This window comes from Mustela erminea, chromosome 8 (assembly GCF_009829155.1).
Source record: "Mustela erminea isolate mMusErm1 chromosome 8, mMusErm1.Pri, whole genome shotgun sequence".
Lineage (NCBI taxonomy): Eukaryota > Metazoa > Chordata > Mammalia > Carnivora > Mustelidae > Mustela > Mustela erminea.
This window is the reverse complement of record NC_045621.1, coordinates 6,210,292-6,498,649: the sequence shown is the minus strand read 5'-3', so window position 1 is coordinate 6,498,649 and position 288,358 is coordinate 6,210,292. Positions and strand designations below refer to the sequence as shown.

The 288,358-nt window shown below is 35.3% G+C and overlaps 1 protein-coding gene and 3 long non-coding RNA genes across 11 annotated transcripts; 3 read left to right on the top strand and 1 right to left on the bottom strand.

The window, feature by feature from the left end:
* Positions 1-81,495: 81,495 nt before the first annotated feature.
* Positions 81,496-167,430, top strand: LOC116597260. 4 transcript variants are annotated; one of them, XR_004288535.1, is made up of 5 exons: positions 81,496-81,616; positions 135,630-135,775; positions 139,148-139,322; positions 162,657-162,736; positions 167,346-167,430. It is a non-coding gene; the product is annotated as an uncharacterized LOC116597260 (long non-coding RNA). The 4 variants fall into 4 exon arrangements; XR_004288534.1 differs by having other exon boundaries at positions 167,340-167,424; XR_004288532.1 differs by lacking the exon at positions 167,346-167,430 and having other exon boundaries at positions 162,657-162,943.
* LOC116597261 lies at positions 120,773-137,919 on the bottom strand. Of its 3 annotated transcripts, none has more exons than XR_004288536.1 (4): positions 137,835-137,919; positions 132,548-132,745; positions 129,838-129,920; positions 120,773-121,516 (listed from the first exon to the last, which is right to left on the bottom strand). It is a non-coding gene; the product is annotated as an uncharacterized LOC116597261 (long non-coding RNA). The 3 variants fall into 3 exon arrangements; XR_004288538.1 differs by lacking the exon at positions 132,548-132,745 and adding an exon at positions 131,267-131,304 and having other exon boundaries at positions 137,835-137,915; XR_004288537.1 differs by lacking the exon at positions 132,548-132,745 and having other exon boundaries at positions 137,835-137,910.
* Positions 167,431-170,108: 2,678 nt separating the features above from the next.
* LOC116597259 lies at positions 170,109-183,898 on the top strand. Of its 3 annotated transcripts, XM_032354731.1 has the most exons (5): positions 170,109-170,203; positions 170,846-171,039; positions 173,977-174,292; positions 177,530-177,675; positions 182,956-183,898. In XM_032354731.1, the coding sequence occupies exons 1-4, from the start codon at positions 170,179-170,181 to the stop codon at positions 177,631-177,633; spliced, it is 639 nt and encodes a 212-aa protein (XP_032210622.1). In that variant the 5' UTR covers positions 170,109-170,178; the 3' UTR covers positions 177,634-177,675; positions 182,956-183,898. The 3 variants fall into 3 exon arrangements, 2 of the variants coding, with proteins under 2 accessions (XP_032210622.1, XP_032210621.1); XM_032354730.1 differs by lacking the exon at positions 182,956-183,898 and having other exon boundaries at positions 177,530-177,799; XR_004288530.1 differs by lacking the exons at positions 177,530-177,675; positions 182,956-183,898 and having other exon boundaries at positions 170,877-171,039; positions 173,977-174,064.
* Positions 183,899-190,193: 6,295 nt separating this feature from the next.
* On the top strand, positions 190,194-204,972 carry LOC116597262. The gene is made up of 5 exons (XR_004288539.1): positions 190,194-190,264; positions 197,954-198,055; positions 198,168-198,374; positions 200,379-200,682; positions 203,953-204,972. It is a non-coding gene; the product is annotated as an uncharacterized LOC116597262 (long non-coding RNA).
* The last annotated feature ends 83,386 nt before the right edge of the window (positions 204,973-288,358 follow it).

Below are 288,358 nucleotides of genomic sequence, written 5' to 3'. Positions count from 1 at the left end.
AAGGAGTGGTGAAGTAAACACCAAGATCAATAATCTACCAATATAGAAATTAAGTGAAATAAATGCCATAGAATATTCACCATCAAGAAGTCTGCCTAGAAGTGTAAGATGCAGTTGTACCAAAAAAAAATACTAGACTAGTGTGCAGATTTAACTATTAATAGTATGAAATAGTAATAGTAGTAATAATAGCTACTTTCATTTTGCTTACACAGTGAATAAAATTTTGTTTTTATGGGCGCCTGGGTGGCTCAGTGGGTTGAGCCACTGCCTTCGGCACAGGTCATGATCTCAGGGTCCTGGGATCGAGTCCCGCATCGGGCTCTCTGCTCAGCAGGGAGCCTGCTTCCTCCTCTCTCTCTCTCTCTCTGCCAGCCTCTCTACCTACCTGTGATCTCTCTCTGTCAGATAAATAAAATAAAACCTTCAAAAAAAATTTTGTTTTTATTTAATTTTATTTATTTATTTATTTTTAAAGTTATCTCTACACCCAACATAGTGCTTGAACTCATGACCCCAAGAACAAGAGTCTCATACTCTACTGACTGAGGCAGCCAGGTGTCCTTAAAATGAATTAAAATTTTAGATAACAAAACATGAGGGGGGGAAATATTTTGGAAGATGAACATAGTGAATAGGATAGTGTTTTATAGGAAATATAAAAACTTTATATATAGGTTTGATATTTAAAATTAACTAAAATACAATATAAACAAAAGCTATTAATTCAAAACTAGTGGAGAAAGATAAATGGTGAAATTTATTATCACACCAGAGGGCAAGAATGAGACAGAAAAGAGACACAGAAGAATGCTAAAAAATGAAACATTAAAAAAATTTAGAAGGAATAATTTGAATAAGTAAGAAAGCATCAAATTAGCACCCTTTATTTATTTATTTTTTATTGTGTTATGTTAATCACCATAAATGCATAATTAGTTTTTGATGCAGTGTTCCAAGATTCATGGTTTACACACAACACCCAGTTGCACACATTTAAGCCAGAAAACAACTGTGATATCCATGCTTCCCTCACTTGTCTCTCATAACTTGCTGTCTTATTGTCTTCAGAATTGCTCATAGCAAACGGGTGTTTACCAGACTTCCTAACTTGCTGTCTAGGTTGCTCCAAGACATTAGGGCTGTGTATCTAATAAGACTGGCAGTATTTTGCTTTATGAAGGCAGATTTTCACTGTAAACTTTAGATTCAGTTACTGAATCATTGCTTTGGGTCCCTGAAAATAACCTTGTAAGAGAATGATTGCCTTGTTAAAGGGCTCTGTGTCAGTTTCTTTGCTTGTTTCACCTGAGAATATCATTTAATTCCTTGTAATACGTCTGTTTGGTTGTCAAGCTCAATGCAGTGTGGTCCTAACTCCATAGTGGGAGAGAAACCAACATATATTTAGACTTATTCCCTAATATAGCACTTACATTCCCAATTTGTTCTGATCATAATGCATTTTCTTTTGCATCTGTCATGGGTTTACCCACTTCTAAGCCACAATCTCCTAAGAGAATTCCCGCCTTTCATGTGTTTCCTCACTATAATCTAAACACATGCGCCTATTTTTCTAACTGACAAAACTCTACAAAGGATGACTTAAAATTGCAATAGTCTCTATAGAGATTGTGTAATACTACACAGACATTGTATAATACTACCAAATTGGTGTGTTTAAGTGAGCTGTGATTGCTAATTTTGTGTTTAAATTTGACAAGCATATGGTGCCCATTTGTTTGGTCATACACCAGTATAGATATTGCTGCATATTTATGTTTTAGATGTGATTATCATTTAAATCAGTAAGGGTGCATGTGTGTGTGCTTCTATACAGTAATGACAAACTATCTGAAAGATAAATTAATAAACCAATATTATACATAATAGCATCAAAAACAATAAATACCTGGGGCGGGGGGTGCCTGGGTGGCTTAGTTGGTTAATTGTCTGACTCTTGACTTTAGCTCAGGTCATGGTCTCGGGGTTGTGGGATGGAGCCCCAGCCAGGCTCTGGGCTCAGCAAGGAGTCTCCTTGTCTCTCTCCCTCTGTTCCTCCTCCTGTTCTGTCTTTCTCTCACTCTCTCTCTCTCTTGCTCTCTCTCTAATAAATAAATAAAATCCTAAAAAAAAAAAATTAAATACCTTGGAATAAATTTAACCAAAGAGGTGAAATATCTTTACAGTGAAAACTAGAAGACATTGATAAAAGAAATTGAAGAAGGGGCACTGGCTGGATCAGTTGTTTAAGCCTCCTAATCTTGGTTTAGGCTCAGGTTGTTATCTCATGGATCATGGGACTGGGGACCAGCACCAGGCTCTACAATCAGTGGAAAGTGTTTTTGAGGATTCTCTCCCACTGGCCCTCCTCCCACTCTTGTGTACTCTCTCTCTTTCTAAAGTGAATGGATAAATCATAAGAAAAGAAAGGAAGGAAAGAAAGAAAGAAAGAAAGAAAGAAAGAAAGAAAGAAAGAAAGAAAGGGCAAGAAAGGGAAAGAAAGAAAGAGAAATTGAAGAAAATGTAAGTAAATGGAAAGATATCTCATGTTCTCGGATTGAAAGAATTAGTATTTGAAAATGTCTATATCATTCAAACCTATACTTTCAACTTAATTTAATCTCTAGAAAAATTCTGGTGGCTTTAGTAAAGCAGATTATCCTCCATAACATAGGTGGGTCTCATCCAAACTGTGGAAGGCTGTAAGAGCAAAGACTGACATTTCCTGAAGAAGGAAGTCCACCTCTAGACTGAAACATACAAATTCTACTCCAGTTTCCAACTTCTGGAGTCAAGACTGCAACATCAACTCTTACCTGAATCTCCAACCAGTTTGTTGTATGACTTTTGGAGGTAGCCCCCATAATCCCATGAGCCAATTATTTTTGTCTCTTTTTCTTTTTCTTATATCTATTATCTTTCTATCTATATCTATCACCTATCTAGCTCTATCATCTATCATCATCTATCATCTGCCACTCTATTTCTGTTACCTCGATTTCCATTCTGTTTCTCTCCTATTGGTTCTGTTTCTCTAGAGAATGCTAACTAATACAAGATCCTTACAAAATACTGGAGGACAAATTCCAAATATTTCATGATCTGCTTCCCATGATTGATACAATGAAAACTCCAAGAAAAAAATACTTACTCAAATTTGGCCTTCTTGGGCACCTGGGTAGCTCAGTGGGTTAAGCCGCTGCCTTCGGCTCAGGTCATGATCTCAGGGTCCTGGGATTGAGTCCCACATCAGGCTCTCCGCTCAGCGAAGGGCCTGCTTCCCTTCCTCTCTCTCTGCCTGCCTCTCTGCCTACTTGTGATCTCTCTATGTCAAATAAATAAATAAAAATCTTTAAAAAACTTTGGCCTTCTTAAATATCTTGACTATAGCAATAAAAAGAGAATTTCTCTTAATCTGTTTGAAGCTTTGCCTCTCCATCCTTATCTCCACATACTCCCAATACATATTCCACCACAGATATTACTTGGAATAACTATCGCTCTACTCACCCTGAGAAAGTGTTAGAATTTCCAGATGCATGAATGTCCCATGCAAGAATTGGTACAGTTTAGGACTTCCCAACACTTAAGGAACACCAGCTGGAATTCACTGAATATTTAGAAATTTATTGAAATCAATCAAACCTCTACCAATTCATTTTCATACTGGTCAGTCCATCAGAAAATGATACATGGATAAAGGCTGCCAAAATGGAATGGCTCAGTGATTCTAGGGACTCTATAATATATAATACTAAAAAAGGGCTTTGAATAGCCAAGCATGTAGGTGAGAGTAATATGCTACTCTTGAGCCAGTTTAAGATCAATGTCTATGGGCTGCCTGGGGGCTCAAGTCAGTTAAGTATTTGATCTCTGGATCATGAGTTCAAGCCCCACTTTAGGCTCTGTGCTGGGAGTGTAGCCTATTAAAAAAAAAATCAGGGACGCCTGGGTGGCTCAATTGGTTAAGCAGCTGCCTTCGGCTCAGGTCATGATCCCGGCGTCCTGGGATCGAGTCCCATATCGGGCTCCTTGCTCGGCGGGGAGCCTGCTTCTCCCTCTGCCTCTGCCTGCCATTCTGTCTGCCTGTGCTCACTCTCTCCCCCTCTCTCTCTCTGATAAATAAATAAAATCTTAAAAAAAAAAAAAATCAATGTCTCTACTGAGAGGTCAGTCAGATAATGTTTGCTTCTTTCTTGTGCTGTTGTACATTTTCCATTAGCTCCCTAGAAAGAGTGCACAGAGTTAAATTTTTCTTTTTCAAAATTTGCATGTCTGAAAATATCATTTTTGAACTCACACTCAATTGAAACTTTGCTTCAGTAGAGTGTTCTATTTTTGAAATATTTTTCTATGTATTTTGAAATTTGCCCCATTATATCTATTTTTTTAAATATTGCAATTTAAAATCATTCTTTCTCTCAACTCTTTTCCTTTGGAGCTTTACAGAAACTAGTATCTTCTTTTTCTGTGTTCTGCAATTTCAAAATGTGAGGGAATCTTTTGCTGTAGGGCATTGTTGGTACTTGGTATGTTTATATCTGAAAATTTATGACCTTGAGTACTGGAGAATATTCCTGGATATCTTTTTCATAATTCCCTTTGCTATATTCTCTCCTTCCTTTTATCCCTTTTCTCTCTCTTTTGTCCTTAATCTCATGCTCATTTTCTTTTTTGGAACTCTTACATTATATTTCACCTCCTGAACGAATGTTCTGATGTTCATCTTATTTCTTTCTGATTTCTGTCTCTATTCTTTTTTTTTCCCATCAAAATCTTGGAAAAATGCCCCACCTTATAATTCCAGTAGTTAAATTGAGATTTTTATTTTAACTATCATTGTTTTAATTTTTAAAGGATCTTTTTGTTGTCTGAACATTCTTTTAACCATTTTTGTTTCATAGAGATGATGCATATTTTTATATCTTTCAGGATAGCAATAAACTATGTTTGGAAATTTGTTCTTTCCTGTTTTGTCTCTGTTTTCTCCCAATTTATTTTGTCTGTTCCCTCTCTTTATCTCTTTCTCCAACCACCACCCTCATTCCTTCTTTCCTTTCTTTCTCCCTTCATTCCTTTTTGATTCTCTTTAAATGTCTAAAAGACATTTATTATTATTATTATTTATTATTATTATTATTACTAATTATTATTTTATTTTTAGAGAGAGAGTGCTCATGGAGGGAAGAGGGGCAAAAGGAGATGGAGAGAGAATCCTAAGCAGGTTCCACGCCCAGCATGGAGCCCAGTGCAGGGCTTGATCTCATGACCATGAGATCATGACCCTAAGACTATGACCTGAGCTAAAACCAAGAGTCAGATATTTAACTGACTGAGCCACCCAAGTGCCCCTGACTCTTTTTAATTTGTTTAAAGCTTTCCTCAAATGTTTGTTTGAAATATACCTTGGACCTATCCACTGTCTCTCTATTCATACATAAAGCGGTAGCACTAAAATGCCAATTGGAAGCACCATATTTAAATGTGATTATTGGCTGCTGACTTCCAGTAAGAATTACATGACATTGTCCTTTAATTGGAAAGACTCAAATTATATTCTCCTCTTAGCTTCCTGTCTTAGGCAGATCAGAATCTTCAGAGAAGTTTAATGGTCTTTTATTTCCCCAATATGATATAACTTATATTTTTCAAAAATAAACAATTTTATGATTATTTATGGATCTATATGTACATATTTGTGTTCATAGTATATATGCAAATATATATTCATAAATATATTTGTCTATCAATACATAAGACACATATATATCTCTCCATAAACTATATGCTTGTGTGTATAACTATAGATATATTCATGTATGAGACCATAAAAGCTGAAATCAGAAATTTACAACAAATATGCAGGAACCTCCTATGCAAAGGAAATTGTACTGAGGAAGGAAACCAAAGAGACCTCACATTTATCTGCAGAAATGTTTTGCTTTTAAAAACTGTTCTTATGAAAAAATCAGTTAACATTGATTACTGTAAAGTGGTAGCTGCACAGGGTTCTTTTTAATATTATTTGCTCTACTCTTCTTTAAAATAATGATCAACTCTTTACAAGAACAGCTAATGTAGTAGGATAAGGGGACCACTGGATGTGGTTATTCAGCACACAGAGTCCTCTAGATAGGTGGGCAGTTCTGGGCTGAAATCCAATCTACAGCACAGGATTGAATCAGCCCTGAAAAACTTATTCCCCTCCTCAAAAAAACAAAACAGAACAAAACAAAAAGTTTTTTTTTTTTTTCACTCAGAGAAGGTAAACAGTTACGAATTTTATTTTAAAAAGTTGTCCTACAGGTAGGCGGCAGCCCTGTCAAACAACATAGGCAAATTCAGTTCTAAATCCATATTCAACTATTCAGCATCAGAAGTGGGGAAAATGACTTAACATGTATATACTTACAGATTTTCCTCCCTTTATCTAGGCATAATAGCATATTCTTCTTAGACTGTCACAAGGTTAACCTTACTATTGCCAGGTTTTCTTTAAAACTTTGAAAATGGACACCCAGGTGGCTCAGTGGATTGTCTGACTTCAGCTCAGGTCATGCTATCAGGGTCCTGGAATCAAGCCTGACCTGGGGATCCCCCTCAGCAGGGAGTGTGCTTCTCCCTCTCCCTCTGCCCCTCCTCCTGCTCATGTTTGCACTCTCTCAAATAAATAAATAAAGTCCTTAAAAAATAAAACAAATCTTTGAAAATGATTTTCTTGTTGCAAGCTAATCATCTTTCAGCACATTATGAAATATGAAAAATTGTGTTTACTTGATTGATTTTTCTGATTATACTCCACTAATGGAATTTTCATGAGAAATATGGCATAAATTAAATTTTTAACCTAGTCAAAGGAAATTAAAACTTTTAATTTCATTGGTGTCAAATTAAATATAAGTCCAAAGATTTTAGAATATGTAGTAAGGAAAAATGCCACTGAAATTAATAGTGATTTCATTACTTCATTATTTTTATTTACTGTTCCTTCATATTTACCTTATTTTAAAATTGTACCTCTTTATAAGGAAACAGGTGAACTTCCTCAATTTAGCTCTCTTCAAGATCCATGTTTCCTAGCTGCTAGATGTTTCCCTAGGATAAAAAGCAGAAGGAATATTGGACCCATTTGGTCAACCAATTAACTCAGGAGTCTTATAAAACCAACAATATGCTCTGATTCTTCAGTAGAACTTTGAAATACCTAAGTCATAAATCTTAAATGCATTCAGTAAATTAATGCATTGGTTTGGATGATTTTTTTAGAAATTCTGTGAAAATAGAAAAAAAAATAATTTCTCTGTTTTTCTAAGGAATGTGATAATTGTGATAATGCTAAATTTCCCTGCATTTAAACTTTGAGATTTTTTTCTAACATATTTTATGTTACTAGTTAGGAAGCTATCTGATGTTTTCTTCAAATTTATTTTCAAGTCAGTACCATGAACTACCAAAACCAGGCACTTGGAGTAGTGCCTTCCTATTTATGTGCTGTATCACAAAATCTCTTTGAGTCCATTTTGATGTAGTTAAATGAATACATATAATTTAACACAATGACTATCTCCCAAATGACTTGCTTCAGCAGTTTTATATTTTCATAAAATATATCAGATAATTCCTATCCTTTATATTTTGAATTCATGTAGCTTATTATATGTGCTTTTTGACATACATCAGGGTAAAAACAAGGCAATCTTAATTCTAAATACTATATTTATTTATTTACTTATTTATATGAAAGAGAGAGGGAGAGGGAAAGAGAACACAGGCATGTTGCACGTTGCACATATTCAAGTGGGAGAGGGGCCCAGTGGGAGGGAGAGGGTCAGGCAGACTCTGTACTGAGTGCAGAGCCTGACACGAGGCTTGATCTCAGAACCCCGAGGTCATGAACTGAGCCCAAATCAAGAGTCAGAGGCTTATCTGACTGAGCCAGCCAGGTGCCCCCCAGGAGCCCAGGACAAACTTAATTAAAAGTGACAGTTTTATATGTTACATTTTTTTGCAAGTCCCACTAAGGTTTAACTTTGATGATTTTTTTTTAAAAGATTTTATTTATTTGACAGACAGAGATTACAAGTAGGCGGAGAGGAAGGCAGAGAGGGGGAGGAAGCAGGATCTCCGCTGAGCAGGGAGCCTGATGCGGGGCTCGATCCCAGGATCTTGGGATCATGACCTGAGCCAAAGGCAGAGGCTTTAACCCACTGAGCCACCCAGGCACTCCTAACTTTGATGATTTTTTAATCAATTTTATTTCCTAAGGTTATAGACCTTCCCAAAAAAGTATCTTTCCTGTTATGTATGTATGTCTTCTCTGTCTTTTAAAAGAATTATAATCAGTTACTTGTCCATCAATATGTTTTAAGTTGTTAGGTGGCCATAATCAAATAATTAAATCATATGGCAAAATTATTACTGGATCAACAACAAACAAAAATATATAGACTTGGAAATAGTCAACGAAGAGACATAAAAAAGGTCCATTTTATAAATTTACATGGATACATTTCACCATATTATCAATGTTCCCTCTAACCCTAAGATGCTTCATTCCTATCAATAATAACATTTCTAATACAGTGAATTATTGTTTGGATTAGAAATAGCCATGTAGTGGGACACTTCTATTACATGCATGAGGAAATCCATTATTGCCTTAATGGTTAATCAAATGTTACTTCTTCTGTGGTAATCTGTATCTGTATAAACTTGTTTGAGTGAACAAGCTATTTTGGAAATAACTCGTATACCGGTTAGAATATTTGTCTAAATATTTCAAATTATTTGCATATCATTCAGATTATACTAAAAATGCAGTTTTGTATTTTTATTATTTTGTATTCTTGTGGTTTATGCTCACATGCTCAGACTATTCCTAATAGCCAGTTTTTTTTTAAGGTAGCTGGGGTTGGGGAGGCTCCAAGCTTGAGCCACCTGCCATGCAGTTTTAGTCATTGACAAAACCCTGGACCATGACTTAACTCCCATCTTCCCTCATGATGACTCACCTTTTGTTGGTCATGAGCTTTCCTGTTAGTGATTCTTTATTCCAGTACTGATCCATCAGTAAATTTCTATTAACAGTGAGTGTATCTGAAGCAAATTTCAGAAACTGGTCTATTTCCCTAAAAAGGAGCTCTTTAACTCTTATGCAGATTTACTCACCTCTACCAGAATTACTGACTCTCATCTTGAGTCAGTTAGGACTCTTTATCAAGCCACTGGTCTAATGACATTGGGCTCCTGGCTTAACAAAAAAAATGCATTAAAAGGATGTTGTCCCATAATAGTAAAAATTTGCTCCAAAGTGATTTATGTCCTCCAACCTTTATATAGAAGTGGCTGGAAACTTTATTTTTTATATGACTTCATGGGTACCATCTTACACACGTTGCTTAATTACAACATTCTAATTTTTCAGAAGAAACTGAATGTGATAAGCTAATAATCATGTTCAACTTCCAATCCTTGTGATTGTTGAGTGAATAAACAACTGGGTAAGTGATTTGATTTTCATGTGTTTTTTAACATTTCGTATCTGAAACCATAGCTTCAAAATGTAGTCCTAGACCTTGACTATGTATTTATTTAAAGAAAAAATGTTGGGTGCCTGGGTGGCTCAGTGGGTTAAGCCGCTGCCTTCGGCTCAGGTCATGATCTCAGGGTCCTGGGACTGAGTCCTGCATCGGGCTCTCTGCTCAGCAGGGAGCCTGCTTCCCTCTCTCTCTCTCTCTGCCTACTTGTGATCTCTGTCTGTCAAATAAATAAATAAATAAAATCTTTAAAGAAAAAATGTCCACGTTATTCAAATTTCTATGTAGTAAAAACAAATGGTCCTTACATTATTATTTGACAAAATAATATGCATGTAACCTTGGCACAATCCAGGGAGACACTTGTAAAATATTTCATTCTATATAATTACATAATTCTTATTTATAATAATGTCATTATCTTATTAAACTCATTCACCTCAGATCTGTAGACATTTAATACTATTTTTTAGGTAAATATCTTCAGAAATGAATTTAGAGGATAACCATGACACAGTATGTTTCTGAAAATTGGGTGAAAATGTATTGATTTTTATTTGTGAATGCATTGTTCAGCTGTTTGTCCCAGCTTTGAAGGTTTTATTTTATTTTGCTTTATTTTTTTTTTAAATTTATCCATTTGAGAGGAAGAGAGAGAGTATATAAGAGCCCAAGCAAGGGGGAGGGTCAGAGGAAGAAGCAGACTCCCCGCTGAGCAGGGTGCCAGACAAGGGGCTGGATCCCAGGACCACAGGATCATGACCTGGGCTGAAAGCAGAAGCTTAACTGACTGAGCCACCCAGGCACCCCGCTTTGTTTTAAACTATACTCTAACTATTGGAGTTTTAAGCACTGCTGAGTTGAGTGTATGGGAGTTCTTTAGATTTTTTTTTTTTTTTTTTTGAGTGACAGTGTTATATTCTACCAAACTAAATAAGTAGACAGTGATGAATCAGGGAGGGCATCAACCATGGACTAGAAGTTACTGTTCTTCTTATGGTCATTGGCTGGTTTATAGTTGAAGGCTCTGGTATAAATGGTGCAGATACCCATTATAAAAAGTGGAAAATTCACTGACCAAGTCCCAGATGCAGGCGATTTGGGATCACCCAGCTTGACAGAGCTCAGATTCTACACATTTTCTGGGCACTTGATCAGTGTTCTTTTTTGTTGTACTTCTCTTGTCATAGTTTTGTTTCAGAACCATCACAATACTTTCCCAGATCAGATCTTTCGGTGTCTATATTCCTCCGTCACCAACTATGTTGTTACCGTTCTCTTTATATGTACGCCTTTGTCATGATGACAGTGACAGAGTTGGTGTTTTGTGTGTCATTGCAGCTGCAGGACTCAACACACAGACTGAAACCTAAAATAGTATAGAAAACTATGGCTAATAATGAGTAAATGGAGGGAGGATTTAAAGCTTCATGGTTGAAAAGTGATTGAGGAGTTAAGAAAGTGGACTTGCAGAATGTTTAATGATGACGATGATGATAGTGGTGGTAGTGATGATGTACTATTGCCTATGAACAGAGTGCAAAGATTTGGGTTATTTAATGGTTGATCTTTGGAAAAAACTGAATCTGTTTGTGAATGATCAGATGCCAGTATTGTATTTGGAATCTGTCGCTTTTTTCCCATTATATGAAAGATTAGAATCTGGCAATACAAGGGATTTGGAGATTAGTAAAAAGTTATTATTACAACTGTGATAAAATATACTAAGAAATTCAAAGGGAGTAAAAGAAGGAGGAACTGGCTGGGGAATGAGAGAGTGATGTTTCACTAGCTGAATCAAGGAACCATGATGACTGATTGAATGTGATCAGGGAGTAATCAAGTATGATTCAAGGTTTATGAAGAAAAATAAACACCATACATAAAAGTCTTCTATGTTCCCCAAATATCCCTTGTAGAATGTGGAGGGAGATGTGAATTTTATCTCCTTTCTACATATTTTTTTTTTAAAGATTTTATTTATTTATTTGACAGAGAGAGATCACAGGTAGGCAGAGAAGCAGGCAGAGAGAGAGAGAGGGAAGCAGGCTCCCCGCTGAGCAGAGAGCCCGATATGGGACTCGATCCCAGGACCCTGAGATCATGACCTGAGCCGAAGGCAGCGGCTTAACCCACTGAGCCACCCAGGTGCCCTCCTTTCTACATTTTTAATAGTACTTCAGGCACAAGGTAACCACGTACCAAAGTTCTTTCCATTATGGAAAATATTTTTATAAGTAGATTTCTTTTTCTTGACTCTCTTATTTAGCCCCTTAGATATTTTAATGAAGAGAGTCACTTGTTTCATTTTATTAGTACTCACTTAGGTGACTGTTTCTTTCAAGAGGTGATTTTTGCTTGATGTCTTTTTTCTAATGTTTTGAAGAAAGGGTTTAAATATAATCACTCACTTAGACCTAGCATGGAAACCAGTATTCTTCTCAACATGAAATTTCAATATCTATAGAAATACATACATGAACAAGAAAAATTAAAAATAAAAAGTAAGAAGTTAAAACATTAAAGTTAAAAGGATTTTGATTTCAGTAGATGTGTTTGTGCTACCAGTCATATTTCAAATAAAGAAAAATATCACATATAGGCATAGTAGAAGAGAAACGTAGCCCAAACTCTCTTATTACAATTTTGTAAAAAAGAAACTTAGAAGGAGAAGTTGCATTTCAATATATTTTGAACCATCATGTACATTTATAAATACATATCAAATGTGGGCTAGTAAAAATACCAGTTAAAATAGAAAACAAGAATCAAGGGAGTAAATATGTAAAATACTGAAGCTGAATATATGAATATTTAATAATAGCTGGAAATATACTGTGGAACATTTGAGGGTGTAGTTGATACCTTCAATCCACATGAAACAAATCTTCCACACTTTGAATAATTTTTATTATCCAGCAATATGCGTCATGTTACCATGTTATAACTTTGTTAAGTCTCATAAAATATTCCTTCCAATTCTAAGGGAGTTTATTCAATCAGTCAGAATTTTCCTTCTTATTCAAAGGTACTTCTGTTCTGTTACCACATGGACTGCTGCCTATTTCCTCACCATCACCTACTTTCAGTTCCTGTGTCCACCATTTTCTCTTTTTGGCCCACTTCACATTGTACCACCTCCATTCTTTTTATTAGCTTACAATAGAACCCCAAGAATTATTGTTCTTATTAGACATTTATTGAAATGGCATTAATAAAACTAATATATTACCAAAAAAGTTTGTATTTCATTATTAGATAAAACTGGTTGTTGCACAGCGTAGTTAAAATTCCACTGACTCAGTCTTCCTTGTAATTTTGTTTTCTCCCTTTCTCTTCTTTCCTCTCTTTTGATCCCCCACATCATTCATGTGTGCGTGTGTGTGTTTATAATATATTGTGTCATTGTGTATATATAATGTGTATATATTTTTTTTCAAATCTGTTTTATTTTTTATTTTGTCTCAGAAACTAAACATTTATTTTATCTATTAAATAAAGTGATTCAGCTCATTTTTTGTTTCACATTTTCCTTGAAGAACATTATCTGAAGAAGGCAATAGTCTACTCACATTTATCACCCCAGATCAATTGACTCCTCATAAATTACCATCTTCAGTACTTGGAAGTTTATCACTCTTTCATAACATGCAAGAGATGGCAGCAAGTTATTCTTTAAATGGCCTTTTTCATAGATGGATTTTATGAAGCTGAGGAATATTCCCTCTATCCCTATACTTTGAAGAATTTTAATCAGTAAAGGATGCTGTATTTTGTCAAATGCTTTTACTGCATCAATTCAGAGGACCATGTGGTTCTTCTCTCTTCTCTTATTCATTTGCTCCATCACATTGATTTGCATATGCTGAACAACCTTGCATCCCAGGGATAAATCCCCTCAGATCATGGTAGAACATCTTTTTAATGTACTATTGGATCCTATTAGCTACGATCTTGTTGAGAATCTTGGCATTCATATTCATCAGGGATATTGGTCTGAAACTCCTTTTTGATGGGGTCCTTGCCTGGTTTGAGGATCAAGGTAATGCTGGCTTTGTAAAAAGAGTCTGGAAGTTTTCCTTCTGTTTCTATTTTTTGAAACAGCTTCAGGAGAATAGGTATTATTTCTTCTTTGAATGTTTGGTAGAATTCCCCAGGGAATCCGTCAGGTCCTGGGCTTTTTGATCACTGTTTCAATCTCATTACTAATTATTGGTCTGTTCAGGTTGTCAATTTCTTCCTGTTTCAGTCTTGGAACTTTATAGTTTCCAGGGATGCACCCATGTCTTCTAGGTTGCTTAACTTATTGGCATATAGCTATTGATAATATTTTCTGATGGTTGTTTTTATTTCCTTGGTGTTAGTAGTGACCTCTCCCCTTTCATTCATAATTTTATTAATTTGGGTTCTTTCTCTTTTCTTTTGGATTAGTCTGGCCAGTGGTTTATTGATCTTACTCATTCTTTCAAGAACCACCTTCTAGTTTTGTTGATGTATTCTACTGTTTCTCCGGTTTCTAATTCATTGATCTATGCTTTAATCTTAATTATTTCCCTTCTCATGTAGGGGTAGGCTCAATTCATTGTTGATTTTCTCCAGTTCTTTAAGGTGTAAAGACAGTTTATATATTTGGGATTTTTCCATTTTTTTGAGTGAGGCTTAGACAGTTATGTATTCACCCTTAGGACCACCATTGCTGTATCCCATAGGTTCATTCTCATTGGTTTCCATGAATTGTTTAAGTTCTTCTTTGATTTCCTCATTGATCCAAACATTCTTGAGAGGATGATCTTTAGCTTCCAAGTGTTTGAATTTCTTCCAGATTTTTTCTTGTGATTGAATTGTGGTTTCAAAGCATTGTGGTCTAAGAATATGCAGGGAATAATCTCATCAATTCTAAACTGATTTGTGACCCAATATGTGGTCTATTCTGGAGAAAGTTCCATGTGCACTTGAGAAGAATGAGTGTTCTGTTGTTTTAGGGTAGAGTGTTCTACATATATCTATGAGATACATCTGGTCCAAAGTGTCATTAAAAGCTCTTGTTTCTTTCTTGATTTTCTGCTTAGATGATCTGTCCGTTGCTGAAAGTGGCATGTTAAGATCCTGTACAATCATTGTGTTCTTATTAATATGTCTCTTTATTTTGATTAACAGTTGTCTTATGTAGTTGGCTTCTCCCATGCTGGTGACATGAATATGTACAATTGTTAGATCTTCTTTTTGGATAGACCCTTTAAGAATGATGTAGTGCCATTCAGTATCTATGACTACAGTCTTTAGCTTAAAATCTAATTCATCTGATATGAGAATCACTATCTCAGCTTTCTTTTGAGGTTCGTTGGCATGAAAGATGGTTATCCATCCCTTCACTTTCAGTCTGGATGTATCTTTAGGTTCAAAATGCATGTCTTGTAGGGACACCTGAGTGGCTCAGTGGGTTAAGGCCTCTGCCTTTGGTTCGGGTCATGATCCCAGGATCCTGGGATCGAGCCCTGCATCGGGCTTTCTGCTCAGCAGAGAGCCTGCTTCCTCCTCTCTCTGCCTGGCTCTCTGCCTACTTGTGGTCGCTGTCTGTCAAATAAATAAATAAATAATCTTAAAAACAAACAAACAAACAAACAAAATTCATTTCTTGTAGACAGCATATGACTGGGTCTTGTCTTATTATCCATTCTGCAACCCTGTGCCATTTTATGGGAACATTGAGGCCATTCATGTTGAGAATGATTATTGAAAGATATGTTTTTATTGTCATCATGTTGCCTGTGAGGACCTTGTTTCTATAGATTGTCTCTGTAAATTTATGTTCTATATCACTCTTGGGGCCTTTCTTCTTTTATAGAACCCCCCCTTAATATTTATTGTAGAGCCAACTTGATGGTCACATAATTTTTACTCTTTGCTAGTCTTGAAAGTTCTTTATCTCTCCATCCATTCTGAATGTCAGCCTTGCTGGATAAAGTATTCTTGGCTGCATGTTCTTCTCATTTAGTGCCCTGAATATGTCTTGCCAGCCCTTTCTGGCTTGCCAGATTTCTGTGGACAACTCTGACATTATTCTGATGTTCCCCCCTCGGTACGTAGGAATCTCTTTCCCATAGCTGCAGTGAATATCATCCTCAATGGGGAAAAGCTGAGAGCCTTCCCATTGAGATCAGAAATATGACAAAGATGCCCACTCTTGCCACTATTGTTCAACATAATAATAGAAGTCCTAGCAATAGCAATCAGACAACAAAAAGAAATAAAATGTATTCAAATTGGTAAAGAAGAAGTCAAGCTCTCTCTTGGCAGATGACATGATACTCAATCTGGAAACCAAAAATCTCCACCCTCAAATTACCCGAACTCATACAGCAATTCAGTAATGTGACAGGATACAAAATCAATGCACAGAAATCAATTGCTTTCTTACACACCCACAATGAAATTGTAGAAAGGGATATTAGAGAATTGATTCAATTTACAATAGTACCAAAAAACATAAGATACCTTGGAATAAACCTAACAAAAGCGGTAAAGGATTTATACTCAAGGGACTATAGAGCCCTCATGAAATAAATTGAAGAAGACACAAAAAGATGGGATAACAGTCCATGCTCATGGATTGGAAAAATAAACATTGTTAAAATGTCTATGCTGCCCAGAGCAATCTATACTTTCAACACCATTCTGATCAAAATACCATTGATATCTTTCAAAGGGCTGGAACAAACAATCCTAAAATTTATATGGAACTAGAAAAGACCCTAAGTCACCAAAGAAATGTTGAAAAACAAAGCTAGGGACATCATGTTGCCTGATTTCAAGCTTTATTACAAAGCTGTGATCACTGAGACAGCATGGTACTGGCACAAAAACAGAACATAAACCAATGGAACAGAGTAGAGAGCCCAGATATGGATTCTCAACTCTAAGGTTAAATAATCTTTGACAGAGTATGAAAAAAATAACCAGTGGAAAAAAGACAGTCTCTTTAATAAATGGTGCTGGGAAAATTGGACAGCTGCATACAGAAGAATGAAACTTGACCATTCTCTTACACCAAAGAAAAAGATAAACTCTAAATGGATGAAAGACCTCAATGTGAGACAGGAATACATCAAAATGCTACAGGAGAACAAATGCTTTGACATCAGTCATAGCAACTTCTTTCAAGACACGTCTCCAAAAGCAAAGGAAGCAAAAGCAAAAATGAACCTTTGGGACTTCATCAAAATCAAAAGCATCTGCACAGCAAAGGAAACAGTCAACAAAACAAAAAGGCAACCCACAGAATGGGAGAGGATATTCACAAATGGCACTACAAACAAAGGGCTAACAGCCAAGATCTATAAAGAACTTGTCAAACTCAACACCTAAAAAATAGGTCATCAAATCAAAAAATGGGCAGAAGATATGAATAGACACTTCCGCAAAGAAGATGTGCAAATGGCTTACAGACACATGAAAAAATGTTCATCTTCATTAGCCATCAGGGAAATATAAATCAAAAACCACATTGAGATACCACCTTACACCAGTTAGAATGGCAAAAATTTTACAAGGCAAGAAGCAACAAATGTTGGAGACGATGTGGAGAAAGGGGAACCCTCTTACACTGTTGGTGGGAATGCAAGTTGGTGCAGCCACTTCAGAATACAGTGTGAAGATTCCTGAAAAAATTAAAAATAGAGCAACCTATGACCTGGCAATTGCACTACTGTGTATTTACCCCAAAGATACAGATGTAGCAAAAAGAAGGTCCATATATACCCCAATGTTAATAGCAGCAGTGTCTACAAAAGCCAAACTGTGAAAAGAGCTGAGATGTTCTTCAGCAGATGAATGGATATGGTGGTCCATATCCATAGGGTCCATAATTCCACCAGAAAGGATGAATACCCCACTTTTGCATCAACATGGATGGGACTGGAGGAGATTATGCTGAGTGAAATACGTCAAGCACAGAAAGTCAATTTCAATTATCATATGGTTTCACTTACTTGTGGAACATAAGGAATAGCATGGAGGACATTAGGAGTAGGAAAGGAAAAGTGAAGGGGGGAAGGGAAATGGGAAGGGGAGATGAACCGTGAGAGACTGTGGATTTCAAGAAACAAACTGAGAGTTTTAGAAGGGAAGGGAGTGGGAGGATGGGTGAACCCGGTGGTGGGTATTACAGAGGGCATGTGTTGCATGGAGTAGTGGGTGTGGTGCATACCATGAATCTAGGAACACTACATCAAAAACTAATGTTGTATTATATGGTGACTGACATAACACAAGATAAATAAATAAAAATAAGTGACCTTTTTCTCATTCTAAAAATATAATTGTCATAAAGTGGTTAAGATAAAACTAGCCAAAAACTCTAGAGAAACAACTTTTCTATTAATAAGAATTGTTGGCTGATCTTTGTTGTGTGATTGCTTATGAGAAGAACTGAATGAAGGATCTGTACAGACACCTCACCAAGGAAGATATAAAGAGGGTAAATAAACATGAAAGTATGTTCAACATTACATACCATTAGGGAATTTCAAGTCAAAACAAGGTACCACTACACACCTTTAAAAATGGTAACAACTCAGAGCACCTGGGTGGCTCAGTCATTAAGCGTCTGCCTTCAGCTCAGGTCATGGTCCCAGGGTCCTAGGATCTAGCCCTGCATCATCTCCCTGCTCAGCAGGAAGCCTGTTTCTCCTTCTCCCCTCCTCCTGCTTGTGTTCCCTCTTTCACTGTGTCTCTCTATGTCAAATAAATAAATAAAATCTTTTTTTTAAAAATGGTAACAACTGAAAACATTGACAACTCCAAATGCTACTGAAGATGTGGATAAACAGCAACTCTCATTCATTGCTGATGGGAATGCAAAATGATACATTCACTTGGAAGATAGTTTGGCTTTCTTTTTCTTTTTCTTTTTTCTTTTTTATTTATTTTTTTAGCAAAACTAAAGAAAATTTTACCATATCACCCTGCAAGCATGCTCCTTGGTATCTACCAAAGTCAGTAGAAAACTTATATTCACACAAAACCCTCACACACAACATTGAAATCCCTCAAAATGTTACAATTAGAATTACCATATGACCCAGCAATTTTGCCTCATAATATTTATCCAAAAAAATTAAAGTCAAGATCTCAAAGAGACATGCATTCCTGTGTTCATTACAGCAGTATTCACAATAGTCAAAATGTGGATACAACCTAAAGGTTTGTCATTGGATACAATGAGACATTATTTATCCATAAAAAAGAAGGAAATCCTGCCATATGTGTCAATGTGGATGGACCTTGGAAATGCTATGCAACATGAAATAAGCCAATCTCAGGACAGATACTACAGGATTCCATTTAGATAAGGTATCTAAAATCACCTAACTCAGAAAGTATATTGGTGTTAACTAGGGCTGGTGGGAGGAGTAAATGGGACTTGCTGTGCATCTGGCATAAAGTTCCAATTGTACAATATAAATAAATTCTGCAGATCTGCTGTACACTGTTGTGTCTATTGTTAACTGTAGTGTATTATACACGTAAAACTTTGTTAAGAGGGCAGATCTCATGTAATCTCTTCTTATTATAATAATGAAAGCCAAAAGCAAAACAAAACAAAACAAAACAAACAACAAAAAAAGCACTGCACAAGGATGTTTCTAGCAACTTTGTTTATAAATTCTAAAACTTGGAACCAAGAAGTCCTTTGATAGGTGAGTGGATAAGTAAGCTGTGGTATATAAAGATGATGGGATATGATTCAGTGTTAAGAAGAAATAAACTATCAAGCCAAAAAGGGTATGAAGGAAACTTAAATGCAGACTACCTAGGGAAAGAAGCTAATATGAAAAGGCATACTGTATGAGTCCAACTCTGATATCCTGGTAAAAGCAAGACTACGGAGACAGTAAAAGGATCAGTGGTTGCCAGAGGTTTGCGGTGAGGAAAGCACGAGTAGGTATGGTATGTAAGATGGTATGTAGGTTAGTGTAACTGTTCTGTATCGTACTGTAATGGTGGGCACATGTCATTATACATTTGCCAGACTCATAGAATGTGCACCAATGTAAACAGCAGACTTTGGGTGGTAAAGATGCATTGGTATAAGTTCACTGATTGTAACAAACATACTACTCTGGTGAGGAATGTGGAGTAGACTGTGCATGGGGAGGCAGAGCAGGGGGTATATGAAAATTCTCTTTAACTTTCTGCTCAATTTTATTGTGAACTTAAAACGGCTCTAAATGTCTATTTTAGGAGTGCCTGGGTGGCTCAGTCCATTAAGCATCTGCCTTCACCTCCAGTCATGAGCCCCAGGGTCCTGGGATCGAGTCCCACGCCAGGTCCCCCACTCAGCAGGGAGTCTGCTTCTCCCTCTCCCTCTCCCTCTCCCTGTTGCTTGTGCTCACTCTCTCATGCTCTCTCTCTTAAATAAATAAATATTTTTAAAAGATCTAGTAAAAAATTAAAAAATAAATGTCTGCTTTAGATAAGTACATTGAATGGCCTAGAGATAATAGCATTAATGTAAATTTTATCAAAACTAAAGAAGCCTTTATGAAGTCATATTTTGTGAAACATGAAAAAGGGTAATGATTACTTAGATTAGACATTAAAGGAAAGATAGATACTATACAACCATCATTTCAGTATATAATCTTGGGAAATGTTCACTTGTTCTAGTGATTGTTGAAGATGGAATGAAAACACATCTCTTTTTCTTTTTTTTTTTTTTTTAAAGATTTTGTTTATTTATTTGACAGAGAGAGATCACAAGTAGGCAGAGAGGCAGGCAGAGAGAGAGGAGGAAGCAGGCTCCCTGCTGAGCAGAGAGCCCGATGAGGGACTCGATCCCAGGACCCTGAGATCATGACCTGAGCCGAAGACAGCGGCTCAACCCACTGAGCCACCCAGGCGCCCCACATCTCTTTTTCTTTTGCCACAATCTACTCTTAAAGTTTTTGTCACTGTAATAGGGCCATATTGGGGGACACCCAGAAGCCTTCTATTTTAATAGTGATTGAAACAAATTTGAGGAATGAGGAAACTGATACCCTAAAAAAAAACCTGAATATGCCCTAAATATACAAAAATAAAACAAGCAGAAACAGAAATATTTCAGAACTGGGTTCAATGATTTAAACTACTGCTTTCATAGTGAGGAAAATGAAATTAAAACATTAAAACTGGCCCCATCACCACACAAAAGCACATGCACACACAGGAACATAGACACGACTTGCACACTCACACACACTTTGATTACATGTCCAGTATGATTCCAACAACATTGTTTATTCTTGAGATAAACAGAACAGAACCAAAGGGCAGATCAGTCAATCATGTTGGACAGTTTGGTATTGGTTCTCCAGGCAATCTCTTATTTCTAAGAAATGAGGTCTGGAAGCATGATGCTTTGTGAGATGCTAATATTAAGCAGAGCAACTTTGATGCCTGGTGACAAAGTGTGTCCGTAGTTATGGGAGTGATTATTTTGGCTGCTTTTTATAGAGCAGAGTTCTTTATTGTCACCCTCATGGTTCCATGAACATCTGGATTGCAATTCTTACACGTACTTTGCATTTTTCATGATGATAGCCTTTGAAAGTTCAGTAACAATGTCTTCAAAGAGATTTATCAACAAGAATTATTAGCATATGACAGTCAGAGGAGGATAAAAAACATTATGGACTGATTGTTATAAATGACAGCCTGTTTTCTGGGGATTACACACACACATGAATAAAACCTATAGAGCAGTTGAGGGAAAAACATGTTCCTGCTTGGAGCTGGAGAGAGTGGAAGAGCTAAAGTTTATTGAAATGTGGTCATTTTGTCAGAATATTTTCATAACAAAATATTTCATTTATTTTTAAGTCAAGTTGGTGAAGTTTGCCTACATAAATTTTTATTGACTTTGAAATAAAAACACAGCAGGGGCGCCTGGGTGGCTCAGTGGGTTGAAGCCTCTGCCTTCAGCTTGGGTCATGACACTAGAGTCCTGGGATCCTCTGCTCAGCGGGGAGCCTGCTTCCTCCTCTTTCTCTCTCTCTCTCTGCCTGCCTCTCTGCCTACTTATGATCTCTCTCTGTCATATAAATAAATAAAATCTTCAAAAAAAAAAAAACAAACACAGCGGTACAAATCTCTGATATGATCTTTGACATAACATATGGTTTCAGCCATTTAACCTCCTTATATTTGTATTTATTCATATTTAATACAGATAATAGTACTGAATTCATATTTAATAAAGATAATAGTACTGACCCACTTCAGATACAAATTGTAAGGAATAACTCATAAAATAGGATACTTATGACAATTTATTAGACTTTGTAATAGATGTATAGATCATTTTAACAAGCTCATATAAGTTTTTCATTATGATATATATTTTATCATCTTACATTTTGAATGGATAAGATATATTAAAAACAGTAGTAAATGTGTGGTAAAATTGTAACTATAAATTTCAAAACAAAATGCTACTTCTTTTTCATATTTATGTAAGAGTATAATAAACCTACATTTTAGCAATGTTTTTCTAGGAAATAAAGAAATTTTAGGAATTTAGGAAATCTAGTGCCAATAACTATATTCACAAGATGTATCTCATTCGATCCATGGACATCAGAAATAGCATGACAATATTTTTACCGTTTTATAAATGAGGAAATTAGGGCTCCATGAACATAATAGAACATTAATGGTGGAAGGTTTATTCGACATTTTCTAGTTTTATCCAACACACAAATTCTAGATTTGGTCCAGGAGGCGGTTTGTGGTATTTAAAAAGCACTCATTGCTGCCCTGTGGGAGAATGTGCATCCTCTCGGCTTCGACACTCCCCGTTCCTCACACGCCTCCATCTGAGCTTCTTCAGGGAATTGCTTTGCCAAAGGGACTTCCTGCCAGTACCTCTGATCACTTCTGGTCAGAAATTTGCAGAAGTATTGAGTTGTTCTGCCATGTTTCCTTTTCTTTTTTTCTTTAATTTTAAAGATTTTATTTATCTATTTGACAATGACCCAGTCAGAGGTTAACACAAGCAGGGCAGTGGGAGAGGGAGAAGCAGGCTTCCCACTAAGCGGGGAGCCCAGTGCTGTCCAGATCCAGGACCCTGGGATCATGTCTCCAGCTGAAGGCAGACATTAATGACTGAGCCACCCAGGCACCCCTACCATGTTTTATCTAATTTGCCATAGAGGCTGTCCATTCACTGGACCTAAGAATGAGGATAAGGGAACAGAACTGTAGTTCATTCATGACTGACATGTTGCTGTAAGGGAATACTGAAGGGAATTGGGGGTAGGGATAAGTTTGGGAAGGAGCACATATTTTCTTTTGAAAACCGCAAAGATTTAGGATTGTTTGATGTAGGCTAAGATGATACGTAATTGGATGGAATGCTTTTAAATAGTTCTGGAAACTTCTTACCTCATGAGAAATACCATATTTTAGATAACTTTAAAACGTATCCTATTTTATCAACTAAAATCTTCCACCCTCTCATTTCCATTCCTTCATCCAACTTCCTTATTTGAGAACTTTAAACAATAATATCTTCTATATGGCTACCGTTTAAATACTTGATTATCATCGCATCCTATCTAAGGGTCACCGTCTATCACCGTCATGGTTTGCTAACCCTCATAGTGAGAGCCAATACCACCTGCATTATTGTTCATATTCATATGCTAGTCCCCTGTCTTCATCAAGAGGACTTTACTCTGCTAGGAGTCTCTTGACCAGAAAGATAAAAGTTGCAAATATAATTTTAATGTAGATTCTAGTTACTTCATGAGACTTAGCTACTCTTTAATATAAACCTCTCGAATGACCATTTACACAGGAGACTATTTCCCTCATCTCAAAATGCGAATTTCTTTCTGCTCCTAATCATAAATTATCATAATGATTTCTTTCTGATTCTGATCAAATTCTGTTTAAACCATCTGAGGTTAGACTTCAACATATTAATTAATTAATTAATTAATTATTTAGGGGAAGAGAGGCAGAGGGAGAGTGAAAAAGAGAATCTTAACCAGGCTCCATGCCCATGTGGAGCTGAACATGGGCTCGATCTCATGACCCTTAGATTGTGACGTGAGCCAAAATCAACAGTCAGACCCTTACCCAACTGAACAACCGAGGCACCCCTCAATGTATTTTTTGACATGGCCCTTCTCTCTGTGAGGATGCTCCTAAGACTATCATCATAGAACAACAGCCTATTTATCAACAGATTGTTTTGGTGATGTTTTGGGAACCAAACATTTGGCATTCAGATTAAAAAAAATATATTTACATTGTGGGATGCCTGGGTGGCTCGGTGAGTTACGCAACTACCTTCAGGTCAGGTCATGATCCCAACCAATATCCTTTGATCTAGTCCTTCATAGGCTCCTTGCTCAGCCAGGACCCCACTTCTCCCTCTGCCTGCTTCTCCTCCTGCCTGTGTCCTCTCTCTCCGTGACAAACAAATACATAAAATCTTGAAAAAAAAAAAAAAAAAGAATATGGAAAAATTACGTTGGGTCTCTCTAGTTGTTTGTGCTCTATTTCTTGCCTATCCTGTGTCTCTCTAGTTGTTTGAGCCTTTTCCCTGTCCCTCAACTACCAAGAGAGAAGAATAATTTAGATGAAAGTTATTCAAATTATAACCCACAAATCGTGTAAGTAAGAGAAAATGAAATCATATTAAAATTGTTCCTTTCAAGGACTTTGTCAATTAACAAATAAATGAACTTAGCCTCTCCTCCCTTAAGTAGTGTGTTGGGAGACTGTAGCTGGGGTAAATGATCAAAAGTCAGATTACAAAGAAAGGAATAAAATGAGGAATATAGACAAACAAAAGGGTAGAAACAGGGCGCCTGGGTGGCTCAGTGGGTTAAGCTGCTGCCTTGGCTTAGGTCATGATCCCAGCGTCCTGGGATCAAGCCCTGCATTGGGCTCTCTGCTCAGCAGGGAGCCTGCTCCCCCCCCCACCCCCCCACCCCCCGCCTACCTCTCTGCCTGCTTGTGATCTCTCTGTCAAATAAATAAATTCTTTTAAAAAAAAAAGGGTAGAAACAAAGCGGTTATGTATCATAAATGATTTGTAAGGAATGTGAGGTTAAAAATGGGGGTATAGTGAGTACAGACTTTACCTGTATTAAAACTCAGATGTGAAGAAAATTGTTATTAAAAACAAAAGTTTTCATGATTTATTTGGCCTTCCTCTTATATTCTCATTATGCATTGGTCTACAGGAAAAAGAATCATATTGGATTGCACGTTATGAAATATCTTTAATAATTAAGTTAGTCTTCTTTGCAAACCATCTCTAATTAGAATAAACAATTTGCAGTCATTTGGATAGGTTTTCCTTATGCTGACTTGGTGTCACCTTGGTTCTGTTAAAGAACAAATATTCAACTATCGTGTAAGTAAGAGAAAAACTAAGTAAATGTAAAGATCTAATTTGTTTCATTCAATGATTCATGAACCAGGCAGCATCCTATCCAACAAACTGGAGGGCTCCAAGGAGTTATAACAGATGGAAGGGTTTTATAGGTAGAAACAAGAGTGGGACAAGGAAGTTATTAGCAAAAAAAGAAAGGATTGTTTCAGGTAAGGTCACCTTTCCTTAGTGGAAAGAGCAGGGAGTCTTATCAACATACTACCCCACTGGTACTGAACAAGAATTTCCAGACAGATTGGTTTAAAATTACACGCCTAGGAGAGTCTGAAACTGCAGTTAGGTTAGGTATTATGTCTTGGTGGGGCTTAAAACAAGAGACTAATGTTGAACCTGTTGTTTGCAGAGAACCCCTCTGACTCTCAGAGACATACGCAATCTCTCTGTATCACTGAAGAAATGAGAAGCAGTTCAGACTGCTAAACCTTAGTCTCTCTCTCTGCCTGACCATACTGTGGGGCAAAACTGCTGTGACTATACCATAGGTAGCTGTTGGTTGTGAATGGGAGGGTCTCTTCCGGTCCTACATGGAGAGCAGTGGAACCGTTCTTTGCCCTCTTTTACTCATTGAAGGCATTGCTATTTTTTCAAACAAAAACAAAAAAGAGTGAAATTAGGACCTAGATAGTCACTTCTCTCTCTTCTTTTCCCTCAAAACTTTCAAGCTGAGAATGTAGTTGAATTAGCTTCCACTCTTCTGTCCTTTTTGCTTAGTTCATACAGGTGACTCCTACATCCCTGCTTCACTGGAAGAACTTCAGTATTTGAGCTGTCTGAAGTACAGCTGTTGATATGGTAAAGAGGAATAAAAGACTTTAGAAAATCTTTTCTCAAGTAAAAGCCTGACTTACAAAGACCCATTGTCTTGTGCATAATCCAATTTGAATGTAAAAAAAAAAAAAATTAATACTGTTTGAGCCTTTCTCCTTTCTTTCCATATGTAATAAATTTTAATTTTCTTTTAAGTAGATGGATGCCTAGGGAAGTCCAGGGCAAAGGCCAGAGACTTGAGAAAGCAAAAGGATGAAAAAATAAAATTTTAAAATCAATTATTCCTTTTAGAGTGGTTTTGTAAAAGCTCACCACATCTATTTACAAAATTCATCCCAATTTACTTTGATACTATACATTTTACATGTGTCTTAATCTTCTTATATAATTAAAAATATTAAATATTAAAAAATATAAGGAATACAAGATTTCTAATAAAAAGCATCACTTCTCTAACCCATCCCAAAAGCACTTTTCAGATTAATACTACTTTTTCTGTTTTTAATAATTAAGGTAAATATATGGACCTTAAGTTCATTTGAGTGAGTTTTGACGACTCCACACTCATTAAACTCACTCTTCAGTCACATATAGGACATTTCCATCAAACTCAGAGAATTCTCTTATTTTTATGTCTATTAACAGCTGAAGGGGTGCAGAATTTGCCACCCCAAACTATGGCTTTTTAGCATAAGGGTTATTTTAGACTGATTATTTTTAAGAAATTGCAGACCTGGGAAAAGCTAAAAAATCTGAGTAGAAATTACATTTTGGTAAAAGACTTAAATTTATAAGGGAAATCTTTTGTAGGGGTATCCTTTTACCAGGAAGAGAAAGATGATCAAATGTCTAGAAACTTTTATGGTGAAGGCTAGGAACTAAATCTGCATAGTAACAACCTACCATTCTTTATTGTGCTTTTCCTTCTAGCCTCCCATTACTGTTTAACTTGCCTTTCAACAACTGCTTTTGTCTTCAGCAGAAGGTGGGGTTAAAGGTGGTGGCTTAGGCCATTTTGAGGAGTAACTCAGTTTTTCAGTCTATTTCCTATGTATAAGAAGGTATACTTGTTATTAAAGTTATATTTCTTTTTCTCCTAGTAATCTGTCTTTCATTATAGAGGGATCCGAACCAAGAACCTAGAAAGGTAAAGGGAAAATCATTTTTCCTCCCCTACACAATCACCTACATTCCAGAAGGGAGACACTACTCATTTATATCACAACATATTACTTCTGCCTGTGTTCTTAAATTATTCAGAATACAATCATAAATTATGTTTATACCTGATTCCTTTCACCCAATGTAATTCTTTTGAAATTAATCCATGTTCTATATGTGTTAACGTTTCACTTCTTTTTAATGTTGTGTAATATTTTATTTATTGTAATTATGTAATTTGCCTAGTTTCTAATATGTGACTGCTATGAACATTTTTTACCTCATTTTGAGGAACATATATTTATAAGGCAAATACCTTGGTATGGAATTGTTGGTTATAGGGTAGGTATCGCATTACAGTTCAAAAGTTGTGGGTTTTTTGGCTATTGTTCTTAAATAATACTGAAAATATTATCATGTATACATGTTGGCCATTATACTTCTTCTTATACTATTCATTTTTTATTGGTTTGTTTGTAATTTCTATCATTGAGTTATAGGAGTATTTTTATGCTCTGAACAGTAATTTATTATTTTGCATGTTTGGAAGTCAGAAAGACTAATTTAGAGGCAGATATGTTTACATAATGGAGGCTCTAGGGGGAGATCCTAGCCTTTAACTTTGTCAGCTTCCTCTAGAGGTTACTGGCATTAGCTGAGGCACGGTTCCTTCCTTGAATCACTCTGACCTCTCCTTTGTCACATCTACTCTGGCTCAGACCATCCTTGTGATTACTTTGGGTCCAGCCAGATAATCCAGCATAGTTTTCTCATTTTGAGATTCTTAATCACATTTCCAAAATCCCTTTTTCCATAAAGGTAACATATTAACAGATTCCAGAGATTAGGGCATGTATATCTTTGAGGGGCCATTATTCCATCTACCAGAACACTTATTCTGTCATAAGAAATAATTGCTTTCCCCCATGGTCATGATGATAATATACTATATATATATATATATATATATATATATATATATATATATAATATCCAACCATCTTGTCAAATTCATTTATTAGAATTAGTTGGTTTTTTCATTTGTTTTAATTTTTTTGAATTTCACAAATGATGTCTTTCATAAGAAGAGTGAAGTTTCTGAATTTTTATCCATATCTTTATTTTTCTTATCATACTATACAAATGCTTCAGTAAAACATTGACTCTTAGATATGAAAGTGGGTATCTTTGCCTTTTTCTGATGTGAGGTGAAAAGGATACTTCATTTAGCATTAGTTATGTTAGCTATAGATTTTTCAAATAATCTTTTCAAATTGTTATTTTATTTTATGACTTTTATTACATTATACTCTATTACTAAATCATCTTTCACATTTTTATGATTTTATTTTTTATTTTTTGTTCTTTTAATTGATGAATTACATTTGTTCTTAACAATTTTTAGAAGTTTTGGGGTCTTTTTTTTTTTTCCCCATAAATGATATGAAGATGTACAGAGCTTCCCTGCACTCTTTTGGGAAGAAAACAAATTTATTATTTATTCAAAGTTTCTTCTGGTCGACCTAAGAATTAAATTGACAGGAGACAGATTAACAGGAGAAAATCAAATTTAATTTCCCCAGATACATGAGAGATTAAAAGACAGAAAGGTAAAATGAGGTATATATACATCCTGAGCTAAGGAAAGGGAGAGGGGTCTGGGGCTTCAGAAGGGTGGAGGGTAGTTCACAGGGCAGTAAGTTCAGATATTTGGTAATTAGATATTTGCCCCACTATATAGAACCCATATATGGGATACTCAGGTAAAATTTATATCTGGTAATAACTCTAAGTGTTGGAAAGTTCCCAATTTACATTTTTCTAGGTAGATAAGGGAGGGGCAAAAGTCTCTCTCGAGCCTGCAGGGTCTTCTGTACCTTCAGCTCAAAATGGTCCACATGCCAAGTGGTGTATTTTGGGAAGACTTGCTGTGAACTCCTTCAACCCCCTAATCAGTTTCCCATATTATTGATATCTTAAATTATTACTTTGCAATTTTTTTTATAATTAATAAACATGTTGATACAGTATTTTTAGTTAATAACATACTTCATTCAGATTTCCTTAATTTATACCTAACATTGCTTCCTTTTCCAGAATTCCTTCCAAGACATCACAGTACATTTAGTTGTCGTATCTTCTCTTCTTTCCTTGAGTGTTTTCTCAGGCTTCCTTTGTTTATGACCTTGACAATTTTGAGGCCTAATTGCAAGGTATTTTGTAAAATGATGCTAATTGGGATTTGTCCTTTGTTTTTCCCATCATTAGACAAGGTTTGGGTTTTGGGGAGCAGGAGTACACAGGTAAAATGCCATTTACATTGCCTATTGCCAGAAGAACATAGTATCTACATGGAATATTACTTTGGGTGTTGACTTTGATCACCTGGCTAAGGTAGTTTTCATATTTCTCCACTGAAAAGTTACCTATTTGTCCCCTTTCCATATTGCATTCCTGGAAAGAAACTACTATGTGCGACAACACTTAAGGAGTGAGGCATTTGCTCCGCCTGAGGACAGATCTACTTGGAACCTCTTCTGCAAAGGAGACTTTTCTTTTATCACTGTTCTTGAATATTAAAGAAACCTTGTATTGTCAGGATAAACCACATTTGTTTATGTATTACTGGTTTTGCTTTGTTATTATTTTTTAAATAATTTTGAGACACTGTTAATGAGAGATATTGCTTAATTCTTTTTTTTTTTTTCTTGTGTTGTTTTTATCTGGTTTAGTATCAGGGATATGCTATATTAAAAATGATAAGTTGAAAGAATATATGTACAATTTGTGTCATTTCATCTTTAGATGTTTGATACAACTCACCAATTAAGCCAACTAAGACTGGCATTTCTTTGGGGGAAATTTTGATTGTATTTTTAATCTATTGAATTCATAAAGGAGGTTTTTTTGTTTGTTTTTTGTTTTAATGTTGTCTGTTCTAATTTGTTAAATATATTGGCCTGAAAGTCCTAAATACATTCTCATTGAATGGAATCTCCATGATGTCCTGCAAAGATATCCTCTTCCTGGTGTTTATGCTTTTGTGTAAATGCCTCCCTTTGATTGCAGGATCAATTTGGTGACTCTTCTAACATGTGAAGCATAGCTGTTGGTTCTTTATGCTTAATAAAAATTCCACATTTCTCTAACTTCAAACTCTAAATTATACTATTGAATTTCTAACCAATTTTTGAATAATCCTACTTTCAACCAGAATGTTACATAGCAAAAAATTGAGAGCCTCGAATTTTAGGATATAAAATAAATTGAGAAAGAATATTATATAATTATAGTTATATAATTTTATATATAAATGATTTAATTCAGTTTTATGCATGTTATTTTAAAAAAACAATTCTTTTGTTTTTTTTAATCTTTTTTTTCCTTCGTTTTTGGTAGCAAATGCATTTGCGAAGAACAGATGTGTGACCTTCTGTAGCATTCTCAATTTAGCCTTAATGAAAAGCACTGTCAGATAACAAAACACTTTGATTATGTGATTAAATAAAACCTCATGTTTTTCTTGATGTTTTAACACACTTAGTTATCTTGTATCTCCAAAGTTATACTCCACTTTCTAAGATAGGAAGGCAAGTAGCAGCCTCACCTGTTGCCAGTATAGTTAAATAAATATCATTAAGCAAAACTTTTTATATCAAATATTATTTATTTTAAAATAAAATTCTGAAGTTATTTCAAGGAAATTTTTATTTGAGATATTTAATTCTTTTAAAATTATAGATTCTATAAATGCAAGCTATAAAAGGAAATAAAATAAATGTCTACAAAATAACTTAATAGGATAGGATACTAGTATAATTGAACTCCACCATCAGATAAGTACTTTACCACTACCATTTTTCCCCCCCAAAAACTCCATGGTTTTACCACATAAGAATTCTATTCTAGACATTTTACTTTTCGATATTGGAAATCTTTGGAATGTATTTAAACTCTACTATGTTCTGTGTATTTATTTATTTTTTTACACATCGCTTTTTGTTTTGTTTTATTTGGCACAGTATATATTTTGAAGGAACTCACCCATGTCAATGCATGCAGTTATAGTTTCTTAATTTCAGTTCTGCAGAGTATTTTATTATGTGATTATACCATAAGATTTTAAAACAGTCGGGATTTCTAGTTCTTACTCTTACAAATAATGCTGCTATGAACATAGGTGAACTTGTCCATGGAGCTAATGTATAAGAGTTTTCTGGGGTAAATACCTAGGAATAAGATTGCTGCATTATTGTAGTAGTTTAAACTCCATCTAGACTTTTGTAAAAACAAAAACAAAAGCAAAAACTTTTACTTTATGTCTTCATCAACACCTAACAATATGACTTTCAAAACTTTTGGAAAATTCATTAAGATTAAATAATATATTTTTATTTTCTATTTTGGTGATTATAAGGCTGGTTACCTTTATGGGGAGTTTATTGCTGGGTTTTCCTTCTTTCCCAGAAATTCTTGGATATGCTTTTTACTTTGTCACATGGATTTGTATATATTTTAATTATTTTTTAGGAGTTCTTTATAATTTCAAGATATTAACCATTAATTAACTATAAGCATTCTATGTTTTCCCAAGTTGCAGTTTTTCTATTTACTTCATTTTGGTGTTTTTGATTCACTAACATTCTGACATTTAGTTTGGGTAAAAATTTGTTTACTAAAAAAATGGGGTTATGGGTTTTGCATTGTGTTGAGAAACCCTTCATCACTCCAAGATTTTGATGTCAATATTCAAGCCTTTGTGTCAACTAGAAAAGATTTTCTATAAGGTACAAAATAATGACTGAATATTACCTTTGAGTTATTAATAGAACCAAAATTTTTCTAAATTTATTAAGTGTATCCTCATTTACCTAGTGTTCTAACTCCATTTTTCTCATATGTCTAATTTTCACTGCTCTGTATGTTTGTATTTTTTTTTTTCTCAAGGTGGTAGAATATGCAATCCCCAAATATGCCATTTTGACAGAAGGGTTATTTTGAGCTAAACACTATTGAAAAATAGCACTTGCAAGAGGGGGATTTCGTACATCTTTTTCTCTAACTTATCACACACACATTTCTTAATTGTTCCTTGATGTGATAAGTGGTTTCTACCTTAGGTATTTTACATATGCTGTTCTCTCTGTCTGGGAGACCTTTCACAGTTATCCTCATGTATCATTCCTTCATTTGTTTCAATTGTTTGCTCACATGCCATTTATCTAGTGAGTAATTCATTGATAAAATTGTATTAGATTTTATGTTTATCTCATTGATTACCTTGGAGAATATAGCATTAGTACAGTGAAAAGCATGGAAGTTATATTATTTATCTCTTCTTATGTAATTTTCTTTTCAAATTTAATTTGGCTCTTCCATTTAACATTTTATAGCAAAAGACTAGATGCCATCTAGAATTAACTTATGAACATTTAATTTTATCATACATTTTTTCATGTTTACCAAACATTGGGTCTGATATTACATAAATACAGATCTGGAGTATATAAAAATTTTAAGCAAATAAAATCATGCTTAAGTGGTGAAAAAAATTGGCATGCACATACAGGAGCAATATTAACAGGAAAATTACATTACATGTGGTACATTCAATTTGATTTGTAATTTTTCGTTTACATTCTATCCACGACTCCAATTGAAAGTAATTCAGAACCAAATTGGGAAATTAGTAACTTTAATAACTAAATGTAGCTGAGAGTCTGTGGTCGAATCATTACTACCACACTCTTGTAAAGCCCCTCAGCTCCCTGACTGGGTCCCTGTGCCTTCCTTTCCAAAATTTCTTTGTGTGGCTTATCAAGCCTGACATATTCTGACCCATGTCTTATCGCGGTCATTTCTTCCACTGTCTTCTCTCCCTCCTCATCTGTCTAGACTTCTTCAGATGCTGAGGAGGGTCTGTGGGTGTTGGCGTTACTGAGTCCATAGACAATGGACGTTCTTCCATATGAATCAGTCATTGTTGACACTATTTAATCATCTCGAGAAGAGTTAAACTATCTCTTACCTTAAGAGGGCTTTTCTCATTATCCAGTCAGTTTCTAACATTTTACAATATTTTCTTTCTCTGAGCACAAAACACTTTTCGACAGCACTGTTTGAGAAGGTGAATTTACACTGAAAATAATTAACTTAATTTTTATTTACCTTCTTTTACTTATTTTTGTGTTCCACACCAGTCCTTTCAATGACTTGGGACCTAAAAATGTTTCCACGTCTTCATGTATTTTTTTCTAAGTTTTTATTGAAATTCCAGTTAGTTAACATAGTGTAATATTAGTTTCAGGTGTACAGTATCGTGATTCAACGTTCCGTATCACACCCAGTACTCATTAAGTGCCCTCCTTAATCGCCATCACCTATTTAATCCAACCCCTCACCCCTCTTCCTTCTGGTAACTGTCAGATTTTTCTCTATAGTTAAGAGTCTGTTTCTTGATTTGGTTCTCGCTCTCTCTTTCTCCCCTTTGTTCATTCATTCCACATCTGCTGTGGGAGCTAAAGAGTATAATGCTAAGCAAAACAAGTCAGAGAAAGATGTGTTCATGTATTTTTGTAAAATTAACCAAGTGTTTTGGTTAGACTATTATCCTGCCACTTTCTGAGTTCTGTCACAGTTACTTTTTGTGTCAGTACGATTGAAGTGGCCGCCTTTACTTGGTATAGTTAAGTGGAATTGGGATTTTGCGTATGTACGGTTGGATTTAATGAGAGATATTAGTGTGGTTCCCAATACTTCGCATGTATATTTGGTTTACTTGTAGGCATCCTGATATATGAATAACTTCTACAAATACTTTACACACAATACAGACTCACCCAGACTCCTGGCAAAAATATGCAGGGCCGGTTAGGCTGTTTTCCTAATATTACTTGTCTTATGACACAAAATATGGAAAAGATGTGGGTGGTGGAGGAGAAAAAAAAATCTTACTTTGTGGAAAGTCCTTTTTGTCATCAGACATATAAAACTGTAAGCAGAATTTACAAGTTTAGTTAAAATGGAGTTTTTCTTCTCATAGGAATGTATTTATTAATATAATATATAGCATAATGTCAAAAAAATCTCTAAAATTTTGGTGGAATCATGCAGAAGAAAACACCAATATTCTGGTGCTTATGATGAATAATGCACAGCATTATACAACTAGGTATACAACTAATAGAATAATGCACAGCAGTATACAACTAGGAATTAAGTCTGTCATTGAAAGTTCATGGTTTATGTATCCTAGCATACTTAATTGGTCTTTAGTATCTGATGAATTATCTTAAAATTATCTAGGGTTCTACATGGAGCAACTAACAAAGTTGTTTTTTTTTTTTAAGATTTTATTTATTTATTTATTTATTTATTTGAGAGCACGAGTGGGGCAGGGGCAAAGGGAGAAGCAGACTCCCTGCTGAGTACGGTGCCAGACACGGGGCTACATCCCAGGACCCAAGGATCATAACCAGAGCCAAAGGCAGATGCTTAACTGACTGAGCCAACCAGGCACCCAGCACACAAAATTATAATAAACATAGTAAAAATCACTTGAAGGAGCAATTCTCACGGTTAAAAAAATCCTACACATATTAATTAGTAAGCTGTTGTACATAATTCTTAGTGTCAACTTTTTGTTCATTTTTAAAAAGTTTTTAAAGGGTTTTATTTTTTTATTTGACATAGAAAGAAAGAGAGTACAAGTAGGCAGAGGCGGAGGGAGAAGCAGGCTCCCCACGGAGCAGAGAGCCTGATGTGGAGCTGGATCCCTGGACCCTGGCATCATGACCTGAGCCCAAGGCAGACATTTAACCAACTGAGCCACCCAGACACCCTGACTTTTTATTCACTTAAAATCCTTATATGTGGGTGCCTGGGTGGCTCAGTGGGTTAAGCCGCTGCCTTCAGCTCAGGTCATGATCTCAGGGTCCTGGGATCGAGTCCCGCATGGGGCTCTCTGCTCGGCAGGGAGCCTGCTTCCCTCTCTCTCTCTCTCTCTGCCTGCCTCTCCATCTGCTTGTGGTATCTCTCTGTCAAATAAATAAATAAAATCTTTAAAAAAATTGCTTATATGTATCACTGAAAGTTAATCTAATTTTATTTATTTTATTTTTTTTGAGATAGAGAATATACAAGCAAAGGATTATGAGCAGAGGGAGAGAAAGAGGGGGAATCTTAGGCAGGCTCCTTGCCTAGTGCAGAGCCTAATGCAAGGCTTGATCTCAGGATCCTAAGACCATGATCTGAGCAAAACCAAGAGTTAGAAGCTTCGCTGACTGCGTCACCCAGGCTACTTTTTAATATGAAAGAAGAACAGATTCAATAGATGACATAGAATATAACTTTGAGGAAAGAAGACTGACAGGCCCTGAAAGTGGCAAAAATTCCTATTTAACACAAGTGACTATAAAGGCTAAATACATGAGAATGAGAAAAACACAAAGAAATAAACATACGGTACACAATAATAGAATATTTTTTTAAATTTTTTATGAGGATACTAAGACTAAACAAAAAAAAAGAAAAAATAAAAAGCACACTTTATAATTAATAGAGAATGTAAAAATGTTAGCAGTAGCTTCATTTTGAAAAATGTATTGACTTTGAAAAGTAGCATATTCTTTCATTCTGGCCTGTTATGAAGAATAATAATTTATATCAACAGTATATCTAATGAAAGATACCTTGTTTGTTAAAATCAGTGATTATAATTTGACCTCCAACAGGATATACAGTGAATGAGAGATGCATCTCAAAAATATAATAAAAGGGGCGCCTGGGTGGCTCAGTGGTTTAAGCCGCTGCCTTCGGCTCAGGTCATGATCTCAGGGTCCTGGGATCGGGTCCCGCATCGGGCTCTCTGCTCAGCAGGGAGCCTGCTTCCCTCTCTCTCTCTCTGCCTGTCTCTCCATCTGCTTGTGATTTCTCTCTGTCAAATAAATAAATAAAATCTTTAAAAAATAATAATAATAAAAAATAATAAAATAAAAATATACTTCCAAAATGAGTTTGTAAACAGCTTCTTTAAAAATTTTTTGAATAGTTTTTAAAATTTTTGGAATAATTTTTTCTTTTTTCTTTTTCTTTTTCAAATTTTTATTTCAATTCTAGTTAATTAATATATCCTGTAATATTAGTTTTAGGACTAGAATTTAGTGATTCATCAACACCAAAATTCCCTCCTTAATAGCCATCACCCATTTATTCCATCACCTGGCCACCTCCCCTCTAGTGACCCTGTTTGTTCTCTACAGTTAAGAGTCTCTTATGGTTTGCTTCTCCCTCTTTTTTTTTTCCTTTTCTTTTTCCCTTCTTCCCCTGTGTTCATGTTTTGTTTCTTAGATTCCACATATGAGTGAAATCCTATATTTGTCTTTCTTTGACTGACATATTTCACTTAGGTTTATATACTCTAGCTCCATCCATGTCATTGCAAATGGCAAGATTTCATTCTTTTGATGGCTGAGTAATATTTTATTTATATATATACACATGTATATACATCTATGTAATATTTTATTTATATATACACATGTATATACATCTATATATGTACATGTACATATATATACATGTATATATGTATACATATATATGTGTATACATAGATGTATATACATGTATGTATACATGTATGCATGTATGTATATACATGTATATACATACATATATATATTTTTATATATATAAAATGATATCCATATCCATTTCTCAGTGGATGAACACTTGGGCTCTTTCCATAATTTGGCTATTGTTGATAATGCTGCTATAAACATCGAGGTGCATGTGTCCCTTCAAATTCATATTTTTGTATTCTTTGGGTAAATATCTAATAGAGAAATCCCTGGATCATGGGGTAGTTCTATTTCTTAACTTTTTGAGGAATCTTCATACTGTTTTCTAGAGTGGCTGCCCTATATTTTGTTTTCCCACTAACAGTACACGAAGCTCCCCCTTTCTCCACATCCTCGCCAACATCTGTTGTCTTCTCTGTTGTTAATTTTAGCCGTTCTGACAAATGTGAGATTATATCTCACTGTAGTTTGGGTTTGTATGACCCTGAAGATGAGTGATGTTGAGAATCTTTTCTTGTTAACCATCTTTTCATACATCTCTTTGGAAAAATTTCTATTCATGTTTTCTGCCCATTTCTTAGTTGGATTATTTGTTTTTTGGGTATTGAGTTTGATATGGTCTCTATAGACTTCAGATATTAACCCTTTATTACATATGTCATTTGCAAATATCTTCTCCCATTCGGTAGTTTGCCTTTTAGTTTTGTTCCCTTCACTGTGTAGAAGCTTTTTACCTTGGTGAAATCTGATATTTCATTTTTGCTTTTGTTTCCCTTGCCTCTAGCAACATGTCTCGTAAGACGTTACTACAGCCAAGGTTAAAGAGGTTGCTGCCTCTTTTCCCCTCTAGGATTTTTATGGTTTTCTGTCACACATTTAGGACTTTCATCCGTTTTGAATTTATTTTTTGTGTATGGTGTAAGAGAGTAGTCCATTTTCATTCTTCTGCATGTTCTGTCCAGTTTTCCCAAAGTCATCCATTGAAGAGGTTGTCTTTTTACCATTGGGAATTGTAAACTGATTTTAACAAGACAGGCAGTATTTCAGGTGATTTTTCAGACCAAATGAGTATAGAAAGAACTGTCAAAAGATAGGAAGACTCCTTAGAGTATGGAAGATTGTGCTTATTTGGATTATACATTAATCAAGCATAATTCACTAGACCAAAATCTTTAAGAATGAATAAAAGAAAGCATTCAATATTATTTTGAAAGTCTAAAAAATAGTTACTGCTATAATTACTGTTATTTTGATAGCAAAATAACAGTATTTATTTTTTTTCCAAAAAAGTGATTTTTCCAAAAGTGATGGTTTTCAGATAACAAAAATTTAAATAAATGCTGAATCTGATAAATTGTTACATGAACATTTGGAAAACTATTAAATTAGAAAAAGGGATTTATTTGTCCCCAAGAATTAATAAAAAATATGTAAAAATACAAAATTAATTTATATAGCAAAAAAAATCAGCAATAAAATGACTTTGTGCACAAAATTCTGACCAGTTGGAGAGTCTTGTGACCTATTATCTAACAGAAGACTCTATGAGTGGTTTTTAAAATTTCATTAAAGAAAACTATCTGTGACCGATTCACCCAAGTTCTGGTGACTGTAATCTGCTTTTGAACAATATTCTCTGCCAATCAAGTGTCAAAAAAACTGTTTTGAAAGGTGATTAGAAAGGGCTGATGCTCTTTTTAAAACTTTAATATTCATGCATAATATGTGTTGTGCACAGATCATTGCTTAAATCTTGTTGAAGAAAATGCACAGCTCCTAAAGTTGTTGACTACTTTGGTATTTTGAAATAATTATGTATAATTTTCAGTTCAGCGATAGAAGAAGTATTTTAAACACACTTGAAGTTGAATTTTTAATGGGTAAATGTAATGATATAGTTTGCATGTTATAAAGTTCTTCAAATCTTGCAATATGCATAAGGCAGCATTTTAGAGACTTAAAGTTATATTTTTAAAGATTTGGAAGAGAAACACATATTCAAATGAGATGCAAAATGTTTATTCAAGTTGTGGATAAAGCTAAAATATTTTTAAGATCAACTTGGCAAGAATTTGGTATATTTTGATAAAATAAATGAGAAATTGAAGAATTATAATTTATATATACATAAATGGTAGCGTTTTGTTTCATTGTTTCATTTATTTGTCATAGAACTGACAGAAATTTTCATATAAAAATATAGTGGGAAAATATAAAGCAGAAGTGATAAAATCAACAATAAAAGAAATGGGAATTATTTTGAAGTTGAGAAGCAAACCACTTTTATATTATAAAAAAACTCAATAATTCATTGAAGACAAGAGATACATTTGAATAATGAATGTTGGATCATATGTAAACAATAGAAAAATATTTAAATTTGTTACTGATTTGACACAAAACACATCAATGAACATGATATACAGTCATAATAATCCACTCTGTAATGAATCATCAAAAACAAACTGGTGTAAGAGAATTGTCAATTCCAAGAAGATTTAAGTTTTTAGGCACAAAAATTTTGAGACAAGAGTGTAATTAATCTATGAAAAATAACTAGATCATCCCTACAGACTGCTGTAACAAAATATCACAGACTATGTGGCTTATGAACAACACAAATTTTTTTCACACAGTTCTGGGCACTGAGAAATCCAAGAGCAAGGTGCCAGCATGGTTGGGTTCCGTTGAGAGCCCTCTTTTTTTGCAGTGCCAACAGCTTCACTGTGTCCTTACATGGTGGAAGGGGTGAGAGAGATAGATATCTCTCAGGCTTTTATAAGGGCATGGAATTAATCCATGAGGCCTCTGCCCTCATGACCTATGCACCTCCCAAAGACTCTGCCCCTTAATGCATTACATGGGGCCTTAGAATTTTAACATACAAATTTTGGGAAACACAAATATTGAGATTATAGCACCTATTCTAAAGTTTTCCCACAATCATACCCTCACATTTAATAATTTCTAAAATTGAAATAAACTTTTCTAAAGTATAAGTACTACTGCTATTATTATTACTACTAATAATACTTTTTAATTGGGTATACAAGGAAAAGGCTGATTATTTTGTGCCCTCTATTTTGAAAATAATATTGGAAAAATTTTGGCATATACAGAGACATTCCAAGAATATATGAAGCCTCTCTCCACATCTTTGCTAACACCTGTTGTTTCTTGTGTTGCTGATTTTAACCATTCTGACAGGTGTAAGGTGTTACCTCACTTTAGTTTTGATTTGTATTTCCCTGATGATCAGTGATGTTGAGCATCTTTTCATGTGTCTCTTTGCTATCTGTATGTTTTCTTTTTTAAAATGTCTATTCATGTCTTCTCATTTTAAAATTGGATTATTCTTTTTTTTTTTGGTGTTGAGCTTTATAACTTCTTTCCTTATATATTTGGGATACTAAACCTTTATTAGATATGTCCATTTGCAAGTATCTTCTCCCATTCCAAAGGTTCCCTTTTAGTTTCATTTATTGTTTCCTCTGCTGTGTAGAAGTTTTAATTTTGAATAAAATTTCCTCTTGCACTGTTGGTTGGAACTGGTGCAGACACTAGAAAACAATATGGAGGTTCCTCAGAAAGTTAAAAGTAGAGGTACCTGGGTAGCTCAGTTGGTTAAATGTCAGGCTCTTGATTCCACCTCAGGTCTGACCTGATGACATCTATGACCCCCACGCTGGGCTCTGTACTGTGAATGGAGCCTGCGTGGGATTCCCTCTCTCCCTCTCCCTTTGCCCCTCCCTCATCTAAAAAAAAAAAAAAAGTTAAAGAGAACACTGCTATGATCAGCAATTGCACTACTAGATATTTACCCAAAGAATACAAAGATACTAATTTGAAGGGACACACTGACCCTGATGTTTATAATAGCATTATCAACAATGGACAATTTATGGAAAGAGCCCAGATGTCCATCAACTGATGAATAGATCACTTCATATGATGGAATTATAATCAGCCATCAAAAAATGAAATCCTGTCATTTGCAATTACATGAATGGAACTGGAGAGTATAATGCTAAGCAAAATAAGTCAGAGAAAGACAAATGCCATGTGATTTCAGTCGTGTGTGGAATGCAGGAAACAGAACAAATGAACAAAGGGGAAAACAAAGAGAGAGGCAGAGGCAAACCAAGATACAGACTCTTAACTACAGAGAACAAACTGTTAGTTACCATCAGGGAATGGATGAAGGGATGGGTGAAATAGGTGATGGGGATTAAGGACTGCACTTGCTGGGATGAGCACTGGGTGATGTATGGAATTGTGGAAGCAGTATATTGTACCCCTGAAACTAACATAACACTAATGTTAACTATCTAGAATTTAAATAAAAACTTAAAAAAAATAAATATGACTAATAGGAATAAGAAATATAAAAACATGGTTGTTACGGTTAATGATGATGCTAATGATGTTGATGTTATTTATCTTGCATTTTCTGTGGCCAAAAAATTGAAGCTGACTAACTCATCTATTTCAATTTTTGATTTCAGAACTGTGTATCCTTTTAATACTTTCAATAATACTTCTTTTAATCCTTTTAATACTTTCAAGTACTTTTTTTTTTTTTAAAGATTTTATTTATTTATTTGAGAGGAACAAAGTGAGAGAGAAAGCACGACCAGGGGGAGGGACAGGGGGAGAAGCAGGCTCCCCTCTGAGCAGGGAGAACGATGTGGAGCTGGATCACTGGACTCCAGGATCATGACCTGAGATGAAGGCAGACACTTAACCAACTGAGCCACCCAGGTGCCCCTCAAGTAATATTCTGAAATGAAGTATTATCTAACTAAAGAAGAAGAAGAAGAAGAAGGAGGAGGCGGCGGAGGAGGCGGAGGAGGAGGGGGAGGGGGGAGGGGGAGGGGGAGGGGGAGGAGGAGAAGGGGAAGGAGAAGATGTCCACCTGGATAAATATCTATATTCTTTATCTTAAATCACAAACATGTTAGAATAAAAAGCACTGTGATAGAAAAGGTCAGACAGATCGGTAGAAAAGTGGGTCACCTTGGTGGCCTAGTCAGATAAGCATCCAATTCTTGATCTCAGCTCAGGTTATGATCTCAGGGTTGTGAGATCGAGCCCTGAGTCTGGCTCCACACTGGATATGGAGCTTGCTTAAGATTCTCTCTCTCACTCTCCCTTTGCCCCTCCTCCTGCCCCTCTCTTAAAAAAAAAAATGATAGAGAAATAAAGAGGTTTAATGAATAAAGAACATTTTACTTTGAGTGGAGATGTGAAAAATTATTTGGTGATTGAACATTTGAACCTAGATGATAAGTAAAACCTTAACAAAACAAAATGAAATTGGAATCATTGTTTAATTCCTCAATGAAAGTAATATTACAATCTAATCTAGTTTAATTCATAAAATGGCAAAACTTTTATTTTCATTTTTGATAAATGTTATGGATTTAATTGTGTCTCCCTATAGTTCATATATTGATGTCCTGATCCCAGTGTGACGGTATCTAGAGGTCAGCTATCTGCAAGCCAAGGTAAGTTATCTCGGGAAAAACCAGACCTGTTGATACCTCCATTTCGGATTTATCTAGAATAGTGAGAAAATAAATTTCTGTTGTGTAAGCTACCCAGTTTGTGATATTTTGTTATGACAGCTTTAGAAAACTAATACAATAGTGATAAATTTTGTTAATTAAATTTTGTTCTGCTTTCTGTGATATCTTCTGTTGTAAATGAAATGTGCACACTGAAATGTGTTATTTGTGCCTTGAGAACTAAAAGTTGCTTCTGTTAGCCTCCATGAAGCTAGTTGAATAATTGCAGAATGCTAATAACTATCTGGAAAGTGTCCTGATTGCTCATAAAATGTATTATGGTGTGTTTTAGAAAGAAGATATGCCCTATGGATTTTATATGCAAGTGAAACAAACAAAAAAATCATACTCTATTTGTACCTTTGGATAAAAGCAGTTTATACCTTTACATTATGTGTGGAAGGACTGAAAATTATTTTCAGTTATTTTTAAAGCCTCCTTCTTTATTCTTTCTGCAAATCATATTTTAATTACAGATCGTAACTTTAACATAGTATTAAATAAAATTTTATTGTTAATTTCTTTTTAATTAACTTTCAGTAACAGCTCTGAATGCTAAGCTTGCCTGCAACACTGATTAATGTTTTAGTCTAATAATTATACAGGCTTGTGGGGTAAAGGTGATTAGATATAGAATGTGAAATACATACCAATTCCTTAAGAATTAACCATATTAGTAGTAACCAACCAATGGAAAAAAAAAAAAAAACCCTTGATAAATATTTCAGTCTGTTAAGTAAAAAGGCTTTATAATATCTAATACATGCATCATTTTAAAAAAGATTTATTTATTTAAATGAGAGAGAGAGTGAGAGAAGGAGAGAGTGAGCATGTGGGGAAGGAGCAGAGGAAGAGAATCTCCAAGCAGACTCCCCACTGAGCATGATTCCTACAGGGGGCTTCATCTCAAGACCCTGAGATCATGACCTGAGCCAAACCAAGAGTCAGATGCTTAACTGACTAAGCCACCCAGGTGCCCCTACATGTATCATTTTTAAAAATATTAATTTAATTTTATTGTTTTTTCAGTGTTCCAAAATTCATTGTTTATGCACCACACCCAATGCTCCATGCAATACGTGTCCTCCTTAATACCCACCACCAGGCTCACCCAACCCCTAAACCCCCCAGCTCCCTCCCCTTTAAAAACCTCAGTTTGTTTCTCAGAGGCCACAGTCTCTCATGGTTTGTTTCCCCCTCCGAATTTCCCCCAACTCAATTCTCCTCTCCATCTCCCCATGTCCTCCATGTTATTCCTTATGCCCCACAAGTAAGTGAAACCATATGATAATTGACTTTCTCTGCTTGACTTATTTCACTCAGCATAATCTCTTCCAGTCCCGTCCATGTTGCTACAAAAGTTGGGTATTCATCCTTTCTGATGGAGGCATAATACTCCATAGTGTATATGGACCACATCTTCCTTATCCATTCGTCTGTTGAAGGGCATCTTGGTTCTTTCCACAGTTTGGCGACCGTGGCCATTGCTGCTATAAACATCGGGGTACATATGGCCCTTCTTTTCACGACATCTGTATCTTTGGGGTAAATACCCAGGAGTGCAGTTGCAGGGTCATAGAGTAGCTCTATTTCTAATTTCTTAAGGAATCTCCACACTGTTTTCCAAAGTGGCTGCACCAACTTGCACTCCCACCGACAGTGTACGAGGGCTCCCCTTTCTCCACATTCTCTCCAACACTTGTTATTTGCTGCCTTGTGAATTTGGGCCATTCTAACTGGTGTAAAGTGATATCTCAATGTGGTTTTGATTTGGGGGTGTCTGAGTGTCGCAGAGCTCGGAGCCTGAATCTCCCTGATGGCTAATGACGATGAACATTTTTTCAGGTGTCTATTAGCCATTTGTGTGTCTTCTTTGGAGAAGTGTCTCAGGTATCATGTATCATTTTAAAATTCACTAGTTTATATTATGTTGATTATGTTGATTCAATATTACTTAAAAGTAACCAGTTAATCCCTTGCTGTTTTTATTATTAGAAAACTGAGCAGATAGTTCAGTAATTCCCATATATGCCTGCAATCATTGTGCCCTATTATTAACATTATGTATTTTAGTGTGGTATACTTACTACAACTAATGAAGCCATCTAATATATTATTACGGAAAGTCCATAGTTTATTCATATTGCCTTAGTTTTGTTCTATTCCAGCATCTCACTCAGGATGCCATGTTATATTTAGTTATCATGTCTTTTTTAGGCTCCATATGGCTGCAACAGTTTCTCGGACTTTTCTGATTTATGATGACTTTGACAGTTTGGAGGAGTGGTGGTCTGGTATATTGTAGGACTATTTTTTATTGGAATTATCTGCTGTTTTTCTCACAGATAGACTCAGGTATGGATTTTAAGGAGGAAATCACACATTTTAAAGTTCTGTTTCCTTACATTGTACCAGGAGTGCATATTATGAAGATGACTTTTGACTGTTAATTTTGGTTCTGAATATTGGCTGAAATAGTGTTTGTCAGATTTCTCTACCTGAAGGTACTCTTGTTTGTTCCCCTTTTCATACTGTACTCTTTAAAAGGAAGTCACTACATTTCTACACTTGAAATACAGGGAGTTATGCCCTCACTATTTAGCATGGAGTATCTGCATGATTTATTTGGAATTCTTTATTTGGAAAATTTGTCTCTTACCCCGTTTATTAATTTATTAAATTATTTAATTAGATAAATAATCATTCACAAATATTTATTTTATAATTTGGGTTATAATCTACTACTGTTTATTTTGTTTGCTCTAATCTTTCTACCTCTGGGTCTTGGAAACTCTTTTAATTGGCTCTAGTGTCCCTTGACATACCCAACAATGTTTGTTTGTTTGATTTTTAGTATTTCCTTTTTTTCTGTCAGTAAAAGATGCTCTATGCTCTATATATTTCTTGCCACATACCTACAATCATCCATTTCTCCAAGGATCCCTAATTCCTTTTACTGGATAATGGAATTAGGAACAAAGATCTGGGAACCAGTTGTACTTTTTTGGTAATGGAGTATCATTTTTTAACCCTCTACAGGAAAGAAATACATGTGAATACACTAATCTTTGTGTATTTTATACACACACACACGTAACTATTTGTGTATGTAGTCATCAATAAAGATGTTAAGATAAACACGAGTTCTTACTAATGTTTCCAGTTCAGGTCTGTTACCACGTGGATTGTTCTAGACTTCTCCCCTTGCTGAGCTGTAAATTTCCACTCCAACAGTGAGAAACAGTAAAAAATCTGATCTACTTTCCATTTGGTCCATGATTCAATTCCAGTATACATGTATAGCAGCATCAGAATGGCTGGCACAAAACCCTGTACACTATTTATACAGAGTTCCTTTTAACTTCAGTTTTAAAACTCCAGACTCCACTCATTTCCTAAGTTATTTAGGTCAGTACATTTTCTCCCAGCACCTTGAGTGAGATTATTTCATACAGTTTTGATACAGTTAGATTGTCTTGATACACTCTGCATTCTTTCCTGGACACCAGACATCTGAAGTGACTTCTTTGTTAATGATTTTATTTATTTATTTGACACACACAGAGAGAGAGAGAGAGAGAGAGATCACAAGTAGGCAGAGAGGCAGGCAGAGAGAGAGAGGAAAGCAGGCTCCCCACGGAGCAGAGAGCCCGATGCGGGGCTCCATCCCAGGACCCTGAGATCATGACCTAAGCCGAAGGCAGAGGCTTAACCCTCTGAGCCACCCAGAGGCCCCCAATTTTTTTTTTTAAGTTGCAAACTTAGTTGTAATTTCTGTCAGTTTTGACAAAGATATGATGTCGGAAAGAGAAAACACCAGGTCCACATGTTTTCCCTGGTGAAATCTACCAGATTGTATTGTTAAAGGAGGAACAATACAAATTTTGCACAGTCTTTTCCACAAAAGAGAAACACTTCCTAACTCATTTTATGACAGTACTACCCTAATACTAAAACCAGTGGCATCTGGGTGGCTTAGTCGGTTAAGCACTGACTTGATTTCGGCTCAGGTTATGATCTCAGGGTTTTGAGATGAAGCCCTGCATAGGGCTCTGCCCTCAGCATGGAGTCTGCTTGGGAGTATCTCCCCTTCGTTCTCTCTCGGCCTTTCTCTCTTTCTAATGCATAAATAAATCTTTAAAAGTTTAAAAAAATAATAAAACCAGATTAAGGTATTATAAGAAAACCAACAAAGTAATATTCTTTATGAACACAGATGGAAACCCTCAACACAATATTAGCAAATAGAGCACAAGCACATATAAACAGAATTATACATTAGACCAAGTAGGATTTATTTGAAACTCACATTAACATTAAGAAATGAATCACTGTAATCCAACATCTGAACCAGCCAAACTAATATGATCACATCACTTGATGCAGAAAAACAATTTGACCAAATCCAATGCTGATTCATGATTAAAAACTCCTAAAGTTTGTAAAGAACATCTATAAAATACTTACCACATATGTCATATGGTGAAAGACAGAATGCATTTCTCCTAAGATTATGAGAAGGCAAGCATGTTTTCTTCCTCATGTCTCTTCATCATTGTCCTGAAAGGTTTAGCAAGAAAAGGAAATGTGGAACATCAGAATGCTTATACTAGACACCAAAAGCACATCTATAACATTAAAATAAATTTAAAAAAGAGAAATTCAAGTTCACTAAATTAAAAATTAAAATCTCTGAAAAATAGACAATTATATGCAGAATATGTAAAGAGATCTTATATCTCAACATTAGGTTGGCAAAATAATTTAAAAGACAATTCACAAAAATGATGTATGAACTTATAACAATTCAATTAAGCTCGACATTATTAGTCATCAGTGATTGCAGGTTAAAGACACTGTAGGATACCACGACCCACTCACTCGAAAGGCGAAATTAAAAAGACTGCTGGTCACAGATATGGAGTGAGATGCGAAACAACTGGGATTCTCACATATTTCTAGTCAGTAGGTTAAATGATAAAATCACTTTGGAAAACAGTGTCAGCTTTTATAATGTTAAACGTATCTCTGAGTGGTATTGATCTACCAGTTCCAGTCCTAGCTATTGACCCCAAATAAATGAAAATATATATATATCTCTACACTAAGACTTGGAAAGAGATCATAACCGCTTCACTCTAGTTGGCTATTTTGTCATTGAACAGATGAATGGATGAACACGTTAGAGTATACGCACACAGCGGAGTACTTCTCCATGTAGAAAGGAAAGGGTGCCGATGCACGTATCTACATATATGGATTTCGAAAACACACTGAACAAAACACAAAGGTACCCAACAGTGCATATTATATGAGTCCATTTAAATGAAATTGTAAATAAGGAAAACAATATATAGTAACAAATAATTTCAGTGTTTTTCTGGTGTCAGAGGATTGGGAGTATATGCATACGTGACTTTTGGTGTGATAGAAATATATTAAATCTTCTGTATGGTGATGGTCACACACTCATTCACATATATTTGTCAAAACGCATAGAACTCTACTCTTAAAACTGGTCTTCATAGTCCATGAAAATTATGACTCAATAAAGGTAAGTTAAAAAAAAAAAACACTGTATTACATGGTTGTTCTAAAGAAAAGATTCACAACTGCTGTGTTTTTGGTTTTGAAGGGGGAAAAGCACTTTATTGGTATTATAAAGTAAAAACCTAGTGGAAACAAAGAATAGAAGGGAAATCTGCACATAGCTGAGGGCAACGGTAGCACTAAAAAGGAGAAAAAGACAGAGTTACATCAAATCAGGCACTTTCAACATCCAGCCTCATTAGCCGGGAAAGCCCCGTGGACAGAGCCAGGCTGGGGTCCTGACTGAGGGGCCTGGGCAGAGCATCGTCTCCTCTGATGAGACTTCCAGCTGACCATTTCCCATAAGGGACATTTTTTTTTTTTTTTTAAGGTTTTATTTATTTATTTGACAGACACAGCTTAGAGAAGGAACACAAACAAGGGTGGGGGAGGGAGAAGCAGCTTCTTACAGAGCAGGAAGCCCAGTGCTGGGCTCCATCCCAGAACCCTGGGATCATGACCTGAGCTACAGGTAAACGCTAAACGGCTGAGCCACCTAGTCAACACCCACCCCCACCCCCGAAGGGCTATATTTATTGGGCAAATGATGGGGTCTGAAATTAAACATTGATTTGCCTGGATGTGAGCTGTGTTCCTATGTTATCTTGTCTTTACATCTTCAAGGAGCCTGGGATAGGTGTGCTGGTCTCCCCTCCCAGATTCCACCCTGGGGGGCCGGCTCAGCCTCGAACCAGAGGGGATGTGAGGCAAAATTTAGAGCTCTTAGCATAGAAGGACAGTTCTGACCTGGAGACCAGCCAATGTCAACTAACCAGGCTCCTGAGGTCACTCATACAGCACAACATTCTTTAGGTCAGGGATGGTCAGTTACATAGGACAAATCACTGAGACCTCCATCCTTATAGCACAATGGTTTAAGATACCACGGCTTTAAAAACAATGGAGTTAAAAAGGTAAAAGCTTAGCTCAATTCTGGACACTATCATCTATGAATTTCTGATAGATGTGTCCTGCAGAGAGTTAGGACTTCTGATCTCTACCACATAGGAAATGATTAGGGTATGAATATAGATTTGGTAGAGTTCAAAATGGTATGTTATTTGAGCCCAAGGGAAAATATAATACTGTTTATAGAGAATGATTTTAATGTGATGCCTGGCCCTCCTACGGTCCTCTGACAACAGTGTGTTCATGATTGAGCAGCCTAATTCCCAGAGCTACCCCCTACTCAGCAGAGGCACCTGAGTGCCATAATTTCAAAATAGTCACAACATGTGCACAGCTGACCACCTCCAACCAGCGCAGCGCCTGTTTAACTGTCAAACTTGGGTTTCACCAGCTAATAAACCACGTTCAGGGTAATTCCAGGTCTTTAGGTTTAAAGGGACTATCCCATTTTTTCTCCTTAGACTTTTTTCACTCTGTATTGGAGCTCTAGCCTCTAGGAGTGTGTTTGTAAGTATATGTGTATATATGTATATACATGTATTTAGACAACGAAACGAGGGTGGAACTCGAGCACATTTAAGGCATAAAGCACAGAGTATATAGGAACAAGGAAATCAGACATATGGATAAGAAAATGAGAACCATGGCAAAAATCGTTTTCAGGGATGGAGTAGTTCCATATTAAATATGAAAATCCTGAAAATCTTTCAGTGTATTTGGTACTTAGATGCTAATTACTGAAGCTATTTAATATTGAATTGGATTAAATAATGAGCATGAAGCCATGAAATAATGACAATTGGTGTCAGTAATTATTTGAGAATAATAGAAAACGTAGATAACTAGAAGAGCTTGAGAAAGAAAGATTGCTTGAAAACAAGTGAAGTACAGCCCGAGAAGGACTGTAAGGGCATGTATCAGAAGCATGTCATGGTGACAATAGGAAGTGAAATCCCAGCACTAAGGGCTGAGCGACTCAGTGCTGGCTGACTGTGTGACCAGTGTCTGACTATGATAGGTATCTCTGATATCCTTGAAAAATAGGAATTTCTCATAGGACCTTCAGTTTTCAGTTGGAAAATATTACTTTACATGAGGTATTTAATTAAAGGGAAGATACTAGTTTAACATCATTGATTCTAATCCCTACGTTGTTCTAAAAGTGAGTTTACTCATCTTTTTTTTTTAATAAATTCAAATTCAGTTAATTAACAGATAGTGAATTATTAGTTTCAGAGGTAAAGGTCAGTGATTCATCAGCTCATATAATGCCCAGTGCTAATGTGATATCATGTGCCCACCTTAATGTCCGTCACTCAGTTACCCCATCCACCTACCCTTCCAGCAACCCTCATTTTGTTTCCTATGCTTAAGAGCCTCTTATGGTTTGCCTCTTTCTCTGACTTCATATTGTTTTATTTTTTCCTCTCCTCTTTACTTCTGGTTTTTTCTTAAACGTGGACAAAAACAAAAATGAGCAAGCAGGCAAAGAGATACACATGAACCTTACTTTTCTTCAGAGAGTAGTCCCATCTGATTTTATTGTTTTTCAGAAGGAAAATATTTTTTCTCTCTCAATCTTAGCTCTGCATTTTTAGAGTTCATGTGTTTGTTTTTATTCAAAGTTTGCTACGAATGTCCTCCAAATATCTATAATGCCCAAGGCCTTCAAAAACAGTTTTGCTTCTGACCAAGTCTGAAGTTTTGCAAAATCTTAGCTCCAGAAATGAAACTTTAGAGAGCAATCAACAAATATAAAAAATAAATACAAATCATTTATATGGTGCAGAGTAAATTTTTTTTTTTTTGGTATGTAAAGTGATTTTGTCCTAAAGTTAATGGCATAAACAAGAGGGGAATTATTCAGATAAATGTGTAAGAAAGCCCCCCTCTGACCAAAAATAATTCCAAGCAAGACCGGTCAGGTTCATCAAAGATGAGTTTCTTATAGGTTGCAATTCCTACCAGATAGAACCTGCACTTGGGGAAAATGATGAATGTTATTTTTCTTTTCTCTGCTGAACTACAGGGAACTACATGTTTGCTGTTGAACGGATAAGGAAGGATTTACGGTTGAACACTGTGACTGTCCTAAGATAAAGTGCTCTGTTAGACGACTCGTACACCATCTTGCCATTTTCCCTCTTAGTGAAGACAAGTCTGACAGTCCAGTCAGGACTTTCTGAGGTTTGGAGCACTGAAAAATGCCCCTTCACCTTGCCTTCCCTTGCAGAGGGCATAACATTCAGGCAGCACGTTAACATCGGTCCAAATACAGCCTCAGGAGTGCCAACTTCCTATAGCAAAAACTGGGAGCTACTTTCTTAATATGCAATTGAGGTTTTTCAGAGAGTTAAAGTGTGTGGGCTTTTCATGTGCACATATATTAAAATTTATATCAATGTGTGTTCAGAGAGATTCCTCAAATGATCTCTTTTAGTCATCATTTATGATCAAAACAAGCATGCAATGAGCATTTATATCAGTCACCGTGCTAAGCATTTGACATACATTATCTCACCTAATGCAGCAACCATATAAGGAATTAATTCAGAATTACAGATGAGAACATGCCAAATTATGTAATTTATCTGTTGGAATCATTATTTAGAATTGAGACCAAACATACTTCAAAACACCAAAGCAATACACATTTCAGGTGAGTGTAATCATGAGAAGTTTAAAAATCTTTAGTTTTGAACATCCTATTGAGTTCAGAAAGCAAATTTTAAAAATGGTCACTATAGGTTTTCAGTGTTTGGTTTGTTACTAGTAAACTAATATAAAGCAGTAGTGATCCAAAATAGTCCCTTGCTTAAAGTGAGTCAGGCTTATGTCTAAAAACACCGGTCAAGAGTGAGTCAGTGTTTCCTCCCTTTCCTGCCCGTGGTAATCTGAAAGAAAGCCATTTCTGAGGGTAGAAGGATAGACAGTCTAGGCAGAAAAGCAGGGACCACAATTACATTCTTCTTATCCAATGATGTCGTGAGACCTCATTCAGCTTGCTTTCCTCTTGAAATGAGCTGTTGAGACGGAGTCCAAGAAAAGCCCGAGCTTGAACCGAGAACTGCCACTCACATAGCTACTCCAGCCAGCCACCAACCCCCGCCGAGAGGATCTCCAGAATGTGAGTGCCTCTCTAAGACCAACATGGTCTTTGTTCCTAGAAGGATGTAGATAATTAGCACCACTACCTCCTGTCACATCCCTACTAATAGCTTCCTGCTTTCAAGGCTGACTGGGTGGTTGTTTAATTTGTGTTTTCTTGTTTGTTTTTTGTTTGTTTTAATTAATTTGTATTTTCTGGGCTGCATGGCTGAAGGTACCCATGGTAGTTAGGGGAGAACATGCTGCTAACAATTGGGCACAACACTTCCCACAAGCTTACTGGGTCAGGCAGGAAAGGTGTGGGCCAGTGACTTACCAGTTGAAACCAAGGTCAGAGTCTTGAAACCACTGTGGGGACTCTTGAGATCCTAGGCTTCACGTCAGTGCTTAAGACCAAGAACAGAGCAGGCTATGTCTTGGAGAAGAGGAGAAGACAGCCCTGGTTGCTTAGAGTCCCATGTGACTTGTCTCCAGATTTGGGATGTGTCATAGGTCAAAAACAATCTTTTTTTTTTTTTTTAAAAGATTTTATTCATTTATTTGACAGAGGTCACAAGTAGGCAGAGAGGCAGGCAGAGAGAGAGGGGAGGAAGCAGGCTCCCTGTTGAGCAGAGAGCCAGATGCGGGACTCGATCCCAGGACCCTGAGATCATGACCTGAGCTGAAGGCAGAGGCCTCAACCCACTGAGCCTCCCAGGTATCCCAGTCAAAAATAATCTTGATTGGCTCCTTATCTCAAACACTAAGCCTGCAAACACTCTTATTCCTCCAGTCAGTTTCAGACAACACAGAATGAAAGGAAGCACTTGCTAAAGGCTGCTGGGTAACTGCAAATTGCTGAATGAATAAGTCAACAAGGGTATTTTTATCACGTCTCTTCTGATTCAATTTTTAAATTATTCAAATAACAGGAAGTATGTCGTACTCATGAACCAACTGAAAATATGCAATATTTTATAAATTCTGCTTTATAAGTTTCTCTTTTCATCTTACATTGCTATTTCTTGTCTTCCTAAATTATTGCATTATGTCTGATAAAGTTTCAGAAAGAGAAAGAAAATGTTTCTGTGTATGGTTACGTTATATATAAAAATTTTATCTTCTAAAATGTCATCTACTTACTTGCTTTATTATATTAGTAACTTGAAATATGCAACTTAAACCTCAAACTAGGGGAAAAAAGACTATTCTCAAGCTGAGTACTTTATCAAAAACTATATAAAGGACACACTCCAAAGAAATAGACCCAATACTAATAATTTTCAGATACACAGGTAATTTATACAGTGCTGAGGTCTGGGCAAAATTTGCTGAATAAGGGCCTTATCTCTGAATATACTGTCAGCCTGTGTGATATATGAGTTGTAATAGTAGCACATGATGGTTTCTTCATGGAAGACACATATTTGAAAGCTTTTGCCAAAAAGAGAAGTAATTTTGTTATGTAGGAAGTGCATAGTCCTGGTAGAAGTAACATGATTTTTAAGCCAGCCACATCGATACCTGAGAGCCATTAATAAATTGTCTCCGGCCTCATTTTTCTTCTCTATTTCAAGTTTACCTCTTGACCTTATAGTCCTTCTATTCCCTGATTACTGCAACATGTAGAATATCGTCGGCATGCTAACCTTATATAAGACTACATCTATTAGAATTCTAAATGCAGTTAGAATTCTCTTTCAGGGCCATGAATGTGTGCAAACCTTGTAAACTTCAAAGTCTGTATTGAATATTATGTTTCCCTACGGATATTTAAAACATGTTAATTCTAATGATGTGCTATGGGTAATTAGATAGGAAGAGAATAAATTGTGAAATAGTTTCCATGAGAAATGACTAAAGATTTGAGAGTAATGTTTTTGTATAAAAACATTAAGTTAAAAAATGGAAAAATCAACATGTGAAATTCAGAAAATAAAATTTCTCTCACAGAAATAGAGTTAGATGCTTTCTGAAAGGGGCATTTAAAAATCAATGTTAGAATCAACCATTATTTCAGGGTATATTTTTGGATAAAACACAACTTTAAAATGGGATGGAGGTTGTTTCATAAATAACATTTTTGCAATCTTGCTCTCAAGAACTTCACATTCTTCTTCATTTGAAGGTAACTCTGCCTAAAACTAAGCATAAAATCCTTTCTAATTCCAATGATTACTTTTGTGCAATCATAGACAAAATAATATTTTCCCTGTCCATGACTTTAGTCAGTATATTTTCACCATCTCAAAAGTAATTTTTAACTAATATTTAGATTTCTGGTTTAGAGCATATTTCTTCCTTTAAAAAATGTTTCTGTTTATGTGTTTCTGTTTTTAATATAAAAATTCCCCAGAAAGTTACATCAATTTCTTTGTCAATTAAACTGAAAAACTATAAAAATTATCAAACTGCTTCTTCACATAATCAGTCAACAAACAATATTACACCCACTTATTTTTTCATGACTTTATATACTTTGTTGTCAAATTGACTGACAGTAACAATAATAAAACAACAAAGCATAGATAAATACGAGAGTAGAGAAATTGAAACAGGAAACCCGTATTTTCCTGGGGCTCTCACAGGCCATTGACTAACAATAAGAATGATGACTATGATAACATGCATATCAATGAATTTTCAACAACACTTTACGTTTTGTTCACACTCATATTTATCCAGTTGATTAAGGCAATTTGCATAATTTAGAGGTAATTTCTTTCTGAAAGCCATGATAAAACGCTCTGATTGCACTATGTCGCACTCTTCACACGTGCAGATTTTTTCAAGGAAGCCTAGAAATGAGCAGGAAAAAAAAGGGAAAAATATTTCTAGACCCCCAAAGCAGTTTTTTTCTTCAAAAATCCATATTTGTTGTTCACTTCCTTTAGTCTTTAAGACATAAAAGCCCATGTAACAAAGGTATGATTATGATTTTAATGATAAAGCGCCTGGATGGCTTAGCCTGTTAAGTCTCTAACTCTTGATTTCAGCTCAGGTCATGATTTCAGGGTCCTGAAATCAAGCCCTGTGTTGGCCTCAATGCTCAGTAGAGAGTCTGCTTGGGATTCTCTCTCTCCCTCTCCTTCTGCACGCCCCCCCCCCCCGCAAAATAAATAAATGAATCTTTTAAAAAAATTAATTTGCATATGTGTGTGTGTATGTTCTAAAATTCATTGCTTATGCACCACACCCTATGCTCCGTGCAATACGTGCCCTCCTTAATACCCACCACCAGGCTCACCCAACCCCCCACACTCTTCCCCTCCAAAACCCACAATTTGTTTCTCAGAGGCCACAGTCTCTCATGGTTCATCTTCCCCTCTGATTTCCCCCAATTCACTTCTCCTCTCCATCTCCCCATGTCCTCCATGTTATTTGTTATGCTCCACAAATAAGTGAAACCCTATGATAATTTACTCTCTCTGCTTGACTTATTTCACTCAGCATAATCTCTTCCAGTCCCATTCATGTTGGTACAAAAGTTGGGTATTCATCCTTTCTGATGGAGGCATAATACTCCATTGTATATATGGACTGTATCTTCCTCATCCATTTGTCCATTGAAGGGCATCTTGGTTCTTTCCACAGTTGGTGACCATGACCATTGCTGCTATGAACATTAGGGTACAGGTGGCCCTTCTTTTCACTACGTGTGTATCTTTGGGGTAAATACCCAGTGCAATTGCAGGGTCATAGGGTATCTCTTTTCCTAATTTCTTAAGGAATCTCCACACTGTTTTCCAAAGTGGCTGCACCAACTTGCATTCCCACCGACAGTGTAAGAGGGTTCCCCTTTCTCCACATCCCCTCCAACACTTGTTGTTTCCTGTCTTATTGATTTTGGCCATTCTAACTGGTGTAAGTTGGTATCTCAGCGTGGTTTTGATTTGAATTTCCCTGATGGTTAATGATGATGAACCTTTTTTCAAGTTTCTGTTAGCCAATTAAATGACCCTTTTAAAAAATAAAATAAATAGTAGTCCAATAGTTCATTTTATGCTATTATGTGTGAATATGGCAAGGAGTATCTCCATTTCCTGATATTTATGCCCTTGTATTAGCCCTTTCTTTTGACCATGGGCTGCATGTGGTTTTATTAACTCACTTCTAAAGAACAGAATATTGTAGATGTTATGGAATGTTAATTCTCAGATTAGGTAATACAAAAGACTCTTGTTTCTGCCTTGAGAGACTCATTTCTCAATCTTTCCTGAATTCCAAATTCTTGGGGAAGTAAACTGCCAGGTTATATGCAACACTACAGAGAGACCAGTATGACAAAGAATTGATGTCTACAGCCAGTAGCCAGAGAGGACCTAAGAACTACCAGTTGTCATGTGTGTGAGTTTATTGCTGGGTGGTAAGGAGACCTCAAGCCCTGAGGCCTTCACCCAGCCCATGTAAAAGATGTTTCGAAGGTTTTTGTCTTTTTATGAGAAATAATTCAAAGACAGATACAACACAGCAGATAGGCAGTATAAGCAAGAAAGTTTATTAAAGTGAAAGTACACTCTTGAGATGTGAGAGAGGGTCACTCAAGAGAGAGAGCTCCATGTTTGGGTCTGGGTTTTTATCTTTTATTGAGAGTTTTTAACTAAGAGGTAGTGTAACTTGAGACAGGGATCTCTTGGAAGCAGTGTTTCATGCCTTTTCTTTCTTTTATTTGGTCAGGGGTTTCCTATCATCGTATTCATCATTTTAGGCATGTCTGGTTTGATTTTGCTTCTTGCGGTTTTGAAAGTCAGGACAGGCCTCTGACTTTCCCAGGAGCTGGCTATGACTTCCCCTTTGCTGTCCTCCAGGCATTCTAACTAACTGCCTCTAACAAATTTAGAAGTGGACCCTCCCGGATTGAGCTTTCACATAAGACTGTAGCTTGTCTGTCAGTTTTATGGGTTCTTGAACTAGAAGTACTTGTTTAATTTGTGCCTTGTGAGAATTCTTGACTCATAGAAATTGTGATATAATAAATGCTTATTGTTTTCAACTGTTAGGTTTGGGGGTAGTTTGTTGCTCAGCAATAGGTAGTTAGATTATGTGTTATCTATACAGATATAGATAAACAGATGATAGATACAGTGATTTTATTGTTTTTTTAAAAAATTCCTTTATTCTTTTATTTTTTGCTTTATTTTTATTGCCATTTGTGAGGCTGTAAAGTGATAAGGCCAATAGATTACCTCAAAATCTTTTATGGCTAACTTTGGAGAAGGCACTTCAAATAGTCGTGCCTATAAGGTATACAAAATACCTTGAACTTCCACTCTGGGCCTACATAAATTCCTTACCTTAGAAATTACCAGAAATGATTATTCCAGACATATTTTGTTAGATAGAATATACGCAGAGACCTGCCTTGCAGTGGTACTCCTCAAATCCTCCATTTTCACAATCTGTCAAATTACTTTTCTCCTATGAATTTCCCTGAAATTTAGATACTGAGCTGGAATTGGGGGATTTTTTTTTTTAATAGAATGCAGTCTACAAACACTTGTGGATGATAAATATTAATTTAAATTAAAATTTTGAATTTATCTTGGTTTTTAAACCCCTTTCTTGACTTTTGAAAATATGAACCTTTTCATTGATGCTGCAGGCTTGAAGACTCCCTGTTCCCTTCAAGATTTTGGTGTTTCAGTCTCTTTAATCTACTCGCCTCCACCCAGACATTCGTGATCGTCTGATATACACTTTCTTCTCATAAGTACCTGATGAAAACTCTTGAATTGAGCTAATAATCGAGAGTATAGTAATGTTTTACCTCATGTAATATTTGCTTAATTCATTCACCTAATACTTGATGACAAGCCACTAGACATCTGTGCTAGTTATGAATCTAAATAAATCCTTATGAATTTCAGGGATAGAAAAACCTTCAGGAGAAATCATTTGTGGGATATGGAAATATTCCTTAAATTACTCAAATTGTATGTCAGTAACTGCTGGGACTAAGGCAAGGACACCATCATGGGCATTGTAAAAAGCTTCAGTAGATAGACTCAACTGACATACTTTCACATATTGAAATTTTTCCTTAAATAACCTGCCCTACGAAAAGTTACATTTCTGTAATTCTTGTTGCTATAATAAATGAAACAGCATAGAGAAAGTTATCTAAATTGAGATAAAAGATCATAACATATTTTAGAGTACATTATTATTCTAAGCCAAAACCGTAGCTTCGTAGGTGAACTTTCTTAATCTGGTTTTTAGAGAGGTATTTGTTTATGCATTTTTTATTTAGCTGCTCTTATCCAAGAGAATCTTGTTTAGAGAAAAAATTGATAAATGCAGCCCATGAATCTGAATGAATGTTGTTCCAGAGTCTTTAATTTAATGGCCTCAAATCCTCACTTCTAGCGCATAGTGGATTAAGGAAAACTTGAGCCTCTTGGAGTTTAACTGGTACTCTCGATTGAGCCATTTGTATCTATAATCACTGGAGCTGCAAATACCAAACGGGCACAAGGAAATAACTTGCATGTCAAAGAAAATTAAAGAAAACAACCCAGTCTGATGGACTGCAATTTTGTCTGAGTTCTCTTGATATGGCTCCTTATTTTTTTTCAAAAACCTCGCATTTCCTTAAAAGATTCAGTGGTCTAATAACACACCATTTTCTATCACACGTCTTCACCCTGTGCCTGGTCTTGGATAGCTCTGGTAGTGAAACTGAATTTGAAATTCTTTTGTATGTCTTCTTTTTTATTCCTGGTATAAGTTTGGAGTTTAAACTTAGCAAAGAAAAAACTTCAGCTGCATTATATAAGAAATTAAATGTCAGGAACAAATTTTGATAAAAAGGACAAGTATAATGTGAAAACTGATATTAATAAGAATAAAATAGCTGATAGTTTTTCTCATCTGAACTACACTTTGGATCATTTTAAAGAGTGATATAATAGTCAAACAGATATTACACTAGACACTCATAGACAATAGACAATAGAATATCTATAACTCCTGACCTAACTAGAGGCAGTGTGCACTGTTATCAAGAATTAAAACATACACCAAATTCATTGGCCCTTTTTAAGTAAAAGTTAAAAACTTTAAAGTCCTGTTATAGATTTATAGTCTGGTAGCAGTTAAACCAATAATTAAGAAGGTAGTGTGTCACTGAAGGAGATACTTAAGTCACTGTGGAAATACAAAATAATGACACCTAGTTAAATCTACTGTAAACTTTTTCAAGAACAGTAAAAATTTATTCTGGCCCTTGAATGTTAATTTTTTCCTCCTCATTATGTAGTTATACAATTCTTAAAGACAGTGTAGAATCTCATCTAATAATGTTATATATTAACTCTTTAGTATATATCATATATTAGTTCTCTAATGTTTCTATAGGTAGAAAAGGGAATTGCTTCATCATAAAAAGAATACTTGTTGCTAAATAAATCAAAATTGAATTTCCTTTAGATTCTGTTCTTTAAAAAAGGAGTTCAGATTTTACCTTGTGTCTTAATAGTTTTTCATCACTGCAGCACTTCTTCAAATTATCAATGATATTGTCTTAATATTCAGAAAAAGTTTATTTTGAGTTTCATGTTTTTTGTATCTAAAGGTTAATTGGAAATTGCTTTGACCCCTGCTCCTTAAGAAATCTCTCCCATGAAGAAGAGTAGTGTGTGCATACAAATCAGTTTTTTGCATACAAATGGGTACTTGAGATTGTATTATTTCATTTATAGTGTCCATTTAATACAAACAGAAAGAGAACATTGACTGATCTCCTTTATTTCAAAAGACCTTTTATTATTTCCTTTTAAAATTTATATTTTAAGTACTAACAAGTAATTATTGTGTGTGACATTATATGTAATTTGAATTTGCTATTTAGAAGTAGAAATAACTTAAGTGTGCTCATAATTCAACTCTGTTACCAAGAAATAACAACCATATCTGAGACATTTGACTGAGAAAGATTCAATAATATGTTTTACTCAGAATGGATAGATATAATTAGACTTTCTGCATATAGACATTAAAACAGAATTCACAGGGCATGTTTTCCTACTTCAAAATATTTCTAAGACTTATATGGAAAAATATCTTAGCTGAAAAAGAATCATTATAGAAATATGAAGGAAAAAAAAAAAAGAACCAAATCAGGAAAGAAAAAATAATCAGGTACAGAAAAAAAAAATCATGAGTTCCAACATAAAGACATTTGCTTTCTAAAGCATGGTGGTGTTTAAATTTTTTAATATATTATTATATAGATATGCAAGTAAATATCTGAGTTACCTATACTTCTATATTTACTCCTAACTTCCATAAAATATAGCCTTTTTTAAAAAAATGATCTACTTATTTATTTGAGAGAGAGAGTGCACATGCATGCAAGGTGGGGAGAAGGGGAGGGTGAGGAAGAGGGAGAGAATCTCAAGCAGACTCCCTGCTGAGCATGAGGCACCATGTGGGGCTCCATCCCATGACCAGATCATGACCTGAGTGGAAATCAAGATCGGCCATTTAACCAACTGAACCACCAAGACATCCCACATGCTTGTGTTTTGAGTGACTTTAACCTCATCTTTTCCCCTGGACTCCAAATACTGTATTATCTAACTGAAGTTTATGTTTCCTAAATTTAGAAACTTTATCAGAGGGGAACTAGGAAGAAAGGAGTGTGGGAAGACATAAGTAATAGTTTTGTGGGAGGCATAGCTTTTGAAATTTAATTGCCAGGTATTGAAACAAAGATAAGAGGTAGAGATACCAGCAATTTCCTCTGTGATTTGGCCAAGTTGCTCTACAGGAAGGCATGGTAATAATAGAAATTAGGTTGGAAAATATAAATAACCTCTAATCATTCAGATATGGGAGATTTTACCAGCACAAATTAGACTTAATGTGGGGATAGGTTAAATGCAGAAATTAAGTCTTAACAATGATGAAAAATGACTATGTCTTAGTTTGAATTAACATTCAAAATGTTAATGTTAGGTGAACTAATTTTATTAGATCTAGATGAAAAAAAATAGGCAGCACAAAATAAACATGAATATGATTCTCAAAGATAAATAGCATTTCTGAAATACATATTTGCTACAGAACCTAAAGACATGGACAAAACTAAATTTTACATTGAGACTCTGAGAAAGAATTAAAAGGATAAAAGGGAGGAGGCACAGATGAGATAGAATAACATGAAGAATATGCAAGGCAATAGCATGATGCAAAGAGAATAGGCTGAGAAAGGAAACAGTTAAGAAAAATGTTTAGGAATTGGGTGAGTCTGGTGGTGGGTATTATAGAGGGCACATATTACATGGAGGACTGAGTGTGGTGCATAAACAATGAATTCTGGAACACTGAAAAGAAATAAAATAAAATAAAATAAAACAAAGAAAAATGTTTATGAAAATTCAAATGGCAGCAGTATGTTGGTCAAGAAAAGCCAGATACAATACAGAACTAACTGCATGAATTGTTGTGTGAGGTTCCAGAGTAGGCAGAACTAATTCATAGTGACAGAAACACAGAAATGATCACTATGGCCTCGGGTAGCAGGCATCTATTGCAAATAAGTATGAGGGAACTTTTGGGTGGAGAAAAATATCCTGTGTTTTGACTGTGTAATGTTTACACAGGTATACCCATTTGGCATAACTCATTAAACTCTTTGAAGAAATATTTTAAATTGTATATAAATTATTTATTAGTAAATTTGTTGAAAAGTGACAAGATAAAACATATGTACAGATAAATCTAAAATGTGTAGGGAAATAAAACAGAAATAAAGACATGGTTAAAGTGGAGGGAAATATTTAGGTGCTAAAATAATGTGGATATATGTCAGTTAGATTTTACCACATTTTAAAATGAGATCAATCTTATGCAAAATTTCATCCTAGTTAAATGGTAAAAATAAAAACATAAAATATTAAAATTTAAGCATCAGGGAGGAGTGTTTAATATCTTATTACTTCAAAAGAAACCACTCTGACTTCCTGTAGTCAATGCTTAATGACAATAGAATAATATTTTTGTTTTGAATAGAAGCAACTAAGGTCTCATCTGATTACCACAAAAACAGATTTTTTTTGTCTAGTAAGGAATCAGAAAATAACCAGTTTTAATGTCTTCTGAAAACATTTTTTGAGTATATAAAAATGGATTGTAATTTATGAATCATGAAATTGCAGAAGAGAAAATCTGATGGTGAATATTAAAATCAGTTAAGTTTATATGTAATTACAAAAATCAATGCAAATATTGAAATTAATTCTTAAAATTAAAAGTTTGAAATACTATATAAATTACTATAATCTGGTTTAAATTCCAGATTGAAATAAACTATAATTTTTATCAGATGATCATATTCATGATTTAATACTTAAAACCACAGCTATAAGCCAAATATATGTTATTGTTAAGATACAACTAAGAAAAAGTTCTAATTACAAATATGGAAGATATAGCTGAAAAATCAGGAAAGTTGGTAGGTGAAAGGAACCTGTTTATGACTGCTTTCTATCAACCATAAAAAGGAGTAATCAGAAGTAATCAGTAACTAGTTGTTAAACAATGGCAAAATCTCAGTCTGTTTTGATGCATGGCCAGAAGTAACAATAGAGTCAATAGCCAGGCGTGGGCAACTTTTCTTTGTGGAACAGTATGTGAGGAATGATCAAATTCATAGCTGCTTTAGGGGGAAGTGATGGAATGAAATGGATTGAATCCCACAAAGCATGAGGAAGATTCTCCCATAACCTTGCAACACACTAATCCTAATGACATTGGAAAATAATTGTATTCCCCTTTGGGGAAGCTGACAGAGCATGGCCTTTCTCAATTATACATAGAGTCCATAGACATGGAACTCATTATTCTGTAATTTCCAGCACATATACATGTTAAATTCTAGTCAGAGGGGAAAGAAAGATTGCCTTTCTCACTTCCTGCTGAACTACAACTACCTAGAAAAATCCAGTAGCTTGAATTGATCACCATTTTATGTGATGATAGTTTTCAGTATGATTGAATACATAGACATGTAGTCAAAGAAAGGTTATTTATTATTTAGAACAGGAGCTCTCTATTGAGCAATGGATCATCTGGTGGAATTAAAGAAATATCAGTGCCAGGACCCACACCCAGAGATTCTAATTTAATTGCTCATAGCATAGCAAGTCTGTGAATTGTTAAAAACCCTTCGCTTGATTCCAATAAACAATTAATGCTGCAAACTGCACTGGTTTAAAGTGACAGAAAGATACTAAGCAAATTATGAAACTGTATCATATGAAGGTAAATTTCATGGAAAAATAAACAGCACCCATATATAATGATTTTCAATGCTTTTTGAGATGTTACTCATATGAAATGTATGGAATACAGGATCAAGTTCTTCGAAAAAAAAGATATTTTGAAATTAAAAATACAATTAAGAAAATAAGGAATAGAATGGACACTATTTAAAATGGGGATTGTGGTCTTGAAAAATCCCATAACGCCACAAAGCCAAAGTGGAAACTATGGAATACTAGACACTGATGTTAGATTAGCAGATCAAATTCTTAGATGGCACTGATCCCATTTGAGTAAAAAAGAGAAAAAAATATCAAAGAAATATCAAAGAAATATTAACATACTAAATTCTAAATTTTCTGTTGATTTCAAGATAACTATAGCAGCAATAACCTTTTATACCTCCAGATTTATGTCATGTGATTAGAATATACATTTCCAAATAGCTTTTTTAAAAGTATAAAATAGGGATTACTTTGCTTTTCATGACTAATCAGATATTCTCTGACAAATCATTGTGTCTAGAAAAATAATACAAGCTGAGTATCTTCCACTGGATTACATGATCATGCGTTGTGCTGTTTTACCAAAGTAGATAGTATCGGTATGAGAAATCGGTGGCGCCTAAAAGCAAAACCATGGTACAATAAATTTTCATCGTTGAGAACCCAAAGTTGTTAATGGAAATGTTTTGTAACAGACAGCATGGTATTAAACTATACATAGAAAAAGAACATAAGCAATTTTTGTAGATATGGATAGAACGGCCTATGGAAACCAGATTTGTCTCCTGAAATTGTGGTAGGTTGTGGGAAAGAGTCATATTAGTCTATACCCCACAGGAGGGTATTCAAATTAGTTAAGGGAAGGTTGAAAAATGTAGAGGGAACTGGTTGCTAGGATGACTGTGAAGAGGACAAGAATGAACTGTGCATCCTTGTGAACATGAAAGATATTTAGAGAGACATACTGTCACCTTGTTGCTGGAAATAAGTATCTTAGGATGGACATTGAAAGTTGGCTCATCTAACAAAACTGGATTGACCCGATATCCAGGCTCATTTCATCTACCATTTTCAGCTAATTACACCTGCAGAGAACCTATTTCCAAAGAAGAATCACATTTTCAGTTTCTGGGTGGATGTGGATTTTGGGAGGGTCGATATTTATTAACCCACAATAGTAATAGGTTGTTAAAAACTTTTAAACTGGTATCTTCTCTGACAACAAAAAAAAAACCCATTTTTAAAAATTTTTAAAATTTTAATATTTTAAAGTTTTAATACTTACATTCAGAACATGTCATAAGTAAAAATCTTTTTATGTTTTGGGTATTTTAGTAAACATTTATTTAGGTGATATTGCAAAAATAAGTAGATATTGCAAAAATGAGTAGAAGGATCTAAATGTTTTGCAAAAATGAGAAGAATCTAATTTTTTTTTTTACTATAAAGATAGGAGTCCATGACTATTTGAGTTATATTTTTGAAATATAACTTACTTCTAAAATATTGAATGATTTTCTTTTTCTTGTCAACGCTTGTAAATTCTAAGTTTAGCAACACTTGAAATAAAAATGATATAAAAGGTTATTTTCATCTCAATATGTATCTCTTGAAGATTAAAATTACTGATTAAATCATATATATTTATAATAAATTAATAAAAGTCAGTATAACCAGTTAAGTTCACATATTTTCAAAACACAGCATTACTAATTAGCAAATTAATATGAAATGGATTGTTGCTTAAACTTTAAACTATCCCATTGCATTGATTCTCAAATTTAGATGACTATTTGTATAATTTACATTTTGTCCTTAAAATATAGGAGCACACTATATATGATTAGACTGAATGGACTGTAAATCTCCAAATGTATAAAGTTTTGGGGAGTGCCTGAGTGGCTCAGTTGATTAAGCATCTGCCTTTAGCTCAGGTCATGATCCCAGGTTCCTGGGACTGAGCCCCATGTCGGGCTCCCTAGTCAATGATGAGCTTGTTTTTCCCTCTCTTCCCCACTGGTGTGCTCTGTTACTATCCTTGTCTCTTTCTCAAATAAATAAATAAAAATTGTTAAAAAATAAAAGCAAAAATGAACTTTTGGGATGCCATCAATATAAAAAGCTTTTGTGCAGTGAAGGTAACTGTCAACAAACCTAAGAGGCAACCCATGGAATGGGAGACGATATTTGCAAATGACAAGCCTGGTATCCAAGATCTATAAAGAACATCTCAAACTCAACACCCAAAAAACAAGTAATCCAGTCAATAAATGGGCAGAAGACATGAGCACACACTTCTCCAAAGAAGACATATAAGTGGCTCACAGACACATGAAAAAATGTTCAAAATCACTAGCCATCAGGGAAATACAAATCAAAACTGTAATGAGGTGTCACCTTATACCAATGAGAATGGCAAAAACTAACAAGACAGGAAACAACAATTGTTGGTGAGGATGTGGAGAAAGGGAAACCCTCTTACACTGTTGGTGGGAATGCAACTGGCTGTAGCCACTCTAGAAAACAGTATGGAGTTTCCTCAGGACATTAAAAATAGAACTACCGTACAACCCAGCAGTTGCACTACTAGGTATTTACCCCAAAGATAGAGATGTAGTGAAAAGAAGGGGCATCTGCACCCCAGTGTTCACAGCAACAATGTCCACAATAGCCAAACTGTGTAAGAGTCAAGATGTCCTTCAACAGATGAATTGATACAAAAGATGTGGTTCACATATACAGTGTAATAAGTATTCTGTTGTTTTAGGATGCAATGTTCTGTATAGATCCATGAGGTCCATCTAGTTCAATGTGTCATTCAAAGCTCTTGTTTCTTTACGATTTTCTGCTTAGATGATCTATTACTGAGAGTGGCATGTTAGGATTCCCTACAATTAATGTATTCTTGTCAATATGACTCTTTATTTTGATTAACATTTGGCTTATGTGGTTGGGTTCTCCCATATTGGGGGCATAAATATTTATAATTGTTAGATCTTCTTGGTGTAGTGTCCTTCTGTATCTCTGACTACAGTCTTTAGCTTACAATCTAATTTGTCTGATATGAGAATCAATACCCCAGCTTTCTTTTGAGGCCCGTTGACATGAAAGATAGTTCTCCATTCCTTCACTTTCAATCTGGATGTATCTTTAGGTTCCAAATGTTTCTCTTGAACACAGCATATGGATGGGTCCTGTCATTTTATCCAATCTGCAACCCTTTGCCATTTTATGGGAGCATTTAGGCTGTTCACGTTGAGAGTGATTATTGGAAGATATATTTTTATTGACATCATGTTGCTTGTGAAGTCATTGTTTCTATAGATTGTCTCTGTAAATTTCTGTTCTGTGTCACTCTTGGGTTCTTTCTTCTTTTATAGAACCTGCCTTAATATTTTGTGTAGTATCGGCTTGGTGATAACAAGCCGATAACCTTGCTGGTCTTGGAAGCTCTTTATCTCTCCATCCATTTTGAATGTCAACCTTTCTGGATTAAGTATTCTTGGCTACATGTTCATCTCATTAATGCCTTGAATATGTCTTTCCAGCTCTTTCGGGCTTGGCAGGTTTCTGTGGACAGGTCTGATGTTATATTGATGGGCCTTCCTCTGTACATTAGGAATCTCTTCCTCCTAGCTGCCTCTAAGACCTGTCTGAAATCATGATTTGTGATTTTCACAATTAAGTGTCTGGAATTCTTTCTAGACTTGTTGATCTTGGGGGGGTATTCTTTCTGCCTCTAGGACAGGAACACTTGTTCTATTCCCCAGATTAGGGGAGTTTTTGTCGAGAATTTGTTCAGCTATATCTTCTAGTCTTCTCACTTTCTCCACCCCCTCAGCGATCCCAATAATTCTGATGTTAGAATGTTTCATGGTGTCATTTATTTTCCTAATTCTGTTTTCATGGCTTCTAAACTGTTTGTTCCAAGTCTCCTCCTAATCCTTCTTTTCTAACACTTTGTGTTCTAGATCACTAATCCAGTCTTGGTTATTCTAGCTTTTAGAGAATTTAGATTGGATTGGATCTCCTTAATAGCATTTTTTAGTACTGCCAGGTCAGCCCTCACTTCTGCCCTCAAAGATTCTATGTTGCCACAAATGGTCTTCTCCAACCTAGCCATTGCCTGGATAATTGTTACCCTGAATTTCCTTTCTGACATACTTTTTATGTCCATATCCAATAATTCTGTGGCAAAGGGCACAGTCTCTGAAATTTTCCTCTGTTGGGCATTCCTCCTCCTCGTCATTTTGATGAAAGGTGGTTGAGGGGATGTATAGCTGAATATATCAACTACGATCCAGGCAAGGTGTGCCCGCAGTAGTGACTCTGGCAGAAACCACTGCTGAGGGAGAACTAGGGTAGGAAAATCTGAAGTGTAGTTGCTGAGTTCCTAGAAGCTCAGCACAAACAACTCTGAGAGTTAAAAACTCCTGGGGAAACAAGATGGGATTGGGAGGGAGACAAACCATAAGTGACTCTTAATCTCACAAAACAAACTGAGGGTTGCTGGGGGGAGGGGGTTTGGGAGAAGGGGGTGGGATTATGGACATTGGGGAGGGTATGTGCTTTAGTGAGTGCTGTGAAGTGTAAAAAAAAAAAAAAAAAAAAAAAACTCACTCCTGGGGAGGAAAACCAGCTTGAGCATCCAGGCTCTCTCCCTGGCTGACAAGATGAACTGTGCCACGGAGGAGTGGGATAGTGCCAAATGCTGTGCTCGAACCCGGGGATGTCAACAGCAATACTGGCAATTAATTTCAGTTTACTCTGTTATGTACACCCATGCATGGCCTCACAAATACTACCAAAGTTTGGTTTGCTTTTACTGACCAAACTAGTGATCTCCAAAAATTTTATTATTCATGTACAAGTAAAATAAAATGTTAGCACACATTTATAGTATAAATGCATTTATACATGAATTATATGTGATTACTAAGATAAAGGCATTATAAGACATTCAAATACTTATTTAATACATTCAAAAGAGAAAATGTAATGGGATACACACACAGAAACACACACACACACACACACACACAAACACAAGAAAAGTTTTATTATCTTATCCTGCCATTTAGAGCACGGCATTCAATATATGTACCTCATTGCTCACTGTAAGAGTAATGTTTATAATTACTGATGAAGTTGCTTTTCTGCATTGCATATAGCTGTTAAGTTTCAAAAGATATGAACAAATCATATAAAGATGTGAACAATAGGTTACTGGAAAACATAGGTCAAGAAAGAAAGTGAAGTAAAGACCTCTCATGTGTCAATCATATAATTGTGGGCTCACATCATTTAATCCTTACAAATTTCTATCAAGATACTGTATTTATTCATATTTTACAGATAAAAAGAAACTTAGAAATTTTCCCAAAGAAATAGAAGAGTTATAAAGCTAGGTTCTTGATGATAAAGCCTACTACCTTAACCTTCACTGTTTGAAACTCAGGTAAATGACGCCTTCATCCCATATGGAAAAAATGTTCATACATGGACTGCTGAGGATATTTTCCAAATGGCCATCTACATATGTGCCTCTTCCTAATGTTCCTCCACAGCTCTGCCGTTGGATACTTTGTACTTTGAATAAGAGAAGGGGATACATGATTAACTCAGGTTAAACTCTTAAGACAACGCTATGTTCATTTATGTGTACTTGGATGACTTTAACTGTCATCTCTTTCTGGGTGATGAAATGCTGGTCCCTTCATAGTGTTTTCCAATCTCCCGTAGGCAAGAGAGAGCTGTCTCAGAAAGAGGTGAATTAAAATTGATAGTTCGATGTTGGCATTCATCAGCCTTCCCTTTCAGGGGCACAAATTGACTGATTTACTAGGATCAGATCAGAGCTGTTTAACTGAAGTAATAATCACTTGTTGGGAATTAACAAATGTTCAAATTGTACGAACACTTAAATGAGTGCTATTCCTCATTTTTCTCCAAAATAATTTTCCAGGAAAAAAATACCCCCAAAACTCAATTGTTAATTTTTTTTTTTTAAATAAAAATGGATTATGTATAGGGGCACCTGGGTGGCTCAGTGGGTTAAAGCCTCTGCCTTTGGCTTGGGTCATTGTCCCGGGGTCCTGGGATCGAGCCCTGTATTGGACTCTCTGCTCAGTGGGGAGCCTGCTTCCTCCTCTCTCTCTCTGCCTGCCTCTCTGCCTACTGTGATCTCTGCCAAATAGATTAAAAAAAAATCTTTAAAAAAATGGATTATGTATATTTTTATAAAGTTTTAAATTAATGAAAGATAAAGATTAATCTAGGATACCAGTCTTTAACAACTTCCAATCATCAATTTAGGTATTTTTCTCCCTACTTGAATGTTTTTTTTTTTCTTAAAAACAATATGATGTCCTTTATACAGGAAATACATTCAGTTTATCATATGACTTCCTCAAAGCCATGTTCCAAATTGGACAGCAGAGGAAAAACATTTTTAGGAAGCCTAAAAGTGTAAACCAAATATTTATTTTCAGCCAATCTGACTTTCAAGGATCAGGCTTTTAGAAAAACTGTTTTAAACATGCAAGATCTACAGAAATAATTTCCTTATCAATCTTTTCTTAGAACATATTAGGGAACAAACTTTATCAAATAAAGATTGCCTAGGAAAAATATGGCAAATGCTGATGATTATTAGATAATGATTGATTATTAGCCTATAAGAGTAAAAAATGTAGATTCTATATGTACTGGTAAAGTATAATAACCTAATATTAAAAAAGTGAAGAGAAATTACTTTTTAATATTAATAGATGGAGGTCAAAGTAAAGCTAAAAGTAATACAAATATATTAAAAAAGACAAAGGAAAGAAAACAAGGCAACAAACTATGTACCCTAAATTCAAATAAAAAAAGAGCAAGTGAACAAAACTATAATAACCAGTTATCCTGCTAATGGCATACATTTGTAATAATGTAACCATATTGAATATCTATTCACCCTCTAATCCCAAAGAGCCTTTGTAAATTATAAACTACATGATATGGAAGATAAACAAAAAACGAATTAATATTAATAGATTTTGGATTTCATTCGCATTCTAAAGTGGATCAGTGAATAACCATCAAAGAGACAGATAGAAAGTTTACAGAACATGAAAATTATGGTAACTCTTTAGAAAGATAGGCTTGGATGTCAGTAATCCACTCGTGAAAATTTTAATCCTAACTGAAATCCTGATTCCCACTATTCTTGATATAAATGAATAATTTATTAATTTATCCTCAAAATTATCTTTTGATTCTTTTTCTAAACTTTTTTATTGCATATTTCATTAACTGACCTATTTATACAAAGATTGTACATTTTCATTATAGTAGTTTTAAGAAATGCCATAATGGGGGTTCCTGGATGACTCAGTCAGTTAAGCCTCTGACTTTTGGTTTCTGCTCAGGTCCTGATCCCAGGGTAATCAAATGCAGCCCCTTGTCTGGTCTGTGCTCAGCAGAGAGTCTGCTTGAGATTCTCTTCTCCCTTTCCCTCTGCTCCTCCCCTGGCTTCCATATATGTGCATACTGTCTCTCCCTCAAATAAGTAAATATTCATTAAGGAAAAAAAAATGAAAGAAAGAAAGAAAGGCCATAATTGTATTTCAATTCTCCCTTTGAAACAAAGTTTGCTTAATAGAATTGATTGTTTTTAAGTCCCCATTAGAAGGGTTTACTCTATTCCTGTTATTTTTTTTTTTTTAAATGGCCACAAGCATAGAGGGCTTCTTTTTTTTTTTTTTAAGATTTTATTTATTTATTTGACAGAGAGAGATCACAAGTAGGCAGAGAGGCAGGCAGAGAGAGGAAGGGAAGCAGGGTCCCCGCTGAGCAGAGAGCCCGACGTGGGACTCGATCCCAGGACCCTGAGATCATGACCTGAGCCGAAGGCAGTGGCTTAACACATTGAGCCACCCAGACGCCCCTATTCCTGTTATTTTTAAGGTGGGATGAACAAAATTAACAAAATTTCTGTGATTTTTTTCCCTCCTATGTCAGGGAAGCCAGCAGTGTTGACCTCAATCAGATCTTTTGAACAATTTTATGGGATTTACTAGCCAGGACTTAATGGAGAGACTATTTAGTTAGAAGAGTTTTAGTAGTTTATGCCTAATCTTCAAAGGGCTTTTTGTAAACTTAAACTGTATGGATTTGTAGATTTGGCTGGCTGGAAAATGAAGATTAGTCATGTAGCTCTTTACCTACATGAATAACAAAGTATAAACTCTAAGAAAGCTTACATGTTTTATAAGTTTGTGTTCCCCCCAAAATTTCTATGTTGAACTACTAATCCCAGTGTGATGGTTTTGGGAGGTGAAGCATTTGGAAAATAAGAAGTCATGAGGATGGCAACCTCATGAGTCAAACAAATGATGATCCCTATGAAAAGAGGTTAAGGTAGCTAGCTCTCTTTTCACAATATGAGGATAGAATGAGACGGCTTCCCTCTGGAACCTGAAGGAGAGCTCCCGTAGAATCCAGCCATGATCTCGGACTTTTGGCATCCTGAGCTATAAGAAATAAATCTCTTTTGTTTGTAAGCTACCTAATCTATTGCTTTGTAGCATACTAGACTGACAAAGACAAGGACCAAATTCAATCTTTTTCTCTGAGTTAACATATTTATTATACAATATAGAGGTTTTTAATATTTGAACTTCATAGACTATTTACTGTATCTATTTTCAATACTTATAAGTGAAAATTGTTAAGCTTTTTAATTAAAATTGTTAGAAAGAATAGAATAGTATGTTGATGTTTTAAAACTTGCAAATATTGTGGGACACCTGGGTGCCTCAGTGGGTTAAGCCTCTGCCTTCGGGTCTGGTCGTGATCTCAGGGTCCTGGGATCGAGTCCCACATCAGGCTCTCTGCTCAGCAGGGAGCCTGCTCCCCACATCCTGCCTCCCTCTCTGCCCACTTGTGCTCTCTCTCTGTCAAGTGAATAAATAAAAAATTCTTTAAAAAATTTTCAAATATTGATCACCAAGGGAATGCATATTTTGGATGTTGTTAAAGGAGACATCAGAGCATTATAGCATACCACTATGTTCTAACAAACATGAGAGTTTGGTGAAAGAGAGCTGTATTGTGTTATACTTCCTAAAATGAACATTTGTGAAACACACATTTATTTAAATATCTATGTTTATCTATCTATCATCTATCATCTATCTATCTATCATCTGTCTGTGTGTGTTTGTGTGACTACTTCATTTTGTTTATATTTTAGGTAAATAACTGGAAGATTTATATTGATGTAAAATAAATTTTAATTTTATTAAATTAATAATTTAATTATTCCTAAAACTACTATAATGAAAATGTACAATCTTAGTATAAATAGGTCAATTAAATCCAAAATCTAAGGGAACATGTAGTTTTAAATAACTAGAAAAATGAAAATGAAAGTGCAAAATAAGTACATACATGAAATATGCAATAAAAAAAGTTTAGAAAAAGAACCAAAAGATAATTTTGAGGTACATATAAGACAGGAAATGATAACCTTAATATATAACTTAGTAATTTAAAAAACAAAACAGATGTAGATCTAATGAATATGCAACATAGAAAAACCATTAGTTCTCCTAAGGGGGTGGGAAGGAGAAATTTACAAAACAAACAATGAAAGGGGGGAAAGCTATGAAAATAGAAGGTATTTTGAATAAAATAAAAGAGATTCTTTATACAAGTCTAGAAAAAAAACAAAACAGAATATAGGTTAAGTGGGGACATCTGAGTAGCTCAGGTGGCTAAGCATTAGACTCTTGATTTAGGCTCACTTCATGATTTCAGGGTCCTGAGATCAAGCCCCACATCGGGCTCTGCTCAGCTGGGAGTCTGCCTGAGATTCTCTCTCTCTCCTGCTTTCCTCCCCTTGGATCTCTCTCTCTCTCTCTCTCTCTCTTTCTCCCTCTCTAAAATGAATAAATCTTTAACAAAAAGGAATATAGGTTAAATGGATATTTTCTAGCAAAATTCAATTTATCAAACCAGACCCCAGTAGAAATAGAAAGTTTAAACCTACCAATTGTGTAGAAGACATAGAAAAAGTTTTAAGAAACTGGGCTTTGAAAATTTTGTAGGAATCATCTATCAAACCTTCAAATGCCATGTAATTCTATTGCCACTTAGCCTATACCAATGTATAAAAAAAAAAACAAGAAAACTAACCACTTTTTATGTAGAGTACACCATTAATACTAAGATTTAAGAAAGACTATTTAGGGCGCCTGGATGGCTCAGTGGGTTAAGCCGCTGCCTTCAGCTCAGGTCATGATCCCAGTGTCCTTGGATCGAGTCCCACATGGGGCTCCTTGCTCAGCATGGAGCCTGCTTCTCTCTCTGCCTCTCCTTGCCACGTCGCCTGCTTATGCACTCTCTCTCTCTCTCTGACAAATAATTAAATAAAATCTTAAAAAAAAAGAAATAAAAAAAGAAAGACTATTTGAATGAAAAATTAAAAAAGAGAAAGAATAAGAAATAAAAGTACAGTTAAATCTAACTTACAAATAATAATTCATAACTTAAAGTAAAAAAAAAAATCACAATTATCTTTGTAGATGATAAAAAGACTGTTAACTAAATTTAAAACACATTTTTGATAAAATTATGTAATGACTTTTATAACATGATAAACCACCTAAACTCCAAATCAATACCCAGAACTATAAAACAAAACAAAACATTAAAGAATCCCTGTTAATGTCAAGAATAACACAAAGACCAGGATTGAGAAAAAACAAAAAAAAACAAAAAAAACTTATATCTTCTCTATCACTCAACATGGGCTTATTTCTAGGTTTTCTTTTTCTTTTCTTTTTTTTGTTTCTTTTCTCTTTCTTTTTTCTTCTTTTTGCTTTTCTTCTCCTTTTTTTTTCCCTAGCACATTCTTATATTTACCTTTAGTTTATCAATCATACTATTACAGTAGTACAAAACATAGTTAATATATGATAATTCAGCATATTAATGTTAAGTTTGAAACATAGTTAATATATGATAATTCAGCATATTAATGTTAAGTTTATCAGCTCAGTTAACAAAACGGATCTTGCAGAGAGCAGAACATCTCATGTGCTGACCCCAATAATGATGACAGTACGAACAGCTCACATGATTATGGACATTTCCTTACCAGATGCCAAGTGCTTTATATATTGCAATTATTCCTCCCAACATTCCTCTTAATATTATGTGGCTTTTATCACAATATTACATTATTATCATATTGTTATAGAAGAGTACATTGAAGCTTTGAGAAGTAATTTGCCAAAAGTCACACAGCATCTTAATAATGGCTAATAATTTTTGAATATTTACTGTTGACCTAACACCATTCTAAGCACTAAGTGTATTTTTTATTTGTTATGAAAAAATTTATTTAAATTCAGTTAATTAACATATAATGTATTATTAGTTACAGAGGTAGAGGCCAGTGATTCATCAGTGGTTATATAATACCCAGTGGTCATTACATCGCATCCTCTCCTTAGCATCTAGTACCTGGTTACCCCATCCCCTACCCTCCTCCCCTCCAGCAACCCTCAGTTTGTTTCCAATGATTAAGTCTCTTATGGTTTTTCTCCATCTCTGATTTCATCTTGTTTTATTTTTTCTCTCTTCCCCTATGATTCTCTGTATTGTTTCTTAAATTCCACATATGAGTGAGATCATAAAATTATCTTTCTCTGATTGACTTATTTCACTTAGCATAATACCTTCTACTTCCATCCACATTGTTACAAATAGCAAGATTCCTTTCTTTCTTTCTTTCTTTCTTTCTTTCTTTCTTTCTTTCTTTCTTTCTTCCTTCCTTTCTTCTTTTCATCACTGAGCCATATCTATCTATCATCTCTCTCTATATATACAGATTATATATATACAGATAGATATTGATATAAATATCGATATCTATCTATCTATCTCTATATATATGTCTCACATCTTTTTTATCCATTCATCTATAAATGGACATCTGGGCTTTTTCCATAGTTTGGCTTCTGTGGACATTGTTGTTATAAACATTGGGGTGCAGGTGCCCCTTTGAATCACTACATTTGTATCTTGGGGGTAAATACCTAGTAGGGCAATTGCTGGGACATAGAGTAGCTCTATTTTCAACTTTTTGAGCAACCTCCATACTGTTTTCCAGATTGGCTACACCAGTTTGCATTCCCACCAATAGTGTAAGAGTGTTCCCCTTTGAATCCTCGCCAGCATCTTTCATTTCCTGACTTGTTAATTTTAACTATTCTGACTGGTGTGAGATGGTATGTCTTTGTTGTTTTAATTTGTATTTCCCTGATGCCAAGTGATGTTGAGCATTTTTCTTGTGTCTGTTAGCCATCCGTATGTCTTTGGAAAAGTATCTATTCATGTCTTTTGCCCATTACTTAACTGGTTTGTTTGCTTTTTTTAACTGATGATTGGATTTGGTTTGCTAATTTGTTGACAAAATTTTTGCACTTATGTTCTATAGAGATATTGACCTGTAGTTCTCCTTTTTAAGATTGTCTTTATCTGGTTTTGGCATCAGGTTAATGCTAGCCTCATAATATGAATGTGGGAGATTGCCTTCCTCTTCTATTTTTTTAAATAGTTTGAGAAAAATAGGTATTTACTCTTGTTTAAATTTTTGGTAAATTCACTATGAAACCAGCTGGCCCTGGACCTTTGTTTGTTATTTTTTTTTTATTGCTGATTTAATTTCATTGCTAGTGACTGGTCTGTTCAAATTTCTTTTCTTCCTGATTCAGTTTTGGAAGCTTATATGTTTCTAAGAATTTATTGACTTGCTCTAGATTGTAGGATTTCTTGGTACATAATTTTTCATAATATTCATTTGTAATCTTTTGTATTTCTGTGATGTCAGTTATTTCTCTCCTTTCATTTATTTTTTTAAAGATTTTATTTTTTAAGTAACCTATACACTGAACATAAGCTTGAACTTACAACCACAAGACCAAGAGTCACATGCTTTACCACCAAGATACCCTCAGTTTTATCCATCTTTTCTATTGTGTTTTGTTTAGTTTCTATTTTGTTTATTTTTGCTCTAATCTTTATTTTTTTTTTTCCCTTCTATTTGTTTTCAGTTTTGTTTTTTCTTCCTTTTCTAGTGCTTGTATTTGTAAGGTTCTGGAGATATGTCAACTTAAATTGTCAAAAAAAGTGTATAGTATTTGTTAAAGTAAAAATTATTCCTCTGTATAATATAGTTGTTTCTGGACTTCAACATCATAACTTATATAAAATTTCTTGGTGTATTTTAAGATAAATATTTAATAAAACCTTAAATGCTAGAAATATTTAAACGGGAAGTTAAACTACTCCTTCTGGCAGATATGGTGTATTGGTCGGCTTGAGCTGTTATAGCAAAACACCGCAGACTGGGTGGCTGAAACAACACGTATTTATTTCTCAGAGTACTGGAAACTGACAAGTTTAAGATCAATGTACCAGCAAAGTACATTTCTTAGGCATTTTTTGTGGCTTGCAGGTGGCTATATTTTTGCTATATTTTCCCATGACCTCTTTGTGCACATTGGAGAAAGAGCTTTCCGATGTATCTTCTTATAAGGACACTAATCCTATGGGATTGGGGACCCACCCATACAAACTCAGTTAAACTTAATTATTTCCTTTTTTTTTCCTTTAAAGATTTAATTAATTTATTTGAGGAAGAGAGAGAGAATGAGCAGTCGTAGGGGCAGAGAGAGAGAGAGAGAGAGAGAGAAGCAGACTTCCCACGGAGCAGGAAGCCTGATGCGGGGCTTGATCCTAGGACCCTAAGATTATGACCTGAGCTGGAGTCCAAGGTGGATGCTCAATCAGCCAAACCACCTACGTACCCCTAACCTTAATTACTTCTTTAGTTTAAATGCAACCACTCTGGGATTAGGAGTTCCATATATGAATTGGGGGAAGAGGACATAAAATTCTGGTTCATGACATACAGCAGTACTTTATACTATCCTTCCACAAGAAAATATGTTTATCTTATTATGACATCTGATTCTGATAAAAAATTTTAGTCTGGTAAGAGATAGAATTTTATAATGAATGTCAACAGCAAGTTTATAATATGTTCTTGGGAATCTGAATTGTAGCCAAATATAATTGGTTCATGAAACTAGTAGCTTATTTTTATCCCAGTATTTTAACATTATATTAGCATTATTATTATACATTATTAACATTATTATTCTCAATATATTAACATTATTATTTTTCCAAATACTAAATCTTGCCACAATGCAGTTTTAAGAACTTTATTCTACTTTTTAAAAATTTTTCTGAAATTTTACTTTTCTTCATTGACCCTGTAACTATAAACACTCATCTGAGTATACAACAGCAGAAATAGCCAAAGCCAAACACTTAAATATTAACAAATGAAATTGTAACAAATGAAATTGTAACTTCATGAGCATAGTGCAGACTGAAACTCCATAGAATGCAAATAATATCCCAGGATTAGCTTTGAGATGCTGAATAAAAGATAAATGTGTCCTTATATTTTTTACTAAGTTATTGTACATTTATTTCATCTGCTGAGAAGTTGAATTTTATGCAGGTTTGTTGAATAAACCCTGAAGTCTTTTAGGTAAGAGCTTTAAGGATTGATATATTTCTATTCCTTACTTGTATCAAAAGTACAATAAAGACACATCTCCATAGTATGGCAGATACACACTGGACAGATAATGGCTACTGGGAATCTGTTTATTTTTACAGTGAGTACATAAAAGATTTATACTTAAGCTGTGGATCATTCATAGTGTATTTTAAAATATATATATAAAATTGCTAGACATGTCATACTTGATATTGAAAATATATACTTGCCAGCCAGTTATTTATTGGGTATGTTTAGATATTTCTTCCCATAAGATAAAAGAGAATGGTAGTTAAATCATTACTAGTGAAATTTAACAATCTTGGGTATGATTATTTTAGAACTCAGCTAATCTTTCAAAATTATACCAGTATACTATAGTTATAAACATATGGAAGTAGATATAGATTGAACTTAAGATATAAATTTAGGCATAGATACATTTTATATAGACATAGTATTTTATGATTATGTATTCTATTAGTGCATTCTGATTATATTTCTAAATACATACATTATAATATTATAACATGTACACATATGAGAGAGGAGAGTTTGCACAGGTTTTATGAGCATAATAGGAATGTTAAAAGAGATAATGCTTGTAGAGTTCTTATCCCTGAACTTCTAGGTATTAATGATCAACATAGGACAAGTACTCTCAGAAATTTTTTTCACAAATGCCTCATTTTATATAAAAATATATGTATTAACAAATTTTAATCTAAACAATAGTTATTGCTTACTTTCTTGGAGATGTAGAAAAAAGGAGTAAATGAATATTACAAAATAACTGGGCATGTCTGCACTGAGGATCAGCATGCAGCACTAGGAGCTCTGCTGTGCCCTTAAGGGCCATCCTGCTTCTGCAGTTATGAATGTTCCTCTGTAGAGATTGTTATAGCCGGAATTGGTATTTGGAAAATCTTTATTTTGACCTTCCCATCACCATATTCAAAATGGAGAGTGAATTTAGGCATAACTTCATTTGTAAGCAGTCTACACCTGGTCTTATTTTCTTTAAGCAGCAGTGTCACTTTGTATCTACGTCATACCCGGAGATGTATACCCGTACCTCTCACTGCCATTCTCTCTTCTTTCCAATAGGAAAAAGAAAAAAAAAAAAAGCATTTTGAAGCATTATACTATGTATATTCTCAAGCCTAAGAATCACCGCTCAGTCTTTCTGAAATGTACAGGGGTTAACTTGTGAGACTATGGACAGCCACACAAAATCTTGGGTCTGTGTCACAGCTAAGTAAATATGCCAATAATTTAGTATTAAAATCCTAATCTCTCTCTCAAATTCCAGTATATAGCCTCAAAGAAATTGTTCTACATTTCTGCAGAAAATTTTGATTGATATTAATATATATTTAATAAAGCTATAAAATTATTTTTCATATGCCTGATTTTAAATACAGCATTAATCCACAATTTTTTATACAAAATTTGGGCCATGGGATTTTAATGAAACGTTAGTGTAATTCATGCACTTTAGGGTAAATTTCTCAAATAATTTTTGGTTTAGGAATTTTTTTTGTCTTTCTAATGTACTGTGATCTGATATTTTTGTAAAACAATAAAATTATTAGGCAAAGTGAAGTGAAAAGTACAATTCTGTTTTAATTATTAGACAACAGATATATGAGTATATACATATAGACATATACATATAATTTCACATTATAGAAATATCATTAGAGAAACATAATATAGGTAAATAAAAAACCTAAACCTTGTTCATAATGTGCACATAAGCACTTAGTAAAAAGTATTGTCATCACATTCATAAATGTCATTTTGCAATTAGAACTAAACAAAATGTTATGAGAGAAGTAGAAATTCCCCACGTAAGTACCTACATGTAAACGTTATACAAATATTGAGGATATCTGAATATAAAGTATTGATTGTGACAAATGAGCTCATTGCTTTCTTGTTAACTATCCAACTTACCTTGGATTGATAACATTAATTATAAGAAATAATATGTATCTATATTCTTTGTAAGTATTGTTCTAATAATATTCATGTAAGATATTTAAAGAATTTTAGCAATCACTGGTTTATTATACTTTTTCCAAATTAAAAAAAGTACTAATTTTTGTAATGCAACTTTAATCATTTACTGGTAATATATTCCAAAAAATCATTCTGTGAAATTATAGTTAGACAACTTTAAGGGAGAGAAATAAATAAATATTGGAACCATTACAGTTCTGTATGTTGATCTTCCCTTGAAGAAAATTAAAAATCAATGTGTTTAAGGAGTTCAGTAATAATTTTACTATAAGTGTGGAAGATCAAGAATATTCATGGGGGCAGTTTTGGGCTCAGTATGGAATCAAGTCCCGAGTTGAGCTCTGCATTCAACGTGGCATCTGCTCGTCCTTCTCCTACATCTCCCCCCTCCACTTGGGCTCACTTTTTCTCTCTCTTTATATATATATATATTTATCTATCTATAAAATAAATAAAGAAAATCTTAAAGAAAAGAGAATATACACTACTTCACTGATAAACTTGGTTTAATTATGGAACATGACAATATTCTGAAGAAACTCTGTTCTTTACATAGAAGTTTCCCAACAAAATCATCAATGATCAAACAGGATACTCCCATTCAAAGAGAGGGTCTGTGATTTTTCAATGGTAGATAAAAAGAAAAGTTAGAATATTAGAAGAACAGAGTTTCTATAGATGAAAATAATGAATCAGTTGTGTTCCAAGACGTAAGGTGCATCTGTAGACTCAATAAACTGCAAGGAAACACACTTTGTTAGCTATATTTCTTCCATGGATTGGACTCTCATATTGTTAGTTCTTGTATATTTTGGGCGTCGGTGTCCTTGGAAAAACAGTTGAGTTTCATATTTTGTCACAGTATTACCAAACATTTCAAGTAAACATTTTGGGTACAGCCTTCCACTAATATTTTCACAAGCCAGTAGAGTGCTTTGGATGTATGCTACTGTAGCATTTAAAAATTTTATGTATTTATTTGGGAGAAAAAGAGAGAGCATGAGGAGGGGGAGAGGCAGAAGGAGTAGAAGACTCCCCACAGAGCAGGGAGCCTATTGGGATCATGACCTGAGCCAAAGACAGATGTTTAACTGACTGTGCCACCTGGGCACCTCTTACTACAGCATTTAATTCAAAAAGGATTTCAAAGTTTTTTTTTTTAATTGTTTTGAGCTTAATTCTTTATGATTTGTCTCAAAATGCTGCTAAAGTTTGATGTTTTTGCTACTTCATTGGCTAGTCTGTAAGAAGACATATGGTATTGATTTTAGTACTTCATTTATGGTTACAAACCCAAACAATATATGGGGGAATCACATTCTAGATAAGAACAGTGCATTTTGATCTTTAAATTTTCAAAATTACTCCCATCATCATCCTCTGGTTTACTACAATATCACACTCAGAAATGCATGTCTTTTTTTTTTTTTTCTTTTGACAATACCAGTGGATTGCAGTTTGCTTTATTAAAGACAGAATTTAAATTAAATTGTAATTATTTTGCTTACCTGGTTATCTCTAAAAATCTTTGAAAAATTTTAAAATTTTAACTAAATTTACTTTATTTTTTTCTTTCTTTTTCTTATTTCTCCCAACTCCAGTGTAATTAACATATAGTACTATATAGTGTTGTATTAGTTTTCAGCGTACAATATAGTGCTTCAACCGTGCCAGATATTACTCTGTGCTCACTAAGAGAAATATACTCAATCCTCTTCCCCTTTAACCAGTCCCGCCCCCAGTCTCTTCTTTGGTAACCATCTGCTTGTTCTTAAAAGTCTGCTTTTTGGTTTGTCTTTCTTTCTTTTTTTCCCCCTTTGTTCATTTGTTTTGTTTCTTAAATGTCACATATGAATGAAATCATATGGTATTTTTCTTTTTCTGGCTTATTTTGCTTAGCCTTGTACTTTCCAGCTCCACCGTGTCATTGCAAATGGCCAGATTTCGTTCTGAATAATATTCCGTTATGTATATACACACCACTTCTACTTGTTCCATTCTGTTGATGGGCGCTTGGACTGTTTCCATAACTCAGCTATCGTAAGTAATGCTGCAATAAACATAAAGGTGCATGTATATCTTTTCAAATTAATGTTTTCATATTCTCTGGGTAAATATCCTATAGTGTGATTACTGAATCATAAGGTAGTTCTATTTTTAATTTTTGAGGAACCTCTGTACTGTTTTCCACAGTGGCTGCACCAGTTAGCATTCTCATCAGCAGAGCACAAGGATTCCTTTTTCTCTATATCCTCATCAACCCTTGTTGTTTCTTGTGGGTTTATTTATTTATTTATTTATTTATTTTTTATTTTAGCCATTCTGACAGGTATGAGGGGATATCTCATTGTGGTTTTGATTTGCATTTCCCCCAAGGATCAGTGATGTTGAGCATCTTTTCATATGTTTGTTGGCTGTCTGAATGTTTTCATTGGAGAAATGTATTTTAATATCTTCTGCCCATTTTTAACAGAATTATTTTTCTTTTTTTGGTGTTGAGTTTTTTAAGTTCTTTATGTCTTTTAGATTCTAGCCCCATATTGGATATATCATTTGCAAATATCTTCTCTTATTCAGTTGTCTGTTCTTTGATTTTGTTGATTGTTTCCTTTGCTGAAAAGATTTTTATTTTGATGTCCCAATAGATTATTTTTGGTTTTGTTTCCCTTGCCTCAAGAGATATATCTAGGAAGATGTTGTTAAGACCAATGTCAGAGAAACTGCTGCCTGTGCTCTACTCCAGGATTTATATGGTTTCAAGTCTCAGATTTAGATATTTAATCCATTTTGAATTGGCTTTTGTGTATGGTGTGAGAACGTGGTCTAGTTTCCTTTTGTGTATTACTGTCCTGTTTTTCAGCACCATTATTGAAGAAACTTTTTTCCATTACATATTCTTGCCTCCTTCATCAAAGATTAATTGTCCACATAATTATGGGCTTATTTCTGGGCTTTCTGTTCTGTTCTGTTAATCAGTATGTCTGTTTTTTGCTAACATCAGGGTTTTTTGTGGTTCCATACAAATTTTAGAGTGTTCTAGTTCTGTGAAAATTCTGTTGATATTTTGATAGGGATTGCATTAAAGCTGTGGATTGTTTTGGGTTGTATGGACTTTTTCACAATATTTATCTTTTTTATATATGAAGAATCCATATCTAACATCATACTCAATGGTGAAAAGCAGTTTTCCCCTAAGATCAGGAATAAGACAAGGGTGTTTAATCACTTTAAATCAACATAGTACTAGAAATCCTAGCCATAACAATTAGACTAGAAAAAGAAAGAATAGAAGGCATCCAAATTGTTAAGAAAGAAGTAAAGTTTCACTATTTGCAGATGACATTATACTATATAGAGACTCCTAAAGATTACATCAAAAAACTTCTAGAACTGATAAGTGAATTCAGGAAGGTCACAGGATACAAAATCAATGTACAGAAATCTGTTACATTTCTATGCACTAATAATGAAGTGGCAGAAAAAGAAATTAAGAAAACAATTGCATTTACAATCAAGCTGAAAAAAATACCAAAGAGCTGAAATACTTGTACCCTGAACTATAAAACATTGATAAAATAAATTAAAGACAACAAAATGGAAAGATATTCCACATCGTGGATTCTAAACAAATATTATACCTTAATTTTCATCGATAAATAAAGTTTATGAAGTTAGAATGATTATAAAATGACCATTTTATCACTTTTCACATACTTTTGGGATACAAGTAATGGACTATCCTCAAAGTAACCAATGTTGTAATGTAAAATTAAATTACTGCTTTGAATTAGTATGCTGGTTGTCCCCCATTTTACTCACCATCCATATTCAAAACCTGACCTTGTCTGTGCATCAGTCAATGTCCTGGCAATGCCAAATTGCTGTCAATTTATAACATTTACTTTCAATGTCTAGGGTTATATTGTCATGAAGAAGTTAAAAAAAAAAAGTTAATTAATCAGCACCAATCCCCAGGTTGATTGATTGATTGATTGGTTATTTATTTAATTTATTTATTTTAGTACTGTTTTAGAAGATTCTGGGATAATTTCCTGGCAACACCCAGGAAAGTCTTCAAGGAGAATCTTGGTTGATATCCTGACAATGTCATATTGCTATAGAAATTTCAGTACACTTATTCTTACTTTTTGTACTTATTTTGTCATAGATATTAAAGCAGTTTATAAAAGAGTGCCAGTACACAGTTATATTTTAGTAGTTCTAGAAAATCTTTGATTAATTTTAACTTTATAAGCCTTAATTACTTAATACTATATGCTCAATGAAATATTGTGTACCCTTTATCTTTCTTTTTTTTCCCTTTTCTTTATATTCTGTATGAATGTATCTTGCAAGTTTAGATCTATGATCCACTTTAAATTAAGTTTTTGAATATGGTATGAGATAAAATCAAGGTTATTTTTTCCTATGGTTATCTAGTTATTCCAGAAAACCTTTGGAAAAAGTTTCCTTCCTCTATTAGATACTTTTGACATCATTATCCAAATATCAAGGGCCTTATAAATTTGGGGTTTATTTCTAGTCCTTCTTTATACTTGTATAAAGTATATAAAGTATACTTTATACTCTGACATGACTATGTCAGAGTCATGCTATCTTGATTATTATAGTTTTATTATAGTCCTTAAAATAAGACAATATAAACAGCACAGTATTCTTCTTCATTTTTGAGATTGTTCTAGATATTAAAATATTTTCATTTTCATATAATCATTTAAGGAATACATTGAGCTCTAGTCATTTGGTGAAGAATTAACATTTTAACAATATTGAATATTTCAGAACACAAACATGAGGTATCTCTCTGGTAACACAGGTATTTTCACATTTTCATAGCAATACACCTCAGGTAAATGTTTAGTGTTGAGCTCTTGTCAGAATGTTTCTACTTATTTGTAAGCATAGCTTTATGGATGCTTTAAAATTTAAATCAAAAGTCAGGCACCCCTTTTTGGACACTTAACCAACTGAGTCACCCCTTTTGGGTGCCTGGGTGGCTCAGTAGGTTAAGTATCCGACTTTTGGTTTTGGCTCAGGCATGAACTCGTATGTTGAGACGGAGTCCACCTCTGGCTCCACACACAGCACAGAGTTAGCTTCAGATTCTCTCCCTCTGCCCCTCCCCCACTGCCACCCCACTCGTGCTCTCTTTCTCTCTCCCTTTCTCTAAAATAAATAAATAAATCTTAAAAACCTGTTTTGTTTATTCATTAAAGCATATGTGTCATCTTGAGACTCATTGTCTCTTTGAGAATTGAAACATGTAAAGAAATTTTTGTGGGACTACTTCTGGATTTTATCAGGGATATCTGAAGAGTTTTATTGGGGAGACTATGGATTTTTTATGCACTATTTTTTGGAGTGTTGATTATTTATTTTTAAATAGACAATTAATTTGACTCAAACTGCAAATTCTGTGCCTTAGTGGGTAGCTAAAATCTCAGTTAACTTTTTGCATCTTTAGCTGGATTCTGTCCCACACACGCATGGGTTGATGATGATCAAAGTTTTGGGCAGAATTTAAATACAAAATATAAGCCTCCTTTTCTTAGTATCACCTCTCTGTCCATCAGGTATGGTGCCCAACTCTGTGCACTACTTCTTCAGAGCAGGGAGAATTCGGATTTTCTATTGAAATTTTAATTTCCTTATGTATTACTAACTTGGTCTTCCTTCAAGAAGTGTTTTTTTCTGTTCTAATTAATAATTCTCAAAAAAATTTATGCTCCTCCATATCTTTTTTTTATTTTATTTTTATTTTATTTTTTAAAGATTTTATTTATTTATTTGACAGAGAGAGATCTCAAGCAGGCAGAGAGACAGGTAGAGAGAGAGGAGGAAGCAGGCTCCCTGCTGAGCAGAGAGCCCGATGCGGGACTCGATCCCAGGACCCTGGGATCATGACCTGAGCTGAAGGCAGAGGCTTTAACCCACTGAGCCACCCAGGCGCCCCAATGCTCCTCCATATCTTTCTCCTATTTTTGTTCATTCTCCAATGACTTCAAGTGTTTATTGTTGTTGTTTGTTTTTCTTTAAAAATAATACTGTGCAGAATTTGGAGTTGTTAGCTAAGTAAAGGTAATATCAATAAAAAACGTACTTAAACATGCTGAAAATTAACAGTTAGATTGAAATCAACCTAAAAGTTAATGTGACAAAAACAATTACTCATATACTTAATTTTGTGGTAATATATAGGAAGGTCTTGAAGACTTTTTGAATACTTTTAATATTTTCCCCTCTATTAAATTAGTAGAACAGATACTGAGAAAACAAAAATCAGTTGCAGAAAGAACAAATACAATTTTATATAAAATAAAATTTAATTTTTCAGGTTTTATCTTGTGAGATACTTGCATATAAAATCTACACCTATCCTCAGTTTATAATCTTTTGGAGAATACAAATTAATTTTTCCCCTCATCTATGGTGCTTTTAGTTGCCACAGAATTTAATGTTCATGACAATTTGTTTTCAAAGTATGTGTAACCCAGTTTTTAGCTCAGTTTTTGTTTTTCTGTAAATTCTGCAAAAACAGTTGGGAAATTCAGTCAATTATTTTTATTGGAAATAATGTGACTCAGAGCTCCATTGACAGATAAGAAAAATGGGGAATGCAAATGATGATGAACATCTCTAATTTTTTTTTAAAAAATATCTCCTATTAGGGTAGAATTTATTAGACATTTGGAAGTAATTAAATGGGTTACAAAGATTTTAATATCCAATGTATAAATATATACAAGGTATAAGCAAGTATGTGTTTGTCTCCCATAAAAGCAAAGCAAACTATTCCTCTCTCTTTTCCTAAAACCAAAAATATTGAAGGTTCTAGAAGGAAAACTTATTAAATTAAAGTTTAAGAAATGCTTAAAGTATCTTTTTTTAAAAAGGTATTTTGGGGTTTATGGATGTTGGGATTAGGGAGAATGGGCTCAGCAATTATAAATATGCAAGAAACTATCTATATACAGAGATAAAAATTTATGTTCAGAGTTTATCTAAAATGAAGCATTTATCCCTCTTGGGCTTATATTTTAGTTGTCTTGAAATAACAGTTTATTGTGAATAGCATATCAGACTTTTAACTATAATACAGCATGTTAACAAGTATTGTGGGTAATGAAAACCAAATTAGTGTAAGTAGTTTTATTAAATTGTCATGTGTTTGTTTTCCTTAAATATTTAGACTTCAGAGAAACTAGTCTATTTATTCGCTTGAGGTAGTGTAAGTAGTTTTATTAAATTGTCATGTATTTGTTTTCCTTAAATATTTAGACTTCAGAGAAACTAGTCTATTTAGTTGCTTGAGGTAATAATGCCAAATATAATTAAAACTACTCTCTAATAAGTGTACTGATGCCTACTGTTTTGAGTTTAATTTCACCAATTATGCCTTTGGTTAGCAGCCTCCTACTCATTTAGCTAAAAAACACATTATGCTGTAATACTTGTAATGTGGATCAAGTGCTACAATGAATGGCTGTTTTTGTTGGGTTAGCAGAATAGAAAACTTTTGACTTCTAAACAATTAAGAAAATATAAAAAGTGACTAGTGAAATTTTATCCAGAGGTCTGCAACAAAATGGCAACGAACTTAAGGTTACACAATTTTTTTTTTCTTTCAGACAATACAATATTATTATTTCTGTGTAAAATTATCTTCACAGAAAATTAAATAATTAAATGTAAGGAAAACACTAAGAAACAGGGAGTGAAGACTTGGTGCTATGATTAGCATTCATAAATACCAACAAAGGTCCAGCAACCACATGCCAGTATGTTAGAATATTACATACTGTGTTCATTAACACATAGGTCTGTCTAATATTTTTGGCCACTGAATAAAGGTAGATACTTTTTAAGTAAATGTAAAAATTATTATAAATGAGTTCTGAAAAATTCATTACACATTTTCACAATAAGTCAATAATAAAGGATATAACATACTAATTTTTTTTAAAGATTTTATTTATTTATTTGACAGAGAGAGATCACAAGTAGGCAGAGAGGCAGGCAGAGAGAGAGAGAGGAGGAAGCAGGCTCCCTGCTGAGCAGAGAGCCCGATGCGGGACTCGATCCCAGGACCCCGAGATCATGACCTGAGCCGAAGGCAGCGGCTTAACCCACTGAGCCACCCAGGCGCCCTAACATACTAATTTATATTTATGAAAAACAGCTCAAACATCAGCCAGATGGTTCTGTGAGTTACTGTGTTTCCGGATCACTATCCAGTATTTTTTCCTTCCATATTGCTTTGCAAAATAAAAAGTATACTTCCCATTAGTTATATTATGCATCTATGTAGAAGCTACATTAAAGATCAAGCCATACAATTTGGAATATTGAGAATTAATTAGATTTGAATTTTTAATAGTGTTGTATTTGAAGAGAAGAAATTTGATGTTTTTTCTAATTCTCCCATAAATACCATGACCAAGTCATGAAAAATTACATAAAATAAGGCATTGTTCCACAAGAATATAATTTTTTACATTTATTTTTCTAACTGATAATTATTATTATATAAGGTGCCACATCCTGGGCTAAACATTTGAGATAAAAATCTGAATAAATCATTGTTCCTATCTAAATATTTCAATAGTCAAAAAACAGAGACAAACCTGTAATCAAACCATGTAATTAAGTATGGACTATAAGAGCGGTTTCAGAAAGGAATCATGAATACCTCTTAAGGAATCAGGTCCTTGATCAAGACCCAGTAATTACATGATTAATTCTATAAAAAATTGTCAAAGTGTTTTCAACCAACAATGTATAAGTGATCTCATTGTCTACATCATTTTTTATTACTATTTCTTGTTTTTTTGTTTTGTTTTATTTTCTTAAGGTTTAATTTATTTATTCAACTGAGAAAGACAGAGAGAGGGAACACAAACAGCGGGAGTGGGAAAGGGAGAAGCAGGCTTCCCACTGAGCAGGGAGACCAGTGTGATGTGGGGTTCCATTCCAGGCCCTGGGGTCACGACCTGAGCTGAAGGCAGACGCTTCATGACTGAGCCACCCAGGCACCCTTGTTTCTTGTTTTAAATTTTAGACATACTGATAGGTTTGTAGTGTTATCTTACGGTGGTTTTAATTTGTATTTCCCTAATGGCTAGTGATCTTGAGCAACTTTTCATGTGCTTATCTCCCTATATACATCCTTTTAGGTAAAATGTTTATTCATAACTTTTGCCTTTTTTTAATTAGATTTTTTTTGTTGTTGGTTTGATGGCTATATTCTGGGACTTCTTTATATATTCTAGATACTAATCCTTAGTCATATGTGTGGTTTATAAACAATTTGTTCCCAATCTGCATCTTGTGTTCATTCTCTTCACATGGCTCTTTACAGAGCAAATGTTTTTAATTTTCATGAGGTCCAACTTATCAATGTTTTCTTTTATTGATCATGATTTTGGTGTTAAATCTAATAGCTATCTGTCTTAAAATTTTTTTTTCTAAAGTTTTGTGTTTTTCTTTAGGGTAAATACCCAGTAGTGCAATTGCTGGGTCATAGGGCAGTTCTATTTTCAACATTTTGAGGAACCTCCATGCTGTTTTCCAGAGTGGCTGCACCAGCTTGCATTCCCACCAACAGTGTAGGAGGGTTCCCCTTTCTCCGCATCCTCGCCAGCATCTGTCATTTCCTGACTTGTTGATTTTAGCCATTCTGACTGGTGTGAGGTGATATCTCATTGTGGTTTTAATTTGTATTTCCCTGATGCCGAGTGATATGGAGCACTTTTTCATGTGTCTGTTGGCCATCTGGATGTCTTCTTTGCAGAAATGTCTGTTCATGTCCTCTGCCCATTTCTTGATTGGATTATTTGTTCTTTGGGTGTTGAGTTTGCTAAGTTCTTTATAGATTTTGGACACTAGTCCTTTATCTGATATGTCGTTTGCAAATATCTTCTCCCATTCTGTCAGTTGTCTTTTGATTTTGTTAACGGTTTCCTTTGCTGTGCAAAAGCTGGCGATTCACAGACCTGTACCCCTGGGGATAAAAATATATGTTTATAAAAAATAAAAAATTAAAGTTTTGTGTTTTTTTGCCTAAGGTTTATATTTCTACATTTCCCATTTATTTAATTCCATAACTAATAATTGAGTCAATTTTGTATAAGAGGTGAGGTTTATGTCTCTGCTTTTGTTTGCTATTGTTATTTACCTATGAATGCCCATCTGTTCGAGTGCCATTTATTGAAAACAAAAAGCAAAAAATACCCCATTCTATCTCCATTGAATTATTTATATAACTTTGTTAAAAATCAGTTGAGCATATTTATAAGGTTCTGTTTTTATGTCCTCCCTGTGGTTATATTTTTCTGTGTTTCTATCACTCTGCCAATACCACACTGTTACGTGACTATAGCTATATAGGAAGCCCTAATATTCAATACAGTGATATTTTTCACATTTGTTGTTACTAAGACTGTTTTAGATATTATAGGGCCCATTTTCCCCCATATAAGTTTTAGACTAAACTTGACTATGTTTACAGAAACATAAAACTTTCAGGGATTTTGATAGCAGGTGCTTTAAACTTATAGATCATTTTATGATAATTAATACCTTTCTTATATGGAGACTTCCAGGACATAAATAAAACACATTTTTAAAAATTACTTAGATATTCTTTGTTATCTTTCATCAGCATTTTATAGTTTCCAATACACAGAACCTGTACATGTTTTGTTAAATTTATAACTAAGTATTTTGTGATCATAAGAGTCCCTATAAGAGGGAGCAACATATTTCCTTCTCTTCTATCTTCTGGAATAGACTATATAAAATTCATGTTAGTTGTTCTTTAAACATTTTGTAGAATTACTAGAAAACTATCTGGAACTGGAGATTTCTTTTTTGAGAGCTTCCTTTTTAGAGAGCTTTTGAAATTTTAAAATAAATTATTTTAGTAATTGTGGATTTATCCATTGGTCCCTTTAGAATTGTTTGAGTTTTACTTGTTTGTGTTTTTTTCAGGAATTTGTCCATTTTATGTGTTGTTTAACTTATAAGATTGCTTATATATTCCTTTGTCTTCTTTTTTTACTGTTGTCATTTTTGCTAGAGACTTATCAATGTTATTGGTCTTTTCAAATAATCATCTTTTTATTTCATTGATTTCCTCTATTTTTTTTCCCTGATTTCAATCAAAGTGGTTTTTGCTAGTGTCCTTATTATTTTCCTACTTCCAATTGCTTTGACTATATTTTAGTCTTTGGTTTCTAATTTCTTGAGGTAGGATACTGCAGTATTTTGAAAGAAACTTCTTTTTTGAGAGTTTACTTAGATTGTGTTATTCATGGAGTTCAGTTAAGAAATAACAAGTTATAACATAAGAGTAAAATGGCCAATGGAATGAAAAAATGTACACCTAATTTTTAAACACTAATGCTAGATTAATAATTGTCTAGGGGATACCTGGGTGCCTCAGTCAGTTAAATATCTGCCTTTTTGTTCAGGTCATGATCTGGGCTTCTGGGATCCAGCCCCATGTCTGGCTCCCTGGTCAGCAAGGGGTCTGCTCTCCCCTTCCCTCTGCCTGCCCCTCTGCACTCCCTCTCCCCCCGCCCCTGCACTACTTACTCTAGCTTGTTCGCTCTTTCAAATAAATAAATAAAATCTTAAAAAAATTGTTGTCTAGAGTTGCAAATTTAGAAATTAGTATGTGTAAGTATTTACATGGATTTAATTATGCAAGTATCAGAACACTTTGAGTTTATAAAATATTTCATTTATTTTACATTAAGTTTTTAAACCAGTGACAAATTCAAAGTGAAGTATTAATCTGTAAACTATCTGTATAAAATAAAATGTGCTGAAAATGATTTTCATATAAACATAGGTAAGTATGATCACCCTAAAGTCAGTGAGAAAATGGCATAGAGTGGAAATAAGTCTAGGTAGTCTAAAATGGAATCAAATATAAATGATACCATCATTTGTCAGGTAGATGGTAGAATTTGAAGAATGGGGGATTAGATGGATAACATCAAGAAATATGTCAGAATCAAATTATTTACCAAAACACAGTAGTGTGTTTAAACACCATGAACCTGATGGTAACATTTAAATCTATATTCAGGATAGACATAGAACATAAAATCCAGATTTATTTAACTATTTTTAAAAATATTTTGCTAATTTATTTGACAGACAGAGATCACAAGCAGTCAGAGAGATAGGCAGAGAGAGAGAGAGAGAGGAGGAGCAGGCCCCCTGCTGAGCAGACAGCCCGATGTGGAGCTTGATTCTAGGACCCCAGGATCGTGACCTGAGCCGAAGGCCTAGGCTTTAACCCACTGAGCCACCCAGGTGCCCCTTATTTAACTATTTTTATGTACTTTAAAAAAACTTCCTTTTTATCTGTACAGAGGGTTGAAGACAGACAATAAATAGTCCTTATTTTTATTTTATTGTTTTTTAAAGAATTTTGCCCCATACCAGTATTAATGATTTAGACCTACAGAAACAAGACAAACTCTGCAAAGCAAGGAAGACAATCAAGATGAATATTTTTCCTGTTGTCAGTTATACAAATCCAAGGAAACATTAATTTCTAAACTTGAACCTTCTCATTCTCTGGTGACATATGAACAGATTATCAATTCAATCAATATGACAGCTGCCTTCTTAATTGGAGGATGTGCTATGGAAATGTCAGGCAGAATTTGCTGCCTTAGCAATAACACACAAATTTTTCTTCTGTTGTGTACATCCTTAACCATTAATTACCCCAAAATAAGATTCTGGCATACTTGTTGCGTTTCATAAACCAATATGTACCTTTTTATGTGAAGACCAAAAAAAGCTTTTTTAATTTCTTATTAAAAGAAAAAATGTAGTAAATTAAACATAAATTACTATTGCTTATATTTACAATTTTTCTCAAATTCCAGTGGCGTCATTATGCATTTGCTGCTGGAAATAATATCTAAATCTTATATAAACATACAAGGCAGGTTCCTTCACTCCCCCATTTTTTCTTTATTGGGTAACATGCCAGCTCATGGAGTAATGACTTAAAATGTGTTTGTTTATTTATTTATTTATTTTTGTACAAAGCAGAATTTTGCAATTTTTCAAAATGCTAATCATGATTTAAGCAAATAATTTTCTGTAAAATGATTCATTTTTATCATGGGAAGTAGACATCTTGGGTGAGAATGAAAATGTTAACTTTTGTTATTATTATTGTGGACATAAGATCAGTTTGTTAATCTAAGAAATTATGTATGGAATATTAGGAAGGAACAAACTAAAGTAGAAATAATTCTCATCATGACACCCCCAAAATGTTGGGCACCAATATTCTTTTAAATAATAGAAAGTAAAATAATAGAAAATAAAACATAATTGGTTTAATTATATTTATGAATGTGACATAAGTAAAAACAATTGACAGTAAGAAGAGACAGCAAGGTCTTACTTTTTCCATTAAAGGATGGTTTCAATATTTATAAGATTATTTCACTTTTTACAATTTATAAGATTATTTCATGGCTTTAGGCATGTTTGTATATTTGTAAAATAGTTTCCTTTATCATCCCTATATGCAAAGGCTGAGAATAATCCCCATAGAGTAAACTTTTTGGCTTACTTTAACATCTTTGCAGCCTCTACACTTCTCCGGTATGCTGAATAGCACCGTACATTGTGTCATTTTAGGCCGCCTGGCTGTATATTCCAGTGGCGGTCAAATCTGCAGAGATGGCTGGAATTTGAGGATCTTTTTCATGATGTATTAAATACAAATTTCTCAAGATTCTACAAGCTTTACCCTTTGTGCAACCGATCAGCAAAAGTCTGAGACAAAGCTAACAATTCTAACCCCTAAATCCCATTTTTAAAAGTATATTTTAAGAAAATTACATGATCAGATTTCATTAAGGTTGAAATACGATGCAGCCCTAAGGCGGGGTTTTGTCTCCTGCTGAGAATATTATCCATCGTGGCTTTCACTGTATCTCCTGGAATTTTCAAGGAAATTAAGTCAGGAAATTTTGTGTGTGTGTGTTGGGGGGGGGGTTTTGTTGTTGTTTTATTTTATTTTATTTATTTTTTAAATTTATTTGTCAGGGAAAGAAAGAGAGTGCACAGCAGGGGGAATGGCAAGTCGAGCAGGCAGAGGGAGAAGCAGGCTCCCCGCGGATCAAGGAGCCTAATGCAAGACTTGATCCCAGGACTCTGAGATCATGACCCAGTCCAAAGGCAGGTGCTTAATGGACGGAGCCACCCAGGCATCCCAAATCAGGGGAATGTTGCTTTCCTATTTAATCTATATCCATAAGGCCATGAGAGTCATGTTGTTGTTTCTGTTCTTTCTTTTCCCATAATTTAAACCTCAAATATAGGGGCACCTGGGTGGCTCCGTTGGTTAAGCATCTGCTTTAGGCCTAGGATCCAACTCCTTGCTCAGCTGGAAGCCAGCTTCTCCCTCTCCTTCTGCCTGACACTGCCTACCTGGGCTCTCTTTTTCTCTCTTTCTGTCAAATAAATAAATAAAATCTTAAAAAAAATAAATCTCATATACATAGTTTGTTCTCATTCGCTGCTATATTGTTAAATGTTGTATCATTATATTACTCAATGTGTCGTCTGTGGTTCTTGAAGAAATAAAGAAATTTAAATCCAGAAAACAACAAAACAAAGCACAATTTCCTATTGATTTTGAAAGATCACTAGAATAGATAAATGTTGTTATACATTTGTCAAACCTATAGAATATACAGTACCGATGAGTAACTCTAATGTAAACTAGGGACTTTGGGTGCTGGTGATATGTAGTTGTAACGAAGGTTTACTCTGGTGGGGGTGTTGATAATGAAGGCGATCGTGCATGTGGGGGTAGGGAGTATAGGGACGGTCTTTATATCTTCCCCTCAATTTGCTGCTAAAACTACTCTAAAAAAAGTTAACAATAAAGGCCACCGAGTTAGTTATTTGGTCCTGTTTCCAATTTTAAATTTCAGATAAAAATTTTGTCCTCCTTTGATACAGTTTTGCTCAACCGGTATTTTAAAATATTTTATTGTGAAATATTTCAAATATATAGAAAACTTTAGAAGCATATTGTAAGTCTCCACATACCAAAGACCAAGTATTTTAAAATTAATATTTGACTTTTAAGTTCAAGTCTTACTCATTTTAGAAAAAAAATTTCACATTTAGTTTATCCCCTATATTATGCCTCTGTAGAGACATCTTTGTCACACAGGAATGACTATTTGTCTGAAATGATACTGTATATTAACATATATGATAGAACTGTAGAATTTTTTGCATTTCTAGATTAATTTCTAGGTAAATTTATTTATAGACGTAGATTGGAAAAATTCTCATAATTTAAAGTTTGAGTATTAGTATTCATGCATATCCATTCATGTATGTCTCATTTTTATTCCTCAAAATAGTTTATGATTTTCTCCAGGGAGATTTTGTGTATCTTTTTTATGGATTCATTCCTAGATAATTTACACATTACACTAGGAATGGTATGTATGTTTTTTTTCCCTATTGTGTTTTCTAAATGTGTAATTCTGTGTCGTACATAGGATCACTGACACATAACTAACTCCACAGAGTTTAAATGTAAAATAAGCTTTATTAGATAAATTTCCAGGCAGAGGGGGTGCCTGGGTGGCTCAGTGGGTTAAAGCCTCTGCCTTCGGCTCAGGTCATCATCCTGGCGTCCTGGAATCGAGCCCCGCATCAGGCTCTCTGCTTGGCAGGGAGCCTGCTTCCCCCCCCCCCCCCCGCCTGCTTATTTGCCTGCTTGTGATCTCTGTCTGTAAAATAAATAAATAAAATCTTGATGTGGATCTAATGCGCCTTGTATCCTCTTCTTGAGGCTTCTCTTATCCTTGAGATCCATCCAATCACTTCCGAAGTTTTTGGCTATGTCTGTATTGCCAAGTGCAGACAAGAAACCCAACACATTCCTGAGTGCCTAGGTAGAGATGTTGGGACCAGAGGGTGGGTAGGGGGAGACAGTCAGTTTTCCATGATCACACCCTTACATCAGTCTCAAGTTCACACCTGCCTACGATATATTTCAGAGTTTGTCACTCTTAATGATCTTCTTGAAAATAGCTTATCTGGGGGTGCCTGGGTGCCTCAGTGAGTTAAAGCCTCTGCCTTCGGCTCAGGTCATGATCCCAGGGTCCTGGGATCAAGCCCCGCACTGGGCTCTCTGCTCAGCGGGAAGCCTGCTTCCTTTCCTCTCTCTCTGCCTGTGTCTCTGCCTACTTTGTGATCTTTCTCTCTCTGTGTCAAATAAATAAATAAATAATCTTAAAAAAAAAAAAAGAAGAAAGAAAATAGCTTATCTGTTACTAATCTCTTCTGTTGTTTTCCTATTTATTAATTTCTTTTTAATTTCAATATTTCTTTTCCTCTTTAATCTATCACTTTATGTCTAACTTCTTAAATTTAACTATAAACACAATTATGTTCAGTATTTTGTTTTCAAAATATATAATTTGCAGAATTATTTAAATTTTCCTTTTTAGTTTTTATGCCCATAATTGCTTTATCTGATTAATTGAATTGGTTAACATTACCCATAGAGTGTTAAGTAGTCATGGAGCTAGTAGCATTCTTACCCTTTTTCTAAGCTTTCTGAATACGTCAAAGGGAAACAGAGTCTGACCTGAAGGGGATCCAATGGCCAAATCTGTCATAGTTTGAGCATCAACATTATGCTGATGATAATGAATTATATTGTATAGTAAAAAATACTTTTGGGATATATAATGAATTGAAAAAAGAGAAAGTGGGGCAAACTCTTCTTTACAGAAGAAAGTCAAACATAATAAATATAGAAATAATGAAAAAAATTAGAAAGACCTCATTTTTCAACTCTTAAGAGAATCATTGATTCAAACTTGTCATCAGTGGGTACCAAAACAATTGGATGAAGGCTATTAGTGTACAGGGTATCGTATTCTCAAATTATAGTCTTTAGTGTGGCCTGCTTGGTGGTTATTTAAAAAAAAACATTCCTCAAGCAATTCTAATGTCTTTCAGGTTGAGAAACACAGATGAGGCTTTTGGGAAAGTTAATGTGCACATTGTTAAAACAAGAGTAGAATGCAAGAGAAAGGGATCTTAGGTAGACATCTCAGTTCTGTTGCTGTTGCTTAAAGAAGTTTTCCTTCTGAATCTTTCCTTCAGTGCACTTTTCTTTGAGTTCATTTTTTGTTTGTTTGTTTGTTTGTTTGTTTTTTGGCTCTTTTTATGAGGAAAGTGGTGATATTTAGAGAGTTAACAGAAGGTCTTAGGAGAGGAGAGAGAGGGAGGAGAGGTTAATTTGCTTGCAGTTGAAGTGTAGTTAGCCTTATACATGCTTTAGTGAAGGTAGAAGGAATTGTCAAATCCAGCCTAGGTCACCAGCAGCCAAAAATGAGGACACAAGCAACAACAAAGCAGTACTTTTATTGGCCTTGTCCTCTAATGTTTTCTCTAGAACTTGTAGACATATGCTGTCAGTGAGTGATTAGATGTGTGTATCAATCTAATGTTGAACATAGATATCCACATCGTATTTGCTGTTACTGTTGTTACCGTCTTGTGATGCCCTTCCATTCAAATTGCAGCCGACGTATTCTGTAGTCAGTCTCCATGTTGCCTTCTTTAAAAGTACAGAAACAAAGAGGATCCTGACCTCTTTGTAGAGTCAATAAAGGAAATCTATATAAAGCTTTTTACATTGTTTTGTAAAAAGCAATTATGCTTTTAAATTTCATCTATTTTGTAGTTGATAAATTATATATTAGGAGTGTTAAGATTACTAATATATGTAATGATTTATAGTAGAAAAAGCATTTTCATAGGAATTGACAAAGAATCTTATTTTCAGATGGTATCATGAGTTAACCAATGGAAAATACAATACTCCTTCTACTAACTTTTTGTTCTGAAAAATGTATATATATATCTTGTCCTCATTGAATGGCACCAAACTTTTTCATTATCTGCTCTAAGATGTTTTAACTACACAATGTTCTTATATCTGCTTTGATACATGAATAAATCATATAAAAGAATCTAAACAAATACTATAAAATCACAAGTTGTAAAAAATAAAGTCAATATGTAGTTCAGATTAAATATACAGTAAATCTCAAAAGCAGCAGAAAAGAGTTGCACCATTTAGATTTCTTTCAAGAGAAACTACTGCAGGGGAATTAGATTAGACATCGAACAGCCTTCAACTGCTACTCCTAGGCATACTGAAGCCATGCTTTCCCTGGGTGATTAACTCGTAGCCAGTGACTGGGCAAGATGAGGGTGCCATTGCGGGATTATTTCTTCAGTAGGAAAGTTTCGCTTGAGATCTGTCCCTTGGCCTAGCCAAGTCTTTATAACTGAGCAGTGGTCTGAGGCTCTTCCTACTCAAACTTCCTTTCCTTGTTCCTTTCACAGGTGTCAGAACAGCATTTCAGCTGGAGGCTCTCTCTCTGCCTAGTATTGCTCCCTCCCTTTTTATTCTTTATCACTAATAACTTCCTGTACATCTATACTTGTCCAGGTGTGCAATTCCTGGAGGATTCTAACTGAACTATAATACTGGTAGTTATTAAAGAAAACAGGTGGTATTATGAGACTTGGAGACTGGCTTATTTATTGCTTAGCTGGAAAGGAAGATCCCATTCTGGAAAAATATGCATCAGGGATAGTCCCTGGAAAAAATGGTAATGGAACTTTTACAACTGGTTACCCCAGTAAATGTCTTCATGGGAGGGAATACCCTTGTCAGCATAATAATATGGAAATGGACAAAAAAGTGAAGATTTTTGTATCATATATTAATACCCATCAGAAAATATGCACAATGAAGGAAGCATTGAAAAACCAATTTGGCAAACTGACTCAGCCATTGACATGAACCAGTCTTCATCACTGGCTATCAGGAGCTATCATGGTAGGCACAGGAACAGAGTGGTCCTGTGACAGAGACTGTGAAAACACACAGGCCGAATCATGGACTCTTATGAAAACCAATCTAGCTATCGTTGTCTCTGAATGTCTATCCTACTTTACACAAAGATCCCAAGATGATAGTAGTCCTTGTGAGGAGCATTGTCCCCTTGGTTACAAATAGATTGTGTTGAACCTCTTATGTCCTGTAATATCGAGCTGTTCATCTTCACACAGAGTGATGGCTATTTTCAGTGATGATTTTGTTTTCCATGTTACTAAGTCTTCAGCCATTACCATTAGTCTGGGCGTTGCAGAATCTGATCTTCAGGTATGGCAACTCACGTATTTACTCCTCATGGGGCCCACCATAGATTGAAGGTAAGGTGGGAGTTCGCCTATAATCTGGACACGTGCTCTATCCGGAGATAGGTGGCCTCATAAAGTGTTAGAATGAACTGCTGAAGAAATAGCAGAAGCCTTGGATCAGAGGTGATACTCTACAAGGATGGCATATCAATCTTCAGACACAATACAGGCACTGAATAATATACATCTTTATGTGCTTTGTCCCTCATAGGGAGAATGCATGAGGTGGGAATCAAGGATGAAAGTAGGAATAAACCCACTTACTTTATTTTCTGATGACCCAGTAGAGACCTTGCCCTCTATCTCTGCAATTATAGACTCTGCATGATTGGAGGTCATGATCCACAAAGGTGGTACCCTCTTGCCAAGAAATACAGTGACTGTCTTATGGAACTACAAGTTATATCTGCCAGCAGGGCATGCTGGGCATCTTGTGTCCAGAGACCACCATGCCCTGGATATTATTACTAAGGTCTCTGAGCCTTCAGGAATATCATTTTGGTTTATGCCATTAGGACCTGCCAGGTTGAGAGCTAAGGATGAGGGGAGTTTCAAATGGATTATGCAGGAGGGGGAAAATATGCTTGTTGTTACTTAGAGGAATTGGAATGCTATCCTCTACATTGTGAATAGTTGTTTTGAGACTCAGTCCTGTTAAAGTCCTCTGGGAAATGTTCCTTGTTTTATTTTAGCAGGCAGTCAGCCTGGTTAGGTTGTGGATGCAAGTTTCATCATTCTGTTGCGGTGACTGATTCAATGAGGATTTCTTTCTTAAAAAGTTGAACACACTGGGGCACCTGCTTGGCTCAGTTGTTAAGCATCTCGCTTTGGGTCAGGTCATGATCCCAGGGTTCTCGGATTGAGCCCAGCATTGGGCTCCCTGCTCAGCAGGAAGCCTGCTTATTCCTCTACCACTCCCCCTGCTTGTGTTCCCTCTCTGGCTGTCTTTCTCTCTTTCAAATAAATAAACAAAATCTTAAAAAAAAAAAAAAAAAGATGAACACAGCTGATTTAAAAAAGGGTTGGAGAGAAGAAACAAATCACAACATGAGGAATAAAAAACAGAGCATACTACTACACTTGCAGACATTAAACAGGTATTAGTATATATGAACAACATTATGCCAAAACATTTTTAAAAATTACATAATATTGAAAAATTCCTTAAAAACACCTAACATAATAGGGACAAAAGAAAAAGAGGAACAGCTGTTTATCTATTGAAGAAATAAAATAATCAATTTAAAAGTCTTGCAACAAAGATACATACCTGCGATAACTTTGTTGATGACATCATTAGATAGTTAGGAGGAAATAATAGGAAACTTACAAAAACATTGGCAGAAAGTAGGAAAAGATGGAAGATGAGGCAGTTTGCATCATGGGACCAAAGCAACCTTGGAACCAACCAGGACATTCTAACAAAATAAAACTTTAAGGCAATTACTCTCAAAAGTAGAAATGAATATCTGAAATAAAATACTAACCAGTCAAATCCACTGGTATGTGAAATAGATTATATCTCGTGATCCAGTTGCCACTATCCCAGAAATACAGTGTTGTTTAATTGTACATGTATCCTGAATACTTATTTTAAATTTCAGTGTAACACTAATTTTTAAAGTATTTATTTAATAAAATGATGAATATTAATAAACTACATTTATTTGATAGAGAAGCTTACTATTTTCTAGACAATTCACCTAGAGGATTTATTTTTCCTCATAAATACAAAATATTGAGTCTTAGCCTCAATATTCTCTTATTTCATAGGCTTACAAAGGGACAGCATCCAATAGCTTGTTATAATTATATATATAGTTGATAGGAGTGTACATGGTATTATTTATAACTTAATATTAATGTTTAGTTTTTAATCAAGTTTAATTTTCTATAAATAACACATGCATTTATATTCATTGTGGAAAGGAATACAGAAATATATATTATATAATGTGAAATTCCTCTGGAACTCTTTTTATTCCAAATACATACAATTATATGTGTTTAATTATCAGAATGAGGGAGATTTTTATCCTGTATTTGTTTCTAAATGAAGTTCTGCATTTTTTAAAACTCAAATGAACCTCTAAACTTAATTTAAATTGCTTTTAGCACATCATCATTTTTCTTGAAAATTTTCCATGTCAATTCATGTAGTTCTGTCTTCCCATGGTGAATCGCTGTATGCTTAGTTTTCCAAAGTATACTTATAATTATTCACCTACTAAAGGCTATATAGAATTTATCAATTTATTTTATCAACATTATATGATGATTCAATGACCATATATATGTATGCATATATATATATACACACAAAAAAACATATACATATATATATATGCCTATTTTAGGTTATAGTCTTGCATTTGTCTATTTAAATTGGATGTGTGCTGCCAAACTCTTCAAAAAATATTTTAATACTTCGTATCCTCACAAATTAGTATACCCATTTCACCATATGCTTCTTGATATAATCGTTAGCAAACTTTTGGGCAAAAACCATAATATTTTTGCATTTGTACATCTCTTATTACTTTTGTGATTTAATGTATTTCCATGAATGCACTAATTTTTTGTAATTGTTTTGGGATTTTTTCATGCTGTATTTTCTAAACTTCAAAGAAGAATCATGTTTGTACCCTCCACCGCCTTCATCCGTTGCAAGGAAGAAGAAAGGTTACTTTCTTACTTAGTTGTAAATATTTTTGAATCTGTTTTAATGTGGTATCAATATCTAATATTAAAGTCAGAGTGTAATCTGTTATTTATGTGGACAGATAAGGAAGGAAAGTTACAGATAAGGAAGTTACTATTTCCCAGGTAATCTATCCTAGAGGATTTTTGTCCCCTCATAAATGCAAACCACTGAGTATTAGCAATTGTTTACCTCAGTATTCTCTTATTTTCATAGACTCACAAAGTGACATGGCATCCCATACCTTGCTATAATTCTATATAGTTATGTGGGTACATGGCATTAATTTTAATATTTTTGCTTTTTAATCAGTTTTAACAGTCTATAAATAACACGTGCATTTGTATATGGGATGTAGTCAGGATTTAGATGCATGATTGAAAAGTGGATTCGTAAAAGATGGATTAATATAACATTGAAGGATGATTCTGTTAGAAGCGTGCCACCAGCATTAGGTGTGGGGATATCTTTCACTTGGTTCCAGGGCCTCTTGGCTCTACACGGCACTCAAGATAAAAACTGTTGACTGTTTCCTAGGAGGCCTGTAGAGAAATAGGTGGCATTCCTTTTCCCACCCCGATATTCTTGGAGGGCTGTATCCTAGTACATGGTAATCAGTCATCACCACCACAGACGCACACATGCCACTTGCTTTGTGGCTTTGGGGTGTATTTCTCACTGCAGTGGAGCCAAGCCTGAGTTGCCGCACCTGCCTACTGCCCATTGACTTCCCTGGCTGCTACCCAGAGACTCAACACGATGCAATCTAAAAGTTTGGGGAATGAATGTCCATAGGGCAGATTTGAACCCACAAGAGGCAAGGAAAGGTAGGACACTGGTGGATTTTCTCCCTTTTTACCTCCAAATGGCCTTCACAGCAGTTCCTAGAATATCTTTATCCACTCCCCCAAGACTGAACGATCATCTGTACGTACAGCAGGAACAGTCATGTACTCTCCATCACATTTGCTCTCCTGATTTCCCTGCCTCAGTGCCTACTTCTTTTAGTTCTGCTTTCTTGAGACGGCAGGACTACAACAGATGTGGTGGAGGCGTCCTGTAATTTACCTGTGCTCTGAACCCAAGCTGAAGCAGTGCTTGAATATGGTCTCCATCATATCTATCTTTAGTCTGTGTATGTTAATATCCATTTCACTATTTCTTTTTAATTTAGATTTAAAATTGACTACTTCCATTAATCTTAGTAATAAGACACATCCCAGGAGATAAGGAGACTATTTTCATTTGAGAAAAAGTGCAATTTCCTTGTACTATATATTATATGCTGTCTTCAGAATTCTAACAGATTAAAAGCCTGCCCCTCCCACAGATATTTTGAAAATCTAAAGGATGTAGTCACTGAAGAGGTGAGATCAAGCAAGTACCAGATAACAGGAGAGGGGAACAATCAGAAATTCAGTAGGCGTGGGAGATAACTCCTGCACCACATTTTGTACTGCTAAATTCAGTCATATCTCCTCCCCAGTCCTGAGCCTGTGACTCATGCATACAAAAGTCAGTGTGTCAAACACACTTGGGCATTTCATTTGGAACATATAAACCACCTTTTAACTTTTCACATGCCTCATGGATATCGATTTATTCTACACAAGCCACAGTTTTTATGATGTCAAGGCCACAATTAAAGTTATAGTCTCCATCAAGAAGCTGGAAGGTTGAAAATGAGGGAGAGGAGGAGGGGTTACTCTCTCTACCAGATCTTACACTGGATTTTAGCGCAATTTCTAAATGTCCAGTGTTTCTAATATTTAAACACTGAGGGGAGATTAGAAACTACATATGGTATATTTTGCACTGGGACTTTGTAATTAGGATCTCACTTAGACTGAGTAAATGTGTGTCATAGGGTTATGACTAATTTCTGCGTACCTCAGTTTCCTCATTTGTAAGATGAACACAATAGTTGTGAGGTGGCAATGAAGATGAGATAATAGGGAAACGTTAGAACTCTGCCTGGTGAAAACTAAGGAATATTTAATATTAATATTTAATACTGATACTATTATCAGTATTTGTTATAATTAATATTATAAGGCTCTATGACAGTAGGACTAATCACGGACATCCAAAGAGTTGTTTAAGTCTAAATAAAACTATTTATTACATCATAACTTAAAACTACAGCAAAAAGATATTCAGTTTTCTCAAATTCTGGCACTAATTTTAATACAAAATTAAATGAAAACACAGACCAAGAACACTACTGCTCTCATTATCATACCCTTACTCTTGAAAAATTAGTTCTATGATGGCTATTAAATATAATTATTAGAACAGCTGTAGAGAATTGAAATGGTCTAAAAATAAATTATAATGATTATTATTTTTTTTAAAGATTTTTTCTTTATTTATCTGATAGAGATCACAAGTAGTCAGAGAGGCAGGCAGAGAGAAAGGAGGAAGCAGGCTCCCTGTAGAGCAGAGAGCCCGATGTGGGGCTCGATCCCAGGACCCTGGGATCATGACCTGAACCAAAGGCAGAGGCTTAACCCACTGAGCCACCCAGGTGCCCCTATAATGATTATTAAGATAAATACATAATACAGATAATTATAGCATATCCAATATATACCATATGTGGGTAAATATAATTATTTTGGGTTGAGGTTTCATTGATGTACCTTTAAAACCAGATAGAAGAAAACACTTACTAAAAAAAAATCTCAATCAGTTGCATGTTGGTGACTTCATTTATAAATCATGTCAAGGCTCTGAAAAAAATGCCAAGTAAAGTTATTTATCATTTTCCAGTTTTAAAATGGTGAAGTGACTTTAAATCCTATAAAAATATAAAAAGTATAACAGAGAATATGATATTAAGTAATTTCAACAATCCTTCAAGTTATTTTCAAATGGATTACATATGAAGTTAAATTCTGTTAATGAAAGGAATTAGATATGCTAAAATAAAAAGAATGAAATGCAGGTAGGATTCTGTAAATTCAAAACCAAAGTAGCTAATATGCATGAATGAAAATTAATATAATAAGGGAAATTAATCATTTTGCAATTTTTGAAGCATAAAATACATTAGGAAAATTGTATAATTTGAGAATAAACTGCAGATTATTTCAAGATGCAGTAATCCATTTTACTCCTACAGCTGACCCAATCAATGTCCTCCACTTCACCACTAAGGTAACAACCAACCTGTGGATTATTTATATGAATGGAATCACACATATGTATTATTTTGTAGTTTATTTTTATTACTTATTATCATTAACTGTGGCTTATGTATATTTTTGAATGATACTATTATATGAATATAGTAAAATATGTATATTCCTTCTACTGTTGATAAATATCTGAACTGCTTTCAGTTGACTGCAAATAATGGTACTTTGAACATTATAAAATATGACTATATCAAAATTTGACATATCAAAAGAAAAACATGACATATCAAATACTGTACAGGTTAAGCTGTTCTTAGAACAGTGCATACACTGTTATCTCTCTTTTTATTATCATAATGATTTTTGATGGCCAATGCATAGGTCCATTATTCTATTAGGGATCAAAAAAGTTGATTTTCTCATTCTCCCATGACTTCATTTATTAGCTGAAATTATTTTATAAAGAGATACTTACTATCATGTACTTTTTCATTACACAGTACTATTTTTCATATAAAAAAGTCCAAAAATATTTAACTCATTTTCTTGTTTTCAAAATATTGATCTAGTTCAATAATTCAGTAATATTCTCCAATGTCTAATTAGTATTTTTAATGTCAGAGATTTTTAAAATACATTTGAAGTATTTTAATCCATTATAGCTATGATTCTAATGATCATTATTTCTTATTGGTTTGTTTTTAAGAAGATAATTTCTTAGATGCTCTTTAATTACATCGTTTTTCCTTTTGTTCAGTATTTTTTGTTTCCTGTGTAAGTAATCTTTGTCTATACAAAATTCTTGAAGTTATTGTCTTTTTTTGTCTTCTAGAAGCACCAAGGATTATTGTTTCTACATATTCAGGGGGTTTTAGTTATCTTCTACGCTATGAATGTTAATTACATGGTGAGGAAAATAACACTTTATAATCACCTGAAGTTGGTGAAAGATGCTCTGTGGTCCAGCATATAGTCATTTTGTATGTTTTATATGAATAAAAAATATAGGTTCTTTAAATTTTGAATGCATCATTTTATGTATGTATACACACACACACATATATCCTGTTATATAAATAAATGTTTTATTTTATTATGTAACCACGTGTTAAATCTTGCCTTATGATTGTCTCTTTAACTTTGGCTTCATGTGAATTAGACTATTATATGTACAATATTTATAATTATTATATATTTCTGGCGGGCTGATTCCTTTACAGTTTTGAAATACTCCTTTTTTGGACCAAAATTTAGCTTAAATCTTCCTATACATATGAACATTTCTCAGTATATTATATTTAACCTTTGTTTATATATAATCTTATTTTTAAGTCAGTCTGAAAGTCTTCATTTTTCATTTGGAGCATCCAATCTTGTTATATAACATATATTTGAACTTCAGTCTTTCATATTAGTATTTGCTTTCCGTAAATCCCCACAACTTTTTCCTTAGCTCTATTTTCCCCTTCATTTGATTTATTTGTTCTTTTCTATTTAAATCTTCCTTCTTAATGTGTGTGTGTGTGTTCACTATTCTTGTATTTATACCTACTCTTGCTATTTTTAGATACAGAGTAATTTATATACTGTATTCTAACTAATGTAAATAACTCTTTCACAAATTCCCATAGGGTGAAATACCTTAGAACACATAATTCTATTTATACTACTCTGGTTTATGTACAAATCACACATTATTTCAACTCTCCATCGAAATGTATGATTATGCTATATATAATTAATATACGTTTAAATTTCTCACACATTTTGCCTTTCCATTACTATTATTTTCTGAATTATCTTGCTTTCTTCTGGTATCTTTTCCTCTATCCAAGATGACTTTTTAGTATTTTACTTAATATGGTTCTAATGGGGATAAATTAATTTAGTTTTGTTTGCCAGAAAAAGTCCTTTTTTCCTACACTGGCAATTACATTTGTTGTTGGATAAAACATGCTATTTTTTCCCCTAGACTTGATTGTTTCTATTGACAAGTCATCTGTCATGATTATATATATATATATATATATTCCCCTCTAGGAGCTCCTTATAAACTTTAGAGTTCCAAGTATTCTTAAATTTGTATTTTAATGACTTATTTACTTTGTAAAACCTGTAGCCATTATCTCCTTATATTCTCTGTCCATTCCCTCCATTATTTTTTCTTGTACTCCTGGAAATCTACATAAATGTATATTGTGATGTTTAACCATATTGCAAAGGATTTTTTTTTAAGATTTTATTTATTTAATTGAGAGAGAGACAGTGAGAGAGAGCATGAGCGAGGAGAAGGTCAGAGAGCGAAGCAGACTCCCCGTGGAGCTGGGAGCCCGATGCGGGACTCGATCCTGGGACTCTGGGATCGTGAGCCGAAGGCAGTCGTCCAACCAACCGAGCCACCCAGGCGTCCCCTGCAAAGGATTTTTTATGATCTTTTCTATACCATTTTTTTCTCTGCCCATTTTCTTTTACTATCATCCAGATCACTAATTTTCTCATAAGCTGTAACAAAAATACTGTTAAAGTCATCCACTGAGTTTAACACATGACTTCTACAATTTAATTATTTTTCTTATTTTATGGTGTACCACTTTCATGCTAAGAGTGTTTATTTTGTCTAAGAGGGTTTATTTTGTCTTTTAGTTAAGTGAATATGTGGAGGATAATTATTTCAAAGTCCCTGTTTAATAACTACAATGTCTGGATGTCTTTCAACTGTTTGTCCTGTGTGTGCCTTTTTTTTTTTTTTAAATCAGTTCACTTTATATAACAAATCACATCCAATTTAATGTTCTGAATGCTGAAATCTCACTCCAAAGAAGATTTAAATTTGCTCTGCATGACAAACTGGCTAAGATCATAGGACTCCAAAATCTTTTTAATCTTACCAAGGATTAACATGATTTGGACAAGAATTTCAGTCCTGTGCGACAGTGCAGCTTTACAACTATGGTATAGCCATATGATCTCAAACCAAACTGAGGAATGTTTACTTTTCTCCGTTAGCTTTGCAGGCCATGGCATGCATTTTCTTTTCATAATCATAAGGTAATTAAAAGCTTAGCTTCTTAGTCTCAAGTAATGGACTCCGCTCTCTAGGGTTTTTTTTGGTTTTGTGGTTTTTTTTTTTTTTTTTGGTTTTGTTTTTTTTTTCCACTCTTACACCAATAATTTTTCACTGATTTGGAGAAAATAAAGTTATGGCAATATCTGAAACATGAGTGGAAGGTTATTGCCTTTTTAAACTTTTGAAGCAAACTTTAACAAATATTCTTGTATTTTTAACTACTTTATTGAGATAGACTTCTGGTAACATACAAGTTTCCCTTTTAAAGTATCCTATTCAATGGGACGCCTGGGTGGCTCAGTTGGTTAAGCGGCTGCCTTCAGCTCAGGTCATGATCCCAGCATCCTGGGATCGAGTCCCACATCGGGCTCCTTGCTTGGCAGGGAGCCTGCTTCTCCCTCTGCCTCTAGCCTGCCACTCTGTCTGCCTGTGTTTGCGCTCTGTATCTCTCTCTCTCTCTCTCTAACAAATAAATAAAAATCTTAAAAATAAAATAAAGTATCCTATTCAATGTTGTGTGTGTACGTGTGTGTGCTAATTCACAGAATTTTACAAAAATCACCATTTAATTTTAGAGTATACTCATCACATTCCCCTCAAAAAAAAAAATCCTGTATCTATTCACATTCATTTTTCATTCTCAGCCACCATTTATTTTATCTCTACTCAATTGGTAATTTCAGTCACTATAGATTACCCTATTCTAGAAATTACATAAAAATGTATACGACTAAAGTATCCTATTCAATGTTGTGTGTGTACGTGTGTGTGCTAATTCACAGAATTTTACAAAAATCACCATTTAATTTTAGAGTATACTCATCACATTCCCCTCAAAAAAAAAATCCTGTATCTATTCACATTCATTTTTCATTCTCAGCCACCATTTATTTTATCTCTACTCAATTGGTAATTTCAGTCACTATAGATTACCCTATTCTAGAAATTACATAAAAATGTATACGACGTGTGCTATTTTATCAGTGGCTTCTTTCATTTATTATAATGTTTTTCAAGATTCATCCATGTCATTGAATGTGTCAGTACTTCATTAATTTTATTTCTACATAATTTTCCATAATATAAATTTACCATATTTTGTTTTCTTACTCATCAATCGATGAATACTTTGGTCATTTCTACTTTCGACTATTATGAACATAATTATTAGGATCATCAGTATACATGTTTGTATGTGGACATATGTTTTCACTTCTTTGGGGCAGTGAATTGGGATCAGATGGAATTGGGATCAGATGATAACACATACTTAATGATTTGAAGAATTCTAGGATGCTTTTCAAACTAACTTTTCCGTAACTACATTCACTCCAGCAGTAGAGGAGAGTTCTCTACGCCCTTGCTAATTATAATACTTTGTCAAGGTTCACATTAACAAAGTGTGCCATAGACTGGATGGGTTAAGCAGCCAAAGTTAATTTTCTCACTGTCTTGAAGCTGTCCAGATCATGGTGCCCTGCACAGTTGGTTTCTTCTGAGGCCCGTCTTCTTCACCTGCTCATGGCCACCTTCTTGGCTCCTCGTCACGTGGTTGTCCCTTTCTACAACATGCTTCTGTGATTTCACTCTGTCCTCTCTATAACCTAACTTATTTATAAGAAAAGCAGTCATATTGGATTAGGGGCCACCCTGACAGCCACATTTTAATTTAAAACTTTAAAGGCCCTATCTCCAAATAATTCACAGTTTGAGACACTCCCAGTTAGGGCTCCAATATGTGAATTTGGTCATTTGGTAGGGAAATATTCATCTATAACACCAACGTTGGTTACCATCTATCTCATCAGAAATCTTAATGAGTGTGACTTGTTATTTCATTGTGGTTTTGATATGAATTTCTTAATAACTAGTGACATGCAACTTTTCATGTGGTTATTGGACATTTGTATAGTTTCTCTGAGAAATGTTTATTTGCATCCTTTGCATATTTATTAATTGACTTATTTGTCCTTTTATTTTTGAATTATAGGGGTTTTTTTTCTATATCCTCTATACAATTCAGTACATACTGAATTATAAATTTGTAAATATAAAAATGTCCAATAACCACATGAAAAGTTGTACATGTTATTACATACTGAATTGTATAAAATATATAGAAAATATGTATATATTTATAGATATATATGAAATTTGGTAATGTTTTCTTATATTCTGTGTTTTGCAATTTTACTTTCTTGATTATATTATTTCCAGCACATTTTAGAAATTTTGGGGAAGTCTAATTTAACTATGTCTTTTCTTGTTTTGTTTTTTAATCCTTTGTGCTTTTGGTATTGTATCTCAGAAACCATTGCCTAACCTCGACTTACAAAGACTTATTTCCATCTCTTCTCCTAAGGGTTTTATAGTTTTAGCTTTTGGTCTAGGATCCATTAGGAGCTGATTATTGTGTGTGGTATGAAAGAGGGGCCCAGTCTTTTGCTTGTTGTTTGTTTGTATGCTTGTTTGCATGTGGATATTCCTTGATCCCTGAGTCATTTGTTGAAGATGATATTCTTTCCCCTGTAACTGTGGAAGACAGAATATGCCCCTGTTCAATGACTGATGAGTCCATCAGAATGTCTCTTCCACTTCAGGGAGCTGGGAAGGAAGGAGTCATCACTTACCTGAGGCCTCTGGAACAGTGTTACAAGGCTGAGGGAGAGGGATTGTGTGCAACCTCTAGTGTGAATGCTATAGTTTTCCTCTGATTTTACCAAGTTTCAGTAGTTTTGCTAAATAAATATTTCTGAATTTGATGTAAGAATTTTTATTGATCTCCAGAGACTTTTAATGATTATCTCTGTTGATTCTGACCTGCATAGAATTTTTACACGGTTCTGTTTTTATATGTTAATTATTTGCATCTATCAACAAATATCTGAATATCCAAACATTAAATCTATTGAAATCCAAAAGCAACCCTAATTATTCATAATAACCAGGCAACTCACATAACTCACTAACCTGACTAATTTAAAATGTTCCCTTTGGCAATGTATGTTGTTCCTCAGGCTACCATAAAAATAATAAGTTGATTAGCCAGTAGCAATGCCATGATTATAAATCAGTTATATAGTAATTTAAATAAGTAAAAAACGCATGTAGAAAAGTATACCTAATTTAAATTCTGAGGATTTGCTCTGACAGAGGCAGCTCTCATTAGAAATGGCAAAGTCAGTTGGTAGACAGTGCCAAAATGACACAGACCGTGCATTCAAATACAGACAGTATGCTTGTATTTAATAAGCACAGCAGGTGAGCAATTGGATTTGAAAGGGAAATTAAATGGGCTGACCCCAGTGCTAAGACATTTATTGTGTAGCTCTGCACTTTCTATTCTATGATTACTGCAAAGCTCTTTTGTAAACCAATATGAAGGAACACCATTAGAGCAATTGGGCATCAATTAAGTATTGTAACCACAGGAGAAAACACAAATACATTTTTAAAGGAAGTCAAATTCAATCTGATTTTATGTTCAGGCTATTGTCCTCTCTATTTTTTTATTCTTTATGCTGTGAAAATCTATGGTGAACTGAGTATTTTCTTGCACTCTGGCCACTTCTTGATGGTTGATAATACTATGGAGTGAAAAATTGCCTGGACTCGATATAATACTTTTCAACAGAACATACTTTCCCAAAGAAACATCTTGACCCTTTGGTTGTCATTTTCATTATTAAGTATTCATTTGTTTTATTCTTTCATATATAGCTTAACATAGTTAAAACTTCCAAAAAAAAAATCTTTTTGTCACTACCTTGAATAAAACATTATTTTTTTGAATGGTTCTCTTTTCAAATATGAAAGCCATTATCTTAGGATAAACATGATGAAAAGATCAAATGCAGTATCAAAGGAAAGACTGTTATTTGGTGGAGAAGGAAGAGCAAAATTTTGTGAAAAGATGGTAGGTTCCTCTGTGGCATTTTATCATTGGGTGTCTGACCCTTATATCTAGATATACTGTGAATGCTAATGAAATAGTCAGGGAGTTACCCTAAAAGCCTTCTGTCCCTAACCCCACATTTTAAATGGAATGGAAAGCAGAGTAATTCATGTTTGAAGCAGGATAAGCTAGTTGATCTAAGAGCACAGTGGAAAGTATGAAAGCAGGATACAGGATGCTTCAGGTAATTATAAAGATGCATTTAGTCTCTAGTTACTTTGGACAAAGCTGTTTTTGTGATTTATGGCAGGTGCTTGTTTATAAACCCATTTCTGCACAGACACAGTGAAAAGCATTTATCATTCTGCTTGGCCTTCCTTATTAGATAAATGTCACATAAACATAACCTAAATCTGGAATCTTGCTAGTCCAGCACATATGCTGGTGGCATGTCTTTGACTACCTTCATTTTTCTGTTGACCTCCAGCAGCCAGGGAGCATTTGACAGTGAGTATCCATGGTCCCTGTACTTTATTTACCAAACAGGGAAAAAAAAAGAATCATTCATAACACCTTAGGTCAGCAAAGAATTATTTATCAACAACAGGCAACTCAATATTGATTTTGGTTTAAACATTTTATCCTGTAGCTGTTTTTGGCTAGTAATTCAGAATAACCAATATGAAAACTTTGATAGCTTCAGGACCTATGTATTTTGACAAGATGAAATTAATCAATAAAGGTGTCAGCGACTTGAATCCAGTTATCAAACAAACTGTCCACTCAAGAGATTAGAACATTAATTAATGTAATTTGTAAAGTCTTGAGAAATTTTATTTCATATTTTTTCATATTTTCTATGGATTTCCCCACTCCCCCAAGATTATCTTACTTTTAAAAATTGTCATTGTCTTCTTTGAAATATTATCTTTATAATTCTTAATTTATATATGAAAGTTTAGGAGTTTCAATGTGGACTTTACTTAATGATTTATAATTTAATGTTAAATATGAAAAAGTATGAATTATTTTCATATTTGTGGCTAAGGATATAATGCAAAATTAGTAATGAAAAGACAACTAGTAAATCTGTATAATGCATGACAAATAATGAAGATGAGTAATATATTAGAAACTTGAGATTGCATTAATTGTACAAATGACACTGATGTATTAGTATGTCGATTATCCTGCCTGCAAAAGGAAACCATTGAAAACAGGGGCTTGAAGGTTGAGGTAGTTGTTAAATGAGAAATTCTCATGTTCACTTAAGTTTTATGGCTACCCATATGATTTAATACATTAAACATTATGCATAAATATTTTCTTATACAATTTTTAAATCTAAAATAGGATATAAACTATGGTTTTCCTTTTCTTAAACTGTTTAAAAAGTGAAGAATCTCCAACTTACAAGCCCCATCATAACTCCCTAAAATTATTTTAGGCTTATAGTCAGGAGATATATTCAGCCATCTAATATAGGCAGAAACTGCTAGTGAAAGCTGGACAAAGACACTAAAGAAAATAAGTCTGAGAAGAAATACAAAAGCTTTGAAATGGAAGAACATTTGAATTTTACATTTGAATCACTACATAAAATTATTTATTGAAAGAGTGATATAGATTATATATATGATATATACTATTTGTGCAATAGATAATATAGATCTCCCTGATATGAGGAAGTGGTGATGCAACATGGGGGCTTAAGTGGGTAGGAGAAGAATAAATGAAACAAGATGGGATTGGGAGGGAGACAAACCATAAGTGACTCTTAATCTCACAAAACAAACTGAGGGTTGCTGGGGGGAGGGGGTTTGGGAGAAGGGGGTGGGATTATGGACACTGGGGAGGGTATGTGCTTTGGTGAGTGCTGTGAAGTGTGTAAACCTGGTGATTCACAGACCTGTACTCCTGGGGATAAAAACATATGTTTATAAAAAATAAAAAATTAAAAAAAAAAAAACAAAAAAAACCCCCAAAAACACTTTTATATATAATTCTTTGTTTTTGTAAAGATTTTATTTATTTGACAGAGAGAGCCAGAGAGCACAGGCAGAGGGAGAAGAAGAAGCAGGCTCCATGCTGACTAGGGAGTGGGAAATGGGGCGTAATCCCAGGACCCTGGGATCACGACCTGAGCCGAAGGCCAACGCTTAACCAAAGGAGCCACCTGGGTGCCCCTTCTATATACATTCTTAATGCATTTATTATACAATAACTACTCATTTCAAAATCTATTACCTTCTGTCATTATTGCCATAGGAAATATATTACTTTTTTTATTTTTCTATTTCCTTTTAGGATTTATGCTACTAAAAAATCATTTTGAGGGACGCCTGGGTGGCTCAGGTTAAGCGGCTGCCATTGGCTCAGGTCATGATCTCCTGGAATTGAGCCCTGCAGAGGGCTCTCTGCTTAGCAGGGTTACGCCTTCTCCCTCTCCCTCTGCCTGTTGCTTCCTCTTCTTGTGCTTGTGCACTTGCTCTCTCTCTCTCTCTCTGTCAAATAAATAAATAAATAAAATCTTAAAGAAATCATTTTGAGACCCCAAAAACCCATACAAAGGGCACTAAACAAAGAAACAATTAAACAGGATTACAATTATCGGCATCTATAAATTTAGTTACTCTTCACTCTTTTTACTTTTATTTATGTATTTTTATTTAGGGAATTATATTAATGAGCCCCAAAAGAACACTGGGATCATGCCCGGTCAAGTACTTAGAAGTAAGATCCTCCTCACACCAGTAGTAAATTACAAATTTGCTCCTCGTGCACGAGAGCTCAGCTATGCAAAAAACATTTTCATTTGTGTAATATCTACTAGTCCATCAAGATTTGACTATAATCAGATGTAAGTTCTTAACATTCCCAAGACCATTCAGTTCAGAGAGGGGTTGCTAAATCAGAGACCTACAGAAAGACTCACTGAGACAAATACCTTCAGACACTGACTAGTTTGAGAAGAAAATGACCTGTGTCAAGGATTCTAATTCTTGGTCATTTCCCTATCAAATGGTCCACTATAATAATGAATGTTAGATTAACTTGATTTCATTAGTAACTTGATTAACATCTTCTCACAGGCAAGAGGAGTTTTTTCACACAGTTTTATGTCCACATTATCTAACATAAAACTTGGCATATTACAGATATTTAATAAAATTTTGGAGTTCTTAGGTCAGGAAGGGATTGGTAGATTATCATCAGCTTACACACAGACTTGAAATTCATTGCTTTACAACAGCAAACATTTATTTTTTGCTCACCTATCTTTAAATTAGATTGGAGTCACTTAATCTAATTGGGCATAGCGGGACTTGGCTCTACACTGCAGAGAAATTTGGATTTTCTCCCCACGTCTCTTATTTTCCTTGGAACAAAAGCTCCCAAGTTGCCTTCTTGCGACAAAACCCAGGAGTGTGAGAGTGCATCGTTGGGGTGAGTTCCTTGTCTCAGAGCCACACACACACACATATGTATATATTTAAGAGACGGTTCTTTATCTCTAGACTTAATTACAGGGGATAGTGTACATTCAACTTCTGTGACATAATGCCTGTGAACTTTCGAGTAGCTTTTTTCTAGAGGCTAGGAAGATTCATAAGACACCTTCAGGGTCTTAGAAAAGAGTTAGAGCCACAATCTTGATTTTATCTTCCGAGAAAGTTCTTCCTTAATGGCCCTGATTTGATTATTTGCCACTTCTGAAATTTTTAGGCTATTCATCCTTCCTCTAAATTGTGTTTGCAAGCTGGACATTCCTTTTGGTGCCTTTTATTTCCTATTTTCCTGTATATAAACAAGTTGCTTTTCTAATATTTGGCCACAAAACTTATCCAATGCTACAGGCTTGTTAAATACATGTTCCCTATTTAAAACAAAACAAAACAAAACAAAAAAACCTTATATTTAGTTCTAGAATCCCAGCCAAAACTGAGGGGAAGAAACAGGGATTTTCTATTACCCCTTGCTCCACAAAAGTGGCCTCTCCCATTATCAAATCCCTCACTGGAATAGGACATTTGTTAAAATTCATGAACCTACACTGATGCTGATGTATATTCTATGAGTTAGCACAAATGTATCCATCATTATGGTATTATATAGAGTATCTTCACGGCCCTAAGAATCCTCTGTGATCTGCTTATTTATCCTTCCCCACCTCCAAACTCTGGTAACCACAGATCTTTTTATTGTCCCTATAGTTTTGACTTATCCACAATGTCATATAATTGTAAATGTATACTATATCGCCTTTTCAAATGGACTTCTTTCACTTAGTATTATGCATTTAAGTTTTCTCCCTGTCTTTTCATAACTTTATAGTTCATTTCTTCTGCTGCTGAATAACATTCCATTGTTTTGATGTACTAGTTTATTTATCCATTCACCTGATGAAGAACATCCTTGCTTCCAAGTTTTAGCAGTTATGAATAAAACAGTTCTAAACATTCATGGACCAGTTTTTGTGTGGACACACATTTATAATTCCTTGGGGTAAATACCAAAGGCAGGCATTGCTGGGTCATATAGTAAGAGTATGTTTAGTTTTGTAAGAAAATGCCAAACTGTATATCCAAAGTAGCTGTATCATTTTACATGGTCTGCAGTGAATGAGAGCTTTTGGCGTTCCACATTCTTGTCAGCATTTGATGTGGTCAGTATTCCTGATTTTGGTCATTCTGGTAGTTATATAGGAGTATATCATAGCTGTTTTAATTTGCATTTCCCTGATGGTTGTAATGTGATCATCTTTCATATGCTTATTTACCATCTGTATAACTTCTCTGATGAAATGTCTGTTAAAATATTTGGCTCATTTTTAAATTGGTTTGTTTGTTTTGTGTGTGTGAATTTTAAGAGTTTTATATATATTTTAGATAACAGTACTTTATCATATGTCTTTTGCAAATATTTTCGCCCCCTCTGTGGCTTTTTTCCTTATTCTCTTGAGATTGTCTTTAGCAGAGGAGAAGTTTTTAATTTGAATGAACTCTAGCCTATCAGTTATTTCTTTCATGCATTTGTGCTTTGGGCATGGTATGTAAATAGTCATTAGCACACAAGGTCACCTGTGTCCTCAGTATTATCTTCTAGGAATTTTATAGTTCATGTTTTTACTTTCATGCCTGTGATTCATTTGGGGAAGGTCTGTGTCTAAATTCTTCTACTTTCATTTTTTAAAAATGTTTTTCTTTATTACTATTTTTCTAATGTGGATGTTGAGCTGTTTCAGCAACGTTTGTAAAGCTCTCTTTGTCCTACTGCATTTCAAAAATCAGTTGCCTGCATTTACGTGGACATAGTTTTGGAGTCTTTATTTAGTTCTATTGATCTGTTTATTTATTTTGTCACTAATACATTGTGGTCTCTCTACATTTATAGTTAGTCTTTTGAAATCAAATAGCATCAGTCCTCCAAATTTGTTGTTCTCCTTCTATAGTATTGGCTATTCTGGGTATTTGGCCTCTGTATATAAACTTTAAGATCAGTTTATTGACACCTACAAAATAACTTTCTGGGATTTTGATTGGGATTGATTGAATAGATCAAGTTGGGGAGAATAGATATCTTGTCACTATGGAGTCTTCTTTTCCATGAACATTGAATATCTCTCCATTTGTTTAGTTGGGGTTTTTTTTTCCCCTTTCAGCAGTTTTGTACATTTCCTCATGTAAATCTTACACAAATTTTGTTAAAATTTTTCCTAAGGGTTTCATTTTGGGTGTTTCATATATGAATGGTATTAATGCTTTTAATTTCAAATTCCAGTGTGTTTATTGCTATTATATAGGAAAATGAATTATATACTGTTTCATATTGTTTTAATTTTTTCAAAATATTTAAAAATTTCTCCTGAGATTTCTTCTTGACCCATATATTCTTAGAAGTACGTTGTTTAATATCACATATTTTTGGATTTTCCAGTTATCTTTTTGCTTTTGATTTTTAGTTTATTTTTTTATGATCTGAGAATAGACATTGTATAATTTCTATTATTTTAAATTTCATAAGGTGTGTTTTATAGGCCAAAATGTAGTTCGTCTTAGTGAATATTCCATTTGAATTTGGGAGACATGTGTTGTTGAATGAAGAATTCTGTACATTTCCAGTATATCCAGTTGAATGATGGTGTTATCTTTATGCCTAGTGGTGATAAGGCAAGGGAACACACTCTTATGGGACTGAGGGAGTAGTGGTAGTGAATATTTTGTAACTTACATTGCATCTATAGACATGGAATCAATTATTCACTTCCTGGTAGCCAGCTATGAAACTGAATTATGTAAATTTATTTTCCTTCCCTTATCACCCCCCACAGTGAAACAATGTGGAAATCTGAGGTTATTTATATTGTTTTCCATTAGCAATTATATTCCTCACTATAAATGTGAGAGACCTAAAGTTGGAAATAACTGAGATTGCTTTTTAAGTGTACTTAGGTACTAAATTTTCTCTGATAGTCCCAGCAGGTTAGACAACGATATATTTGATATATAGTCCATGTTTTCTGAACAAAAGATGGATACAATGTTGCTTGCAGAAAGTAAGATCAAAAGGATTGCTGAGTGTTTCATCGAATTTGAAAAATGCTCAATCATTATTTCCCCAAATATTTTAAGTCCTTTTCTCTCTTTCTTCTCCTTGAAGGTAACAATTACACATATATTAGTCCTGTTGAAGTTGTTCCATATCTCAATTGATTTATAAATATTCCAATCTACATTAGCCAGTGAAATGTATAAATTTGCTATATCCCACTAAATATGATAATTTCCATAATTAGAGATAATGAATACTAAGAGAAAACAAACACATATGCACGCAGAATTTGAAAATATTAACAATGCCTAGACAACATCACATTTATTTTCACACCATACTATTTGTTTTGATGCATTTGGCATGTAGATTACATTATCTTGATGTTCTTCTTTAATAAAAAGAAAGAAAAAATAGCCATTTTAATTAAATGTTGTTGATTTGAAGTAATTTAAACTATGGATCCAAAAAAGCAACTCCAAGTTATGTTAATCCCTGAAAACTGAGAACTTGCATTTAAAAGTTTTCCAGAGGGGCACCTGGGTGGCTCAGTGGGTTAAGCCGCTGCCTTCAGCTCAGGTCATGATCTCAGGGTCCTGGGATCGAGTCCCGCATCAGGCTCTGTGCTCAGCGGGGAGCCTGCTTCCTCCTCTCTCTCTCTCTCTGCCTGCCTCTCTGCCTACTTGTGATCTCTCTCTGTCGAATAAATAAATAAAATCTTCAATAAATAAATAAATAAAAGTTTTCCAGAGAAAATAAAATGTAACTTATCAGATTTTTGGCCTTAGATACAAATACAAAAATCTCAAAGAAAGTAATCAGAACACAATGGTAACTGTTTTAACTTTTTAAAGAATCTGTGAGTAATTTCAAGATAATTACCACAAAATGTTATTTAATTTTTAAATTAAAAAAATTAGAAGTTCTTTTAGTTCAGACGTCTGAAGTCTAAGTTTTAAGGCTGTTAAGATTTCTCATTTTAATTGCCCCTCACTATGTTTCTTTCTTTCTTTCTTTCTTTCTTTCTTTCTTTCTTTTTTAGATTTTATTTATTTGTTTAACAAAGAGAGATCACAAGTAGGCAGAGAGGCAGACAGAGAGAGATGGGGAAGCAGGCTCCCCGCCAAGCAGAGAGCCAGATGCGGAGCTTGATCCCAGGACCCTGAGATCATGACCTGAGCCAAAGGCAGAGGCTTTAAGCCATGAGCCACCCAGAAGCCCCACCCTGCACTATGTTTCTACATCAAAAAAATGCTACTTTATCTCAACTATGGTTTGAAATAACAGTAATTCAACCTCTGTAACTGCTATGAATAATACTTATTCCTTTATCATACAGAAAAATTCATAATCTATATCTGTCCATCTTTTAGAAGCAATATGAATTGAAAGTGTGAACTCATCACCTATTGTTTCTAGATTATCTGGAATGAAAATCCAGTTCCTTAAAAGAACTTTCATGTTTTTTTAAAAATGCTCATTATGTAGTATAAAAAGCAGCATCCTCAGGTAACCATATAACATTAAGGAATGCAGAGCTTGTAATACAGTGTGAAATCTAGCTTGTCCCACCACTGTTCCAACTGTCATTAAACCCACATTTGCCAAGTGGTCCTTGAGTCTGTATCAGAACATACCCAGTTAGGGGTAACGACCCATCATTGTCCAAGGCAGGCAATTCAATCATTAGACAACTCAGTATAATTCAAGAAACTTTATGAAAACAATAAATGTGACATAATTTTTATCGGTAAATCTATTATTCTTCCATTATTGAGATAATAATTACGTTTGGATATTCAACACTCTGTCCTCATTTTTATGACTGGTCCACAGAGATTTAAAAATTTACAAATGAGACTCTTTGAGGATAGCTCTTTCACTCTCCTCAAAACACCTCTTGCCCAAACCAAAACCAAAACCCAAACAAAGAAAAGAACAGAAAGGAAGAAAAAGAGGAAAGAAAGAAAAAAGAAAAATAAAGGAAAGGAATTCTTCCTCACATTTTTAAGCAACACTGATTCCATTAGCTGTTCTTTATTGTGGTTTAATATTTAGTTTAGTAACTGTCTTGAGCTTGAGTACATAAATTGCATTCTAGACTCTCAACATATTTCTCAAAGCCCGGAGGTAGTAAAACTATTCAGTTAGTGATTTGTATTGTATGTCTTAGCCATCTTCTACACTGAACATTGTTCTATCTAGAAAGTGTGTGATTATCTGACATTTGAACATACACTTAAATGTGACCCACTAGATACATTACCCTGAATTCTATGAGATGATAAGTAAGGAAAAGTATTTGATTCAGAAGTACGAATGACAGTTTTTTTCACAAGAATGTTTGTATTTGCTGAATGAGCAAAATCAGGGTTGTTTGTTTCACTGTTGGGTGGAGAGCCTGAGTTGCTTTAGGCCTATTACATACTGATGGTTCTCAAATAATTTATTCTTTAAAGGTTTTATTTCTTTCACAGAGAGAGTGAGAGAGAGAGAGAGAGCGTGAGAGAGCACAAGCAAGGGGAGCAGCAGGCAGAGGGAGAGGGAGAAGCAGGGAGCCAAGCAAGGAGCCTGACACGGGGCTCGGTCCCAGTTCCCCAGTATCAGGACCTACACCTAAGGCAGCTGCCAGAGGCAACGGCTTAAATGACTGAGCCACCCAGGTGACCCATTCCCAAATAATTTAGAAAATATTAAAATTATAATTGTGTTATCAATTTCTATTTTTTATCCTAAGAATTGCAGTTACTATGCAGTTAGTTTGGACAGTTTAAAATTACAAAGTAAAAAATGTGATATAGATGATATACATATAAAAATTTCACCAGAACAAAAAGTAATACAACATCACTTCATTTTTACCCCTCCTTGATATGTATTGGAAATAATACATAAATGAAAAGGGAGGAGTCTTGGGAAAAATTGTTGATTAATTCTAACTGCCATATGTGCATATTACTTTTCTATGTCTTAGACAAAATTTACCATTATACAGAGCTCTCTGGTGTCCTCATGGGCATTTTGAACGCTATCTATGTAGATTCTGGCATTAGATTTCATAAACTTGGATAAACATAGCAGGATGAAAGTTGCTTGTAAAACACAATAGATAAACATAAAATCTTTTAGCTTGCTCTCTCCTACATTTGGATAGATAGTTGTTAGAACAAGCGCCAGTTCCCTTGAAGCATGTTACAACTCAATCATTCTTCGCAGTTTCACTCCAGGAATTAATGACTCCACAGTTATATCCTTTCCAAGTGACCTAAAATTGACAAGTAAAGTCACAATCATTTCTGGCATTTGAAACAAAGTTAAAAAAAAAAAAAAAAGATTGATTCAAGTTTTCATGGCTCTTTCTCTTAAAATTCCTTTTCAGAAACCTCTAGATAGCTTTATTTGCCTTTTACTATATTTTGTAGTTGATAAATTTAGAAGTTCAATATTTTGATGTATTTCAAGATAGTATACTCACCATTCTTTCCCCTAAAATGTATTCTAATTAATAGAGATTTTTTTCAAAATATTTCTCTCTATAAAACTATTTGACACACGAAAAAATGTTCATCATCACTAGCCCTCAGGGAGATTCAAATTAAAACCACATTGAGATATCACCTTACACCAGTTAGAATGGCCAAAATTAACAAGATAGTAAACAACAAATGTTGGAGAGGATGTGGAGAAAGGGGAACCCTCTTACACTGTTGGTGGGAATGCAAGTTGGTGCAGCCTCTTTGGAGAACAGTGTGGAGATTCCTCAAGAAATTAAAAATAGAGCTTCCCTATGACCCTGTAATTGCACTCCTGGGTATTTACCCAAAGATACAGATGTAGTGAAAAGAAGGGCCATCTGTACCCCAATGTTTATAGCAGCAATGGCCACGGTCGCCAAACTATGGAAAGAACCAAGATGCCCTTCAACGGACGAATGGATAAGGAAGATGTGGTCCATATACACTATGGAGTATTATGCCTCCATCAGAAAGGATGAATACCCAACTTTTGTAGCAACATGGACGGGACTGGAGGAGATTATGCTGAGTGAAATAAGTCAAGCAGAGAGAATCAATTATCCTTTGGTTTCACTTATTTGTGGAGCATAACAAATATCATGGAGGACAAGGGGTGTTAGAGAGGAGAAGGGAGTTGAGGTAAATTGGAAGGGGAGGTGAATCACGAGAGACTATGGACTCTGAAAATCAATCTGAGGGGTTTGAAGTGGCGGGGTGGGTGGGAGGTTGGGGTACCAGGTGGTGGGTATTATAGAGGGCACGGATTGCATGGAGCACTGGGTGTGGTGAAAAAAAAAAAAGAAAAAAGAAAAAAGAAACTATTTGGATAACATATTTGTAGTAACATTATAGAAATTTATTTTAGTTTTGAATATAGCAATTATAACAAAGATTTGTAATATTTACCTTAGATGTGATTTTAAAAACCTTTAAGAATATATTTTTACTTTACCTATGGAAAAATTGATTATACTAATATATATATTGTATAATTCTCTAAATATTATTAAAATGTAGTAATTATTAAATATATGCTATTATTAAAATCAATCATTGATTCAGTTATTGAATTTATGTAATATCATAGTTCTAAGAATAATGAAGATTATTTATTTTAGGGATGCCTGGGTGGCTCAGTTGATTAAGCGGCTGCCTTAGGCTCGGGTCATGATCTGAGGGTCCTAGGATTGAGTCCCACACCAGGCTCCATGCTCAGCGGGGAGCCTGCTTCTTCCTCTGCCTGCCTCTCCTCCTGTTTGTGCTCTCTCTATCTCTCTCTCTAACAAGTAATAAAGAGAATCTTCAAAAATATATTTATTTTAATAGTTTTCCAAAAAAAGATATCCAAGAGAAAATATCTGATATGAAACTAGTGATTTTGATGATGAACAATGGCAAAGTAGAGAAGTTGATTTTCAAATTTGTATTTTTGAAAGCCAAGATGATGATTCTTACCAGTGTTATTGATTGGAATAATAACCAAAGAGACAGAGAATGTTAATTAAATACCTACTATGTATCAGGAATTTTTCTAGGTGGTGGGTATGAATATGTTTGAGAGCAAAGTAAATAAGGCCTCAGCACTCATGAATTTCACCCTCCAATTGAAAAGATGCACACACACACACACACACACAAAGTTAATAAATTCACAGGCAAATTGTTTCTTAAATTCCATGTATCAATGAAATCATATGGTATTTGTCTTTCTCTGACTTCTTTCACTCAGCATAACACACTCTAGCTCCATCCACGTCATTGCAAATGGCAAGATACTCTTTTTGATGGCTGAGTAGTATTCTATTACACACACTACATCTTCTTTATCCATTCATCAGCCGATGGACATTTGGGCTTTAACATAATTGGGTTATTGTTGCTAATGCTGCTATAAACACTGGCTACATGTATTTCTTACAAGAATTAGTATTTAATCAATATTTTTGTATCTTTTGGGTAAATACCTAGACATGCAATTGCTGGATCAGGGTAGTTTTTACTTTTAACTTTTTGAGGAATCTCCATAATGCTTTCCAGAGTGGCTGCACCAATTGCATTCTTATCAATAGGAATGGGAGAAGATATTTGCAAATGACATATCTGATGAAAGGTTAGTATCCAAAATACATAAGAACTTATTAAACTCAACACCCCAAAACCAAATAATCCAGTAAAAAAATGGGCAAAAGACATGAATAGACATTTTTCTAAAGAAGACATATAGATGGTCGGGGTGCCTCGGTGGCACAGAGGGTTAAAGCCTCTGCCTTCGGCTCAGATCATAATCTCAGGGTCCTGGGATTGAGCCTCACTTCAGACTCTCTACTCTGAAGGGAGTCTGCTTCCTCCCTCTCTCTTTCTGCCTGCCTTTCTGCCTATTTGAGAAGACATATAGATGGCTAACAGACACATGAAAAGATGCTCAACATCACTCAGCATCAGGGAAATACAAATCAAAACTACAATGAGATATCACCTTACACTGGTATGCTATTTTTAATTTTGGGAAATTCACCTTGATTTTTTATCCATAATATATTTTTTTTTAATTTTTTAAAAGATTTTTATTTATTTATTTGACAGAGAGAGATCACAGGAGACAGAGAGGCAGGCAGAGAGAGAGAGGGAGGGAAGCAGGTTCCCTGCTGAGCAGAGAGCCCGATGCGGGACTGGATCCCAGGACCCTGAGATCATGACCTGAGCCGAAGGCAGCGGCCCCACCCACTGAGCCACCCAGGCGCCCCATAATATATTTTAAAATTTATTTACTTTTTAAAATTTCTCTCACATCCTTAGACTCCTTTAAAGTGGGTAATAGCACTTCTAATTCTATTTCCCAAATAATTTAACTTTTATTTTTATATTTTCTATTTACTTCTCTTTTCATTCATTCTCTACTACATATTTATATATGTATACATATATATGAAATAAACCTTACAATATAAAAAAATTGCTCAGAGTATGAAGAAGTGCAATTGTGAGAAAGTATGGGTGATAGTGGTGAGGTAGCTTTTGATAGTGTCAGTATATATATCGCTAATGAATATGAGGCATAAACTGAGAAATTAATGACAAACTATGGACAGCCAGGAGCAGATCTTAAATTTAAAAATTTAGAATGATTTAGAATGAGAAGACTGATGTTAGAAATTGTAGAAGAACAGGAAGGAGGACATATAGGTGTGAAAAATATTGCTCAGGTTTTCAAGGAATGAAAAACCTTTTTTTTCCAAATTAGAATAAATTACAATATACCCTAAAGAAGAGCCTGTTGTATTTTTAAGGGTTTGAATTAAGAATAATTCAAAAGAGAGAAAAGAGACAGTGGTCATGAAGTTGGAGGATAGATCCATTCATGGCAGTTCATGTTGCATGATCTCTTTAGTTGTTTGATAAGGTCTTTAGACTGTTTTAATAGATTGTGTATGCACTGGATGATCTTTGTTGTACCCTATGATAATGAAAAATTATTCAAAGTTAGCGGATGAAGGCAAGGAAACTTATGTGGATTATTTATAATACCAGATCAAAAGTGAGTAATGGATTATTGTCATTTAGAGTGTGATTTACAGTAGAATGCCTAAGAGATATGTGCAGATTATTGCTAATACAGCTTAATATAGTTTAAGATACAAGTATGATTCCCCAAATCAGAGTAGACTATTATGTAAAAAGAACTTAAGATGTATAAATATAAAGTGCTATACATATTTGTCCTCTTCAAAGCAACTATTAAAATACAAAAAGGTAAGATTTCAAACACAAATTTAAAAAAAATCTACTTTTAATTAACTACATATGTTATAAATATACCAATTTATAGAAATTTGAATTGTAATTTTAAATAAGCATATCAATATTTTGCATGTTTCTATACAACTTCTCAGTACTCTCTCTAAGGCAATACTTAATGAGTATACTCTCCAATACTAAATTGTCTAAGATATTAAAATAAATTGACCTTAACATATATTGTAATTCAGGCTTTTTAGTCAGTCTAAATATGCATAATTACTGAAATACTGTACATGAATTTGGACAGAATTTAAAAGAACTTTATCTTAAAAAATAAAGTGCTTATTTCAGCTATATCCTAAAATAATTGCCACAGTAATATTCTGAGTAAATATAATCTGTTTCTACAGAATTAAATACCTGGATAAAGTATAGATTTTTAAAGGATATAAGTATCTGGTTCTCAAACAATATTGGTGTCCTCTGAGTATGAGACTTAAGAGATTGATTGAAGGAAACCCATCTTTTAAAAAGTTTAAAAGTTAAAGGAAAGGCAGCAAGCATAATCAGTGAGAGAAGGACCTCAGGATACTAATTAATATTACAAAAACTTATGAATGTGTAAAACTCACTGTTAATTGTAAATGCATCAAGGTCAGCTTCTCTACCATTTTTTCTTTGAGGTATAAATTTTCTGTATGCTATTGAAGTACAGTTTTTTGCTTAAAGTAGTATGTTACAAGTGTAAGACATTTTATATAAGCCTCATATGATAATCACAAAAGAAAAACCTGTAGTAGATATGTAAAAGATTATGATAATGGAGTCAGAGCATTTTGCTGTAAAAACCCTTCAAATCATAATGGGAGAAAGCAAGAGAGGAAAGAAGGAACAAAGTATCTACAAAATGTCAGAAAATAACAGAATGGCAATAGGGTTATCTCTCAATAATTATTTTAAATGTAAATGGATTAAATTCTCCAATCAAAAGATAAAATAGATGAATGAATTTTTTTAAAAAGATCCAATGATATGCTGCTTACAAAAAATTCTCTTCACTTTTAAGGACATACACAAACTGAGCGTGAAGGGATAGAAAAAAGATATTTGAAACAAATGGTCATAAAAAGAAAGAAGGGGTTTCTATACCTATATGAGACAAAAGGATTTTAAGCAATATATAGTAACAAAAAAGAAAGAAGATCATTATCTAATAATAGAGAGAGAGAATCAATAAGGAAAGAGCAGATTTGAACCGTACAGATAAATGTTTCAAACATATAAAGAACATTCCATCCAATGGTATCAGAAATTCCATTCTACTCAAGTGCACACAAAATATTTTCTAGTATAGATCATATGTTAAGCCATAAGTTAAGTCTCAATAAATTCAAGAAGATAAATATTGTATTAAGTATCTTTTCTGACCACAATGGAATAAAACTAGAAATCCATAACAGATAACTAGAAAATTAACAAAACATGAAAATTAAACACATATTAACAATCCAGGGGATCAAAGAAATCTAAAGGAAAATAGAAACTACCTTGAGACAAACAAAAGTGAAAATGCAGCTTTCCAAAACTTATGGGATATAGCAAAAACAGTTCTATGAAAAAAATGTATAGCAGTAAAAAGAGAGATCTCAATCAAGAAAAAAAAAAGAACCAAATTAAACTATAAACCAAAGAGAAGATCTTACAACTGATAATACAGAAATATGAAGTCTCATAAGACTGCAAGACTACATAAGACTACACTAACAAATTGGATAACCTAGAAGGAATAGACATATTTGTGGACAGATACAACCTATCAAGATTTAATCACGAAGAAACAGAAAATTTGAGCAGGCCAATAATGTTAATGAGACTGAATCAATCACTAATCAAAAACATCCAAACAAAGAAATGCCAGGGACCAAATTGTTTCATTGTGAACGCTGCCAGACATTCAGAAGAATTATCACCAGTCCTTTTCGAACTCTTCTAAAAAATAAAAGAGGAAGGAACACTCCCAAAATCATTTTATCAGGACAGCAAAACCCTGATGCCAAAACTAGATAAGGACACAGGAAAAGAAACTACAGGCCAGTATCCCTATTGCCTATAGATACGAAAATTATCAACAAAAAACGGACCAACTAAATTAAACAGAGCATTCAGAAGAGCAAGTGAATAGTTAACAATAGTGTATAATATAATTAAAAGTTGTTAAGAGAGTAGATTATAAAATTTTTCACCACATACAAAAAGTTGCAACTATGGGAGGCAAAGAATGTGTTTACTAAGCTTACTGTGGTAATCGTTTTGTAATATATACATACATATATAAAATCATACATTGTATACCTTAAACTTATAGATTGTAACATTTCAAATATATTTCAATAAAGCTATAAAAATAATATACTGTATTTCCTTACATATTTTATTGTAAAGGCTTAATATAAAATGTACTTATAAGTAATAGGATAGGAAGAACCAAAATAACAAAAAATACTGGTAGAGGAAATGCTTAAGCAAGTCAGAAGTATGATTGTCTGTACATGTATATTAATGCAAAGTTTTGCTAGAAATCAACAAAATTCATAATAAAGCAGGTGGATATTTTTTACTTATTCAATCCACAAATATTCAACCATGCCAATATTGGAAGTTGGCAGTGCATTGGGAAACAGCCACTTTTGGGTACTGCTCCTAGAAGTGTGCATCTGTTCAAACTTTCTGGAGGACAATTTGGCAACACTCAAAGCTCTCTTGTCTGACATGATCTGGATCAGTAATCAGTAGGTTAATTTGACATCCCTACCTTTAACAAATAATATAATTATTCACTAACTCCTGGGTGTAGGACCAAGGCCTTTTCTTTGCATACAAATTCTTTGTGTATGAAACTCTAAAGTCTACCCATGTTGTCTTTTCTCTTTTTCTTAGAAAAATGATGCTTATATATACTACAAAATCTCATGACAAACATTTGAAAGTGTCCTAACGCTACTTTCACTGAAAACTTGGGACACTTCAAATTCTTATCAATCTTCTACAGATTCATATCTACCTGTAGTTACATAGAAGTTTTCTATTGATTTAATTTACTTAATTTCCACATATTCAACAACATTATCATAGATACATCTTTCAAACTTATTTATCATTTTTGTTAATTTTAATTATAATCTGAAATTATATAGGTATAAAAATATATATAACTGGAATAATGAATGAGATGTAAATGTAATTAACTCAGTTCCTTTAAATAAAAATACACCTGCAGACTAGAGAGAGGGTGGCCAGTTCACCACAAACATTCAGTTTATGTGTACTTACTTCCAGATAATTGAAAGAATTAAGCTGTCCAGATAGGTAAAAGTTAATTAGAAGACTTTCTACTGTATGTATCACAATCCTTAAAATGTTTTTTTTTTTTTTTTAAAGATTTTATTTATTTATTTGACAGAGAGATAGAGAGATCACAAGTAGGCAGAGAGGCAGGCAGAGGGAGAAGGGGAAGCAGGCTCCCTGCTGAGCAGAGAGCCCAATGCGGGACTCGATCCCAGGACCCTGAGACCATGACCTGAGCCAAAGGCAGAGGCTTAACCCACTGAGCCACCCAGGTGCCCCAAAATGTTTTTTTTTTTTTTTAATTTTTAAGTTAGAATTATAAAATGGAAGTAAATTTATAAGGTTACATAGAAGGATAATAAATATAATAAATAAGATTATGTAATTAGTTTTATTTTCCTTCTCAAATATAATGCCATCATGTTAACTTTACACATATTATAAGAAATAGTTATATATCACAGTCCTTGTCTATAAAAATAGAATTATTAGTGTTGGAGGCTACGGCATGGTTGGAGTCGAGGACCAAACCAGGCCCTGACTTGTGTCTCTTCAAAGTCCGGACACCTTGACAAGGTTAAGGACAGGAAAGTTGAGTAACAATGAGAAAAGGGTCTGTGCTATGTGTCGCGCGCTGGCCCACGTGACTTCCCACGCGCTCTCCCTACGGAAGGGAACAATGTGGTCAGGGTCATGAATTCTTAATTGGTCCTTGTTGTTCTGTACCTCCCATAACCCACTCCCTGGTTGATTGTCTTGGCTTTAGCCTAGACTACCTGGCATCACGAGGTTTGCTTGTAGTTAATGTAAACTTGTTATAGGAACTTGCGGTCATCTGACTAGGTACTGCTGTAATGCTCCTCCTATTCTGGTCTGCCTTATAAATGCTTGTAAGATGTGGAATAAAATCGGCCCTGTTGGACATCCTCCTCAGTGTCCCTCCTGCCCCATCTCTTTGTCTCTTAATTTCTTTTCACCATCCTCTTACCCTCACGTTTCCTGGCCCATTTGTCACGCTGGCCGTGACATATTAGTGATTGCTTCTTCATGGTTTCCTTATTTGTACCTGCTCTAAAAGATATAAACATAAACATGTATTACTATGACTCTCTGATAATAAAAAATGAACCAATTTGTGGTTTCTATAAAATGATAAGTAAAAGAAAATTAAATTAGAAGACTAGATTATGTTGCCTTTCCTCTTTTGTATAACTCTTTTTGTCTTTTTTTTCTTTCTATGGAATCAACATAAATTTGAAACTCCAAAAATTTGTCTTTTTTCCCTTATATGAGGAAAATTAATGAGAAAATAATGATCATTTATTATTATTATTATTATTATTATTATTATTTTAAATGCAAGAGCTACTCAGAGAATTGTCAAGGATATGTTTGGCTTCTGTGAAAATGTCAGGGAATTTAAAGAGTGGTGTTGCTGACATATATTCACCAAAGGGGCTTTAAAACTAGCTTGTTTTAATTTGCAACAATGTGGATGGAACTTGAGGGTATTATGCTGAGTGAAATAAGTCAATCAGAGAAAGACAATTAATCACATGATCTCTCTGATACGAGGAAGTTGAGAGGCAGTGTGGGGGATTGTAGGGGTAGGGAAGGAAAAAATGAAACAAGATGGGATTGGGAGGGAGACAAACCATAGGAGACTCTTAATCTCAGGAAACAAATGGAGGGTTGCTGGGGGGTGGGAAGTTAGGGGTAGGGTGGCTGGGTTATGGACATTGGGGTGAGTATGTGCAATGGTGAATATGTGAAATGTGTAAGCCTGATGATTCACAGACCTGTACTCCTGGGGCAAATAATACATTATATGTTAATAATAATAATAATAATAAAAGCTCTGCTAATTAAAATAAAAATGAGACCATTATTCCATAGAAGAATTACTTTAAACAAACTCACAGAGTTTGGGATATACACCAAAATGCCAACTTCTTATTTTTCAGTAAGAAATACTGCTACCAATTACTGGAATAATGAGATTAGTTTGACTTATTCTTTCTCTGAGTGGACATTCCTGGGAGGTCAGGTTAAACCAGAAGGTTGATTGTTAGTTTAAAAATCAAACAAACAAAAACAAATAAAAAAACGATAGAATGCAGTACTTGTCTTTTTCTGGGACTATAAATGCAATTATACTGAAATGTACTGATGTATCAACGTTCACAAGAATATGTCTTGCAAATGAGACTGCAGTTCTTGAATATGGTTGTACTGTATTATGTTCTTCCTGAAGAATTGTTTGGTTCTACCAATACCGGTTTTGAAAATTTTACTATTCTATGGCTCCATAGTTAATCAAACACAATTCTAAATACTATGTTACTTCTATTAGTTTATTATCACCTTTACTGAAATTTTATCTGAACTTAAAAAATATACAATGCAAGTTTGCATACATTGTTTTTTGTTTGTTCAATTGATGTCCTATCTTGTACTGGAAAAAAATTAAATTAAAAAATATTGGCATAGGTTTTTGCATATTTATATTGTGGTTTAACATTCAGAGTTACTTTTCTTTTTTTTCCATTATTGCCAAGCTCCTGGAGAGGGTATGCTTACCAAATAATTTTTTACCACCAAAAATGAAGTACCAACAAAAAAGTAAGGATTTTTAAAAAATGTTATAACCTTAGAACATTGTACAAAATAGTTATTTTTAGTGAGCATCATGGTTCAAAATCTCCTGGAAAGTTACTCTTTTTTAGTTTAATTGTGTTATTTAGTAGAATAAAAACTATAGAGCTCCCATCATTTGCATGTGGATCTGGGAATTTGTATTCTTCAAGCTTCTTTCATATGCAGCCAATTATATGTTTGTCTGGTTTTTTAACACCACCTCACAGCATGATGTTCCAGTGCTCTGTATTTGGTCCCCCAGAATCAGAATTATCCTTCTTATTTACCAAATCAAAATTCCTACTGAAGTTGAAGGATATAGTACCTACTCACATGCTATAACTAAAGATCTTTAGCATGTGAGAGCCACGACCCTATTATATAATTATCATAGGAACAGTGTATATAGGACTTCCAAAAATTAGGATCACCATAAAATTATTTGTTTATTTATTTACTTTAAAGATTTTATTTATTTATAAATAAATATTTATATAAATATTTATCTCTAACAGACAGAGATCCCAAGTAGGCAGAGAGGCAGGTAGAGAGAGGAGGAAGCAGGCTCCCTGCTGAGCAGAGAGCCCGATGCGGAGCTTGATCCCAGGCCCAGCTCCATGACCTGAGCCGAAGGCAGAGGCTTTAACCCACTGAGCCACACAGGCACCCCAGTACAAAATAATTTAAAAGCAAATCACATACATGACAGGAAAGAGAGGAATATTCACTGTCATACCAGGTCCTTTCAATCGAATATCACTTTATTTCCCTGCCTAATATGAGCTAACTGGTATACGCTATCTTATCTTGTTTTCTAGCTGCTTTGGAAACACTCAGCTATCTGCAGTGACACACATGAGCTTCTATTTCCTTTACATAGTTCCTACAACAATAGGACATGAACATTGTGAATGATGCCATTAAGTATACAAATCAAAGCAGATAGTAACTAGAAGCAGTTAGATGTTTGAAGTATATTAGGCAATATCTTTCCAATGACCCTAAAAGGTCATGTTGTATAGTTTTTTATATAGACACTTTATAAAATTGTATAAAAATACCTTTGAATTGTCAATAATTCTTCCATATGTGTATTGTTTCTAAAACATGTGTTTCATCTTAGTAGAACCTTCATGCTCTATTTCTTCTTTCATTTTAACAGAGTCTTTGATGATCTTCAAAACCAATGTGTGCTTATTTGCCAGAAATGGCCAGCAATTCCTGTACCGACCTATGAAAGATGACTGTACCAAACTTTGCTGTGAAAGAGGAGAAGGCAGGGAGGTCAAGGCTCAGAGATGAAGACCCTTTGTCCTTTGCTCCCACTTTTATAGGTCCTTCAGGATGATCACAAATCTTTATCAGTATTTCTCCAGCACATGATGTGACAAGGGGTGTTACTGGAACTAGAAGATCTATTTACAGGAAAGATACAATATGCTAACCTGCCCGTCCTATGAGATCAGCTAAGCATAGCCTAAGGGACAGTGCATACATCTCTTAGATCACAGGGCAGCTGTTTTGGCTAAGAAAGCTTCCGGGAAGGCGACGCCGTGTGGCATTCTGCATTCCTACCCAGAGTGGTCACACAGGCCTCGGTGTTCCAAAGGCCTACGCCCTTCTCCCAAACCTTTCCTGCCCTCAGCTGCCTCCGTGTTACATTTTAGCAAGCCAGGTACTAGGGATGATTTCACGGTCTACATTAACCCAGCACTTATTTTCCTGTTCCAGCTTATAATTTCATAGTTCAACTGTAGGCAAAGATTTTCACCCTAACATAAGACAAAGAATATAAGAACATTGTTTCTGTAAATACCATTATTTAAATGAGCAATGAGAAGCATAACAAAGACTTTGTTATGCTTAAGTCATACTTCCCCAAACTTAAGTTATACTTAAGCCATATCATCTTCCATTTCCCCCAAATCTTCCTATATACTCCTTCCTACATGGATTAAAGAATTTACTTTGATATTTTGAGGCACTTGTAAGTCATACAAATAACTTGCTATTACAATATTCCTTAGAATATACACAACACAACTTAATTTGTAAATACCCGTATAATAAACGGGTATTGTGTATTGTTTCTAAACAATAAAGATGGTGCCTTAGTCAGTTTGACTTGTATAACAAAATGCCATGGGACTGGATGGCTTAAACAAAACCATTTATTTCTCATAGTTATTGAGGTTGGAAGTCTGACATTAGGATGTCAGCCTTCTCAGTATGTGCTCACATGGCCTTTGCTTGGTGCATGCAGTGGAGGGCAGGCAGGAGAGAGAGAGAGAGAGCGAGAGAGAGCGCGCACGCTCAAGTGTCTGTTCTTATAAGGACACTAATCCTACTATAAGGATCTACTTTCATAATCTTATCTAATCCTAATCCTATAAGGATCTACTTTCATTATTTTATCTTATCCCTGTCATCTTCCAAAGGCCCTGTATCCAAATACCATTACACTGAGGTCAGGACTTCAACACATGAATTTTTGAGGGATAAAAACTTCTCTATAATAGCACCCCTCAAATATATCTAAATAAATTTTCTGTTTAGACATTAGATAGTACTATTGGGCCCTAATCATTTTATAATGAATATGGTAGAGACAGGAAGAAAACTAATGAAATGTGTTGTATATATTATGCAGAATGAACAAATAGTGTCAGCATCTTATTCATCATTCTATGGGTTAGGGGAAAAAAAAAAAAAAGAAGGAAAAAATATTTTAAAGAAGAAAATACCAAAGATCAGAAGTTAGTTTTGTTGATAATACCTGGTCTAATATGCATTCTTATCTTTTACACATTGTTATGTGCTGTTATTGCAATGATACCCCTAGACCAACTCATCTGACTTTATTCTGTAGAGAATTCTAGCCATTCTAGACAATCTGAAAACTGCATCTGTCAGAGAATCCATAAATTAATTCTTGGGAATATGTCTAAGACAAATGGAATCATAGTTGAGTCAGTGATCATGTGGTGTGGTTTGGGAATCAGGTTATTGGTGATTTATTACTAGAAATACGCAGTAACAAAAACCTAAGGCAATATGGCACTGACTTTGGGGTAGGATGGTAAGGAGAAACTGGATGACCTTGAGGAAACTTTAAAAAGGCAAGGAGGACCATGAGGAGACAAAGCAACACATTGTTCATGGACAATATAGGAGACATTCGATGTGTATCGGCAGACAGTTTGCAACCAGCGACTTTCAGCAACATAAAGAATAGGAAGACCAGGTAAAGAGTTCATGGATTGTTTGGGGAAATTCCCACACAGAATGTACAGAGTGCCAACGGTCTTCTTCTAACTTCCTGTGATAAAACAGGAGAAACAACACAAGCACTAAGGAAGAAATACTCAGTTTTTTAGAAGAAACCAGAGGAAATAAAAAGGAGGCAAGATTTGCTAGATTTTTTAAAATTAAAGTTTTTAAGTCCTAATCCTAGAGATCAAGTTACTTGCAAAGTAAGAAATAAACTCAAGATAATGATAAAATTCAGGACACTCACCGTATAATAGAGCATCAGGTTGAGTATCTCAAGGGCATGTATCCAAGGCACTTTGTTGACAGTTTGGAAAAAATTAAGGAAATACCCATTAGGATTATGAAGGTTCTTATGGTCATTGTCCCACAGTGTCTGACACATATTAAAAGAGAGATGGGCCTGTATTGAAGATTTTTGTGCATTTAGCTTTTGTCTAATGTAGTAACCCTCAATACCACAGAGAATCCATAGGTTCTGAAGAGAATTTTCCTTGCAGAAACATTATTTTGGCTTGAAAGACCAATTGCTCAAGACAACCCTACAGGGCTCAAGCTGTCCACAGGCAGGAAATAGGCTGAGAAAGAATTCAAACCATATCAACACACAGACCATCTTTAGGAGAAAGAAAAGGTGATTCAGAGATTGGAGCCAAGATCCCAGAAGTTGGAGCTGAAAGCAATAAAGAGCCACTCCCAAAATAAAATGGGGCCCAAATCAAGAAACTAGCATCATGTGTTCTGCTGAGTTTCAGAATTGATATAGACCAATGAATGCAATGTCTCTCCTGTATTCCTCCTTTTTAAACAGTAGATCCTGTATCTGTCCATTGTGTGTTGGGTGTGATGGGGAAAAATATTCTGTCTCTTCAGATCACAAGTTTTCTGAAAGGGGGAAAATGTACTTGAGAAACCCCCTGAAGGAGATTCATCTGCACCTGGCCCTGATTTAGAAGATGAGACCTTGAGATTTCTATCAACCCCCCAGTGAGATGCATCTTTGGGAATCTTTGGAGAGGGTGAGCATATTTTGCATGTGGAAGAATGGGAATATTTTGTGCCTGGATGGCAGACTGTAGTATATTTAAAAAGTCCCCAAATTCTTTTATATCCTTTCCATTAAAAATTAAGGATCTAATTTCCCTCCCTGTGCACCTAAGCTTGTTCAGAGACTACTTTGAATAAATCTGTTCCAGATCTAGCCCTTTAGAGGATTAGAAACCTTTCGTCTTTCACTCTGGAATCCATGTAAGAAGTCAGACGATCCTGCTGGATAGAGCATTTGGAGAGGCAATGATACGACAAGGAGATGGAAAGGGGCGGGGGCCGAGCCTTCCAGACTTCCCATGATGGAAGGATTCAGGGATGTGAATGATGTTACCTTAGACCTTTTACACTAACCCACTGTTAGTTGACATCTACTGAGTGATCCCTGTACATACTCCCTGCAGGAGAATAGACCTGGCGAGACCTGCCCAAATCAGTCACCTACAGAAATATAGCTATGACAAAATTTATTTTCAACTACATTCGGGGTATTTTGTTATAAAACGAAAGATAACCAAAACAAACATCAGCTACTACATTTCTTATATTACCCTTGTCTACAGCAAGCGTATTTTCCTTAGAGATTGTGGTAGGATGGACCCCCCCCAAAAGTATGTATTGACTTAATTATCAAGATTAGTAAATACATAGGAAAGGAGTCACATTTTTTCCCCACAGTTGAGCCAGATTTTAATAAAGAGCCTAAAGAACCACCCCGTCTTTTATTGTATTTTATTTTACTGTTTTCCTTTATCTGGTCTGCGTTGCATTAACTACATTTCTAAATTCACACATATAGTTCTCTCTAGGAATCTATCTGTTCCTCTCATCTGGTTGTTTAGTGTTGATTTTCATTTCTTCTGAAACTGAAAGTGTGGCTGATTTAACAACCTGCTCATATAAAAGAGACCATTATTCAATATGATGGGACCTGCTGGGAACAATTTCTTAGATCACATCACAAATGTTATCAATGGTAAAATGTGGAGACTGTGACAGATGGAACACACAATTCACTGAAAGACATTCTTGCTATTTAAAATTGCTTGTGCGCATCCCAATCTTCCTGTTACATGAGAAAGTGAAGATTTTTGCCTCTGGATCTTAAGAAAAACATATCACGTAACTCCATGGTATTGATGATTCTTTTTAAAAATCTATGTTCATACTAGGCCATTGTATTCAAAATATTGAAAAAAAATTGGTAGTATTGCTTATCTTATGATTCCATCTGGTTTAATTTGAACTATAATGGCAATACCTGTAGAGAACATTCTAGGAAGTAAAAATATCAGCCTGCCTTCCAGCGTTTCCCAGGGATATGTCATGTAAAGCAGATGGCCTGAAATCACTTGATATTATTTATTATCCTTATTAAATCTTGTATCAAATTTCACTAGGAATTGAATCTACTGTGCTAAAAATAATTTCTATGAAAAAATTTGTTTGATTATTAGTGAAACAAATTATTCATTGCAGTATTTTCTAACTTCTTCCATGCAGTACTTATCGATGTCAAAAGGGCCATTGAATTTAAGAAATCCTGATTGGGGAAAAAAAAAAAAAAACTTAACTGAAAATTTAATCTTAGATTGTATCATAGCTTTTGTTATGCTAATAGCTATGGTGCATTTTCAAAAAGGGCTATAATCATGCAAGACATTTGCAACTAGAAACTTAGTTGATACACTCATTTATAGCTTTCTGGAATTATTTGAAGCAGCTTACGATAATCAGACCTATAAAAAGACAGGATAAATCAGAGTTAAGAGAGTAGTAAGTTCTAGACCAAATCACAACTTACAGTGACTGAGACACATTTGGCAGTTCTCCCTACCCCATGCCTTTTGAAGCGAAATGCTCTTTATGACATATGTTCCTCTCGAGCAAGGGAAAAACGAAGTCAGGACGGCTGCTTTGGGGAGCTCCCGCACCTTGCCGTCAGTTTGTGCTTGGCTTTTCTTTTCTTCCTCAGAACAATTTATACTATGGACGCAGCAAGTTGCTGCACAGGGAGAATGTTACACTAACCTAAAAATGAGCAAAGAATTGCCCTCAAGTGGAGAGTCCCAGCAGCGTAACTGCCAGATGTCAGGCTCACTGCAGTTAAACTGTGGGAACTACTATATTTCCACAGTTGTAATTTGTGGTTCCAATACATGTGGAGTTCTTTTTCTACATTCTAAACAAGAAATCATTGGCAGGAAGCATAAAATCATGAGTGCAGATGATTTTCCTACTCTATTAGTACTCTGTTAGGATTACTTTGATAATGACTTGATAATGGAATTTTCAATATGAAAAGGAAGTTTAAAAAAATTTATCATGGAACTTTGTATTATATCTGAGTCCTTGACTTCACAGTTGGATGCTGTTTAATGTTGTTAGAAATAGCTGTTTAGCCTTTCCTGTTTAGTGCTATTTAAAATAAACCTTACTTAAAGAACAATTGATTTTTAATAAAACAAGAGATATTTTTGAGAGATATTTTTAAATAGTATTTGCTCAATCTCTTTTACTAGAAGGACTGTAAGTAAACAATCATCATTAATATAATTTCTGAAAATATCACAGGGACATTTGAGGGTAGTAAAATTTGATGGGATTGAGTCTGTTTATTGGATAAATAAATTCTAAAACATAAGGAAAACATTTTGTTCTCGGAGGCTTTGCATTCATTAGTTAAAAAGACAATGAATGATAAACTAAATTCAAAAAGTAATATTTACTTGGAATATGCATCATCAATAATGCAATGAAAACAGTTTTAGATTCTAGAAATATAATGAAAATAGTGTATTCTGAAAGTTAGCTAAGATTTTTATCACATATTTTTCAAAAAGCTTATGGTTTTCATAATGAAATAGAATAGCTTAAATATGAAAAATGAGAGATGTGTATCTCTGGTTATTTTGATTTTACTTTTTATAGTATTTGCTTCCATGGCAGTGATAAAGGGTTGGAAAGTAATCTAACTTTGGAGGGGGTCTATAAGTAGCACACAGTATCTCCTTTCATTAAAATAAGTTGAATTTCTGTCTAAAGTTGGAAGTTTACCACAATCTAATTTATCTGTTTGCGCTATGAGACCACCTGTTTTACAATGAAAAGCTCTCAATCCACAGACTAAGCCATCCTGGATGTAATTATAGGAGAATAGATCATTCATTTATTTTGGAAAATAACATACAATGCCTCTAACTATTCTGGATAATCAAGAATGATTTTCTTCTCGAGTCTCAACAACATGATTAAGCCAGGAAGCGTTAGAAGAATTATATGTAAGTAGTTTACCTACATTTTTGGGTTATTATTAAAAGACCACGTTGTGTCTTTTATTCCAGGAAATGAGAAAGACAGTTCACATGTGAGGCTCTGCTAAGCTGAAGACTGGTGAGAGTGTGTTGCTCTCTGCCTTCGAGATTGCCCAGCCAGTCTCAGCAGCAACCCAACCGCACAAGGGACCTTGCGTCGCCAACTGCCACCACCGCCTCCTTCTAGGTTTTAAACTGGGATAAAGTGAGTAAAGCAGATTTTCCGTTTTATTTCACATTCCACTTTGCGCACCAGTGAATAATGATTTCATGATAATTAAATATTATACCCTAAAACATAGACTTTAATCGTTAATTTTACTAAAAAATGATGTTAACCTACAAAATAATATTTAAAATTACCTTGTTTCACTGTAAATATATAACACAAATCATTTCAGCCTTTTTAAAAAAAGGAAGCAATTAGTCACCATAGATAATCTAATAAAAATGCTGCATAGATATTGAGAAGGAAGGAAAATATCTTTAGAATTGGTCACGCACTTACAAGACATGGAAAACAAAAGTGAGGACCAAAGATGCAGTGGTTCTGTAAACCAGGAATGCCAGTGCCCGCAGTCCAAACACTTGGACAAACATACTAATTATAGCACTGGCGAGACTGGATTCAAAGAAGACCAGACTCCTCTCTTGTCCACAAAAGAGTAGGCTTCTCGGGAGTCAGCAAAATCTTACATTTTCCTTAAGAAGAAAATGAGCTGAATGGGATATTGGTTTTTTGGGTGGGGTATTGATATAGATATTAGGGAAAATATATTCTTGTTACCCATCTATGAGCAAGCTTCCCTGCTTTCTGAAGTGACCAAGGAATTGGGGTTCTTAATCAAAATTCATAGAGGTATTAAAGAATATATACTGAGCATCTCTCCTCTATCCGAGCATATAGCAATGATCAGGTAGAGACGATCTCTGCTTTCATGAGGGATACTGGCGGGGATAACTGATAGCTAACGCAATAATCTATAACAGACATAAATGAAAACTGCAGTGTCCAGTCCATGTTGCACCTGATAATGGGATGAGAGAGACGAGGATAAAGCAGAGCATTAAATCGGGCGGCATCCTGCACACGCCTGTATTCCCCATGCACTGCACTATGAGGCTCAGAACATGTTCCCACGGACATCTTTGCTAAATGAGAAGGACACGCTTTTGTAACACAATTGGAAGGAGAAGCCATCTTCTTGCTGTGGCAGCGACACTTTCTGGCAGATTTTACGTATGTAGTGGCTGGACTGCCCACTCCGACGTCTCACCGCGGTCTTCGCATGGGATGTCACCGAGGTGTGTGTGACATCAGGAGTGGCGGCAACAGCTTCCCCCACCGGAGTGCAACAATGAATCACCGTTGGTTAAAATGGATGTTCTAATTTTTTCCCTTAATTTTTGCTCCTGTTACCCTCCCAAAGTTTTTTCATTACCTATTTTGGTATGAGGCACTGTGTTCTTGAAATACATAGAGAAATCTTATTCACTAAGCTTTGAATGCTGTAATTGTTCAAGAAATACATGTCTATTGGACCACTCCCTAGCTTCCAGCAACCACTGCTTTATTCTATTGAATCTGACTTTTTTTTTTAATCTGACTTTTTTTTTAAAGATTTCAAATCTAAATGATACCCTTCAGTATTTATATTTCTCTGTCTTATTTTACTTAATCTATAACGATATCTACTGTCTACCTATATGTAAAACATCTTTATTTATCCATTCATTCCCTGCTGGATACTCAGATTATTTCCATAACTTGGCTATCATGGATAAATTCTGCAGTGAACATGTGATATTGAAGATACCTCTTCAATATCCTGTTTTCATGTCCTTTGGATCTATACCCGGAAGTGGGATTGCTGGATCCTATGGTAGTTCTACTTTTAAGTTTTTAAGAAACCTCCATGATGTTTTCCATAGTGGCTGCACCAACTTGCATTCCCTCTAACAGGACCTAATGGTTCCCTTTTTTCCACATTCCCCCACATTCTCACCAACACTTGTTCTCCCTTGTCCTTTGATGAAAACCATTCTAACAGGGATGCAGTAGTATCTCATTGCACTTTTGATTTGCACTCATTTCTTTGATAGTAAGTGATGTTAAGCATCTTTTTATGTACCTCAAGACCATTTAGACGGCTTCATTGGAAAAATTGTCTATTCAGTTCCTCTACCCATTTTTAAAAAATCAGATTGTTTTATTGTTTGTTTGTTTATATATATATCTTTACTATTGTGTGATTTCTTTGTATATTTTAGATATAAATGCGTTATTAGATATATAATTTGCAAATATGTTCTCACTCAGTAGGTTGTATCATTATTTTGTTGATGGTTTCCATTGCTGTGCAGAAGCTTTTTAGAGTGATGATGTCCCACTCGATTTGTTTTTGCTTTTGTTGTCTGTACTTTGAGTATCATATTCACAAATCATTGTCAACATCAATACCAAGGATCTTTCTCCTGTTTTCTTTTAAAACTTTTGTGGTTCAGGTGTTAAATTTAATTCTTTAATCCTTTTCTTTTTTTCTTAGTTGATGTGTGTACAGTGTAAAATTTGTTCTTTTGAATGTGGCTGTCTAGTCTTTTAAACACAGTTTAGTGAAGACCTATCTTCCCTCCATTGTATATTCTTAGTCCCTTTATTGTAAATTAATTGACCATATGTGTGTGATGGTTTATTTCTGGACTCTCTATTCTGTTCCATTGACATATGCGTTTGTTTTTATGCCAGTAGTATTCTGTTTGATTACTGTAGCTTTTTCATATATTTTGAAATCAGAAAGCATGATGCCTCCAGCTTTGTTCTTTCTTGAGTTTATTTTGTCTATCTGGGCTCTTTTGTGATTCTATACAAATTTTAAGGACTGCTTTTTCTATTTCCTTTTTTTTTTTTTAAGATCTTATTTATTTATTTGACAGGAAGAGATCACAAACAGGCAGAGAAGCAGGCAGAGAGAGAAGAGGAAGCAGGCTCCCTGCTGAGCAGAGAGCCCGATGCGGGACTCGATCCCAGGACCCTGAGATCATGACCTGAGCCGAAGGCAGAGGCTTTAACTCACTGAGCCACCTAGACGCCCTAGGACTGCTTTTCCTATTTCTGAGAAAAATGCCTTTCGAGCTTTGACAGGGATTACATTAAATCGTTACAATGCTTTGGGTAGTATGAACATTTTCTTTTTTAAAAGACTTTATTTATTTATTTGAGAGAGAGATAACAAGAGAGAACATTAGTGGTAGGGGGAGGGACAAGCAGGCTCCCCACTGAGCAGGGAATTTGACATGGGGCTTGGTCCCAGGACCCGGGGATCATGACCTGAACGGAAGGAAGACACTCAACCTACTGGTCCACCTGGGTGCCCTGGGTAGTATGGACATTTTAACAGTATTAGTTCTTCCAGTCGATGAATAAAGTTACCGTATTCCAGTATTTCTTTCAATTTACTTGTGTCTTCTATTACTTTCATCCGTGTCTTGTAGTTTTTAGTGTACACATCTTTCACCTCCTTGATTAAATTTATTTTTAGGTATTTTGTTCTTTTTGATGCAATTATAAATTAGATAGTCTTCTTGATTTCTCTTTCTGAGAGTTCACTCTTAGTGTATACACAGTGAAACACAACTATCTTGTGTACATTGATTTTGTATCCTACAACTTTACTAAATTTGTTTATTAGATCTTACAGTTGTTGCTGGAGTCTCTAGAATTTCTATGCATAACATGTCATTTGCAAGTAGAGACAAATTTACTTCCTTTGTTTATTTGGGTTTCCATCTTATATCATTTTCCTTCTGTGTAGGGGACTTTGTTTCAAACATCTTGAAGGAAAGGTCAACTGCTGATGAATTCTTTCAGTTTTTGTATGTTTGAAACTCTTCTCTAATATCTGGAAAATACTTTTGCAGTGTATTGACTTACAGATTGTCAAATTTATATTTTAGTGCTTTACAAATTGCTCAATTTTTTTTCTTACTTGCATTGTTTCTTGCAGGAAATCTGTCTTTATCTTTTTCTTTGTTTCTTTTTATATAACATTCCTTTTAAAATATAACTAGTATTGAAAATTTTCTGTCTTGAGATAACTATATATCCAATTCTATCTTCAGCTGTAAGGTATGCTACAGAACAAGAGACTTTGTCCTCCTGGACCGTTTTCCCCTGATGATAACATCTTGCAAAACTGTTGTGAAAAACTGCACACAGAATACTGATATTGACAGAGTCAAGCAAAGGAATGATGGCCACATCATCCCTCAGGATATTCTTTATAACCATATCCATCTTCTGCCACCAAACAATCCCTGAACTCTGACAGCCAACACTTTGTTCGCCATTTCAAAATTTTGTCATTTCAAAATTGACATGTAAATAGAATTACACAGTGTGTGGCCTTTTGGACTGTATTTTATGCTCACCATAAATTTTCTGGAGATTCATATATATTATGTATATCATTAATATCTTCTGTTTAATAGTTGTGTGGTATTTCATGGTATATATACAACTTGTTCAAAAATTCAATGTTTAAACAATGAAAGGCATAGACTGTTTTCAGTTATTAGCTATTATAAACTAAGTTGCAAAGAATATTTGTATGCTATTATAAATTAAGTTGCTAAAATATTTTTATGTGAACATTAGTGTTCATTTCTCAGATAAATACTCAAAATTGTGTTTTATGGCTTATAAGCTAGTCAACATACTTCATTTATAAGGAACTGTGTAATCTTTTCCAGAATGCTTGTCCCACTTAAATTCACACTAACAATGGACAATTGGTCTAATTGCTTTTCATTCTAGACAGCATTTAGTATTGCACAATTTTTTTTTGTCATTCTGTTTGTTATGTCATAATATCACATGCTGTTTTCAATTTGCATTTACCTAATAGGAAATGTACTGAGTTACCATCTGTATGCATTCTTTTTCATTATTATTTACTTATTTTAAATTCCAGTATAATTAACATACAGTGTTCTATTAATTTTATGTGTAAAATATAGTACTTCAACAATTCTATGTATTAGTATATATCACAATAAGTTTACTCTTAATCTCTTCACCTATTTCACCCATCCCTCCACATACTTTCCCTCTAGTAACCACCAGTTCTTTATATTTGAATATATAAATATAGCTATACAGAGATATATTTATATCTATACATAGATATATCTATACATAGATAAATATATCTATACATAGATATATTTATATCTTAATATATATATCTGTTTCTTTTAATTTTTAATTTGTTTTGTTTCTTAAATTCCACATATGAGACAAATCACATGTTTGTCTTTCTCTGACTGACTTATTTCACTGAGCATTATATACTCTAGATCACATTCCAATATATATTTATCCTACATCTTTTGTATTCATCTATCACTGGACACAGATTGCTTATATATTTTGGCTCTTATAAATAATGCTACAATAAACATAGGGATGCATATATCTTTTCAGATTAACGTTTTCATATTATTTGTATAAATATCCAGTAGTGGAATACTGGATCATTAGGTAATTGTACTTTTTTCGATATTTTGGGGAACCTCCATACTGTTTCCAGCAGTGGATACAGAAGTTTGCATTCCCACCAACAGTGTACAAGGGTTCCTCTTAACATCCTCACCAATATTTGTTTTTTCTTATATTTTGGATTTTAGCCATTCTGACATATTTTAGTTGATATCTCATTGTGGTTTTGACTTGCATTTACCTGATGATGAATCTGCTGAGCATCTTTTTATGTGTCTATTGGCCATCTGCATGTTTTCTTTGGAGAAATATCTGATCATGGCTTCTGCCCATTTTTAATTACATTTTGGGGGGGTTGGTATTGAGTCTTATAAGTTCTTTATATATTTTATATACCAATCCTTTATCTGATAAGTCATGGGTAAATATATTATCCAATTCAGTAGATATCTTTTCATTTTGTTGCTTTTTTCCTTCGCTATACAAAAGATTTTTATTTTAATATAGTTCCAATAGTTTATTTTTCATTATGTTTTCCCTGCCTCAGGACACAGGGCTAGAAAAATGTTGCTATGATTGATATCTAGGGGTCTCTTCTAGTACTTTTGTGGTTTCAGGTCTCTCATTTAGGTCCACAATCCATTTTGAGTTTATTTTTGTGCATGGTGTAAGAAAGTGGTCTAATTTCATTCTTCTGCATGTTGCTCCTCAGTTTTCCCAACTCTGCTTCTTGAAGCTACTTATTCCAATTGCATATTCTTACCTCATTTGTAGAATATTAATTGACCATATAATTGTGTGTTTGTTTCTCAGTTTTCTGTTCTGTTCTATTGATCCTGTGTCTATTTTTGTACCAGTATCATACTGTTATGATTACTACAGCTTTCTAATATAATTTGAATTCTAGAATGTGATACCTCCTTTTTGCTCTTCTTTTTCAAGTTTGCTTTGGCTATTTGGGATTTTTTTTTGTCTCCATACAAATTTTAGGATTATTTGTTCTAGTTCTATGGAAAAGCTATTAGTGTATTGAAAGGAATTGCATTAGATCTGCAGATTTCTTTGGATAGTATGGACATTTTAACAATATTTTTCTTCTAATCCATGAACATGGAATATCTTTCCATTTGTGTCATCTTCAATTTCCTTGATCAGTGTTTTATAGTTTTTAGAGTATAAGTCTTTCACCTCATTGGATAAGTTTATTCCTAGGTATTTTATAATTTTTGGAGCAATTTTAAGTGGATTGTTTTCTTAATTTCTCTTTCTGCTACCTAATTGTTAGTATATAGAAATGCAACAGATTTCTCTATATTGATTTTATATACTGTGAACTTCCTTAATTCATTTATCAATTCTAGTAGTTATTTGCTTGACTCCTTAGGGTTTTCTATATATAATATCATGTTATATGCATGTTATCCTTCTTACCCAATTGGATGTTTTTTATTTCTTTTTCATGTCTGATACCTTTGGCTAGGACTTCTGGAACTATATTGAATATAAGTGGTGGATATCCTTGTCTTATCCCTGAACTTATGGGAACACCTTCAGTTTTTCTCCATTGAATATGATGTTCACTATGAGTTTTTCTTTTGCTTTCTTTTTTAAGATTATATATTTGAAAGAGAGAGAAAACAGAAGGATAGGCAGTGGGAGAGGGATATAGTCTCAGGTAGACTCCTCAATGAGTGTGGAGCCTAATGTGGGGCTCGGTTTCACAACTCCAAGATCATGACATGAGCCGAAATTAAGAGTTGAATAATTAACCTACAGAGCCATCCAAACATCCCCACTATGGGCTTTTCATCTAAGGCCTTTATTATGCTGAGGTGTGTTCCCTCAGAACTTACTTTATTGGAGATTTTTATCATGAGTGGATGTTGTACTTTGTAAAATTCATATTCTGTATCTATTGAGATAATCATATGGTTTTTATCCTTCCTCTCATTGATGAGATGTATAACTTATTAATTTGTGAATTATGAGCACTTGCTTACACTGTGGAAATAAATTCCACTTGATCGTGGTGAATGGTTTTTTCTTTTTTTTTAATGTATTGCTGAACTTGATTTTCTGGCATTTTGTTGAGAATTTCAGACATATTGACCTATAGTTCTCTCTCTCTCTTTCTTGCTTTTTTGTTTGTTTGTTTGTTTTGTTTGTTTCTTTGTTTGTAATGTCTTCATCTGACTTTGGTATCAGAGTATTGCTAACCTCATTGAATGAATTTGAAAGCTTCTCTTTCTTTTCTATTTTTGGACTAGTTTGAGAAGAATATGTATTAACTCTTCTTTAAATGTTTGGTAGAATTCACATGTGAAGATGTCTGGTCCTGGACTTTTGGTTGTTGGGAATTTTTTTTTATTACTGATGCAATTTCATTGCTGATAACTCATCTATTTAAATTTCCTATTTCTTCCTGATTCAATTTTGGGAAATTACATTTTTTAAGAATTTATCCATTTCTTCTAGGTTGTCCAATTTGTTGACATATAATTTTTCATAATCGCTTATAACCCTTTGTATTTCTGTGGTATTTTTATTTCTCCTCTTCCATTTCTGGTTCTGTGTATTTGAGACTGCTCCCTGCTCTCTCTCTTTCTTTTATTTCTGATGCATCTGGCTAGCTGTTAAGCAATTTTATTGGTCTTTCCAAGAATCAGCTACTGATTTAATTGATCATTTTATTGTTTTTTTTTTCTTTTCTTTTCTTTTTTTTTTTTAATTCTACTCTACTATTTATTCCTTCCTTTCCTCTGCTGGTCTTGGGTTTTGTTTGTTCTTCTATTTCTAGCTCCTTTTAGTGAAAGGTTAGGTTGTTTATTTGAAAATTTTCCTGCTTCTTGAGGTATGCCTGTATTGTCATAAGCTTCCTTTTTAGAGCAGCTTTTACTACAGTCCAAAGAATTTGGATTGTTGTATTATCATTTTTATATGTCTCCATGTAATTTATGATTTCCTCTTTGATTTCTTGTTTGGCCCATTCATTGCTTAATAGCATGTTATCTAACCTCTATGTGTTTCCAGATGTTCTATGTTCTTTTCAGATCGTGTGTCTGTGTGTGTGTGTATGTGTGGTTGATTTCTAGTTTCACAGTATTGTGTTTAGAAAAGGTCCGGTATTACTTCATCCATTTTGAATTTGTCGAGACTTGCTTTGTAGGCTAACCTGTGACTTATTCTGGAGAATGCTCATGTGTACTTGCCAGTAATGCATATTCCACTGTTTTAGGATGGAATGCTCTGAGTATATCTCTGATATTCTTCTGGTCCAGTATGTCATTGAAATACATGTTTCCTTATTGATTTTCTATTTTGATGATATTCATTGAGGTAAGTGAGGTGTTAAATTTCCCTACTATTATTGTGTTACTATCAATCACTTACTTTATGTTTGTTAATAGGTGCTTTATTTATTTGAGGGCTCCCATGTTGAGGCACAAATAATTACCACTGTTATATCTTCTTGTTGGACTTTTCCCTTTATGATTATGTAGTTTCCTTTTTTGACTGTTACAGTCTTTGTTTTAAAGTCTATTTTGTCTGATAGTATTGCTAGTCTTGCTTTCTTTTCACTTATATTTGCATGATAAATGGTTTTCTATCTCTCCACTTTCTTTCCTTTTTTTTTTTTCTTCACTTTCAATCTAAAGACCTAAAATGAGTTTCTTGTAGGCAGTAAATGCAGTCTTGCTTTTTATCCATTCCATCACCCTGTATCATTTGATTGGAGTATTTAGTCCATTTACATTCAAAGTAATTATTGATAGGTATGTACGTATTGCAGTTTTGGTATTTGTTTAATAGTTATTTTTGTCATTCTTCTCTGTTGCTTTCTTCTCTCTCTCTCTCTCTCTCTCTTTTTATTTTTCCCTCCAGGGTTTTGCTTGCTTTCTTTAGTGATGTATTTGGGTCTCTTTTCTTTATTTTTTACATATCTACTACTGGTTTTTGATTTATGGTTACCATTAGGTTTATATGCAATATCTTGTGCATATACCAGTCTGTACTAAGTTGATAGTTGCTTAAGTTTGAACCCCTTCTAAAAGCACATTTTTACTCCCACCCCACATTTTAGGTATAGGGGATAATTCTTTATATTCTTATATTTTGATAATCCCTTGACTGATTTTTATAGATAAAGGTGATTTTTACTGCTGTTGAGCTTCCTAATTTTCCTTACTCCTTCTTATGGTCTTTCCTTTCCACAATAGGATCCTCTTTATTATTTCTTTGTAAGGCTGATTTAGTTGTGATGAATTCATTTAATTTTTGTTTGTCTGAGAAACTTTTTATTTTTCCATCTATTTTGAATGATAGTCTTGCTGGATAGAGTATCCTTGGTTGCAGGGTTTTTTGTTTGTTTGTTTGTGTTTGTTTGTTTTTCTTTCTTTCAGCACTTTGAATATACCATGCCACTTTCTTCTGATCTGCAAGTTTCTCCTGAAAAATCAGCTGATAGCTTTGTAGGGTTTCCTTTATAAGTTAATGATTTCTTCTCTCTTGCTCTTTTATTTTTTATTTTATTTTTATTTTTTAAAGATTTTATTTATTTATTTGACAGAGAGATCACAAGTACACAGAGAGGTATGCAGAAACAGAGAGTGGGGAAACAGGCTCCCTGCTGAGCAGAGAGCCTGATGCGGGGCTTGATCCCAGGACCCTGAAATCATGACCTGAGCTGAGGCAGAAGCTTTAACTCACTGAGCCACCCAGGCACCCCTGTCTTCTTGTCTTTCTTTTCTTTTTTTGGGATCCCTATAAGGCAACTATTGTTACATTTTTGTGGTGGTGTTGAGTTCTCTTAGTCTGTTTTCACTTTTTATTATTATTTTTTTCTCTCTCCCATTCAGTTTGATTGCTATTACTCTGTCCTCCAGTTTGCTAATCTGTTCTGCTTCCCCTAGACTACTATTTATTCCTTATAGTATATGGGATTTTTAAAATAATTTTTATTGGGAGGAGGAGCAGAGGGGAAGGGGGAGAGAGAATCTGGATGTAGAGCCTGATGTGATGTTTGATCTCATGACCCTGAGATTATGACCTGAGCAGAAATCAAGAGTCAGACACTTATCAACTTGAGCCACCCAGGCACACCCCCTTAGTATATTTTTCATTTCAGTTGAGTTCTTCATCTCTGATTGGTTCTTTTTTGTTTTCTCTCTGAAGGGTATCATGGAGACCCTTCATTTTTTCCTCAAGTCCAGTGACTATCTTTTTGGCAATTACTGTAAATTTTCCATGAGGCTTATTATCTCCATTTTATTTTGTTCTCTTGCTGTAATTTTGTCCTGTTCTTCATTTTGGGACATAGTCCTCTGTCTTCTCATTTTGTCTAACTCTCTGGGTCTCTTCCTATGTGGAAGAAAATTATTTATATCTCAAGGTCTTGAAAGTGGTGGCCTTATGAAGAAGCCCTATGTTGCCCTTTAGTGTCATGTTCCTTGTTCACCAGAACCTGGTGCTTCATGGGTATCTCCTATGTATGTTATAAGCATCATACTATTGTCACTGAGCCACCTTCTCCTTTAGTCCAGTCATCTGCAATGACTCTTTTTTGCCTATTTTGGGCAGGACAAAGTCCCTGTGTTGTTAGTGGGCCAGTCCGGGACTGCTTTGTTCTTGAGTTGGGTCAGAACAGGTTTTTGCCAGAGCTACAGTTGCAGGGAACTATAGGATCCTCTTCCTGTGTTGTACCTTCACAGGTTTTCATTCTTGAGCAGGGCTTTCAGTCAGACCATTTGTTTGTGCCTGTTGTGGGGTCTGCTCATCTCCCTTCTCTGTGCCTGTTGTCCTTCCTTCCCTGGGACTGACTCACAAGTCTGACCATGCCTTTGCCCTTTCAAATCCTTTTTTTTTTTTTTTTTATGGCCTCTTCTCTGTGATCAACCATGGAGAGTCTGTTCTGCCAGGCTTTGGGTCATTTTCCAGGTTACTAACAGTGATGTGGGTGTTATCTAAGTATATCACTGGAAGGAGGTGAGCTTAGGATCCTCCAACTCTGTCATCTTCCCCAGAAATGCATCTGTATATCTTCTCAAGTGACAGGTCTATTGTCTCTTGTTCATTTTACAATTTGATTATTTGCATTATTTTTTACATTTAATTTGAGCTATTTCTATATTTTAAATACTACTTTAATTCTTTTTGAATTATATGGTTTGCATATTTTTTATCCCAACCTACTGCATGCTATTTCAACTTCTTCACATGGTCTTTTTGCAGAGTAAAAGCTTTTATTTTAATGAGATCCAATTTATCAATTTTGTCTTTATAAATTATGCTTTTGCTTTCAAATAAGAGTTATTTGCTTATCCCAGGATCCCAAATATATTCTCCAATTATTTTCAAAAAACAATTATAGTTTAACATTTTACATTTAAGTCTAAATCTAAAAAATATACATTTTTGTATGAGGTTTGAGATTTACGTTGAGATACATATTTCTGCCTACAGGTTCTGGTACTATATGTCAAAATGTCTTTACTTCCTCCACTGAATTATTTTAATATCTGAGTGTCAAAATTATTTGGACATATTTGTCTGAGTCTATTTTAGAGTTCTTCCTCCTGATCCGTTGATCTATGAGTTTATCCTCTCATTAGTACCATACTGTCTTGAGTAGTGTAGCTACAGATTATACATGCACATAGACAGATTCTCCTAGTGTTGTCAGAAAGAGTCCTGGTTCAATCAGGGGAGGAATAATCTTTTGTTGCCTTTTGTTGCTAGGTTGTGGGGAAAGGAAATGCTAAATCAGGGTTTCTTTCTTGTGTTGAGCATTCTGACACTATTGTTCTTTCAGTCCTGGGGTTCCTTGCCTTACCACCTTTCAGAATTCTCTTTGATTGTCTTTTGTATTATTTCCTTGGTTTATAGTTCTACTTCATACTATACATCATTTTGTCCATGCCAGAAATAAACATACTTTTTGTTAGCTCAGTTGGCATTTTAAAATCTGTCCATCAATTGTTTAGCTTTAGTCAACCTTCTTTCTCAGAAAGAACAATGATTGGAGCAAAAAGAAAATGTAGGACTTGTCATTAATAGTCTTTACTTTTGAATATTTGCTGAATAGACTGTTTTCCTCAGAAGAACCAAATTATTTACATTTAACTATTATTGCATGAGCTCACATCATTTCTTTTTTTTTCCTGTATTTTTAAATTTAGGGATTCATACTTAATTTTAACTGCAAATTGTCCTTGGTTTTGGTCTACAAACAAAATTAATTTCTTATTTTCTACTATCCAAACTGAGTATATTAATAACATTAAAATAGTTGTACTTTCTGAAGCAAAGTATAAATTTCAAAGACTAGAATTATTTACTAATTATTTAATAATGGTGTAAAACATATAACTTGAATGAGCAAAGAAAATTTTTTTCTGCCCTGTAATGATAGTATTATGAACCTGCTGATTTTAGATGAAGCAATAAAAGTATTTCATAACCTGACTTAGACCAAATGAAAGAGGGTTGTAAAGTGAATTTCATTAAAAGCATTTATTACTTCAAGTCCATAACTGGAGAAATGACGAAGTTCTATTTAAGTTGGAGACATTGCAGGTATGGAAATAACACTCTTTATTTCAGTAAATTATTACCATGAATATGGCTCTTTAGTATATAAGGGCTCTTATTTTATAACACTTGTGTCCTGCCTCTCTCTGCCTGAATGTAAATAGCTATGGTTAGAGAGTTAGTCAAAATTTCATCAAGAATAGGAGACAGGGGTGTCTGGGTGTCTCAGTCATTAAACATCTGCCTTCAGTTCAGGTCATGATCCCAGAGTCCTGGGATCGAGCCCCCCCCCCCCACCCCATCAGGCTCCTTGCTCCTTGGGAAGCCTGCTTTTCCTTCTCCCACTCCCCCTGTTTTTGTTCCCTCTCTAGCTGTGTCTCTCTCTGTCAAATGAACTAACCAATTAATAATTAATAATTGTAAACTAACAGCATTTATTATTTTCTTACAAATGTTTTATATACATCAGTTAACACATAGATTAGTACAAATAATCACAAGTGATTTCAGCTTGACTACAATATTTTTGTGATTCAATATGATTTGATAATATTATCAGTTAACAGTAACAGTTAACTGTTACATTTTCTTTTATTACAGTACAAGTAGAGAAGCCAGTTTCATGATAAAAAGATGATGTGAAGTAAGAGAAAGTGAACTGATGAAGATAAACCAACTTCAAACATAACCGTACTCGGGTTAGTAATTTAAAACTTTGATCTAAAATGATGTGAATAATGGGGCACATGGGTGGCTCAGTTGGTTAAAGCATCCAGTTCTGGGTTTCTGCTCAGGTCACGAGCCCAGGGTCATGAGATGGAGCCCTGTGTTGTGCTCCATGATCAGCATGAAGTCTGCCTGTCCCTCTCCCTCTGCTCCTCCCCTGCTCTCCCTCTCTCTTTTTCTCTCATTCTCTCTCTCTATCTCTCTCTCAAATAAAGTCTTTAAAAATTTAAAATAAGTAAAATTAGATAAATGATGCTATATTTAGATTTTTTAAAATTAATGTTATATCCTTTCTCAGTAGACAGTTCAAGTCATCCTGTAAACTTGCAATTCAAATCATCTTTGAATGATTGAATTGCTTTTCTATGTAAGAAGCATATTCTAGTCCCATGCATAGAACCTCTTTTGAAGTAAAAAAAATTATCAAAATTTTAAGTTGCTTGGTAATGATTTTACACAGATATCAGTATCAACCTCATTCAGTTGTTAAGTTATGGAATGTGTCATTATAAATTGTAGAAACTTTCTTTTTTCAAGGATCTTTTAGACCTTTGAAAATATCTTCTGTATAATCCTTTCAAAGAAGTATTACAGTCATTAAAATCAATATCAGAAAAATTCAGTAGGTCTTTCTGACCAATTTACATTACTAAATATTTACACTAAATTGTTTTCTTGTCCTGCATATTTTGTAAGAATTCATAGTACCAATAAGTAAACTATTCTTTTTCTTTTTTTAAGATTTTATTTATTGATTTTAAATAGAGAGAAAAGATACAGAGGGAGAGGGAGAGGGACAAGGAGACTTGGCACAGAGCATGAGCCAGAGGGAGAGCTCAGTCTCATGACCTGAGACCATGACATGAGCTGAAATCAAGACTCCACTGTTCGACCCACTGAACCACCCAGCCGCCCCATCATTTACATCGTTATAGATAAAAGTTTAAAATTACTAACCCAAGTATGGCTATGTTATGCTTAAAAATGTAGTATTAAAATAAGTAAACTATTCTTAACAAAACTTTTCTCAACAGAACTTAATAATAGTTTCTATATAAATATGTCATGAATAGAATAATCAGAAAATACATTAGATTTTTATAATTAACCACTTTTACTATATCACTCAATACATTACAGAGGTCAACTGATACTTTATTTTTCTTAATGTGACACTCTCAGTGACAAAAGTGATTCATTGATTTATATCTTGGTACAATCATCTTAATTTGGATAACGGCTTAGATGGTTTTTCTGTCATTGAACTGCACTGTTACAATATACTCATACACAAAATTTAAACTCTGTATTACGTTTGTTGACAGTATAGTCATTCAAATTTGTAATTATTTTAAAATAGGTTTAAGAGGTAATATCTTTTCTTTCTCATACTTTGCTGCAAATTCAACTTTTTAAAGCAAATATGCTGCTGTATTGATTCTTTGGGTTTGAAATTATTGGTTTTACATGTAAATACTCCTCACATTTGATGGTTAAATTGCTTTCAATATGACTCTGAGAATAACAGACTGATTTTAGCACTACACACTGATGGCTACAAAACTGAACGTAGAGCTAACACTCTTTTATGATTTTTTGGAAAGTCATTTAGAGAGTATATCCTAAGGGTTTTCATCAAAAGATTTTTTTTCCCCTTTTTTTTTCTCTTTTCTTTTCCTTTTATTGTCTCTGTATGAGAAGATGGATGCTAGTTGAACCTATTGTGGCAATCTTATCACAATATATGTAGATCACACTATAATGATGAGGGCCTTTAACTTACACAGTGGTGTATGCCAATTATTTTTTAATAATTAAAAATAACCAAATAGTTCTTAGAATTGATACCAAAAGCAAGATCTATAAAAGAAGGAGCACTTGGGGGCACCTGGGTGGCCTAGTGGGTTAAGCCTCTGCCTTTGGCTCAGGTCATGATCCCTGGGTCCTGGATTAAGCCCCGCATTGGGCTCTCTGCTCAGTGGGGAGCCTGCTTCCTCCTCTCTCTCTGCCTGCCTCTCTGCCTACTTGTGATCTCTCTCTGTCAAATAAAAAAAAAAAAAAAAAAAAAAAAAAAGGAGCACCCGAGTAGCTCAATCAGTTGAGCATCTGCCTTTGGCTCAGTTCCTGATCCTGGGATCCTAGGATTTAACCCCATGTCCGGCTGTCTGCTCAATGGGGACCCTGCTTCTCCCTCTCCCCTTGTCTCATGCACTCTCTATCTCTCTCTCCCATAAATAAATAAAAATCTAAAAAAAGAAAAAAAGATCTACAAAAGAAAATTTATGGCATGCCTGGGTGGCTTTGTTAGTTAAGTATCTATCTTCCACTCAAGTCATGATCCTGGGGTCCTGGGATTGAGCCCTACATCGGGCTCCCTGCTCAGTGGGGAGCCTGCTTCTCCCTCCCTCTGCTGCTCCCCCTGCTTGTGCACTCTCACTCTCTCTGTCAAATAAATAAATAAAATCTTAAAAAAAATTATATATTGGATCCAAAATAAACAACTTTTTCTCTGGAATAAGAACAAGTAAAGGTGGTAACAATATAAGCAACAGACTGGGATAAAATGTAGGCAAATCACATATCCAACAAAAACAAGTATCTAGAATCAATTATAAAATTCTCGAAAATCAACTTAAAAGACAAGCAGTCCAATTACAAAATAGGCAAAAGACATGAACAGATATTTCATCAATGAAGTTTTACAGATATCATATAAGTAGATAGAAAGAGAGTCAACATCAATAGCCATCAAATAAGACTATTTAACTATTTTAGCAAAAATAAAACAAAATAAAATAGGCACAGGCGCAGGCAAGAATACCGAATTACTCATTCATTATTGGTGGAGATGTGAAATGGCACAGATACTCTGGAAAACAGTTTGGAATTTTCTTATAAGAGTAAAAAAAAAGTTCCGTATGGTCCAGCATGCATTCATGGACATTTATCCTTGGGAAATGAAAATTTATGTTCAGCCAGATATCTGTACACAAATGTTCACAGAAGCTTTATTCATAGTAGCCAAACACTAGGGGAAACCTACAGATGTCATTCAATGAGTGAATGGATAAACAAACTATGGTACAGTCATGCTGTGAATATACTGCTCTACAACAAAAAGGAACAAACTATTGATACACAATTACTTGTATAAATTCCCAGGGAATTATGCTGTATAGAAAAAAAGCTAATTATAAGGTTGCATGCTGTAATCACTTTCTAAATGACAAAATTATAGAACTAGTGAGCAAAATAGTGATTGTCAGAGGTATAGGGACCAGGTTTAGGAGGCAGATTGGTGTGATTATAACCAAGCAGTAAGTTTTCTGTGGCCTGCTGTATTCTGAGTTTGGATACAATGTAGAGTAAGGCAAGAACAATAACAATTTTTGCTGAACTATCTCACTTCCTTTACCTATTAAGTATTTCAGAGAATTTATTATTACCCAAGAAGAGCTCCAGAGAAGAGGAGTCAGTAGAATGTCATTAATCCTGAAAGGGAAGGAACTTTATTTCATCCAGGTGTCAAACTCAGGGCAAGTCTACATGTCTCCTCTATCTAAATTTGCATCTAATTCTATTTCTACTTCTGGGTGTGTCTCCTACGGTTTTTATAAAGTACCCAAAACTGGGTGATTTAAAATAACAGAAATTTATTTTCTCACAGTTCTAGAGTCTAGAAGTCCAAAATCAAGGTGGAAGCACGGCCATGCTTACTCTGAAGGCACTAGGGAAAATTCCTTAATTCCTCTTCTTAGTTTCTGGCAGTTGTGGGCAATCGGTGTTCCTTGCTTATAGCTGCATCCCTTCCATCTGTTTCCATCTTCATGGGTCTTCTCCCCGTATTCATGTCCGTCTGTCTTCACATGTCATTCTCCTCTTTGTACGTCTGTGTCTAAATTTCCCTCTTTTAATAATGACACCAGTCATAGGGGTAGAGTCCCCTCCAATCCAATATGACCTCATCTTAACTTGATTAAATCTGCAAAATCCTTATTTCAAAGAAGGTTACATTTACAATGACTAAGGATTAGGACTTGAATGTACCCTTTGCGAAATACCATTCAAGTGACAACTTTATCATCTAACTGTTATCTCTTTGTGTCTTTGGTCCATCCGTCCACCTGTCTCATTAGCTATCTTTATCTAATCTACCTGGGATAAGAGTTAGATTAAAAAAAAAAAGATGTGTGTCTCAGGGATACATATTAACATGTTTATTGAAATTGAAAAATGAAGTCAGTTATTTTCTTACCATAAATCTGATATGAATGATTAGTTTGACAATGAAAATTGGCTTTTCAATTAAGACGAATGTGGTCATGTACTATAAGGTTCGATTAGTTTAAATCTCTTGATAAAATATCTTTAAAGCATGTGAGAAGATGAAAGTGTCCTGCTGTGCCCTCCGTTACTGTTAATCCTTCATTTGTCCTGAGTGACCTCTACCGCCTGGATTCTTTGTCTCTATATTTTAAATCTGCACAGTTTGAGCCCCATAGTTCTCATTTTACTTTATGTTCACCCATTTATCTTGATCCTTGGCATCTTTAAAGACAGCATTACTCACATAACATTATGAGGTTTGCCACAGAAAATGTCTTTCTTTAATTGTGCTTTTCCATTGGGACTAACATCCTTTTTCTAACCACTGCAAAATTATTTATGGGATCCATGCTTATCTTTTTTTTTTTTTTAATTTATTTGACAGAGATCATAGGTAGGCAGAGAGGCAGGCAGAGAGAGAGGGGGAAGCAGGTTTCCCGCTGAGCAGAGAACCCGATGTGGGGCTCCATCCCAGGACTCTGGGATCATGACCTGAGCCGAAAGCAGAGGCTTTAACCCACTGAGCCACCCAGGTGCCTCCCATGCTTATCTTTTAATATTTGTGTTCCTTTGACTAAGGATAATCCACTCCCTTTATTTATTGTTTTATCCAGTGTTGGAGGGTGCCTTGATCTCTTCTCGGGCCTCCCATTCTTTTCTGTCTAGTTATGTCTGAAATCGTGTTCTTTATATTCATATCCTAAGGTGTTGGAAATGTTAGAGACCTCCTTCAACTAAATCTCTGTGTCTGAAAGTCGTTCAGTTAGGGTGGGACAAACAAGAGCAGACTCTTCTCCTGTTGTGGTTGTTCTAGAATCAAGTGCTGTTGACATGTTGTTGTTCACATCATTAACATATAACACAATAACACATTCACATATAACATTCCAAATACGCAGAAGTCTTTGTTCCTCCTTTCAAATTATAAAATTCCTTTCATGATACAAACTAAAATTTTTTTTATTAAATACACTGAGACCTATTCTCTTCTAGGTCTAAACATATTATCATCTCAATAGACATAGACAGCTATAAAAAAGAGACCTCTTGGTAGGTTCTATTCATGCTGGCTTTTGTGTTACACACTTGACATCTGATTTTTTGATCAGTGTTTTGCCAGCCTTCCCCACTTAGGGGAGCTAGTGGCAAGAATTGAAGCATTGTGAATAAGGCTGAACTTTCTTGGTTTAGTGGGCAGAGTGCACATAAATTAGCTATATTGAAACACTGATGATGTCATCAGTGGGCATTATTTGGGATACTTCCCTGAAAAGAAATTTAAAGGAACAATAATGTTATCAACAATTTTCTGCAGAATGATAATAATGAAAGGTGTGTTGAGATCCTACTACAACTTAGAGGTACCTATTGTATTTATCCTCATTTCATGAAGACATAAAGCTATGTGCAATAAATAAATAAAAGTGAATAAAATTAAAATTAAAAATAAAAAAGTACTTATAATATTTTGAAACTATTCACATTGAAATAGAAGATCTGGACACAAAGAAACTCCAGACAAGAAGAAATGTAAATCTTCACAAGAGGAAGTGAAGACCATGTACATGAGAATAAAAGTATGCAGGTTAGAGCAGCCAGTATATTTCACAGGCCAAATTAAATCAATTAACTAAATAATAATCATAATCATAAAAAAGTAAACCTGTCTAGTTTTAAGGAAAAAATGTTTTCTAATATTGATTTCTAAATAAAATATTTCATATGTGACATTTTTAGTAAGGGTGAAACAATGTCTGCTTGCTACAAAACCATCTTTAAACAGCTCCACTATGAGAACTAACATGGTTATTTCTTCTATCTTGAAATAGAAATCAGAGAAAGCAGCATTAACATGAAACTCTGTAAAGGATATTCTGGAAAGTATATTACAGTATTGCCCAAAAACCTATGACAGATGTGGGAGGTAACTCATCTATGGCTCCAAATGTTTACATAAAAATTGGTAGAAAACCATTGTTTCCTGGCTCACGCCTACTTGCTAGATCCATGTAGCAATCTTCTGCACTGACCTCGTTTTCAGCACCGAGAGATGGAGGAAGACGTCTTTACATTCATGCATTCAGGGATCCTATGTCCAGAGTGCCTGGGATGGTCCTAAATGAAGCCTGCAGTTTCAGGATAATTATTAATAGCCCCTTTTTTTATCCTCAAAAGTGCCCCGGTTTAGATGATAAATTGTATTTTCATAGCTTTGCGTTGCAGCCCTCGGTATCTTAAGCCTGGTCGGTACCATCTCAAGTATTTTTTCAGTCTGATCACTGCTGCACCACATGCAGGTGTCTCCTTCTGATTGAAAAGCAGAGGTAAGTTGAGGGCACAGCACAAGCTAACACCCTGCAAAGACCCTCCCAACCCATCCCCATCCCCTGTGGGATGTATGGGACATTCCTCAGGCACTCTGGCTGCCCTAGAACAAAGGAAAGGGAAAAATGAGTGCTTAACTGACAGAGATCAGTCATGCAGGCCTGAGTCTCCATCAGTTTGCAGCTATGTTAATGATTAAAAAAAAAAAAAAAAACAGTCTTGGGGCACCTGGGTGGCTCAGTAAGTTAAGCGTCTGCCTTCTGCTCAGGTCATCCTCTCAGGGTTCTGGGATCGAGCCCCACATCGGCTTTCTGCTCAGCGGAGAACCTGCTTCTCCCCTGCCTGCTGTCCACCCTGGTTGCACTTGCTCTCTGTCTCACTCGCTCTCTCTGTGTCAAATAAATAAATAAAAATCTTAAAAGAAAGAAAGAAAGAAAGAAAGAAAGAAAGAAAGAAAGAAAGCAAGCAAGCAATCTTATGGATCCCAAACTTCCAGAAACCTATAGATTCAATTTTCTATCCCCCTAACATCACCGTCCCCTCCACAGGATAGAAAAATCTTCTGTAATTCGTCACTCCTCACAGCCCTAGTGCAGCTCTTCCTGTCCGCGGGTGCTGTCCCCGTGCTTTAATTAAGCCACCTTTTCGCATCACAGACGTCTCAAGAATTCTTTCTTGGCCTTCGGCTCTGAACCCCACCACTTCAAACCACGTCACTTCCTTTTCATTTATCACTTGGGAGCACAAAAAGGCACATTGTACTTTGATCTTCTATTAGCTGTGTAAACTTAAACCAGTCACCCATCCTCTCTGTGACTTGGTTTGCTTCCCTATAAAATGAGGAGAGCAACAGTACCCACCACAGCTATGAGGAGCAGGAGGGGTGCGGGGGAAGGTCCCACCTGGACAAGGCTTGGAAGCTGAGCTCCAGCAGCCACCGGCCACAGCGAGCCCTCCTGGTTACTGTTTTCGTTTCTCTCTCGGCATCAACTGCCTGAATCCGTTTCCAGGTTTTGGTTTTCTTGAAATGTTTCTGAACTGATAGCCCCTATTTCCAGTGTCCTCTCGCGTCACATCCTGAGCCTGCAGCTCTAACGTGGTCATCTCACGACTTAGGGGGAGGTTCTCTCGGGGAAACTAGAGGGACTCAAGACTCAAGAAAGTTCTCAAGTGCACCGTGCCACCAAACAAGAGAGACTGCACTCTTCTTCCTGAAGAAGTACTGAAGTTTATGGGAAAGTTATGGTTTTTGAGAGGAATTATCTTGATAAGGAACAGAAAAATGAAGCAGAAATATAAGGTGACACCCCGAGTCAGTATAACAAAAAGGGTAAACAGGGAGGGGTATCAGAGGCCAAGAATCTGCAATATGGTTTAAACTTGACCCACAAAATAAGGACTCCACAGCCTGCAAAGTGTATCCAGATCTTCATAAACAGGTGAGACTAAAGCTGTCAGGAAACTTGGTGCCTACTGATACTTGAGTTATACATCAGACAGGGGGCCTGCCTGTGTCAAAATAAGAGACAGTGCTGGCTGAAGTCATACTTCTTGGATTTCTAGCAAATTTACTTACTGATTATTTCTTATTAATGATAATGTCATTATTTGTTAAGACATATTCAAAAATAAAATGAAAATCACACGTGGGAATTATTTATAACAAAAAATAGACAAGGGGGTAAGAATTCAGCACGCGGATCAGCTTAACATGGATTTTGCAGATCGATTGCGTTTGTATTGGGCTGGACGAAAACTGTACCCATAGCTAAAAGTTAAACGAACAAAAGATGACACATATGGATGAGTAAAAATAAAATCTTGGGAAGTATAAAGAGGATGAGTGTTATGTAAATTTTGTACCAGGACATCTTTGAAATCACACTCTGGATATGTCCTGCGGTGACTGGCTGAAACCCAGACAAGGGTCTTTCGTGTCAATCAGCCAAGGGACAAATATTAGCAGAGGCAGACGTAACAAGATGAGTTAAGATGAAGACGTAATTCAGCTGTATAAAAGCAGAACAGAACTTCTGAGTGTGAGCATCAAGATACTTTGTCCCACTTGACCAGCTGTGAGAATTCTCAGCACTTTGCTGCCATGAAATTAACACATCCAAGAGGGCAGGTGACGTTGGGGTGACATTGCTATTGGGCAGAGGTGACTGCTGATAGCAGCCGCAGGATCTGGGCACTGATGTTGAAAACCTTTCATTGCAAGTCTCTAAGTACTTAGCCCAATAAACTGTTACATTTGTCAATTAGACAGAAATAGCTCATTCCATCTGGCATTGTATGAAGAATTAAAGAAAAAGAAAAGAATATGCATACCATATAATGATTCTCATACTTGTCACTGCTTAGTGATGGTGGCTCAAGCCAGTATGTAAAACACAAGTTAGGATGTTAAGCTGCCTGATGTTCTCAGATGCAGACTATTTGAGAGTAATTTCAGCAATAATTTTAGATCTAAGAAATAAGTGATAGCCTTTATTTTAAGTTAGTAAAATTGACTGATCAGCCCTGTATAACTGTCATGTTTAAATTTTTCTCTAAGGTACGATATTAAAGTGATCCTAAAACTTGTCTACTATTAACAATGAATACCGTTTTAGTGCTATCCATAAATGGGTCATGTGCTGAGTGTTTTATGACTTGGCAAGCAGTATACTAAGCGCATTCAAGCAGGAGACTAAATACAGCACGTAGCACGGCTAATTACGTACTAGCAAAACCCAGTGAGATAGGTAATACTATCCCTCTTTTTATAGAGTAGAAACCAAGCTTAAAGAGTTATCAAAACTATTTAAAGGTCCAGAGATTGTTAATAACTGGCAGAGACTCTATTTGAACCTAACTACAAGGTGAAAAATAAAATAAAATCCGTCATACCAACCTCACAGACACGGAAAGTAAGCCAACCAGCCTGCCTTAAGCCTTTCCTCACACAGTTGGGAATATTCCGTACGAGAAAACAAATACGTTAAAGAAGTATGTTTACTCCTTCTTCGCTAACTTAGTGGTAAGAGAAGTGAATCAGTCCCCATATTTTGAAGACTAAATTGTGAAAAAATAATGCATGTCCACAGTAGGGTCATACATCAGTTCACGTTTTACCTTACGTCCGTTTATTGGCAGGATCACTGCGGAGATATGGCGGGAAGGAGAGAGCGATTTGTGGGAGGATCTACACAGAAAGGAAGGGCATGAGAAACTGAGTGAGTCCACCGTCTCTCATGGTTCATCACCCCCTTCGATTTCTCCCCCTCCGACTTCTCCCCCTTCATTTTCCCCCTGGTGATGGGTGTTAAGGAGGCATCTACTGCATGGAGCACGTAAACAGTGAATCCTGGAGGGCTACATCAAAAACTAATAACATACTGTATGGTGACTAACGCAACATAATTTAATGAACAAGAAATATAGGTGAGGTCGTGTAAAAATTTTCTAGCATTCTTATGTTCTTATTTTTAATCGTTGTAATAGATATCTGTTCAAAATAATAACAGCAGTGATGTATTGGGTGGTTATGACTATCGCCTACGGAGAAGAGAAATGAATGACAGCAACGTTGCATGGAATGAACGGGAGGAAGGGGGATGGTTTGCCGTTATGTGGTGCTTGCCCTAGCTGTGAAGTGGCTTAGTATTCCTTGAAAGTTGACCTGAATTACTTGTAAATGTAGATCGCAAACTCTAGGGCAGCCACCAAATAAAGTAGGAAAGTAAGGATAGTTCTTATGCTGAGAAAAGAGAGAAAATGGAATCGTGCACAAGGCTCAGTAGGAAAGATTGCAAATTAAATGGAAAATGGAAAAAGAAATGTGAAAATGCTAGAAATAAAAAGTATCTGTACTGAATTTAAGTATTGCATTTAAGTAGTACATTAACAGGAGAAGAAAAGATGTTTCAGTCTGAAAACAAGTCAATAGGAAATATTTCTTTTAAACCACAGTGGAAAAACGATAGTGTGTAGAAAATACTGAGATATATGGGAACCAGGAAAAAGACCAAACAGATGCATTACTGGAGGACCAGAAGCTGAGGAGATGGTATATGTGGCAGCAGAACACTTGAGGTTATACTGGCCAAGATTTTCTTTTTTTTTTTTTTTTTTTTTTTTTAAAGATTTTATTTATTTATTTGACAGAGAGAGAAATCACAAGTAGGCAGAGAGTCAGGCAGAGAGAGAGAGAGAAGCAGGCTCCCGCTGAGCAAAGAGCCCGATGCGGGGCTCGATCCCAGGACACTGAGATCATGACCTGAGCCGAAGGCAGCGGCTTAATCCACTGAGCCACCCAGGCGCCCCTGGCCAAGATTTTCTAAAGATGAAAAAGGATATAAAGCCAGAGATACAACAAGTTCTGTGAACCCAAGCAAGATAAATACAGAAAGAAAGAAACTATCCCTCTCCATGTGCGTCGCAACATTTTCAAGAGCCAAAGAAAAAAAGTTATATTTAAAGAACTCAATTTCTTTTTTTTTTTTAAGATTTTATTTATTTGACAGACTGATCACAAGAAGGCAGAGAAGCAGGCAGAGAGAGAGAGGAGGAAGCAGGCTCCCTGCAGAGCAGAGAGCCCGATGTGGGGCTCGATCCCAGAACTCGGGGATCATGACCTGAGCCAAAAGCAGAGGCTTTAATCCACTGGGCCACCCAGGTGCCCCAAAAACTCGATTTCTTAATCTGCCCCCTCCTCTCATGCTCAGATATTACAGAAATAACACTGAACATACAAATCAATTTGGAAGTAGATAATAACTTAACAGTGTGGGCTCTCCTGGCCCAGCAATAGAGTAGACATTACTATGTATGTAGCTTCCTTTATTTTCTATGCAAAGCTCTTTAGACTGAATACGGTACAATATATACAATATGATACAGAGAAAAGACCTCCTTTGCCTATTAGAACACAGATACTTTGAACGTAAAAGGATGAGAAAAGCTATACAATACAACCATGAACCTAAGAAAATCTGGTGTATAGATCCTAGCCTAATTAGACTTTCAGTTATATAGTCCAGGTAGATATGAGGGAATATATTCTGAAACTAAAAAAGGATAAATGAGGCAGGAATATATTTTAATTCTCAGTGCATATGCAACTAGTGATAAAATTTTAAAGTACAAATGCAGAGAACATGGCATTAGTGAAAATGCAGAGTAGACAGTTTCAGGGACCTGCTCCTCCATAGAACCATCTAAATATTGAGCAAAATCTGTCAGAATCAATTTTGTAATAACTCAAGAAAATAGGCAAATGTTGATAGCAATCCCGCAACTGCTGAACCAAGAAAAAACACAACTTAGAAATAGTAGGCTTGCTCCTAATCCCATTAATGTTGGAATAAGTGACTTTTTTTTTTTTCCCCCAAGGTTGCAGTATCCTTAGCATCAAGGTAACCAGCACTAGACTCGGTCCCACAGAGAGAGCAATCTCCAATTTCTGAGCCTTCATTGTGTTCCTGAGAGCCTGACTGGCTCAGCACAAGGCGGACAGGGAGGAGGGCTCCAATGCTGGCCTAATTGAGTACTTTAGAAGTGAACCTCTTCATAGAAATAAGCCTATTAAGGGAAGGAGATATTCGTGTGTTGGATGTCTCTGTGGACATTTCAGAGAAATCTAGCTGGGTAGATTTCCCACTGAGTATCCAACTTCACAAGGAAAATGAATTCAAGTTTTATTCCTTTTATGTCAATAGAACAAATTGATTTAAAAAAAGGTGAAAAATGAATATATTTCAGTTACAAGACAAATTATTTCATGCTAGTCTTTTTCAAAGTTGGTTTTAATAGGAACAATTAATATGAACTATAGTGGAGAGAAAATTTCTGTTAGAGAAACTCGAGTTTTGTTAAAATGATATTCAATCCCACCTTCATATATTTGAAAAGGTGTGCTAGTACAAGTCTAATACTATTTTGCCCTTATTAGAAAGCCAGGCTAAATTGTTTCTAAGACATTCTATTGATTTATGTTTCGGATTCCCTTTGTTAGAAAAAAAGAATAAACTCAATAAGGTATACAATGTTCCATTAGAAAACGCTTGCTTAAGCCTTCTAACTATAGCAGAATGAATAAGGTTCATAACTGGAAACTCTGACAGCCCCCTGTGAAAAAATACAAAGGTCTGGAAATTAATATTTACTTTGGATCCAAGAAAACCATGTAGAATAACATTATTTCAGCAAGATTATCTCCATTTGACAATATCAAATGTCAAAGGAAAAAGAAAGTGTACTTTCAATATTTTCTGAAGGAAAAAAAAATACCTCATTGAAAGAAGAAAAGAGATAGGCATACATTGTTATCGCTTCCGCGCGTTTCTTTCCCTCAAATAATGTCATGTTACTGTTTACACTTAAACTGGAAGGCCCATCCCTTCTGCCCAACTCTAAAACTTAGCCTCCTGTATATTTCATGCAGACAATAAGGCTGATTTCATTCAGCTCCCATAGACCATATGCAACCATCCAGAAGTCATCAAGAATTCCACAGTTCACAAACATTTTTCGTAAATTTATACAGAAAAAAAATCTGAAAAAAATACCTCCTGTAGTGCTTCGTTATAGATCTAATCTAACAATTAACATAAATATGTCTAAATAAAACTTCCCTTTATTATAAATGTCCACCAAAACCTATCTTTACAGGTTAGAAAAGTTAAAACATTCACACAGAAACTTATAAATGGCAATTGAAGTTTGGGATTTTTTAAATAAATACAACTCATGTATTTCATCACATTAGTAATATTTCCCAAGTCAAAGAAAGCAACCCTAAATCAGTCATCACCACTATTAACACTGGGTCAACACCAGCATAAAATTGAACCATTGCTTAAATATGTGATTGCTGTTGTTCTATTTGAATGTTGGCTTTTCAATTAAATTTAAAGAATAGCCTTAGTGACTTGACCGAATACAATTCATGCAATGTGAATTAACACCCTACTAGCAGTATTTGAAATAGAAAGCAACAAAACTTAAACTGAATATTATTGAAATACGTCCCACCTCCATGGCTATAAAAGATGTTGATGGGATTTTGAACAATTGTAACCACCTCAACATGTATAAATAGTATGTTTTTCAACAACTGACATGTTTTTAAATGATTCAAAAGGCCGGTATGTAGTACCACAAAATACACTTCTAGGTTTGTTAACATTTGAACCAATAACTCCCATTTTTAGTCCATTAGCTTTTGAGCCCAAGCCCAAGGCCTCTAGGTGATGACGGCCATTAATCTAACAGGGTGACAGAAATCCTTCTGAAGCCCTCCCACCGCCTCCCACACCTCTCCCGGGCTTTCCCCAAAGGGAGTATCCTTTCCATGAAAGCTAAGTGGTTCCTAACTTCCTGACTGTGGCTGTATTTCCCTAAATGACTGAAATGATAATCAAAGTGATGTGAAGGAAGTAAGATATCACAGTAGCCTTCTAGTTATCTCATGAGTGATATCTAGTTTCTACCACTTATCTATTCAAAATGCAATAAACAAATCAATCCGCACTAACACACATGCCTTTGTCTAGCTCTGTTCTCTGTGTCAGCCTTCATGGAATGGACTCCAAAAAAATTTCCAAAGAAATCAAGCGCAGGGAAGTTTTGCTCTTTATGGTATTCCATAGGACAATCAGGGATCTTCACTGAATTTATCTCTTGATAGCTTTAGTTTCGTCTATTAATTATTTTTAATAATCATTTTTCTTATAATGCTGGCCATATAAAGCCTTTAAATGCTATTGTTACACGAAGTCAATGGAGTAAATTGTCTCATTACTTACTATCTGCTAATTACTGTGCTTGTCACTGGAGATGCAGAGATAAACGTAACTGATACACGAGGAACTTTGTGCTGAAGGCTCGGCATCACCTGGGTTCCACGGAAGGCTATTCCACAGTCTAGGTAATGCTTTGTTATGTGCTCACTAAATCCACTTTTCTTCAGAGCAGTCTATTAGCTGACAACTAAAAATTTGTCAATATGATGTTATTTATTAGTAGCACTTAGATTATTAAGAGTAATGATAATTACTATCAGTTTTGATCCATACATTCCATTAGCACAAGCCCTCACTCTTGTTCTCCACTTTTCTCAGAAGTACACGAAATAAACAATACTTGAAAATACAGATTAACTATTCATTGAATTAATTAATTAATATAGATACATGTAGAATCTCTAAGAAGACATATGAGGGCACAAATGTCTGATCAAATCTATTTCTAGTTAGTAGGTGACGTAAGTGTTATAATCAGCAAAGATGCTATAAAAGTTCAATGTGGATCTATTTCATTATACTTATTATTATTACATAAGTATGAAAAGTAAAAATAAAATGGAGTTAGCAATGGACTTTGAAATTCAATATACAGCATTATTAGCATTAAAACCATTAAAAACTATTTTCAAACCCATTTTTTTCAGGAAGGATTTTATTCTACTTTTTTCAGATCAGATAAAGGAATATCATTTTCCTTATTTTATTTGTAGCTGGTTATTCCACTTAAGGTAAATATGCAATGAAATATATCATATGAATGTATTTTCCTGATAACTGAAATAACCTCATTAAAACAAACATTAAAATTAACTTAATATATTTATAAATATATATTAATTCTAAATAATTCAATTCAATATTTTTATAAATGTTCTGGGTAGGTTTTGTGAATAATTATTGTTATATCATGAATGCTAACAGAGCTTTTTGTCTTCCAACTTATATGTTTTTTTACAAAGATTTTATTTACTTATTTGACAGAGACAGAGAGATCACAAATAGGCAGAGAGGCAGGCAGGGGCGGGGGAAGCATGCTCCCTGCTGAGCAGAGAGCCCAATGCAGGGCTCAATCCCAGGACCCTGAGATCATGACCAGAGCCAAAGGCAAAGGCTTAACCCACTGAGCCACCCAGGCACCCAAACTTTTATGATTTTAATTGCTCATGTTTTCCAAATATCATTTTCAAGATAGATATTTTAAATAATTTAAAGATAGAAAAAATAAAGATAGGTAGAGATAAGCATTTTTAGGTGTATTTTTAGTTATAAATATGGGATTAAACAAGAGATTGTAATATATATTATATATTATTATATATACAATATATTCTTTGGTCTAGTGCTTGCTTCCCTTGTGTATTTTCTTTGGAAAATAGGCATTCTAATCCTCTTATCATTCTTAAGTATTTGTTTTTATTACTAATGAGTTGCAAGAGTGCTTTACCTATTCATGATATAAATCTTTTATCATGTATGTAATTTACAAATATTTTCTCCAATTATGTGAGTTATCATTTCAGTTTCTTGATATTTATCCTTTGAAGCACAACAATTTTTAATTTTGATGCAATATAATTTGGCATTATTTTTCTTTTATTGATGGGGGTTTGGTTTCAGGTCTAAGAAAATATTACCTGACCCAAGGTTATGAGATTTATTCCAAGGTTTTCTTTTGATTTAAGTTTGTGTTAAGTTTTTTAAAGATTTCTTAAAATGTATTTATTTGTCAGGGAGAGAGAGAGGGAGAAAGAGAAGGCGCTTAAACAGGGGGAATGGCAGGCAGAGGGAGCAGAAGAGGCTTCCACCGAGCAAGGAGACTGATTGATGCTTAACTGACTGAGCCACCCAGGCAACCCTTGAGTTAATTTTTTATGAGTGATATTAAAAAATGGACCCAATAGCATTATTTTGCACGTGGATATCCACTCATCCAGGTACCATTTATTGAAAAGATTATTCTCTATCTCCTGAACTGTCTCAGCATTCTTGTTGAATATCAAATGACAATAAGTGTAAGATTAGAATAGAATGGAAGAAATCAATGCAATTATCTGCAAAGGGTTTTGAAACATTCATTTTCTGGCCTTTGGCATACAGAATATCAGTATCCTTAAAAATTAGTGAAACACAGTAAAGTATATTCCAACCAAGATAGGAAGTTGAAGATTTGGTATTTATGTATTTTACAATCTTTTAACCAATTCAAGCCGGGGATTAAACAACCTATTGGCATACAATACTTGACCTTTCTGAAAAGCACTGAAAACACTAATTTATTGCTCATCTCTAGTCACAAATGTATTTCTTGGAATTCCCAGACTGGATATTCATATCCCTAGAGAAAAGAACACTACATCAAAAACTAATGATGTACTGTATGGTGACTAAATTAACATAATTTAAAAACAATAATAAAAATATATACCTCAAAAGTTTTTTAAATCCATAGGTCCTATCTGATCTTTTCTCTGACAAAATTTGTCATACTGGGGAGCATTGCAAATATTAACTTATCAATTGAGTTTAGTAAAATAATGTGATACAATGCTATAACTTATACTCCTATCTCTGTCTTCCTTTTAAGATATTTAATAGTTTTAATAGGATTAGTAGTACAGGCCTTGTTAGCAGGGGCAAAGTCAAATTTGTTAGGCAAAATGATTGTCATTCACGATGGCCAGGGAGTAGAAAATTATTCTTATACTTAATTTTCATGGGAGGCAAAGTAACACAAGAAAGATATAGTTCTCCTAAAGATCTAGTTTTCCTATTGCTGAGTTGCTGTTGTCATTTCACAGTTAACGGTGACCTTCCTGGAATAGAAGATAGCAGCAAAAGCTAAAATATAGGAAGTGAGCATCTTTGAATAGATGAACAGTTACTTCCAACTTTTAGGTAGGTGAAATTTATGATATTTCATCCTGCTTTTCTCTCTTTCACATACATTTTATCTTAATTTCTTTTCATTTACATTAGCTTATTTTCATGTACGTGACTCAGATATCTGTAAGCAAGTTTCCCTTACAATGTAGAAATGAAGCAACATCATATGATTCATGACTGAATAAACGCAACTAACCCACTTAGGGATGATTAAAGCAAGCGAGCAGCAGTGTTCTGCATCGGAACACTTGTATAACCAATTTCATCTGGGCAGGACTATCCAATTACTTTCAAATATATATTAGTGAAGCATTATAAACATTACAGTGTGCTGGTTGGAACAGAACAATAAAATGTGTGCCCATTTATGTAAATCACCAAGCAATTTTTTCTCATTGTTTTCTAGGTGGCATTTTTTAGTAGCAAAGTCAGCTAAAGGTCAAATTAAAAACCCTATAATTTATAGAACAGAGAAAAGGAAAAACGGGATCTAATTATCCTAGATCAACCCTGAAGATAAAATTTTACTTTGGAGAAGTTTATTTCGTTTCTGAAACCTGGGGATTTGCAAATTAAGACAGAATCTATTTTCTAAAGGCTGTTTTCTTAATTATAATTTAGTATAAATAATTATACTTTATTTTCCTTTTTTAGCCAATGCATCGCCTTGCCCACCGTTTCGCAGCCCACCTTTGCAGGCGCTGCCTGAGGACTGCCCACGCGCGTCGCCCGCAGGCCACGGTCCTGCGCCCCGACGGATTCCGGGCCCGGCTGCCCCTTCCCTGCGCGCGGCCGTGCGGCTGGAGCGAGCGGCGTCGCTTGCCCCGTGGGGAACACGTGCAGAGCAGGTGGGTGAAGGCATGTTAGGGAGGAGCCTTCGCAGAGTCCCTCCGTGATCCCCCGGGAAACGCTGCGGCTTCCCCGAAGGCGGCGACTCCTCCCAGGGCTCTTGTCCATCCCGGTCCCGCCCTCGACGCCGCTTCTTCCTTCCTCCGCGGCTTCCTGCGTTTCCCTCCGTCCTTCCCGCGCGGCTCTTCCTCCTCCTCCTTCTTCCTCTCCTCCGCCGCAGCGACGCGACCCGACGGCGCCCGGGAGGATGCGTCCGAGCGCTGCGCCCACGGGGTCCGCGGGGTCCGCGGGGTCCGAGGGGTCCACCGGGTCCGCGGGGTCCGAGGGGTCCACCGGGTCCGCGGGGTCCGCGGGGTCCGCGGGGTCCGCGGGGTCCGCGGGGTCCACCGGGTCCGCGGGGTCCGCGGGGTCCACGGGGTCCGTCGCGCCAGGACGGAGCTGTCACCACCCCCCGACGAGGCGGGAAAGGGTTTCTTACCAGCGCCACCCCCTGTACGATCCCAAATTGCACAAATGGAAGCTTTGAAAAACCCTCAGGAACAAGAGGACTTTCTTCCCGGGATGTTTTGCGGTATCCGCTGTCCACGGAGTAGGAGGAGGCTAGAGGGAGCAGGGGCAGGGGCAGGGGCAGGGGCAGGGGCAGGGGCAGGGGCAGGGGCAGGAGACCGCGACGGCCCGCGGCGGGGCTGGGCCGGTCGGCCGCGCTGGCCTGTGCCGGTGGCCCGGCCGTGTTTCTCGCGTGCAAACCAAGAAGTGTTGGTTACAAGAAATGATTTTATTTGTCCACTCAATAAGGGGATCCTCGCCCCTGGTTGTTATTTAGGTTTCAGATAATCATGTTTTTCACATGATATATGGACTCGGTTAGTTTTATTGGTGCCAAAAGCTTAAGTCAAGTCGACTGCTGTTTGGAATTATTCACAAAAAATAGGAATTGATGCTTAACATCACACAGCGCTAAGAACTTTTGAAGATCAAGAAATCTCTTTTTTTTTTTTAAGATTTTATTTATTTATTTGACACAGAGAGAGAGACAGTGAGAGAGGGAACACAAGCAGGGGGAGTGGGGGGAGGGAAGCAGACTCCCCGCTGAACAGGAGCCCTACATGGGGCTCCGTCCGGGGACCCTGGGATCATGACCTCAGCGGAAGGCAGACTCTCAACAACTGAGTCACCCCCGCATCCCAGGAAATCTTAATTAGGCAGCGGTGTAGCACCCTTGATGAAAGATTCCTGCAGTCTTTACTTTTTTTTTTTTTTTTTTTTAAAGATTTTATTTATTTATTTGACAGACAGAGATCACAAGTAGGCAGAGAGGCAGGCAGAGAGACAGAGGGGAGGAAGCAGGCTCCCTGCCGAGCAGAGAGCCCGATGTGGGACTCGATCCCAGGACCCTGAGATCATGACCTGAACCGAAGGCAGAGGCCTAACCCTCTGAGCCACCCAGGCGCCCCTTCCAGTCTTTTCTAATAAGATTCCTCCAATTGTCAAAAGATAGATGTTGTTGGATATATTTTTCTTTCCTGTTCTTTTATTTTTGTTTAAAGGACCAAGAAAAGTAGATTATATCTCGGAGATGATTAAAATGTTACTAGAAGAGAATGTCAATTATTTCCTCACTGATCCCCAAAACAAATAAGCAAAAAAGTATATCACATCAATTAATATTTCTTAAATGAAATGAATGAGTAAGAAAACCACTAAGCAACTTCTCAAATATATTAATCTCTTTTAATATTCTGAAAACAATATGGACATTCCCTTTACTTCCTACCTGGCAACTCTAAGGACCTTAAGTGATATATATAATATAATTTTTTAATATGTATTGAAATAATACATATTGTTATTGAAATAATAAAAATGTATTTTAGAAGGACGAATACAATTTTAAATTAGTTATTGGAAGATTTTAGAAAATAAACCAAAAATTAAATAACCAATATTGCTACATTTTTAAATAGCCTGTATATAAGCATGACTCATGTTTTCAAAACATAAAATAAATTACACATCTTAGAGAAAGGACAATTGAAGCACAACTTATTTTTGTTAATTGGAAATATGTTCATATTCTATTTTTTATTGGATTTGATCACATTTACTTTTAAACCATTTAAATTTGGTAAGTGCTTCACTTCTAACAGTGTATATGGTTATTATGCATGATACATTATGGGATGAGTTATTGAGTGGAAGGTTTCAAGCAAAATTTTATTACCATATGAAAAAAATGGCACAATATGAAAAGTGCAACCTGTATAGTTTATTAAAAAATTTGAAGTATAAACTACCTGTAAAAAAAAATTCGAAGTATAAACTACCTGTAGTTTGTGGTTTAGTGTTTTACATACACGTCACTTCTCCCTTTAATAGTATGGAAATGTCTGCTAAGATGAAAATATGAATTTTTTTTTAAGATCTTATTTATCTATTTGAGAGAGAGAGAGAGGGAGAGAGAGAAAGCAAGTGAGCAGGAATGGCGGAAGGGGCAGGGGGAGAAGCAGGTTCCCTGCTGAGCAGGGAGCCTGATGTGGGGGGCTCTACCCGAGCACCCTGAGATCATGACTTGAACTGAAATCAGACCCTTAACCGACTGAGCCAACCAGGCACCCCTGAAAATATGATTATGCTTTATTTCTCCATTGTCCAGCAGACTAGCCAATAGCCACAGGTCGTCACTGAGCCCTTGGAATATGACTTGTGTAATTGAAGTGCTCAATTTTTAATTTGATTTACTTTTAATCAGTTTCACTGTAATAGTCATGTGTGGCTAGCATATCTTACTAAACGCATAGGTCTAGAATGTCAGGTAGCAGGTAGCTTGGGAGAATAAAAAACGCGAGAAAGCTCTTTCTGTGCATTAGAGCTGGTCCCAGTGTGTTAATGGGAGCTTTATCCGGGACCTCACTGGATACTTCCCTTTGCTTTCCCAGCCAGTAAAAAAGTCAACCTTGAAAATGCACACATTTGAGTGCCTTGAAGATTGCGAGGTATTTCTCAGCATGATAAGCAAGTGCCACATTCTTATCATGATTGTGAAAATAATAGAACTTATTTTAAAAATAAAATCTCAAATCAGTGTCTCAAAACAAGTAAAGATAGTCTGGAAAACAAATGGAAATATAAATAGTCTACTAACCCCAATGCCCTTAAAGACTTCACTGTTTAGTACAGAAGCAGTCATCACAAATGAAAATCAAAGGCACAAAAAATATGATTACAGTACTGTGGAGACACTGTATTACACTGGTAGGAAATTATAAATATATGTTATTTATTTAAAAATACAAAATGGTTAAATGTAAAAATGCTTACATGTCAATGAGGTAGTTTTTTTAAATAAAAGTTTATTTATATATATTTACCTCCTTTAGATGCTGGCTAAGTGTTACATTATAACATTCCATTTATTTAATTTATACATTGATCTTTTCGAAAACTATTTGGAGTTGGCCTGCCGCTTGCCGGTGCCTGTGCTAGACGACTTTCATTACTACAATGTATCTCAGGGTCTATGGAGAGTCTAACAAGTACATGAATATTATAATTAAGGAATTCAGTACTTCCATAAGAATATGCAAAGGTTATTCTGAGAAAACAAAAGAAGGGCATCTGGCAGTCACAGACTGAAGTGTAAAGAAAAAAAAAAAGAGTTTTACCAATAGGTGGCCACTTGAGGACAGAAACTATTTTTATTCATTGCCACATCCCTCGTGCTACGCAATTATTCATATGAAACTCTATTATTACTGTCTTATAATATACTCACTTTTGTGTGGACACTTGAAAGAATAAAAGTTGGAAGAAACACATCCGGCAGAGGGAAAGACTGCGCCAAGCACAGGCACATGGATCTCCATGAATTTGGATATAACAGAATTTGGTTTAAGCCTGGACAAAAGGGAAGGCGGGGGAGGGAGATGAGTTGGGAAGACGAGGTTGGAGTCCTGAGGGGCTTCTGTGAAGAGTCTGGGTTTTATTACGAATGCTGTCTGTAACTACTGAAGGACTTGAAATCGCTGACTAATTTTCTTAAGACTCAGATTTATTTCCCTGCGGCCTTGAGTACACAATGATTTGCACGGCTGCTGTAATGATATTCGGGGCCACTGTATAAATTCAAGTTCACAGATGTCAATGAGTAATATTCCTATTAATGATGACACTATCAGAAGCACGTGTATCTGATTTACAGCGACATTCAAAAGACTTATTGTTGGATAATGAAACGCTATTTAATGTGGAATAGAAGTGGAGAGAAAAGTTAATGTAAGTCAGCGCAGGATTTAGAGATCAAAGAGGAGGCGTATTGAGGTCTCTTCACACTAACTAGCGTACAGCTCTTTGATATTAGGATTGAAAGACTTTGTAATATATGAACAGGAGGTTGATTTTTCTTCTAAAAAGCATATATTATACTATATACAATAAGAAAATCCTGATTTCTCAAGAAAAAAAAAACAAAGAAAATCCTGATTTTATAAGAGTAGTTCATTACATGCAAGAGGGTATCATTCTCACAATATCGTCATACCGATTAAGATACACAAATGTATAATGATCCCTTAATATATTAATTAATTATAATATAATTAATTATAAATATAATATAATTAATTTATCATTATCCCTTCATTATGTATTAAGGGATACACATATATATGTATGCACAGATAGATAAAGACCAAAGGAGATTGAAGAGAGACAAAAACAGGTATTCCGTTGGAGAACTGGTTTCAGGGCAAACCACCCTGAAATCTGGAGACAAGCTCATTCAGAGAGAGTGCACTGAGATCTGCTGACAGGAGGGAGACCCTGCCAGAGCCATAAGCTGGTAGGAACACGTAAATGGTCACTGAAACAATTGCCAGTGTTGAGTTTCTTCTAGCATGAGAGGGAAACGCTTCTGGAGGGCCACAATCCGAAAACAACACAGGATGCTGTACTTTTCCCTGAAGGAGAAAAAAAAAAAAAAAAGTATACTGATGTATTTCAGTACAGTAATGTCATAAGAAACTTCTTTGTCATGTCAGTCCAAGAAATTTTCTAGATGTGATATAATGTTCACTTACAGATGAGTAAACGGAGACCACCGGATAGCTACGGTTTTCTCTCATTCCCCTCTAAGGCACGAGAATAAGGCTGGCTTTGGAATCCGTAAGGAATAGATAGCAGACTATTAACTAGATAAAAATTGTTTTATGCATGAATGACAGTTTAAGCCACTTACAAGTAGAAACGTTTCGTATACTGGAGCATGCCTGATAATTGCCCAACATTTGTGCAATACTCCATGCTTTGGGCCAATGAGTCTCCTTCCCAAAACATTCAAAATCAAAGAGGAAAAAAAAGACATTAAAGTACATTATTTTTATTGCTCTTTTTTTTTTAAGATTTTATTTATTTATTTGACAGACAGAGATCACAAGTAGGCAGAGCAGCAGACAGAGAGAGAGGGAAGCAGACGCCCTGCCGAGCAGAGAGCCGGATGCGGGACTCGATCCCAGGACCCCGAGACCATGACCCGAGCCGAAGGCAGTGGCCAAGCCACTGAGCCACCCCGGCGCCCCTATTTTTACTGCTCTTGAGCCTATTATATTGCCCTATAAATAACAATAGGTGCATAACAAGGACCACCCTTTTTTCTAAGTTTTGTGATGAACAAAGAGGTTGTCAACTACAAATGTTCTAAAAAAATCAGTGTAAGCTAAGTTTAAGTTGATGAGTTTATTCAAACACTTTTTAAATATTTATTTTTTTATGTAATCTCTAACTCCCCAATGTGGCGCTCAAACTCACAACCCCAATATCAAGAGTCCTATGATCCTTTGACCGAGATAGCTCATTACCCCTATTCAAACATGTTTTAATGGAATATATTAATAACTACTTAATATTGAAATTCAATATAATTAAATATCAGACTCATAAAAGAAGACATAAAATAGCCTTATATAGTTCTGAGGCAACATATAGCACTGATGGCATTTTGACTCCAATGCCTGTGGAGACCACAGCAATCTTTATTGTTCCAAAGACATGTACACAGTCGCATGCAACCTTGGAAATTTCATGGTCTCTGTTATGCTGCACTTAACTTTTTTTACTTATATATGAATAATAAACAAGAAAAATTGGTTACTATAATAATAAACTAGCAAAATATTAATTACTGTTTATGATTTCGAGTTTAATGCTTTTGTGCTTGTAAGTGTGATGAATCACACTTATACATTACAAAGTTCAGTAATGTTCCAGGGCTTCCATGGCTTTAAAAAGCAGAATCATATAATTTATTTTTATAAAAAATACAATTCACAAAACCTGCAAATGATAATGAAGTAATTAAGGTCTCTGTCAACCCAATTTTGAGACTGAAATTGAAATTGAAATACATGTACCTTGTAGGGAAAACAAGGATTTTTTTTTTAAACAAGAATTTTTGTTGGCATTTTAATCATTATTTTTCTAATTTCAAAATGTTAGCCTATGTACAAATGGATCAATACTGTCCTCAATGCATTCACACTTTTGTGAACAGCCCACGGGATCATCAGCTTCATCACGGAAGAACAGTGTGGTCACTGTAATGGTGGGTGTAGTGAACATTATCCCCCCCATTGCAGTGGCAAGTAAGTCCGTTTCCTCACTGGAACATGTTATGCTTTATTGATTTGATATTAAAATTATCACCACTATTAAGACTGGTCAGATGTTTTCTTCAATATCAGTGCTGTTTTGATAATGTTTCATTGCCTCAAGATATTATCCTGGTGAAAATTTTAAAGATATAAAAATGTATTTTCATTTGTTTTTCAGGAATTAAAAATATACATAAAATAATTGTCTTTAGATTGAAGTTTATATCTGTACTTTTATTTAGTAATTTAATCTGTAGTTCAATGTACTTTAAAAATGTTCACTTTACCTACCCACTTAAGCCCCCATGTTGCATCACCACTTCCTCATATCAGGGGGTAGGAGAAGAATAAATGAAACAAGATGGGATTGGGAGGGAGACAAACCATAAGTGACTCTTAATCTCACAAAACAAACTGAGGGTTGCTGGGGGGAGGGGGTTTGGGAGAAGGGGGTGGGATTATGGACATTGGGGAGGGTATGTGCTTTGGTGAGTGCTGTGAAGTGTGTAAACCTGGTGATTCACAGACCTGTACCCCTGGGGATAAAAATATATGTTTATAAAAAATAAAAAATTAAAAAAAATGTTCACTTTATTTAAATACATATCTTGTGCCTCACCAATACAGTAAAACTTAGGCTCTTGTATCATAGAATTTTGAAATCCATATTTACATTTCTGACCCAATTTATTGCCTTCTGATATGTATTTATTATAGAATATTTTTAAAGCAACTTTATAGTATATGCCTTATTTCTTTTATTAAAATAGTACTGAGAAATTTTTTTAAAGATACTATTAAGACATAACATGTAGGGCATCTGGGTGGCTCAGTGGAATAAGCCCCTGCCTTTGGCTAAGGTCAAGGTCCTCGGATCCAGTCCTGCATCTGGCTCTCTGCTTGGCAGGGACCCTGCCTCCATCTCTCTCTCTGCCTGCCTCTCTGCCTACTTGATTTCTGCAAATAAATAAGTAAAATGTTAAAAAAAAAAAAAGACATAACATGTAATTGTTTACATTATAATTGTTTAAGTGAGATTTTAAGCATTGTGGAAATATTAACCAGCTTGTATGTTACTTAAAGAACCATAAATCAATAATTGTTATATATGCTAAAATATTTTTCAAGGAAAACCTCATAAAATTCACCAACAGTTTTAACGGGCATTGGGATGGGGTAAAGAAGCTTCCACAGGGAGATAAATTCAGCATAATTTTGGTCCTTCTCAACTGTACTCTGTCATCAAATACATTAATATTGGGGCGTTTATTTTTAGAAAAAATATATAAAAGTTAGGGGTTTAATACATTCTCCTCATTTCAGAAAAGAAAATCAGTCAAAATACTTCCATTTTTTCTTCCCTCAAAAAGATGATTTTAGAATGGAAACTGGGTACCCACATAAATACACACACACACACACACACACACACACACACACGGATTTTTTTACATTCATCCAAGTTGCCTCCTATCTACTAGCTACATTCCATCAATATTTTCCCATGAAGTTTGAGTAAAGGTAAAGAAGTCCATCTGGGAAGTAGAAATTTAGAAGGGAACCATTAACAAACTTAACCTATCATATTTGTTTTGGGGTATGGAAAGTTGAAGATACCTCCGTTTGCCTAAGAAATTGATAACAACTGTTCATACTTTCAATTTATCATGAAGAGTCAGTGATTTTGATTTATTTATAATATCATAAAACTATAATATTATTTTTACTTAAATAGTAAGTTAAAAAAATGAAGACATTTCTTTTTGAAAAGCTTTTTGTTTTTTACCATCTCAAGGGCAGTCAAAATAGATAATTTAGGGAAAAATGCCTAACTTTGTAAATGAAAAAGATCATAATCCATGGCATTGAGATTGTAATCAGTCAGATTCCATTTGTGCAGTGTGATTAGGTTCTCAGAAATAAAGAAAATACTGAAGCACCTGGGTGGCTCAGTGGGTTAAGCCTCTGTCTTCTGCTCAGACCATGATCCCAGGGTCCTGGGATTGAGCCCTGCATCGGGCTCCCTGCTCAGTGGGGAGTCTGCTTCTCTCTCTCCCTCTGCTACCCCTCCTGCTTGTTCTCTCTCTGACATATATATATATATATGTATATATATATATATATGTATATATATATATATTTTTTTTTTTAAATAAAAAGAATTAGAGCAAGTAGAGTCATCAGTTCCTATTATCAAGGCAACTTCAATGGGTTTGGATGAATGATGCTGATGTTATCAGTTTGTCACTTCCCTTAGCAATGACAATGAAAAGTGTCCACCATAATTTATTCTAAGTCTTTCTATTGTCACCTCCTCAAATTTCGGCACTGTTAAACACTCTAAAATAGTGCTCCCAACACTCTTTCCCTCTTCTTTATTTTTCTTCCAAGTGTCTTTACTTCTCTCTGACAAGAGCTATTGTCCACGGGGGCAAGGACTTGTGTCTGTTTCACTCAATATTGTATTCCCACTACAAAGAACAGTGCATGCTCTGAGTAAGCATGTGAGAACTTAAAATGTATTTGTCAGTGAATAAATGAAGAGTAATAAATCCATAAAATTGATTTGGTAAACAGAAACATAGAGATATATATTCAATAATATCTACTATCTTCATTGTTCTTGTAGAAACTGGTGAGATTTGTAACTTTAAAAAATTACTAACATAACAAGATAGTTTTTGTTATTCGAAGAGCCTAAACAAAATATAAACTGAAAACATTATATTCTGTGTTCTTTTTGGATTCAGTGTTACTCCGTCTGAAATTATAACCAAGTCCTTTTTATATTTTCAAGCTATTATTTGTGTCCGGGAATATAATTTCTAAGTCTTCAATATCTATTATCAGTAGTTCACACAATATATAAATTGTGTTTTCTTTAAACCTAATTATGGATGATTAATAATGTAATTTCCAATTTATAAAATGAAAAGTAAAATCAGCTTAAATTTCAACTATCCTCTCAAAGGAGGCAAACAGGTAAGATCCAAAGTCGTAAAAGAATAATGTACTAAAATCTAAAACCTTGTTTTGGCTTGCTATGCTAAATTTTTAGGCTCATGTGTCATTCAGTTTCCCGGTATGTACGTTTTTTCTGGTTGTATCATAGGGACTTCTGAATCAATATCAACATTATAAAATCAGTCAGTCCAGATATTTAATCTTATCTGTTTGAAAACAGTATCTTCTTTCCTTTCTTTTGGGGAATATCAGAGTCCGTCGAAAAGGGAAAAAATACGAGTTGGAGTGAAGTAGCTGAACAAATGATTTTTTTTTCTTTTGATTATTTTATTCATTATTTTATTAAAACAGCACATCTAAAGATTTGAATTGGATCATAGCCAATACATCAGGATAATAATTTCTTATGCAATGTCTTAAGGAATGCCTACCTTAAACATTTCTAATTACATTACATTCGGCTACAAGAGCCTACATGTTAGAACCTGAAACAATAGAGTTGCTAATATCTTCTAAGTATTACCGTATTAGCTAGACCTGCCTTTTTATGTTTACCTTTCTCCTTCCTTCCTTCTTCTCTTTTTTCTTTCCTCTTTTTCTTGGAGAAGAATTTGGCAAGCAGTAAATCTGGGAAAAGAAACATTGTACACCTTAGGGCAAAGGCATACACAAGTATGCAGCTACTCTAATTTGGGGCTTTTGCACTGGCCATCACTTCGTACCCTTTACCAGCCTATGTTCACTTGAAGCTGTGCTGACAGAGGATTTAATGTGGGAGCAGGTGAGCCAAAATGTTTCTGAATATCCACTAAATTCTCGACTCTAGTTTCCTTGAATAGAAATAGAAATAATTTTCTCCAATGTAATTATGACACAATTACCTTGAAGCGCCGATCTCATCTTCAGCTTAGATCTGAAAAGGGATTGGATGCACCTTAATATTTTTATTGCATCTTGTTTAATTTGTATGCTATTTAAATCAATGAATCAAACATAAGGTTATGGAGAATGTAAGAGATGTTTAAGGTGTAAGTATAAAACTGGTATAAAATGGGTAATAATATCTGTGTATAACTGGTCTACACCATATGGGTTCCCATACCTCAGGGACAGTAGCTGTTCAAGTACCACGTTAAAGAATGGGCATCCAAATGTAAACTCACTTGTAACACTGAGATCTTACCTCTATGTCCTGAGAAACTATTACTACTCAAATCATAAAAGCAGGTTTGTAGGAGACCAGTGAGTATCTACGAATAATTCCGTTACTCCTCACCCATTTGATGCAGATGAACTCTTTTCAACGTAATGCATTCATTTCAAGAGTCATTTACCCTTTTCAATCCTCTGTTTTTTGCATAATTTTATTTGTTTCCTTATGTTAAGAAAGGAAAACACATCAACATAAGTCAGTCACAGTTCTTCCATAGAGCAGACACAAATATAGAAATTTATAATTAGTAGCTAAATAAAGCTTTACTTTAATCATATACTTACCAACCCTCTTCACTAAATATAATGGCAACTTTTAAAAATAATAATAATATCCCCCAAATATCAATATAATTTATATTATTATAATATACAATATATGTAATTTTGCATAATCTCCATGTATAATTCCAAATTTAATTTTTAAATTTACATTTGTATCATTTCTGTGAGCTGTCAGAGTGGTCCTCAGCCCCAAAATGGTGTTGGTCGGAGAGTTAAATCCCTTATTCAAGCTTCTATCTCTGCTAATTCTTGAGCGATAGTCAATACCTGTTCTAATTCCTTGTCCACTATTTTTCCCTGTTCAAAAAAACTGTAACTACAATGATGAAGAAATATTTATAGGTTATAATGACTACATTTTCATGGTTCAATAATCACTGTTAAAGAATCCCTGAATACAAAATTACAACCTCCGTTAATGGTTCTGACAGAACTCTTGGTTATAGAGTCAGTACACTCCCTCTGAATAAACTTCATTATACATAGGATGTAATTTTGTTGGGGGGAAAATGACTGTAAGTGCCCTTGCTCTGGTCCTCACTTCCAGCCAAGTTTTTCTATAACAAATTTAACGAAAGCCAATGAAATCTCCAAATATTCAAAGTTTATATAGCCATTAATTTTAAATTTCAATAGTATACACAGGGCTGTGACTTTTTAGGTCATCCTTTTTGTTTATTTAATCAATGCCATTTTAGAAATATGAAAAATGAGATCTTAATTTTCCCTCAAACTACTGCACACAAAAATGAAACTTCTTTGTGAACAACTTTTCACCCGTATTAACTTTACTCTCATCCCCACCCCTAGGAATGAAGTTGTCTTTTGAGAAATGACCTCCTAAATGCTTGGATTCTACTACGCAATCAATATACCTCAAATAAAGAAAAATTATCTCGTTGACAGATGGCAAAGATTTATCCTACAATTGCAAATAGAACTCCAATTTACCTCAGTTTCATCGTTTGTAAAATAAGCAGATTGGATATTTAATGTTCAAGCTTCAGTTCTACCAGTCTGTCAAATTTATGGTGGCTCTTTATAAGAATTAACCGGTGTTTCTCATGACAGGTGGCATAGCCCTTGCTGAAAATAGTTTCAGTCATTCTGGAAAATTTTCAGAAACCACCCAGCCTATTTTTAACAGAAGTCATTTAATAGAGGAAATTGGCTGCACAGTTGATAAAGAGCCAAGCAAGGTCTTTGTGATCAGCAGCGATAAGATCTCTACCAACCCTCCGACAGGCAGAGCAACTGACGGGACAGTTGACTAGAGCCCAGGACCTGAGCATCTGTGATGAGTGGGAAGCAGGCCAGGTCCGCTCTGATGAGATCGAGGTTGACGTGAGTGAAAGAGCAGAGCCAAGGAGGCAAAGCGACCGCCAGAGCGCGTTTCAGAAGTGAGCAAGCTTCTGTGAAGAATGATTTTTTTTTCTGAATCTTACTGTGACCATCAAATACCTCAGATTTCATAAGCATCCAATATATGTGCATTAAATAGACTTTTGTTAAATGTTTGAGGTCCATTTTCTCCGTTGCTTGATATGAAGAAGAGGTACAATATTTGTATGAAACACATAAAAAATTCAGGTATAAATAATGTCTTACAAATTGAGTCAAATATGACACTGAAAGTACACAATTTCAAGGATATGTTTGTCTTCATTTCTCAATTGACAAAGAATGCTAAAATTTCAGTGTAAAGTTTTCTGCTTCAAACTCTCTGTTAAGTGTGTAGTAGTCTGTAAACAAGCAGCCATATTAATTTGGATAATTCTACACATATGTAATTGCAAATATTTAATGTATTTACATTTGTCAAGTGGCAACTATATAATAAGTCTAAGTAACCATTTTCTCATAAATATTTTGTATACTTCCTGAGTTTTCCAAAACATACAGTGTGACCATATCCTAAATCTAAGTGTACTTTAAAAATACATAAGAGAAGCAATTATCTTTTTCCTAAATCTCATTGACAACCATTCCACAATTGATTTTATAGCTTAAAATTGATCACAGAAACACTACTTGTAGACTCTGTAAGTACCGTCTGTGGAGTTCAGAGAGTTCCCACACAAACTCCCTTTGATTGATAAACTTATACAGAGAGAGCAGGCCAATGTCATTTTATATGTGAATGCCACTTTGTGTACAATGATGAGCCAGTGAATTTTGGAGAAAACATAGTTTGTGGTACAATTGAATTTTGTGGAAGTTTACTAGTAAACATCACCTGAACACTTCAGTGTTCCTCTAACACATAAAGTTCTTAAAAATTTTTTCTTGGACTATAAAAATACGACAAAACTACTTGTGGGGAGATTATGCAATCGGTGGATGTAAACGGAGCATCACCTCCTTTGGGAATTTCAAAAGTACCTTATTATATTTCACAGAACGCTATCTCTTACTCCGAGAAATCATGAGAAGAACTGTCAGTGCTACTGTTGTGTGTGCTGTTACGACGGATTTGTTACCTGAGGTTCCTTCGGCTGGTGTGCGTGTGTGGCCTGTACCAGCCCCGGTAGCCACTGCGGCAAGGCCATGATCAAGGGCTGCTTTAGGAGCAGCTTCTTTGCCTCACATGCTGAATGATTCATGCGCTCCGAGGGAACCGTCCCGTTTGAGATGACCAGATGACAGCACGCCGTGCCGGCGGCTGCCGGGTCCCAGAGTTGATGCCTGTGGCTGTAAATCTATGTTTTGTTTCGGTGTTTATCTGCAGGATACTTTCTCCCTTGCCTGACTGTGCCCCGATTCTCCATGCAGGCTTTACCTCGTCTGCTCTCCAGCCTCCAACTCATTGAAGCTGAGTTGCCAGGAGTCTGTATTTGGAATTAATATGTGGTATGGCACAGACTCCTTCCCAAAAGCAACCTTTTTAATTTTCTATGCCTGTGATTTATTCCAATGTAATTTTATAGTTCTTAAAATAACATTAATCTTTAGCAAATACCTCCAAGACATCATGCAGATAAAACGTGCCCTATGGCAAAATCTCGGTAGTCTGGGTTCATGAATGTGTAATTTAAGAGAGCTACACCAGGAGAAGTTTACACCGTATACATGTATGTTTTTTACTGCTGAAAAACTACTAGGAAGAAGGGAATCCTTACTCTATTTAGGAAAAAAAAAATTTTTGAAAGCTCCCCTAATTGCAGGGACAAGCTGATACATTTAATAGAAACAGATTGGTCGCCAGAATATGTAGTCAAAGATCCTATTTCATAATACTATATTGGTGTTGCATATGGCACCAAAATATTTTTGTTTACTATTTTTTTAATTTAAACTTTTATTAAAATTTTAGTTACTTGATTTATTAAAATTCTAGTTACTTGACATATGCTTTAATATTGGTTTCAAGAGTAGCATTTGTGATTCATCAGTTCCATATGACATCCAGCGGTCATCACAAGAGTACGCCTCAACCCCCATCACCCATTTAGACCACCCCCACCCACCTCCCCTCCAGCAACCGTCAGTGTTTTCCCCATAGTTGAGAGTTTCTTATGGTTTGCTTCCCTCTCTCTTTATTTCTCCCCTCCCTCAAGTTCATCTGTTTTATTTCTTAAATTCCACAAATGAGTGAAATCATATGGTATTTGTCTTTCTCTGACTGACTTTTTTCGCTTAGCACAATACACTCTATCTCCATCCAAGTCATTGAAAATTGATCACAGAAACACTATTTGTAGACTCTGTAAGTACCGTCTGTGGAGTTCAGAGACTTCCCACACAAACTCCCTTTGCTTGATAAACTTATACAGAGAGAGCAGGCCAATGTCATTTTATATGTGAATGCCACTTTGTGTACAATGATGAGCCAGTGAATTTTGGAGAAAACATATTTTGTGGTACAATTGAATTTTGTGGAAGTTTACTAGTAAACATCACCTGAACACTTCAGTGTTCCTCTAACACATAAAGTTCTTAAAAATTTTTTCTTGGACTATAAAAATATGACAAAACAACTTGATTTCGTTCTTTTTCATGGATTGAGTAATATTGTTTTGCAGAAATATACACATCTTTCTCCATTTATCTGCTGATGAACATTTGGGCTCTTTCCAATATTTGGTTTTTGATAATGCTGCTCTATGATGAAGGATTCATGTGCCCCTTTGAATCAGTATTTTTTTTATCCTTTCGGTAAAGACCTAGTGGTGAAGTTGCTGGGCCATAGGGTAGCTCTGGTGTTAACATTTTGAGGGATCTCCACACTGTTTTCCATAGTGGCTGCACCAGCTTGTATTCTCACCAATGGTATAAGAGGGTTCACCTTTCTCTGTATCCTCACCAACGTTCATTGTTTCCTGCCATTAACTGTAGCCATTCTGACAAGGGTAAGGTGGTATCTCATTGTGGTTTTGACTTCTATTTCCCTGATGATGAGTGATGTTGAGCATCTTTTCATGTGTCTGTTAGCCATTGGGATGTCTTCTTTGGAATCATGTCTCTTCATGTATTCTGCCCATATCTTAGCTGGATTATTTGTTTTTTGGTTGTTGAGTTTGATAATTTCTTTATAGATTTTGGATCTTAACCTCTATCAGATGATGTCATCTGTAAATATATTCTCCCATTACCTAGGTTTCCTTTTAGTTTTGTTGATTGTTTCCTTTGCTATGCAGAGTTTCCTTTCTTTCTTTTTAATATTTAATTTATTTATTTGAGAGAGATGAAACAAGAAAGATCACAGGAGGGAGAAGCAGACTCCCTGCAGAGCGGAGAGCCGGATGCAGAGCTCAATCCCAGGACCCCAAGGTCATGACTTGAGCCAAAGGCAGACATTTGACTGAGCCACCCAGGAGCCCCCACAGCTTTCTTGATGAAGTCCCAATGGTTCATTTTTGCTTTTGTTTCCCTTGTCTCCAGAGACTTGTCATCAAGAAGCTGCTACAGCCAGTGTCTTCCCTGGGAGAATTTATTTTTACGTATGGTGTAAGAATGTGGTCCGGTTTCATTCTTTTGACTGTAACTGTCCAATTTTCCCAACACTATTTGTTGAAGAGGCTGTCTTTTTTCCACTGGATATTCTTTCCTGCTTTGTCGTAGATTAGTTGGCCATAGGGTTGTGGGTCCATTTCTGGGCTCTCTACTCTGTTTCATTGGTCTATGTGTCTGTTTTCGTGGCAGTACCATACTGTTTTGATGATCACACCTTTGTAATAGAGCTTTAAGTCCAGAATTGTGACGTCTCTAGCTTTACTGTTGGTTCAATATTCGCAAATCAGTCAACGTGATATACTACATTAATAAATGACTATGAAACCAAAATATTTTTAAATAAAAAATACCTTTTCAAATTTTTAGTAATTGTTAATTTTATAAGAATCAACTTTACTATTACTCTAAATGTATTGTCTAAGTTATTAACTTATTTCTAAATGGTGTGTGAATAAGGTGAAATGATTAAATGATACTGATAAATGATAAGTGATAAAAGTAATAAAAAATAACCACAAAACTGAGGGGAAAAAGTTCATTAAAGAAAAAGTCAGGGGATATAAAGAAAGAATCACTCCTTTCAAAAGTTTAATAAATTTTAAATGAGTACTTTCCAAATATCAGGTACTGGTGCGCACACATAAATAAGCATACTATAAGGAATCCATAGCCCAGTGAAATCTGAAGCTGTCCATGTATAAGTCAGGAACAGTAACACATATGCACAAGTACAGATATAGTTACGTTTTTGAGAATTAGAGAAGAGAAGGGAGAGAATCTTGCAACAGGAACAATAACATTTGGATCAGGTTTTATTTTGTATCTATGGTGCAGTAGAGTGAACAAGTACAAAAACAAGCAATTGAAATGCATAAAAGCTTGGAGGCACAAGCCAGGATTGTGTACTGGAAACTCTCAGAGGTTTATAATTCTGAGTCTGAAATACAAGGTACATCAGAGCTGGAGAGACAGAAGTTTGGTTGGTCATGCAACATCACAAATCATTTTAAGAAAATATGCTGTAGCAAAGGGAAGTCATTGAAGAGGAAAGCAGTTAATGACATTTCCATCATTGTTTCAAAGTAAGAAAACTAAAAATGTCAACTTTTAGGTAATCGAGCACTGGGGAACTTTTTATAGTTCAATTTTTTTGCAATTTGTGTGGTCAGAAAAAGACTATTAAACCCAAAGTAGCCTGACCTCTACATGACAGTCCTTCAAAAGAATCAATAATTGTGTTTAAGTTTAAATAGCTTCCACTTTAAATGCTGCTCAGCTTGAAAACTTCTCCTTAAAAATCATCTATTCACCAGATGTGAATTTCTTTTTCTTTTCTAAAATGCATCCCCTGTTACGTAAAGTTCACTTTTACCATTGTTTTCAGGATAATCGATCTCTCTGAACTACAGACTTCATTATGGTTGACTGGAACAACATGAGATGCATTAAATGTGCTACTACAGGACAACATGGATAAGAATTAACTGAGTAGGCTACCTCCTCAATTTATAGAACTAAAATCTTTCCAGTTGTTTGAAGAATACAAACTCATAATTGAATCTAAAAGATAAAAAAGTAAGAATGTATTAAGTAAAACATATCTAAGGTCCAAATAACAGTATGAAACATACCAATTACAATGTAACAAAACTCTTCAAAGATAATAACTATGAATATTTAACTAGACCCTTTGGAGACTATCTGTTTATTGCAGGGACTGAACTTTTTTTTTAATTCTTTTCCACATTGTTTGCCTTTGTAAACAACATCACTGCATATTTATTGGTCTTTGTATTATTTCAATCTGCATTCTCAACAAAATATCTAATTTTGTGCATTTTACCCACAACATTTGGAATTTGCACCAAGTAAAAATGATAATAGACAAGAATAGACAAGACAATTATTCATAATCTCATTGTATTACTTGTTTCATATATATTGAGAATTGAATATTGGAAGTCAAATATTTATTTACCACAGTGTCTTATCTCGGCATTGATGGCTTGTTAGATATTGTTTCTGGAAGCTTCCTAACCCACTGAATGATTAAATTGCAGCTTACTTTGAGTTGCAATATATTTAAATCCTTAGGGTACAGCTTCTTAGAGCTTCTGATCGGAAAACATTTCCTGGACGCACTTTATATCCATTATGTATAGATTACAATGGATTTCCAATAAAGGAAGATTAGCCAACCATTAAACTCATGTATGACAAATATAAAACAACTTTGCTTATTCTAGCTGCAAACCATCACCATTTGTCAAATGTGGGTGATGGGCCAGTGCAAATTCCTGTGTGGTGCACACTAATTATAACTGCACTCAAAATTTTTGAGAATAAGTTTGTTTAAATCCTGTATACATGACAAAAATTTCTGTGCATATTACATCGCCTTTTTTTATGCTGGCATATTTGTCATTAAGATATATTTTCCCATAAGCCATACTTTACTTCACTTTGTGGGTCTTACTTTTTATTATGAATATCAAAATTATATATAAGTGGGTAATAAAATGAAGGCCATAAATCATATATATATTATAACACATAATGTATAACATAATATAATATATGACTTATAATCTTCCCAGCAACTTTTCAAAAGATTATTTATTTATTTATTTATCTATTGACAGACAGACAGACGGAGAGAGAGCATGAATAGGCAGAGCGGCAGGCAGAGGGAGAAGCAGGCTCCTTGCTGAGCAGAGAGTCAGATCCAGGACTGCATCCCAGGACCCTGGGATCATGCCCTGAGCCAAAGGCAGACATTTAACTGACTGAGCCACCCAGGTGCCCCTCTTCCCAGCAAATTTAATATTTGCCCTAAAATTTTGGTATCTATAAAAGTTATTTATATCAGCAGATTCTTTGTCTTTTGAGAATTAGTCCTAGAGAATGTAGTGGTCCCATACACAGTATTTTTAATTCCCGTAGTGCTGTTGCAATTCTATCCCATTGTGTTATAGATGCATAGTTTGAGAGCTAGAAGATTAAGCAGCTTACTCAAACTCAGAAAACTAGTGGATGACAGAGCTAGGTTTCAAATCAAGGTCTCCTAGTTTCTGAATTTTTTTTTTAATCTTCCTAAGGAATCTGCCTCTCAGAACTTAAAATGAGATCTGAAATTCATTCACATCAGTATTGAAGTATCTTCAAGGTAAGCTTACGAACAAATTGCCAACACTAGTGCTCTGGGTATATTTAAAGAATCTTTCCACTGGCATTCTAGTTTATTGCTGGATTTTTCTTCTATAAACACAAAGATCTATTCTCCTTGTCTGTGAGAGATTTTATTACAAAACAATCAGTAAAGACATCTTGATGTACCATCTGGAATTAGAGAGAATTGAAGGGAAGAAATGAGGAAAGGTTGAAAAACAACTAAATCGATGCAGTGTATGAAAAAAAAAATTGCTTGAGGTGGGATGTAATTGAATAAAGACATACATGGTGTATAATGTCAATGCAAGTTATTGCTTTTTGCACAATATGTGTGATAGTTGAGAAGCTACATACATAGAGTAAAATATAAGTTTGAGTTAGGCAAATTCTACACAAGGTAGCTTTTAGTCATTCTGGGTTAATCTATTTTTTAAACTAGCTTCCCAAGTGGAATTAGGATTTTAACTTGCCTAAATAATAAAGTCTAATCTTTTGCAAAACTGAAGCCACCAAATTGCATAACTATAATCATTTCACAGATTTTTTGTTTGTTTGTTTAAAGATTTTATTTATTTATTTGAGAGAGAGTGAAAGAGAGAGAGATCACAGGGCTCTGGAGAGAGAGAAGCAGACTCCCCACCGAGCAGGGAGCCCGACGTGGGGCTCGATTCCAGGACCCTGGGATCACGACCTGAACCAGAGGAAGTCTTTTAACTGACTGAGCCACCCAGGCACCTCACAGAATTTTTTGATGTCAGTCTAGGAGTTGTTAAATGGAAAATTTTAGAAACTTATTTATTTATTTATGATTTTTTTTTTTTTTTTTTTTGAGAAAGAGCGAGTACAAGCAGGGGGAGCAGCAGAGGGAGAAGGAGAAGCAGGCTCCTCGCTGATTAGGGAGCCCTACACAGGGCTCCATTCTAGGACCCAGGGGTCATGACCTGAGCAAGGCAGACACTTTATTGACTGAACCACCCAGGTGCCCCCAGAAACTTATTTAATGTAAAATTTGTTATCTTTGTATTAAAAAACCTTCATTTTCAGGTTGTGAATATATCAGAATGGAACAATGTAATAATCACATTTCTTCCTCCCTTTTCCTTTCTTTCTCCTCCACCTTCTTCTTTCTTTTCTTTCTTTCTTTCTTTCTTTCTTTCTTTCTTTCTTTCTTTCTTTCTTTCTTTCTTTCTTTCATCTTCTTTCTCCCTCTCTCTTTCTTTTTCTTTCTTCCTTTCTTTCATTACTCAAGGGAGTACCTAGGAAGTCTTAGCTTTATCAACTTGGCTGCTTTTAATCTCACAATGACTTGAAAAGTTGGTATTATTATCTCCATTGTAAGATGACAAAACAGACTCAGGGAACTTAGTAATTTTTCCAAGGTTACATAAATATATGACCTCTTTAATTATTTCAGGCTCAGATAAATAGGTCAATGGTGCAATTTGAATTCAAGTTTATCTGGCTTCAAAGCCCATCTCTGTTCTTTGCACTCTTATTTCAGTTACATAATTGATTTAAAAGTATTCAAATGATATGCAAATTCTAAATTAAACCATCGCTAATGCTTTATCAGATGGGCAATGCATGTGCAGTACACATGTGCATGTGTGTCTTCTGGAGAATGTAGGGAAATATGCAATATTATTCTCATTTTTGAAGCTCTCAAGTCCAGATTGGATAATATGGTAAACAAATAATTAATCTAATACAAAGAAGCATGTAACAAACTCATATATGTCAGGCTGGCAGTAAATTCCGTAAATACGTGAGAGTACCAGGAAAACGGTAACGGAGAGAGGCCTTAAAGAATGGCTGTAATTACATAGTCACAAAGGAGGAACTAGTGCTTTCACAGCAACCTGGTAGCGGGTTATGGTGGATAAATGGAGAACACGGCTGAGAAGTGGTAGAAGTGAGAGTGTGGAAGACGTATATGCTACCTAGCAATTTGAATTCTGTTTTGTTGTGATGCATATTCATTAACATAGTATGTTTATAGACAATTGATAATGATTAATGAATTTCGTAAGCAGTATTCAAGAGAGATTGGGCTAAGAGAATCTCAATAGATTAGTTAGAAAGCATAACATAATATGGATTAGAGTGAAGTTGTAGATAGGAATGGATGTATGTAGTACAGTGAATTCAGTACCCTGTTTTTGTCTTTCATAATGATTATGGTGTAATATTAGGAAGAGAATACTGAGAGAGCCATTCTAAAGGGTGATTCTAGGGGACCATATGTGTATTTCAGGAAGAATTGGCAATGGAGTAAACAAGGACATTAACAAGGAAGAGGAACTAAATAAAGATCATCCAAGGTTTTGAAGCTATCTGGGACAAGTATTACATAGCAAAAATTCTATTCCCTATTCTGAGTTTGACCATTTTAAATACTCCACATAAGGATGCAAGAATTGTAGATAGACACAGTACAATATTGTGCCTATATTTAACAACACTGTAGTGCATACTTAAACGTTTGTAAAAAGGATTAGTCTCAAGCTAAGTGTTCTTACCACAATAAAAGAAAAGAAAAGAAAAAGAAAAAGTCTATCCTAATATGTTAAAAATTGTGAATTATTAGATTCTTCATGAATTTTAGATAACATTGGGTTTCATTTGAAAATATTGTGGATAAATGATAAATTAGGCTTTATTGTTGTAGCAACTAATTCATAAACAATAATTCTAGAATGAAATATTTATCAAAGATTAGACTGGCTTTACTTTTTATATTTTATGGAAAATATTAGAGAAGCAAGCTTCTTTTGTTTCTGATGTTCTAAGTTGTGTTTTAATATTTAAAGATGACTTTTTATTTATTTTTTACAAGATTTTATTTATTTATTTAAGACACAGAGAGAGAAAGAGAGAGAAGCATGAGTGGGGGAGAAGGAGAAGCAGACACCCCACTGAGCAGGGAGCCTAATGCAGGGCTCATCCCAGGGCCCTGGGATCATGAGCTGAGATGAAGGCAGCTGTTTAACTGAATGAGCTGCCCAGGGGCCTTTTTAAACTATATATTTGTACTGTTCTTTTTTTTTTTTTAACCATATGTTATTACTTATTATATAATAGGCACCATGTTAGAATTTAGGGATGTGATACATAAGACATCTCTTGCTCTCATGAAGTACAGAGTTCATTGTTGGGGAGACATGTAAAATTATGCATTTACAGAGTAATAGAATGTATGCTATAATAGGTCTGAGCACAGAGCTACGGAGCGTCACGAAAAAGGATACTTTGCTGGGTGGAAGTGGAAACATGGTGACAGATTTTCTTTAAAATTCAGTCTACAAATAAAATGTATCAAATAGTTTTATATACACATATGTATATATTTGCAATTTATAAGATATATATTTAAACAACTGCTATAGTACAGAAAGCATGAGGAGAATAAGACTCAAATGGTGATAAAGACAAAACTTTACCTACTTCATTATTTTCTCTTAAGCCAGTCCTGTTCTCATGCTTTTAAAATAACAGCACAAATGTAGTCTCTGAGATTATGTATTTAATTTATCTCTACGCTTGTTATTTTCATTGGTCTCACAGAAAGAATAAATTGTTAAGCAGAAGCAGAACAATTATAATATTTTATGGAACCTATTGAAAAGATTTCATAAGCTATGACCTTGTTACTTAACCACAAGAGAATTACGCTTGAACCCATTCTCTATGCTTAAAAGACCATATTTTATTCATTATTCTAACTAGAATAAAGAGTTAATTTTTAAGAGTCGCAGCTCATCACCTAAGGGGACAATGCTCATAAATTTTTCAGTACGTATATGGAATACTCATCATGCTCTCATACATTATTTTATTGGAGACACTCATGAGTGAGAAAAGGCTACTGAGCTCTCCACATGTGTAGATGTGTGTGGGCATCTGTGCATGTACGTGTGCATCTGTGGTGTGGTGTGTGTGTGTGTACAGTGGGTTTGGATGAAAAAGCTTAGACTCCATTAATGGCTCCTAAGGAAAAATATGTTGTTAAAATATTATGTGCAAAGATCATTTATCTCCGGATGTCATTTACGATCCGCTTGATGGGAGTTTTAGCCACTGTTTATTCACTTATCAGTTATTCAGAGTTGAATGATCACACCTGTGAAGTATCTCACTTTGCCTTCTTTCTAAGCAAGCCTCCACTTACTCTCTGCTGCTTATTTGTACCTACACCAAAAAGTGGTAAGAAATAGGAGATGAAAATTACATTTGACAGTTTGCTACTTACCATCGTTTGTAGTAAATTATGTAAGTGATTGGTTAAATCAATATTAGTATGTTATCATTGGATTTAGGTTTTCTTTTTTTTTTAAAGATTTTATTTATTTATTTGATAGACAGAGATCACAAATAGGCAGAGAGGCAGGCAGGGGGGGGGGGGAAGAAAGCTCCCTGCTGAGCAGAGAGCCCGACATGGGGCTCGATCCTGCGATCATGACCTGAGCCAAAGGCAGAGGCTTAAACCCACTGAGCCACCCAGGTACCCCTGGATTTAGGTTTTCTTTATGGTTCTCCTCACTGTGGCCAGAGCTACACTAGTGGAAAAATACACAGTTCATACCTGGGAAGTTTTCAAGTGAACATTCCTTTTTTTTTTTTTTTTTTTTTTTTTAAACCTTATACATTACAGTTTGTCAGTTAGGTATTGATAAAACAGGAAAAAAAATATCACTTTTTTTTTTCCAGCATAACAGTATTCATTATTTTTGCACCACACCCCGTGCTCCATGCAATCCGTGCCCTCTATAATACCCACCACCTGGTACCCCAACCTCCCACCCCCCGTCCCTTCAAAACCCTCAGATTGTTTTTCAGAGTCCATATTCTCTCATGGTTCACCTCCCCTTCCAATTTCCCCCAACTCCCTTCTCCACTCTAAGTCCCCATGTCCTCCATGCTATTTATCACTTTTTAAAGACTGTCTTATGACAGGTGGAACAAGTTAGAAAGAAGAGGATTAGGAAGAAAAGAAAAGAAAAACAATTAAAAAAATCTATGCAGTTTACATAATAGACACGTGAGTGATACTTAGTGTCATGCTAAGTCATGGATCTCATGCTCTATTTCAGAGAGCTAATCTTGATGAAAAACATAGAAAAAAATCAGGAATAACAGTATCAAATGAGATATTACCAATTCAATGTAGGGTGAAGTAGAAGTTAGCTTAGCACATATTTATAGTAAACTTTGTTGAAATAAGAAATTTGAGCTTATTTAATTTGTGTTGGTTGGTGCATTTTGGAACATTTATGGGCATTGTTTATTTTCACTGAAGTTTTGAGCAGTTATTTATTTTATCTCTGAAGCCTAATAACAATAATGTCTATATTTAATAGACACAATTAAGACAGTCTCTAACATTCAGCAAATGTTCAATAAACATTAGCAATAATTATTAATTGAGAAAGAAAGGGCCTCTAGTGAGATAGAAAAATGAAGAGGAAAGAAAGGAGCCCAAATAACGTATATTTTGTCAATATAACCTGAGCATTATCGATTGGTTAGATTTGCAGAAGATAAATAAAGAAGAAAAACGTGCGTTTTGAGCATAATCTGATCGCTTCTTGGCCTTTTGGCTAAGATCAAGTGAGTGTACTCTGGAATTTTGTGTCCAGGTTCTGGAAAGTAATACAAAGAGGACTATCAAGAAGAATTACATGAGGAGAAAAATGTTTGTATTTGTTAGAAGAGACTAAATTTCAGTAGTTTAGCTCAGTAAAGATTTAATTAACACGATGGGTTCCATCAAGTCTCCAAGGCAGCGGTCTTCTCTACACAGCAATTTAGTCTGCTTCAGTCTTGCGCCGCCATTATAGCAACATGTGGCCTCCTCCACAGTTATGTAACGCGGTGCGAAGGATTTTATTATTTTATACGTGCTCTCCTTCCCTCCAGTGTTATTGGTGATTTGGCCCTACCAATACTGAACTTGGCCTATGTGGCTTGCTAGAGCCAAAAGAACATTGGCAGAAGTCAATAAAGGATGCCCCTTACGTGTGCTTGGGCAGTTTGGTAGGGCCCCTCCTCTCCTGCCATTTTTATTAAAGGCAGGACCCAGGAGCTGCTGTCCTCTCATTACGTGTTCCCAGACTGAAATCGAAGAACATGCAAGCCTAGCTGGTCTCACACTGGCTCCTAGTTTCAGTGAGAAGCACAGGTCTTTACAAGAAAACTTAGAGATTGGGTTATGCATAGAATTATTGTTGATCAGTTCATTGATGAAGACCTAAATAAGAGCACATAGTTGGGTTTTGCACTGGCATCAAATGTTTCAGCCTAAAAGTGACACAATAATGCACAGTCTATGGATAAGAAATATTTTTGTAGTTTTATAGATAATACATTTATTGAGACATAACTCACGAACCAATAAATTCACCTATTTAAGTTAGACAATCCAGTAGCCTTAGTATTTTCACAGAGTTGGACAGTTACGACAACATTCAATTTTAAAATATTTGTCTTTCTCCAAAGTACGCTATATGCATTATCAGTTGCTCCCATGTTTCCCCCAACTCTTTTAGCTATCGGCACCCACTAATCTACTTTCAGTCTCTGTAATTTGCCTATTTGAAAATCTCAAATAAATGGAACCAAAAAACTGTGGTAATTTGTGACTGGCTACTTTAACTTAACATTAGATTTTCAGGGTTCATTCAGCTTATACTCGTGTTTTATTCTTTCTTACCGCTGAGTAGTACTCCCTGCGTGGATATACCACATTTTGTTTATCCGTTGAACAGGTGACAGACATTTAGGTTGTCTCCACCATTTAGCTGTTGTGAATATTGCAACTACGGAACATTTCTTGCAAGCCTTTATGTGAGCATATGTTTCTATTTCTCTTGAGTATATACACAGTGATAGAAGTGCTGGGACATATGGTAACTCTATGTCCAACCTTTTGAAAACAGCTAGACTGTTTTTCAAAACAGCTACATCATTTTACATTCCCTCAGCAGTATATGAGGATTCCCTTTACTACATATCCTTGTCAGTACTTATTAGGATTTGCTTTTTTGACTGCAACCATCCTTGTGGTATTTCATTGTGTTTTAGATTTATATTTCTCTGATAGTTAATGATATTCAGCTCTGAGTCATGTGTTGGTTGGCCATTTGAATATACTTTTAGGAGAAATGTCTTTTCATGCTTCTTACTCTCTTTTTTTTTTTTTTTTAATTGAAAAAGAGAGAGTGTGCAGGTCAGGGGAGCAGCAGGGACAGAGGGAGAGACAGGTTCTTAAGCAGACTTCTTGCCCAACACAGAGCCCAACACAGGGATCCATCTCATAACTCTAAGATCATGACCTGAGCTGAAATCGAGAGTCTGATACTTAACCAGCTGAGCCACCAAGGCACCCTGACCCTTACCTGTTTTTAATTGCATTATTTATGTTTATGTATTTTGGGTTCTATTGTTTATATATTATTGATGCAAGTCTCTTATTAAATAAATGATTTGCAAACGTTTCTATTTCCAATTATTTGGCTTGTCTGTACTTTCTTAATGATGTCTTTTGCAGTAAAAAAAAAAAAAAAGTTATTTTGATTAACTCTAACTGATCTATGTTTCTTTTGTTGCCTGTGGTTTTGGTGTCATTGCCAAAAAGGATTTTCCTAAGCCAAAGTGACAAAGATTTCCTCTTATATTTTCTCTGAAGTGTTTTATAGTTTTAGTTCTTACATTTATGCCTGGATCCAGCTTGAGTTAATACGAGTCCATGGAGTAACAAAGGGATGCAATTTCATTCGTTTGCATGCAGGTATGTAATTTTCAAATCATCACGCTTTTTTTCGATAAGAAAACATTCTTTTTTCCCTATTGAACAGCCATGGAATCCTTGTCAAAACTCTATTTTTTTGTAAACGTGATAGTTTATTTCTGGATTGTCGGGTTTGGCCAGCAAACCTCGAGACGGCAAATGAAAAGATTACTCCAGACACCTCAGTGGGAGAAAGGAGAAACTGGGGACCAGAAGTTCTAAGACAAAAGGCCTCAAGCCAAGCTTCATCTCCGCTTTTATTAGGGTCTTATCAATACACCAAGTGCAGTGCCAAACAAGGAGGCAAGCAGTTCGTGAGGTACGTGACAAACACAAGTGCCTGTTTTCCCTTAAAACTTAAATATTTAGTCCCTAGATGATAACCTTGAGCTGCAGTAAAAATTTGGCTGTTTTCAGCCAAGAAACTTCAAAGGAGGCCCAGTGTTTGGGCTCTCCTCCTTGGCTTCCCAAGTAGTCTCATCAGGGTTATTGGTGTCTCAGAGGTTACTCTGTAACCTCACTGAATTTATTTTCCCCAATAGTATTTTAGTAGATTCCTTAGAATATTCTCTATGTAAGATCATTTCGTCTGCAAAAAGAGATAACTTTATTCCTTCTTTCCAATGTGGTTGCATTTAATTTCATTTCCTTGCCTAACCAACCCAGCTAAAACCTCCCGTACAATGTTTGATAGAAGCAGCAAGAGAACACACCTTAGTTTTGTTGTGGTACTATGTGAACTCATGCAGTCTTTCGTCATCTAGGATAAGGTCAGCTGTGGAAACTCCATAGATCTATTTATCAGGTCAACAGGTTCTTTTGAATTTCTAGTTTATTTGATGTTTTTAATTATGAAGGGGCATGGCATTTGGGAAATCCTTCTGCATTTACTAAGATAAGCATGAGGTTTTTGGTCTTTACTCTGTTGATAGATCACATTAATTGATCTTCAAATGGTACATCCTCTTTTTTTGGAATAAATAAGTTATGGCACATATTTCTTTAATTTGTTGCTGGATAAGTTTCATAGTCTGTTGGGAAATTTTGTGTCTTTATTCGTAAGAGATACTGGTCTGTACTTTTCTGATTTTGTGTATGATGAATCTTTCTGGCTTGGTGCCAATATATCAGTGGCCACATGGATTGAGTTGGGCTGTGTTCCTCCTTCCTTAAATGTTTGTCAGAGTTCATGAGCGAAGCCATTTGAGTCTGAGCTCTTCCTTTCAGTTAGTTTTAAAATTACTAACCCTTCTCTCTTGAATCAGTGTTGGTAGTTAGTGTCTTTCTAGTAATTTTTCCATTTCATCCCAAACAACACACATTAGTAAGTTATACAGGAATCAAGTTGTTTGGTGTAAGTTGTTCATAGTACTCCCTTATAATTGTTGTATTTCTGTAGATTGAGGATTTTTCTCTTGAATTCCTGATTTTAATAATTTGTCTTTCATTTTTTCTTGTTCAATCTAAATAGTTTCGTCATTTTGTTGACTATTACAAAGACTTAACTTTTGACTTTGTTGACTTTCATGACCTTAATTTCATGAAATCTGCTGTATTCCATATTATATATTTCTGCTTGCTCTGTGTACTTGTCCGGATTTACACGTCAGGTATGGTAGGCAGAATAGCGGGCCCTCAGTGGTGTCTTATCCCTGATCCTAGACTCTGTGAGTCTGGTGGGTCACCGAGACAAGGGGAATGACTGTTGCAGATGGAACCCAGGCTATGAGTCAGCTGTAAGGTATCCGCTTCTTGACCAAAAACACCTGTGTGTGATTTTTCACTCAGCTGGGGCTGATTCCAGAACTGACTCACAGCCCTTACACTGGACTTTCTGAAAAGAACTGCAATCAAGAACTCTGATCCCTTTGGCTGACCATGCTGCTTTTATTTTTTTTTTTTTTTAATTTTTTTTTCATTCCTATGTCAGGGACCTGTATTCAGTGGTGTCTTGGGGAAAGGACTTCCTCAGGTGCTTCTGACAGGGCCTCCTTCCAGAAGGAGGAAGAGGACTCTATGAAGAGACACTTTGCAACTCTGCCTCAACACGTTCCCTTCCCCAGGCCTCAAGGTGTTAAAATTAGGGCATACAATTGCCAGAACCTTCTGTTTGGGGCTTCCTTGGCAGTCGGACAAGCCTCTCAGCGGTGCTAACCCACCTTACCGTTCCGCAGGTAGGCCATCCCACGGAGGGGAATGGGAGAGGGAGAAGTCTGCACTTTCTCCCGGTTGAGACCCTTGCTTATCCCATCACAGTGCAAGATTAGAGGCTGCATTCTTACTTTGGCTCATGGTTTTTAATTGAATTCTCTGCACCCGGCAGGTCAGCTCTCACTCCAGCTCCGCTGAGCTCCTGACAAGCCAACTCTAAAATATGGAGATTAGCCTGGATTATCTAGGTGGACTCAATGTAATCACAGAGGTTCTTAAAAATGGAAGAAGGCGGATGCAGAGATCAGAGAAAATATGGAGACATGGGACCGTGAGCTAACGTAGGCGGTTTTGCGAGGCTGCTGGGCAGTGAAGATGAGAGCGCTCTCCTAGGGCTTTCCCGAAGGAATGCAGCCTGGCTGGCTCCTTGATTTTAACCCAGTGAGACCTGTATCCGATTTCTGACCTACAAAAAGGTAAGTTTAAAAATTTTGTGTTGTTAAGCAACTAAGTTTGTGGTAATTTTTTACAGCAACAGGAAACTAATACATGAGCTAAGTCATTTACGCAGTTCACTTGTGGGCAAGAGCGCCATCTCATCGTGACCTCTGTTTCACACTCAGTGCGTTTCACATGTTGTGTGATATTTTCCAAAGAGCTCTGTGCCATAAATCCATGTATCCCAGGGTTTTCTTTCTTTCTATAAGAAATTTTAGGCAATGTTTGGTGGTGGGGTGGCGGGATGGTGCAAAATGAATGGGAGGTGGTCAAGAAGTACAAACTTCCACGTGTACAATGAGCTCCGGGGTTATAATGTACATGATAACTAGAGCTAACAATACTAGATTGACTATTTGGAAGTTAAGAGAGTAGGTCTTAAAAGTTCTCATCACAAGGAAACTATTGCAACGATGTGATGACTGTTACTAGAATTATTGTGGTGATCATTTTGTAATATACATGTATATCAAATCTATTGTATACCTGAAAGTAATACAGTGCTATCTGTCGAGGATATCTCAATTAAAAAAAAAAAAAAGAAAGAAAGAAAAAAAAAAAGAAATTCTAGGCAACCAAGTGTGTCCTATTGAAGAATTTCCCCTGAAATGTCCCTTGCTTGTTCAATCTGTCATTAGCACGTTCATGCAGAGATGGGACTGCCTGCAGCTGCCTTCTCTCTTCCATCGAGACAGAGTGTAGAACTGCCTATTCTGCTAACTTTACCTTCTGGACCCTTGTTTTTTTTCCTTTGTAGGCTATGTCTCCAGATGCTTTTCTCTAAAAAACTTGAAAAAAATTATCTTTATAGTGATCCTCTAAAAAGCTATTGTATAAAGTCCGCTTCCTACCTGATTACAATCTTGACACAAGCCGTGGAGATGGAACTGAGATTCTCAAGATAGGCTGAGTGGTTTAAAAAGGAAAGAAATCAGGATACAGCAACTCTGGGATCTCCTTTAAGCTGACTATATCTGGCGACCAAATGGGAAAAGTTTCTCCAATATCTCCAAAGTATATATCTCCAATAGATATCCAATATATATATATCCAATTAGATATCTCCAATATCTCCAAAGAATCTTGAATACACTCTGGGCAGTGCAAAGAGATTTCAGCATGCACTGGACGGAGAAGACACCCTGATGAAACAGTGACATCTTTGTGGGACTACAAGTGGGATTACAGGATGTTGCCCGAGAGATGTTATCTCCAAAAAGAAAGCAGTAAAACAGGGTAACGGCGACAAATTTCAGGACATGCATTGATTTTAATGAATACCTCAAAGTTTTCATTTGCTTTTAACATAGGCAAGAGAATATGAAATAAAATTTATAATTTATACATACTGAAGTTTCTAAAGTTTTCCCTCCCTTCTGCCATTTATCTTAATGGTCCCAGGAAAGGAAACACAAAGATATATTAAGGTCCAACAAGATTTTAAAAACTCACTTAATGAATATTGTGCTTTCTTTTTTGTAAGTATAATTTAAAAAATAAATCACTGCCAAAGAGGAAATAATATGTGCCAAAACAATAAATGGCCATGAAGAAAACAAATTTTGTAGGGGTTAGAGGTGACTTATAAGAAAACATAGTGGGTGAATGTATCTCAAAAATGTTTTATAGGTTTGCTACACCATTGGGAACATTGTGTTTATCAAAGTTTGAAGAGAGAAAACCAATTGCTATTCCTTCAGATTACACATACCAATGATAAAATATAGCATAATTTAAATTATTAGTATTTAGATTACATTTGAATGAGGCATTAATATGCAAGGTACATTCTGTCTGTATATCATGAGTGTCATTGGTTAGGTTAAAAATCATAGTTTTTATTGAACTCAGACATTTTAGGACTTACAAAATGTTCTGAAACATATGTTTGAAAGGCACAAAATGCTTAAGTCCTTGAATTTAAAACATATGTCCTTTTTTACTTCCTTGTTCTGTAGTTCTCAAGACCAGTTGAGCTTAGGAAAGTTTTTAATGTGATTGCCGAATTTTCAAATCACAACTCACTGTTTAGTAACTTGCTTCCCTTCTTGAAACACTCGCTTCCGAAATAGTTGGTATTTATCTAAAACACAAAAACTAGACATAAAAATATTCCTCCTCTAGAATTAGGCAAGCGTGAGTTTGTGGTGTACTGTGTACACGGGCTTGCTCACCCGCCCACACCTTCTTGTCGAGAGACTATTTTTCTGCTCTCATCAGCAAGACTCTGAAATGTGGGAATTTGGCTGAAACGGATTTCCTGTTTCTTGCCAGCATGTCTCGGAGATGGCACTGTCGGAAGTGCGATGCAAAAGAACAGACAGCTGTCCCCAGTCTTGAAAATTCATCTGGTGTATTAGCTTAGAAAACCATCTTAACATCAATTTAACCTTTAAAGAGCATATTTAAAAATAAATTTCTTATGCAGTTGTCTATTAAAAGAATGTGAATTATTTTCCCACTAGGAAAAGAAAACAAAACAAAAAAAAATGAAATCTGTGCTTCCACATTTGCCCTGCACAGAGTACATGTCCTAAGGGAGAACTAGTTGTTTCAGTAGTTAGGTTATCCGCACCACTGGGCTTCAACTAATTAATTTTATTTTCTAATAGTATACCTCAAGGAGGTCACATTATTAAACTTTGATTGAATGAAGTAGCAAGGCCAGAAAGCTTTGACAAGCAGTAAAAATTATGTACTATTCATAAAAATCTCAGAAAGTCAAATACTACTTATTCATTATTAAAAATGGGAGGCAGATGTGCTGTGCCAGAAGCACACTGAACTTAAAGGTAGAAAAAAAAATGGCTATGCCAGTTGCTACCTTTTCAGTTTAAGCAAGTTAGCTGATTTCTTTGAACCACACTCCTCTATAAAATGGAGGTATTGAGGATACATAGTATTGAGATTATTCAGAATACATACATTGAGAATATTCTTAAAATATTTTTGAGAATTCAGAGTGATAATAAATGTGACAATATTATATATACTGAGATCCACAAAAATATAATACACTGCCATCATTATATATATTTTAAATAAAAAGGCTGAAATAGTTCCCTTAAAATTCTCTGCCTTTGGGCATTACCTAGGGGGCTATATCCCAGCAAGGAAAAAAAATCTCATAATGAAATGCAATTATTGTACCAAGAGGTTTCAGTAATGCTCGAGAGGACTCCGTATGAAGAGTTTTCCCTTCCTGTCATTATTTGCTTTGCTCATAGTCTCACTTGCTTTTCAAACAGATTTATCCACTCATACCCACCTGCTCCAATGCAGAAACATCATCCCAACATGCTTCCTGAGCAGGAGGAGCTTTGAACCCTAGAGCATGTGGGAGGTCTCTAAGCCAGTGTAAAGCGGGGAGTGTATCAAAGTACCGTCCGTCACTATGGGGAGGCGCTGCGGGACTGGGATTTCTCCTTGACAATACGGACCTGGAACTGACCTCGGTGAAGATCTGCCATTCCTGTCCTCATCTGTGGCGTATCTTAACCAAACTGAGAGGTGCCACATCCCACATACTGTCTTTCTGCTACTGCTCTCTCACTTTGTCTCCTGACATGGGCCAAACCACGGCCAACGGCAGATCTTACCTCACGTACTCGGTGTTAATGATGCTGGCTAACTGAAACTCTTAAATATTACACTGTTTCTGAAGCACAGTTTGGAAATTGTAGAAATTAATGATTCTTTTTGTTCTCTTCGTATTAACAATATGATACTTTGTGACATTATGACATTAACTGAGATCCTGATACAAACTGAGTGTGCTTCCTCCCAGATACAGATCGTGAGGATTTAGCTTGGCTGGGTGACTGACTAATAAAAAAAAAAAAAAAAACAAAAAACAAAAAAAAAAAAAAACGGGACTTCCTTTCATAGAGCAGTGGGCTCCAGGGCAGAACTAGAAGGGCTGCACAAAGAAGGAAAAGCCTGGCCTTAAACTCTGTCACACCTCCGTGTCACCTTCAGTACCTCCAGTGTCTCTGTGTGTGTGTATTTTACAGGAGATGGGATGACATTTTTAAGAGTTAACATGTACATACATAGTCCATAAGATGTTGAAACTCTATTTTATAGAGAAGTCAAGGCTGTAGATCAGAAACAGAAATGGAGCTTTAACATACATATGCTGGGCTTTCCCTAGGCATCCTGAACCAGAGTTTACAGAGAAGAAGCTGATGGATATCTCTCTCTTAAATGTTCTACTGATATTTCTAAACATTTTTTTAAAAAGATTTTATTTATTTATTTGACAGAGAGAGATCACAAGTAGGCAGAGGCAGGCAGAGAGAGAGGAGGAAGCAGGCTCCCTGCTGAGCAGAGAGCCCAATGCGGGACTCGATCCCAGGACCCTGAGATCATGACCTGAGCCGAAGGCAGCGGGTTAACCCACTGAGCCACCCAGGCGCCCTTCTACTCATATTTCTAATATGGACCTGTAGTTAAGTATGAATCTGTAGATTTTGGTCTTAGTTTTCCAGTAACCATGACTTTAAGAGAACTTTTTGTTAATCTCCTGATTCCTACATACAGGTCCTCAGTAGAGAACATCATTGTGCTGAGCCGGGGAGAATGAACGTGGGTCGTGGGATTAGAGACGGATCAGTATTGTGGGGCCACAGTGTTCTGCGGGGTACAGACTGTATGGTCTGAGGGGGGCGAAATCCTAGGACACGACTGCGAGAGCTGACTGCAAGAATTCTGTTTCGTAATAAAATAGTCTTACTAAAAATAATAAAAACCATGATAAAAATAAAACAGTGGAAGTATTGTTTTTCCTACCTACCAACCCACACTCTTGCTCCCCAGAGTCAACCAGTAAGTTAGTTTCTAGAGAAAATGAAAGGGAGAAAGCGGAAGAGGGAAGGGAGAGAAGGAGAGGGAAAGAAAAAAGAAAAGGAAAAGGAAGGGATTCATTGCTGATGTCCCCTTTTGTTTAAAAGGGAAAGGCTGTTAATTTATCTTTTTCTTTATAATGTATTTTAATGATCTCATAAAATTAGCATAATATAGTCCTCATTTAATACAATGTTATGGTGTGGTTATATAATGATGGGTCTCAGTGTATTAAAACATTCTGACATTGGTTGATTAACATTGATTTATTTTTTATTTTTTAAAAATTTTATTAACATATAATATGTTATTTGTTTCAGGGGTACAGGTCTGTGATTCATCAGTCTTACACAATTCACGGCACTCCCCATAGCACATACCCTCCCCAGTGTCCACCACCCAGCCACCCCATCCCTCAGACCCCCCTCCCCTTCAGCAACCCTCCGTTTGTTTCCAGAGATTGAGAGACCCTTGTGGTCCCTTGTGGTTTGTCTCCCTCCCTGGTCCCATCTTGTTTTCTTGTTTCATTGTACTCTCCCTTCCCTCCTATGAACCCCCAACCTGTTTCTCAAATTCCTCATTTCAGAGAGATCAGGGTGATTTTGATCAATTTAAGAACTTCTGAGTTAGGAGTTAATTTTCTTTTTTCCCTTTTTTTTTTTTTTCCGAAGATTTTATTTATTTATTTGATAGAGAGAGAGAGAGTCAGAGACAGCAGGAACACAAGCAGGGGGAGTAGGAAAGGGAAAGCAGGTCTCCCCACTGAGCAGGGAGCCCGATGTGGGATGTGGGCTTGATCCCAAGAACCTGAGATCATGAACTGAGCCAGAGGCACCCCAGAAGTTAATTTTCTATCAAGTGTGCACTGTGGTAGTTGTCAGCCTGTTTCTGAGCTTTGCTATTATAGGAAATGCTGCAATAATTTCTCTTTATACTTGTGTTAATATAGCTTCATAAATTTCTGGAAGAGAAATTTCTGGGTCAAAGAGTATTTCTATTGTTTATTTTAACTTTATAAATATTATCTACCCTTGGCCCCCAAATTGTACCAGTTGAAATTCCCATCAAGAGTATAATAGTGGGGCACCTGGGTGGCTCAGTGGTTAACCTCTGCCTTTGGTTCAGGTCATGATCTCAGGGTCTTGGGATCGAGCCCCACATCAGGCTCTCTGCTCAGCAGGGAGCCTGCTTCCCTCCTCTCTCTGTCTCTGGCTCTCTGACTACTTGTGATCTCTCTCTCTGTCAAATAATAAATAAAACCTAAAAAAAAAAAAGAGTATAATAGTGCTTGTTTTTTCATACTCTTATCAACATAATTTTTTATCATCTCTTCAACTATTTTTAAAAGAATTTAGATTTTCTCTATTTTATTGACATTACCATCAGCAGTCCTGGCAGCACAGTGTTACCCCCAAATTCCCACTTAATCACTCTTTCACCCATTTTTTTACACAACAGGGACATCGTATGGGATCCACACAGCCATTAAAAAGGCATCAATTCCATTAAATTTGCTTTCTCTCCTATGAGTCATGCATGTATAATGGGAAATGATATATTCTGGATACTTGCCAATAGGAAAAAAAAAACATATCAAGTCCAATTGAAAATATGTTCATTTTTGAAACTCATAAAATCTGCAGCTTGGATGAGAAGATTTTTGATTCATTGGGGATTTCAAATTTACAATTTAATTAAACTTAGGATATACTTCCGAGAGATTGAATTTTGGAGTGTAAGAAAGGAGATAGGAACATGTAATTTCTTTATTATGTGAATAGCTTCATATATAGAAATTTTATTAGCTGCCTGTGTAATCTATGACTTTGTCTACATATGAAATAGAAGATTTAAAAATTGATGGAGAATGTAAGAATCACAAAGCTTAAAATGGATTATTTTAGTTCTTCTACCAGTGGCTGCTTTTCTTTATAATGTCCCCAACCATAGTTAATGAATGGTAAAAATCTAAATCAAAATAGATCCTGAGGACAAGTTTTGATAAAGAGAAGTTCTAATTTGGAGCACAGTTAACAACCCCATAATTAACCTTATTTAAGAGTTAAGGAGGTGGTAGCAATAAATATCTTTTCTGATAATTGATAAGCCAATGATAGAATTGATTTCTTGCATTATGGACAATATGTTTAATTGCTTCAGTTTAAGTTTATAACTTGAAATTTGATTCGATCAGTTGCATATTCTGGGCAAAAAGAGAAGTTTGTCATTTTCTTATGGAAAGCTTAGAGAGGCACCCAGTTACTAGTAGTTCAGATACCTGTACAAAACTATTTAAAAATGGTAGCATAAAAACTGAGACTTATCTCATTTTTTAATTTAAATTCAGTTAGCTAACATATAGTACAAAATCAGTTTCAGAGGTAGAGTTCAGTAATTCATCAGTTGCATATAACACCCAGTGTTCATCATATCACGTGTCCTCCTTAATTTCTGCCACCCAGTTAGTTACCCTAGTCCCCCAAATATCTAGCTTGTTTTTCTAAGAATTAAAAAAAAAAAATCAATGTGGTATATATAATGGAATACTATGCAGCCATTAAAAGAAATGAAATCTTGCCATTTGCAATGATGTGGATGGAACTAGAGGGTATTATGCTGAGCGAAATAAGTCAGTCAGACAAAGAAAATTATCATGTGATCTCCCTGATATGAGGAAATTGAGAGGCAAAGTGGGGAACTTGAGGGGGTAGGGAAGGAAAAAATAAAACAAGATGGGATCGGGAGAGAGACAAACCATAAGAGACTCTTAATCTCACAAAACAAACTGAGGGTTGCTGGGGGCAGGGGGGTGTGGAGAGGGTGGTTGGGTTATGGACATTAGGGAGGGTATGTGCTATGATGAGTGCTGTGAAGTGTGTAAGCGTGATGATTCATAAACCATACCCCTGGGGCAAATAATACACTATGTGTTATTAAAAATAATTAATTAAAAAAATCAACTTCTCAAAGAGATCTAGATGGGAGAAAACACACAGATTATTTCATCTTTAATTATCCATAGTATGTGGATGCATAGGTAGTACCTAGATAGATGGAGGTCTGAAATGATTAATGTCAAACTTTTAGCAAAACTTCCCACTGAAAGTTGGAAATAAGGTGGAAGAAACAAACTCGGAGTGCAGTGTCTATGATAGCATTATTTATGGTTCGCTTGTCTTGGCCACACGGTTTAAAAGCTTAGTCCTCTATTTTGCAAGTTGTCTGAAAAGTTAGTCTTTCTGTCTTACAACTTTAGATGATCACAAGTAAATATTAATGAATAATTCTGTACCATTCCACAGCCTAACATACGGATCTAGAGTTAGACTAAGGGTAACTGTGGAAGGAGTGCGTTGATTCTCTCGATTATGTTCTCCCAAGGCAAAACATTCACTTAAAGAACAACATTTATATTAACTAGTGGTTCAAGAACAAATTTTCCCCCCTGGAAATTCACATAAATTAAATACAAATACATGATATCCCCAACTGATATAAGGTAGACTGTGAGCCAAGAAACATAATTTTTTTTATTATGATAAACTTCTATAGTCAATCAGACAACAAGCCTAACTTAGAAGGGTTTGGTCAAATATACCTTGTAGGGCTGATCATTTAACAAATAATCTATATCTTAATTTTCCATCACAATGAAGCTTTATTTTTGCCATGTGATTAAAAAAATTGGGTTTTAGTATATGTTTTAAGCATCATGATTTTAAAAATCAAAAGATTTAGATGCAGATTTTAGAATTTAGTTTATGTAGATGCATAGATACATAGGGATAAATAGCACACAGATAAGAGTTCAATTTAAATTAGCTTTTGACCCCTAAAGCATTAAATGAATCCATAAAGTTAAAATCATACACAAAGACTTTTTTCTTTTGTTTTAATTCATGACAGATAAAATGAAGACATATAGTCCATTTCTGGTTTATTGGTATAGCTACTTTTAAATGATACTGTATGTTTAGGATTTTTTCCTTGCTGGTTTAATCTCGCAAACTTAGAATGGATGGGAACCTTTCCATTGCCTTCATGCATTCTGTTTGTGGTTCATACTGATATATTTTACATTAAAATTCCAAGGGAAAAATGTTCTGAAAATACCTCAATCAATTAAATGGAAAAATAGGAAATTAACCTAACAATGTTCTGTATTGATCTGATGCATTTAAACTAATTACTTGAAAGCATATCCATCTCTCTGAAGAACAATATCCTGTATACCAAGATTGTATCATTTAACATATAAATAACCAAGGCTAGCACAAATATATATTTAATTTTCCTTTCAGAATTGCCACTGCAGGGTGTTAAATTGTTATTACTGTAACAGAAGTGTTCCAGTAATGAATTAAACAGTTTAATGTTTTCTGCAGTGCATTAAAACAATTCACTGTGGAACTGAATCTTTAGAAATACTGAAAATACTGAAAATGTGCAACCCTCTCAGAACCATCCACGAACCTACTTTAAACATGCTATTTGGAATTAACAGCGTGTTTATACATGAGTTGAAGAGTTTAATGGTAACAGTAGGATGATTTTACCTTTAAGATGAAAAATCAAAGAAAGAAGGTTTACTTTACTGATAAGTATTTCCGTACTGCAATATTCCCAACTGAGCAAATAGTAAAGATAAAAAATAAGCAACTGTGTCAAGGATATATTGAGTTGTTCAGATATTTGCTATAAAATTACATCTTTAGGCCCCTAGGAATATCTAAACAAATAAGAGATAAGACAAGTATCAGAGAAAAGGAGAGAAAAGCAGGATAAAATGTGCTTTATGTAAACATACAGATGTGAGTGGGAGACATTTGGGAATACCATTATGCATAACCTAAGTTGCAAAATCACAGGTTGTATTTGGGAATGTGGAGAGAGAAGAGGCAAGAGAATACCGATCAAGACTTGTCAGTGAGTAACCTCATAATCGAAGGATTTTTACTCATTTATTATTTTTAAATTGGAAATATTAAACTAAGGGACGGCAGATCTTCAGTTTCGAGGAGTCCAAGGGGCAATGCGTTCCCAAATGCCCTGGGAGGAAAACGTAATGAGATCTTAGAAGATGGCAATGGACATAAAGAACAGTTAGCCTTTTGCTCATCTGGGGAGATAGGATATTAAAAAGAAAAGATGGTTAAATGTGAGAAGTAATTGGGACAAAACATTCCCAATAACTTTTTTTTATTATGTGCAATTAGCCGGCATATCCTACACCATTAGTTTTCGACGTAGTGTTTGGCGATCACTAGTTGAGTACGGCGTCCAGCGCTCAGCACAACACTGTCCTGCTTCACACCCATCGCCTGGGGACACATCCCCTCACCCCCTTCTGTAACCCTTAGTTAGGTTGGTTTCCAGAGTCCAGAGTTTCTCATGGTTTTTCTCCCTTTCTGACTTATTCTGACTCAGTTTTCCCTCTCTTCCCGTATGGTCCTCTGCACTATTCCTTATGTTCCACATATGAGTGAAACCATATGATAATTGTCTTTCTCCGCTTGATTTATTTCACTTAGAATAATACCTTCCAGTTCTATCCATGTTGATGCAAATGGTAGGTACTCATCCTTCTGATGGCTGAGTAACATTCCACCATATATGCAAACCACATCTTTATCCATTCATCTGTTGAAGGACATCTCAGCTCCTTCTACAGTTTGGCTATTGTGGAAATTGTTGCTCTGAACATTGGGGTACATGTGCCCCTTCTTTTCACTACATCTGTATCTTCACTACATCTAGTAGTGTAATTCCTGGGTTGTAGGGTAGCTCTATTTTTAACATCTTGAAGAACCTCCATACTGTTTTCCAGAGTGGCTGTACCAGCTTATAATCCCACCAAAGTATAAGAGGGCTCCCCTTTCTCCACATCCTTGTAAACATTTGTTGTTTCCTATCTTATTAAATTTTGTCATTCTAACTGGTGTAAGGTGATATCTCACTGTGGTTTTGATTTGTATTTCTCTGATGGCTAGTGATGTTGGGCTTTTTTTCATATTTCTGTTAGCCATTTGTATGTCTTCTTTGGAGAAGTGTCTAATCATGTTTTCTGTCCATTTATTGACTAGACTATTTGTTTTTCCGGTGTTGACTTTGAGAAGTTTTTTAATAAATCCTGGATACCAGCCCTTTATCTGTAATGTCATTTGCAAATAACTTTCGAGTTTCCAACTAGGAGTATGGGTATTGGCATTTTGCTTTTGAGGGGTTTCAATAGTATAGAATAAACATGTGTTTTATTTTATTTTTTTTTTTAAAGATTTTATTTATTTATTTGACAGAGAGAGATCACAAGTAGGCAGAGAGGCAGGCAGAGAGAGAGAGAGGAGGAAGCAGGCTCCCCGCTGAGCAGAGAGCCCGATGCGGGACTCGATCCCAGGACCCTGAGATCATGACCTGAGCCGAAGGCAGCGGCTTAACCCACTGAGCCACCCAGGCACCCCAAATAAACATGTGTTTTAGATAACAGTTACCAAAAGAAACCACCTCTGAAAAAAGTGAATGAGACCCATCACTTAAAACATGCTCTTTGATTTGCTCCCAACTATTAATGAATTAATCAAAGGGGTATAGCCTGCCGTCAGCCCTTAGATCTGAAGCTTTTTCACATGCACATTGTCTAGTATGAATAGAACCACATTAGAGACAACCAATAAAATGTTTGGTTAAGACCAAACATTTTAGACCAACCATTTGTTAGACCAAAATGTTAGACCAAACATTTTGTCCAACCAAACCACTAGATAGTGGTGTTATGGCTTTTAATTATCAGATAGACACACCAACTTGCTTTCTTATTTTCCTAAACTTTTAGAGAGGTGTTTATTATCAGTATAAATTGAACATTTGTTCTGCTTAAATTTTCAATTCATAAGGACTACTTCTGTTCTTAACTAAAACTTGGTAACTGACATTATGCCCATGTTCCTAGCATACATGTTACTATGTTGTAGTAGTATTATCAGTATTTTTGAGGAATTAAACTCTGTCATAATGACTTCTTTTCACTGCACCCATTTGGTTTAGTTACACTTGACTGCTACTCCACTACCTGTAGCCTCAGAAATTTCACAAAAGCATATGACTCTTGGGGGCAAGGGAGCACTGAGAAAAATAAAATTGAGAACCCAAAGGAAGTTTACTTGATTCACAGAGGAATGATGTCTTGGAATATATGAATTTACCAGGATGTTTTAGTACCAGAATGCTTAAAGCTCTTTATGCTCAATGAACTCTAATCCTATTAAACTTTAACTTTTCTAATGATGATAGTAGCTTTAGCCATCTTATTAAAGATACTAATATTAATGCAGCCAATTACAAGACAAGATCACACAAAAACATTTTATATTGTCTGAACTTTGATTCCACTATAACTAAAACTGAAGGTATGTGGAGACAGAAGAGAGAGTGACGGGTCAGCCTTGGTCAACCTCTGGTTATTTTTTGTTTGTTTGTTTTATTTGTTTTGTTCTGAGGTCTTTGAAAGGGATAAGTGAACTAACATAAAGTATGGTACGTCTAAATGACTCGGTATATCCCTTTTGAATCCCTATTTTTCATATATAACTAACATAAAGTATGGTACGTCTAAATGACTCGGTATATCCCTTTTGAATCCCTATTTTTCATATATATTTTAGCAAAAGTGAATAGTCCAATTAAGTATTGCTAATAAGCAGGATGAGCAGGAAATCCTAATTTTGGAAAAAATGGAGAATGTGAGGTAAATTGAACAGTTCTCATGAATTAGTGCTTTTCTGTAGCAACAACAGAATTAGTTTATAGTGAATATATGATCATTTTCATCCAGATGGTTTTGTCATCACTTGTAATTTTTAGAGCTTTTAGAAACTTTCCCTTGGATTCTGTGAAATACTTCTACAATACTTGGTAACATGTGTCATCATATCACTTTTATTTATGACTGTGAATTTCCCCATCACAACTAGTTCCTCTTTGTGAAAACAGAAGAAAATGTAAAGGTGATGGTAATACAAACCATGAAGACGTTTATTTTGTGTAACTCTGATGTGCAGCACATAAATTCATCTTGTCAGGAGCAGAAATATATTTTTGTCCAATTTTGAAGCAATATATTTTTTTTGAGGAACCTGGCAGGCATGTCTAAATATGTTCCAGAGAGCTGTCAGTAGTGATAGTATGAGGGAAAAAACTGTAAATAAAGTGATAATTACTTTCAAAGATTTGTAGACATTTATGTTCTTTTCATAGTAGTTTAATGATTAAACACTTTAAAATGTAGAGGATATTGATGCTATATGGTCATTCAAAATCATTCTAAATAAAACAACAACAACAAGGAAAATGGTCAGCATATCCTGGGATGGATTCAGATTTGAAAAATAAAGCATTTAAAAAAAAATCTGAAACCATGACAACTTAGATGCATAGAGCTTACTTACGAGCTAAGTCTATAAAATTTTAGGAAACTGTTGGACTTTTAAGGCCAATGGATATAAATCTATTATCACTTTCATTTCAATAAATATTTGTGGTACTTGTGAACATCATTTGCTAGAGTATTGGCTACATATTTTAGCATGATGCATTTAATAAAATTATTTCTGTCCTCTGAAATGCCAGAAAATGCTTGGGAAAATTTTAAATCCAAGTATGAGAGATTAAAAAAAAAAAATCAGTGTCATAAAAAATATTGGAAACAAGAGGTAGATAAAAACACTACAAAGGGGCTTATAAACATTGAATTTTACCCAAAGACTGCAGCGGCATCAGGACAGCAGATGGCAAAGTGCTAAGAGCACAGGAAGACATCCAAAACCACTGGAAAGTAGAACTCAAGAAGCTGTATGAGGTACCAAGGGACTCTGTGACGGTACCAAGTGGGAGGCAATCATCTGCACAACCATGGAGTGATGTCACCTTTGCTGGCGAGAAGGAAACTGCGGAAAACAAGCGCAAATGGGGAAAGGCACGTGATACAAAGTTAGAGATGGGCTCATGAACGAGGTGGCAGCTGTGCACTTCTGTCCTTCCTAAAACCTGTCAGCGGGCACACAGGAAACAAGGGACCAGCACGGATGCATCTGCATAAGACGTCCGTAACCAGCCCCACGAGAGAGAGAGGAGAGCTACTTACCATCCGTGTTCCCTTGCGGAAATGTGAGGCTGCCCACATGGAAAGGCAGCCTGGGGGTCAGAGAAGAATAAATTGAGAGAGAGAGAGAGAGAGGGAATATTTCTGTTTGATCTGATGAGATAACCCAATCAGACCTGCTACTTGGATTTCACTGATTACCAAGGCCACTGAGTGTAAACGGAAAGAGTTTATAATGATTTATAACGATAACTTGATTGGCAAAGTGTGGGTAATCACATTTCTACACTCTGAATACACTGGATACATATCTAATAGTGATCCAGTATGTGTGAAGAATAAATACCTTGCATTATTATGAATTTGATTAATATCTGAAGCCCCAAGCTTAAAAAAAAAAAAAAAAAAAAAAAAAAAAAGTGCAGCTATGGCTTGAACGAGTTTTGAAAAGATCCAGACTTCTCATTTTCATTTTCAACGGATGAAACCCAAATTCTATTATGACATGTTCCCCTTGGACATTGCCATGCCCTTGGACGTGTGGTATACTCAGTAGGTGTAATGTGCGTTTAAAGATGAAATTCAGAGGGAATTCTATTTCTCGTGGCCAGCATCCTCTTTCGGTGTTTCTTATTTTGTTACATTTCTGAGCTGAAACCGTAGGAGGAATATTCCGCTTCTTGTCACCTTTTTCTTGTATGTTCAAATTGTTACCCAGCCTTGCTGATTCTAACCAAGAAAAACCTCTTGAATGTGTCCCGAACTCTCCGCTTGAACTCTGGCCTAGCTGGGCTTTGGCCTGCTTCTGGTCTTCCTCTACCCCAGCCACGTCCTTGCACACAGGCTACCCGCCTCTTTCTTGAGTCCTTCTCAAAAGCGTCTGGCCCACCCCTTCCCCCTTCTTGAAAGTGACCTTCCACTTATGCCGAAGATTTTTCTTTTGTTATTCCTTTTACTTCAACAGTTAGTGGTTCTCATTCTTTTAGTCCTTTGTCAGTTTTTAGATGTGAGTGTTCTGTGTGGTTCTGTTCCCAACCTGGGAATTCCCAGGTTGCTTCCTACTCAGGTGTCCACGGTCCTCTGCCCTGCTCTGGCCCGCTGCGCTGACCCGCCGGCCTGGTCTGCCCTGCCCAGGCTCCCTGGCAGCGGCCCCTTCCCTCTATACACTGCCAGGCCGGGCGGGTCCTGCACTGGTTTCTACGGCCCTCGCACTACTACCTGCTCACCTGTAACCCTCCGACTTCTAGGACTACAACAGGAAGAGCTTAGCAGTACTGCGATTCAGCTAGTGCCCCAGCATTTCCTGCCTGTTACCTTGACATCAAACTGTCTTCAGGTTTATGGGATTGAGACAGTGTGAGATTGACAACACTCTGCGTAACACGTAGCTATTGATTCTTTACCCTCTGTCTTAGATTTGCATCTCATTACATACATCTTGAACATCCTTGATTTTTGTCTATATCGTCACTGAATTTTTAACAACATTTCTAACTACTACCTCTGTATCTCCACCTACGTGCTCCATAGACATTTTAAATGCAAAGCTTTATTTTTATTTGGTGTAAAGATTGTATTTGAGGCAGAGAAAGAGAGAAAGAGTTGAGTATGAGTTGAGGGGGGGGGCAGAGAGAGAGGGAGAAGCAGGTTCCCTGTTGAGTAGGGAGCCTAAAGCTGGGCTCCTTCCCAGGACCCTGGGATCATGACCTAAATCAAAGGCTATTTTATATCCTTTTATTTTTCTTAAAGCTTTTATTTGTCAGAGAGAACATGAGCAAAAAAGCAGGGAGAGCAGCAGCAGAGGGAGAAGCAGACTCCCCACTGAGCGCTGGGGCCCTCAATCCGAACCCTGGGATCATGACCCCAGCCGAAGGGAGCCACTTCACTAACCGAGGCACCCGGGCATCCCACCAAATGCAGTTTTAAATGCGCATTTCTTTAAGAGGGCCTGGGTGGCTCAGTCAGGTAAGCTTTTGCCTCTTAATTTCCGCTCAGGTTATGATCTCAAGGGTCCTGAGGTCAGCCCTGCTCCTGGCTCTGTGTTTCAGCAGAGACTGCTGGTCCCTCCCCCTGCTCCCTTGCCCTCTCTCTCAAATAACCAAGTGAATAAACTCTTAGAAAAAATAAATGCGTGTTTCTTCAAACTCACACCTTCTCCTACCTCTGTATCTTTCTCAGTTACATGACCTGATAGAGCGGGAGCCTGTGCATAGTTCTAAGTCCTCTGATTCCCTCCCACTGCGATCAAATTTCATTTCCATCCCTAAAAACTTGCTAACTTGCCACACTGTTTTTATTAAATGCTGGTACAAAAGAATGTTTTATATGTATGTAAATGTGTATAAAATACATTATATATATCTACAGATATAGATATATAGATATGGAAAATGATAAACACCACTCTTTTAACCTGGAAAAAAAATTGTCGACTCTTCCTACCTAATCTCATTCTCTTTCCCCTCAGAAATAGCCACTCTCCTAATATTTGTATTTATCAATTGGTGAAATCTAATAGTTTTTTAAATTGATTATATTTTATATTTATAGTTGTGTCTTTTCTAAATAGCTTAGTCCTTTTATTTATTTTTTTTCTCACAATATCTATTTGTTTAAATCTTACTGGATATATTTTTATTGTATATTTCATAGGGGCTGATTCCAGTATCTGAAGTCTTTGCAAGTTCTGCTCTTTATTGTATATGAGATAATTTTATTTGTTGTTTTCTGATAATTTACCTAAAACTTGCTGAAATTTACCATTAAAAATGCTTTGAGGCCTGCTTTAAGGTTAGTTTCTTGTACAGAGGATTTGCATTGACCTCTGTCACATGTCTGTGCGGAAGGAATCATTTTAACCGCACATTTGGCTTGGGTTCTTTCACAACATGAACTGGTATGATTTCAGAGAGCACACCTATGTAAGGTCAGCTCTGGGTTCAATTATCTGGGGAGACTTTTTTTTCTATTTTTGTAATCCATGAACTGTGGAGGTGGCGGGGATGGATTTATATGTAATTTATCTTTGTTTTCGATGCTCAGGTTCATATGCTTGGTAGTTCCAAAACTAGGCAGGTCTCCACCCTTAGGTGGTTTTCTGACTTTCTTGAGCTTTCGCCCTTGTTTTGCTTGACTTAAAAAAAAAAATCGTAAAATGCTTAAGTTCAACCTGCATGTCAAATGTTTTGAAGTCAGTGACCTGCTTATCTCTTTAGCTTCCCTCTTTTATATACTTACTATACTCTTAGACTACTTATTCAAACATACACACACAGATTACATACAAAATATATATATTTACTCTAAATGTTTTAAGAAAATAAGTTATTTTAACATGAACATCAATCTATTTAAAAATAATAGTTTCATATCCTTAATATATTTTAAATATCTTCTGTTTTCTGTTTAATATTGGCCCTGATTATACTTCATCTGGAGTATATATTTTTTTAAAGATTTTATCCATTTAACAGAGAGAGAGATTGTGCGTGTGGGTGCACGAGAGAGAGAGAGCTGGGGATCCCAAGCAGGACGGAAGGGTAGAGGGGAAAGGAAACCCTCTGCTGAGCCAGGAGTGGAAGGCAGGACTGGCCCCAGGAGGCTGGGGTCGTAGCCGAAGACTTAACTGACTGAGCCACCCAGGCGTCCGTTCATCAGGACTGACTGAAATGTAATTAATCATGTGGCTATCAGAGTGATCTTTCTGTATTCTGGTTATTTTTACAGTCTTGCCTATCTTAGTCACAATTATGTTCTGTGATCTAGCATAGCATCTGTTACATAAGCACCCAAGGAAAATACTGAGTAGACGTAGTGAAGGTTTGACTGACTCACAATTTTAATTCACTCTGTAGTTTCCTTTTCCTTTGTGAATAAACCTCAAACCCCTTATCCTCCTATACAAAACCCTTCCTAATTTGCCTGCTTAGCCTCAGCAAACAACAGTCCTGTCTTCACTCATTACTATTCCTTCAGTTTCCTCATCTATAAATGAGACCTGCAGTAAGACAAAAGTCTGTAACCGAGTTTGGGGCGGGAAGGAACACACAAACTTCTGCACAACCGTGATTGTCTCCTTCTGACACTTTAAAACTGTTCTTGCTACAGTGGTATTTTAACATTAAGTTGATTATTTCATGTGTAAACCTGGTGACTCACAGACCTGTACCCCTGGGGCTAATAATACATTATATATTTATTAAAAATATATAAATAAATAAAAAATAAATAATTGATCATTTCACATCTCTAAACATAAAATAAGTAACGACTTCCCATTACATTAGAATAAAGCTGAAGATTTCTTAAATGGCTTTTAAGGACTTAAGTTCTCTAGCAGCAACCGCCCCGCCCCGCCCCCCCCGCCTTCAAACCTCTCTTCATGCAGTTTTCTCTTGGAGGTCAGTATTTCCATCATACTGAATTTCTTTCATTTTTTGCTTTTTCATGCTTCCTATTACGTTAGGGCTTCTACAGATTTTGTCTGAAAGGTATAATGCCTTTTCCCCTTACTAACTTACTAGCCTCCTGTCTCAGTCTGCCATAACTAAATACCGCAGATTGGGTGACTTAAACAACAAACATTTATTTCTCACCGTTCTGGAGACTAGGTAGTGCAAGTTCAAGGTGCCAGCAGATTCCAGGTCAGATGAGAGCTGTTCTGCAAGTTTGAAGATAAAGATCTTCTCATTATGTCCTCACAGGGTAGAGATTAAGAGATTATTTCTCTCTTGTCTCCACAAAGGCATTAATCCCATTCATGAGGATTTCCATTATTATCACCTAATTATCTCCCAAAGGTCTTACCTCCAAGTACTTCTATTTGGTACTTCAAGCATGGCTTTTGGGAGGGCACAGATATAAATCCCCCTCTGCCTGGATTTTCACAAAATTACTCATTGTTTACAGGTATTAACATTGCACTGGACAGATTTAACAGACATTGAAGCTTCTTGCAATGTTTAGTTGAGAGTAGTTATCTGTTTGTAAAATTACATGTGTGGGATTATTTGATTAACATAATTCTTCCTAACAGATTATAAATTTCACTACGAAAGTTTGTATCTGTTTTTTCACCGGCGCCTAACAGAGACCCTTGTACATTATATGAGTTAATTAATGCCAGCTATAGAATGTCCATATTTGCTTTGCTTCATAGAGTGGGTCCAGAAGATTTACCAGATTCATAAAGGAGTATATTAGCCAAAAAAATTCAAGGACTATGGGACTTGGTGCTCCAAGTTTTCCTCAGAATCTAAAGTCTTACAATTTTCTTCTAGTTCATGCATACTCAGGATATTTGCTATCAAATGATGCTTGTGATATTGCTGTTTATTATGTTGGGGGAGAGCAGGAGCCATATAAAGAGGACTGAGTCTGTGCAGTCATCTTTAAATAACACCTTTAAATATGCCAGGAATAGTAATGTATTATTGTCATATAGCGATAAAAACTTAGAACTTCGTTGTATAATTTTCCTTTCGGTTTGTTTAAAACTTGATGTTTTCTACTCTAAATGGAAAAATTCAGTACAAGCAGACTGATTCATAGTCATATTGGCGTATAAGCTGGAAGGCTACTAGACACTTCCCTGAGGAAAAAAGAAATGTTAAGAATATAATTATTTTAAACATCTGCCCACATCCATATTAGTAATAAAAGCACAATTTTGGGGGGTGCCTGGTGGCTTAGTGAAGTATCCAACTCTTGATTTCAGCTTAGATAATGGTTTCCCCTCCTCTACGACTCTGCTCTGGGTGTGGAGCCCGTTTAAGATTCTCTCTCTCCTTCTCTCCCTCTCCCCGCCAAACCAAACCAAACCAAACCAAACCAAAACAAAACAATTTTTGTGTGATGTTTGTAAATATTAAACATAGGCTAATAGTAACCATTACTGTCATCAGTAATTAGGTCAAAATTAGTTTGTTAGTAAAAAAGGTACTTGGTGAGTGGAAGAAAGCATTCATAAATAGGTCTGAGATATTTAAGGTTCATTGCTGTGTAATTGTGGGGTTTTTCTTTGCTTTTCACTACTTGGCATGAAGGCAAAAGAAAGAATAACTTCAACAAGAACAAGAAGATCTTTTTTTTTTTTTTTTTAAAGATTTTATTTATTTATTTGACAGAGATCACAAGCAGGCAGAGAGGCAGGCAGAGAGAGAGAGAAGGAAGCAGGCTCCCCGCTGAGCAGAGAGCCCGATGCGGGACTTGATCCCAGGACCCTAAGATCATGACCTGAGCCGAAGGCAGCGGCTTAACTCACTGAGCCACCCAGGCGCCCCAGAACAAGAAGATCTTATACAAAGACAAGAAACCATAAATAATTTCTTCCTTTTTAACAACATAAGTAATATGTCCATGAAAGACACACTTTGACAAACTAGTGTGAAAAATCTCTATTATTTTTTTTCTTGTTTTATATTTTTAGCTAAAACATGTGGACCTTCTGATAGATAAAAGACCAAAGCCACATGATAATTTTGATAGAAATGTAACTCTCAAGACTAGGTAAAATCAGAGAAAAATATGACAGTGACAAGACATGTCTCAAAAGTAGTGAATTTAAAGTCTAGTGCCATCCTTCCAATAGGCAGGGTTTGCAGGAGCTGGTGTTAGCACTGAGTTTTGTTCTTGGTTATAACCAGTTGGTCAGAAAATAGGAAAATGTAACACTTACCAGCCATGGACACTAAAAAGGGTCAATACTTTTGGTGGGTTGCTAATACTTTTGGTGGGTTGACACCACTGACAGCCTTTATAATTATCTGGGAGGGGGGGAACATATATAATACTATCTGCCTCTTATAAAGGTGGAAACAACCCAAATATCCTCTAAAACATTTGAATGAACTTTGATTGCTATCATACTAATTATGGATGTGTTGATTGTATCTATAATCTTATGACTGGTGGCTAATTAGTTTATAATATTTAAATTTAGATTTTAATACTTTTAATAAAGTTATTTACTTTAATAGAAAGCAGCAAAACTAAATATAAAATTATTATTTCTTCTTTGGTTTAATTAAACATGTCTAGCTGCTCAAATCATGAAATTTTTACTAAGTATCTATTTCTTATAGGCATCATACCCTAACTGAAGATTTAAAAAGAAAATGAGAAAATAGAGTTCTGAGCATTGGCATTATGAGCCCAATGTGATAAATGACAACAAATCTCTATTTATTCTCAATCCACATTCAAAGCATTTCAGATGAAATGGGAAGGGGGAAATATTTGCCTGCTAGTCAAGAGGGATATGCTTCCTGGTTTTTAAATAAAACAATGCTTTGTCTTTAAAAAGGCAAGACGATAGCTTTGAATAAGGAGAGGCATTTATTCATTCACAACGTACTGTATGAAATTTGAATTTTTTTCTCTCGATAAGGCAATACTGTAAGTTGGAGTTTTAGTGACGATTATACTATTTTGTTACTGTAATCTAAGTGCATTTGCAATGTAGCAATATGGTAATTTTATTCTGCATCTACAGTTTCCACTTCCACTTAAAAACACAAACATAAAAAATAGAATTAAATTTATGAGTACAGGAATAACAATACTAACTTTTACTTTCAGCGGGTTTTAGTTTATGAAGTCCTCTCATCAGGGTTATTTTTATTTTATTTATTTTTTGGGTGAAATTAAAAAAAATCTTTTGGCATAATATGAAACAGACTGGACTAAAATCCCTTCTTTGTCTCACACCGATACTTATTTTGAATCCCTTTTCTCCTGTGTATTTCCAGTTCTACCTACTATTACACTTTTAACTATTTTGGAAAGTCTTTTTATGTTGTTTCTAATATCTAAATGTTTTACATATAGGTACTAGTCAGCACACTTTATTTTCCTTTGATTAGGTAGCAATAGCTATTATATTTACATGCACGATCATTTCCCTTCCTTCCTGTTTAGTTCTCTTGGTCCTATATGAACATCCAAAGGACAGCTAAGAACAGATAAGAGTGAAGGAAAAATAGACTGTTTTCTTCCTATAAATACAATATTTAAATACAGTTTCAATTTTCAAGTTGTTTTCTTAAGTGGATATATTACTCTTCTCTCCATTTAGGTACTACTTTCATGCAATGAAGAAGCATAACATTACTCTGATAGGTTTGGATTTTTCTTAAAAAGAAGAAAAAAATTCTGACTTTTGTTTGTTTACCCTGCATTTCCTGCCTGGATGGTCATGTCAATGTGAATTACTTTCAGTTATATTTTTTACTATACAAAGGTAATAGTATCTCTAATATAAACCATATATATAATTATCAATTTTGTTTTATTTAAAGATTTTTTTTATTTGACAGACAGAGATCACAAGTAGGCAGAGAGGCAGGCAGAGAGAGAGGAGGAAGCAGGCTCCATGCTGAGCAGAGAGCCCAATGCAGGGCTCGATCCCAGGACCCTGAGATCATGACCCGAGCCGAAGGCAGAGGCTTAACCCACTGAGCCAGCCACCGAGGCACCCAGTAATTATCAATTTTAAAAAGATGTCAGTTGAGTAGGTCTTCCTTCATTTTGGATGTTCCAAATTCCTATCACTTTGTTTACTTGAAGAACTTCTTTTGGCATTTAAAAAAAAAAAAAAAAAAAGTCACATGCCCTTAATGTTCCTTCATTCATTTCTGAAGATATTTTTGTTAAACAAAGAATTCTAAAAGGACAGTTATTTTCTTTTAATTTGAAACTTTCATTTGGCCTCTCATCATTTCTTTCTTTTTTTTTTTTTAAGATTTTATTTATTTATTTGACAGAGAGAGATCACAAGTATGCAGAGACACAGGCAGAGAGGAGGAAGAGAGGAGGAAGCAGGCTCCCCGCAGAGCAGAGCCTGATGTGGGGCTCGATCCCAGGACCCTGAGATCATAACCTGAGCCGAAGGCAGAGGATTAACCAACCCACTGAGCCACCCAGGCCACCCTGCCTCTCGTCATTTCTGATGAGAAATTCACATTAATTTAAATAATTATTCACTCTATATTATGTGTCTGAAGGCAGGTTTTTGGTTTTTTTTTTTAAGATTTTATTTATTTATTTGACAGACAGAGATCACAAGTAGGCAGAGAGGCAGGCAGAGAGAGAGGAGGCAGCAGGTTCCCTGCTGAACAGAGAGCCTGATGTGGGGCTCGATCCCAGGACCCTGAGATCATGACCCAAGCTGAAGGCAGAGGCTTAACCCACTGAGCCATCCAGGCGCCCCTGAAGGCAGTTTTATTTGATTTATATGTTTAAGGCTCATTATACTTCTGAGATAATATTTATATCTCATTAAATTTGGACAGTTGTCACTATATTCTCAAATATTTTCCTGCACCAATCATATTTTCCTAAACTTCTGATACTCTGAGGACATGAATATTGAACTTTCGATATTTCCCTGGGATCATTGAGGTTCTGTTCCTTTAATTTAATTTTTTTTCCTGTTGTTCAGAAAGAGAAGTTTCTATTGATCAATCTTCCAAGTTCTCTGATTTTTTTCCTCTTTCATCTCTCTATTCTTCTACTGAACCATTCTTTCATTCCAATTTACTTTTATTTCTTTTATTATGTTTTCAGTTCTAGAATTTCCATTTGGTTGTTCTTTCTGACTTCTATTTCTTTGCTGAGAACATCTATCATTTCATTCTTTACCAGGTTGTGTCCTTACTTCTTGGACCATGGTAATTATAACTGTTTTATAAACTTTGTTTGATAATCCAAACATTTGGGTCATTTGGTATTGGTGTCTCTTTTGTTTTTGTTTCTGGTTTTTGGTTTTTTTTTTTTACATTTTCCATTAGATTTATTTAGATTTTTCCTTGTTCAGTGTATGTCGGGTGATCTTGGATTGTATCATGTGTATTCTGATTACTATTTGATGAGACTAGGGGGTCTGTAGGATCTTCTAGGAAGTGTTTATATAATTTTGTTTTGTTCAGAAGACAATCCACCTGGTAGTGTTTACACTTGAAGTTCCGGTCTGGATTCTGTGGACACAAGAGCTACTCTGGGCAGTGGTATACACCATAATTCAGTTCTCAAAATCTTTGATATACTTATTCCAGCCATTTTTATGTACAGGCAGCTTGGAGATGTACTGCAATATCACATGATGATTACATGGGTTCCTGTCTCTGTCTCTATGTACTACAATATCACATGATGATTACATGGGTTCTTGTCTCTGTCTCTATGTACTGCAATATCACATGATGATTACATGGGTTCCTGTCTCCGTCTCTATGTACTACAATATCACATGATGATTACATGGGTTCCTGTCTCCGTCTCTATGTACTACAATATCACATGATGATTACATGGGTTCCTGTCTCCGTCTCTATGTACTACAATATCACATGATGATTACATGGGTTCCTGTCTCCGTCTCTATGTACTGCAATATCACATGATGATTACATGGGTTCCTGTCTCCGTCTCTATGTACTACAATATCACATGATGATTACATGGGTTCCTGTCTCCGTCTCTATGTACTACAATATCACATGATGATTACATGGGTTCCTGTCTCCGTCTCTATGTACTACAATATCACATGATGATTACATGGGTTCCTGTCTCTGTCTCTATGTACTACAATATCATATGATGATTACATGGGTTCCTGTCTCTGTCTCTATCCCCTTTGATGTCTTTTCTCCACTTTCAGATTTCCAAGGGTGTCCATTTCTGCTATTCTGGCCAAACTGTCAGGACTGTAGCCATTCCTCTCATGTACTTCCTGCAATTTGTAATTCTTCTTATAAAGGAGCACACAGAAAAGAACACACATGGCTAGTGCAGCCTCTACTCAACATAGAGTAAAGAGAATTTAAAAAACAAAACAAGGGGTGCCTGGGTGGCTCAGTGGGTTAAGCCTCTGCCTTTGGTTCAGGTCATGATCTCAGGGTCCTGGGATCGAGCCCCGCATTGGGCTTTCTGCTCAGCGGGGACCCTGCTTCCTCCTCTCTCTCTGCCTGCCTCTCTGCCTACTTGTGATCTCTGTCTATCAAATAAATAAATGAAATCTTTAAACAAACAAACAAACTCCTCTGTGGGGTCTGCCTTTGAGAGATGCTAAGATACAACATCGTCTAATCAGAAAATGGTGTTATTAATCTGATCTCTGTGAAAAAAATATTGTCCCATGTTTTCTGTGACACACAATTCAAAAGGAGGGAAAAATAGAACAACTGTGAAAAATAAAACCAAGAAATTTTCTAAAATAAGAAGAAAAATAAGATTGTCTTCGTGAAGCTAGGATATATAAGTATTTAAAAATATACAAAAACTCTAACCATAAAACTGAAGAAGACAGTACTTCATTAAAAATAAGACCTTCTGATTAAAAAAAAAAAAACACATAGACTTAAAGGACAGGCCATTTGGAAAGAACACATCTGTAACGCATATGTATATAATAAAAAAACAGGTATCTAAAATGTACAATAAATTCCTGGAAATGAAAATGAAACCAGTAAGACAACCAAATATGAAAAAGTGATTGAAGGACTTTTCAAGCACTCCACAAATGAGAAAATCCAAATGACCCAATGAAAAGGTGCCCAATGCTGTTGTCACCATGGAAATGCAAATTCACACCATAAAAAGATAAAAGCTACATTCATACCAGAAGAACTATAATTAAAACAACTGACAATTCAAGGATTGATGAGAATATAGAAACACTGGGTCCTTCGTTGCTGTTGGTGAGAGGCTAAATTTATTATAATTACCTGAAAATATTTCAGGCATTTTCTATTAAAGCTAAATGTATTTATCCAATGATCCAGCAGTTCGACTCTTGGGTATATATGTAACAGAAATGAGTGCTATGCCTACCAGAAACATATATAAAAATAGTAGCAGCTCTATTCATAATGGGGGAAGAAACTGGAAACAGCACAAATGGTCGTCTGCTGCACAACAATCTAGTAGGTAGTTGTAGCAACAGTGGCTCTAATTTGTTCCTGACATTATGAGGTCCTTGAATGCACAGACCCTAGGCTGGCTTTGGCTGATATAGTAATGGAAGACAGCAAACATGGCTTATGCAGTGGGAGAAAAGTGCTTCAACATTGGGGCTTGCTTTCTCCTTTTATTCTCTGCAATCCTTGTTTCATTACGTGGTAAAGCTTGAGGTGATTTTTTGGACAGTTAGTATGAATGGTATGTCCCAGTTTCCAATTTTTTATTTATTTGTCTTTATTTATTTATTTTTAAGATTTTATTTATTTATTTGACAGCAAGAGGGGTGCCTGTGTGGCTCAGTGGGTTAAGCCGCTGCCTTCAGCTCGGGTCATGATCTCAGGGTCCTGGGGTCAAGTCCCGCATCGGGCTCTCTGCTCAGCAGGGAGTCTGCTTTCCCCTCTATCTTTGTCTGCTGCTCTGCCTACTTGTGATCTTTCTCTCTGTCAAATAAATAAATAAATAAAATCTTTAAAAAATATATTTATTTGATAGCAGGAGAGGGAACACACACAGTGGGAGTAGGAGAGGGAGAAGCAGGCTTCTTGCTGAGCACGGTACCCAATACAGGGCTCGATATCAGGACCCTGGGATCATGACCTGAGCTGAAGGCAGACACTTGGTGCCTGAGCCATCCAGGTGCCCCTTCGATTTTTAAAACTCTCTATTCAAATACACCTCTTTTTTGCCTTGATTTGTAATCCTTGAACTGGATTCCAGCAACATTCCTCAGCTGGTGCAAACATAGGTCTTGTCAGTAAAGGCGCCGTGTGTAGACTGCAAGAGAAAAATGGGTCTCTTTAATTCTGGTGCTTTTTTCTGTCATTGTGACTGTTTACCATGGCTGGGTCACTACCAGGTAACTTCTGTGCCAGTCGTGCAGTAGTGTCGAGATAGAGACGCAGTGATAGACATCTTGTAGTGAGTGCCAGTATCATGTTGACAGGCAGCAGCCTTGCAGGTCCACACCCACTGCTCCCTCGTACTACCCTGCACCTCCACTGAGTGGTGTCTCCTGTGGCCAGCCCCAAACTGCTGCCCTTCACATGTTTCCTGCCCTCTGGTGGGCCATAGCCGGTCCAGCTCCAGTGGGATCTTATTCTGAGGCAGAGTTACTCTATGATGATGACATGCCAGGAGGATGGAAGCAACTGCAAGAGAGAAAGAAAGAAAACTTGTGTGCAGGGCTGGACATGTTCTATATCTGATATGAATGTTCAGTGAATGAATAGGAACATATAAAAAGTTCATCGAGCTCTGCACTTAAGTTTAGGTACTGTACTGTATGTAAATTATGTTTTAATGAAAGAATACGTGTGTAGATGGTCGGATAGGCAGACAGGCAGGCAGACCGACAGGCCTCTGCACAAATCGTCAGTTATAGTTCTTATCATGATACCGAATGCAAAACTACATTTCGTTTCTTTTAATCTGTTTCAGCATCTCAGCTTTTCTTTATTTCTCTTGACCGTGATATTTTGAAATATGTAGAGTAATTTGTAGTGTTTCTCAATTTGAGGTTGCCCGTTGGTTTCCCATAAACAAATTCAATTTATGCATTTTGGGCAGGAATACCACTTAGCAAAATATATTTTGGTGGGTTAAAGTAAATTTGGGGGACACAGCACCAGCATAGACTGAAGCAGTGTTAATAAAATAAAACCTACAATTCACTCAAGAAGTCGTTTTACAAATTATAGTTTCCTTATACGTACTTGAAGTGATAAATTGTTTTAAGATGAACACTTCACCTTTTGTTGTGACTTTTTGGCAAGAACAGTCTCAATATATCAAATATATACTGTCCCTGTGTCGCTTTTGGAACAATGGTGCAAACTCTTAAAGGATTATAATAATTCCTTCTACTTAGAATCATGGTGATTTATAAGTTGTCATTATAAAAGGCAAATGTATAAATGAAAGAAATTAATCTTGGAGAAGCCAAGTATGTAGGGTCAGAAACTTCAACCTCCATAGTCCGTCAGTGTGAAAAATAAAGTCCTGGATTACTATGAGGCTAGGCAATACCCAGTTAAGATGATAGATCTACTTTCTCATCATCATTTTGTATTCACAAATATTTAAAACTTAATTTTTACTATTTTTGACTCACGATAGGAGCCCAGAGCCATCTCTAACAAAGCTATTTGGTACATCAAGGATGTTCACTGGGAATAAGAAAAAGTCTGCCTCTTTATTGCTGGATTTCAAAGTTCAACACTAAGCTGCTTAAAATAGTTATTTTCTTCACAATTTCCATTCTAATTTTTAAGAAGTGCTTGGCTGTGGTTTTCCTCTTGCGTCCATGTGGGGCGGCTGGGGTCTGCTCGGAAGATGCCATCCTCTTTCCCATGTCTGGTGCCGAGGTTCTTGTTGGCCTCTTTCTCTGTCCCTCTGGTACCTCATCCTCCAGGGACTCGCGACGTGGCTTGAATTTCTCACGGCAGGCAGGTTTCAGTAGAGTCACTCTTCTTACATCGGAACTGGCTTCCTGAAACAGAAAGTAAAAGCTGCTGTGCCAGTTAAAAGCTAAGCAATGAAAAGGTGCCACCAGCCTCAAGGTCTGAGAGTAGGAAGGCAGGCAAGGTCACCTTGGGAAAGCCTGGGTATAACTGGAAATACTGTTGTGGCCGTCTTTGGAACATGGTTTCCTACAAGGTACATTCAGAAAAGAAACCACCGTGGGCTTTGTGGAGGAAGAGATTGGTTACAGGGATTAGACCTTACAGAGTTTGGTGAGGAGCTAGTATAGTGGAGACCCAATAGTTGAGCAATTCAGTGAAGCCCGCTAACCTTCCCTGGGGGAGGTGAGTTGGAACTTGCAAGAAAATCTGGGAGTTAAGTGTATCCAAATGCAGGAAGAGGACTACAAATAAATAAACACAGAAAATTAAAATAAAAGCTGATATAGAAGACTCTGGAAGGTTGTTGGTCTCCAGAGACTACACACCTCTGTGAGTTCACAGGGGAACATCTGATGATTAACATAGGGTCTCTTCTGGTCAGCAAAACTGGCCGTTAGGAAAGAGAACTAAACAGAAATTTGCCATGAGTGCAAACAAACTGGAATTTGATGACACGCTGTCTTACGTGTCTCACCCACTTTAATCAAAAGATAATTTTCGGAGTATAATGGGGGCTACTTCACTTCCAATTCGAAAAATTATACAAACTTTTACTTTTTGACCAATATTAACCCAGAAACATACAATGAAGGCAATGCTAAGTTAATGCATGGGCGGGGGGGGGGGTCGCTGCCAGCCCCAACCTCCCAATACCTCCCTCGTCACAAACACCATGTCTATGTGTATGCCTGTACGTACAGTCTGTTCATCCACAACATGCATGTGTGCAATATGGGTTAGATAATAAAAATTTTATAATGAAGACCATGATAGCAGTATAATTGAGATTTCAGTTTATTGCAATTTTTCCTAACACAAGAGGAAACAGAATAGTAGAAAGAAAATTAGATCTTCTTGCCAGGAAAATACCTGTTCCATTAATTATTATGCTGAAACAGCAGCCCTTTTAGCTATTATCTTAAAAAAAAAAAAAAAAAGAAAAGTAAATATAAGCACTTGTTTCTGGGGTTGCCTTACTTCACTTGCTCCCAGGAGCTGAGAAGTGCATCCCCAGCTTTGTACAGCCATTAGGTTTTTTTTTTTTTTTTTTTTAAAGATTTTATTTATTTATCAGAGAGAGAGAGGGGGAGAGAGCGAGCACAGGCAGACAGAATGGCAGGCAGAGGCAGCGGGAGAAGCAGGCTCCCTGCTGAGCAAGGAGCCCGATGTGGGACTCGATCCCAGGACGCTGGGATCATGACCTGAGCTGAAGGCACCTGCTTAACCAACTGAGCCACCCAGGCGTCCCAGCCATTAGGTTTTGACATGTTGCACTGCCTGTTCTTTCTTACTCAACACCTTCACTGACTCAGAGCTCTAAGCCCAACATTGCCTCACTATCAGCCAACGCTGCTTCATTTAAAGTGCTTCTAAAAGACTCTATTGGTTTTGCTGCCTTGAATTTTTGCATCTTTAATATCTGCTGTGGGAGCCTTCAGCCATTGTGAATTGCCTCCCTAGATGATCCAAGATGTTTCCTCCCTACCAACTATTGTTAATGTACTTTAGCAACACTGTAGCACACGTTTTGGTATCAACTTTATTTTTCACACGAATTTCAATGCAATTTTATAGAATGGGATTTTCTTTTCCAGGAGAACATGAATCATGTTAGTGCTGAAATACATACATATGCATATACATAAATATACAAGTTGTGCATATGTGGCAATGCCATCTGGCTTTCCTCTTTCTTCCTGGGGTAATGATAGTTTAAAAAGACTAGAGAGTTTATATGGGACACGATAGCTTACAGAAAAATATTCACCTTACTTGATCTCTAAGCTGTTCTGTGAATAAAGGTTTTTATAATCATCCAATTATAAAACAGCAACAGCAACAAGGTTTTAAGTTTGGAAAATCAAGTATAGGAGTTAAACTCAAATATTTCAATTCCATGGGGGAGAAGATCAATGAGAAGAGAGATTCGAATGGGGATTGTGGTGAACAGACCTTAGAACTTTTCTGTTACTCAGTTATTACCTATTTGCTTGGAGGTATTTCATAGAAACCATAAATTTTTTCCAAATGTGAAATATCTCAAATTTAAGGATGTCAGTATTTTTAATATTATTAGTCTAAGAAAAAAACATCTTTGTTGCTATCTGTCTTCTGGAAAGTGGATTTTTACCTTTGGTACATATATTGATCAAAGTCCTCCTGCCGGAAGTTCCATGGGCAGAAGCTGCATATCCAACCCTCGAGCGTCCCACTTCACATCGTTGAAACTTAGACTATATGTTACTTTTAGTATTGATTTTATATTAAAATCAAACAAAAATCTTGATAAGACATTCTATAAATGCTCTATTTTATATAGCATGGCCAGATCATTGAGTCCTCTGGCTAATATAAATATTATTAAATAAGCTAGATGCAGAACATTATTTTAATACACAGAAAAATATTCTATCCTTGGTAGCACTATGGATTAAAGTCATAAAATCAAAATCTTCTATTTAGATTAAATCTTAGAAATCATTTTAAGTGTGTGTTGTTCCTCATCATTGTGATTATCAGTTGTATCAAAGCTCCATTTTGGACTCTGTTTGTAGGACTTTCCAGTTAATAATGTCAGTTATGTAATTTTATTTGTGAGGCTATTAAGAGCTATAATTACATTTCATCATTAAAGAAAATTATTTAAGTTGATGAAAGTAGTTATAGCATCCTCTAATTATATAAGAATTTACATTGAGTTTCAAGCATAGAAATGTGTCGTTTTCGTTTCTAATAATCATGTGGAACTGTCTAAACATTTAATGCTTTGCTGTGTTTGCTCAATTTGGTACTTCCGTTTGATGCCAACTTATTCAAAGCATTTTGAGAAATAATGTGTTGATTTTCACTCATTTTACTGCTACAAAAATAAGCATAATAAATGAGATTAAATAACATCAATTTTTATAATGAATTAAATATTCATTAAGATACTGAAAAGTAATTATGAGGTAGATTTATTTCTTTAAACTCCCTCTGGTCTGTATATTTATTCAATTATTTGTAGATTGTAAATAGTAAACTATTTAGAATTAAGAATATTTTCACTGGGTACTATACTATTTTTACATTTCAGTGGAATTCTCTCACTCATAAAATTCAAATTGCTGATTAAGTTCAAAATTCTGGAATATTTGTTCTCTGGAAAGAGGCAATGACCTCTCCAATACCAGATTCCTTAAATTACCACTAAAATTAGTAGGGCCTGGCGGTAATCAAAAGCAATAAAAAAACTGCAGTTGTGTACCCAAACTCAGATGCGTTATCCCAATGGAGAACACTTTAGAGCCTGCTACAATGACAAGGCAGAAGTATTACAATTAGAGTACAAAAGTTTAGCAGAAATGTGAGGTTACTCCTCTTTAGATAATGTTTCAACTTAGATTATGATAAGGATGAACTGAGTTTTGATTCGTTAATGAAATGAGGTCAACACATGTTTACCAAATGGTTTTCCAAAGAAAGATGTGTAACATATTTTGAAAAATTATCCATTGACTAAACACAGCTAAAATAATACTACTGCTTAAAGATTTAGCCTTTGGATATTAAGCATAGTCAGTTATTTAGAACAGCACATTTCATTTGAAATCAGAACAAATGAGATATTAAAGTGTTAACAATAATTAAAAAGGTTAAGCCTTGTATACTTTAAAAAGCAAAGCATACGATGGCATTGTCCATAAAGGAAAAATATTCATTTGGAGTCCCACAAGTTTTATAACCTAGATAAAAGGATCCAAATCTTTGAAAGACAATACAGGAAAACTCAGATAAGAAATACATAATATGACTGTGCCTGTATCTATTAAAGATATTAAATCAATAATTATTAGGCTTTCAAGACAGAAAGAATCAGGCCCATATGGGTTCGCTGGTGAATTCTTGCAAACATTTATGGAAGAAATTACATCAATTTTTATAATCTCTTCCAGAAAATGGAAGGAATTTTTTCTTTAATTCTTTCTGCGAGACAAGCATTATCCTGATACTAAAACCAAAGACATTATTAAAAAAGCAACCTGCAGACCAATCTCTCATGATCATAGGTACAAATTTCTTAACAAAATATTAGTAAATTAAGAACAGCAATGTATAAAAAGTCACAGTGAAGTAATATTTACTCCAGAAATGCAAGGTTGACTTACTATTGGAAAATTAATGTAGCACATCATCGGAACAGGCCAAATCTTTAAAAATCCTATGATAATATCAGCAAGTATAGGAAAAAAAAAAACTGACAAAGTTCAACACTCATGAGAAAAAATTCTCAACAAACTAGGAACAGAGAGGAACTTTTTCAACTTGAAAAAGAACATCTACAAAAATACCTAGAGCCAACCTCATATTTAATGACAATTAGAAGCTTTCATGCTAAGATAAAAATCAAAGCTGTTTGCTCTCACCAGTAATACAATTTCAATATTTTACTTAAATTCTAGCAAATGTAATAAGATGAGATAAAATTGTCTTTGCATATGACATGATTGTCTACACAGAAAATGACAAGACTTAATCAGGAAAATATACTTCCTGGAATTAACAGGTGGTTATAACAAGGTAGAAGAGATAAAGGGTTAATATACAAAACTCAGCTGCTTTCTTAGATACTATTAATGGACAATGAGAATTTCAAATTAAGAACACTTTAATTAGCACCAAAAAATGTTTAGGTGTAGAGATCTATATGAGGAAAACTGTAAAACTCTGATGAAAGAAATCCAAGAAGATCCAAAAAGTGGAGAGATATTCCATGTCCATGAACAGAAAGACTCAATATTGCTAAGATGTTGGTTCATTCCAACTCAATGAAAATGCCATCAAGTTGCATTTTATGGATATAAACAAACTGATTCTAACGCTTATATGGAAAATCAAAAGACCTAGAATAGACACCATAGTATTGCAGGAGAGAAAAAAAGATAGAGGACTAATACTTCCTCACTTCAAAGCTTATTATAAAGCTTCAGTAAACAAGACAACCTGATGTTGGCAAGAGCACAGATAAATTTGTTGATGGAACAGAATAGAGAAGCCAGAAATACACCCACACAGATATAGTTAACTGGTCTCTGACAAACTGAACAGAGAAAAGGTAACCTCTTCAACAAAGGGTCTGGAACAACTAGGAATCCACACGCACAAAAATGAATCTACACACTAACTTTATACCATTCACAAAAATCAAGTCCAAATCACAGACCTTAATGTAGACTACAAAACTCTTAGAAGATAGCATAAAACAGGTGACTTTGTGTTTGATGATTTTTTTGATACAGCTCCAAAACATGATTCATAAAAGAAAAAATATTAAATTGGACTTTATTAAAAAATACAAGCTTCTATGTAAAAAACTAATGTCAATAGAATAAAAAGCAAGTGACCGACTGGAAGAAAATGTTTTCAAAACGTGTATCTCATAAAGGACTAGTGTCCAAAATATACAAAGAAACCTTAAGTCAGCAGTAAGAGAGAAAACAAGGCAATTAAGAAGTAGACAATAAAGGTGAACAGACACCTGAGCAATGAAGATCTATAGATTACAAATAAGCATATGAGATGACACTCAACAAGACACATTAGGAAAAAATTGTGAATATAAACAACAATGAAATACTATACACCTGTCAGAATGGCTAAAATCCAAAATACCAACACCAAATGCTGGTAAGGATGTGAGGCAGCAGAATCTCTCATTAAGTGCTAGCAGGAATGAAAAATGGAGAAATCACTTATAAAGACAATTTCGCAGTTTCTTACACAACGAAACACACTCTTACCTACCAAGGAATCCAACAATTTCGCTCTTCGTTGCTTACTCAAATTAAGAACTTAAGTCCACACGAAAACTTGCATACAAATGTTTATCATATCTTTATTCTTAATTGCCAAAAGGTGGGAAGGGCCAAGATAGGTGTATGGATTAATGAACTGTGACATACAATGAGATATTATTCGGCAATAAAAAAAAAAGGGCTATCAAGCCATGAAAAGACATGGGATACTTAAATACATATTGCCAACATATGGGCTTGTAAAAGATTCATACCATATGTTCCAACTATATAGTGCTCTGCAAAAGGCAAACCTGTGGAGACAGTAAAACTATCAGTGGCTATAAGGGGTCTGAGGGGAGGAAAGGAGAAATGAATAAGTTTAGCCCAGGGTGTATTTTGGGCAGTGAAACTATTCTGTATGATACTATAATGGAGAATAAATGTTATTCTGCATTTGCCAAAACGTAGAATGTACAACACAAAAAGGGAATACTAACGTTAACCGTGGACTTTAGCTAATAATAAAGTATCAGTATTGACTCATCATTTATAACAAATGTGCTACACTAATGCAAGATGTTACAATTAGGAGAATTTGTTTATGTTGAAGGGGGACGGGAAATTCATTTGGATGATGTTATTTTGGCATGAAGTGAAATGTATTATAGCAGTTTAAAAAAGTTAAATATGAATCCATATTAAGCAAACACACACATATTTTGCTTTTATTGCAACGTGTTCTTGTTAAAAATCTGTTGAAGTACTATTTGGAGTTACTTTTCTATGTTACTAAAACACACATTAACACGTCTATAAATAATTTTATGTGAATCCCAAAAGAGTTGTTCAATTTTTCTATTTAAGCTTGATTCATTACCTTCTTTATAATACTTCTTACTTAATTAAATCATTAGAAATGCTCTCGAGAGTATTTTCCCTTCTTTCATGATGACAGTATAATTGATAAACATTTCATAATTAATTTACAACACAAATGAGAATATGTAAAGAACAGTAGCATAATTATATTGTTATTACAGATTATAAACAGATTGCTACCTAGAATATCACCTTACATTTAGCATGTAGTATTTCTAAAAATATTTAATCCCCTGGAACTGTTATTCTTTTAAAGACTTTGAGGGGAGGGGCATTATTTCATGCTACATTATCAAAGGAGAAATAGAAATATTTTCATATAATTCTTACCACAATATGAGTGTGAGAAAAAGATAAAGTGTTAATTTTAATGTAAGCCTTTAACATCCATATTAAATAGCACAATTTTATTGAAATATATTTGTATTAGTATTAGATGTACAATATGATTCAGCAATTCTATACATTTTTCAGTGTTCATCAAGGTAAATATACTCTTAATTCCGTTCTTCTATCTTTGGTACATATATTTTTTTCTTAGTCTATTTTTGCCGCTAGATGGCATAGGTCATATTACTCAAAGTTCTAGGGATTTTTCTTACCGTGCCAGATAATATTAATTTAATCATAAAGATTTTTAGATTCTTGGTGTCTAGGAATCTTACAACTTTTGAATTTCCAGGGGCATTCTTAATATTTTGTACAGAATTTTGGTCATCATCTTCAGTTTGTAATAGTATGGGGATGGAAGAAGAGGTCTTCTTTCTAGGAGATAGGCCTTCCCTACGAGATGATATGCTTTGCAGATAAATTCCAGGGGCTCCTGAAAAAGCAATCTAGATTTATCAGAAGGTCCAGATAAAAGTCAACCAACAATCTAGTCTCTTCAGAATCTTCTGTTTATCCATTGTTAACATGACTTGATGACGTTCTAAGGAGCCGTAGAAAACAAAAGTCAAAATAGAATACAGAACCAACTCCATATACGATTCTCAGAATACCTTGAGTAAACTCTATGGTTCATAGTAAAAGCTTTTGAAACAGAACTTATTTAGTGTATCAATCATAAACTTTTTCCATCTATTTGTAGATATATCTATACATATACACATTGCAAAAATACATTAAATTTAAAGAAACATGAATATTCCTCACAAGTAAAACATACTGGTTATATAAAACTCAAGAGAATATTGGCATGGAAAGCTTGATCTCCTGTCCCAATGCTAGGACTCCTCCAGAATGAGTCAACTCCTCCATTGCACTGTTTATAGTTTTGTTATGTGAAGAAAATGCTAAATTTTGTAAAACCTCAAAATAGAAATATTTGTATAGAAAAGATAAAGAATAACTAACCCTATTCTAATTTCAATCTTATTTAGGAAACATACTGAAAAAATATATTTTATTAAGCCAATCTCTTTGGTGTTACCCTGCAAACAAATATCTTTTGCTTATATTGGCAATTATATCATGAATTTTGAATCAAATTATTGTTGTTTCTTTATTCACTTTACTAAGTATTCATTAATCAAGCAGGGTGAAAAGGCAAATCATCACAATTCGAGAAACTGAGATATAAGTTAACATGTTCTTTCACTGTCTTACAGTTCTATAAAACAATACCTTTTTTAGTAAATAGCAACAAAATTATTCCATAATTTTGACCAAGAAAGGAAAAATCAACCACAAATAAATATTCAGCAGCTAAATGCAATGTAGTTTTGTTTAAATTAACCATAAATAATTTGGTATCAATACTTGATTCTATAGGATGTTTGATGTCCCTGTATAGTTTACTATTATTATATCTTGCTATTGTATAATAATAATTGTCAAAACATGCCCATCCTACTTTGTGCTAAAGCAGAAATACTCACCAGGTTTCTGCAAACTACAACTTTTGGCAATGAAGGTGTATCAGTCAGGTTCTAGTCAGGAGATAAATTTTCCTACTCAAAGAGGAAAATTTCATTATAAGGAATTTTTAACTAGTAAAAAAGTGGTTAGCTACTTAAAAAAAAAAAAAAGCAGGGGATGGCAAGGGGAGCTTCTAAGACATAAAGAAATCGCAAACAAAGGGAGTATGCATGCCTACAGGGATAAGCAAGGGTAAACAGGAGAGAAAAAAGGAATTGAAAATAGCACACTGCTCCCTGGCTAAAATGCGCATGTTGCTGGAGGGCGTAGCTGCCCCCTGAAAAGCTGATGCGAAGAAGCTTGCCCTTTGGGTGGCATGGAGCTGGTTTGCAGCCCTGGCCCCTGTACGGCTGGGAATCTTGCCCAAGAGGGCAGGTGGGCTACACTGGTCCATAGAAACTGCGTGCACTGTGGGCAAGACGTCCCCACAGAAGGGCCACTGGGTCAGGTCTGCTCCTTCGGAAATGCTCTGCTGGGCCACCGGAATGCCGCCCGGAAAGGGAGCACCACGAGGCCTCCACAGCCCCATTCACCGGCAGCCGCTGTGTTGGGGGAAAGAACACCACCGCCGCGCACGTTGTGTTGACTGTCAGTGTCTTACTAGCTCCCTCTATTGACAAAATCTAATACCGCACCACATGGCAAAGGGAAAAAAAATTGTTTTTTGAATCCAGCTCAGGTGTTACGAAGCAGAACAAAGAAGGGTGCATTTGGTTCTGAGCCGGAACAAACTGAGAGATCTTCCAGCCCGTCCCTTTGGCAACTCAGCTTTCCTGTTCACCCTTTAACACACATTAGGACTTCAATGCAGAGTAAAACAATTCTGTGTCCGCCTAGCAAGAGGCAGCTTTCTGAGGTTATAAAAACAAAACAAAAACAATTTCCAAAACTTTTCTGAAAATGAGCAAATACAGAATTCCAACATTTTACCAATACCGAGCTATATTTATCACTTCTCATCCCGCCCCCCCCAGCAGCCGCACTAAATACTTTGTTACCTAAATACTGAATTGGGAAACTACCAACAACTTGAATATAAGATATTATTGGGGAGAAGGAGAAGGAAGAGGATATTTAAGAAATGCAGGGAAACATATAAACATAACAAGAAAGAAGATATGCGACTTTTCTATAACCCTAGCTTCTGTAATTGGTCTCCAGACTGTAGTTTTTAGAAGGATGTGGTATCCTTCTTCCCACCCAGAAGGAAGATCCTCCAGACAAAACTTGTTTGGGAGGTTTTCTAACCCACCTGTGAGTTGATCCAAACTTTCATTCTTTAATATTCTGAGTTCTCCATTGTCCCACAAAAAATATGACCTTGAGCAAAGCTGCAGTATTTTTTGAACAATTAATTTATAACTTAGGTCTGATATTATCACATCTATTTGAAAGTCATTTATTAGAAATAACTGATGAAACAATTACACGTTTCTGCCTCCTGAGCTTCATGCATTTCCAGTGAAAGCAACCATCACTTAAAAATCATCTTCTATGTAACCATTTTCCCAAAATTGAAAGCATATATCAAGACAGATAGTAGAAGAGACATGACTTGACTTTGCTTTTTTCTCCTTGCCATTTAAGAAAAAAACACCTAATCAAAAAATAAGAATTTATAATTTGGCAGTGTTATTTTCAAGTTAGCATTCAGTTGGTATTTCTCCCTCTGCCTACCTCCTCACTACCCACTCTTCCTCAGACACACACTCACTGTGGACTAAAACATCTTCCTAATTATTTCAAAGAATTATGCAGAAAAAAAGAAGAATATCTTATTTTGTTTTTCGGGAATATGATCCCATTTACAAATAGATGTATATACTTGTATATGTGTTTATGTACAATTTTTATATAAATGCATATATTCCAGACATTTCATTATATTATCATTTTTAATGATAGGACTGGTTTATGTAAAAAGGAATTATAAACAACATTAGTATCCAAGGGATTGATCGATCAATTGTGGTACATAGGTACAATGAATAGTGTGCAGCTGAGGGGGTGTGTTGAATCTATGCCATCCAACGTGGAAAAAACTCAAGGGATATTCTTATATGAAGAAACATTTTGACCAACAATCTTCATCTAGAATTCTGTTTGGAAAAACCACATATTTACCATATCAACATGTACATATACATATATGTAAAGGAATTTGTGTGTGAGAGATCGAATGAGAGAGAGCGCCTGAGATTCATGTAGCAAACCATTCAATGACCCACTATGATGGGTGGAAGTTTCGAAATCTTCTTTCTTCTTTAGATTATGTTTAAACTTTTTATAAAGTGTGTTAGTTTTATGATCCTAAAAAGGATGAAAATCTATTAAAATATAAAATATATCAAAATTAATAAAAACAAAAAATAGGCAGAGGATCAATATAGACCCTTCCTCACAGAGGATGTACCAGTAGACACATGAAAAGATGCCCAGTCATTAACCATTAGGGAAATACAAATCAAACCATGATTAGATATCACCTCACACTTCCTAGCTTGACTGTACTAAAAAGTCAATAGCAAGTTTCAGTGAGGTAGAGAAGTTGGAAGTCTCATACAACGCTGGTGGGTGCATACAATGATACAACCACTTTGGAAAATAGTCTGGAAGTTACTCAAATGGTGAAACACCAATGTTTTATATGACTCAGTAATTATACTCCTAGGTATATACTGAAGAAATGAAAGCATATGCCCACACAAAATCTTATATATGCATGTTCATTGCGGAATTATATATTTATAATTCTCAAAAAGTATAAACAACACAAATATCCATGAGCATGAATGAATAAACAAAATCGGCATATCCACACAATGCAATATTGTTCAACTATATAAAGGCATTAAGTGCCATTACCTGCTACAACACGGATGAAGTTTAAAATACCATGCTAAGTAAAAGAAGCCCGTCACAGGAGACCACGTAATATATAATTATATTTAAATGAAATATCAGAACAGGCCTGTCTACAGACACAAACAGGTCATGGTTTATAGGACTGGCAGGGATAAGAGGACAAGGAAGTGATACAGCAGACAGTTTCTTTTGGAAGTGGTAGCAATGTACTATAACTGACTGTGGTGGTAGTTGAACATGTCTGTGAACATATAAAAACCATTGATTTGTACATTTTAAATGGATAAATTATATGGTATGTGGCTTTATCGCAATAAAGATGTTCTATATCCTTAGAAAAGAACAAAGGATCTATCCTACCAACATAGAGAAGGAGCTGTTGCCTTTTGATCTGTGACGTCTGGGGAGGTGGCTGCCTTGGAGACGGAGAGCTAGGACAGAGAGCGATGGGGCCATGGGCTGTATTCCCTGGGAAAATTCTGCAGTCACAGAGAAGCTGGAAGATACAAGTTAGATACTGGCAGCAACTACAAAGTAACATGGTAACAAGCCTGGAGCTAAAAGAGCAGAGTAGGAATGAATGAACAGCTTTCTGTGGGATTCAGTGTCTTAGCACAGAAGTGTCCAAGGATTGTTCAACTGATGCCTGTTTAAAAAAAATAATTAGGGAATCAGATGCTCCATTGACCAATGACTTGACATCGAATAAATGCACAAAACTTAGAAATGAACTCTGAGAAGAATTGGAAGCACCAAATTTATCATGTCAATTTGTGGTCTCTCTATTGGAATTAGACCTGCCATGAGAAAGTAAAATTATATTTCTCATCCAAGTATGTGGAGAATGATTTATACCCATTATACTTAAAAACCTAACTTTTGGAAAAAATAGGAAGTTAGAAATTTAAGGCAGCTGTGAGAAGTTTTGGTTTCAGTTCTAATATCCAATATGGAAATGTTTCATTCAGGAGACACAGTGATGGTTACACTGAACTGGGCTTAAGACAGACTTCTGACCGTTCGTTTTCATCCCATTAGGCAACAGATCACAGATCACTAAGAAAACTGACCCTACTTATCAAGAGAAAATAGGGCTGTGAGAGATAATGGAACTCTCATGAAACCCAGAATATCCTGTAATACTGCTGTGTTAGTTGTCTAATACTGTGTAACAAATTACTTCAAAATTTAGTGGCTTAAAAAATTATCTCAGGGATTTATGAGTCAGGCATCCAAATGTGACTTAGAAGAGTCTTCTGGCTCTGGCTCCTTTATAAGGCTGCAGTCAAGGTCCCCGGCGAGGATGCAGTAATCTCAAACACCATCTGGGAGTAAATCCACTTCCAAATCTCCACATGTGGCTGCTTATTAGTAAAATGGCAGGTTCTCACAGAATGTTGACTGGAGATATCATTTCCCCACCATGTGGACTTTTCTATAGGGCTACTCCCAATATGGCAGTTGAATTCTCCCAGGAAAAGTGGAAGAAAGAGTTAGAGCAAGGTAGAAGTCACAGTCTTTTGGGGAGTCTGGGTGTCTCAGTCTGTTGGGAAGTCTACTCTTGATTTGGGCTCAAGTCATGATCTCAGGGTCCTTGGGATCAAGCCCTACACCAGACTCTGTGCTCAGTAGGGAGTCTGCTTGAGGAGTCTTTCTCTCCCGGTCCTTCTGTCCCTCCCCCTACTCATGCTTTCTCCTTCTCTCAAATAAATCTTAAAAAAAAAAAAAAAAGTCACTGTCTTTTGGTAGCATAATCTCAGATGTGACATCTCCTACATTTTGCTATATTCTATTCACAAAGGGATTCACTAAAGCCAGCCAGCATTCAAGGGTAGAGGATTACAGGATGCCATAGATAATAGGACAAGTGTTTCTGGGAATCATTTTTGAGACTGTCCGCAACTGCCATGTTGTGAGCCAGAGCCAGAAGACTCTTCTAAGTCACATCTGGATGTCCGACTCATAAACCCCTGAGATAATTTTTTAAGCCACTACATTTTGAAGCAATTTGTTACACAGTATGACAAAAGTTAATATAATGGGAACCTCAAAGAAACAGAATTACTCAGGGCTTCCCATGAATGATGTTTTAGTCAATGCACCAGGCAAATCACCATAACCAGCTGAAGTACTGGTTAAGGGTAAAGAAAACATGGAAAAAATTGAAAAATACAATTATGAATACCAGCTGTAGTCTCGTGATTCTCGTGACTCGCCACAGAAATAATTGTAGTATCAATTCACATGACAATGGATATGAAATAAAACAAAGATCATAATTTTAGTGCTTCTGTATTTCTACTAGAAATTATAGTCATGGAGAACCTGGATTTCTGTATAAAATTGCCTAATAATCATCCACTACTTGGGTTTTGAGATGCGGGTGTGAGCTACCGTGCTTCAGTAGTAAAAACGTATCAGAAATAGCATGTTTTTCTAGAGCCAGCAGGTGTAGCAATGGCCGCTTCCAATGTTCTGGATCAAAGGTAAAGAAATATGCCCTTTCAGTCAGCAGTCCCTGCGGTTTTCTGTTGAGTTTCAGCTTCTTAATTTTGGTAGGAGTAGGAGATGTCCACATGGGCAAATTCCGTAGGGTTGTTTTCGTTTTATTTCTTAGAGGTTTAAATTGGAGGCTACTCTTCCATCTCCCCCAACATCATTGTATATATTCATTTCCCTTCATTAAATCTTTCTTTTAAAATAGCCAGTAATTTCTGTTAGTTATAACCAAATTCCAACTAGTGCCATGAGTCTTAAAGGACTGAGAAGTATGAAGTCAAAAAGAGACTACAATGTGAAAATAAAATCAGATTATATTGATAGATTATAAATAAGTATTCTAATTAAATGTCAATCTGCTTTACAATTTTTTTTTAAATTTTTATGCACCATTCCTGTCAGAACACTTATGGTCAATTTTAAAACATACTGTCAATGTGTTAATGCCTTATTTACATACTGACAAAGCAAAACCTAATCAAAAAGATCTGCTGAGTCTGATAAACCTTTCATGCAGCTCCCCTGAATGGTGACACCTTACAAAGCTGTAGATTAATATCAAAGCCAGAAAAACGACATTGATACAATTCCATTTACTAGACTGACAGAACTTTTCCAGCTTTCATTAGTTTTTACATGTACTCCTTTGTGTGTGTACATGTGTGAATAGTTCTAATTTGACTCTGTGTGTGTGTGTGTTTGTGTATTCATGTGCCCACCATGGTCAAAATGCAACAAACTCTCTATACTACTTCTTAGTAGCTATACTCATCTGCCCACCACTGTCCTTGTCCTATGGCAATTGGCAATATATTTTCTATTTATTCTTTTATTACTTCAAGAGTATTATGTATAGACTTATACAAAATGTAAGTTTTTGAGATAGGATGCTTTTTTCACTAAGCTTAGTGCTCTTGAAATACATCCAAGTGGTTATGTGTATCATTAATGGCTTCCTTTTTATTGCTGAGTAGCATTTTCTTTTATGGATATACCAGCGTTGGCTTCACCACTCATCCTTTGAAGGATACTTGGGATGTTTGCAGTTTTAAGTTATAAAAAATAAAGCTGTTAGGAACCTTTGTGTTCAAATTTTTGTGCAAACACAAGTTCCATTTTTTTTTTTCTGAGATAAATGCCCAATAATGGGATTCTAGGTCTTATGTTAAGTATAACGTAAGATTAAGTATATAAATTGATAAGTTTGGGGACTTCATCAAGATAAGAAGCTTCTGCACAGCAAAGGAAACAGTCAGCAAAACAAAGAGGCAACCCACAGAATTGGAGAAGATATTTGCAAATGACACTACAGACAAAGGGCTGATATCCAGGATCTATAAAGAACTATGGACTCTGGGAAACAAACTGAGGGTTTTAGAAAGGGGGGGATGGGTGAGCCTGGTGATAGGTATTAAGGAGGGCAAAGATTATAGGGAGCACTGGATGTTATACACAAACAATGAATCATGGACATTACTTCAAAAACTAATGATGTGCCATATGGTGACAAACATAACACAGCAAAAAAATAAATTAATAAATTGATAAGGAACTGCAGAACTGTTTTCCATAGTGCCTGTGTTACTTTACATTTGCCCCCAGCAACATCCATGAGATACAGTTTTTCTGCATTCTTTCTAGCATTTAGTGTTATCATTATTACTATTATTTTTTAATTTAGCCACTCTAATGTGAATGTGGTGATAACTCATTGCGGCTTTAATTTACATTTCCCTAGTGGCTAATGATGTTTAACATCTTTTGATGTATCTCTAAGATTTTGAGGACAACCTTACTTCATAATTCAATGAATATTGGATATAGCTATGTAGTCTTAGTAATTCTGATTACAAGTCAAAATAAATCTCTTGTAATGTTCCCTTGTGATTTATGTGCATTTATGAGGTTTATGAAATACAAATCACATAAAAGAAGATATAGTTAGAACAAAACCTCATGAATCTGTTTTCCTCTATTTCATAGTATATGATAATTCAGACAAATTCTGCTGTAATTTTTCTCTCCTAAGTGAACTATTATTTTTAGAAGCTAAAGAGTGGGAAAAGAAGTGAAAAAGAATACAGATTTTTCTATATTTTGTTTACATTTTCAATAATCACAGAATAATATTTATTGGGATAAATAGTCATATATATCATGTATATATATATAGGGAAATATATATATATATATATAGCAAAAAAATGTAAAAGACACACAAGCATTATATATACCAACTTCAGAAATAGGAGCCAGTCCAGATTAGGGAGGCAGGGGAAAGGCTGGTGGGAGAAAATGTATTTAGTATAGTATTCTGTTATTATTTGTTAAAATAGGTAAGTGTTACATTATAGCAAAATGGTAACATCTATTAATACTGGGTGGTAAAATAGCAGGGGCTGCTATATATTTTTGGACATTTATACTTGACATTTTTATAAGAAACAAAAAATTAAAATGCAGTGTAAAGTAATATTAGATATTATACATCTAAAATGTATAACAATGACTTATATTTGTTGAAATTAATATTTTAATATATTTTATACTTCAAAATGTTCACCAATTTGAATAACCCATCTTAACTTGACTAAATTAAGTGGAATAAGTAATACACTCAAAGAATAGGCTTTGCAAATATATTTAACTATAATCTTTACTTAAGCAATTTGAAGACAAGGGCACCTGGGTGGTTCAGTCAGTTAAGCTCCTGACTCTTGATTTCAGCTCAGGTAATGATCTCAGGGTAGTAAGACCAAATCCTGTGTGGGGTTCCAAGCTATGTGTGATGCCTGCTTAAGATTCTTTCTTTCTCTTTCTCCCCCTCTCCCACTTACCACCCTGCTTGTGCTCTCAAAAGGAAGAAAAAAAGAAAAAGAAAAAAGTAATTTGAAGATTTTTAACATCTTCTGCAAAAATTTAACAATAGAAACAAATGGATATTTTACTTGTACATGATATAATATTCAAATACACACACACAGACATGAAATGATTATGACATAACAGTAGTGTTCTCTGGTTAGAACAAAATTCCTAATAATTGATTAATACCTACCTAGTGCTTATGATGTACTGAAACTACTCCAAGCAGCTTATTTTTCTAAATTAATCTGTGGTCCTGTCTAGTCTGGTTTTAGAGTCTATGCCCTCGGCAACTATACTAGATATCAACATACCATTGCATGAGACAAATCAGGATAAAGCAAAAACCTTCCCACTAAGATTTTTTAAGAATATATTAACTTTGAAAATGTCTTACTTGCTGCAAAGTATTCTTTGAAAAGTTAGACTAAAAGGCAAATCATCAATAGCTCTAACATCACAAATATTTGCATTGTTTTTTTTTTATCATATTCAAACAAAGCTTCATAAAAATAACAAATGGGTTGCCTTATAGAATCATGAAGAAATAAAATGGCAAGAGGTACATTATTCAAACTAACAGCCCCATCTGTGAGGACAAATAAAGGTTACCTGTCTGTACCCTACAAATACTTGTTATAAATGAGTAAAACTGAAGGGCATAATTGACTTTATTCTTTGAGCTTTCTAATATAGAGTTTGCTTTCTACCAAGGAGGGCAAGTTACTTTTCAGGTTAAGACCTTTAAGAATAACTTGAAAGAGAATATCCATTGAATTGAGCTCATTTGTAAAAGTTCTGCTTTCAATAGACTCTAAATGTTGAATGGTCATGCACTGAAGCTTGAAGAAATATTGATGCTCAGTGTATTAGTAATGAGAAAATAAAAGAAAAGTCCATTTTCTCTCCTGTAAATCTGGACTAAACCGAGCTAATTTTGTTTACCAGCATGCACTGAATTGCCTTTGTTATTATGACTTATAGGTAGACATTTACGTTTAGGTTATAAAAGCAACATTATAGTAATTCATGGTCTTTGAATTAAAGTAGGGCCTGGTGAGGAATGGTAAACAGGTATTACCAGAGTACCTACAGTTCAAGAACATACAGAACACTTGAGCATACTTTTGGAATATATCTGTCAACAAGAATTAATGTTTCAAAAATTAAACTAAGAATATAGAGTAGCATGAATGTGTTGTTTCCTGAAGTAAGTCCTGGGAATGGTTGATGATGACATTACACAGAGCGGAAGGAGAATTTGGGTAATGGAGAAAGGCTTGAATTAAGGACCGGAGAACTGAAAACACTTATCATGGCATCCATTGTCCATCCTGTACCTGACCTGGAGTGAACGCTATTGTTAGAAACACGACATCCCCAGATATCAAAATTACTGAATAACAGGTATTTTGAGGTTTGGGACACAATCAATATTTGAGTTCCACTCAGAAAAGTATGGAGGATATAAACCATTTCCCTTCCCTGCTTCAAATCTTTCTTGGGTTTTGGAACCCCAGAGCTTGGAGATTATAAAAGTTTATTATTTGGGGCGCCTGGGTGGCTCAGTGGGTTGAGCCGCTGCTTTCGGCTGGGGTCATGATCTCAGGATCCTGGGATCGAGTCCCGTATCGGGCTCTCTGCTCAGCGGGGAGCCTGCTTCCCCCTCTCTCTCTGCCTGCCTCTCCATCTACTTGTGGTTTCTCTCTGTCAAATAAATAAAATCTTAAAAAAAAAGTTTATTATTTAATCAGAAATTTGTATGGGCTTTAGGATTGCCAAGAGTCACTGACACTGTTGTGGCTCTACCATGTGCTCTTTTGAGATAAGAGTTCATACAGAGTTCTGTATTTTTTGGGTACTGCACAAAGATATTAAACTTCAGAATTATTTAGTTTTGTTGGTTATTTGCTAATTTTTAATATAGGAAATTGAACATGTTTCAGTGTTAGTCGGAAGAGATAATTAAAGAATTTGATTTTGAAAATATAGGCCAGAGTAGAATAAATTAGTACAATCTTCTTAACCAAGATAATGTTTGTTTGTTTTCCTAAACAAAACAATGGGAGGCAAAATCTTTTAAAGGGACTAATTTTATTTTTTATCATGCGAGAAGAACCAAAGGACATGGACAAATTTTGTGGAAATCACTAAGAGGAAATGGAGATTTTCTGTGTGGTTCCTACTCTATATAAACTTCCTTTGGCCTTTGAAAACTCCAGCTTCTTTTCTCTAAAACGGGAATACTAATGTCTTCCTCATTTGGCTTACAGTGGTGGTCAAATGAGATAATGGATGTAAAGGCCTTTTTTGAAAACTGAAAAGACTGATAAAAATGTTAGACATTAAAATACTGACCAAAATCAAAATGCTTTAAAGAAGAAGTTTAATCGCTTTACCTTAATCTTTTCTTTTTCTTTTCTTCTTTTTTTTTTTTTTTTTTTTTTTGGTGAAGAAATTGAAGTATCAAAGCTTTTATAAGTTCAATAACTGAGAATAAGGACAATCCTATGATTTAAGTAGTATTTTTCTGTAATGTGGTGAATATTTTTTAGTTACTCATCAAGTTTAAAGCGTGTTTGATTATGTAGGACTTAGATTTCCACTTGATTGAATGCCTACTAAAGGGAAGATTTTCTTAAATTTAATCCAAATTCATCTGCCAGTTTTTAAAATGTGATTAAAGAACCTCTAAAATGCCCTTATTATGCATGGTTTTCATGTCACAAAAAGGATAACATTTTCAAAGAGCAGGTTTCATTATTTTAATTTACTTTTTCTTCTAAACTGATTTCTTGTACAGACTTCATAATTTATTGTTCTATGTCCTAAAAGGCTTCAACTGACATGAACTTTTCAAGAGTGTAAATCAGTTTTGGATAAAATTGATCACCAGTGTGATTTTGTTTTAATCACCATCTTTCCTGGATAATTAAATTATTATATTTGAATAAATTATATATCCTCATTTGATAAGAAAAATATATATTTGCCATTCAGAGGCCAACACAGTAAAGGAGTTTTCATGGTGAAATTTTTAAAAAAATTGGAAAGGAATGACTTCGACTTATTTTAGACAGTGTGTACATTTGGTTATGCAGAATGAGTATACTAAACTTACTCAAAAATTATATCACTTAGCTTTCAACTGTTTGTTTAATGTTCACATTAACATATATGAGGAACATACAGGAAAGAACAAGAGCACTTCAAAAAGAGTGGTACAAATTTAAGAATCCCATTGAGTTTTACTCTATGTAAACTCATATATGTTTACATGCTATGCAATATAATCTGCCAGATAGAGGGCCTAAACACAATAAAATAATACTTAGGATGATAACATCACCACAGTTAGGATCATAACCTCCTCAGTCATACTGAAGCGGTGGAGTCACTTTCTTTGACCCTCCTGATCAGCCCCATCTTTTAAATAAATCTCTTTTGTCTAACCCATTGCAAGCATAGCCATCCCCCAGCAGCCGTTGTATTGATTTCCATGTAATTATTATAAACGTCAATTTGTTTCTATTACCATTGCATGTGGTAATAACACTTTATTTATTTCCAAAAAAAGAGAAATGATTTCTTGGCTTCAGAGATAAGCACAAGAGTGATGAAAAAGATTCTCAACTGTACGAGAAAATGAAGAGGATCTCCCAGGAGCTATGGAGCGCCTACAGCACACACCTGCACGGCTCAACACCGTTAGCCTTGGAAGATCCTTCAAGCACTGTGTCGGATCTCTAGAACATAAGTGATTAGAAATGCAGCGCCCGTGCCACTGGGCGATTGTTCATGTTTAGCAACTTTAAAGTAAGTATTAGGAAAAAGAAATATCTGATTCCTTTAAACCTTAGGTTAAATGGCAAGCAATCAACATAACCAATTATTTAAATACTGTAGAAATACGCTTCTTTCACTCGATGGCCCATAATCTCTTTGTAGCTTACAGCGAAGATTTAAAAGGAAATAAACCCCAGATTGTCATTAGGCTTTAAACAAAAACTGAATTAATTACAGAAGCCAGTTCCAAAAGACTCCTGTGCAGGAACAGGCTTGAAACTGTTATTCTTAAAAAAAAAAAAAAAAAAAAAAAGGATTGCTGGCAAACTTGCCTTTGGTCTGATGCCTGGGAACTTGGATTTGGGGAGCATTCCCATCATTTTAAGATGTGTCTTAAAGGATACCTCACTGTTGGTGCGAACACTGCAGTTCTGCGTACCTGTTTCCCTTCTGGGAATCTGGAATTTTGGTGTGTGCTAGGCAGACAGTGCCAATTCACCAGACCCCGGTAAAAGACCTTGGCCCTGAGTCCCTAATGAGGTAGATTCTTTCACATGTGTTGTCACCATTGCTTGTTGGAAGAAATGAAGCACCTTCTGTATGTCTCCACGGGGAGAGGACTCTTGAAAATTTGCATCCAGTTCTTTCCAGACTTTGCCCCATGTGCCTTTTTCTTCTTTTTCAGTTCTGCTGTGTATCCTTCCTCTTTAATAAATCGTGGTCATAAATATAACTATGTACTAAGTCCTGTGAGTTCTTTTAGGCAGACATTGAACCAGGGAGTAGCTAGAAACCCCCAATACACTTCTTCTTCCTTATCTGCACAAACTAAAAAGAATTTTCATAAAACTGTAATTGTGTTCAATTTTCTTTTTTTTCTTTTTTTTTTTTTAAGATTTATTTATTTATTTATTTATTTGACAGAGAGAGATCACAAGTAAGCAGAGAGGCAGGCAGAGAGAGAGAGGAGGAAGCAGGCTCACTGCTGAGCAGAGAGCCCGATGCGGGACATGATCCCAGGACCCTGGGATCATGACCTGAGCTGAAGGCAGAGGCTTAGCCCACTGAGCCACCCAGGCGCCCCTGTGTTCAATTTTCTAACCAGGCTGAGAATAATACTTATCTTGAGGTTATAGTAACTCTAGGTATTTTATTTATTTATGAAATATACTTTTGTATTTTCTGCTTTCAAATTTGGAAGTTGAAAATATTATTTTGGGACAGTAGTACAGATTATGTCTTATTTGAAAAATTGATTCTTTGAAATATGTTGAAGAATGTTTATTCCAAAAAATTAGATTACAAAAATTAAGTATGACCACATCTTCATGCACAAAATCATATTTATTCCATAATAAGGTGATTCTCCAACTGAAGAAAATTTCAGTATTTCTTGATTTCTTGAGTATCTTGATTACATTTTTTTCTTCAGAATTTTGTCCATGATTAACATATTTACATTAAATATGCACAGATGATGATTTTAACACTCAATTGCTTACCTTTCCACCCACCTGCTACCCACAGAAAGCTTATCTTTAAAATATTTTAGTCCTAGCAAAAACAGTGAATTCCATTTTTCATAAAAGGAATTACATGTCATGAAAGTGGATAAATAAAAACCATAAATGCACAATTTTGTTCAAAGCATTAATGAAAAAACAAAATGAAATAAGAAAGTTCTAAACAAACTACTAAATAAACAATATAAGGAGATAAGTGCTTTTTGATAAATGAAAGTGATTGGAATTCTTGACATGGTAAACGTAAAATGTTATGAAAATGAATTTTATGATAAAACCAAAGCCACAAACTCAAAATAGACAGAGACTTGGCAAGTAAATTAAATGAATGAAGCAGGCTGGGTGGTGATTTTGCCCAAGAAAGGACAACAACTCTGCTCTAGCAATTGTTGTCATGGCAAAAGATGGTTCTTTGTGTTACATCATCATCTCTTTTGTGAGAAGAAAATATGCATATTTATTTGTAATATCTCTGATATCTCTAATTTTAGCAACAAATACAGCATGTTTGCTTGCCAGATTAGGCTATGTAACTAATAACTTACTTTTGTTGAAAGACATGGACATTTTAAACAAGATTTTTGTGCAAAATTCCAGATATAGAAAAAAGAGATACATATTCACACACACACTCAAAAGGTTGCATTGATATTTGAGATTTTTTATTTTGTTGTTTTTTAATACTTATTTTTAGATAAGAAATATGACATTTAAAAACTTTCACTTATACATTCCTATTTGACATTAGTGGACTAATAATGAATATCACGGTTTTAGAAGCCTTAATAAAAGGGGCTGTGTATATATCACTCCTTACCTCTAAAGTCATGTGTGTGTGTGTGTTATACATAACATATATGTTATATAACATATAATATGTTCAATATATAATATGTTTTGTATATTTTTATAATATATATAGATAAGCTTGTATACAAGCTTGCTTATCCATGGCTTATTTAAATTCCACTCAACCTTCTGCACTGCAGAGAACTTAACTTGCTCATAAAGTCTGCCAAGACACTTCCAATCAGTATGATTTCAGTTCTTTCTGAATTACAGTCGATGAAACTACAGAAAATACTTAGGGTTTTCTCTTTACTCTCTTGAATTATTATTTATTTTCTAGCTGTCAATTTCTCATCTCCCAAATAAGGTAAAAGCTCTCATTTCATGATTTTTCTATTTGAGTATAGTTGACAAATGATGCTACATTAGTTTCAGGTGAATAACTTAGTGATATTAGAATTTTATAAGTATGTTGTGTTCGCCACAAGTACAGCTACTGTCTTCCCCATTATATCACTATTCAAATATCATTGAGTCTATTCTTTGTGATGTATCCTTATTCCTGGGAACTAGTCATCCCATATCTGTCTCCCTCTTTCTTTGAACCACTTTGCCCAACTCCCACTTATGTCCCCTTTGGCAACCCTCAGTTTATTCTCTGTATTTATAGATCTGATAGATCTGATTTCTATTTTTGTTTGTTTATTCATTTTTACAGATTTCTTTTACAAATGGGATCTTATGGTATATTTCTTTCTCAATCTGACTTATTTCACATAGTATAACATCCTCGAGGTCTATCCACGTTTTCTCAAATGGCACAATATCCTTTCTTACAGCCATATAATATTTCATGCACATGCGTGTGTGTGTGTGTGTGTGTGTGTGCAAACTGTATCTTCCATATCCATTCATCTATGTTATTGATGGGTACTTAAGCTTCCCACATAATTTGACTATTGTAAATAATGCTGCAATAAACATAGGGATGCACATACATTTGAATTAATTTTTTAAATATTTTTTGAGTAGATACTCACTAATGTGATTACTGGATTATCTATTTTTAACTTTTTGAGGAGCCTCCATACTGTTTTCCACAGTGGCTGCACCAATTTTCCATTCCCAACAACAATGGAAGAAAATTTCTATTTCTCCACATCCTCACCAAAACCTGTTATTTTTAATGTTTTTTATTTTAGCTATTCAAACAAATTTGGGGTGATTTCTCATTGTAACTTTGATTTAGATTACTCTCATGATGAGTAATGTTGAGAATCGTTTCATGTATCTGCTGGCCATCTGTATGTCTTCCTCAGGGAAATGTTTGTTCATGTCTTCTGTGTATTTTAAATCAGATTATTTGTTTTTTGGGTGTTGATTTGTATCAGTTCTCTGTATATTTTGGATCCTAACCCTTTATTGGAAAAGTTATTTGTAAATATCTTCTCCCGTTCCATGGATTGTCTTTTAGTTTTGTTGTTTGTTTCCTTTGCTGTGCAGAAGCTTTTTATTTCAATGTAGTACCGATAATTTATTCTCCCTTCTATTTCCTTTGCCTCAGGAGACATATCTAGAAAAATGTTGCTATGGCCAATGTCAGAGAAATTACTGCTTGTCCTGTCTTCTAGGATTTTTGTGGTTTCAAGTCTTATATTTGGGTCTTTAATTGACTTCTGAGTTTATTTTTGTGTACGGTGTAAACAAGTGATCTAGTGTCATTGTTTTACATAAGCTGTTCAGTTTTCTTAGCACAGTTTATTGAAAAAAAAACCCTCTTTTCCCCATTTGATATTCTTGCTACCTTTGTTGAGGATTAATATTTCCAAGAAAATAACTAAGAAGCTATAAGTTCAGTTGTATATAATTCATTAACTAATAAATTAATTACAATGTAAAGAGAACAGTTACCATTGTTAAATATTTATGTTTGATGGAGTCTCACATTTTATTATAATTAATACAGTAGTCACATATATTTCAAAGTCAAATTTAAAAATAGGCTTTCACAAAACAATTCTGGAGGTGTTATTATTTATTTTCATTGGACTTTAATTCAAGGAAATGTTTTAAGATTCTCTTTCTCTCTCCTACTGTGGCTAACCTTCCTTTTGTTAAAATCTACTGTTACCTCAAGAAATATGGAGATATGCAAGTATTATCTAACACTTCTCTGGGATGTTTTTATCCTCCTCGAAAAGGGTGGATTTTAATCACCACTTGCAAACCCATCGCATTTTCTTAACTGCTGTGGAGCTCTATGCCACAAGTCGTGCAGAAAGAAGCACAACTGATCACTTTCTTGACTAGAAACTATAGAGATATCAATGTATTTCTGACAATGTAAAAAGCCCTCGGTAACATTTTTTTTTTTCCCCTCAGATGTTCCTTATACTTATGATTTCCAGTTTTAAACCTAAAAAAGACAAGCCATGATCTTTCTTGCCTCCAAGTACTAAGAAAAAATGTGTTAAATGCTAACAACTGTGTATGTCAAAGAGTGACATTAGTTATCCTTTTTGCTTTTAAAATGAAAAGCTGAGAGTGTCTAAGGATTTGTTGAGACTTTGAGTCACACGGTGGGCTGAAGTCTTATGGGGGACGGGGGCTAACGTCTACATTCAAGTTCGCAACTGCAAACATGTAGAGAAAATGCTAGGTGCTAATGACTATTCTGGCAAGAAGCAAAGGAAACTACAGCAAAAAAGGGAAGTGCTTTCTTTCTTTCTTTCTTTTTTTTTTTTTTAATTATATGTTCCCAGTTACCACATTGTATACCTTTAATAGCCTGCTTCATTGTCGAGTCTTCTTTTTCTTTCTGTTTTTTTTTTACTTTGCTATCCAACTCGGTGTCCATGTTTGAATATTCAACTTGAGTAAGACAGGCATTTGGAAGAGAACAGTCTTTCCTATTTCTTTGCTCACTGTCTTTTCTGTTGTTTCCTAAAATGTATTATTTTTGTATCTTAATTCTCAGAACAATCCTCTTCACTGATCTGCATTTTGTTTGTTTTGTTGACTGTGTTACCATTAAACTTTTCTTACTTTCAAACTAGCAGTATTCTTATACCATTGAAATGACATCCAACAAGCCTTAAAAATTCAGTGTCCTTTATATTTTTAATGAGCTTATTAGTTTTAAATTTTTTTTAAAAAAAAGATTCTATTTGTCAGAGAGAGAGAGAAAGCTAGCACAAGCAAGGGGAGAAACAGGCAGAGGGAGAAGCAGAATCCCCACTGAGCAAGGATCCCATCCGGGGCTGGATCCCGGGCCCCGGAGATCATGAGCTGAGCTGAAGTCAGACACATAACGACTGTGCCACCCAGGCGTCCCAGATTCAGTGTCCTTTAGTGGCTGGCTATATTTCCTTGGACAAGTGAAGTTAAAAAATGGTTTGCTGTTTAAATATGTGAGGCGCTTGTGTTGTGTAGACACTGGCCCCTTGACAAAATCTTTATTTCAAGAATGTTAACTAGGGAAGCACCCTGGTGGCACGTCAGTTAAGTGCCTGCCTCCTGCTCAGTTCATGGCCCTGGGGTCCTGAGATCAAGCCCCCTACCCTCCTGCATAGGGGCTCAGTCTCCCTGCTCTGGGGGAGTCTGCTTCTCCCTTTGACCCTCCCCCTCTCGTGTGCTCTCCCTCTTTCTCACAAATGAATAAATAAATACGTAAATAAATAGCATCTTTTTTTGAAAAGAAGAATGTTAAGTAGGGGCAGCCTTGATATGTTGGGCAATTTCACTCAATATGCAATTTCCATAGCCAATGAAGACAGAGCGATGTTTAATATGGCCCAGGCTCCACCACAGTGAGGCAGGTACCGAGCGAAGCAGGATGACACACTCCAGCGAGGCCTTACTGTCGCTGATGCTGAGAAAGCACGGAACAGTCTGGATTCGAGATTTATGCACAGACTACGTGTAAGTGAAAATATTTTTAAAAATCCACATAATGTTTATTTTCTAGTGAAACAGAACTTTATTTTCAAATCTACCAGTATCAAGTACAGGATTTTTTCAGGTCTTTATCTCATTTTCAAAAGAAAAGTTTCCATCACTGTTTTTCCTCTAATGGTTTCTAACTTAAGAACTTAGTTAATACTTAAAAAAAAGCAGGTTGCTTAATTTAATATATGTGTTCACTGCAAAAGACGAACATCTCGCCTAGCATAAATCACTTTTACTTTCCCAATGTAAGTCCTGCACAATTATTTGTTTACAGATAAATGAATTTAATGCATAAACGAATACATAATAGTCATAAGGGCTTTCTTTCACCCTTAATATTAAGCTTTGTTCCTGAATACAGTTCAGTGTTTTCCTCCTTATGCTTTTCACCATGAGCTACAATAATTAACTGAAATCCCTCACATGCAGTAGAATGCAAAAGATAACTAATATTCTCAAATCTCACATCGATACTATTATTTTCCAGCTGTGTAGGGAGGAGAGTATTAAGAAGCACACAATCACGATGGGCCTTGATGCTAAAAAAAAAAAAAAAAAAAAAAAAAATTTTGATTTTTTTTTTTTCAAATTGGTGATTTCATTAATTTAAACTCCTTATTGGTCCTTGAAACAATAGGATTAGATTTTTTTTTTTTTTTATCAACTGTTCTCTTATCAGGTAGACATTTCTCAGGAAATGTACTTACCAATTTTAAAGCCCACTTTCTAACATTTTTAAACCGAAATTGAATACCCAGTGAAACAGCACTCTCCAGTATTCAATGGCCTAGTCAGTCAAAGGTCACCTTTGAAACAAGGATGTAGAAATACATGGCTTTCTTGCCAATTCTGAAACTAATTTGTATCTCCTGAGAAGCATGGCAATTTACTGTAATTACCAAAACAAAGGGTCAGTGTGTTGTAAGGAAATTTTAGTCCTTAAAATGATCTCAAGCCAACTGCACAAAGGTAAACATCAAACTGAATCAACTTCCCCCCATCCTGTATAAGTTATGTCTGCGCCTCACCCGGGTTTGGGCTCCCCAAGCGGACTCTGCCCTTCTTAGCGTCATTCAGTTTGTTGGCTTGTCTCTTCGTTTGTTTTCTATCAGAACATTAAAAGGTACTTGGCTTTAGTGATAGTAAGATACTAATGTTATTGTACTTGCTTTTCTTTCTTTCCTACTAAAGATAATGCTTTTAGCCAAACAGGAAATCTAAAAGTAGAAATTTTAGACTCTAAGAATGGACAATGGATAACAGCACATTGAGGGTATCTGATACTCTTTAAGTGGTACCCTCTGTCGCGTTCCAAATTCCTGTCACCTGGTCGCGACATGCTGCTGGCGGACTTCCGTTTCAGATCCGGAGCATCACAGCATGATGCAGTTCTACACAACTTTTTGGAGTTCTCTTTCCTTTCGTTCAGCTCTAATGAAATAGAATTAAAACAACCCTCCTCCCCAATGAAACAAAACAAAGCAAAAAACACACAGTGTGGGATTGGATTAAAAGTCTTTAAACTTTAATTTAGCAAAGCAGGCTGTTCCAATACAGAAGAGCATAAAATCCTTATGGCATTCTTTTATTGGCAACAAATCTGTTTTCTCAAATACCAATAGCCTAATCATAAGGACTGGCCTCAATTTCTTTCACCATGGGGTAGCTGCTCTCTCTGTGTCGGATTAAATAGAAGATAACTGGGAAGTGGAAGAACCACACATGATATTTTTCCCCTCCAGAAAGAAACAAATAAGAATCCATCAAGTGATCTTGTGTGTGTGTGTGTGTGTGTGGTTTACTATTTAAGATGTAACCTTTCTCACTATTTAGAGAAAAGAAAATAAATATTTTACTATCTGAAACTTGTTATATTGTTTTTGATTGATACGTATTTTGGGAGATTATAGTAATCTCAAAGGCAATTTTTGAAAGTATACTTAGAAAACAAAGTACTCCTTCTAGTTCCAAAATTTTCAATCAACATAAGAAGCCCAATTTACCCCTTACTGGTACCTTAATATGATTTCCAAAATGCAAATCTAACTCAGATTGAGAAAACCAGCTGTGAAAGTGTGTTGTGTTGACAGACACTGTGATTCTAGCAATGTAATTTAGTGTTTCTCAGCTTTAGTGACCTTTTAAATACTAAAATAAAAGCCTTTTTCTCCGTGGTTGGAATCATTTTGGCTGCTTCAGATCTTATACTTTACAATACAAACACTTCAAAACAAAGAAAGCCAGTGGGAATACAAGGTGAAAGAAAATTTTAATAGTTGTTGGACATATTGCCATAACCTATTGTTATAATAGCTAAGTCGAAGAAATAGTCAAGCCATTTATTTTTCCCGTATCAGCCATTACCTGATTATTGAATTTTTTTTTTTTTTAATTTAAGTTTTCAAGGCCTAATTGTTAAAGCTTACATTAAAGGTGCCTCTATATTGTTCTTAAAGAGGTTGTAGTGTATAGAGGTTAAAAGCTGGGATCTTAACTCAGATTACCTGGGTTTCTGACTATATGCCTTTCAGGTTTATCATCCTTGGTCAGATAAGGAGTTATGTAATTTAGTTTTGTCTCAGTTTCTTCATTTGTAATATATAATAAGAGAGTCGAGAGAATGAAATTTTCAAAAACATCTGCACATTTCTTAGAACATTACCAGACACAAAGTAAGTACTCCAATATATATTATTGAATTATTTTTTTCTCATTATTAATCAGGAAATTGGATCCTAAACACATAGTTTAAGAACTCAGTACACTACCCCTCCTTGCCTAGTTTTACCAATCTCAAGTGTCATAGGTTCCTTACTTTGTTGAATTTTGCTTATGAACTTGGCAATGCAGTTGTTTTGAAAATAAAGATTTTTAGGGGTGTCCAGGTGGTTCAGTTGGTTAAAGCAACTGCCTTTGGCTTAGGTCATGATCCTGGAGTCCCGGAATCAAGTCCCACATCAGGGTCCCTGCTAGGCAGGGAGTCTACTTTTCCCTCTGATCTCTCCCCTCTCATGCCCTCTCTCTCATTCTCTCTCTCTCTCTCTCTCTCAAATAAATAAATAAAATCTTTTAAAAAATAAAAAAAAGATTTCTGATATTATGAAGTTATATTGATATTTGCATATTTGTATGCTTGTGGTAAGGACTTCAGTATATGGGAGGTAGTATCAAGAAAAAATTATTGAAACATTAATTAAAAAAACCCAACAGTGATAATATTGTTTCTTGTAACATTAAGTTCTGTCAGTAAATTTATTTTATGCTTCTTCCTGTCATAAGCACCTAAAGCTTTTTCTCTCCTGTGACTCACACTGTTAGTTCAGTGCAAGATAAAAAGTCACAGTTTTGGTTTATCACTTGAAAAAACATTGAGACGAAAAAACAACAGTGTCTCATGAGATGACTGCCTTTTACATTATGCTGAGAAGATAAAGGGTTGCATGTTTATAATAAGTTAGCATAGGTTTTGGGGATCTATTTTAGCACAGAATATGTATGGTGGAAGAGCCAATTAAAAATGCTGCAAAAACTCACATTTTTCCATAGTTTCCTAAGCTGAAAGACTTCACTATTGATTAAAAGCAAATGTGAACAGAACGCTACTTCTTTTAAAATGTCTTTTAAATGAAACTGCCCTTTTGACAACAGGGAAATAATAGAAAATAAACAGCAACTTACATATAGGGGAAAAATATTCTGAAGAACAGTGAAACTAATCTGATACATGGGACCAGAGGAAACTCTAATCTGATTCGAAGCACTCCATGTTTCAAGTGCTCAAAGAGAAGAGCTCCCCTAAATGAGTCATTAAAGGAGAATAGTTTGGCAGCTTCATTTAAAAATATACTTACCATATGGCCTGGAAATTGTACTTCTAGGCATTTTTCCCAGAGAAATAAAAATTTATGTCCACACAAAAACCTTTGCACAATTGTTCGGTTGTTCATAGCAACTTACTTATTATAGTCCACCACCAATATTTTTCCCTCAGTAGATGAATGGCTAAACTGTGGTTCATCCGTACCGTGATATATTTATTCAGCAAAAAAAAAGGAGTGGAATGTTGATATACGTAACTTGGGTGAATGTCAAGGGGATTCGGTTGAGTGAAAAAAGCAATCTCAAAAGATCATAGATTATGTGGTTCTATTTATGTGGCATATCAAAATGATCAAATTACACGTAAAGATGGAAAATAGTTGAGTGATTACGTGAGTATGGATATTGGAGAGCAGCAGGGGACGTGTGACTGTACAAGGGTAACACATCTTCAGGGTGATGGAATGGTTTTGTATTTTAATTATAATGGTGGCAACACAAATCTACACTGTGCTAAAATGACATAAATCTATACACACTCAAAAAAACCTTTGAGAGCTGACTAATAAGAATTGTAGTGGATTATTTATTAGGTGATCTTTTGAATTTAATTCTTGTTTTTGAACTGAAAATCAGATATTTGATAATCATGCCATCTTTCATATTTTTTTCATTGTATCATGAGAAGCTTGTTCTGATAACAGGTGGAGGCAGAGATGACCCTGGTGAATTGATGGCAGGACTAGTTCACAGTTGAGGGATTTTGTTTGCAGAATTAAAAAAAAAATAGAGCATTTTAATCAAGAAGCACTGAAGATTTGAGTCTACATTTGCTCTAATTGTATTATACAAATTTAATAATATTAATAAAACTAAATAATGAAATTGATTCTACATATTAAATGTTTTCTACCAGTTTTTAAAACAACGATATGTTATAAATAAATCTTCAAAAGTACTAACCTTTATTCCATCATCAAGTGACACTGTTTCAGGCACCTGGGGCAGAGTGGTGACCAAAGCATAGATTATATTCCTTTCCAACATCTCACACTCACGCAGACTAGAACAGGAAATCTAAAATCAATCGGGTGAATAATAGGAGTTGGAAAAATTTTGCTTTTAAAATGTCAAGTAAAAACTCCTTCCTCCTTGGATTACTCACTTGCCTCAGCTTTTATGAAATTATTCATGCCTGGGTTTCCACTGACCTCTTTTTTCTTAGACTTCCTCTTCAGGCTGGCTGTGATAACTTTTGTTCCACAGCATCCTGTCCTGGTTTCTTTTCCTCTTCCACACAATGCCCTTGGGGAAGGTACTGCATTTCCGTGGCTTTGATTATGAGCCACATTTTGATGACTCCCAAATATATTTTATAGCTTACAACCTTTGCTGGGGTTTTAGTTGAATCGATTTGTTATTTTATGTAGATTATCTTGAAACACTGAAAGTACAGCACTCTTTAACCCAAATCATCCTTTTCTCCTGGCCCTTCCCACACACCAAATACACTCTGTCCATTTCTCTCTTGTCAACAGCATCATAGTTCCCCTGGGTGCCTGTGTCAGCAACTATGAAATCATCCTGCACCCTTTCTCTCCCTTCCCCGAAGCCCAATCCCATCAGATAAAACCTGTGCACTCTCGAGTCTTCCTTCTAGAAGCGATCCCTCTACTTCCACTCTCATTGTTGCTCTGCAAGCTCAGGCTACAATCAGTCTCAGTACGATTTCTGAAAAAAAAAAAAAATCTCCAGTTGGTCTCAATACTGTCCTTTAATTTATGATTCAGACCACATCCAGACTTTTTAAAGTGTTTGTAGGAAAGTCACTATCCTGTTATATGTTGTTTCAATGTCTCCCCACTCACAATAGTAATGGTCTCTGATGCTTGTAAGATCTGCTTCTGCTTTCCTCTTTCCTATTATGTCTTCCGTTTCCTCATTTGATGTTCTGTGATCGAACCATACGATATATTTTTTTTTAGTTTCACAAGTGAATCATACCCTCTCCAGCTTCTGTGTAAGAAGTATTGCCTCTGCAACACTTTCTCTGCCTTCAAAATTCTCACTTGGCAAACTGCTAGCCCTCATTCAGTTCTCATCATGTAGCTCAGAAATGTGGCTTCCTCCAGGAACCCCACCCTGTGCCTCTAGTTGACTATGTGCTCCCTATATTTGTGTCCAATATTTCCTTTCTCATGTTTTTGTATACTTGCATCATGTTGATTTAAGAATATTGGTCCATGATGAGAATAATTATAATGAAAGATTATCATCATTTCATAATTTATATTTTGTATGGGTGAGACATTGGTCAAAGTCATTTGTCATTTCATTTTATATATTATAACTTGATTAAAGCCTATGTGCAGGTATTTTAGAGTTTCAAATAGTTATGCTGGGTTCCCTGATTCTGCCTATATTTCCTCTTCCCCCAAGCAATGTCTTTTACCTCATTAGCCACTTGAACTTCTGATCCTCAGGTCAAGTCCTGAGCTAAAATCAAGAGTCAGATGCTTAACTGACTGAGCCACCCAGGCACCCTTCTATATATATCTTCATTTTAAAGAATTTAAAACACTAGGCTTATACTGCTGCTTTCTTTTCTTTTCTTTCTTTCTTTTTTTTAATTTATTTGAGAGAGAGAGAGCTCCTTAAACGGGAAGCAGTAAAGGGAGAGGGAGAAGCAGACTCCTTGTGTGGGGCTGGATCCCAGGACTCCGGGATCATGACCTGAGCTGAAGGCAGACTGGGCTACCCAGGCACCCCTAGACTGACTGCTGCTACTTGATTTTTCAGTGTTTAGCTTTAGCTCTGAAACACCAGGATATGTAAATGTATCTCTCTTTATCTCTCACCTCTACAAATATAAGAAACCTTTCCATCTTCCCAAATTCCTGATATGATTATATTATCATTTTTTTTCATATCCATGCCCCACAGTGCCTAATTATGACCAGGGAGTTGTTATTTATGGGTAATGCATATATTGCATTTTTTCACTGCAAATAAAAATTTGCTTCACTTTTCTGTAAAATCATCATTAATAAGATTAAAACCTTCACAATCTATTTTATTTTGTGCTTGGTAAACTCTTTTAATCTGACTACTGTATCTTTAACTTCTGGGGAATTTTCTTGAGTTATTTCTTTGATAATTTCTTTCTCTTAGATTTTTTTTTCTTTTTGTATTTTTTAATATAGATTATCTAGGTTAGACTTTCATTTTACTCCCCTTAATTTTTATGTCACACTTTTTTTTTTCTTTCTTAATGTTCTATTTTACAGGATTATTTTTTCAACTTTTAAACTTTATCGAAAGATTTTTGTTGTTTGGTATAATTTTTTTTGCTATTTTTTTTTTCCCTTTTGGCCCTTTTCTTAACATTTAAAGGCAAATTTGTTCTCTGAGTGATTTATTTTTGTAATTCTCAGTTTAATTCCATTTGTAGCTTTTTCTTTTTGAGGATATTTATGACAGTTCTGAATTCTTCTACCTGCAAAAATCTGTCTTTTCTACCTATGACATTTTTAAGATATCTTTCATGATGGGTGCTTTCACTGAAAGTCTGGTGATCATTAGCTTTGTGTTTGTGTTTCAGAGTTAACCATTAAAAATCTCATTAAAAACTGAGTAAATTGGTTTTTGTACTCTTCGAAGAGACTAGACTAGACTTTTTCTCAGGGAAACCCCAAAATCAGATGCACTAGAGAACCGCCACTCTTTCTCCTACCAGAAGACTACAGCTCTGTGAGGATCTGGAAGCCAAACAGGGGAAGAGTTCTGAAGGTGTCAGCACTTAGGATATGGGTATTCACTTAGCTTCCCCATTTTTCACACATGTTTCCTGCCACCACCTAACCTCAGCATCCTCTGCCCAGCCAGTCCTTATTTTACACCCTCTAACGCTCCCTTCTTCTGAAGTTGCACCTTCCAAACCTTGCTAATATTTTTTTTAAAAAATTACATATATGCTGAATTGTTTTGTTTTCATGTGCATCAACTAGCAGAGCAATCTAAAAATATCTTAGCTTTTCAAAGGGAAGCCAGTAAGTAAATGTGGATGTTGCTGTTGTCTTTCCCTAGATTTTCAAATGCACCACCCACAGATTCAGTATTCAAGATTTTGAATTATTCACAAATCAGCCTCTGACCTTCAAGCTGACAAAACTTTGGGTAGGGTCCCTTTCTGCTACTTACTTTGTGCTTTCCAGTTTGTGCTTCCGTGTGATGGATTTTTACTGCAGTTCGGGACATAGTAAAATGTGTGTGTTCAACCTGTAGCTTTATGCCTGTCATCTCATTTCAGTTTCATGACAATTCTCTGCAATTGGTACCATTTTCATCTCTTTTTACACATGAAGGAAAAAGGATCACAGAAAAGTTATAATTTTCTCAAGGTCCCAAATCTAGGAGAAGCAAATTTAAGGCACTATTGACACAATAAGAAATTGAGTTTATATCCATTTATCTTAGAATTTAATAGTGGAATGAAAAAATTCTCCCCTTACCTCTGATCACAGAGAACATCAATACTTTATCAGGACATTCTTGCCTGTACAGAGGGCTTAACTGGTCATCTCAGCAACTACTAATTATAGAGGTTAGCACTCAAGATGAAATCCATTTACCATCTGTGATTGTAGCTCAGCATCCAAAGGAAAAAAATGGGTAAAATTTACTGGACACTCTATTTTGCCAGATAATTTGCATATAATTTCAAAATTTCAAAAGAATTTTGCAATATTAATACTTTTCCCCTTCCCAGTTTATGGTTCAGGGAACTTACGTTAGCGAAGGTTAAATGATTCCTGACTAGTTTGTGATATAATATAGCAGTTAATTGTCAGGTTCTAGAGTCAAATATAACTGTAAATCACTGTTCTGCCAGTTACCATCTGGTCTGGTTCTAGTTCCTCACTGTCTTTATGAGCAAATGCTCTCAAATATAAAATGAGGATTATTATATTGAGAATGAAAATGACAGCTATTCTAATAAAAATTAAGTCACAATTTTTTTCATAAAATTCACTGATGTATCAGAGACCTCAGAAATAGGTCTGCCAAATTGTATGTGTGTGTATGTGTGTGTATGTGTGCGTAATGAAGGTATATATGATGTATATATATTATTTTAATACTATATACAAGTGATTGCTATAACCCATAGAGAAATGTGTCTCCCCTCTGTTACACAAGAACTGAGAAATGGCAGTTTCTAAAACTGTTAAATTCTCAGAATAAGCATTCATGAATCTGAAATGCCATCTCCTTAAATATTGTACCACATCCAAGGCTTCAGTCTTTCTGTGAATGGTGATCAGTGAGTGAAGAAAGCATTAACTTTATTGCTAGCCATATATTACAGTGAGGCAGGTGGCAAAGCACCTGCCGCCAGAGCGTTCCAGCCTGTCCCCCTCACTCTTGTGAGGCTTATGAAAATTAACAAAAGCACAAATGTTTCAGCAAAAATGCACTCATACTCTATTTAAAGGCACACATTTAGCAACATGCTTCAGGGGAATTTTTCCACATAATTATAATGAAAATGTAAAATAAAGATACTTGAACCTTGTCTCATATTCTTTCATGTTTAAGTCTATTATCTCAATCTTGATATATACATTTTCAGAAGATCTGCGTTAACAAAAATACATATATACATAAAAATGTGTATCTGTACATATATGTGTGTGTGTGTGTGTGTGTGTCTATATATAAGAAAATAATTTATTTAGAAACTTGGAGTCACTATTTTTCATTATCTTGTGACTCATGCAGAAAATTATAGATTTGGCCAATTCTATCTCCATTAGCAGATGATTCTTTTGAAGAAAGCATTTAACAGTGAAAGATCAAACCATCATAAAGGAAAAACATTAGGGTAGAGAGAACATCTTCACTGTGCAGATTTTTTTTTCCCCTCCTTGAGGGATACATAGAGCTACAAGTTTCCTCCAGTGGAGTAGTACAGTGTAGAAAGGATTCACAGACATTTGAAGACCTGTGACCATAACAGTTTCAAATAGAAAGGATGTCAGTGCAGGATATCTTTCTGGATCCTGAAGCCTGAACAGAATCAAGCCGTGTGACTGAGAACATTCTGGCCTAAATAACAGACATCAGCTTGGGAAAAAGAAATGGACAAGCTGATGAAGGACACAATCTAGAAGAGAGGAGAGCTTTGATTCCTCTCAGGACTCCTCAGCTTCTCCTGCATATCATTTTGCCATTTTTCTCATGATAAAGGAGAAAAAAAAATATAGCATACCAACTCTCTCGTATAAGTCATTATGTATTACCATTCCCATTTCATAATTGAGAAAATGAGACCGATACCTACTTCCGACATCAGGTGACAAACTATGATTTTAATCTTGTCTCGAAAGTCCCTGCTTTTTACAAATATTGTTCTGCTTTTCTATCTCACAAGTTGTGAGTCATCCAGAGTCATTTTTGGATCATATTTAAATGGAAAATTTTATTTTACTTTTTTTTTTTTAGAAGAGAGAACATGGGAATGGGTGGGTTGGGGTAAAGGGAAAAGGAGAGAAAATCGCAAGCAGGCTCCACACCCACAGGCAGATCTCACAACCCTGAGATCATGATCAGAGCCGAAATCGAGAGTTAGATGCCTCACCAACTGAGACACATGTGCCCCTAAAAGGGAAAATTTAGGTCCTCAATATTATATCTCAATTCAAAGTTTGAGAAAAATTAAGAAATGATCTTTTCACCAAGTTAGGTCTTATTTATAAATTACATAAACATGTTTCCATTTTATGTTTCATTTTGAAAACAAATGACATAAAATCAAAATTAGGTATATTCATATGTGATTATGAGTATGCCATATATGTGTATATATATGGATGTATACACACATATTTATTTTACATAATTCTTAAAGCATTAAGAATATAACCATAGATCGAGTTTGGAGTCTCTGCACTCTACTGTGGTACCATATATTTTTATGTTAATATTGGAACCAACTTGTAATGATAACTGATAATAACTAAATCATAGTTTATATTAACCTTAGAAAATTTTAAGTTGTCTATTCAAATTCACGGAGTATGTTAACTATCTGGAACTTAATTAAAAACTTAAAACATAAAATCATAGATTATCTTCCTATAACTAATAATTTCAACCTCTCTGAAATCCAAAATTTAAAGAATTCTTGAAAAGAATTTTTAAAGACAATTTTACAAAATGGGTGACATGAACTAACACTATTACCTTTTTTTTCTTTTCTTTTGAATGGTGTTATAATTGACATAACATTACTTTTCGGTGTACAACATAATGGTTTGGTATTACATGATCACTACAGTAAGTCTAGTTAATACCCACCAGCACACATTTACAATTTTTTCTTGTGATGAAGACTTTTCAGTTCTACCACCTTAGCACCTTCCACATATATCATACAGTATTATTAACTGTAGTCACCATGCTGCATGTTACATCCCCAAGGCTTATTTATTTTATAATTGGAAGTTCGTACCTTTTGACCCCTTCAACCATTTTGTCCATCACTACCCCCTACCTCTGGCAACCACCAATCAATTCTATCTCTGTGAGTTTTGTTTTGGGGGGTTATTTTAGGGTCCACATACATGTGAGATCTTAGAATACTTGTCTTTCTCTATTTCACTTAGCATAATGCCCTCAAGGTCTATGACCAATACTATTTCTTGACTTTGACCTAGCCCTAGGGAAATAAACTCTGTTTTATTAACGGGTAGTCATTAAGTTGGTATTTAATCAGCTTTCGATGAAGAAAGGCCATTTTACATTTAGAAAATCTGTGTACAGCTCATCACACGAATTTAGCTGCAAAAGATTTCTGATTACAATATATTTCAATAACTGGTCAATTTATATTAATAACATATGCTTGGGAGGAAAATAACGTTTTCTAGACCAGGGAGAAAGGACTCCTCAGAGAAGGTTACTACAGTGCAAAGGTGCTAAAGTGACGTTTATTGCCGGATCTCTGACTAGTATGTACACCGGATGCCAGAAATGCCATCATAAAGCTTCTAGCTCCATGACAATACATCTAAATACTTTTGATTTTATTCTTATATCCTTTTATCAGATTCCTGCTTTTTATTTTATTTTTAAAAGATGTTTTTCTTATTCTTTTGCACTTCTAGTTTTATACCTTTTACATTTCCTATTTCTAGTAAGAGAGAAAAAAAGACCTCTTCATAATATAATGTAAAAATAGTCACCACTAGATAAAATTTTTAAAGAAAGCTTACGGTACATACTAAATTCTGTGCTCTAAAGTTCATTGTATAGACAGATAATTACGTAAGCACTTTCATCATCTACTTGCACATGAATTTGAAAAGCGGAGTTCCTGGAGGGAAGAAGCTTCCTAAGCTCCATAGCGTAATGAAAAGAACACAGTTAGGCTCCTTTTTTATATATAAAAATTTTTAGCTTTTAAAAACAGTTTTTAAAATGTAAAAATTAGGTAATTTCCTACACAGAGGAAAATGGGTTACAGAGTCATGCCATACTTAAGTGGGTACAGATTCTTTGGTTTAACTTGAAGCATCTAATTAGCATTGGCTTTAGTTATTTATTCAATTACTGTTGCTTCCAGTGTAGGACTTTTTTTTTTTTTTTTCCTCCTTTCAGTTCTCTTCTTTGTTCTCCCCAAAACAGAGACTGGCTCAATTTAACTAGGTGAAGTTTATCTCCTGTGTGTTACTGGATGTCCCCTAAATAACACTTTTCTCATTACGTTCTGATGGTCCAACGAATGTGTTCACTTTCTCATCAGCACCTCAAGAGTCTGACTAATTCACTTAAAATGACTAGCAAACGGGTCATGATCCTGGGATTGAGCCCCGCATCGGGCCTTCTGCTCGGCGGGGAGCCTGCTTCCTCCTCTCTCTGCCTGCCTCTCTGTCTACTTGTGATCTCTTTCTGTCAAAAAAAAAATAAAAATTCATAAATAAATAAATTCCAACCCCATTACCTAATTACCCGGATTATCTAAAAAAAAAAAAAAAAAAAAAAGACTAGCAAACAAATATCTCTTTCCTCTCTCTAAGAATGTATCAAATCACTAATAGAAAAGGTTCACTCTTTATGAAAGCTTGGGAATTGCTGATTTTGCTCAAACAGTAGTTGTAGGCAAGCCTTCCTAAGGATGGAGCCTCTTTAAATGGATTCCTGGCAAGTTCACAAAATATATACAATTAAAGCATATTGAATAATTAGGATTAATTTTATAGGTCTCAAGGCATTCTGTATTTGATCAGTTTGTTCATCAGGCTAATTCCTTCATCAGGAACTGTAATTCTTATGTTCATTTTATATGAAATGTGTACTTCAAGAAAATTTTTATAATAAGCAGAAAGCGATTTCTTTTAAAATATATACTTTCTGAACCTTTAAAAGAGATCATTAGCATCATTTGCATTATGAGACTATTAATTATAATTTTAGTATTAATCTAAATGTGTGTGTTCACATCTGCAGTTAAATATGCATTTTTTTCTAACTAAAACTCACTAGTTGAGCTGATCAGAGATCATCATAATTATAAACCAAGCTATATTTTTGATACTTCAATGATAATCACTTTAATTAGTCATTATCCAGTGCAAATATTATATTTTGTATATTTTCAATAATATATACCTATAAAAGTACTGTATATTTTTTGCTCAAACAAAAAAGGCAGCTATTTCTACAATTATGAATTCTAATGTTTCTTTTGAAATATTAAACTATAACATTACAAATCATTCATATTTTGTGACAATTTCAGTTACTTAATATTGAGAGTATAAAGATGCCATAAAAATATGTATTTTTCCTCTATACGATATGTGTCTGAGTGAGCATTCTTCCTTTGCCGTTCAGCAGTTCTGTGATGCATAATTCATTCTCTATGTCCCATCAATTCCCATATAGATTTGCTATGACCAGATTTATGATACGGGTTTAATGGTTTCTAGAAGCTAGTTTGCCAACGCCGTGATTATAGAATTGGCTTCATGGGAATTTTATGCTCCCTGGCCATCTAGTAATACGTTGGAGAATGCAGTCAAGACTAAGTTCGTTTCTTCACAAGTGGGAAGGAACAACACAGAATAATGGAAAAACATATATGAAAAATATATCCTTTGCCCATTCTGGAAAATATCTCAGTTGTATCAATATTAATGTAGAGACTGAGGAAAACCTTTGAGTTCTGCAGTTCACTCATGATAGTGGCAAGAAGTAAAGTTGATGAATAGGCACAAATAATTTTTTGAAATATTGTCCACATGAGTTTGCAGAATGTACTTCTTTTTCATTATTTTTCTTTTATGTTTATATACTAGGTAGTACAGTGAGTCCCAGGTTTGGTTTTCTTTTAGTGTGTGTGTGTGTGTGTGTGTGTGTGTGTATGCACATGGGTGCCTGTATGTATGTGCATTGTAGATACATCCGGAAACTGAGGATCCAAGAATATGAAACCAGAATATGATTCCCCCAATTCCTCTTAACTTCCTCAAAAGGCATGGTCACCTGTAGACTTAAGATATGAATAGGAAAGACAACAGAGAAACCTAATTGCTAATGTACACATCATTATAACTCTGTTCTCCAACTCATATATACCATTCCTTCTGGAGTAAATTCTTAAAGTTTACTATTGAATAAATAAATATGTATCACTCACTGAATACTCCTTATGAATACTCCGTTTGAGGAGTATGCTAAGCCCTTGAAATACACGACCTCATTAACCACCATAAACCCTAAGAATTAGGATGACAATCTTTAGGTTACCAAAGCAAAAATTAAAACTCAGGCTAAACTATTTGTCAGATCATTTGTTCATATAATCATATGACAAGTAGGAAGGAAAGCAGAAGTTAGAAGTCAAGCAGGCAGTCTCTTTCTTTCTATCCAAAACATTTTCTCATCCAATACACACTTATTCCTGGCTTCCTACCTACGATGCCATGTTCTTGACATTGATGCCTTTCAAAATAGGAGCTGTAGAAAGAATAATTAAGCCCACAGTGACTTCTGTTTAAAAAAATCAAGTTATAGCATTAATTTTGATTTCAAAGTACCCTTTAATCTACAGTGGGGTTCAAAAAATGCCTGAGGTTCTGGACACTTACTGTGTCCTCAGGTACCTGGATCTTGAAACTGATTATTTCTTTTTATTTCTGCCCTCCGGATTTCTTGTCGTAAATTTTTGGACTCAAGCAGGACTTACATCAGCAGATGTGCTGTGTGGTGTGTATTTTTGGTGGTTGTTTGTTTTTTGGTTTTTGCATCTACTAGTTCTGTCTCTTCGTCTGTATCACCTTTTCAGTGTGATTTTTGCAACTGGTGCTGGTGAAGAAATAATGTGCACTTTGAGTTACATGTTAGGTTTCTTGTTTGCTAATGATGTTAACACAGGAGCAGTCGTTTAAAAAGAGAGAAAGATGTCGCTGGGAAGGAGTAGTAGAAAGGCAGGTGGAAAACAGGCTAAGGGGCAGTAGAGGGAGGGAGAGTGGGAGATGCTATCTCTCTGTGTGATCACGGCATTTCCCCTTAGCACTCCTGTGCCTCTCTGTAATGGAACCCTATTCTTGCTCCTGCTACAATTTCCTCGGAGTTAACAGTGGATCTTCAGTTTTTGAATTCCCATGTAAAAGTAACAGTAATTATTGAGAGTTGACTTAAGGCTCCAAAGGATATGCCTCTTCAGGGCTTATAGAAACTCTGCTCACCAAAGGTTTTCCATATCCAAAAGCTCCAGACAGACCTAAGTTTTCTGTGTTTTATTTTGAAGAATCTTAAAAACAATCTTAGGAGGTGTTATATCAAAAGCTGTACGTTTCCAGACCCTAAAAGTAAACACACGTATATCCCACAAGGCAATGTTAGAAAATGACACATTCAGAGTGTCAGTCCGCACGCCGTCACGTTCAGCCAGTTTTCAAAATATCGCATATGTTCCTTTCTAGTAAGAAATACACTGACATTAAAGTCATGTCAGACTCTCCAGAAAGATAACAAGAAAAATACAAGATAATTCCGTTCTTTGGCATAAAATGATAAATGAGTCATGCTGAAAAGTGGGCAGTTATAGCACATAAAAGATAACGATGGAAAGCTTTCCAAATAGCCATCTGACTGGAGCCAAGTAGGTGGTCGGCGTGCTGCTTTGGCAGAATGTGCGGCTGATTGCCAGAGTGTTTTTGAGCAAAGCAGCTATTCATTCCACCTGCAAAATCGGTGGTTCACTTTGACATTGCACATAATGAAAAACAAGTCAATGGCTATTTTTAGGCCAAACGAATAGAGGGACTACACGTGAATTAATAGCACCTTTTTTTTCTTTTTCATGGAGAACCCCTTAACGGATAATGTTTTTGTTCTGTGACTTCTCTTTGTAATTATCATTTCCTGTGTGCTTTTTTATTTAAATTTTATAAGACAAATGAGATGTAGTTTTCTTTCTGCAATAATGTTATGACCATTTGGGATTCTGGTGAGGATTTAGGTCTGAAATAAATTATATCTTTTCTAAATATATTTATGTTATTTTGCATGCCTCTAATGTTCTTTTCCCTTAAATTAACCAATTTTACTTAATATTTATTACTGGCCTTATATAATATCTATACCTTTGAGAGAGAAAATAGAATAAGAAAGTGATATATAAAATACAAACATGTTTTCTGTGAATAATTTAACACATAGTAATGTATACATATACATATAGGTGTATGGGCGAAGTACCGATGTTAAAACATGAACTTTGGAGCAATATTTTAAATACATCTTAGAACTTTAACAGAAATTGTTGATAAATAACAAAACTAAATATATTCCACATAAATATATTACATTTATAAATTATATTTACATAAATACAATTACAAATAGAAATGCACATACACACACACACATAATAATAGGGGCTACAATGACTCCTAGTCCTACAAATTTGGAATATATTTGTGTATATAAGTGTTTGCATGCACATGTGTGTGCTTGTATGTGTGTGTGGTATGTGCACATGAATATATAGTTTATACATGTATAAATTTTATTTATATTTGTTTTAATGTTTATATTTTACTATACAAGTATATAATACATGTAATAAGTACATATCAAAATATGAATGTTAAGAGTCCTCCAAATTACCCATTAAATTTATTTTAATATATTTCTAGTACACATCTCAATGTCACTTGTATAAGTTTAAATAAGATGGAGAAATAATTTAACCCACTAATATAGATATTTTCAAAAATCGCTACATTTATATAGATTTGAATGTGTATGTTTGTTATTCACTAAGAATTTTTGAGTTCTCTTAAACAGAAAATCCAAGGCAATCTACCTGTAATTATTATATGAAGACTAATTATTACATGAACACTAACCTAACAATGTATTTCTTTGTACGTGTCTGTGTGAATGCTTACATTCCTGAGAATATTAGATGCAGTTTATAATCACATAAAATCAAACATTTAAAATTTACATATAAGCAAGTGTCAAGTTAATGTCATCTATTCTAATAAAATTATATGCTTCATCAATAATTGAGAAATTTAAGTTATCATTGCTCTAACTTATAAAAGTCTTTCAAATCACTGGGAGAAATAATTTTCCATCTATGAAAATATGATTTTGGAAAGACAATCATTTAATTTTTACAACAAATGAATAAAACACAAAGTTAAGGTTTTTTACTAATATGTAAACATCCTAATATGACAATTTTTAATACTCTCAGTGAAGTTATCAGTACTGTATTTAGGTCAGAAATGAGGTATAGTGGAATAAAATGTAATGAGTAACTTACCAAGGGAGATATGATAAGAATTGAAATTTTAGGCAAAATTGGCAATGGCTCAGTTACGTTAGTTCGTTCATGATCAGTTCTTTTTCCTTGGGTCTAGCAATTACCTTTACTCAGCACTCCCTATATTACTAGAAATATTAGTATTATCATGTTATTCTGGTTTATTGTTGTGATAAATAGATACATGTGCATGTTTCTATGAAATTACAATAAATATACATGTACATATTTAAATAAATATATATAATTTAATATACCTTGATTGCTCCTAACTCCTGTGTACTAATTACTCTGTAGCTGTTACCTTTTTTCCCTTGGGGGGGCAATAAGTCTAAAAGGAATTAGATGACCTTCAACAAAAGTCCTTGATTGAATAAAAGCTACACTCCAAAGGAATATGCTGTATTGTACAGCATATTCTTATTAACTGAAAAAAAACCTTATGATGGGTTAAGAGATAGATTTTTGCAATGATATCTCTAAACTTATACAAGGAAGTGTTGGAATACAACGTGACCCCACTTTAGTAGTGATGATTGTCAAAGAAGTGTTATTGATCCATGTCTCAGTTGAAGCAAAAAAATCGATACCAGACAGCTCTAGGGGAGATGTTTCTAATGGTTTTACTGTTTTAGAGTCACCTGAGAGATGCCTTTCAAAGATGATCAACATGGCCAAACAAGATCAGTCCATCTATATTGTGGACTAAATCCAGGGACCTCAAAATTTAATTTGGAAGGAATCCATCTTGGTTCGTTATTCCTGGCAGAGATAAGCATTCTATAAAGCATGCATATGTGGATTGACTATCATTCAAATACCTTTGTTGTTCTTATAATTCATCAGTTTATTACATACATCCATGCATATACAGTTTCAGCTATATTATACGCACACACACATAGTTTAAATATTACCTCCTTGATAAATTAACAGGAATTTCTCTTGTTAATAAATCAGAATAACATGGTAAGCAATAAAAATACACAATTTCTTTGTCATCCACTTTTTCCAACAGTCAGCTTTAGTTTTTTGCTTATCTTTTCAGTTTTCCCAAATGGCTAGCAGTTATGAAATGATCTTGCTGAAGTTCCTATCTGCATATTCTACAAACTTGAAAGACAATGGAGACTGTTTGGCACAATGTTTAGACACGCAGTGTATGGTTTAAAAGAACTGCCAAAACATTGATTTTTGCAACATGGAGTTGAGATAAATCTAACAATGGTTCAAAATGCTTTAAAATAAATATTATGCAATTGGATTGTTCCCCTAGCAACTGTTTTTACAAAACAAAAGCTAATACTTTACAAATTTTCTATCATCTAATTAGGAGGGGAGAACTTTTGATAACATATTTTGAATAAACTGACACATTTTAAACACTCTGCAGATTATTCAACATAAAAATATATGATATATTCCAGGTCAAAAGACATCCTTTCTAACAAATGTTTTCCTTAAAATCATTCCTGAACATGTTGTGTAGTTTGTGACAAAAACAAAATGATTCATTAGTTAGCAATATCTGAGTTTCAAGGGGCATAAACCCAATTCAAACTGACTAAAGAAACATGGGAATGTATTGATTTATGTAGTTGGAAAATCCAAGGGATAGTCAGATCTAAGGAATCAAAAGATGCTATCAGGAATGAGCCCTTTTGTTTCCTGGTTCTCTTTTTTCCTGGAATAATCTAGTCAGATCTCTTTATGTGAAGGCAATTTTGCCCCTGCTTAATGCTCCAAATGGCTCAAGTTTGACTTACGCTTCTAGGCAAACCTGAGAACCACCCTTTGTCTGTCCCAGGTTCTACTTCAGTCGCTGAAAAAATGAAAACATTTAATTGTCCTTACTTGAACCTTGTACTATTGTCCAGCTTGTTTTCTGCAGTGAAACTGTGATGGGGGAAAGTGGTCCATTTGTTTGAAAATTTGTAATAGAAAATGGAAGGTAGTAGACACAAGATTAAAAAAAAATAGATTGTGTAATTCACATGGATTAAAACGTAATGCATTCCATTTCTCCAGAATACTTTTAACCCTGCTAAAGCTTTCCCACTCAACTAACCCCTCTCAGCCTTGCTTTACTTTTGAATATCGTCTTCTTGTAGATGTGGAACATAAAACAATTGTGCATATGTTTTAGTATCAACTTTTCTCCCATTAGTATTTGCTTTGTGTTTCTATTGTTTTTTGTTGCTCTTTTATTCTCTCCATATTTTTGTTTATCCTTTACATAGTTTTGTTTTATCCTTGATATATGCCGCTGATCATTCATCAATGCATATGTACTTCAACTTTCTGTTTTTAAATTCTTATGTTTGTTCATCTCACAGTAATCTAAAACTTAAATATAAACACTTCTTAAAGAAGTTACTTGGTTGTGCTTTTTCATGTTCCGGCAAATCCAAAAATTCATTATTTTGAATGAGAATGCAATTTCATTTAGGAAAAAGAATATATAATTCATTTTCATATCCTCATTTTCTAGTAAAATGATAAGAACTTGTTAGAAACCAATGACAGGTGTACCGAGGTTTTGTTCAGCATTCTTTTTTAAAAATTATACTTGGTTAATATATAATGTAGTATTGGTTTCAAGAGTGGAATTTAGTGATTCATCACTTACATAAAAGACCCAGCGCTCAACACAAGTGACCTCCTTAATACCCATCACCCATGTAGCCCGTCCCCTGTGCACCTCCCCTCCAGCGACCCTCAGTGGGTTCTCTATAGTTAAGTCTTTTATAGTTTGTTTTCCTCTCTTTCTTCTCTTTTTTTCCCCTTCCCCTATGTTGATCTGTTTGGTTTCTTAAATTCCTCAAATGAGTGAAATCATACGGTATTTGTCTTTCTTTGACTGACTTATTTCACTTAGCCTAGTACATTCTAGTTCCATTCATGTCATTGTAAATAGCAATATCCTGTTTAATGGCTCAGTAATATTCCATTGATTGTGTGTGCATTTTTCATGCGTATATATATATATATATATATGAGTGTGTGTACTTGTGTGTCTACATGTATACACGTGTGTGTGTATCTGTGTATATATATTCATTTGTCACTTGATGGACTTTTGGGCTCTTTCCATAATTTGGCTATTGTTGATAGTGCTGCTGTATGCTAAAGGGTGCATGTACCCCTTTGAATCAGTATTTTTGTGTCTTTTGGGAAAATACCTAGTAGTACAATTGCTGGATTTCAGGTTAGATCTATTTTTAACTTTTTGAGAACCTCCATACTGTTTTCCACCATGCTACACAAATTTGTATTCCCACCAGCAGTGTAAGAGGGTTCCCCCATCTCTGCACCCTAGCCAACATCTGTCATTTTCTGTGCTGTTAATTTTAGCTATTCTAACAGGTGTGACGTGGTATCTCAGTGTGGTTTTGATTTATATTTCTCTAATGATGAGTAACGTTGACCGTCTTTTCATGTGTCTATTAGCCATCTGTAAGTCTTCAATGGAAACATGTCAATTCCTGTCTTTTGCCCATTTTTTAACTGGGATTCTATGTTTTTTGGATGTTGAATTGGATAAGTTCTTTGTAAATTCTGGATCCTAACCCTTTATAAGCTGTGTCATCGGCAAATGTCTTCTCCCATTCTGTAAGTTTCTTCTACGTTCTGCTGATTGTTTTCTTCACCTTGCAGAAGCTTTGTATCGTGATGAAGTCCCAACAGTTCACTTTTGCTTTTCTTTCCCTTGCCTCCAGAGACCTGTCTAGTAAGAAGTTGTTAGAGCCGATGTCAAAGAGGTTGCTGCCTGTGTTCTCCAATTTTGATGGTTTCTTGTCTCGCATAGAGGTCTTTAATCCATTTTGAAATTATTTTTGTGTATGCTGTAAGAAAGTGGCCCAGTTTTCCCAACACCATTTGTTGAACAGACGTTTTCTTACATTAGATATTTTTTCCTGCTTTGTTGAAGATTAGTTGACCATATGATTGTGGGTCAATTTCTGGGCTTTCTATACTGCTCCATTGATTTATGTGTCTGCTTTTGTGCCAGTACTGTATTGTCTTGATGACTACAGCTTTGTAATAGAGCTTCAAGTCCAGAATTGTGATGCCTCAAGCTTTGCTTTTCTTTTTCAAGATTGCTTTGGCTATCCAGATCTTTTGTGGTTTGATACAATTACTTGGGTGTTCAGAATGATTTGATATAATTGCTCTGAGGACAACAACATAAACTACAAAACTAGAGGGAGAGAAGAGGCCAAATTATGGAAGGTAGGAGGGGTAGAGAAGTGATCTGGGAGAGAAAAGTATCATGGGTGCTTCAGAGGGGAGGCAGTCCTGATCATGGAGAAGTAGAAGAGAGAGCGGGAGAGAGAGAGAGCCATGCACAGGGGATCACACAAGAAAAACTCTTCCCCTAAACCGTTGACTGGGAAATGGAGAGGGGCTGACTATGGTGAATTTTTATAACATTTGGAGCTCAAAGATGAGAGTTTTAGAAGCCCTTACTGTGGCTGGTGCAGAGGTGCAGTGGTGATCCTGCAGCGAAGGAGGGAAGAGGCCCAGGAACAGAGAGCACAAGCTGAGGATCCCTGGAGATGCACTGGGAGAGATGTCTCCCCCTTTTTGGAATGCATCCAGGACAGGTGGCATTGCCTCTCAGGAGACAAAAGAGCCAGTGGGCACCATTGCACTCACCTGATCCTTAAGTATAGATACCTGCTAAAGGAACTAACCTAGACTGGACTTTTTGCTGCATTTCCCCCTAAACTCCAAGTTCCTGCATTTTGGTGTGACTGCTCTTCTGGGAAAAATCTCACCAACCCCTGTGGTAAAACCCTCCCCGTGAGGACCCAGGTGCATTCATGCTATGGCTGGGTCCTTAAAATTTAGAATTTTGAAACTCAGCTGGTATGCGTGAGAAAAAGAAACAGGTACAGTCTTCTGTCAGTTGAGCAAATGTCCAGATAGAGATAGAGTGAGGGCAGGGATATGAGGGAAGCCTGACACATATGAGAGGAGATTGTTTACTCCTCTCTGGAGCTTCCCAGGCAGTGGTGGGTGTGAACTCCCCTCTCTGGGGATGAAAGGGACGGCTGGCCCCATTTTTATCCACCCATCAGCATAGATTGGTCAGTGTGCAGAACAACACAACAGCGGAGGACTGATCTGCTTACATCAACCTCTGACCACCCATACCTCCCACCCCTGCACTCTCTAGGTACTTCTTTCCTAGGGCAAGTGTGTCTGAGAACCAAAGCAGCAGACCCTTTCCCAAGAAGATCAGCACAAACTTCCTGTAGGCACCACGTCTACTGATCATAGAGTGTTCCAAAGCTTCATTTCTAGTGGAAATAGGAGAAGACCTCTGTTAACAAACAGACCAGAGAACACTTAGTTAAAACTCTTCACACTGGACCATTTCCTGAAGCACCAGGTCCTGGACAGTATATGACCTCTTCTAAATAAAGTCATCACTTCAGGAGCAAGAAACATAACAGGCTTTTCTAACACAGAGGAGACAGAGACCTAGACAAAATACCAAGATGGAAAAATTTATCCCAAAAGAAAGAACAAGAAAAAGTCACCACCAGGCATCTAATTGAAACAGATACAAGTAATATCCCTGATCCGGAATGTAAAGCAACAGTCATAAGGAAACTAGCTTGGCTTGAGAAAAGCATAAAAAATACCAGTGAGTCTCTTACTAAAGAGATAAAAGACCTAAAATCTAGTTAGGCTGAAATTAAAAAAAAAAAATGCTATAGCTGTGATGTGAAACAGACTGGATGGATATAATAACTACAAGTTTGGAAGATACAGAAGAATAAGTGGCACAGAAGATTAAACTGTGAAAAATAATGAAGGTGAAAATAAGAGGGAAAGGAAAATATTGGGTCACGAATGTAGACTTAGGTAACTCAGTGACTCCATAAAGCACAATAACATTCGTATCATAGGAGTCCTGAAGAAGAGAGTGGGGGGGAAAAGGCAGAAAGCTTATATGAGCAAATTACAGCTTAAAACTTCCCTAATCTGGGAAGGAAACAGACATTCAAATCCAGGAGGCACAGAGAATTCCCATCAAATAAAATCAAATAAGTAGGCCAACACCAAGACGTGCCATAGTAAAATTTGCAAAATACAGAGATAAGGAAGAATCCTAAAAGCAACATGGGAAAAGAAATCCCTAATTTACAAGGGAAAACAAATAAGGTTAGCACCAGATCTCTCCACAGAAAGGTGACAGAACAGAAAAGAGTGAAATGATATAGTTAGTGTGTTGAACTGAGTAAAATACACAGCCAAGAATACTCTATCAAGCAAGGCTATCTTTCAGCATAGGAGAGATAAGGAACTTTCCCAACAACAACAACAACAACAACAAAAAAAACTAAAGAAGTCAATGACCACTAAACCAGCCCTGCAAGAAATATTAAAGGGAACTCTTTGAATGGGAAAAACTAAAAGTAACAAAGACTAGAGAGGAAGAGAGAAAATCTTCCAAAAAACAACTTAACAGGTTAACAATGCTATTAAATTCTTATTTATCAATACTCACACTGAATATAAGTAGACAAAAAATGCTTGAGTCAAAAGACATAGAGTATCAGAATGGATTAAAAAACAAACAAACAAACAAACAAACCAAGACCCATCTATATGTCCTCACAAGAGACTCATTTTAGACCTAAAGATATCTCCAGATTGAAAGTGAGGGGATAGGCAACCGAATATTATGCTAATAAACACCAAAGAAAACTGAAGTAGCCATAATTATATCAGAACAACTAGATTTTAAAGCTAAGACTGTAACAAGAGATGAAGGGCACTATTTATAATATAGGGGTCTATCAAACAAGAAGATCTAACAATTATAAATATTTATGCCCCCAACTTGGGAGCACCCAGATGTATTAAACAATAACAAACATAAAGAAACTCATTGATACTAATATAATAATAGTAGGGGACTTTAATACCCCATTCACAGCAATGGACAGATCATCTAAACAGAAAACCAAGGAATCAATGGCTTTGAATGATACCCTGGACCAGATGAACTTAAGAGATATATTCAGAACATCACATCCTAAAACCGAAGAATACACATTCTTTTCAAGTGTACATGGAATATTCTTCAAATAGATCACATGCTGGGTCATAAATCAGGCCTCAACAAATATAAAAGATTGAGATCATACCATGCTTATTTTCTGACCTTAGTAATCTTTTATTTAAAACCAGTTTAGGGGCGCCTGGGCGGCTCAGGGGGTTAAAGCCTCTGCCGTTGGCTCAGGTCATGATCCCAGGGTCCTGGGATCGAGCCTGGCATTGGGCTCTCTGCTCAGCAGGGACCCTGCTTCCTCCTCTCTCTCTCAGCTTGCTTCTCTGCCTACTTATGATCTCTGTCAAATAAATAATTAAAATATTTAATTAATAAAATCTTTAAAATAAAATCTATAAAAAATAAAAACAGCCTAAATAAAATGCAAATCACAAAAAGACAAATAAGAATCAGTGGATTCATATAATTGAAAATGAAAGGGGATACCAACTTCAGGTATTGGTGAATCAAAGATATTAAGATTTTTAGTATGTCTTCATTCTACATTACAACTCTGTGTGACGTTTCATCCTTCTTACAAACAGAGAAGATGCAGATAAGCAGCTCTGGCTTACATTGCATTTATAGCTTCTGTTTCTAAGGTAGACCACTTCTCTCCCAGCATCCTTCTACAAAAGTTGTAGAAAACAATTCTGAATGTCCAAGATGTCTACTTTGGCTAATGTAACATCTTGTGGATCTTATGTCCCTTTCTATATTATCCCACTTATATGGTCACCAACACAGAATAATATTGATATTTACAACAACACTCCCAATGAAAAATTTTAATTCTGAGTGGAATATTTCCACATGTTGTAGTGTTGATGAGACTCTAGCCTGAAATAGAACTACACAGGCATCTAGGAAATAATTAAACCCTGACCCTTGCTAGGCTGCACTATACGTAAAACATGGACACAGGGACTGTATTAACTATTTGTTTAAGACTTTATTTATTTATTTGTCAGAGAGAGAGAGAGAGAGATAGCATGAGCTCAGGGAGTGACATAAGAATAGGGAAAAGGCTCTCTGCTGAGTAAGGAGCCCAATAGGGACTCGATCCCAGGATGCTGGAATCATGACCTGAACCAAAGGCAGACACTTAACTGACTGAGCCACCCAGGCATCCCAGGGATTGTACTAATTTAAATTCTGCTGGATCCTTCTTATGATGTAAAAATCACTGTGAATTGCTCAAGGAGTGGTCCACATTCAGTGACTCCAATTCCTTATGTAGCAGATGAGAGACTGAGATGGACTGGCAATAACACATAGTGTTCTGGGATAGATAGTCTCCTCAGGAAAAGAGTTCCTTATGCAAATCGGTAAAAGCTAACGGTGTTAAATCTCTATCTTGTGTTTTAAACTATGCTCTGCATTATTTCACTGAAATCTTATAGCAAGCCCTGTAGAAAGTATGAGCCCAATTTTACAAAGAAATCAAATTTTGTGGAGATCACAATTTTCAGAATATCCAAAAGCAGATAGAAGATTTGGATTTGGACTTAAGTTTGCCTGAATACAAAAGCTCATAATTGCTCTCTACCTTACATGTAACAGATTTTTTTTTTTTTTAACCTCAACTTCATTTGTTAAAGTAATAAGAACTAAAGAGAGAGACACTGGTTTTCCAGGATGGACAATCTTTCGCCACAATAAGTGGACAAAACAGTAGCAGTATAACTCGGGTCAGCAGAACTTCAAAATGTAAAACCTTATGAGGGGTAGAAAATGCATTTGGGAACTGTGCCCATCAATGCATCCCACTCTCCATGACAGAGCTGTTGAAGATGTAAATGAAAGATAAATGAGATCAAATTAATCATGAACAATAGCAGTTGGAAAACTACATACCTGGATAGATCTTGATTCATGGACTAGGGAAAAAGAGAATGATGCGAATGAACATTTCTTCATCAAAGATTAAAATAAATGATAACCTCCAGATGAGTAGGAAGGTCTACTTCTATAAGTTTGTGTTAGAAAGTTGAATAATTTCAAAAAATATCTCTATTTAAGGCAATGATATGTTTCAAATGAATGGTATCTTTTACAGAAAATACATGAATGTAAATATTTCTAAGAGGTATTCTGGCTATAAAGAATGGTAAAAGGGGCGCCTGTGTGGCTCAGTGGATTAAGCCGCTGCCTTCGGCTCAGGTCATGATCTCAGGGTCCTGGGATCGAGCCCCGCAGCAGGGAGCCTGCTTCCCCTTCTCTCTCTGCCTGACTCTCTGCCTACTTGTTATCTCTCTCTGTCAAATAAATAAATAAAAATCTTAAAAAAAAAAAAAAAAGAACGGCAAAATTTCCTACAATATAATGAAATTTGTCATCATTTTTATGATTAAGACGATTTCCAAATAAAGGACTTAACATGACATTTGTCATATTAGCAATACTTTAAAAAGTGAAATGATAATAAAATGTACATTTAAGGGCACCTGAGTGGCTCAGTAGGTTAAGCCTCTGCTTTCGGCTCAGGTCATGATCTCAGGGTCCTGGGATCGAGCCCCACATTGGGCTCCCTGCTCAGCAAGGAGCCTGCTTCCCCCTCTTTCTGCCTGCCTCTCTGCCTACTTGTGATCTCTCTCTCTGTCAAATAAATACAAAAAAAAAAAAAATTTAAAAAGTATTTCTGGTTAGATTCACATTTTTTTTCTTCTTCCTAACAGCATAGAGCAAATATCAAGGGGAGGGGCACGGTGGAAGCAAAATTTTTGCCCAGAAGGTAGTTATCAAGTTGAACAAAAGTGTAACCCCACCACCACAGTTAAAAATTAAAATAAATTAAAAATAAATAAATAAATAAATTAATAAAATGAATTAAAAAAAAAAAGTAAAAAAAAAAAAAAACCAAAAAAAAAAAAAAAAAAAAATAAATAAATAAATAAAAATAAAATAGAACTCTTGGAAATGACCAAAGATACAACCTAAGCAGACTTTACTTTTGAGAACTTGCTGAACTTCCAGGAAAAATAATGGCAGTCTGTGATATGCTGGGCTGGAGTTTCTCCTTCTCTCCTGTCTACCCACCCTTGAATTCTTCACCCCTGGTAAATTAAATGGGAGATTCTTCCAAATTCGGGAAGGTTTTAAAGGCCATAATCTTTTCTTCTGTCTTTGAAGGAAGCTTTCTCTTTGGAGTACTGGGCAAAACCTACACCCATTGTCATTTTTAATCAAAGTGAAAAATATTTCAGAAACAGGTAAGGGAGGGCTAAAGGGGTGGATCTACTGAGAGTATGATCATGGTTAAAACAGGCATATTTCTAGCTCAGCCCATGTGCAAAGAAGTCAGAGCGGGCCAAGCCCTGACCAGCCCTAAAATCTGAATGTGCTTTCTCACCCTGGCACAGATCCATTAGCAGAAGATGCTGGCTTTTGCTGTTTGAGCACAATGTCTGCTGAATCATTGGCCGGCCGGTCATTAAGCTATGTAGACAAAGGGGCAAATACTAGGAAGGAAGCCATTTTTAAAAATTAAAAAAAAAAAATAACATTCAAAACAAAAATTGAGCCAAGACATTAGCAGCTGCACACTGTTATTAGAATAATATATTATAATCTGTATTTTTGTACTATATTGTACTATAGGTATAATACCCATAGTAATAATTATAATCTATTTGAAAATATAATAATAAGACTATGTTACCTATAGCTGTATAATAACCTATAGTAATAAAAATGCAAATAGACTAATTCATTGATGGTACAGAATGGGAGACTCAGAAATTTTTCCACATGTACATGAAAAATTAATATGTGATGAAGCAGCAATGAAAATCAGTAGGAAAAAAATACTGAAAAATGTGTTAGGAATGTTTAATATCCATATGGAAAAATTATTAAATTGGATCCTCTGTCCACAGTCCATTCCAGGTAGCTTGAAAGTTTAAAGGGCTAAACTTTTATAGGAAAAAAATAAAATACATATTTAAAACCTTGTGGTACAAAAAAATACCTTAAAAATGTTAGATTTATAATTATACCACGCTAAATTTAATAACCTCTTGGGAAGGAAATTTGTGATACTTATAAGCAAAACATGATCATGTGGTTAGATACAGATACAACCATATATACAAATTATATACAAATTAACATAAATAAATACACATGGACATTTCCTTAAATTTAATCCAACACATTACAAATATCAAGTAGAATAGAATCTTCCAGTGATATAAAGAAGTGTCTTGCAGAAAACACAAATGGCAAATCAACATTTAAAAAAAAAATCATAGATTGTAATTGAAATGCAAGTCCAAGTCAAAATGGGCTCTTGCACCCACCATCATTTTGCAAAAATTTATAAAGCATAACACCAAGAGAGGATATGGTTAGTGGGAATCTTAAACACGGCTTGTTGATTATGTAAATTAGTTCAACCAATTTGAAATTCATTTAGTATCATCTCTTAAATTTAAAGATAAGCAAGGCCCCTGGGTGGCTCAGTAGGTTAAGACTCTGCCTTCGGCTCAGGTCATGATCCCAGAATCCTGGGATCGAGCCCCGCATTGGGCTCTCTGCTCAGCAGGGAGCCTGCTTCCACCCTCTCTCTGCCTGCCTCTCTGCCTACTTGTCATCTCTGTCTGTCAAATAAATAAATAAATTAATCTTAAAAAAAAAAATAAAGATAAGCATGCCCTTCCATTCAGTAAATTCACTAATTGATATCTCTGCTATATTAACAACCTGAAAGCAACACAGTTAATAAATAAATATGGTCTGTTTATGCACAGGACTACCATACCATACAAGTAAGTGAATGGCATCTACGTACATGAATGTATGGTTGGGAGATAATCCTCCTTGAGGTTTCTACACTCTTGTATAACTATCATTTCAAAGACGATTACAGAGCAAACAGCTTTGCAACTAGAGTGTATTTCAGGTAGAGGGCATATTTGTTTACTGTCTAAGATCATAAAGATAATGTCTCCATTTGGGGTAAAATTTAAACAGGCTTGCCTGCAGCCTTTTTTTCAAAGATTATGGATTCCTAAGCTCTGGGTTCTTCCACTCTGACACAGACTTATGTGTATGCCACATCCACCTTACCTTGACCCGTGTCACCCCACGGGGCGCGTGGGGGCAAGATGCACCCATGAGAGCAGGAAGGTCATGTTGCTCACTGTGCGGGGAGTCATTGATTCCTTTGTCTCTACCAAGGGGTCATCTGTGTTCTCTGCCAGATCTTTGAACTTGTAACAGACTAGCCTGTCAGTTAGCAAGTAGGCTAAAAATATCAGACCTTTCACAGCTCCTGATATGTAGAAAAATCTTAAAACATAATGTAATTGACAATAGTGAGACAAAAGAAATGAAAATGTCTGTAATTATTTTATTTATATTAAATTTTAAAATATGCAATCCAGTAATCCATAGCTATGAGGCAAAACTAAAAATAAAAACAAGCTAACATGAATATAAAATTTGGAATACTGTCCACTTCTGGGGAACAGAAGGAAATAGGATTGAGGAGAGACATGCAAGGACCTAATTATCAATAATGGTTAATTTTTAAGCTATGTGGAGAAAGGCAGCTATTTTTGAAGTTATTATAGCACCATAAAATTATCTATTATATTTGATAAGTGGATTTAAATAAACATTAAAGAAAATAATTCTTTTTTTTCAAGAATAAAAAAAAATGACTAAACATTTCCAAGTAAGGCAAAATTGTGACAAGTTTAGAGGCCATGACTTTCAAGTGTGGCTTTTTTTTTTTTTTCCCTGTCTTTTCATGAAGGGATCTGTATACAAGCATAAGAGTGGCCAAGACATCCCCTCTGTGGAGAGCTGACATTTTGTAGGCAGCTGAGGCAGAGGACACAGGGTGGACAATGGGGGATGACTAAGAAGATGAGAGTCTTTGAAATTATGAAATGAGATGTTTAGGGCAATTAAGAACAGAAAATCAGACTGAGAAGGATAGAAACCAGGAGATAAATACAGGTTTGAGAGGAGGTTTAGTGGAAGTAATTAAAGGATTAAATAGGTATTTGGTAAAAATATGATTTCTTTCATACCTTAGAAGTTGACTAGTATCTGAGATACTACACACTTGTGTATGTGTAGATATGTAGGTGGCCTAAGCTGAATGAAGGAAACGTAATTAGAGTTAAGGAATCAAATTGCTGTAATAAAAGTATGGTTTTGTGGATATTGAATTTATATAAAATAATGGATACATTTGAACTAGAAAAGGTTATGACCAACACTTGATGCCTAAATCACGAGAACCTTTAAGAAAAGGATTTGAGGTTGCTAAATGAAAATGATGAAAATGACCATGCTTGAAGAACTGAGTATTTACTGACTGTATATTAGGGATTGCAAATATATTTGGAATAATGATAAAGTTTTACAAAATATATTGTTATGGCATTGTAAGTATTATTAACACATTCAGAGGCATCATAGGCAAGACTCAAAGACCTGGTTTAAGTGTTGTTTTTAACAATGATCATGAAAAAGTTCTGATTATATAGAAATTGTACAAGCGCTAGAGGTACAGTTTTGCTTGTTCCTAAAATCTTGTGGATTTACTATTAAAATATTTAAATATGGGGCACCTGGGTGGCTCAGTGGGTTAGGGCCTCTGCCCTTGGCTCAGGTCATGATCTCAGGGTCCTGGGATTGAGCCCCAAATCAGGCTCTCTGGTCAGCGGGGAGCCTGCTTCCTCCCTCTCTCTGCCTGCCTCTCTGCCTAATTGTGATCTCTCTCTCTCTCTCTCTCTGTGTCAAATAAATAAATAAAATATTTAAAAAAATATTTAAATATTCCTCAGGTATTACTGAGGAGTTACTTTGTTCTCTGCCTTCTAGGTCCCTCAGTCCAACAACTAAAGCATAGATGTTTGCACCACAGGTGGCCTCCAAGATCCTCTGTTACCAGCTATTAAATATCTTGCTATTGCCCGTGTATATGTACATTTACATACAAAAAGTCATATGGACGTATCTTAACATCAAAGGCATATCCCTCTAACTATAGCTTTCTAAGTTATCTTCTAACTACTTTCACCAAAACCATTCTTCAAGGAACTTCAACTTTATCCTTTTGAAACTGCATATTCATGACTCCCTCTTGTCTTTGCTTCCACTTTCCCTTGTGCGGAGTAGATAGCCAAGGTTTTAGTGCCTTCAGTGCTAACACTAAATCTCTTGACCACCATCTCCATCTGGCTTTTATGTCTTAGACTTAAGACTCAGTCCTAGGTCCCTCTTCTGCTCCAATCTTTAATCACATGATTTTATAATGCCCACAGTTTATGGTTTTACGTATTCATTTATGATCCCCAAGTCTATTCTACTCCACCGAACTTCATGCAGCTAAAGACAACTGCCCATTCAACATCTCCCCTTAGGACTATGATGAGCTCTTTATCCTGAGAATTTCAAAAAAGTGAATGTATGATTCTCTTATCCTTATACTATTTTGTACTTGTTGAATTCCTTTTTTATTTCTTTTTTAAAAAATTCCTTTTTGTTTTTTTTTTTTTAATAAGTGACAGTTGACATCATGTACTGAAG

Excerpts from the sequence above, each read along its gene's own strand:
- LOC116597259 (XM_032354731.1), top strand. The coding sequence starts at position 170,179 with ATGAACAGTTACTTCCAACTTTTAG. Across the intron at positions 170,204-170,845 it reads CAGTTACTTCCAACTTTTAG|CCAATGCATCGCCTTGCCCA; the intron begins GTAGGTGAAATT and ends TTCCTTTTTTAG. Across the intron at positions 171,040-173,976 it reads GGGGAACACGTGCAGAGCAG|CCAGTAAAAAAGTCAACCTT; the intron begins GTGGGTGAAGGC and ends TTGCTTTCCCAG.